General features: G+C 38.7%; 2 protein-coding genes, 1 long non-coding RNA gene and 1 pseudogene across 16 annotated transcripts; 2 read left to right on the forward strand and 2 right to left on the reverse strand.

The window, feature by feature from the left end:
* Positions 1-3144: 3144 nt before the first annotated feature.
* Spef2 (sperm flagellar 2) lies at positions 3145-185340 on the reverse strand. 9 transcript variants are annotated; one of them, NM_001415008.1, is made up of 37 exons: positions 185186-185340; positions 173186-173288; positions 161216-161468; positions 159165-159335; positions 157096-157236; positions 155390-155454; positions 150727-150913; positions 149425-149613; positions 146881-147068; positions 136176-136344; positions 113084-113303; positions 112310-112461; positions 110973-111030; positions 109652-109704; positions 107862-107965; positions 104860-105116; positions 92522-92630; positions 91389-91546; positions 90058-90210; positions 86333-86383; positions 78931-79079; positions 74449-74576; positions 74230-74368; positions 66645-66782; positions 53362-53513; positions 48580-48760; positions 38543-38759; positions 36738-36866; positions 33729-33867; positions 31130-31359; positions 21745-21851; positions 20936-21118; positions 17235-17327; positions 14115-14294; positions 8503-8742; positions 8234-8356; positions 3145-3283 (listed from the first exon to the last, which is right to left on the reverse strand). In NM_001415008.1, the coding sequence occupies exons 1-37, from the start codon at positions 185241-185243 to the stop codon at positions 3194-3196; spliced, it is 5457 nt and encodes a 1818-aa protein (NP_001401937.1). In that variant the 5' UTR covers positions 185244-185340; the 3' UTR covers positions 3145-3193. The 9 variants fall into 9 exon arrangements, with proteins under 9 accessions (NP_001401937.1, XP_063138563.1, XP_038959003.1 ...); XM_063282493.1 differs by having other exon boundaries at positions 78931-79067; positions 185186-185330; XM_039103075.2 differs by lacking the exon at positions 159165-159335.
* LOC120100737 (E3 SUMO-protein ligase KIAA1586-like) lies at positions 22728-31121 on the reverse strand. Of its 3 annotated transcripts, XM_039103550.1 has the most exons (5): positions 25229-31121; positions 24891-25108; positions 24572-24780; positions 24356-24479; positions 22728-24256 (listed from the first exon to the last, which is right to left on the reverse strand). In XM_039103550.1, exons 1-5 carry the CDS (start codon positions 26237-26239, stop codon positions 23887-23889), a joined length of 1932 nt encoding a protein of 643 aa, XP_038959478.1. In that variant the 5' UTR covers positions 26240-31121; the 3' UTR covers positions 22728-23886. The 3 variants fall into 3 exon arrangements, with proteins under 3 accessions (XP_038959478.1, XP_038959477.1, XP_038959479.1); XM_039103549.1 differs by having other exon boundaries at positions 22728-24479; XM_039103551.1 differs by lacking the exon at positions 22728-24256 and having other exon boundaries at positions 24347-24780; positions 24857-25108.
* Positions 116872-171270, forward strand: LOC120100738 (uncharacterized). Of its 4 annotated transcripts, XR_005500729.2 has the most exons (7): positions 117008-117231; positions 140716-140880; positions 143090-143164; positions 148302-148469; positions 157601-157675; positions 160050-166252; positions 167999-171270. It is a non-coding gene; the product is annotated as an uncharacterized LOC120100738 (long non-coding RNA). The 4 variants fall into 4 exon arrangements; XR_005500730.2 differs by lacking the exons at positions 157601-157675; positions 160050-166252; positions 167999-171270 and adding an exon at positions 149440-149811 and having other exon boundaries at positions 116872-117231; XR_005500728.2 differs by lacking the exons at positions 160050-166252; positions 167999-171270 and having other exon boundaries at positions 116873-117231; positions 157601-157939.
* A 63636-nt stretch (positions 185341-248976) lies between the features above and the next one.
* Positions 248977-250725, forward strand: Nono-ps5 (non-POU domain containing, octamer-binding, pseudogene 5; annotated as a pseudogene).
* Positions 250726-268495: the final 17770 nt, after the last annotated feature.

Below are 268495 nucleotides of genomic sequence, written 5' to 3' on the forward strand. Positions count from 1 at the left end.
TGTAAATCTAGCACTGTAGATTGGAAAGGGGCAGATGTCTGGGTTCTGTGGACAGACACAAAGATAGTTTATCCTGCTTGACAAGTTCCCAGGCAGTGAGAGCCTATGTCTAGATGATCAAGATAGACAGTTCCTGAGAAATAGCACCAAAAGTTATTTGCTCCATATATAAGCATGTTCACAGGAACACAAACAAATATCAAGGAATAGCGTAAAATATTTTAAAATTAAACCTGAAAACTAAGATGTAATTAAAACATTCCTTGAAATTCACCGAAACCCACTCAAGTAAAACAAGCTAAATGTAATGATCTCATAGCTTCTAAATTAGTTCACCACTAATTTTATTTAAATGTTTAAAACATTAGGTCAGGTGACTTTATTAGAAATTACAGCAAGTATTTAAGGAGGAAAATATAATTCTATAAAGCTTTCTCATAAAAGGGGAACTATGTATCAACTTATGTCACAAGCTATAATTAATCTGATATAACTATATATTTTAGGAAAAATGAGACTGCAGACCTATCTTGAATGCAGATTTTAAAAATATTCAATAAAATGATAGTGACATAGATCTAATGCTACACAAACATATAACACATCTCAAATGTCCCCTAACTAAAGAATGGGTAAAGAAAATGTGGTTCACTTACACAATGGAATACTACTCAGCTATTAAAAACAAGGTTATAATGAAATTTGGAGGCAAATGAATGGAACTAGAAAATATCCTCATGAGTGAGGTAACTCAGATCCAAAAGGACATGCAGGGTATGAACTCACTTATAAGTGGGTATTAGCCATATAGTACAGGATACCCATGCTATAATCCATAGACCCAAAAAGCTAAATAGCAAGGAGGGCCCAAGGAAGGATGCTTGAATCTCACACAGCAGAAGTAAAACATTTATCAGCTATGCAGTGGAGGAAGGGACCTGTTTGGGAGAGCAGATAAGGAGGGGAAAAGGGGAAGGTGTAGGGAGAACTGGAGAGAGAGGGAAGGAAGAGAGAATGGAAATCAGTGGATGGAGGCCGGGGTGGGGGAGATCTCTCAGAAGTGCCAGAAACCTGGAATGGGGGAGGTTCCAGAGGTTGTATGAGAATGATTCTGGATGAGACTCCTTGTAGTGGAAAATGTGAAGAAGCAGTCTCCTGTAGCCAGGCAGGACTCCAGGTTAAACACACCAAACCACCCATAAAATCTTTGACGCAAAATTTGTCCTGCCTACAAGAAAAACAGGGACAAAGTTGGAACAGGGTCTGAGGGAATGTCCAACCAATGACTGGCCCAACTTGAGACCCATCCATGGGCAAGAATCAATCCCTGACACAATTACTGATACTCTGTTATGCTTGCAGACATTGCTCAGAGACATCTTGTCCTCTGAGTGGTTCAGCTGCTGACTTAAACAGATGCAGAGACCTACAGGCAAACATAGGATGGCGCTCGGGGAGTCTTGTCGAAGAGTTGGGGAAAGAATTGAGGGAGCTGAAGAAGACAGGGACCCCACAAGAAGACCAACAGAGTCAACAAACCTGGACCCTTGGGGTCTCTCAGAGATTGAACCTCCAACTAAAGATCATACATGGGCTGGATCTAGGTCCCTCAAACATATGTGGCAGATGTACAGGTAGTCTTCCTGTGGGTCCCCCAACAACTGGAGAGGGGGCTGTTCCAGAGTCTGCTGCCTAAGGATCCTATTCCCCTAATTTGGCTGCCTTGTCTGGCTTCAGTGGGAGATGATGTGCCTAGTGTTGTAGTGATTTGATGTTCCAGGGTGAGTTGGTACCCCAGGGAGCACCTCCCCTTTCTCTGAGGAAAATGGAAGGGGAGTTTTTGGGGAAGGGCTACAGAGGGGGTACTACGAAGAGGGGCAGCTGCCTGTAAAGTCAATACATACATACAAACATACATACATACATACATACATACATACATACATACATACATACATACATAGAAAGAAGAGGTGGTGCTCCTAAGATTAAAAATATTCAAATTATGTAGTGACTTCAGTGAGAACTTTACTGAAGGAATGTGAATAAGAGTTGAGCGGCAGTAAGAAAAAAATGAGACGGAGGCTATATGGCTGAGATACATGATACATGATCCTGTGATTATCAGGTGCCAATGTAGAATAAAGGTGAAAAACTTGGGTGCTGCTGAGGAGAGGGAGGACCTCAGAGTTTGAGGACAGAAAGAATGGAGACACAAGGAGAGATGACAGAGTGTTCTAATGTGGCCAACGCTGTGTTAGAGGAAATGACCTCGCAAAAACTATTGCAACCCAGTGGAGATAACACCTCCTTTTAACCTATGGTAATGGCCTCTTAAGGACAGGTGCTGGGATAGCTGTTCCAAGGTGTGATTCTTTATTGAAGAGGAAGAGATTGCTCCTTGAAGGAAGTGGACACAGTTAGATATGAGGATCCGTAAGCTTTCGCAAACCCTGTAAATTTTACGAGAGTGGAAGACACGTCCAGAAATTGGCTGTGCACAGATGACTTATCCTAGGACGTTTGCAAACACACAGTGTGAGGAGGGTCAGAGAGAACAGCCACAGGAGGGAATCAGGGAGGCTGTCACTGAAGCTCGAATGTCACTGCTCATTTTGTATGATATTTCCTTTAGATGATGTTCATTGAATTTAGTTTCTGCGTAATCATGTAAACAGCGCAGCTGTCTATGAGGGCAATTCTGCATTCTATTAGACACAAGTACAAATAGTTAAAAGTGTGACTGGTCTAGAAATTCAATGATGCATTTTTTTCTTATCTACTAGGATGATCGTTCAAGGTTTGCAATCTATGAAGCAAGAAGTATAAGACGGAATGTTTTCCTCTGAGTTTCAGTGGGATTTTCAACCTATTCCCCTAATATGGACACCTCCATAGGGAGACTTCATGGCTTATGAGTGATCTTACTTTGAATGTATTGTTTCTGGTAATTCCAGGATCACTTAAAAATTCATCTTTATGTTTTTGAGATCTCTCTCTCTCTCTCTCTCTCTCTCTCTCTCTCTCTCTCTCTCTCTCTCAGGGTTTTATGGCTCACTTCAAGTTTCCTTTTCAGAGCTTCTTATCAACTGAGAAGGAGTCACACACCCATCACAATGATGCACACAACAAACTCCATGGTCATTCGATTATGAATATTTATTCAATAAAATAAAAAAATAAACCACAGTCTTCACTTCTTTTCGTCTGTAAGTCTTGAGGGTGACCTTTCTCCATCACTGCCTTGTGCATGCTCACTCCTTTGAAGGATCATTTTAATGTCCTAAGAGAGAAAAATCAAAGGGAAGTTACAAATGAAAATGGAGGATTTATGACTGAGGGACATCTCAGATGTGGCTGTTATTAAACAGTTAGCTGCATTTTCCTTTAGTCTTTTCTTTTGTTTCCCCCTGAGAAAAACATTTCCCATTTAGTATGAGTTCTATTCTGGAACCACCAATTCTATCCTTGTAACGATAGCAAAGGGTTTTTAGAAATTCTCCTTTCTAATCCTGTAATGGACTTGTCAGGTTAAGTAATGTCTATAAAAACAATTATTCAACTCTGTCATATAGTGTGTAAACCAAAAGATTATTTTTCTGTAAATGAATAAAACAGTATTCACATTCTATTAAAGAAAAATATAATGCCAAGTTAATCACATCTACATAGAAATTTAAATGTAGAAATTTTGAGCAGTAGATTTTTCCCCCCTGGGATTTTTCCCATTTCTCCATGTTTTTTCTTACTATCAGAGATAGTAATGTTATAAAAATTTAATTTCTTAAATCATTATTTTTTCAACATAAATGTAAACTTACACTTATAGAATGAATATTATAATATACATAAAACATGAAAATTGCATAGTGGTTAGTAATGTTAATTTATTTCCCCCACAAAACTTTAAGAAAATGCTTTACAAATGTAGATTTCTCTGCTCTAGAGCTGAGCTACAGAGCTTCCAGCTTGCGGTCACCTTACACGTGAAGACATGGGCTATTTCACTTTCTAACTTGTTGGTTTATATATTTGTCACTCTGTCGGCCCCTGCCAGGAACGACACTGACCCCATTTCTTCAAACCATTGACCTCCTTAAAGGCAGGGGTTAACCTCTGAGTGAGCCACATGGAAATAAAATGGTGGCTTCCACTGATTTCTAGTTTCTGCTTACTGCAACCCTTGAGGGTGGGCACTTATGTTGGTAGACCTTAGTTAATCTGGGAACTGAGGCCTTCATTCTGGGATTGTCTGGCACTTCAAAGCATGGGCAACATGACAGGCCATGCTCTATATACATGCCAACCAGCATTGGTTAAATTCAAGAAGAAATAGGAGGCTGTCTGTAGTCAGCAGATTGGGGAGAGGACTGAGAGGCACCAGAATCTTGGCACAGTCACATAGTTGTCACAGGAAATTGACTCTGTTGCCTGGTTATGATCTCACTAATTTTTTTAAGATTTACCCAAATCATTTTCTTAATGATTTAAAAATATTTTTGGACATATTTTCTCTGTACAAGGTCTAGGGAAGTAGAAATTATGTACATAATTTGACTGCAGATCTGTGAAAAATATTCCAGCACCAAACCTGGAGTTTGCAGTGCTATTCACCTCTGACTGTTCCTGGGACTTCGGTTTAACACTTGGTCACTGTGGTTGTCTGCCAGAGAAAACTTTGTCTCTATTCAGAGATGAAAATGGAGCGGTCTGTCTGTCCATCCGGCTGCCCCTCCGTATGCTTCATCTCACTTGCTGGTGTGTCTTTGGTTCTGAGACTTCTGTATCCATCTCGGTCTCAGTCTTAGCATCAGCACTGGTGTCTGCTCTTCTGCTGGAAACTGAGCTCAGTGTTCTGTGCTCGTTCACTCATTTCATCCATACAAAAGCCCCATGAGGAGGTTAACCCCATGTCACAGTTTTGGAGCACAGGACACTGAAATCGTATGTACCACGTACTTCCCAGCACTACCCATTTCCAAGAATCTAGGACTTACTCTCATAAGCACAGAGCCAGACCACCTTGAAACAGGAGCAGAACTAAAGTGTGTTATTACCATTACATGTAATCCAGTTTTCGTTTCAAGTTTGTGTTTTTAAATGCTGTGACTTGTACACACAGACCCTGTAAACACAGAAGTCTTAAGCAGCAACCTTCATTTTCCCACTGTTTATAATAGCAAACAACTTCTTAACCTTGAAAAACCACACTCTAGCTTTGGCTCTACTTATCTTGAACGATCTTCAAATAACATCACTGTGGTTAAGGTTCATTTAAAAATGTGATCTATTTACTTATGCATGGATACCTGGAGTAAAAACTAACGGTACGAGTATGAGAGCCAGCCCCCAAGTCTGAAATGTTTATTATCTTTCTACTTTCCCCCTCCTTCCTCCCTCTCATCCTTCCTTTTCTCTTCCCTCCCTCACTCCCTCCTTCTCTTCCCTCCTTCTCTTTCCTCCTTCTTTTTTGGTTAGCAAGAACAGGAATGAAATGTCTTAGTGGAAAGAGACCCCTCTTTAGATCTCAAATCTCTATTTTTAGGTTTTTCCAGGTCTTTGGTACAACTCTTGTTGATACAGTCTTACTGATCAGAATCAAATAGCTCCCCACCCTGCCTTTTGATTACTGAGGTCAGCAACAGGCAGGAGATATGAAGGGCAAGGAAAATAAGGGTTTAAGAATCTGAATCACACTTACCATAAAGAAGTGTTCAGCCACGGAGTTAACTCACTAATTGCTTAGATTCGCAAATGGAGAAACGAGCTAGGATTCTAGTGTGTTAAGTGATACTGACTCTAGGAGTCTGGTTAACTGCAGGATGGTTGGGAGGAGGGGTCCCCAGAAAGAATGTGAATGGAATACAGAAGAGGATGGTGGGAATGTACAGAAGAGGTGCTGATGATCAAGGCATCAAAATTCTCCTGGCATACTGTGGTTGTACTTGGAACCTTTGGCATCTGGCTACACTCCTGCAAAAGGAGGCGCTGTGAGTCGAGCTTTGGTGTCTGGACCTTGAGTATAACTTCTTCTCTGCTCAGCAGCCCTATCTATCTTTGAGCCACTGAGTTTCTATTAAAAAATTCTCTCCTGGTGTTACCATCACTACACACTACTCCGTGGGAAGTAAACACTTTCCAAAATGGGAGAAACTGGAAACTGCATTTAGAACATTTCTCTCTCTCTCTCTCTCTCTCTCTCTCTCTCTCTCTCTCTCTCTCTCTCTCTCTCTCTGTCTTTTTATTACCCTTTTTTATTGGATATTTTTTCTTTACATTTCAAATGTTATTTCCTTTCTCGGTTTCCCAGACATAAGCCCGCTATCCCATCCCCCTTTTCTTCTTCTACCCAACCACTCCCCTCCTGCCCCTCCAACATTCCCCTACAATGGGGGGTTCCAGACTTGGCAGGACCAAGGGCTTCTCCTCCCATTGGTGCCCAACAAGGCCGTCCCCTGCTACATATGCAGCTGGAGCCATGGGTCTCTCTCTCTCTCTCTCTCTCTCTCTCTCTCTCTCTCTCTCTCTCTCTCCACACACACACACACACACACACACACACACACACACACACACACACACACACACGCAGCCAACAAAACTAGACAATATTGATGAAGCCAAGAAGCAAACTTAGGAGATTTCTGGGGCCTCTGGATTTCCCTGGGGATCTTGCAGTTCTCCAGAGGCTGACTCTCCAAGCTGCTAGTCTCAAGGCTTTTGCCATCAGGCAGGAACTTGAACAGAATCTTCTCTGGCCAATGTAAAGGGCTATTGAGCTGTGCGGGCTTTGTAGGAGGTTTTCCTTCCTTTAAGGGTGGAGATAATTGATAATTGGCCTGGCCTATCACTTTATGCTCTTACTTATTCCTGGCAGTAGGAAATGAATCCTGTTACATATGATTCTGAGAGATTTAGTGATTGTTTTACTAGTTTAAGCGGGGCCTCTGCCTTTATATGTGGAACATAGGGTGAAAGATGGCGCCGAAACAGTCAGGTATTGAACTTGCTATATTAAAAAAATGACACGGGAACATGATATGGTTAGGTGATATGGAAATGTTTAGAGATGAAAAATTAATAGAATAGCACATTCCCATACTCAAAGCCTATTGGTTCCTTGATTGCCTTTTCAAGTTCAGTGTGAAATTCAGCTTTCATTCTTTTCTGTTTTAATTAATCTCACTAATCCAATGGAATCACCCTAGCCCCTTTACAGTCTTTCAAGGGCTTGGATCCTGCTCTTCCATGGGGTCCTGCTTCTATACATTGGTCTGGACCTGCTTGTCATCCAGGATGTCTTCATTGCCCTATCCCAATAAGAAAATCTATACAGACTTTTCTCCCTCTCCCTTCCCGAACCGCAATTATTTCTACCTTCCAACAGGCTTGTTCCCTCTATGTTTCTAGTACACACAAGTAACAGCTTGAATATCTGTAGTTTTTTACTTGGTTTATGTACATTCTGCCATTTTCACATGTACAAATTATATTGGAAACATTAGTATGCACAGAGATAATTGTTATCACCACTCAATACACAGGACAACTAGGTACCACCTTGGGGCATGAGGTCCTGGGTTATACAACAGGACAAGTTAGATAAGCCACAAGGAATGAATTGGTAAGTAATTTCCTCATTTGCTTCTGTTCAGTTCCTGCCGCTAGGTTCCTACCTTGAGCTTCTGACGTGGGTTTCACTGATGATGCTCTGTAATCTCTAAACCCTACGAACCCTCTCCTTTCCAAGTTGCTTTTCATCAGGATGCTTTATCAGCAATTGAAAGAAAAGAAGTACACTCCCATATGTGCTACAGAGAGCATATATCCCACGATTTGAAAATGGTGACTATACCAGCACTTGGATGGAGGCTATAGTCTTGGTTAGTTCTTTATAGCAGAATGAGTCCTAGTGTCTACACTTGTCTATTGTAGACAAGCATCGTTATTTTTCCAGAACAATTCACATCGATAATAGGCCATATAACAAGCTTTATGTATAACCTACCCACAGCCCTCTCCTCTCGGCCCAGGATAGCAGCATGTACTAAGGATGTAAATCCTTAACACTGAGAATTGTCTCAAGTGTACATTAGTGTGCTATCCTTGGCCATTGCTGGCTGGCAGGTCTGGGCAAGTCCAGCTTGCTCTTCTTTAATAGCTCACAGTAGGAATTTCAAGTGTACCCTTAGCTGAAACCAAGCAAATTAGGATGATTTTGGCTAATACTCACAGGGATTTTATAGTCTACATAATTCGTAATCAGGTCCTGAATGTAAGGATGCTTCAAGAGAATATTAACTTCGATTGGCTCTAGGTTCTTGGCACCCAGGTCCTGGAACGTCTTGATGAGGTTCTTTAAAGAAAAACACAGGCAAAGTTAATTTCCTTTGCAATCTTGAAGTTATTTTAAAGTAGACTCATACAATGAAGTAATTCACCATGACTTCTCTACAATACACAACACCTTTACAGCAATGCCAGGTGAGCGGTCTAACCAACCTCTGAGTAAATATTCTCTGTCTTTAGGTAGCTGGCAAATCTGTTAGCGTCCAGCACTTCATTTCCTCCTCCAAACACTTTGAGCAGTGTTTCCATGGAAATCTTTTCAGTGTTTGCATTTTCTGGGATTTCTTCTTCCTTTTGGTCCCTCTCATCTTTCTCCTCCTTCAGCTCCTCTCTTGTACTGTTTTCTTCAGCTTCAGGGAATTCCTCATTGGGACTCACAGAGGAGATGGAGGTCTATCAAATGAGAGGATGACAGGAGTCAGACAGACATGTTTCCAGCACACAGATTCTTTATCAACTTGTTCAGTACGCAAGGACCAGGCAAGTGAAGGCCGGTGCCTACCGCAAACCCCATTAAACACATTATGGAAGAAAATGCATTGGCTGCACTCAAAATCAGTGTCAAAGTCCTAGAGCAGTTTAGCTTATGGTGCAGAAGTGTCAGTGTGGGGTGAGTCTCATTCATCTCAACCCACACACATGCTCCCTACACTACCAGGTACATAAAATTCCTCCACAGTGGCACACAGAAGTAAGTTAGTGTAAGCGACTCCCAACACCAACGCATGGCGGGATTGCCCTAAAACTGACTTCAGTTGAGGATATTTAAAATCCATAAGACTAATTTTGCCTCTTGATTCCATAGTTATAGATTAGGAATGATCCAGAATAAATGTTTACAGACACAGAAAGTTTCAAATATAGAAGGTAATTCGGTGTTATGATAAAAATAGATGACTTGTAATTCCAAAAGTATGGGTACAGTGACACAAATTATAGTTTTGTAATGGACACAATTCCTTTATGAAAATTATGGCCTAGAGGTATATCCAAACTAACAAAAATGCACCCATAGAGTAAGTTCATAAAAGTCCCATCAAACACAGGAATAGATACAGTGTTATTATCATGTCATATGATGTCATGTGGTGATGTATCATTTATCAATCAGATAAAGAACACATTTAAAGTGTCAACACTGGTTACTAGTGGGGGTCAGACAAATGATTTCCATCGTCTTCAAAATTCCTGAAGTAAATTTTGTATGTATATGCAAACACACGTGTATTTTCTAATGATAAAATAATCAATATTTGCATATTCAACATAGAGAAATAGTTTTGAATGTTGTTTGGCCAGAAATCTGAGAAGACAGGGATTCTGATTTCCCTTTGCCACTAGGAAAGGAGAACTGATAATTCAGGAGAATGCTGATGTCATTAAATATCCAATTCAGTTTATTAATTGTTAGTTGTGATATGTGACAGAATGGGATCATAAACTAAGCCTATGGTAGATCTGTGTCCCTGTGGAGGGACTGTTACCTGTGTTGAAAAGATGAGGTGCAATTGTTTCAGCTTGGGAGGTCACCTTGCTTTTGCTGAGAGTTTTTATCTTTTGCTAAACAGGGAATTTAATTCAATTTTGAAAGGGGGTTATAACAGTTAAATAGTGATTAAATATATATTTACACATTTATTAAAACATACATTTTTACCTCCTTTCAACTTGCAACAATTAAATGCTACATGGTGGAAGTGGGAAGCAGGTGTTAGTGTCCTCACTGTGATTCCTGGTGATTACTTCTACAGTTACTCATCAGTAGGTTTCAGGGTCCGTAAAACATGCTACATGGAGATTGGACCTAACGTGTCCTGCAGAGTAGGTGCGGAGTGAATGGATGTGTATGGGGAGCAGTGCACAGCACTGCAGTAACAGTGCCAAGAGAGAACCCGTGGGTGAGCAAATCACTAGTTGCTTCAATGAGCAGACACAGGTTTAGGGTTAGGAAAGTCTGGGTCCCTTGTTGCTCTTTGCATAGTTAGGGCAGCACTTCCTTTTTAAAGACCTGATACATACATCATGGAATAAATAATTTTTAATGAAAAAATAACAATTTAAATATGTAGCATTTTAGGATTAAGAGTCCCTAACTTCCTAATGTCAGAAGTTTTTTGTGGTTGTTTTTGTTTTGTTTTTGATTCCTGTTGCCTTTGCCCTTTGGGACTTGGAATACACATTATAGCTATTAGGTAAGAGAGGAAAGAATGAAAGGACCGTTCAGTGTTCTGGGAGGGATAAAAGGTATGTGCAAGAGAAGGGTTCACTCTAACAGACACTGGAGAGAAACCAGTGATGGCAGCCAGAAGAAAAGGCAATTCTTTGGAATAGTTATCTGTGGCACCAAAGTAGAGAGATCCATGCCCTTCAAACAGGGATGGTGGCACCTTTGAGCACTAATTTATACTGCTGTGGCTGATAAGACTGATCCCAAAGCCTGTCCACACATGTGTCTCTGAAATGATACTTGTGTATCTTCCTGAGCGTTTATTTCTGTTCTTGACTCAGCTCAGGCCTAACACAGAAAATAATGTTGGTTCTGAGAACAAAAGTGTCACACAACATGTGTACATACACGGAACTTCAGGGTCTCAAACATGCTGCCAAGAGGGCTTTAATAAAAATTCAACTATGTGGGAGCTGCAAACTAACAATTTACTAAAATCTAACATCATAGTCCTGAAACCCTACAAGGGTTTCAAAATTAGCTATTACACCAAATTTCACTTACTCAAGTATTGCATTCACTAAAACTTGTACATTCTTGATAAATGCTTTGCTCTCGGGCTTTTAAAAAATTTCCTGAGAAACAACGGCTTTCCACAGAAGGTCTGAGCCACATTGAATGAAAGCAGCATGACAGCAAAGATACAGAAGGAGGAATAAAAAAAATAAGACACAGGTTCCAGTTATCATAATAACACAGGCAGAAAGCAAAGATTCGATGGAAAGCCTTGGAAGTGCATAGAGATTAATAGGAGATGTTATTTCTGAGTGAGGTCTTTGCACACTCCTGGGATGAGGTTACCCAGGAAACTAGTACACAGTTGGAAAAAACTCAGAAATGGAAGGGTATAATTGCGGCTAAAATGCCATTCAAGTGTGAATGAGTGAGGCGGGCAACTCTTGTGTTTCTGAAGTGCTTCGAGTTTATTTCAAGTCTGAACAGTCCCTGAAGGCCAAAGGGAGACACGCTCCAATCTCTGCAGACACCCCTGGTTTCTGAACAATATCCTTGTGCTTTAAAAGAGCTCTGGAGAGCAGCTCTCAAATGGAGCTATTTCCTAAGTGGGAACACTAAGATGAGGTAGTAAGTCAGGGACATCAGGGATACAGGTCACCTATTCTAGGTGGCTTGGTGCTACCCACCATAGTGGTTGCTATAGTAATGGTTTTGGTGCAACCTCTCCATCCTTGGTCTTCCTGGGCAGAATCATTTGTTCCTCTCCCCATCTTGCTCCTAAAGCTGAGACTCCATCTCTTGCACAGCAACCCCTCTTCATGTTTTCATTCTATTCACAAACATCGGGCATTTTCTATGTGTAGCTACTCTGGAGGACATGAGACAACTTGACCTAGATTCCAGATAGGGATAATCTGGCCATAGGAGTCAATTGATGGACAAGGTCCAGCTTAATGGGGGTCCCAGAGCTAAGGGTGGATACAAGCCCTCATTCTTAATCTAGAAGCTACCTTCAATTAATAACTGCTCATAAATGAAAAATTTTCTCCAACAGAGTCTCACTGTGTATAAAAATCTCTCATACGGCTGGAAGCCCCATGCCCCAGTAGTAGATGGCCAACACAAAATAAACTCAATGGTATCTTTGGAGGGTTTTTTGGTCACATGATATGTTGCCAGGAATTTTTTTAAAAACACTTATAGGTCCTTTGCACATGTATTTTGAGTTCCAGTCGTGTGGTTTTATGGGATTTCTGTGTGTGAGAATGTGTCTCTGCATTGGATATGCTTCTAGAGCCTTCTCTTTGGTTCTTTTTCTCACGTTTGTCAGTTTATTTTTTCCTGTTCTACTTTTTAATTTCATTTTACCTTTTATAAGTATGTCTTTAAATGACTGTATTCTGATGAGAGTGAGAAAGACAGGGTGTGATTTGTATGGGTGGGGCAGTGAGGAGGATCTCAGAGGAGTTGGGGGAGAACATAATCAGAATATATTATATAAAATATATCAATTAAAAAATATATCTTTAGTTTGTGTTAGTTCCCTGTTTGGTACATCATTATCTTATTTTCTAAGGCATGGATTGAGCAATTAGATGGCATCCCTTCTGAAGGGAAAAATTATCTTTCTATCTGTCACAGACCTGATGTTAAGTGAAGGCTTAATTTACAAAACTGAAGAATTTCAGTGCATTGTTGTCGATTCCTTCTCAGATTGTGCCCTACATTTGAGGGTGCCAAGCAAGGAATGTACCTACTGTTCACCAACACCCTGAACTCAGTCTGCTGAGTACAGAATGGGAGGTGATTTTAGAGCAGCTGTATCTTTCCCATGTGAACAATGCGGTCTCAGAGGGGACAGCTAAAGGAGAAGTGGGCAGCCATCATCTGAGATCAGGGAGACTCTCTGTGCCTGGGAAGCCATCACACTGAGTCCTCAGGGCAGGCCGTAATTTTGGATTAGTCATAAATCCAATATTAGTTTAAAGGACATACAATCTATGTGAGGATATAGAGACATCACTGTGGACGTGACAAATGCTACCTCAGGACAGTTGGCTGTACCTAAGTTACTTATGTGGGAAAATTTTAAAGTAGTTTTCTAGTGTGGAGAATACCAACACTCCTTGCTTGCCTCTTTGCTGTGGTGTAAGTCTTGTGTCATTACCAACAGCATATGTATTTGAGAAGCCCCATGCCAGCTTATTGGGCACCAATCTTCCCTCACCCTGGCCTGGTGCTTATGGTCAAACTTCACGCTCAAATCTAAAAGAGCCTATCTCTTCCCACAGGTGAATGCTGTCAGGGGACTCTACCATTTCTTTCAGATTATCTCTTCTTTTACAAATACAGGCCAAGAGGAAATAAAAGTGGCTGGGGTCCTAAGGGTATGGACATCAGTCCCTCCTCCCATGCCCACAAAGATCACAGAATCACCATCAGGAATCTGCTCTTGGGAGAACATATTGGAAATCAAAGGTCAGAGAAAGTGTCAGTGGACACCAGGGAAACTGGTCATTTTGTACCCAATAGGAAGCCTTTCAACCTGAAAATGCAAGGGCTTATCCATCTCCTGGAAATCACGAGGGGGAATGTATCCTGGCTTCTGAATTAGCTAGAAAGTTTCTATGCTCTTTGAGGTTTCAGCCTGTGGTTTCAAGGCTGAAATAAGGTCAAAAGTCATATTTGTGTGGGTAGTGTCTGAGGTCTGAGCTTGCTTCAGGTACATTTCTTACATACTCCAAAATGTGCATCAGGTTACTAATCCACTTCCTGCTTGTTTCTCATGATCAGTACTTTTTGCAAAACCCCGTCTCATCTGCTGCTTTAAGAGCAAACTTCAATCCTACCCAGAGACTTTGAACAGATGTTCATTTTACTACAGAAGTGTTTGAGCTCTCTGACTTTATGCAGTTAAAGAAAGTTTACTGGAAGACCTATTACATGTAAAGTATGACGTTGAAGACCCAGACAAATATGATAAAGAAAAGAGGTAAGTCCCTACTGTTATGGGTTTCAATTTCTCTGGTGCCCTTACTTCCCTTCAGAATTCAGAGTTGTCACATTTGTACCACGTAGTTACCTTTTCTGCAGTTAGCATTGGAGTTTCAACCTGCCGGAATATGTGAGTCCCCACAGCCACACTGAGGGCCCTGTAGACTCCTTCCAAAGTGTCTGGGTGGCAGGCAAAATACAGCAACATCTGAGTGTAGTCAAGCTGAGGTGGATCCTTCTCAGAGTCAGCAAACAGCCTGAAGAAGAACTGTCACACACGCACACAATTTGTCACTGCAGCTAAGGTGGGTTCACTGCGGCAGTGAGGAGGCAGACAGGGTGATAATGAACAGAGACTTCAGATAAGCCATATCTGGAGTTCCAGATGTGTGAGATGCTCACTGGACAGCGTACCAGGTCACTAATTCTGTTGTCATTGCTACGTGACACAAAAATGAAGACAAACCCATCACTTCGGCCATTCAACCAAATGCTTATTGAGTGCCATAATGGACAAGCTTGAATTTTTTTAAGTATTTAAAATACAATTAATAGGAAGCTGCCAGCTCTTGAGGACATAATTTTGCTATGGAGCAGCAGCTGCTGCACAGGATGCTCACACACTCCTGAGCTCATTGCAGCTGTGGTGGCCTGCACAAGACCGGCACATGATTGGGCCGTCACCTTTTCAATGTAGAAGGAAGGAGGAAGGGCTGATGAGTCCTTCCTCCTCTCTTAGAGGATTATTAACAGTTAATCACTGAACGGTGACAGGGGATGTGTGGCACTCTCTTTGGTGGTATAATCATGTAACTTGCCCGTGCTCTAGGACATGTCCTTCCACCCACACTCATGCAGGCAACCCTGTGTAAATTCGGTGGGTCATTTATTGGAAGAGGGCATGCAAATTAGAGGTAAGAGGGTGACTTGTTGAGAAGAAAAAGGGTTTCAGTAGGGAGAAGGGAGAAGCACGAGTTAGGTTAATAAATAGAGGCTGACAGGACTAATATTCATTACATATATATATATATATATATATATATATATATATCAATGACTGTCAATGAGTAAAACATGACAAGGAAAACAAACAACAAAACCCCATAGGACAGAGTACATGAGGAATGTTCTGGAACCTCACCATTTGGGAGCAGCATGAAGTGGATAGTTGCATTTTATACACACTGAGATGTTCAGAGTGATGCTGGGACTCCCTGATGGTGTGTGTGTGTGTGTGTGTGTGTGTGTGTGTGTGTGTGTGTGTGTGTGTGTGTGTGTGAAAACCTCACTCTGCTCATCTTTTCTGTCCTTTGACAGCCCATAGCATATGTACATGCGTGCACTCACCTATCCTGTTAGCCGTCTTTGCCCATGTGAATGCCTCATTCTTGGAATCCAGAGTCTGTTTCTTCTCCTCCATATAATTTTCTACCAGTAGGTTAGGGGCAGACCTTTCTATGTACTTAGGGTCATTTTCTTGTTCCACCGCTGAATCAACAAGTACAAAGCCTGCTCTGGATTGATATACCTTTCATGGGACATGGTTGCCAGGCAGCACTTTTCTTCCCACATACTGAGGAGGCTGGACAGTGTGTTCATGACGTCACATGGAAACCACCTTGCAAGAGCTATATATGAAAGCTAAATGTGGTGACACATGCCTTGAATCTTACTACTCAGGGTAAAGAGGGAGGCACTTGTGTGTGACTTCAAGGTCACCCTCTTCTACATATTGAATTCCAGGCCAGCCAGGGCTACATATTGATACCTTTGTTTCAAAGAAAGAAACGCTTTATGGTATGATTTATCTCAATCCTTGTGTTTCACATTACAAAGGTTAACAAACCACTATTCACCCCGAGATGCTAACCATGTATCTCAGACTTTGTTGGTACTACATGGCTCCTCCTTTGACCTCTCTCCAGTTCGCATGTTGCAGAAAGGTTTAGGAGGAAAGACCATGAAGCTTCAATGTCACACAAAGAACTTTAGGCAATTAAGGAATGCAGAGAGTGGGAGAAATAGCCTAACCCAGGAAAGAGCACAACAATTGATTATGCAATTGCTATGTCAATCCTTAAAACGTTTATACAAGTAATATTATGCAGAATGAATAGGTTATATTTAGAAATATGTTTGTATTTGCATATATGCATGCAACAACAGTTATTGAAAGATGAGGGCATGAGTTTGAAAGAGATCAAAGAGGGGTATACGGGAGGGTTTGGAGAGAGGCATGTAAGGGGACAATGGTGTAATTATGATATCAAAGATGAAATAAAACATGCTTTAAAAAATTGAGTCCGACTGAGGGAATTGCTTACTTAAATGCTATAAAGGAGTCAGGCCCAATTTTGTATTGCAGTTTTGAGCTAATGATTGACTAGTAACCAAACCAACAGTATATCCAGAATTTGCTGTAATATCTAAATCCACAATTCAGATTTTCTACTGTATTACTGAATGTGGCTATGTTAGAGTAAATGTATTCAGTCATCTATACAGAAGCCAGAGTGACTTCAGATTTAAGACTTTTCATCTACTGTGGTCTCAGTGACAGCAGTGGATTATAATGCTGTTACTGATGTCATGCTGAGGACAGCAAGCTACTTATGGGCCTGGGTAATATTGCATGTAAATCTTGCTGTGTTTAACAAAATCAAAGGAAGTGTATAAAGTAAATAATTTGTAAAATGGCAGAATCCTAACTCACAATTTTAGAATTCTCACAATTTTAGAATTGGGCGAATGGCGTACTAGATAGATGAAAAAAACAAAAAACAAAAAACAAAACCAAAAACTAACAAAACCCTGTAAGCCAATAGAGTCCATGAAAGCTTCCAATAATCACATAGGTAGCAGACAATTTTGTCATTTCTCCTCCTCTAGAATTTCTCTATAAGGAATGGTCCCTGAATGAGTATTCAAGCTTGGACTTTGGGAAAACAGCAAAGTTCTAAGAAGCAAGCATAGAATCAGAGGGACCTGTTTAACTCAAGTGGAAGAACAGAAAGACAATCACCATTTCCACATACCACATAACATATTATCCACGGTTAGCACTGGTGTGACGGTTCCCACGTATAATCTCAGTTCTTGCAAGGTTTAAGCTTGGTCAGGATGCTGCACTTGCTGGGCACCTCCCTGAGTTACAGACTGATAACCATCTCAAAAGTCAATGACAAGAATAAAAAGAAAGAATAATTACCTCTATGAGATGCTCCTGTCTATTGAATGGCAAGGGTTCAAGGGGATTTTCTGGAATTTTTATATCTTCATCTCCTGAAAACCATAGACCAGCCTACACAAACAAACATACGAGACATATAATGAATATTCATAACATTCTGTGCAGAGATATAACAGTTTCTCTTAAGTCCAAAGATTAAAACATTGCTCTACTCACTCCCTAGTGATCTTGAAAATACAGGGTACATCGGAGAGACTGAAGGAAATACTAGATTTGCATTTTGCAGTTATTTTAATACCACCATTTAATTATGGTGATTTTCATATGTGTTAGTGCCATCAAATCAGTATGTATTACACAGATAAAAAGCCCCAAAATGGGGGTGTTAGCTCTGTTTTAGTTTTTGGAGTGTAAAAGACACTTCAAAGTTATGACTGCAGCCTAAGCTCCCGCTGGCTACACTTTGTGTGTGTGTGTGTGTGTGTGTGTGTGTGTGTGTGTGCGCGCGCGCGTGTGTTTGGTGGGGTTCTCTGTGTTCGTTGCTGACAGAGTTGCCAGTTTCATATCCTGGTCACTTCTTACTATTCTCATTTGGCAATGCCTCTGCTATGTTTTCTTTTCATCTCCACTGCTACCACCTGCTTGTACAGCCACATGACCTCTGCCATGCACCAGCCACTCAGCAAATTCAAAATTGTTTCCTTTTTCTTTTTCCAGTCTCCCTCCTACTTGCTTCAGCATTTTTTTGTGTGACCCTCCTAAATTTCTCCAGCCTTCAAGGTTGCTCTATCTGCCACTCTCTATTCAGATCCAGTGTCTGATCTTGTCTTTAGATGATATTATCCTTTGTGTCTAAGGTGACTTCTACACTCTTTATCACTCATAAAAGTCATTATTTATTTCTACACCAGGCTTAGATTACACCACCACAGAGAGGCTCTTTTAATCTCTGTTTCCTTTAAGTACAATCCTGACTGAATTATAGCACATCTTCCATTTTAGATGCACTGGTAAGTACTTCATGAACTTGTGTGTGTGTGTGTGTGTGTGTGTGTGTGTGTGTGTGTGTGTGTGCGCGCGCGCCTAATAGTATTTACTACCAAGATCCACTACGTTGCCTACATTGACTCAGGCCTATGTTCCTGCCTTCTTTTCTTCCTTCCAAGGATTGTAGCACTTTCAGCAATGGTAATGGTAGGTTTCTGGCAGAAGTGAAGCAAGAGATTTTTCTACAGTGAAAAGGAGAGACTCCAGAGATAACAGAAATAAAAAGACTGTATCTGACAGAAAAACATACTTGATGATAATATTTGCAAGCTACTCTGTGGAGGAAGTACCAAATGGCCTCGAAGACACAGCAACCAAAATTATACAAAACAATTCAAGAATCTCATCCATAAAATTTTAGCCATGTGAAATGTTAAGTCTGCAGCTATGTAGTAATGTACTTAAGTTAGAAGCAGCATTCAGTTAACTGTGTACCACCTCACTGGACTTATAGATTACTTCTCTTTAAAACATGAAAATGTTCTTTACATTCTTAAACCAAAATGTGACCAAAAAATTTTAAACTATTCATATTTCCTTAGAGAACTTGTATTATGCTTATTTTTGTCCTTGAACATTTGAATGCTTGCACCCATGGTGACCATGTGTTCTCACAGGCAAACAATGAGTTAGTTGATATTTCAAAACATGTTGGACATCTCTACATTATACAATCCCATAGTCTGAGTACATCTACAGAGAAGTTTGTGAGAGGGACATCAGGGGCAGAAGCCAAAGGCAAATAAGACTTTATGGTTATTACTTAGCCACAGGACAGATTCTGAACATCTTCAGTTTTAGGAGTGGCAATGATCAGCATACTTCTAAATGGCTCTTGTGGTGAAGTTGCAGTTGGTCAAAGGGAAGGGGCAGAGCAACAGAAGACACAGTGGACAGCTCCTTCTTCCCAGAAATCTCTATTTCAGCACCACAGTCATGCTACATTACTTCTCTAATGTGACATATTTGATAGGTCATATAAAATCTTCCCTAGAAATGGTTTTAATTTTCTCCCATCTTTTATTTTTATTTTCATGAACCATCAAGGGTTGGAAATCTGAAAAAGGCATACAGTAGAGTCAAGTGTACATCTGGGAGTAAGAAGTAAAGGGAGACGACCGGCAATTCCCAGGACACAATGTAAGTGCTTGGGTTCTCCTAAACACTTTGGTCTACCATTCTACAAGAAACTCCCACTTCTGGTAAATGGTTCTAGTTTGGGATTAGCATTTTTGGCAATGTTACCAGCAGCATTTCTTCTCTGGTTTGAAAAAGAAGTTCAGTGTGATACCATGTGCCAATCAAAAGCTTTACTCTAAGGTTTCTTCAAATATCCCTTTAAACATCTTAAGCCACACAGAGCAGAACACGGTATATGTTCTGCTTTCCTGCTGTCATATTCAAATGAAATTGTCATAGCAAATTATAAGCAGTGTCAATATTCCTAATCTGCTGTTTGAGAAGTGCATACATCAGAGCTCAATTAGCCAAACTAGCCTCCTGATCAGCCATAGAGAAACTCATTAGGATCCAAGTGTTTCTTCATTTTGTGTGAGCACAGGAAGCTCTAGGCTAACTAATCAAAGGATGCCAGCTACTAATTATAAACAAGGTAGGACAGGAAGCTCTGTGAGTTTTCAGTGATGAAACACTAGGGAGATAAATCCCTACAGACCATCATCCTGCTTCAAAGTCCAAGACCTATTATAAGTGACTCCTTTCTTTGTTCTTGTAGCGACATGGAAGGATGAAGAAGGCACATTCAGTTAGTAGAAATGAGACAAGTATTTAGGCACTCTTGTCAGTTAGAGAATTATATCACTAATCCTAACATTCAATTTCTGAAAAATGAATGTTCATATATCTGACTTGATGATTAGAATATCTATCTATCTATCTATCTATCTATCTATCTATCTATCTATCTATCTATCTAACTATGTCCATTTGTCACTCTAAATGAACAATTAATTTCTTTATTTGTTATCTAGCTTCTGCATTCAAAACTCCACAATCCCGCTCTACAACAGGCTCCCAGTTATACTCCACCTACCAACTCCACTGAGCAGGTATTGTGTTCTGGGTTACCCAGCACTTTTCTTAGATGAACTCGTCCATTTATGTTTCAACATCCATGTCTATGACAGTGACTTAGAACTGCCTGTGGATGTACGAGAGCAGATAGGATATTTCTGCCTTGAATATTGGTGGACATTTTAAGCTCATTCAGTTAAAAACAAGTCTGCCATCCACTAACCCAATTCCAAAGGAGCAAAACAATACCATCTGGCCATGTCATGTTCTTCATTACTGCCCTTGCTATTCCGTTGGTGGTATAGGGTACCTGACAGGAGAGCAGTTAAAGCCCTGCATGTGGTTTTAATATATAGCTATGGGAATAATTACTAGCTGAGAACCTAGGAGAAAAATAATGATGATTCTGTGACTTTATTAAGGATCCTTAGTTCTCCAGGAAAAATTTCACTTCATTAATCTTTTTCCTAATGCTTTTCCTGGGTATAGAAGCCAAACTTCTGTCCTGGGCTTTGATTCTGTCTTTGTTGCCTATGTATGAGCTTCTAAGGAACATGAGAGTGACCAGAAATGTGATGCATCATCAGTGAGCTGGGTACTTGTTAGGAAAAAATATTCTGGTATTAGTACTGGTCTACCTGCTTATATTGTTCAAAGGTGATGGTGCCTGTCTGAGCTTCATCGGTGGCCTTAAACCTCTGCAGGGTCTCCAGGAGCTCCTCCTCCAGGGGGATGGGCCATGGCATGGCTGCTACCATCAAGAACTTCCTCCAGTCCACGAACTCTGTGTTGACTGTTAATAAAGATGTTATCTCCTGCAACTGGAAGAACAAAGGGGATCTCACCAGGAAGTTTGTGGAAGGAACTTGAAGCTCTTCCCACTAAGACTATCAGAACTTGGTTACAAGGGAAGAGGGATTTCACATTGACAGCCAGAGCGGGTTCTGACTTGCGTTTACTTTCATTTTCTCTTCTAACAGCTGAGCCATACCAGCCAATAACTTGAAAGGATTTTAGGTTTTTGTGATATTTTTGTGTACTACGCTCATCCAACTTACTCATGTCCATTAACCTGGTGTCTTTTCACCAGTGAAAAGTTAAAGTCTGGGGGAGTAACATACTATCAGGGTAGTGTACTAGACCCATTTAATTTCCTAGGCGTTCAAAATGAAATTATAAAAACCAAGTCCTCTCAAAATCCTCCACTGTTCCTTGTTAAGGTATTTGCAAAATGGTCATAATTGAGTTGCGTCTCCCAGTGTCTGAAATGTTTAAATGTTAATCATCAACAGCATGGCTTACTGCCAACTTCTTTCTCTCATTTAGATTTCGTAGATTTCTGGCTAATGCCACAAACTGTGTAAGTACTGGTTACCTCAGAAGTACTGACTCACCAAGGAAGGCGTGTGTTAAGGCCGTTTAGATCCCAAACACAGCAGAAACTTACATCCAGTTGGGTGAGGTGCATCCAGCTGCTAGGCAAGTTGTTTGTTCCCAGGTTCAGGGTAACCAGATCAAGCAGAATGTCAGTGAAAGCTTTATTTCCTATTATGCCTGCAATGCAGAGAAACACGTGTTTATTTATCGATTGATAGATTTAGTGCCATTTGTGCTAGCATTGCAGTTTATTCTGCTAAAATGGAAATAATGGATAGTAACTTTCTTATTTAGCACCATGTTCTCTAGAGAAAAACAAGCTACTTCAAAAACAAAAAAATAAAATAAAAATTCCTGATGTTATTCATTATTTCTGCCAAATGTCCTCTTTGGTCTGGAAAAAAAAAGTAGTCACTTCTGATTGAGCAAATGTTGAAACCGCATAATTCTTAGGTTAAAGTCTTCTGGCCACAGGGTGGTGGTGGCGCATGCCTTTCATCTTAGCACTAGGCAGGCAGAGTCACTGGCATCTCCGGGTGTGAGGCCAGCCTGGTCTATAGAGTCAGTTCCGGGACAGCGAGGACTGTTAAACTGAGAAACCTTGTCTTGAAAACCAAAAACACAAAAGCCAAAAGGACAACAACAAAAGCCTTCTTTGAGATTCTGTTTCAAAAAGGCTAAAATTTTAAAAGCACCACTAAATTTTATTTTACCCAATTAGACACATAAGTAAAACACTTCATATTTTAGTTCCAGGCATGGGAGATGACAGCCATAACAAAGGTAGGGCCTGCCTCTGTTTGTCCTCCAGTTAGTGATGGCTTGCTTTTGTGACTGCAGGGAGAATGGGATGGCTGAGTCAACGACATTGATGGTGACAGTTAACCATAAACTAGTACTGTATTTCCAACTGCCTTGCTCTTGTACGATAATATATTTTAGCATATCAAAGAGACACACCTACTTAGATTCTTAATCCAGATTGCATGCACATGCACTAGAAATAGAGAAAAAAAAAACTTAAAACAAAACCAAAAAACCAGCAGCGGTACCTTTTAGAGTTACGGGAGACCAGTTCTATATATCCTTGTATCTGGGAGGTGCACGGCAGAGAGCTGTTCTTTCTTTTAGTTGTTCTTTTTTATTCGACATAGATTCCTAAAGTTTCCATTTGCATCTGAGTTTTCACTGTACCTGAGAGTCCACATGAACCTTATGGTTTATTCTAATCTTTAGAGAAATGCAGCTATCACTTTAAAATGTCAGTGGTTAAAAGCACATGTACAATCCCATGTTTGTAAGGTAGCGGTTTGAGTAGTAGTAGTTCACTCTTATTCTCTTGATATAATGAACCACCGACAGGTAATTCCATGATGAATTTTGTGTCATTTTAATTTTCCTGAAGTATTTGGTATTAGTCAGGAGAACAATTCCAGGGGTAAAAAATGCCCCTTTAAATAAAGGTTTAAGTGAGACCACACTGGGTTTCAGATATAAGACGTAAATCAGCGATGTTATTCAAGATAGGACCACAAACAAAATCTACTAAAACTGCAAAGAGTAACAAAGCACTTGCAAATTCTGGTGATTGTAAGATATGTTCTCCTGCTCTCTAATGGCTACATTAGGAAGCAAAATGCTGCAAAACAGCATCTTCAGTGTACCCTAGGAATTGTTTATATGGAGACCATAGTGTGAAATGTGGAAAACATTTTAATGTTTGACCTTGTCATTCGATGTCATAGGCATTTAGGCATATGACTTTCAGATTCCACAGGATGACAGTTTCAAAGATAAAGTTTTCCAAAGATTAATTAAAAGACTTTCTATCAGTTTAGCCCTGTTAGCTACCCACTGCAACTAGAGTTAAGAATGGTCTGGGAACAGGAGTTGGCTTTATGGCAAGTCTAGATAACCACGATCAGCAGTGTGCTCGCCCTTAGAGAAAACACACGGAAAGATGCCATTGAAATACTGCCTAGAAGCACCAGCCTCACCGACGTCCTGAAGCAAAAGCATTAAACACATAAGCACAGGAAATGACCCTGGATTTGTTTTCTTTTTCTTTTCTTTTTTCTTTTTTTTTTCTTTTTGCTTTGTGTCTCTTTGCATGTTTGGAAAATGCCAAGTGTCTTTTGTGTTTGAGGCAAAGACTGGCTGCGACTTCGATTGTTCTTGAGTTAATTTATTTTTGCTGCCATGTGTAACAAAGTCAACCTAAGTCGCACTGCTCGTCGCTTTCGTCTTCGCTCTCTGATGTTGATGGGCTGTCAAGATTCGGTCCCCTGTGAGCGCTCCGAGATTGTGTCTGCGAATTCCATAAATGAATAGCTTTCCTAGGGTCAAAACTGCTAATGTTTGGAGAGTTCAGCTGAATGGTTAGGATGTCTGTCATGGTTTCAGTCTTGATTTTCTCCTCCATGCGTGAGTGGGTGCATTTCATCTGACTCCACCCGCGTTCTGGTTCTGCCGAGCTGGCAGGGAGGGCCAGCACCAAGTCAACAAGCATCAGAACATTCGGATACTTATGTGAATAAGTGGAGTTTACAAAATCCCAGGTCAGCTTTCGAATGTTCTGAAACCTAGGAGGGAAGATGAAGGACACGAAAGATTGAGAGACCGATCTTGTATGATACATGTGCTGATACACGCCAGTCCATTCAGTTTGCTTTCTTACTGACCTGGCATATATTTCTAATTTTAATGTGCTCCATTCGGTATGTACCTCATCAGTTTTCACACTGGCAGCTTCTAGAACTGGTTGGTAATGTGAAATCAGGATGGATATCTCTTTTACTCCAAATTCTGTAACCCATAGACATAAACAAAAATGTCACATAGCTAAAATAAATTCACGCAATCAAAAGGCACTGGCTTATTTGGTGCCTATGGGTTACCTTGATTCATCTTTGTAGGCCACAGTCTAAAGCTTCCAATCACAGTTGCTCTCACCACATCAAGGCTGGCATCTCTAAAACAGCCTCGCAATCTCTCAATAAGATGTGTTAAAACCGCCTTTCTCACGGTCGAAATGTTTTCTTTCCCCCTGAGGCTGTTACCGTGAAAGTGTGTGGTTGATTCCACCCTGCGTTCTTTTGGCCCTGGTCTGGGAGAAGATCACCCGAGTAAAGAATTACATGAAGGCAAACCTGGAAAGCAATTCCCCAAGTCAAATCATCTACCTTGATGGACCCTTAGAAGTCCTCAACCTGTCACCTTGATTGATATATCTGGAGCATTTCCAGTGTTGACTCCAAGGAAGCAGATACATCGGCAATGGAAGAATTTCTGTTCCTACTGGCATGGGACAGAAGGCTAAGGATACTAAGGATGTCTGTCAGGAAGTGAGCAAACTTGATGATGTCTGCTCGGAGAATGAGTTCTAGAAGTCTGTTGGCTTTCTGTTGACTGGTATCGTCTTTGCCTTTGCCTACCTGTAACACAAGTTGGGGATGATATGGTGGGCACTTCTGTATGTCAAGAATCTTACTTCAAAAAGAATTCAGTAAATTTTTTTCCCGATGTTTTGGAAACAACACTTCAAAATTACTTACTGAATGCAGTTGCTGGGCAATTGCTGGGTATCCTTTGAGAAAGTTCTGGAGGGCTGCTTGCATTCCATGAAACCACCGCCTCCCTCTTATTTGAGAAGGCATCACAGGTTGGAGGTGGAGGCCCCTGAAGGCAGTTATCAGAGAACTCTTGAGGAGAGGAGAGTTGTGATAGAAATGGTAAATATCGGTGAGGAGTGCCTCAAGGTTGTTGTAGAGAGGGACAGTCTGGAACATCTCTCTGTAAGACAGTTCTAGATGATGTGCAAAGCAATACATACTTTGCACACATGGCTGCATTTCTCTCAAAAGCAGAGATACTCTGTTCTCTCCCTCTATTCCAGGGTAATCATCGCTTCCAAAACCAACCAGCTTCTTCACCAAGTCTTGGCTTGACAGCTTAAGATGAAGATTTGTCTCTAGAGTTTTCTCAATAGCATTTTTTATCGTTAAAGGGTCCTTTCGTTCTACTGGCTGTATCCCAACAATCTGGCATTGCACTTTTCCTGCATGTGCAAATTGAACATAAACCATTTTGGCTTCCTTGCCTAGACTGTCTACAGTCCCATCAGTGATGACAGAGAAAAAGTTACTTTTTTCTAGTTTTTCTCTTAGGTTTTTCCTCTCTACTTCAGCAATGAAATATGTAAATGTTCTTGCTGATTTGTTAGTTCTGAAGACTGGGCCAATATCAACACCCTTCATATCATCCAACTTACACATCCAAATAAAATCTCTGAGGGAATGTCCGGTCTTTACTAGGGCATGGCATGATCTAAATAAGTTCTCCACTCTTCCCAGAGTCACTTTGCTCATGGTTCTTACCATCAGTTCAGTGGCAGCTCGGTTCACTGGAGAATCACTAGTTGCTTCCATGAGTGATGCCTTGGCGTGGGCTTCACTAAAGTGATGAGCACTGAGAAATTCAGCTCTAAAGTTGTCCGTGCCATAGAAAAAACTTACTGTACTCCCCCCTGACATTACCCCATGCTTACGACACAGGACACAGAACATAAGGTTTAATAGTTCATCATACACAAGCCACGGGTATTTTTTAAGCCAAATTTTCAAAAACTGATGATTTCTTTCCGGTAGGTAGGAGTCAACTTTTCGTGACTTTTTCTGCTTTTTGGTGACTGAAATCACAGCATCTGGAAAGTCTTTGCCTTTAAAGAAAACTCCATAGGGTTATTTAAGAACTCCTCTCGTCATGTCTCTGCCCATCTACATCCACCTCTTAATTACATGTAATCTTCTCATATAATATACATAAGAAGACATATGTCATATATAAATATGATAAGTGTAATGAGTATAGGGCTAATCATTTTTGTATGGGCTGCTTACCTAGCAGGGAGCTTGTTCTAAAGAAAACAGGCTTTAATTTTCAGTAGCCCCAGTCTGGTTGTAGATCTCAGCTGGGTTAGGGGAGACTTGTGAGCCTTTCTCTCATCTATGCTATGGTATTGACTGGCGTGGTCTTCTACAGGCCATGTTTAGATAATCATACCATTGATAGTTCATGGGTGCAGCCTCCCTGTCCTATCCAGAAAACACTATTTCCCAGCAGTTCTCCCAGTCCTCTGACTCTTCCAATATGCTTGCCTTTCTCCCACACTCAGCAACAATCCATTTTTATGTTGGAATCGTAGAAGCAGCGTGAGTAAACATCCAGAGAATTAGAAAGCCCCTCTTACCAGTGATGTAACAGGAATTACTAATGAATTTTTTCCTACAACAGAAGAAGGAGTGTTTTCTAAATTATAACAATTGCTAATTTTGTGTAGTCTTCATTTGTTATGTCCTATATTGGAATTTGTTTTTGCATGTTGATTGACTTATCTACTTCAACTTTGATTGGATAATTGGAGTCAGACAGTTATTTTCCAAGTCTATTTCTTGTCAAATGATTGTCCCACACTCTTGGGCAACTTGTTTAATCTCTCTCTGCCTCATCCCTTCCTTTGTAACATTAAATTAATGGTACTTTAAAAATTATTATGAAGATTAAAGTTAGTAAAATATTTTAAAAAATTTAAGTGAATACAAATCTTCATTTAAAAGATGAATAGATGACTAGGAAATAATGTTTAAAGTGACATGATGCTAAATTGTCTTGATTTGTTCACTATACAGTTTGGACATATATCAAATGTCACACTTCCCCAGAAATATGAACAGTTATGCATCAGTTAAAAAAATGAGACCGAAACCATGCCATTAACGATGGAACATGTATATACGTTGTAGTAAACCACTTTCCACAATGGAATAAACCTATAACTTAAATACCAATCTGTATAAAATATGAATCAGTCTCAATAATAGTAGTGAGCAAATGGGGGCATATCAAAAATTGATTCTTTTTCATGTCAAATTATTTCATGTATTTATGTAATGAAGGAACCAGATGAGAACATTCTGCATGTGAGACTTCATAAAGTCATTAACTGCTATTAGGATAGCTATCACCTGGAGTTATCCTGGAGGGAGAAGGTGGAAGCAGTTACTTGTGAGCACAAAACCTGAGTGATCTGAGCTTCCTACATTGGTGTGGCCAGTCCGCATCAACAACTTGTACTTTTAAAATGGGTAAACACTTATGAATGGACATAATGCTGCAATTAGTTTTTAAAAGGCAGGTGTTTGTCATAGAAAAAATGAAAAAATACAAAAAAAATAAGGAAAGCCAATGCTCCACAAATAGCAAAAATAAATATGATTATGTAAGTAATATTTAAAGTAGTGTAAAACAACGGTGGGTCAGGACACCTAAGATTATAAATCCTTGGTAATTTATGGGTTTAGCCGAGATGAACAGAAGTCAAGCCAAGTTCTTGGTGTAGCTCAGAGTGAGCACTGTCAGCATTTGTAGCCTGACTCCTGGTGATAGTAAAAAATGCTGTGCTGTTACCGCTGAAATGCAGAAAATGGAATGGATAATACATTTTCCTTCTCTTTGAAGCAAAAGCAAAAGCAATGACAACAAACTTTACCTCAGCCAATGAGACAACAATGTGTTTAGCATACATCTAAGAGTAAACACACAGAATACATATCCTTTTTCAGTGGAGTGTTGTTTGTCCACACTATGGTCAAAGTCAGACCAGAACTAACTTTGAATCATCAAAAACCTTACATCTCATATACACCTCTGAACCTTCTATCTAAATGACAGCAGTTATCCATGTATGGGTTAGCTGAGTATGCTGGGGCTGGGGGTACTCCTCTGATAAATACCTGTCATCTATTTTCCTGCAGTTCGTACAACTGGAGAAGGAAATGCAGGCCAGTCTCCTCACCATTCCCTCAACCTCTGCCCTCCTCTATGCTTTGCTCTACATTTTCTAAAGCATGTTATTTTTCATGTAAGTACCCCCTGTATCCTTGTCACCAAATCACTCCAGGCTTCTGTAGATTTGCTAATATTTTCTTTTCTGGACCAGCCTTGATCACTGCACAACCAATCTCCTTTATTTTTCACTCGTGGGCCCTTTCCTAAATTTCATATTCTGTCTCAAAATTAACCCATCGCTTAGTATTATACTTTTCAAGTCACATTCTAAGCTTTCCCACAGCAAATTATTTTCTTTCAATTATGATTTTAAAATGTTTTAGCTATTACTTACATTCTTCCTTACCTGCTGATTTTCTTGTAGTTGTTTGAATAAAAATGGCACTGTAATATCATATATGTGAATGCTTAGTCATCAGGGAATGACCCTACTTGAGAAGGATTAGGAGGTGTAGCCTTATTAAAGGAAGTATGCCATTGGGGATGTGCTTTGAGCCCAAGTCAAGCCCAGTGTCCCTCTGTTCCTAATGCCTGTGGATCCAGATATAAAACTCTTAGATACTTCTCTAGCATCATGTCTAACTGCATGCTGCCATGTTCCCTAACAGGATGGTAATGAACTAAATCTCTGAAACTGTAAGCCAGCCCCAATTTAATGCTTTCTGTTTTAAGTGTTGCTATGGTGTCTGCTCACAGCAATGGAACAGTAACCAAGACATCTCTCTCAAGTTTCATAATTGTCTGACAATGATACAACTTTCTTATATTCAGGAAAAATTATATCTGGACATACTTCTATTCCAATATTTCTAGTTCAAATGTTGATTAACTAAAGCCATGTGCTATTTAATTTTAGACTCTAAGCTGGAATGTAATCTCCGAATTTGAGTATATATTGAAGAATGTATTAAAATATTCACCATGAATACTGGGATCTCTTTTGAAAGGAATTATGAAAGCCTTATAATTTTTAAGTCTCCTTCCACCTACTTAAATGCCTCCAAATGCTTTTTGTTAGGCTGCTAATTGGACAGTTTCCTCTCAGTCATCATCCTGAAGGTTTTAAATCATGTATTATTTTAGAATTTTACACCCATATTTTATATAAAATAGAACATCGACAAAATAAACATTTATATAAGTTCAAAAATGAAATGATGTGTTAAAGGGAACAGTAGAGACTGGGAAGATGGCACTTAGCGTAAGGATCTGGACTCAGTCCCCAGTGTCTATAAGGTGGCTCACAACTGCCTCTGACCCTAGTTCCATGGCATCTGATGCCTGTCTCTAGCCCCCACAAGCACTAGTCATGTGCATGATATATGTACACATTACATGAAGTCACTCATACATACACAAAGTACAATAAAAATTTAAAGAATATTGTAAAATCCATTAAGGGGAAAGAGGATGAAGCCTTCTTTGCTAAAATGTAACAGGATTTGTGAGTTGTCTTTTGACAAAGTTGAAATTTTGGTTCCTGTTGGCACCCACATTAATCCTGTTCAAATACTGCCAAAGTAAATCTATCCATAGACACATTGTGTTTTTACACATTAAAGGGATAGTGACTTCTCAAGCTATTTGATGGGCTCATGCATGTCAGTGCATATCTTCACCCAAAGAAACGCACGTGCACCTTGCCACCCTTTGGCCTCAGCAAGGAAGTTTTATAGACTATAGCGTGAATTATCACTTGTTATCAATGATTTTTCTATGGATTTCTGAAAATATTGTGACTAATTTTCAAAAAGTGATACTGTATTTATATTACAGCCTATTGATTATCTCTAGGGAAAAGAGATGATTTTCCAATAATTAGGACATTTGGAGAAGTAAAATAAACCTATTTATAAGAAACAACTTAGTTCAGACATATCATTAACAAACTTTAAATTAGCAGAGTGCAAAATATACATGGCCACAGACACATTGCTTAATTGCTTTTTGACTGAGTGTACAGTTCTGATGATTATAGATGAGGATTCTACACACACATCAGTTTGAACTACACAGGATAGCAATTGGTGGGATAGCGGAAGGCACAGAACTGTAACGACAAAATGTGAAGGGATTCAATAATTTGTATGAAAAATAAATTATGCACTCATGTGAGCAAATTAATTAGGAAGTGTCTACCAGTAACTCATTTGGTTCTACTCAAGATCTATGAAGCATTGAAAGAACAGGAAGTTCTAAGAGGGATTCCTTCACTGCTTAGTATCCCCCCGCTGGTTAGACAGAAACACAAACTTGGGATTCTTAATTCATCTCTACTTAAAAGCATAAAGATTATCTCCCAACTGTCAGATAGAGTCTAATTTACCAATATGCCTCCAAGAGAGGAGGAAGACAGAAAAAAGAGTCACCAGGACTGGCCATTGCCACACTACCATACTGCTTGCTACACTGCTTGATTGTGAGTCACTGTGTCTCTCCTTGCTTATCTCAGATAATATTGTACCAAGCAAATACATGAAAAACTAGAACAAAGTCTCCTTGTACTGCCCTGCATTCCAACAGAACTCAGTTGTCTTCTGGCCAAGTGATGACCACTGTGAGCACTTCTGATCATCTTTCTAACCCATCAGTAGCAATTCCTTTCTTACCTTTAGGCGCCATATCTAAGAACTGATCTCGAAGGTTATCAAGCTGTTCGATTGTTAGGGTGCCATTTTCTTCCTTTTCTACCGGTGGTGGGCGGGTTGGTGGAGGAGGGTCAGGGAAGACTTTTATGTCTCCATTGATGTAGAAGTCTTCTTGGCTTAAATAAATCTCATTTTGAATTTTCGTAGCTGTCTCAATGTGGTAGCGAGCTACTTCGGTCAATTTCTGTATACTACAAATAGAAAAACGAACGAGGCAATCTCCACTGCAGATTCATTAGATTAATAGTTAACTAATAGCACACTAAATAAAGCTCACACATTATAGGGTAAATTAGATGATTCTATAGGCATTTAAAACGTTTTAAGGCAGGCTACAAAGTTGTAAAGATAGAAACCAAAATATTCTCTTATTAAGAAAGTAATGTAGTTCAGTTTTATGCGAAGCTGAACAAGAAGAAAGCCTATTAAATTTTGTTTTATTAGTATTGACGTATACATTCCTATATAAGAAAGATTATATCAAAGATTAGATTATTTTTCAGAGTAAGTTAATACGGCAGATCACAGCTTGATAACTGTTAGAAGAGCTCAGTTTATTTGGAGGCAGGATAAAATACAAAGTAAATCAAATTTGGTTATTTACTTCCAGAAAAGCAAACATAGCTTTTCTCTAGCTTTATGTCAAGGAATTTTACTTTACTTAAGACACACTTGGCAGAGTGGGAGGTTCTAGTGTACAACAGCCAGAGCTGGATCAGGTGCCTGTGAACATCAACATTTAAGGGCTACCATGGTCTAGAGGAAGTAGCAATGGTTTGAAGGGCTCATCTAGATCATGTGCTTGACATGGCCCATGGTAAGACAGGTGGCTGTGAGTGGTTTATCCTTCAAAGTAAACCACTGACATTTACTCCCTCTTCTATGATGACTTACAGGACAGCATACACACATACACAATATATACATGTAAGAGTTAATGGCCTAACTGAAGGCAATTTAAAGCTGTTTTAGATCCTAGACATAATTAAGTGTACCACTAATGGAATGAAGAAAAACTCTTGTCTTGATTTGATGGTGAAGACAGAACACCATGAGAAAACTCATACCTATTCTCTTTACATGATAAGCAACAGGTGTTTGTATGTTGACGCTTTAAAGAGCATTATTAGCTCCTGTTCTTGAATAGGTGCCTTGAATTTAACTCCTCAGTGCTCTTTGTGAATTTCCACACAGTATTTGCTAATTAGTTTGTGGTTTGGAGTGTTCTTGTGCCTGAGTCTATGTGAATGAACAGTGTCTCCACACAGACTGACACTTGAAAAGAACCAGGATATCAAATGACTGTGCACCACCTAGTGGAAGGTTACTGTGAGGAATTTCAATACAGAAGAATGAAAAGGCCAGGAACATAGATTTGGAATTCAAAGGGACTTGATAGTAACCTCTCCCCCTCACTAGAAGTTACTTTTTAACTTCACATTTTGTGATTTCTTGTAGATTTCACATTATAGATTCAGAAAGCAGAGATGGATACAACATAACTGTGAAAACTACATGTATATCACACAGAATTAGCATCCATTTGTGCTTAATGGACAGACACATGGAAGGAAGCCATAAATCCTAAGAACTCAGATGAAACTCTTACACTTATAAGTGGCAGACACAGACTAGGGCCACAAACTAATTGCTATTGACCTGGCCATCCAGCAATAACATTTGTTTCTACATAGCAAGCATTTAGTAGCAAGGTTACGGGATGGGAATGAGTATTTGGATTTTTTTGTTAATGTTTGACTTCTTGACTACTTTCTATTATGGAACAACAGCACTGAACAATTGGGCTAAAGATTTTTAACAGTAAAACTTTTATGACGAGACCAGAGAAAGCCAGACAAAAAGACGGTAACAGATAGTAATTACTGCTTCTGAGAACATTTAGAATTTGATGCCCACTCTCACACAGCTACTAAACTCTTGGCAAATGTTTGCAATCTACCCTATAATATACATATTACAGAACTGAGCTCAAGCTGAAACTGGTGGAGTAGCCTAGCTGGAGTCCTTTCTGTAGATAAAGCTGATGAGGCCTGAGCAATTAGACCCAGTATTCGTTGGTGGATAATTTGGAACCTCAGTTTCCTGGATTAAAATTATATGTACTATTACCATGTAGACTGAACTCCCACAGTGAAAATGATATGGCAACAGAGCCCTCTGACATACAAGTTACTGCAGAGAAATACACAAATGTGATGGTGGTGTTCATTTTGAGTGTTTATAACAGGTTAGCACGCGGGGTAGGGAGCAGACATATAGATACAAAGAGAAATACACAGAGACACATATGTGAGACACTTGTATACATGAGTGTATGAGTGTACGTGTGTTTATACATGAGTGTATGAGTGTACGTGTGTTTATACATGAGTGTATAAGTGTAAGTCTCTCTCTCTCTCTCTCTGCATGTGTGTGTGTGTGTGTGTGTGTGTGTGTGTGTGTGTTATAATTTAAATCTTTGGACATCTTAAACACCCCTGTCAAATTTTGCATTTCTGGCATTTAGTATGATTTTTGTTTTCATTGAAGAGAATCTTACCTGGCCATTTCATTCAAATATCTCTTACCAAGCCATTTTTCCATGAACCTGTAAACCTCAATCACCTTTGTTACTAAATCTTCCAGGATGGACAAAGCTTTTGACTTTATTAGTTCAAGTCGAAATTGTGTGGCTTGTTCTATTTAAAGAGAGAAACTGGATGTTAGCTAAGTAAACTGAACTTAGAAGGAGAAATATTATGCGTCTTATTCATGTTGAATTTGTATTTTGCAGACACATGAACACAGAGTGGAGTTATTTAGAAAAGGGAAGTACACGAGGAAGGTCAGTGGAAGGAAGGCAGAGGGATGAGGGGTAGACACGGTCATAGTATGTCATACACGTGTATAAAATGATCATAATGAAACCTAATGTGTAAAATTAATATACAATATAAATAAAGGGAGAGGGGGTCTTTAGTACACTATATCTACATTATTCTTACAGAAACCAAGCCCACTTCCTATACCAATCATACTTTGGTTTATGAAATTTGATTTAATTCATGAATATGGGTAAGGTGGTAACCATCTCACAGAGATGCAAAATGAGGTGCGCTGTATTCTGAGAATTTAAACTAAAGTTATTCATGAGCTTTAATAAGTTCGATACCGGGGTTAGGGATTTAGCTCAGTGGTAGAGCGCTTGCCTAGCAAGTGCAAGGCCCTGGGTTCGGTCCCCAGCTCCAAAAAAAAAAAAAAAAAAAAAAAAAAAAGGAAAGAAAAAAAAATAAGTTCGATACCTGGAAGATGAGGTATTGGTTCTTCCTTACCTACACTATAGCTTAAACCATGCTCTCTCTCCCTTCTTTTCCCCATTTCAATTCCAAACCCACCCCTGTAGCACTCAGAGTCTCCCGAGTCAACTCCCTTCCTACAGTTGCCAGGGCAATGACAGTTCCGCTGAGGATTCATTACCCTTCAGCTTCTACAGGGAAGTGACCTCATCTTTGTGGAGTCAGGGTCTATTGGACAATCCACAATCTGGCTTCTACCTTTCCAGGTCTCCTCCATCCTGACGTAGCCCCTGTATTTCATGGCTTCTCATTGAATAGTTTTTCTATCTGCTTTGGAACACATCTTTGCTCTCTATCCCTGCCCCTGGCTTGTCTCCTGAGCCCATTTTCCCCTACTCTTCTGTTCCAGTCCACATTAGTTCTGGGAAGTCTTTCTTAATGCCTCCCCACCTTATCCCATAAGTGCATTTCCACCATCACAGAGTATTTTAAGTGACTGCTTTTATCTCTCTTCTTCTAGCTTTATTACTGTTTCAGTTTGCTTTTTTAGAGCTCATGCATATGCACGTGAGTCTCTAGCCACCATCATAGGATGAATCCTGTGGTGGAAAACTTGATAGCTTTTGTAGCATGAGGAATCACAACTCCCTGGCTTCTGATTTGTTTTCCTAAATTAACTGAATGGTTGGTAGCCAGTAGAGGGGTGAAGGGAGAGAGTAGAAGAGGAACAAGAGCACCCTCCACCTCACCACGGACAGGTTCACTGACTTGAGCCAAAATACAATCTTGGCTCATCTCAAGCTGGACTACTGGAGGATTGCTGATGGAGGGACAGAAACTTGTTCGTTTTATTCTTCAGGAACCTACTGTCTGCAAAGAAGAGCCACTTCCTAATTGATATTTACCACATACCAAAGGCACAGATGGCAACCTCCCTCCCCCACCACCCTGAACTTCCAAGGTAGTCCAGTTCAGAGACAGACAAATGGAAGCAGGGCCCCCACTCCTGACCCTAGTATATGGCATTTTCTGTATAGCCCTGCCCCTGCCTTGGCTCTTGACAATCTGACCTCCTTTTCTCATGAATGCTTTGGACATCCCCCAAGATCTCTGGCTACTCTCTCTCTCTCATATCTCTAACAAAAACCGTCTTCTCATCCATGGATTCTTTGTTTTGGTGGCTTTTCCATGCCTTTGGTTACATTATGGTTCTGTCAATGAGGATACTGGCAATGGTTCCTTTCCATAGACTATCTTTGGTCTATTCCTAATATTCTAAATTCTATATTGATTTGTACTAATCAATCTCTTTGGGAGAATGTGGGAGAACAGGTCTTGCAGTCATTTGAGTATTGGGAAGAAAGTCCTTAAATTTTGGAGGGAGAAAGAGATGAGAAGACTAACTGGTTTTTGTTCCCATAAATTCACTCTTAGAACTTATGGGCTTTGGACAGGACTTTCTTTGTTTGTCTTTTGAATATGATTTTTTGCCTGCATAATATATTTGTATATCACATGTGTGCCTGGTGCCAGCAGAGGTCAGACAAAGGCATTGGATCCAGTATAAACTGGAGTTATAGGTGGTTGTGGACCACCATGTAAGGTGTTAGGAATTGAACTTGAATCCTCTGGAAGAACAGTCAGTGCTCTTAACCACTGAACCATCTCTCCAGCCCCAGGACTTATTTTTCTTAACAAGAGGAATAACTTACCTTTTTGTGATATTAAATCATTTGTATTAGGCAGCTTCTACGTAACCTGTACAACCATACCAATTTGCAATTTATTTTTCTTTCTAGTCTTTGAAATTTAAATTACAGCCTTTGCTTTCTTTTTCTTCTCTTCCTAAAGCTTCCTGGCAGCCTGCAGATACTTTAAATGACATTACTTAGGGCACCAGGCACAGTACTGCACACCTATAATCTGTGCACTAAGGAGACAGACATGGGAGAATTGTTAATTTAAGGACAGAGACGACTACATAATAAATTTGAAGCCAGACTGGGCTACAAAGTTAGACCTTGTCTCCATCAATCAATCAATCAATCAATCAATCAATCAGCTTAATTAAGTTTAATTAAGTCCAGAGCCATCTAGCTAATACAACAGCATAGTAGCCAAAACTGGTTTTATGGACAAAGAAAAACTATCTGAATGGTGTGTGTTTAATCCTTCTGCTTGAGTTCTAGGACTTAGCCTGAGGCTACTGAAGAGTCCTGTGTGGGTTTTTCGGCTCCACTAAAAGCAAGATCTTACTCTCTTCCTCCTCCTACCTTCTGTCTGCAGGGCGGCAAGATGTTCTTCCTTTATCTTGAGCTTCAGCTCATTCTTCCTTTCCATTTCAGCCATTTCCTCGGGCGTTATTGTGACGGGACTGACTTCTACCACAGGGGATGATTTACCTGAAACATAACTGAGGTGTGGTGAGTAAATTACCAACATACGAGTTTGTGGACGTGGCTCTTGGTCCACATGACTACACAGCAAAATTCGTACAACCAGAAACTGCTGGAGATTTTGAAACAAGGAACTTTGGGCTCCTTGAGGTGGGCAGTGAAAAATTTATAATGTTTCATTGAGAATTTTATGAGCTTCGGGGCAGCATTCATAAACAAAGCATGTTGTGTTACACCCTAAGAAGAGAACGAAGTGTAGACTGCAGAAATAATTACGGAATTTAAAAAAATGATAAAATCAGGGTTTGATGACAAAATTTGTCAAAGTTCATAATATGTAGTTGACAGTTGATATTAGTCCCTTGCAAAATTACCACTTCCTAAGAAATTCCTTATATTTGAAAGTGGTTCTTATCTTCTTTATTTGTTTTGTTTTTTGTTTTTTCTTTGCAAGAAAAGACCAACAAATAATTTCATAAAGTTATGGATTAAATGTAGTAATGCTCAAGAATATGCACCTGAATTAATTATCCTTTAATTTGGGCCCACCTACAAGTATTTTGATGACTATATAAGCTGGTTGGAAATTAAGAGTCTGTGAACATTTGTTGATAATCTACCGAAGGCAATGGGATCCTATTTCAGGCCCAGTTTGTGAATTTCTGCACAGTTCAGTAATTATTCTTGAGGGTATGGTCACAAGGAGCTGAAATCATGGAAAGGAAGCAGAGTAAGGAACTGTGAGGGGATCAGTAGATTTGTCGCACTAAGAGATGGATGTATAGATTGCAAATAAAGGAGAGGTTTAGCCTCTGCATCTGTTTTATCATTAAATTATAATTAAAAGATTAGACCTGGCTACTTACTCTAGTAAATAAATCTTCCCTTTAAGTGCTGAAATGTTTACTCGTTAGAACATGAAATGTTTACTCGTTAGTGGCATGTTCTTTAGAAACGTATCTCTAAATCCCTTTGCTTCCAGAGTCATCACCACCCTCAGTGGTGATCCTAACCCTCGGTGCCTCTCCCTCTCTTACCGTATGCTTTGGCATCCATCACAGAGTCCTTCCCCATAGGTGGTACATAGTAAACACGCCGTGGCAATCTGTCACTGGGGAGATTCTCCTCATGTGCTTTCTACCTTTCCTTTTCTTGCCTCAAATTATATTAAAAAAAACTGTACACATAGAAATGTTGAGAGGAAAAGGTAACATTCTGTGCTGTTGCTTAACCTCAGTGGGAGGTGTTATCTCTCTGCCTGTTTTTGTTGTTTTCTCTTCATGACTCTGAGGCAAAGATTTAGGTAAGCATGTGCCAGTAGGGAACAATTTGCTTAGATTCAAGTACCCCCAAGCCCTGTAAACACACAGCTTTTGACTTCTGCATCAGGTATTAGCCCCTCTGCAGGGACATCCCAGGTTATGAGTCATAATACGGTTAAAGCTACCTTGAATACAATTGCTGGTTCCATCTACTATTTGCTAAAACAAACTAGGTCATGCCGATATGCGAGGTGGTCTGCCAACTACAACCACAGCCCATAGACACTTGGGTCTATAGTTTAAAACGATGACTAGCATTCAAGTGGCTTAGAGGCTAACATGCTTGGTTAATGGTTTGTTTCCTCTTGGTAAGAAGAGGTTTGAAGTGACCTAGGGACCAGGTCCTAGTGCCATGAATACCTTTTCCTTTCTTTTCTGCCATTTTCTTCTTGGGCGGTTCTTTCTCCTTCTTGGCCTGTTCTTTCTCCTTTTTGGCCTGTTCTTTCTCCTTCTTGGCCTGTTCTTTCTCCTTCTTGGCCTTTTTGTTTGCACCCGACTGAGGAGACTTTTCTTTGGGATCTAGTTGGGGTTGTTCCTTTTCTTCCTCTGCGAGCCTTTGATGAACTTCAGCAGCCACCTGTATGGTATCAGTATTTCAGTTAGGACGGCAGCCGGCAAATATGAAGGTCACTTGGATTTAGTCGCTTAGATTCCACTACAGCCTCATTCCACTGCAGGCAATGATACCCATCTTCTCACCCTTCAAGGTGCACACAGTTCAAGTGCTATCCCCCTGCAGCTGTCTGAAACGAGGCTTTTATCTCCTCAATCCATCATTGCACAGGTTCATTTAGTTGTATCTCTAACTAGGCTCTAAACTAGGCTCTCTCCATTTTAGGCTTGAAAGCCATCATAGAGTAAAACCAAACTTGACTCAATCCTGTTTATGATTAAATCTGTTTCTCAAGGATTGAGCTATGCCCAACCTGTAACCTTAACTACGAACACCTCTGTACTGCCCATCACAGGAAACAGGAACTATGTCTTTGTTTTAAAAGGGCATTGTTACTACTTTGCTATGACCACCTTGTTACAACCACCTTGTTACTACCTTGTTATGACTACTTTGCCACTATCTTGTTACTCCTTTGTTATGATCACCTTGTTATGATGACCTCGTTATCACCACTTTAAGACCAAATTTTTGTTTAAGGATGCTATGACCAATCTGTTGTGCTTATGTTCTGCTCCTGTAATTCTGGCTATTTGCCTGCCAAATCCCCTATTTGGAAAACCTGTACTCCTTCCTACACTATAAAAACACTTATGTTCCACATGTCTAAAGCTGATCTTCTGAACCTTGCCTTATGGAGAGACAGTTCATGTGCACAAATAAAAAAGCTTGCTTTAATTAAGTTGGCTATGATTTGAGTTGGTGGTCTTTCTCCTCATATCTGTCAGATTAACTACTTCTGTAAATATAGCATTGAATTTTCTTCTAAATTTCTGTTATCTGTTGCCTTTAGGACAGGCTTTTTTTTCCTACATCAGTTTCTCTTATAGTTTCCTCTCCATTGCTGTGTTAAAAACACCATGACCAAAAGCAACATGGAGAAGAAAGGGTTTATTTGGTTTATACTTCTCAATGACAGTCTATCATTAATAGAAGTCAAGTTAGATTCTTAATCAAACACAGTCAAAAACTACAAAGGGACAGAGGGACATGGCTCATTCCTTTGCTTCTCATGGCTTGCTCATTTTGCTTTCTTAATCAAGCCAGGGCCATCTGCCCAGGTTTGTGTCCTCTCATACTCATTATTACCCAAGGACACTTCCAACAGAGTTGCCTACAGGACAATTTCCCAAATGATATTGCCGCTTTTGAGATGCCTCTAGTTTATATCAAGTTGACAGAAAAACAACCAGCATATTTTCTTAAACTTTTATTTCATCAACGCTCTATGGATTTTTTTTTACATTTTAATCCTAATTAAATGTTATCCTATGAAACTGCACTATTACCAAAGCATGTCTGTTTATATATTGTGTCTGTGCACTATAGATGACATGAAATACAATTTTCATGCCCCTGTAGTCAGCTCAGGAGAGTGTAGGTTCTAGGTCAGTTGAATCATGAACACTTTAATCCTGGGTTTTCCATTCTAACTCTTGACACCCTCTCAGAAGATTCACTGCTTATGGAGATAATATCTGCCACTAGCTAATGTCATAGTCCCTAGTTTCTTCTTCTGACTTTCTGTGTGTCTCTCTATTGTAGTTAGCACCTCTCTTAACTCCCAGAAATGTTTGGATTATAGTTGTATTATCAGTCCATGCTAGTCACAGATGGGGAAATTCTTCCCTCACCCTGAGGGAGAAGAAACTTTCACCATCTGTCTCCTTTAAAGTGTTCTATTTACTTCAGGTTATAGAAAGTCTTGTCTCAGGGCTACATAGATAAACTCAGAAGACATTATATACAAGTGAAAGACTTAAGATACTAAATCTCTCATACACATACACATATGTAAATATATTGAACTTATTAAAGTATAGAGTTGAATGGTGACTATCAGGGGTTGAGATGGATAAGGTATAAAGAAAACCTAATTACAGGGTAAAAGGTCTTAGTCAGATGAAAGAAACAAATTCTAATGGCCTATTACATAGCATGGTTACAGAAGTTAATAACGTATTTTATATTTGAAAATTGCCAGAGAAATAGATTTTAAATGCTTATTCCAAAAAAATTGATAAGAAGGTGAAATGATAATTGCATTATTAGTTTGGTTAATCACTTTAAAAATGTCTACCAATATCAAATGATAAGCAAAAACGAAATATAATTACTGTTTGTAAATTTAAAATTTAAGATCGATCTATCTATCTATCTATCTATCTATCTATCTATCTATCTATCCATCTATAGAAAATCTCTAAGGGCTATGCCACGCAAGTCCTTTCTGTTTCTAGAAATACTAGAACTAAATACTAAGTCCACTGGACTCTGGGACAGTGAAGACTATTTATGAGAACTGAGAAAGGAGCTCAAAGAAGGATATAAAACACACATGCATTTTGGAAGTCAGAAAATTAGAGTCAATAAAATTACATGTATTTATATAAGCACTTGGGAGGTCCAGATCTGATCTCATTTATGAGACTAGTAGAATGAGAATGAAAAAGAATAAGGGAGATACATATATAGAAATATAGATAAGGCTTAGCTCCCTCAAAGGTAATTTTGTTTGCAGAAGTCCAGCAAGTTGCTGTCTTTTCCAGACTTTTGACATATACTTCATGCCTCATTGCCTGCCATGTAACAGTCTCCAATTTCTCCATGGACTTTAAGCCTCATCACCTGATAATGGGCTTTCATATTCTTGCTTATTTGTATGTCTTACGGAAGATGATGTTTGTCAACTGATAAATTTTTTCCTTTAAAATTGTGATATGCTACAGTAGGCCTTGTGGAGGACAATGTCAACTGATAAATTTTTTCTTTTAAAATTGTGATATGTCACAGAACAATCTTCCAACAAAGATCCAGTAAAGCTTCATAGAAAAAGCCAGTTTGGTTGGCTTATTTTTGAATCCCTCCCCCCTCCCCGACAGATGACCTTTAGCTAAAAATGGATTTCATGCTATCTACTGTACTTTCAAGTTCTTGGTAAAGTTGAAAGCTTGATTGTTAAACAACCCCCTCCCTTTAAATTGCAAGCAATTCATTCTTTTAAATTTGCTCTTGCAAAGTAGTCTATGTTAGCAATTTCCTCTAAAATTGACTTATCTCCTTGGCAAACGACCTTGTGATGATGATGAAGGCAATGATTATCCTTAGCAGTTTTCTTGTCCACTTTTCTCAAAGATCTCAAGATCTCTTTCAAAAATCAGCAGAATTTAGAATACGGCTTTTAAAGTAGGTTCTAAGATTTGTAAGGGCTTTAAAACATAATGATTTGACATTGTGGTGTTAAATATGACTTCCCTGAAATCATTACCTACCTATCAATTAGAAAGTTTTGCTAAAAATTAACATAGCATACAAAATGAGTAGCTTTTAGTGAAATTGCTCCTTAGGAAAAGCCTGAATCAAAATGCAGTTCATTCCAATTGCACCAATCTCATTTGGAACTGTTTGCCTACGTCCGTTTTCTGAATCACACCTCTCTCATTTGGAACTAAAAGTTCCTTTAAATGTTTGTTTTCTAACAAGTCACAGTTTAATCATTCAAGGGTCTAGGTGCTAAACTCATGAATAACTTTTAATTTTTTGTCTGCTTTTAAATGTATGATGTTAGATTTATAGAATTATATTACAACATATATAATATAATATAATTATACTACAACATATTCATATACAATTCATACCTAGATTGAAAATGATATTAAATAATCATTTTCATCTACTTGCTATGAGACATTCCAAAATACAAAAGAAAAATGTGCACTTTAAAGTATATTTCTAGCTCCCTGCTGCCAAATCCTGTGGGAGAGAGAGCTGAACACCAAGAAGTGAGGGCAATCCTGAGACTGTAGGGCTGGACAGACTGCCACTTCTGCCCACCTAAGCCCACATCCCTGGCCCAAGAGGAACCTGCATAGTGCTTCTGGACACTGGGATATAGGAGCAGTCAGCCACAGGAGCCCCTTGGTCTAGATCTGCTCCAAGATCTGAACTGAGCCTGTCAAATAGCTCCCTGTACCCAAATCCCATGGGTGGGTGGGAGGGGGGAGAGCTAGACTATCAGAGGTGCAGACATTCCTGTGAAACCAGAGGATAATACTCTCTGCCAACATTCCCGACCAAAGAGGAAAACGCCTTGTGCTATCTGTGCCCTCTGTGCACAGGGACCTAGGAGAAGAGCTAAAAGCCAGTCACCAGGAGCAACTACACGCCTGAGAGCAGAACACTTTGTTCCCATAACTGGCTGAAAGAAAGCAGGAAAACAGGTCTCCAGGAGGGCTGACAGCCAGGCCCACAGGAAGGTCAAGCTATCATCAGAAACAGCAAGACAAGCTAACACCAGAGACAACCTAATGGCGAGAGGCAAGCGCAGGAAATAAAGCAACAGAAACCAAGATTACTTGACATTATCAGAGCCCAGTTCTCCCACCAAAGAAAACACTGAATATCCAAACACATCAGAAAACCAAGATCTAGATTTAAAATCACACTTTATCCTGATGATGGAGTACTTTAAGAAGGTCATAAATAACTCCCTTAAGGAAATACAGGACAATACAAGTAAACAACTAGAAGCCCTTAATGAGGAAACACAAAAATCCCTTATAGAACGACTGGAAAAAACAACCAACAGGGGAAGGAAATGAACAAAACCATCCAGGAGTTAAAAATAGAAATAGAAACAATAAAGAAAGCACAAAGAGAGACAATCCTGGAGATAGAAAACCTAGGGAAGATATCAGGAGTCATAGATGTGAGCATCATTAACAAAATACAAGAGATAGAAGAGAGAATCTCAAGAGCAGAAGATACCAGAGAAAATATTGACACAACTGCCAAAGATAATGTAAAACGGAAAAATCTCCTAACCCAAAACATACAGGAAATCCATGACACAATGAGAAGATCAAACCTAAGGATATAGGTATAGAAGAAAGTGAAGACTCCCAAATTAAAGGACCAGCAAATATCTTCAACAAAATCATAGAAAAAAACTTCTCTAACTTAAAGAAAGAGATGCCTATAAACAAGAAGCCTACAAAACTCCAAATAGATTGGACCAGAAAAGAAACTTTTCCTGTCACATAATAGTTAAAACACCAAATGCACAAAACAAAGAAAGAATATTAAAAGCAGTAAGGGAAAAAGATCAAGTAACATATAAAGGCAGACCTATCAGAATTACACCAGACTTCATACCAAAGACTATGAAAGCCAGAAGATCCTGGACAGATGTCATACAGACCCTAAGAGAACATAAATGCCAGCCCAGGCTACTGTATCCAGCAAAACTATCAATTAACATTGAGGGAGAAACCAAGATATTCTGTGACAAAACCAAATTTTTACAGTATCTTTCTATAAATCCTGCCTTACAAAAGATAATAAATGGCAAAACCCAACACAAGGAGGTAAGATACACCCTAGAAAGAAGCAAGAAAATAATCTTTTTGCAACAAAACCAAAAGAAGAGAAGCACACAAACATAATCCCACCTCCAAATATTAAAATAACAGGAAGGAATTACCATTCTTTAATATCTCTCAACAGCGACGGACCCAATTGCCTAATAAAAAGACACAGATTAACAGACTGGATACATAAAGAGGACCCACCATTTTGCTGCCCACAGGAAACACACCTTAAAGACAAAGACAGGCACTACCTCAGAGTAAAAGGCTGGAAAACCACTTTCCAATCAAATGGTCTGAAGAAGCAAGCTGGAGTAGCCATTCTAATATTGAATGAAATAGACTTTCAACCAAAAGTCATCAAAAAAGATAAGGAAGGACACTTCATATTCATCAAAGGAAAAATCCACCAAGATGAACTCTCAATCCTAAATATCTATGCTCCAAATACAAGGGCATCTACATCCATAAAAGAAACCTTACTAAAGCTCAAGGCACACATTGCACTTCACACAATAATAGTAGGAGATTTCAACACCGCACTCTCATCAATGGACAGGTCATGGGAAATTAAACAGAAACATAGACAGACTAACAGAAATTATGTACCAAATGGACTTAACAGATGTTTATAGAACATTCTATCTTAAAACAAAAGGATATACTTTCTTCTCACCACTTCATGGTAACTTCTCCAAAATTGACCATATAATCAGTCACAAAACAGACCTCAACAGATACAGAAAGATAAAATAGTCCCATGCATTCTATCAGACCACCACGGACTAAGTCTGGTCTTCATTAATAACAATAAGTAATGAATGTCCACATATACACAGAAGTTGAACAGTGCTCTACTCAATGCTAACCTGGTCAAGAAGGAAATAAAGAAAGAAATTAAAGAATTCTTAGAATTTAATGAAAATGAAGGTACAACATATCCAAACTTAATGGGACACAATGAAAGCTGTGCTAAGAGGAAAACTCATAGCTCTGAGTGCCTGCAGAAAGAAATAGGAGAAAGCATACATCCGCAGGTTGACAGCACACCTAAAAGCTCTAGAACAAAAAGAAGCAAATACATGTAGGAGGAGTAGAAGGCAGGAAATAATCAAACTTAGGGCTGAAATCAACCAAGTAGAAACAAAAAGGACTATACAAAGAATCAACAGGACCCAACTATACCTCTCCTTGGATATACCCAAAAGATGCTCCAACATACAACATAGACACATGCTCCACTGTGTTTATAGGAGTCTTATTTATAATAGCCAGAAGCTGGAAAGATCCCAGATGCCCTTCACAGAGGAATGGATACAGAAAATGTGGTACATCTACACAATGGAGTACTATTCAGCTATCAAAAACAATGACTTCATGAAATTCATAGACAAATGGATGGAACTGGAAAATATCATCCTGAGTGAGGTAACCCAATCACAGAAAACACACATGGTATGCACTCATTGATAAGTGGATATTAGCCCAAATGCTCAAATTACCCTAGATGCACAGAACACATGAATCTTAAAAAGGATGACCAAAATGTGGATGCTTCACTCCTTCTCTAAAATGGGAACAAAAATATCCAAAGGAAGTGATACAGAGGGAAAGTTTAGAGCAGGGACTAAAGGAACAGCCATTCAGAGCCTGCCCCACATGTGGCTCATACATATACAGGAACCTAATTTAGACAAGATGGATGAAGCTAAGAAGTGCAGGCCGACAGGAACCGGATATAGATCTCTCCTGAGAGACACAGCCAGAATATGTCAAATACAGAAGTGAATGCCAGCAGCAAACCACTGAACTGAGAACGGGACCCCTGTTGGAGGAATCAGAGAAAGGACTGAAAGAGCTGAAGGGATTCGAGACCCCATATGAACAACAATGCCAATTAACCAGAGCTTCCAGGGACTAAGCCACTACCCAAAGACTATACATGGACTGACTCTGTGCTCCAACTGCATAGGTAGCAATGAATAGCCTTGTTGGGGAAGGGAAAGCCCTTGGTCCTGCCAAGGCTGGACCCCCAGTGTAGGGTATTGTTGCGGGGGTTGGGGGTGGATGGGGAGGGGAACACACATATAGAATGGGAGGGGGTGGGGTTAGGGGGCTGATAGACAGGAAACCGGTAAAGGGAGTAACATTTGAAATGTAAATTAGAAATACCCAATTTAATAAAAATGGAAGAAAAAAGTATATTTCTAGCAAATAAACTATATCCTTTCTAAAACATTTTCATATACACTACTTAACTGAATTTCAGTGGATCATTTGAGAATTTTTCTCATGTTTTAGAGAAGAAATTGAAGACAGAGAAGTTACCAGATTTTTCAAAACTCAAAACAAACCATGTTCCTTTCTATCTGCATTTGGTAGATTCTTATAGTATATGCTTTTAAAACTGTTAAACCAGGCTCATGGAAACTTTAAGATGACAAACTTGTCTAGGGAATTGAACATCTTGTTTGGGGATAATCTTTACCCATAATGGACTTTTTAGAAATTTTACTTTGAGATTGTTTACACATGGTAAGTTATATAGCTCTTATATACGAACAATACATTAGATATGTATTAATCACACACACACACACACACACACACACACACGTAAGCAAGTGGTATATAGATGACAGCATTAGTCCCAGGTTGAGGCAGCTTTGTATACTCATGGGCACTAAGAGATGCCTGTGAGAATGTTCACAGCAGCTATGTCCAATGGCATCATACAGCAAACCCAAGTGTGGGTCAGCAGTAGCTTTGTTAAACAAATTTTGATGGGGTCATGTAACCAAACACTGCATACCAAAGAAAATGAACATAATACAGCTACCCTTTAACAATATGAGATGACTCCAATGGATAATGTTCTAAGAATGAACACACACACACACACACACACACACACACACACACACACACACACACACCAAAGTGTCCATTTCCTTAAAACTCAAAGGCAGGCAGAACTACAATATATTACAGACTTGGGTCCTATAAGAATTGACTGAAAAAGCAAGATGGTGGTTCACTTAAGAGAGCTAAGATTTGGATGGCACCTGAGGAAATCTAGCACGACTGCTTTTACTAATCACTGTGTACTGGTGTCATGAGTGAGTGAGTGTGTACTGGTGTCACTGAGTGTGTGAGGCCAGGCAAATAACACTGATGCATTTTCTTGATGTAAGCAACATCCATACATAAGGTTCTTTAGAACAAGTATCCCAAGAGAGGGTTTTGATATTACTCTGTGAGGAACAAAAGGAAAAGATGAGTAGACCAAAATAAAATTGGGGGAGAAAGGAGACCTTCCTGTTTTGTTTGGGGAAAAGGCCCACAAAACAGACCCCAAACAAAGTTAAGGAGGACCTCCTCCTACTCTAAGATTATGAAGCAGGCTTCTCTTTCACATCTTTCAAAAAACTTTGGTAAGGTCAATACTGTTTTATGATTAAATAGAGTACGTCAATAAAATCAAAGAATGCTGGATGCAAAAGGAAAATAAAAAAGTGGGCAGAGCAGAAAGTAAGCAAAAGTCTATCTACCTTTCTAAGTGGACCTTAGTTTTCCAGTGAAAAAGAATTACAACGCTTACTCTCTATGATTTAGAAAAAATAACATGCAGGCAGGTTGAAGTCGGGAAGTCAAATTAGCTAATTGGGATTTGTGTTTTCTTTCTTGACTTTGTAAAGTATTTCTAAGAATTATATTTCACTCATTAAAACCAAAAGCAGTGGGGCTGGGGATTTAGCTCAGTGGTAGAGCGCTTACCTAGGAAGCGCAAGGCCCTGGGTTCGGTCCCCAGCTCCGAAAAAAAAAAAGAACCAAAAAACAAAACAAAACAAAACAAAAAAACAAAAGCAGTAATACCACATTAAACAAACAAACAAACAAACAAACAAACAAACAAACAAAACAACAGGATTCCATTTCTGGTTTTCCTAGGAAATAGAAAATCTGGCCATGCTGGACTTCATTATTAAATGACCAAGTTGGCAAGCACAGGGTAGCACATGTCGCAGTCAACAAGGCCACCATTGTACCACCTTAATATTCTCTTGACTGTAATCCATTGCACTTGCTACTCAGCCTAGCACTAAAATGGATCTCAATATTGCCTCCCTTCTTACACGATGTAAAAGACTTGGTGAATATATCTCTTAACTTCCTACTTCTTTCAGGAAAAACAATCCCTTAATAACTCCTTTAATAACAATAATTTCTGAAAGGCATGCATTTTTTTACACCATGACTGTGACTCTCATATAAATGTTACACTTGTACCGTGTTACCAATCATACCACATAAATAGTAGGGTTGTGGACAGGAAACGCATAGGCACAGCTTACCATTTGGGAGATGGCTAAGGAAGCCTGCTGCCAGGTGTCTAATACTATCTTCTCATCTCCTTCAAAGTTGGCTTCCAGACTTTCCAGTGGTGGATCGAATCTGCCCTTCAGTAATGCTTTCACCTTTGGTCTCATGCTAACATTTTCTGGAGAACTGGATATTCGAGGAACTAGAGGAATTCTTTAGTGGAGAAAACAAATAAGCACAAGGGTTTCATTTAAAAGAGTCCATTTTGTGGCTGTGTTAGTTTGTTCTATTTCTGTTCTGTTGCTTTAATTCACATTTCCAAGGTTTCCTAGAATAATTAATTGAAGAGGATATGATTGGCAAATGCTACATTCACATTCATATGGTCTATAGAAGATTGCTAATAAAAGGAAGCTCACAGCAAGAAACAAGAAACAAGTTTTTTTTTGTTTTTTTGTTTTTTTTGTTTTTTTTTTTTGCAGTTTTAGTCCTCAATGATTAAAATAGGAGAATTAGGTAACAGCGATTATGAAGAGAAACTATTCTTGTCATATTTCCAGGGCAAACTCTTCTCATTAGGGTAAGTCAGTGTGGGTAAAGTAAACCTAATGAAACTTATTCAAGATGCCCAATATCACGTGGCATCCTGACACAAAAAATGGAACTAATACAAATCTGACTGGGGCTAAGCAGAGGTGATGATGTCATTGGGGTCATCCTCTGGTGACAAAAATATACAAATGGCCTTAAGCTTGGAGAAGGAATTAAGAAAAAGAAAGAGTAACCCCAAAGATGACTTGATTGGTATTTCAACATGAGAGCAAGTATCAACAGCAAAGATAGCATTTGTTTTTACAGAGTTAGGAAGCAGGAGTCTGGAACAATGATTTAGAATTTCAATTGGGAGCTCCAGAAAACAACAAGCCTGTTCTTCTATGGAAGCATCAAATAAGATTCCTTGATTGACACATGTTTTTTCACAGTGTGTAGTATTGTGAATGATAATGTCCCCCTGTAGGTTCACTCAATGAAATGCTCAATCCTTGGTTGGTGAACTGTTTAAGAAGGATTAGGAGTTTGGGATGTGGTTGTTGGAGTATGCATGGCTTTGTTATAGGAGTTGTGTCACGGGAGGTGGGCTTTGAGGTTTCAAAAATACAAGGCTTACTGTTTCTCTGCTTGGTTTCTCCAGATCTGGGTATAAACCTCGCAACCACTGCTTCATCACCATGCCTCTCGGCTTCCTACCAGGATAGTCATGGAGTAACCCTCTAAAACTGTAATGAAAGCCTGACTTAATGCTTTCCTTTCATGTTTTGGTCATTTGTGTTATATTCTCAGAGCAATAGCATAGTAATATGATCCAGGACTTGGAACTCTTATGAGCTACATAACTATAAACAAAATGCATTGAAATTACATTCACACATTAAATTATATTTTAATAACAAATTACTGCTAAATCAAAGCCATTCAAGTCCCAATAAGATCATACATGTGATCATCTCTAGACATTTTACATAGCATAACATTTTTTAGGAGGCAGTAGTCATGGCATATCATTTAGAAAAAGATTTTGGGTTTATGACCCACTAATTTTAATTTTATTTTTCTTGGATATTTTATGTATTTACATTTCAAATGTTATCCCCTTTGCCCCCTCTCCCTAAACCCCTTCCCCCTGTACCTGCTTCTATGAGGATGCTCCCACTCCCACCCACCTACTCCCACCTCAACACCCTGACATTCCCCTACATTGGGGATATGAGCCTTCATAGGACTAAGGGCTTTTCCTCCTATAGATGCTGGACAATGCCATCCTTCCACTCATTTTTAACCAGAATCATCTATATGGCCATGGATTTCGAATTATCCACTGGAGCTTGGAGGCTTACTGTTTGTCACAGAATTGAAGAGAATGACTGTCCATCCTCTAGAATTTATCAATTGCCAATAGATCAGCAAAAAGGTAAGGCATTATGAGCTCCTACCTATCCACGATTGGCTGTCAACAGGTCTGGTCTTGTTCAGACCCAGTACAGGCAACTGCAGCTCCTGTGGGCTTGTGTTTGAATGGCATATCATGTCCTGATGGTAGCATTTTGTAGCCTCTCTATCCCCTACGTCTTACATTCTTTCCTCTCAGTCCTTCTTTAATATTCCCTGGGTCTTGGATGGTGTGGTAAAAATGTCATGTTTAGAGTTGAATGCTTATTTCCCGGAAGCACCTTGAGCACTAGTGAGTCTCTGCATCACTGGTAGAAGGGAGAGATGGCTACAGTGTGAGGGAGCTGAGAGACTGATGGGGATAGTAATCAGAACTATGAACATGTGACACTGACTAAAAACAAATTTAGTCAATAAAATAGAAAAGGGAATGAGAACAAATGTGCATACATCATAGCTCTATATTAAACTTATAGGTAGTTGTTGATGAAGATGGGCTTAGAATTCATTTATTGGGGAAAAAATCGCTGTAGTACTGGTAGTTCTGTCACTGTCTTCAGTTATGAAGTTAGGTAGGGTATTTGAACTTCCAAGCTCACTTGTTAGAATAATACAAAAATGCTATTATTGTGGTTGTCATGATGTCTAATTCTTTATCAACTGTTATTATGAAATTCTTATATTGTTCCCATTATTGTTATTTTAGGGTTGTTGCAAGGAATGAAGTAGAAAAAGTATGTATAACTATGTACAACTGCTTAACACTTTCCTTGTTCCTTTCTGCATGTTATGGATTGTGGTGGGGCTGGTTGATATACTGACTGACTGTCCCATAAGTTTTGCTACAGCAGTGATTGGAGGTTGAGATTGGTACAAAGTTGCTCTGGAAAAAAAAAATAAGAACTGTCTGTTCTTCTATGGGCTTATTGTATGAGCCAGCATTAATAGCTGCCACATTATGCCTGGTTTGCTTTTATGTGCTAAGAACAGAATGCACTGTCACTCCAGACACTGAAACTTGGTCACTTTTGGTGATTCTAATGGTTTGTACTGCCACTAAATTAATGTTTTTAATTTCAAAATTTTTGTAGCAGCTTGTTCAGTGCTATTACTTGGGACAGGAGGAGGGTGCATGCTCACCCTATTGTGTATTTATACCATTATACATGGGTCTGACAAATATAATATTAGAAAGAAGGATATAAACATAAACAAATGGACCTTTGCATAACCTAATGTATGGCTTCTTACGTTATTTTTGGAACAAGGGAGGGATAACTAAATTAAGGGAGAACATGTGACATTCACAATTAAAATATTGTATATATGCAGGAGTGGGCCATTATATATTATCCAATAACAAAAGAAGCCATCCTTTATTGAGAGTTTGGGGACTAGATTTTTAAGGGTTCCAATTTCCAAACATGGACGCACATACCTTGTTGATTCTATTTTCTGTGATTCTCACAGTGACCTTATTTTTACTAGAATGGAAATTGAGGCTTACATTGAGTTGCAGTGGCTTGACAGAGAAGCAAGTTACCTTATTCCACTTACATATAGTTAGTAAGAGTTAGTAAGTGACAGATTCAGGATTTAAACTAGACCTATCTGGTTTCAAAATAAATTCATTATACCATTTTGTGTTTATACAACTCTTACACTTATGTTGATTGAGCAAGGTTCTAGGCAAATATCTTTTCATTAAATATAAAATACATAGCTCATATTCTTGGAGATTCAAACATAGCACTCAGTGGCTGCATATTATTCTGGAAATCTAACTTCTGCTAGTATATTCATCTTTATCCTGAGAGTTTTCTCTTTTCTCATGCCCTGCTTAATGATCATAGGAAATGCTATTTTAATTTTCTTATATTTTAAAATTATTTTCCACATAACACATTTACTCCTAAGTAATTTTGAACTCTGTTTTCAAGTGCTTTGTCTTAAGTCACATAAATAAAGTAAAAGCAGATCTTGGTGTTTAAAGGCTGGAAACCACACCATGGGGATATCAACCACTCCCCTTGCACCACCCTTTGTGATGACATCTTTTCTATCTTCTATAATCTCTAAGAGTCTGAGTTATTGTCCTCCCTCCCCTGACCTCATCTATTAGAATTTATAAAAAATTACTATGTTTTTATTGTAGATGATTTATTTGGCTAAAACCATAATTTGTCTTCATACTGAAACTAAGTTTCCATTTCTGTTGACAGCAATCTGATGTTAGGTTGTTAATAGGTTTCAGTTTCCGGAGGACATGATCATATACTGCTGAGGTCATGATCATATACTGCTGAGGACATGATCATATACTGCTGAGGTCATGATCACATACTGCTGAGCTTTACTATTTCTCAGTTTCCTTGCCTGTAAAAGAAGAATGGCAATCCCCTCCAATTTTGTTAACATAATTCTCTCTTCTCTGTCTCTGTCTCTGTCTCTCTGTCTGTCTCTGTCTCTCCATCCCCCTCCCCCTCTCTCTTTCACACATACACACACACACACACACACACACACACACACACACACACAGTGAGAGAGAGGGAGAGAGACGGGGGAGGGGAATCAGGTAATACATTTCTCAATACAGAACTGATATACTGATAGCCAGAGCAGAAACTTGTGGAAAAATGACATAAAACAAACTATGCCTTTATAATCAAAGGAGTAAATATTAACTATTAACAAGATAAACAATCATATTATGTCAAGTTAAAGTCACATCAAAGTAATTAAAAAACAGTTCAATGTTTTAGAACATGTTTGGGATTTTCATTACCAGGAGCATGATTTATAATTTAAAACCCCAGTGCTGTATGTTCAAAACAATTCCAGTGTAACACAGTCATCTGCATTACCTGAGCTGGTGTTCTGAAATTTCTTTACCATCGAGTTGAACCAATGGGATTCGAGTAAATTTCTTATTGTCTTCCAGTGGGATTTTGGATTCCATTGCTCTGTAATAATCTTGAAGGAGTCTTTTGGTATCTTGGAAACGGTTCACTTCTGCCTTTAATACAGAAGGTAGATACGATATCCAAATAAGAACAGACTAGTCTGTGTGTGTACAATAGATAGAATTTTTTAGATATGTTGGTTGAAAGTAATTGTCTAGAAAGAGCCATAGTTATTTCTTTGTACAGTCTAGAGACTGTCAGAAATAGAAGAACAGAGTAACACTAGAGATAATCTGATGGTGAGAGGCAAGCGCAGGAACCCAAGCAACAGAAATCAAGACTACATGTCATCATCAGAGCCCAATTCTCCCACCAAAGCAAACACGGAATATCCAAACACACCAGAAAAGCAAGATCTAGTTTCAAAATCATATTTGATCATGATGCTGGAAGACTTCAAGAAAGACATGAAGGCTTCCTGGTTGCTGCCGCTGCAGAGAGCCCCTGGGCAGCACCCCACGAGCGAACCTGAGCCTCGGGTCCACAGGTAAGACCAAATTTTCTGCTGCAAGAAAGCTGCCTGGTGAGTTTGGGACACACGGAAGCAGAATTTCTCTAGGACCGGGCACGTTCTGTGTTTACCGGAAGTCCCACACCCGCGGATCCCGGCCCGCAGCAGCTCTCTGCTCCCAGACCCGGTGAGAGAGAGACCCAACCGCCTGGTCAGGTGGGCACTCCTGAGGCTGCGGAGCTGAAGAGACCACCAACACTGCTCACCCCTGCCCACATCCCTGGCCCAAGAGGAAACTGTATAAGGCCTCTGGGCTCCCGTGGGGGAGGGCCCAGGAGCGGCAGGACCCCTGCCAGAGACACCGCCGGACCCTGAAGGAAACAGACCAGATAAACAGTTCTCTGCACCCAAATCCCATGGGAGGGAGAGCTAAACCTTCAGAGAGGCAGACACGCCTGGGAAACCAGAAGAGACTGCTCCCTGCACACACATCTCGGACGCCAGAGGAAAAAGCCAAAGACCATCTGGAACCCTGGTGCACTGAAGCTCCCGGAAGGGGCGGCACAGGTCTTCCTGGTTGCTGCCGCTGCAGAGAGCCCGTGGGCAGCACCCCACGAGCGAACCTGAGCCTCGGGACCACAGGTAAGACCAAATTTTCTGCTGCAAGAAAGCTGCCTGGTGAACTCAAGACACAGGCCCACAGGAACAGCTGAAGACCTGTAGAGAGGAAAAACTACACGCCCGAAAGCAGAACACTCTGTCCCCAGAACTGACTGAAAGAGAGGAAAACAGGTCTACAGCACTCCTGACACACAGGCTTATAGGACAGTCTAGCCACTGTCAGAAATAGCAGAACAAAGTAACACTAGAGATAATCTGATGGCGAGAGGCAAGCGCAGGAACCCAAGCAACAGAAACCAAGACTACATGCCATCATCGGAGCCCAATTCTCCCACTAAAACAAACATGGAATATCCAAACACACCAGAAAAGCAAGATCTAGTTTCAAAATCATATTTGATCATGATGCTGGAGGACTTCAAGAAAGACATGAACACACTTAGGGAAACACAGGAAAACATTAATAAACAAGTAGAAGCCTACAGAGAGGAATCGCAAAAATCCCTGAAAGAATTCCAGGAAAACACAATCAAACAGTTGAAGGAATTAAAAATGGAAATAGAAGCAATCAAGAAAGAACACATGGAAACAACCCTGGATATAGAAAACCAAAAGAAGAGACAAGTAGCTGTAGATACAAGCCTCACCAACAGAATTCAAGAGATGGAAGAGAGAATCTCAGGAGCAGAAGATTCCATAGAAATCATTGACTCAACTGTCAAAGATAATGTAAAGCGGAAAAAGCTACTGGTCCAAAACATACAGGAAATCCAGGACTCAATGAGAAGATCAAACCTAAGGATAATAGGTATAGAAGAGAGTGAAGACTCCCAGCTCAAAGGACCAGTAAATATCTTCAACAAAATCATAGAAGAAAACTTCCCTAACCTAAAAAAAGAGATACCCATAGACATACAAGAAGCCTACAGAACTCCAAATAGATTGGACCAGAAAAGAAACACCTCCCGTCACATAATTGTCAAAGCACCAAACGCACAAAATAAAGAAAGAATATTAAAAGCAGTAAGGGAAAAAGGTCAAGTAACATATAAAGGGAGACCTATCAGAATCACAACAGACTTCTCGCCAGAAACTATGAAGGCCAGAAGATCCTGGACTGATGTCATACAGAGCCTAAGAGAACACAAATGCCAGCCCAGGTTACTGTATCCTGCAAAACTCTCAATTAACATTGATGGAGAAACCAAGATATTCCATGACAAAACCAAATTTACACAATATGTTTCTACAAATCCAGCACTACAATGGATAATAAATGGTAAAGCCCAACATAAGGAGGCAAGCTATACCCTAGAAGAAGCAAGAAACTAATCGTCTTGGCAACAAAACAAAGAGAATGAAAGCACACAAACATAACCCCACATCCAAATATGAATATAATGGGAAGCACCAATCACTATTCCTTAATATCTCTCAATATCAATGGCCTCAACTCCCCAATAAAAAGACATAGATTAACAAACTGGATACGCAACGAGGACCCTGCATTCTGCTGCCTAGAGGAAACACACCTCAGAGACAAAGACAGACACTACCTCAGAGTGAAAGGCTGGAAAACAACTTTCCAAGCAAATGGTCAGAAGAAGCAAGCTGGAGTAGCCATTCTAATATCAAATAAAATCAATTTTCAATTAAAAGTCATCAAAAAAGATAAGGAAGGACACTTCATATTCATCAAAGGAAAAATCCACCAAGATGAACTCTCAATCCTAAATATCTATGCCCCAAATACAAGGGCACCTACATACGTAAAAGAAACCTTACTAAAGCTCAAAACACACATTGCACCTCACACAATAATAGTGGGAGATTTCAACACCCCAGTCTCATCAATGGACAGATCATGGAAACAGAAATTAAACAGAGATGTAGACAGACTAAGAGAAGTCATGAGCCAAATGGACTTAATGGATATTTATAGAACATTCTATCCTAAAGCAAAAGGATATACCTTCTTCTCAGCTCCTCATGGTACTTTCTCCAAAATTGACCATATAATTGGTCAAAAAACGGGCCTCAACAGGTTCAGAAAGATAGAAATAATCCCATGCGTGCTATCGGACCACCACGGCCTAAAACTGGTCTTCAATAACAATAAGGGAAGAATGCCCACATATACGTGGAAATTGAACAATGCTCTACTCAATGATAACCTGGTCAAGGAAGAAATAAAGAAAGAAATTAAAAACTTTTTAGAATTTAATGAAAATGAAGATACAACATACTCAAACTTATGGGACACAATGAAAGCTGTGCTAAGAGGAAAACTCATAGCGCTGAGTGCCTGCAGAAAGAAACAGGAAAGAGAATATGTCAGCAGCTTGACAGCACACCTAAAAGCTCTAGAACAAAAAGAAGCAAATACACCCAGGAGGAGTAGAAGGCAGGAAATAATCAAACTCAGAGCTGAAATCAACCAAGTAGAAACAAAAAGGACCATAGAAAGAATCAACAGAACCAAAAGTTGGTTCTTTGAGAAAATCAACAAGATAGATAAACCCTTAGCCAGACTAACGAGAGGACACAGAGAGTGTGTCCAAATTAACAAAATCAGAAATGAAAAGGGAGACATAACTACAGATTCGGAGGAAATTCAAAAAATCATCAGATCTTACTATAAAAACCTATATTCAACAAAATTTGAAAATCTGCAGGAAATGGACAATTTCCTAGACAGATACCAGGTATCGAAGTTAAATCAGGAACAGATAAACCAGTTAAACAACCCCACAACTCCTAAGGAAATAAAGCAGTCATTAAAGGTCTCCCAACCAAAAAGAGCCCAGGTCCAGACGGGTTTAGTGCAGAATTCTATCAAACCTTCATAGAAGACCTCATACCAATATTATCCAAACTATTCCACAAAATTGAAACAGATGGAGCCCTACCGAATTCCTTCTACGAAGCCACAATTACTCTTATACCTAAACCACACAAAGACACAACAAAGAAAGAGAACTTCAGACCAATTTCCCTTATGAATGTCGACGCAAAAATACTCAATAAAATTCTGGCAAACCGAATTCAAGAGCACATCAAAACAATCATCCACCATGATCAAGTAGGCTTCATCCCAGGCATGCAGGGATGGTTTAATATACGGAAAACCATCAACGTGATCCATTATATAAACAAACTGAAAGAACAGAACCACATGATCATTTCATTAGATGCCGAGAAAGCATTTGACAAAATTCAACACCCCTTCATGATAAAAGTCCTGGAAAGAATAGGAATTCAAGGCCCATACCTAAACATAGTAAAAGCCATATACAGCAAACCAGTTGCTAACATTAAACTAAATGGAGAGAAACTTGAAGCAATCCCACTAAAATCAGAGACTAGACAAGGCTGCCCACTCTCTCCCTACTTATTCAATATAGTTCTTGAAGTTCTAGCCAGAGCAATCAGACAACAAAAGGAGATCAATGGGATACAGATCGGAAAAGAAGAGGTCAAAATATCACTTTTTGCAGATGACATGATAGTATATTTAAGTGATCCCAAAAGTTCCACCAGAGAACTACTAAAGCTGATAAACAACTTCAGCAAAGTGGCTGGGTATAAAATTAACTCAAATAAATCAGTTGCCTTCCTCTATACAAAAGAGAAACAAGCCGAGAAAGAAATTAGGGAAACGACACCCTTCATAATAGACCCAAATAATATAAAGTACCTCGGTGTGACTTTACCCAAGCAAGTAAAAGATCTGTACAATAAGAACTTCAAGACACTGAGGAAAGAAATTGAAGAAGACCTCAGAAGATGGAAAGATCTCCCATGCTCATGGATTGGCAGGATTAATATAGTAAAAATGGCCATTTTACCAAAAGCAATCTACAGATTCAATGCAATCCCCATCAAAATACCAATCCAATTCTTCAAAGAGTTAGACAGAACAATTTGCAAATTCATCTGGAATAACAAAAAACCCAGGATAGCTAAAGCTATCCTCAACAATAAAAGGACTTCAGGGGGAATCACTATCCCTGAACTCAAGCAGTATTACAGAGCAATAGTGATAAAAACTGCATGGTATTGGTAGAGAGAAAGACAGATAGACCAATGGAATAGAATTGAAGACCCAGAAATGAACCCACACACCTATGGTCACTTGATTTTTGACAAAGGAGCCAAAACCATCCAATGGAAAAAAGATAGCATTTTCAGCAAATGGTGCTGGTTCAACTGGAGGGCAACCTGTAGAAGAATGCAGATCGATCCATGCTTATCACCCTGTACAAAGCTTAAGTCCAAGTGGATCAAGGACCTCCACATCAAACCTGCTACACTCAAACGAATAGAAGAAAAACTAGGGAAGCATCTGGAACACATGGGCACTGGAAAAAATTTCCTGAACAAAACACCAATGGCTTATGCTCTAAGATCAAGAATCGACAAATGGGATCTCATAAAACTGCAAAGCTTCTGTAAGGCAAAGGACACTGTGGTTAGGACAAAACGGCAACCAACAGATTGGGAAAAGATCTTTACCAATCCTACAACAGATAGAGGCCTTATATCCAAAATATACAAAGAACTCAAGAAGTTAGACCGCAGGGAAACAAATAACCCTATTAAAAAATGGGGTTCAGAGCTAAACAAAGAATTCACAGCTGAGGAAAGTCGAATGGCTGAGAAACACCTAAAGAAATGTTCAACATCTTTAGTCATAAGGGAAATGCAAATCAAAACAACCCTGAGATTTCACCTCACACATGTGCGATTGGCTAAGATCAAAAACTCAGGTGACAGCAGATGCTGGCGAGGATGTGGAGAAAGAGGAACACTCCTCCATTGTTGGTGGGGTTGCAGACTGGTAAAACCATTCTGGAAATCAATCTGGAGGTTCCTCAGAAAATTGGACATTGAACTGCCTGAGGATCCAGCTATACCTCTCTTGGGCATATACCCAAAATATGCCTCAACATATAAAAGAGACACGTGCTCCACTATGTTCATCGCAGCCTTATTTATAATAGCCAGAAACTGGAAAGAACCCAGATGCCCTTCAACAGAGGAATGGATACAGAAAATGTGGTACATCTACACAATGGAATATTACTCAGCTATCAAAAACAACGAGTTTATGAAATTCGTAGGCAAATGGTTGGAACTGGAAAACATCATCCTGAGTGAGCTAACCCAATCACAGAAAGACATACATGGTATGCACTCATTGATAAGTGGCTATTAGCCCAAATGCTTGAATTACCCTAGATCCCTAGAACAAACGAAACTCAAGACGGATGATCAAAATGTGAATGCTTCACTCCTTCTTTAAATGAGGAAAAAGAATACCCTTGGCAGGGAAGGGAGAGGCAAAGATTAAAACAGAGACTGAAGGAACACCCATTCAGAGCCTGCCCCACATGTGGCCCATACATATACAGCCACCCAATTAGACAAGATGGATGAAGCAAAGAAGTGCAGACCGACAGGAGCCGGATGTAGATCGCTCCTGAGAGACACAGCCAGAATACAGCAAATACAGAGGCGAATGCCAGCAGCAAACCACTGAACTGAGAATAGGTCCCCTATTGAAGGAATCAGAGAAAGAACTGGAAGAGCTTGAAGGGGCTCGAGACCCCAAAAGTACAACAATGCCAAGCAACCAGAGCTTCCAGAGACTAAGCCACTACCTAAAGACTATACATGGACTGACCCTGGACTCTGACCCCATAGGTAGCAATGAATATCCTAGTAAGAGCACCAGTGGAAGGGGAAGCCCTGGGTCCTGCTAAGACTGAACCCCCAGTGAACTAGTCTATGGGGGGAGGGCGGCAATGGGGGGAGGGTTGGGAGGGGAACACCCATAAGGAAGGGGAGGGGGGAGGGGGATGTTTGCCCGGAAACCGGGAAAGGGAATAACACTCGAAATGTATATAAGAAATACTCAAGTTAATAAAAGAAATAACAAAAAAAAAAAGAAAGACATGAAGAACTCCCTTAGAGAAATGCAGGAAAACAAAAATAAACAAATAGAAGCCTACAGAGAGGAATCACAAAAATCCCTGAAAGAATTCCAGGAAAACACAATCAAACAATTGAAGGAATTAAAAATGGAAATAGAAGCAATCAAGATAGAACACAGGGTAACAACCCTGGATATAGAAAACCAAAGGAAGAGACAAGGAGCCATAGATACAAGCATCACCAACAGAATACAAGAGATAGAAGAGAGAATCTCAGGAGCAGAATATTCCATAGAAATCATCCTCTCAATTGTCAAAGATAATGTAAAGCAGAAAAAGCTACTGGTCCAAAACATACAGGAAATCCAGGACTCAGTGAGAAGAACAAACCTAAGGATAATAGGTATAGAAGAGAGTGAAGACTCCCAGCTCAAAGGACCAGTAAATATCTTCAACAAAATCATAGAAGAAAACTTCCCTAACCTAAAGAAAAAGATACCCATAAGCATGCAAGAAGCCTACAGAACTAAAAATAGATTGGACCAGAAAAGAAACACCTCCCGTCACATAATAGTCAAAACACCAAATGCACAAAACAAAGAAAGAATATTAAAAGCAGTAAGGGAAAAAGGTCAAGTAACATATAAAGGCAGACCTATCTGAATCACACCAGACTTCTCACCAGAGACTATGAAAGCCAGAAGATCCTGGACAGATGTCATACAGAGAACACAAATGCCAGCCCAGGTTACTGTATCCTGCAAAACTCTCAATTAACATAGATGAAGAAACCAAGATATTCCATGACAAAACCAAATTTACACAATTTCTTTCTATAAATCAGTGCTACAAAAGATAATAAATGGTAAAGCCCAGCATAAAGAGGCAAGCTAAACCCTAGAGAAAGCAAGAAACTAATTGTCTTGGCAACAAAACAAAGAGAAGAAAAGCACACAAACATAACCTCACATCCAAATATGAATATAACAGGAAGCAATAATCACTATTCCTTAATATCTCTCAACATCAATGGTCTCAACTCCCCAATAAAAAGACATAGATTAACAAACTGGATACGCAACGAGGACCCTGCATTCTGCTGCTTCAGGAAACACACCTCAGAGACAAAGACAGACACTACCTCAGAGTGAAAGGCTGGAAAACAACTTTCCAAGCAAATGATCGGAAGGAGCAAGCTGGAGTAGCCATTCTAATATCAAATAAAATCAATTTTCAACTAAAAGTCATCAAAAAAGATAAGGAAGGATACTTCATAGTCATCAAAGGAAAAATCCACCAAGATGAACTCTCAATCCTAAATATCTATGCCCCAAATACAAGGGCACCTACATACGTAAAAGAAACCTTACTAAAGCTCAAAACACACATTGCACCTCACACAATAATAGTAGGAGATTTCAACACCCCAGTCTCATCAATGGACAGATCATGGAAACAGAAATTAAACAGAGATGTAGACAGACTAAGAGAAGTCATGAGCCAAATGGACTTAACAGATATTTATAGAACATTCTATCCTAAAGCAAAGGATATACCTTCTTTTCAGCTCCTCATGGTACTTTCTCCAAAATTGACCATATAATTCATCAAAAAACGGGCCTCAACAGGTACAGAAAGATAGAAATAATCCCATGCGTGCTATCAGACCACCACGGCCTAAAACTGGTCTTCAATAACAATAAGGGAAGAATGCCCACACATACGTGGAAATTGAACAATGCTCTACTCAATGATAACCTGGTCAAGGAAGAAATAAAGAAAGAAATTAAAGACTTTTTAGAATTTAATGAAAATGCAGGTACAACATATCCAAACTTACGGGACACAATGAAAGCTGTGCTAAGAGGAAAACTCATAGTGCTGAGTGCCTGCAGAAAGAAACAGGAAAGAGCATATGTCAGCAGCTTGACAGCACACCTAAAATCTCTAGAACAAAAAGAAGCAAATACACCCAGGAGGAGTAGAAGGCAGGAAATAATCAAACTCAGAGCTGAAATCAACCAAGTAGAATCAAAAAGGACCATAGAAAGAATCAACAGAACCAAAAGTTGGTTCTTTGAGAAAATCAACAAGATAGATAAACCCTTAGCCAGACTAACGAGAGGACACAGAGAGTGTGTCCAAATTAACAAAATCAGAAATGAAAAGGGAGACATAACTACAGATTCAGAGAAAATTCAAAAAATCATCAGATCTTACTATAAAAGCCTATATTCAACAAAACTTGAAAATCTACAGGAAATGGACAATTTCCTAGACAGATACCAGGTACCGAAGTTAAATCAGGAACAGATAAACCAGTTAAACAACCCCATAACTCCTAAGGAAATAGAAGCAGTCATTAAAGGTCTCCAACCAAAAAGAGCCCAGGTCCAGACGGGTTTAGTGCAGAATTCTATCAGACCTTCATAGAAGACCTCATACCAATATTATCCAAACTATTCCACAAAATTGAAACAGATGGATCACTACCGAATACCTTCTACGAAGCCACAATTACTCTTATACCTAAACCACACAAAGACCCAACAAAGAAAGAGAACTTCAGACCAATTTCTCTCATGAATATCGACGCAAAAATAATAAAATTCTGGCAAAGCGAATCCAAGAGCACATGAAAACAATCATCCACCATGATCAAGTAGGCTTCATCCCAGGCATGCAGGGATGGTTTAATATACGGAAAACCATCAACGTGATCCATTATATAAACAAACTGAAAGAACAAAACCACATGATCATTTCATTAGATGCTGAGAAAGCATTTGACAAAATTCAACACCCCTTCATGATAAATGTCCTGGAAAGAACAGGGATTCAAGACCCATACCTAAACATAGTAAAAGCCATATACAGCAAACCAGTTGCTAACATTAAACTAAATGGAGAGAAACTTGAAGCTATCCCACTAAAATCAGGGACTAGACAAGGCTGCCCACTGTCTCCCTACTTATTCAATATAGTTCTTGAAGTTCTAGCCAGAGCAATCAGACAACAAAAGGAGATCAAGGGGATACAGATTGGAAAAGAAGAAGTCAAAATATCACTATTTGCAGATGATATGACAGTATATTTAAGTGATGCCAAAAGTTCCACCAGAGAACTACTAAAGCGGATAAACAACTTCAGCAAAGTGGCTTGGTATAAAATTAACTAAAATAAATCAGTAGCCTTCCTCTACACAAAAGAAAACCAAGCTGAGAAAGAAATTGGGGAAATGACACCCTTCATGATAGACCCAAATAATATAAAGTCCTCGGTGTGACTTTACCCAAGCAAGTAAAAGATCTGTACAATAAGAACTTCAAGACACTGAGGAAAGAAATTGAAGAAGACCTCAGAATATGGAAAGATCTCCCATGCTCATGGATTGGCAGGATTAATATAGTAAAAATGGCCATTTTACCAAAAGCGATCTACAAATTCAATGCAATCCCCATCAAAATACCAATCCATTTCTTCAAAGAGTTAGACAGAACAATTTGCAAATTCATCTGGAATAACAAAAAACCCAGGATAGCTAAACCTATTCTCAACAATAAAAGGACTTCAGGGGGAATCACTATCCCTGAACTCAAGCAGTATTACAGAGCAATAGTGATAAAAACTGCATGGTATTGGTACAGAGACAGACAGATAGACCAATGGAACAGAATTGAAGACCCAGAAATGAACCCACACACCTATGGGCACTTGATTTTTCACAAAGGAGGCAAAACCATCCAATGGAAAAAAGATAGCATTTTCAGCAAATGGTGCTGGTTCAACTGGAGGTCAACATGTAGAAGAATGCAAATCGATCCATGCTTATCACCCTGTACAATGCTTAAGTCCAAGTGGATCAAGGACCTCCACATCAAACTAATAGAAGAAAAACTAGGGCAGCATCTCAAACACATGGGCACTGGAAAAAATTTCCTGAACAATACACCAATGGCTTATGCTCTAAGATCAAGAATCGACAAATGGGATCTCATGAAACTGCAAAGCTTCTGTAAGGCAAAGGACACTGTTTTTAGGACAAAACGGCAACCAACAGATTGGGAAAAGATCTTTACCAATCCTACAACAGATAGAGGCCTTATATCCAAAATATACAAAGAACTCAAGAAGGTAGACCGCAGGGAGACAAATAACCCTATTAAAAATGGGGTTCAGAGCTAAACAAAGAATTCACAGCTGAGGAATGCCGAATGGCTTAGAAACACCTAAAGAAATGTTCAACATCTTTAGTCATAAGGGAAATGCAAATCAAAACAACCCTGATATTTCACCTCACACCAGTGAGAATGGCTAAGATCAAAAACTCAGGTGACAACAAATGCTGGGGAGGTTGTGGAGAAAGAGGAACACTCCTCCATTATTGGTGGGATTGCAGACTGGTACAACCATTCTGGAAATCAGTCTGGAGGTTCCTCAGAAAATTGGACATTGAACTGCCTGAGGATCCAGCTATACTTCTCTTGGGCATATATCCAAAAGATGCCCCAACATATAAAAAAGACATGTGTTCTACTATGTTCATAGCAGCCTTATTTATAATAGCCAGAAGCTGGAAAGAACCCAGATGCCCTTCAACAGAGGAATGGATACAGAAAATGTGGTACATCTACACAATGGGATATTACTCAGCTATCAAAAACAATGCCTTTATGAAATTCATAGGCAAATGTTTGGAACTGGAAAATATCATCCTGAGTGAGGTAACCCAATCACAGAAAAACACACATGGTATGCACTCATTGATTAGTGGCTATTAGCCCAAATGCTTGAATTACCCTAGATGCCTAGAACACATGAAATCAAGATGGATGATCAAAATGTGAATGTTTCACTCCTTCTTTAAAAGGGGAACAAGAATACCCTTGGCAGGGAATAGAGAGGCAAAGATTAAAACAGAGACAGAAGGAACACCCATTCAGAGCCTGCCCCACATGTGGCCCATACATATACAGCCACCCAATTAGACAAGATGGATGAAGCAAAGAAGTGCAGGCCGACAGGAGCTGGATGTAGATCTGTCCTGAGAGACACAGCCAGAATACAGCAAATACAGAGGCGAATGCCAGCAGCAAACCACTGAACTGAGAACAGGACCCCCGTTGAATGAATCAGAGAAAGAACTGGAAGAGCTTGAAGGGGCTCGAGACCCCATATGAACAACAATGCCAAGCAACCAGAGCTTCCAGGGACTAAGCCACTACCTAAAGACTATACATGGACTGACCCTGGACTCTGACCTCATAGGTACCAATGAATATCCTAGTAAGAGCACCAGTGGTAGGGGAAGCCCTGGGTCTTGCTAAGACTGAACCCCCAGTGAACGTGAACGTTGCGGGGAGGGCGGCAATGGGGGGAGGATGGCGAGGGGAACATCCATAAAGAAGGGGAGGGGGAGGGGTTAGGGGGATGTTGGCCCGGAAACCGGGAAATGGAATAACACTCGAAATGTAAATAAGAAATACTTAAGTTAATAAAAAGGTAATAAAAAAAAGTTAAAAAAATTACAAGCAAACACAATTGACCTCATTCCTTCATCCTGTATCCACCCTTGAGTTTTCAAAATCTGCATCTATAGTCATTTTTGTCTTAAGAGATCTAACAGCTAAAAGCTGGTCTGTTCTTTCACTCCCAGTCACACAATAGTAACCATGGTTGTAATGTAGCCCAGAAACTTTGGTAGGGCAGATTTCCTTGGCTATTGTGGCCACCTTTAGTATTTGAGAGTCTGATCAGGTAAATAATCCCTTTTCAGAAGTATCTCTGCAGTCTCTCAGAACCTTTACAGGGATACCGAAGTAGTGAGTATTTGCTTCAGATGCAATGTCTAAGTGGTTGTGTGGCTGGGATAAAACCAAACAGAACAGAACAAAACGAAACGAAAGGAAACGAAACGAAAGGAAACGAAACGAAACGAAAGGAAAGGAAAGGAAAGGAAACGAAACGAAACGAAACGAAACGAAACGAAATAAAACAATTTTTGTTAGCTCATTTTTCTTGGCAAGCCGGAGTGCATACCAGGTAGGGAATGCATACCACGCAGGATGGTCTGAGCAAACCAATCCCTGAGCAGACCCCTAACACTGCGAAGGACTTGTTCCTGGAGGAATAAGGTTGCACAGGGAGTCTGTGTCACTGTGTCTGGCTGCTCATACCTGCATCAGGGAAAAGAAGTGATTCATTGTTATTCCGATATAGTCCTGCAGCCAGCTCTCGTTAATGATATCAAGTCTCTCCTGCTCTGCCTCTTCCTTCCTCGCTTCACAGATGTCCCACAGGCGGTCTCGCAGATCCTGAGTGAAAAGAAATAGCGTGGCTCTGCTTAAGAATCGTGCCTTGTACTCCTTCAGTATCAAGCACCCAAGAGCCTTTGCGCCTGGAGATGCCCCTTACAAAGACACGACTAACAAGTTTCCGTGTTAGATATTTTTTTTTTAATTAGGACTGTGACCTCTTGTTCTCTCAGATCAGGTGCCCACAAGTCTATCGTACTTTCCATGGATAGTTCTATCTGTGTGCTAGTAGTTTCTTTGTTAATCAACGTGTTTTGTTGAATGCCACTTTATGTGAATTGAAAAACAAAACAAAAGCAAATATTGTTGGTAGGGAAAAACACACTTTTGCATTTGAACCAAGGCCACAGGTTTATTACTTACCACAGATGCAGCGTACTTTGATAAAAAAATGTTTGTAACGGGATGATCAACATCAGCTCAGCAGCATACCGGGCTGTGGCCAGTGAGGAAGAGTGTGAACAGGATAATGTCTAACATGGTATAGTGATTAGGCCTAAGTATGGGCACTTGGGAATTTTTCATTTGTTTCAGAATGGTTCTGAGTATGAGTTCTTCTTAAATGTGCTGCTGACTTATCTGATCACCCATTAGATGCCTGCAAGCACCATTAGGCAGCTCATTCATTATCTTTATTTTTATAAGAGGGTACTGGGTCATAGGGAAGGCATTTTCCTCAGGTGAGTAAATGGTAAAGCTCGGATGTGAATCTTTGGGTTTGAGTAACATGTAGCACTCAGTTTTAAGCTCCAGAAATGATATAAGAGTAGAATTTAATACATAGGCGAATGCCAGCAGCAAACCACTGAACTGAGAACAGGACCCCCGTTGAAGGAATCAGAGAAAGGACTGGAAGAGCTTGAAGGGCCTCGAGACCCCATATCAACAACAATGCCAAGCAACCAGAGCTTCCAGGGACTAAGCCACTAACTAAAGACTATTCCTGGACTGACCCTGGACTCTGACTTCATAGGTAGCAATGAATAGCCTAGTAAGAGCACCAGTGGAAGGGGAAACCCTTGGTCCTGCCAAGACTGAACCACCAGTGAACGTGATTGTTGGTAGGGGGGTGGTAATAGGAGGAGGATGGGGAGGGGAACACCCATATAGAAGGAGAGGGGGAGGGGCTAGGGGGATGTTGGCCTGGAAACGGGGAAGGGGAATAACAATCGAAATGTAAATAAGAAATACTCAAGTTAATAAAGATGGGGGGAAAAAAAGAACTCTAGAGAGTAGAATTTAAGACAGAAAGTACTTTAGGGGCTCACATGGCTATAATACTGTTTCTAGGAATAGACAGCCCTGCAGATACACTTTGTCATTCTGTCTTTATCCCATAATGCTTCCTTGGAGAAGCAGTTTGATGAGGAGTTTAGGTGCTTGGACATAGATTCCTATGCTGCCGCTTAACATGCTAAACTACTGGCCATATTTCTTCAGCTATACAATGGGGTTGTTACTGGTAGTACCTTCCTAGGATCACTGCTGTGTGGACAAAATAAGAAAGACAGCAACTAGCGAGTACTGAGCATTTAGAAACGATGGTTGCTGCATTATATAATGAGCTTGTTAAAATCTGTTGCAAGGAAAGGGAACAGAGGTGTCTGAGCTACAGTAATTTAAAGTTTCATTTCCAAAGATCATGTAGCTATAAAATACAAAAAATATAGAAGGATAGAGCTGGTTTTTCAACTAACATTACTTGTATCACTTTAAAAAATGGGTGTGAAGCCCGGTATGTGGTGTGTGTTAACATGTCTTTAATCCCAGCAATTGGGAGGCAGAGGCAGGTGGAATTGAGTTGGAGGCTAGCCTAGTCTACAGAGTTCCAGGAAAGCCAGTGCTGCACAGAGAAATCCTGTCTCAAAAACAAATGAACAAATAAATAAATGGATGTATATTAGCCTCATCCCAAACCAAACTTGAATTATTCACAGGCATGAAAGGATGGCAAGTTTTACTTAGGCTGCACAATTTTCTCCACTGTGCACTAGTGAGAATCTGCTGCTTCAAAGTCTTACTGTATTTTTGATGAGGCTTATTATGTTCAAATTGAGCCTTTCTCAAGTAGAATCATACTTGGTTCCGAGCTTCCTCGGAGAAGCAATTGGATGAGGAGTTCCACATACATATCTTTTTTTTTTCCATCTTTATTAAATTGGGTATTTTTTATTTACATCTCAATTGTTATTCCCTTTCCTAGTTTCCAGGCCAACATCCCCCTAATCCCTCCCCCTCCCCTTCTCTATGGTGTTCCCCTCCCCATCCTCCCCCTATTACCACCCCCCCCCCACCAACAATCACGTTCACTGGGGGTTCAGTCTTGGCAGGACCAAGGGCTTCCCCTTCCACTGGTGCTCTTACTAGGCTATTCCTTGCTACCTATGAGGTTGGAGCCCAGGGTCAGTATCTTAATAACAAAAGTTTACTCAGAAGAATATGTGTTGACTTGTTCCCTCTTTGCTCTTCTTGTCAGCAATGTCTTTGTCTGTATATGATTGATATTTTAATTCTAATGTTTAATTTTCTTATTTGTGAAGTAGTCAAGGAACGTTTTTTATTCTCATTAATTCTATCCTCCTTTTCTCAAATTTAATTTCTACCTTCTTTTTGAAACTATGTTTATTTATATTCTTTCATGTATACAGAAAAACAATCAAACAAACAAAATAAATAAACTCACTAAGTACAAACATGTGTATCTATTTAATCTAATGCTGACATCTTTCAGGATCTTCTTAAAATATCTGCCTAGCATCCTATAAATGCTAAAATGAGATCCCTATCTGATTTCATATTTTAAATATTTAAAAGTAAAATGTGAAGTTGTAAAAAAAAATAGTAAAAATATGGTGAAGTTACATTTAATCCTAGGTTGGATTATTTTTAAATTGTCCATTAAAGGCAATATAATAAAAATTTCTAAATTACTTACATGAACATTTAAAAGCCTCAAATAAGTCAACATCAAACTTGGAATATATTTATAATATATTATGAAAGAATGGTATTTAACCATAGTATATAAAAAAGATATACCAGTTACTAAGAAAAAGAGTGCATTTCAGCAGAAGAATAGGTAGGAATCACAATTAGGATTCAGAAGACATAAAATAAAAGATTATTAAATGGGAAAAAATAGCTAACTTCAAATACAAAAGGAAGAAATACAATGCAAATTTTAAGAAAACATCTATATTTTTATCCACTAAGTTGGCAAAAATTTAAATATATGATAGAATTAATATTGGATGCATTCCTATAACCTATTGCTTTAAGTAAAATTCAAATCTCTATTGCTAATTTTTAAATTAAATTGAAAATAAAAATTTGTAAGTTTTCAATGTCTAAAAGAACTTAGACATAAGCACAATCTTTTACTCAATTATTTTAACTTTTTATTTATAGTCTTATAAATTAGCTCAAGAAAACTGTTAATTATTAATGATGTCAATATGTATATAACTAGTTTAAATGTTATGATATAATTTTATATTAAAATTGGTACATACAAGTTTGTTAGTGAAATATGATTAATAATGGAAACCTCCTCAAAAATCATTATAATGTTCACTAGACAAACCCTTTAGTCATAAAAATGTTGCTATAGATGAATTCTTATTCACAAAGAAAACATTTTGTATTGATGAATAAAATGTTGAAAAGGTATATATGTACTGCATATAAATTTTTTGAAAATTATTAGAAATGGTAAATATATTTGTACATATAACTGTAGCTACTATTGGCTGGGATTATAGACTTGTCATTTTAAGTCTGATTTCTACTCATTATTTAATTAATCTACAGTAGACACGTGGTGCATTTGGATTTCGAAAAAGGGATAAATGACATATCCAGACTACTAAATTTCCCCTTTCTCTGCCAGCAGCCATCTACTATGAGAAAGAAATGTAGAGGAGAGAGACTCTGAGGCTGGTTCTATGAACAGTGGGAAAGAAACAGAAACAAAAGGCAGTTGTAGGATTTACTTAGATGAATTATTTTGAGAAATGCTTAAGGACAAGTAATAGGTGAACATCGCTTAGGTGAAAGCTATTGGCATGTCCCTGTCATCCAGGCCATGAGGCTGTCTTGCTATTTTTGTGAGAGATCATGGCTGGTTTCCCGACTGGTCTTCTTGATCTTTATTTCCCTACGGGAGCATTTAAAACCATACATCTGGGTTTCCTGTCTTTACTATAAAGTGACCCAAGACCTTGGGTCATATGGTCTCCTACAATCCTTCTGACCTCATCAGTAACCTCTCACCTATATTCACTTTGCTCTCCAGTCCTCGAGAGTCTCCATGCACATCAAGACTTGGGATCGCTATGGCTTTGTTCTCTCTGACTGATTAACCTTCCTCTGTATATGCATGGAGTTCACTCCAGCATTCTGGCTCTCAGTCCATTCAATTATCCTATGTGTAGGATTTCCACATCCACAACAAGCAAAATAGTTATAGAAATGCTTCAACCTCTTGTTTGTTTTCTTGATGTCATCATAGATTTTAAAAACAAACAAACAAACAAACAAACATAATACCACACTCATCTTACATTTATTGGTTTTTAATTATTCTATCCACTGGCTACCATCATGGAAATATATTTGTGTTCACCTGTTAAACCTTAGTCCTGTGGACATAACAAATGCTTTACTATTTTCACACCACATAATGGACTCTGGGGTAGAGTTGGCAATATATTTGTTACACAAATGACTATAATGATACCTTTTATAGACAATTCCTTTGAGTTGATACATTTGATCTTGGAAGGCAGCTGGCTAGTAGTCAGGATATTCTAGGGTGGGTGTGGTGGCACATACAATTAGTGCCAGGGCTTGGGAAGTAGAGGCAGGTGGACCTATGAATGTTTGAAGGCAGCCTGGTTGACATAGTGAGCTTTAGATCTTCCAAGGCTATGTAGTGAGATCTTGCCTCAAACAAACAAACCTAATCAAGATGTTATGAAAGATGGGGAATATTTCATCTTATTCTCTGCCAACAGCCATCTACTATGAGAAAGAAGTCTTATCTTAAGCTCCTAAGACTCAAGAAATTCTAAAAGGAGGCTTATTTAATGCTAGAAGTAAACAACCCAAAAGATTTAAGAAGTTTCTCACACTAATGTGTCTTTCAGACCACATGATGGACTCTGGGTTAGAGTTGGCAATATATTTGTTACACAAATGACTATAATGATATCTTTTATAGACAATTCCTCTGAGTTGATACAGTTGATACATCCCCTCCCCCAAACAATACAGGCTATTGCCTCTGCTCTTAGATGATCACCAGAACTTGACAGTAAGAACCTACTGCTGAAAATGCCACCTATCCTAGTAACAAGACCTAGAGAAATCAAGTCAGTATTCACCAGGAAGCTTCTTCCCTTCAAGCTAGCCCTCATCATACTAAAAGACCCTATGCAGATTTCTGGAGGTAAACTGTCATCAATAAATTTATCCAGTTGTCAACTACGTAAGCTACATTAATGCTTGGTATGGGAAGAAAAGTACATGGATATAATAGTGGAACAAATGTTATGAGGTAACCAACTACTGTCTGACTAGAATTAAAGCCCACTTTGCAGTAGAAAATACCTGCTTGGAACTACAAATTTGAACAAAACCACCATAGTTAGGGAGTCAGAGGTGACAAGGCCAAACCAACTACTATTATGTTACTTAATGAACATAATATCAAACCACTCTCTAAATTCATGCCTTTCTACCCATAGATCTGTCTAACTCTCAAATCAGATCAGAAAAATTTCTTTTTGTAGTAGATATTGGCTAGAAAAGAAACTCATAAATGGTCAAAACACAGAGAATAAATGACTGCTTCTGCACTCAGAAACAGATAGCAGTTGTTGTAGACTTTACAAGACCTGTGCATGATCAAGCTAATCAAAATTCTAGTATGAAATAGGTGCTAAAGAGCTCCCACTCTAAAGTAAATTTCTATGGACAGTCAATGGCTTCAGGAGGAGGGAAAGCCAGTTTTCTTAAGGGATGTGATTTCTGGTACTTTGAACATGCTCCAGCGATGGGCCACACACAGAAGCATATAGACAAAACATATTGAATTTAATAAAAGAAGAGATGAAGTTGTGGGAGTTAGGACAGTGGGAGGTTGATCCTGAAAGAGTTAATGAGAGGAGTTAAGGTGAATATGATCAAAATATGTTGTATGAAATTCTCAAAGAATAATTGATATTTGTTCAAAGAAGTTCCCCAAACTGACCAGATACATCGGACCACTAGATCTCCAAGTTTATAAAAGCAGTAAAGGCTAGACACTCCCAACATAGAACTGGTGGAGTAGCCATGCTTCCCAGAAGGGATTCCGACAAGCTGGTACCTAGAAGAGGCAGAGAGTGCTTGAGCCACCTGGAAGAGGTTCTCTTTAATCTGTCAAGCTATTTCCAAGTTGTGCAGTGAGCTCTAGGTTTTCAGATTTTTTTGAGCCATGACCCATGCTTGATAAACTTTGAGTCATTTAAGCTTCTGTAAGTAACCTCTCTCTCCCGCACTCCTTTAAGCAACTATGCTAAACTCATTACCAAGCTGGGCTGTGTTTCTTCACTTCTCTTGTAAATCCCCTGTCTAGAATGAATAGAAATTTAGTTACATTTCCCTAGGAATAGTGCCATACAACAAGATCATAATATTTGACTCTCATTAACCAACACATAAAACAGTTTCAAGATATCCCTGTGCTGGTACGAGCGAGGTTTATCAGTTGACACAGGGGAGATGAAGTCTGTGGAAATGAATAGGGCTTCTTGTGCACTAGAAGCCCTTACCTCAAACATCAAGGTAATAAACTTGATTTATGAACTCACAAGAATCTACCTGCATTCCAACTTCTTTTTTTTTTTTTTCCGGAGCTGGGGACCAAACCCAGGGCCTTGCGCTTCCTAGGCAAGCGCTCTACCACTGAGCTAAATCCCCAACCCTGCATTCCAACTTCTAAGGATATGTTTGATAGAGAGAGGGAGATATGGAGACTATGTCAGTAGACCTCAGAAGACCTGGTCACTAGAAAGAAGGCTGGGTTGTCTTCATTTCCTTCTTATTGCTGTTAGGGTGTGTAAGTAGAGTCAGGAGGGGTATGTAATTACCACCAGGTATGGCCAAAGCTAGGCAGACCAACTGATGTGAAGAGTCTACAAAGCAGATGTCAAGAATTCTCCTGCATGGATGGTGTCAGCCCACACTTCTTCTAAGAAGTGTGCCATATATGTATTCTGAACCCAAAGTGCAGAGCAGTCAGTGAAGTTTCTAATTTGTTACATTATTAATAACTGGGCCAGAGTTCAAATAATTGTATTTCTAATCCATGCTTCCATTCCTAAAAATGGAAAGGGGATGAAGGGTACAGATGGAGCAATGAAACTGTGGTGGCCCTGTCCCGGGAGGTTATGGGAGTCCTTACATTTACTCTTTGGTGTAGTTCAGCCTTTGTTTCCTCATCTTCCCACAGGTCTTCAGGAACTGAGTTGAAATCAGCCTGCCACTGAGATACAAAATCTTGCTTGTGATCTGGACGCCTTAGAAACTCCTGAAAACTTGTCCTGTAAGGAGTGGAGAGAAGAAGATGGATCTTTGGCCTACCTAAACATAACTAAATTCTGCCTTTGGGGATTTTACTTACCTAGTCTCATATAAATAAGAGAGCACGGTGTGTTGGCTTTCTCTGAGCTGTCGAAGCACTGTTTTGATGTGGCTTATGTAGGTTTTCTCTATCAGTTCCCAGTAAGGTACTAAAAACGAAGGTAGCTCCTGTTAAACAGCAAATCACAGAGATCAGGGTTCGAAAATGGAAATTCTTGTGAGTAGTTGAGTCAAAAGAACACTAGTTATCAAGATCATGTCCCAACTGCCACTCCCTGGAGCACAGCTTTTAAGAGGTCTTAGTCCTCATCTGTCTCAGATGGTAATTTCTGTTCCAGATAATCAGTATGTTTCAGAACAGACATTATTCTTCCAGATATCATTTCCTGGCCCAACCAGTTTGCAAGGTTACCCTCAGATCCTCTGAAGTGTTGTCTTAGCACCCTGTATTCCAGTTGTTATAATATGGATAACAGTAATTCTATTTGTCTGTACTTTACTCTAGAATATCAGCCCCGTTTAGTCAGGGGCTATCATTGTCTTGATCAGTACTTTGATAGAGAAAATTTGATTGGTTTTTCCTTGTAATCGCATGAGGTGTGGGACCCAGTGAGTTCTCAGACTATTGAATGAATGGATTGATTTATTACATTTTGCCTCAGTTGGAAAATGACCATGTTTGGAGAACTCCACGGGTTCCTCCTGTCAGGGTGGGAACAAGTTGCTTCAGTTGCTTTCCACCAAGACAATCTTTATTTGCTGTGGATATAGTGTGTCACTCAGAAAGTTTAACTTATGTTACCTTCAATTATGCAAACAAGCAATCAAATATGAAATCAATGCAAATGAAATAAAATTGAAAGTATATATAATATTTAATATAAACTTGCTATATAATCATTTTTTTTACTAAACACTTGTTTACCAAGGAGTCACACATGAGGCACTTATAAATTGAGCTAATTTATTCTTAATTATGAAACTCTAAATACTAGAGACTTTTTAATAACTCCACCAATCTCATGGATACATTGAATATAACATTTCACACAGACCCCTCTGCTGTCACACAAACTATATCATTGGATAAATTCTTTCCCTTGTGAGTGGAAATTGCTTTCATGTATTTTCTACATCTTGGACTTCCATGTGACCTTTGGAGAAGAAAAGACCATGCTCCTACTGTTTTCCCTGTGACCATTTGATAAACATCCTAGGGCCCAGTATTAAGACAGCCACACTGCAACGAGAACTCTTGTAAGCTGTTCTATCGTTACCTGCAAACCTAACCATGTATCCCTGTGTGTTCACCCAAGTGAACCACTGAGGGGATGGTCACTCTACATACCAGTACTTTAGGGAAAAGGCGGTTTACAGTGAAGAATCAGAGTCCCTGGCTGCGGACCTTACATCCTAGTGGGGAAATAGTTATCAGGCCTTAAATAATTAACTAGTAAGTAAGTAGGAAAAAACAGAAGCATCATAAAAAGCTTATGTGTATAAAATACTAATTCAGTTGCTAACTGCTATGCATCGAATGTTTTGTTTCGATTAGTTCTGGAAGACCTTTGTTTTAGCAGCTTGGGAAGGATTGTCAATGAGAGGAAGGGAAATTTGCACAAAGCCCATGGTGAGCAGAAAGAGGATCAGGCGCAAGGGCCCTGTGGTTAGGTTTATATCTGTCTATTGAAAGGTAGTGCTAGTTGTAGAGTATAAAGAACTTTCCAGAACAGAAACAGAATTCAAGGTGGTGATGACTCTGAGGAAAGATACACGTGTGTGTGTGTGTGTGTGTGTGTGTGTGTGTGTGTGTGTGTGTGCATGTGTGTGTGTGTGTGTATTCCAGCCTTATTGATAATTGTGTCCCATGTGTTTAAAACAATCCTCAGATCTGAGAAGTAGATCTTTTTCCATCCTCTCTGTCTGAATTGTCTTTTGAAAACAGATTACAACAGGAAACTGGCTGAAGAATTACCAATGGTTTCTGCTAAGTAGTAGAAACATTGTAAATATGAAAACACTAAGATCTTAGAATACAGTAGTTGTGAGAGAAATGTAGATTATTAAGCCCAGATAAAGAGGTTACTAAAGTGAACACTATTTGTATGTGGATTAGCGGCCACTGCTGTGGTGTTTTGGAAAAGGTGATGGTTTCTGTCCTTGCCTTAAGAATTTATCTGAGGCCCAATTAAAAAAGTATGGACGAAACTTTTTGTTGGAGAAGATTTCAAGACAGCCTAGAGCTCACTTTGCTGCATGGACATTAAGAAGAATCACTCTTATACAGGTGTACAATGAGAAGAGGCAAGCAAGCCAAAAAGAACTACAAAATGTACAGTTTGAAGAGAAAAAGAATACCATAGCCAAACTTTGTGCTTGAGATCAGGGCAAGGCTTGAACTTCCCTGGGATCATGGGAAAGGTGCCGTCAGGACTGATCCACCCAAGAAAGCCTCTAAGCTACTGGGGAAAAATGTCTAAGTGATTTTCTGCTTTTAAAATGTAACCAAAAAGAAAAACATATGCAAATGTGATTCATGGAGGGCGGGGCTCTACCTCAAAGGGCAGCCAAACCTAGAAGTGTCATTAACACTCATATGGTTTTGGTTTTAGAGTAATGGAGGGTACACAAAGAGTGAAGCCCTGGTTAAGGACAATGACTGATACTAGGCAATGTGCAGGATGGCACTCCATGAGTGTGGGTCTTGAGAGGGCAAGTAGCCCTGAGAGGTCATTGTCCAAGGCTGCAAAAGTGAAGCTTGAGCTGTGTTGGTGACCACAAGGTATCTGAGGTGGCAGAGTTATGGGATATCTGCCAAGAAGAGAAGAATACAGGGAGTGGAACAAGCCCATAAGAGACTGGTATATCAAAGGCAATAAACAATGATGGGACTATCTAAATCTTCTAACGTCAGATATGGAACTTCAGTATTTAAAGTTTTTCTGCCAGGGTTTGGAACAGCCTCGCTACAGTATGTTCTCACTATCCCCACATTCCTCCATTTTGGAATGGTAATGGAATGTTATATGCAATTTGATGTTGGAAGTATGTAATTTGCTTTTGGATCTTCCAGAGGGGTATAGTTAAAGAGATTGCCTTGAGTCTCAGAAGAAACTTTGCACTTTGGACTTTTCAATATTGCTAAGACTGAAAGTCTACAGCAACTTTTGAAGTTGGCTGAAGGCGTTGTGCACTGAGATGAGGCTACATGTCTGTGGAAGCCAGGGAATAGAATGTGGTGGTTTGAAAGATTCATGGCTCCTCGTCCAATACCAAATAATGATTATATATTATTCCCCTAGACTTCTTCTATTCTGTTTCGGTCACAAATTGGAACATTTTGAAAATGTTCAATGGGTGTGTCTCTCTGCGTGCATATACATTTAAAGTAGTATGACAGCCACAAATATGCATACATACATACATAATTATATACATACATAATACATATATACGTACAAACACAATATATACACACACATATGTGATTGGACCATCTAAGTGTTCCATATTAAAGTATTTTCTAATTTTATGTTGATACTAGTTAATTAGTTCATCCGGAAGCTATCAAGAATCTGTCATATACTGTTGACTGCATCTGATTCCTTTAATACAGTGAGCTATGCTATGTACTTCTACCCCAGCCTAATTTGGAGCTACAGCAACCCTGGAAGAGTTTAACTACAGCTGCAACACAACACATCTAGTCAAATCTTGGCTCTCAGATGGACCTTGCTGAGTTTATCAGTGTAAGAAACCATTGTGGACTGGAATAAAATGATAGTGCTGATTTGCATAAACATCCTTTTATCTTTATTTAAAAAATTGTCTGATTTCCCAAAGAAGACTGATTTATATTTTGAAGCCCCAGGCCCAGGTAGCAACTGTCTTGCCTTTGTCATAGGAAAATGGCCCCTTATGTAACTCCTTATTCAGCATATTTATCACAAGCTTTTGGGTCACATAGCTGTCTTATGGCTTAAGTTCACTCTATACATTTTTTCCAGTTCTAAAAGACCAGAGGTTAAAGTTTGTAATATTATGATAAGGCATTAGGCATGATGGCTAACTCTAAATTTGCTGGCTTTGCATCCAACAGAAGTCATTCTTCTTGGAAACTGAATCTTCTGTATCTTTAGGCAGAAAACTGATACTCACAGGAGCTATTTGCTCCCCTGGTTTCAGTACTCAAGAGCAGTTTCAAAGTATGACTCAGAAATTCAAATCCAAGGGGAAAATTGAAATGTGATTCACTGATAAGTCTCTAGATTTTTTTTTCAGTTTCCCTTACGTCAATATTGTGGACTGAATTCTCAATCTTCTTCCTTCTACCAGTGAGCTGCAATTCCAGACTTACCTGAGCACGCATGTATGTATACACACACACACACACACACACACACACACACACACACACACACACAATCCTGGCTCCAGAAAGATTTCTAGATGTTTCAAGTATGGTAAAACTTGATATAAACAGGATAAATGATTCTACTAGCTTGATTCTACAGTGTCATACCTCAGGTATAGGCTCAGTCACATAGACCCATTCTTCTGATCCTGGCTTAGTTGTCGGCATTGCTATTAGTGTGGGTGATACTTCTGTTGAGTCAATGGGTGATTTCTTTACGGAAATTTTGCCTCCTTGTGCTTTTCCTTTAGGAGAAACTTAAACAAGCATATTAAATCATACTAGTACCAGAAGGTGAAAAGGATAGGTTTCTGAGGAAGACAAAGTTCATAATTGTTTTGGGATTCAGGTTACCTTACCTATTACTCTTTTAACTTCTTCAGGCAGTTTTACTAACTCAAACATAAGGAAAAAAATGCCTCATTTGCTCTAGCCCCTGCATTAACCAATACTATTATGACTACTACTACTACTGTTACTACAACTACTACTACTACTACTACTACTACTACTACTACTACTACTACTACTACTATGACTTATGAGTTGTTTTGTCTGGCTATTGTTACAATTTTGGAACTTTACTTATGGCTTGCTTCTCTAATTATGTGTGGCTCTTATAAAATTTTGAATTTACCATAAAGTGTGTCTAATGTCCTATTGTAGAAACTGGCAAATTAAATTCCTTATGTAACATGAGCGAGCGAGAGAGAGAGAGAGAGAACATGAATGGGTCTTGTTTGTGCCTCATAGGGCCAACATCAGAATTTAGACAAGAATCATCTCTAAGGGTTAACAAGAGGAGGTAAGTTATAGATATGACACATGAAAGAAGAGAACACTGAAGCTGGGAACCTCTCATATTCCCTCTAGGTTGAAAAGGATTTCTCAAATGATGTTATTTCTTGCTCAGGTCAGGTATTAAATTTAAGCCTAGAAAATCAAGAAGGGAGGGACAAAGGCATCGAGGGAGGTAGAAATGGAAGCAAAACTCTGGTAATAAGGGGAGGGAAGAGATGGTAAGTAAGAAGGTAAGAGGGCGAGGAGGAGGGGGATGTTCTCTGTGTCCTAATTTAGAATCTGAATAGGAAATATACTTGTTTCCCAATGAAGAGGGTTACCCAGACCTGTTGAATGCTCTCCTTATATCATGAGCACAGGCATACTATGAAAGATCAATTATGTTTATTCTTTAAAAATCACTCAGGCTAAATTGCACCTTCCTTCAGATTAATTGGAAAATTATACATGTAGTTTGAAGATAACTAAAGGAGAACTTTCTTTTTCACTAATATATTATTCTAGTGGATAAAATTTAGTGATGCTCTTTTGATATATTTAATTTTATGCTAATTAAGATACATGATTTTTAAGTAGATAAGACATTATCAACTATGACTTTTGGGTAGCTCAGGTGATTTCTCCATATATAATTAAACCAATATCTTTTAGCCTTTAATACACCTGCAATCTAGTAAAAACTGTTCAGAATTGGATATCCTTTTTTTCTGTATAATTCTTCACTGTTCATTCTGATCTGTGAGGGTTTTCTAAGCAGAATTTCCAAAACAAAAAACTTTAATGATAGATTGAGGACTCCAATAAGCCTTTTCCCCTTCTTTTAAAAAATATTTTCTTCATTTACTGAAAATTACAAGAGATGGAATAGTTTTTGGATCTCCATGGTTTGAGGCCATATTAAATGTATATAATATTTAGTAAAGAAAATACTTAGAGAAGGAGCATTTAATGGGAAATAAGCATGTCTATAGCTCAAGTAGTGAAAGAATTACTTTGAAACAAAATCTTTATTAAGTGTAATGAAGAAAATCATTGGAGGTCCTTGGACTCTATTGTGAGATCATCGGGTCCTTGCTATAGCCATTCTTCATGGGTAAAGGGTTTGAAGAATAGTTCATGTTTCCTACATTCTTACACATTGGTTTTAGGAAATTTTTGTTTAGTAATGATAACCCGATAGCCCCTTAACTGGTTATCCAGCCCCAAGTGTTCAGCCCTAAAACATACCCAGTAAGCCAAGATCATTACAAATTAAAATTAGTTATAGAGAAAACTTCAATTTTCAGGCAAACTAGCAGATCAATGTTAGAAGTAAAGACAGGTTTAGGATGACAGACTAATATGCTTGCAAACAATAAACAACTAACTGAATAAGTTAACAATAATGACAGAAAAATGCAAATAGTGGTGATTTAGTGAAGAGCTGAGCAGTTAAAAGTCGGACATTTAAAGCAAAATTTAAAAGCAGAATGCAAATAAGTAATTGTAGGAAAAAAGGGAACAGAGTTGACTGATGGGAAGGGTACCTTTAAGAAATCAGAGCATGTTCTAATTAAATTAGCATTTCCAAGGCATGGGGGAGGTTAGGAGCTGCCATTTGTTGGGTAGAGGCAAACATAGATTTTGATGTACATGTATTGAAGCAAGAGGTTATTATTATTGTTATTATTATCACTATTATTATTACTTATCACTTTTGATTTTTAAAATATTCTGTGGGTACCTGATTTAATTAGTAATTTTACTGGTTGAAGTAAAAATATTGGTTAACAATGGTTACTTCCATATTTCTTCATTTTCGCTGTGTTCAGCAAAAGCAACTTTTTGCTAATAGATGAATGAACATTTTAGATTAGAACAGAGCGAAGGCACACAACCAGGGAGAGTCCTAGTGTTAGGTGAAGAGTCAGAGACTAAATACACACAAACTCTGTGTGGAGAAGGAACATTGGTAAAGCTCATAAAGGAATGTTTTCACTGGTCAGGATTTTAGGATTTGTACCGTTCATCATGGAGTCAGAGAGATGTAACTGTAAAGTGGCAAGACTGATAATCTGAGATCATAAATGGAACCCACCTCTCTTGCAAATATGCTTAGACTGAAAAAATCTCTGTGTGTCAATTCTGCATCTAAAGCGAAATCCCTATACCCAAGGCTTGGGGGACATCATGGGAGGAGGGGAAGGAAGATTGTAAGTGAAGACCTAGAAGAAAAAGATGCAAGCCGTGAGGCTATGTTATACATATCTCTGGGAAGTTGTGCCCACGGAACCACAGTGAAATGGTGGCCTGGACTAGACCTGCATGATGATGACACCAGGTTAATGTGTATAGAGAAATCCTACAAGGCTCCACCCAGATGAAGAGCCATAGATGAAGAATGGCTACCGTGAGAGGGAGAATCAGTTTCTCAAGGGATGAGCCTCCTAACTGGTCAACCAGTTCCAAGTGGCCAGCCCTAAAACGTGTATGTAAGAGAAATGGAAAATGGAATTAAGAGGTCGTATTTATATATTTATATGAATGTATACTTGTAAAAGTTATAATTAAAGAAAAGCAAAACCTATCAAAAGTGAGAATATATATATATGTTTCAGTAATACTTTAAACAGAAAAGTTAACAAATGTAAATACGAGGAATTTGGGGGAGGTCAGAGGGAAGGATGGAAATGATGTCAATACAGTAAATACATATGAGTTTTAGTAGAAGTAAAAATTTAAAGTAAAAGATAAATAAAAGTGATAGCAGTTATGTTTTAACTAGAAAAAGGGAGGGAACATGAAACTGGGAGATTGAGAAGCAGGGGTAGATTTAATGAGAGTTAAGGTTGAATAGGAAGAAAATATAAAATTCTCAAAGAATTAGTAAAATATTATTGAAAAAATTTAAAGGGCATAAATTTGGGGGAGAGGAGTTTTGGGGGTGGAAGAAATATTCTATTAAGAATACTACACATATGTATGAAATATAAAATATGTGTGAAATATGAAAATACTGTTTAAAATAAATATTTTAATACTAATGTAAGCTTGAATGTTTAAGATTTCAAAAGGAAATTAAAAGAATTTTTCTAATACCCAGACACTAGGAATGGGTCAACGATACTACTATCAAGAAATAATAAATTTGAATAGAAAACAAGAGGTATAGCAACTTATAAGAGAGACTTCAAATATAACTGTGACATAATATCGATGGTACTAATTTCAAATACTAAGAAACAAAATAGTATAACTTCTATATGAAAGAAATACTGTTACAAATGTCCAAATAATAGCATGTTTACCCTATTGTAAGTAAAAAGACTTCTAAATCTAATTTAAAGTTTATGTTTACAACCACTCTGGAAATCAGTCTGGTGATTCTTCAGAAAATTGGACATTCCACTACCTGAGGACCCAGCTATACCTCTCTTGGGCATATACCCAAAAGATGCTCCAACATACAACAAAGACACATGTTCCACTATGTTCATAGCATCCTTATTTATAATAGCCAGAAGCTGGAAAGAACCCAGATGCCCTTCAACAGAGGAATGGATTAAAAAAATGTGGTACATATACACAATGGAATATTACTCAGCTATCAAAAACAATGACTTTATGAAATCAATAGGCAAATGGGTTGAACTAGAAAATATCCTGAGTGAGGTAACCCAACCACAGAAAAACACACTCATTGATAAGTGGATATTAGCCCACAAGCTGGAATTACCCAAGATGCAATCCACAGGCCAAAGGAAGCTCAAGAAGAAGGATGAGCAAAATGCTGATGCTTCAGTCCTTCTTAAAGAGGTAACAAAAATATTCATAGGAGCAGATATGGAGACAAGGTTTGGAGCAGAGACTGAAGGAACGGCCAATCAGAGCCACCCCACATGTGGCCCATAATATATATATATATATATATATATCCACCAAAACTAGGTAAGATTGATGAAGCTAAGAAGTGCATTCTGACAGGAACCAGATAATAGATCTCTCCTGAGAGACACAGTCAGAACATGTCAAATACAGAGGCAAATGCTAGCAGCAAACCACTGAACTGAGAATGGGATCCCAATTGGAGGAATTAGAGAAAGGATAGAAAGAACTGAATAGGCTTGCAACCCCATAAGAACAACAATGCCTACCAACCAGAGCTCCCACGGACTAAACCACTACTGAAAGACTATACATGGACTGACCATGGCTCCAACTGCATATGTAGCAGAGGATGGCCTTGTTGGGCACTGAAGGAAGGAGAAGTCCTTGGTCCTGCCAAGATTGGACCCACTGTGTAGGGGAATGTGGGTGGGTGGGGTCTGGAAGGGGAGTGGTTGGGGAGGGGCACACCCTTATAGAAGAAGAGGAGAGGCATGGGATAGGGGGCTTATGTCTGGGAAACCAGGAAAGGGAATAACATTTGAAATGTAAATTAAAAGAATATCCAATAAAAATAAGTCTATGTTTAAAAAGATTTCACTTATTATTTATTTGTTAGTTTGTTCATTTAAGTAATTTCATGTATATGGTTAATTTGTCTGCATGTATATAATGTACTATATTCCTGTAGAGGACAGAAATGACAGGAGATTCTCTGAAATCAGTGTTATGTATGGCCCTGAGTCTCTACGTTGCTGGGAATGTCAGCAGGGTCCTCAGAAAGAAATGCAATCTCACTAGCTCCTAAAATGTACCTTTTAAGATTTCATTTAACATCATAAACTAGAAAACTAAAAGCTAAAGGAAAAAAGGAAATCCTCTGGGTTAATAAAATTGAGCTAGTGAATGCGTATATTTCAACTGTTCTCCTTGCATGGTTGCTTCTGGCTTTTTATGTGCCCGTGTATCTAATTAAGGGAGCTTTCAGAATCTGCACTCGATTACATCTAATTTATGATTTGGTAGCAAGTCTGTCCATGTGTACTTAATACGCCTTTCTCGTGTGCATATAATGATCTTTCGTTTGAGTCTAGTCTGGGAACAATTAAAATGTAAGGGATAACTAATACGAAATGGGAAATTTCTCTGGTGGTAAACAATCAAGAGCTGAATATAAATTACGGCAGTTAGAATTTCAATTAAAATGGTATCTCAGCACTGATTCACAAACTACACCTACTTATGTAAGTCTACAGTGTCACATCATCATGGCAAGATTGCCTTTGATAGCAATGCTTTAGAAATGATGTGCATTTTAGCTTAATTATATATATACAAATATATATAGTGAGTGTGTATCACAACATTTAAGAGATGATTTAAATATTATTGTAATAAAATGGGCTGTGAGATAAATAATTGTTTCAGTGTCAATGGTATTAATTTTAAATATTAAGAAATATATACACACATGCACAAATAATCATGACTGTTAAAAACTGTATATGTTTTGTATTGATTTATGTCTGTGTGTGTGTGTAGGTGTACGTGTGTAGGTGTGTGTGTGTGTAGGTGTGTGTGTGTAGATGTGCGTGTGTAGGTGTATGTGTGTGTGTGTTTGTGTGTGTGTGTGTAGGTGTGTGTGTGGAGATGTGTTTGTGTGTGTGTGTAGGTGTGTGTGTGGAGATGTGTTTGTGTGTGTGTGTAGGTGTGTGTGTGTGTGTAGGTGTGTGTGTGGAGATGTGTTTGTGTGTGTGTGTGTGTGTGTATGTAACATTTAGACTATTTTGTGACTATTACTACCCACTTTTAGACTAAGACTGAATTGACAATTGATGATGGATATTTAAGTAAAAGTACACACCACAAGACAGTACCTCTCGGAACCTATCTGGAAACAAGTCAAGTACATGTATTCATTGTATTTCAATCTTTAATCATTTTTTGTTTTTGCTATAGCAACAACATCAATCTAACATGTTTGAGAGCCTGCATGTTTTCCATTAGGTACTTCAAAAATAATATTTACTTTATTACAAATAAATAGATAAAATAAAATAGACAATATAAGTAAAAGTCGAGTCAGACAGTAATGCAACTTAAAACGCAAGGACAAACCCAGAAGAATAAGAAGGCAGTCATGGTTGTCCCTGACTTTGCCTAAGTTCTGAGACTCAGCTGCTGCTGTGTCTGAACTGTAGACAGCCAAGGTAAGATGGTGAGAGGGAATCCGCACTCTATATAACCAGTCACGCAGGAGCGGCAACTTTGCACGCCCCTTGATGTCAAGTGAAATTTCTCACTTGGAATCACATATATGAGCTATTGAGTGAGAAAATTACATACTTGCATTTCAGAAAATGTAATAGCTGGTCATTACTGGTACAATGTCAAGTCTTAGTTCCGCTTCTGTGTTGTGTTTTAAGGAAAGACGGGGATGTTATGCCCAATGCTTGTTAGTGAATACAATTTAATAAGAGGCCAAAGAAGGTACATCAGAGGCTTTATGTAAGCAAAGCTCAACTCCAGATAACACCTACAATATCTACGATGAACAATAGATATATGCTCTGCCTATCTGCCTATTAGGCAATCACTTCCCTTGCAAGTATCAGTTATTTATTTATTTATTTTTTGCCATTGCCTTGGAGTCTGATGCTTTTTCTTTAGAATGAACTAATGATTTACAAACGCCCCTTCCCAATAGTCACGGTATATATTACTTGCTATCTTTATGGCTTTATGGCTATCTTTTCTGTTTCACTGAGATGGTTATAAAACACAGGAATACATGTAACAACAGCTAACTTTATCTGTGGTACCTTTCCTTTGAATACAGTCTCACCTTTCTTCCCTTTTCCTTCAGGTTGAGATTCTTGCTTACCATGCTGGGTTTCTAAACAAAATTCAACATACAAATATCATTGATGACTTATTTCAATGGCCCAAGCTATACAATCTCTATGCAATCAAATATATTTGTGAACTGCATCAAATGAATCCCCTTTTCCCCTGTGGGTTGAAGTCAATCTGAAGGCAGTCTCTACATTTACTCTTAATGAATGATGGTGCTCACAGGTCTATTCTATAGCTCCAGGCTATGAAATTTAATATTACTTTTAGAGTGATATTTAGTAATGGATTTGTTCATAATCTTTGATGGGATGGTGGGGTTTTTAAAGTTAAATCACTAGTCCATTTGAAGCACACAGTTTATTTAAATTTACGGTGACAAAATGACTTTTTATAGACCTCCCGAAGAAAGATGACTCAGTAAGATCACTAAGCATGTAAAGGTGCTTGGGCCTGGGCGAAGCAAGTTTGATAGTCCAAGTTCAACACTGAGACTCTACATAGATTTGGGGGGGATAGAACTGACTCCAATTTCCCCATCTTATACACCATGCATACACATTATAATAAATAACAATAATGATAATGATAATAATACAATCGGATCACAAATAAAAAGGAAGTCCCTTGAGAAAAATATAAATAACATTATAGATATGATAAATTCTTTTTTTTTTTTTGGCCATGCACTGTGTTGCCTAGTGACTCGTGTATTTCCATTAGCACTGATTCTAGTTTACAATACAAAGGATAATTTGCGCATATTTATCTTACATTTCTTAGGACCTAGTTAAAAGTAAACTGCAGAAAGAGGGAAACTAGAAAATGGATAATCTGTAGGTTAATAATATGCTTCTTAAATAGTATTAAATAGAATAAGGAATAGGTCCTTGAAGGAAAACATCCTCACTACTACATGCCTAGATGCTCGATTATTTACTTGTCTTGATCTTAGGATATGAACAAGTATGACAGTTTAAGTTAGTATTATGTGGAGATCTAATCTTCTCCACTCTCTCTGTGTGTATGATTAGGAGCGATAGTTTAAAATTACATAAATGTATGTTACTTGCATTTGAATATTTCTTGTCTGACTGCCAGGATTCCTTAGAAATAAACAAATAAATGTCACAGAGTATCTTCCTCACAAGCATTTTTACCTAAGAGGACTTTTAAACATACACATATGTGACAATGAATTTCATAAAGTTCTGTATCCTGGAATCCGTTAATTCTTTTACAGAAATAAGTTTAATAGTTAGAAAACTTTATGATAAAGATATCCTAGGTAGCAAGATATGTAAGCAGTTTTGTCCATTAGAGCAGGAGGTCAGACACAAACAAAGTAAGACACTGGATTTAAACGTTTTGTAGAAAACTACGTCTGTTGGAAGTAACACGTACTCAGACCCATTTTAAAGATTAGCTCCAAAAAATATGTTCTGAAATCCGAGAGAGAGAGTGTGTGTGTGTGTGTGTGTGTGTGTGTGTGTGTGAGAGAGAGAGAGAGACAGAGAGAGAGAGACAGAGAGAGACAGACAGACAGACAGACAGACAGAGACAGAGACAGAGGAAGAATTGCAAATTGTGAATTGTAACCTAAGGTGACCTTAAACTCACTATATAGACAAGGTTGGCCTTAAACTCCTCATTTGCCTTTTATGTCTAGCAAATGCTGGGCTTACAGGTTTGCAGTACCATGCTTACCCTATAAACAAACAAACAAAGCAAGAACCACTTAAGTAGTAGGGTGGTATTATTATTATTATTATTATTAATTTTATACTGAGAATTTTAGTTTAAAATCAAGTAGACCTTTCGATGGAGGACAAATGTTAAGGTTTTCCAGTTGAATCCTAAAAAGGGTTGACACATATAAAATGGAGACCTGTACTCTAGAATTGGACAAAATCTGCTAAGATTAAGTGCACTGTATCTCATCCAACCAATTTTGAAGCTAGTGTTTTGGTTCTTCTTTTAAAGAATGATTAACTTTTTATGTTGACTTTCTCTTTGAAATATTAAAGAAAAAGCTCTAACTTGGTCTGGCAAACTTTTTTTTTCATCTGAGCAGATGGATGGCTCTCTCTACCCTCCTGCCTCTCGATGCCTGTGAGCACTGAGATTTCCCACCAGTACTGTTATGTGCTTGGATGTAAGTAAGCAAGTAGAAAAGACCTATGGTATACGCTTGTAAGACCAGGGGCTATCTCTGCCACTATTGGAAAAGAAAGAGACAGGTACAGACAGTCGGTGAAGCCAAAGCAGATTTATTATTTCTTTAGCGTACACTATTCAAGGTTACAGCTTTAAAATAGAAAATACTCTAGGAACTTAAATATTTAATTTCTGTCAGAATGAGAAAGACTAGAGGTTAGTGTTGGAAAGTCAGAGTTACACTGATATTCTGATTATAATCAATTTCAAAAGACCATGGTGGGTAATTCTCCAGCATGTGAAAAATGCCTTCCAAGTCTAAATCACATTTTAAAGATTTAACTTTTTCTAATTCAAGATTATATGTTCTAGTGAGCTGTCTTATGCTAAAAGCATTTTTAATATTTTCATACCCTACATTTAGTTAAACCCAATTTTGTTGAAGCACAAAGGTCTTTAATATATTATTATCAATGTCACCTAAAATTACTTCAATTATGTGAAACAAAGTGCTTTGTCTCAAACCTTTTGCTTACTATGATTACATTTAATTTTGTAAAGAATTACAGATTTATGTCAAGTCTCCATGCAGGAAAACTATGGTTAGAGACAGTTATGATGTACAAAGGATAGGCAATGAGATAGATAGCTACACAGATAACCACTTGTGAGAAGCCATGCCACACACCTTACAAGTATCACTAGCATAATGCTTACACACGTACATTTTGTCAGCATCTTTTTCTGTCACTTAATGTTAAATTCACAGTCCCCAGTGGCTAAGGATCTAGAACAAATTGAATCCAAAATGTATTTCCTACAAGGCTGTGTTTCTGTAAACATTAAAGTTTACTGAGGTGATGGTGTGTGTGTGTGTGTGTGTGTGTGTGTGTGTGTGTGTGTGTACGCCTGCCTGTGTGCATGTGCACATACATGACATGTTAAGCCTGTGGAGTTAGAGAGTAACTTTTGAGTCATGGGTCTTTCTTTTCACTGCATGAGCCTTGAGGATATATCTTAAGTTTTGACTAAGCACCTTTACCCACTAAGCTACATTGCTGTCCTCTTCTGTATCTATTCTATGATCGTCTTTAACTGAATGTTTCTGGCTATATGCAACTCGAGTGTCTAATTAATGTTGTTAAAGAGCTGTTCCCTCCATAGGCCCTAAAATATTTCTTGTCATTCTACAACCTCCCTCTTCCTATAGGAACGTCTAAGCAGCTGGCCTAACTCTGGTGACTCTATCTTCTGTGGAATAGGCGTGACACTGAGCCTTTTAAACAAGCAAGAGAGTTGGAGGGCTTTTCCTTCAGTTCAGAAGGAATGTAGCTCAGTGGTATCACATTCTGCCTGTGAGGGACCCTGACAGAATCTGCAATACCATCAAAAAAAAAGTAAAAGTAGCATTTCCACTTCTGGATGTAGATATTTGTTTCACATGATTGAAGTCTCCACAGTGTGAATCTAGACCGGTAGCCTGTTGTTATAACTTATCATTCTTTTGTAGATGAGAACAAGAAACCGACAAACAGAATTACAAATCACTCTGTCAGTCACCTGATTGTGTCTTTCCTTTCCCAGAAGGTTTCGCCTGATGAACCTCCTTTTCTTTTTCTGCTTCAGAAGCAAGGGGAGGGGTCGGCGTAGGAGGCTCAGTCGGAGAAACTGCTGACTTTTTCTCAGTTTCCTTTTCTTCTAGTTTCTTTTCAACTTTAAAAGGATGATAAAACAAACCCTTATTAGGGACTCCAGGTGCCCACTATTTCATTTCATCTAACAAATATCAAAAGTATTATGAAATTATACTTCTTAGTAAAATTACTTCATGTACTCTATTTTCTGTAAAATTACAGCAAATATATTTACTATTCCCAACATTCATTCATATTTTGGGTTCTTCTTCATTCTTTTGCCTTACAGTTATGGTTATGATAATAGTATGAGATGAGGTTGATGATGCTGATGATGATGTATGTGTATGCATGTATGTTGCATGTATGTATGTGTATGTATGTATGCATGTATGTATGTATGTATGTATGCATGTATGTATATGTTATTAGATAAATAAAAGGCTGGGGACTAGGTTCAAATGTCAAAGAAAATATAAGAATTGAAAAATAAAAGACTAATGAAAATGATCTAGAACATCAAATTTAGTACATAAAGTACATAAAGAAGAGAGAAAAGTCACACATGACAGTGAATGCTCATAATCTCAGTTCTTAGGAGGCTGATTCAGGAGGATCACAGGAAGTTGAAAGCCACTCTGTCCTACATAGTGTCTTTGACATCAACCTGGTATCTTACAAAATGGAAATATATAAACAAATTAAAGGCTCAAGCAATGTGATATGTGATATGGGATGCTGGGAGTAAATAGGAAAGCTACTTACATACTGGAATGGATGACCACACACCTAAGAATGTATAGACAGTCATTAATTGGATTTTTTAATCTCAACTTGGGAAGCAAAGGGAGGTGGATCTCTGAGTTCAAAGCCAGCCTGATTTATAGAGTGAGTTCCAAAACAGGCAGGCCTACACAGAGAAACCTTGCCTTAAATCACGAGAGAGAAAGAGAGAGAGAGAGAGAGAGAGAGAGAGAGAGAGAGAGAGAGAGAGAGAGGAAGGAGGAAAGAAAAAAAGAAGGAAAGAAAGAAAGGAAGAAAGAAAGGAAGGAAGGAAGAAAGAAAGGAAGGAAGGAAAGAGAGAAAGTAAAAGAGAAAACTACGTGATGATGTAAAGTTGGGTTGGTATGAAATATGGGGTGGATCTGTGAGAAGAGAGAGGAAAGGCTGAATGCATGTGCATGTTACTCTTAATGATGTAATATGTTTGGAAACATATATATATATATATATATATATATATATATATATAAATACCTTTGATTTTTTTATTTGATACTTCAGTAGCAAAAATTTCTTTTATTTTTTGGCATAAGAGCGCTTCATCTATTTCAGCATTGACTTTTTTCAAAATGTTTCTTGGCTCTGTAAACCACTCTTCCAACAATGGCCAGTTGTCCAAGAAGCCAACAATTCTGCAAAGTAAAAACATTATATGAATGTGATACTCATTTAAATGTTTGAGTAAAGAGACATTAAATATAATATTTAGTAGATTTATTTAATTATTCATGATGAAGAAGTAGGTCAACAATTGAATTCAGCCCCCAAAAGTAACTTTTATGAAATTTGTATGTGATGGAACAATATTAAATTGAAAGAGTTTGTCTGATGGCATCAAGGGCTAAGTTTTAGAATTTTAGAAGTATGAGTGAAAAGGTTTGAAAGTGCTAAGCATTTGGCAAGTGTATTGATTATGCTCAAATCTCTGTTTGAGGACCAAAAATAATATCATCCACAGTAATGGTAGACTCAGTCTGATGGCTCTCCTAGCCATCACCCCAACACTCAGGTCATACTTCTTTTTCTCTTAGAGATACAAAGTGAAGAGGACTTTGTGTAAGGAGAGATGGCATGGGCTAGTTAGCTTTATGAAAAGTTATTCTTGAATCATTGCTTCTTTCCTCCTAGAATAGACAACTTCATGTAGCTCAAATTACACTTCCTCCTCATTTCTTATTTTCAGATCTCTCGGGCTTTCATGAAACTGCCTAATTTTGCCTAAATTTTCTTTTCCAAAGGAAAGTTACACACAATTCAGAGAAAGCCAGGTAACTTCAGTTCAGTAAACGAGAAGAGCTACTACAAACCTTTTCAGTCCGACTTTCAGCTCTCTGAAATTCTATGATCTTAACTGGTATTTTCTAAGTGTTTGCTGAATTCTAAGGAAGTAACGTATATCCCCAGAGTCTGACAACTGTGGCTCTAAATATAAAAGTTTTCACATAATATTTCACTCACCGTGAAAACATATTTTTGATTTACCTGTAAAAGATATTGTGGTAGGGAATGAATCTCTTTTCTTTTTGCAGATCTTATCATTCCAAAGTCACCAATTGTTACCTCTTTGAAGGGCAAGCAATAACAAGGGCACAAAGTTGAAAACCGACCTGTGCTGTATGTGGTCTCTTAAGTTCCGGTCCTCACTCTTTTCTTCACTTGAAGTAATTGTAGGACCGCTAACATTTTCATGAGAAATTTCATGTGAGATTTCTTTAGCTATGGTACAAAAATTACTTAATTAGACAAACAACCAAACCAATAAAAACTTCTACTTACTGCCAAAACATACTTATGCAAGATTTCAGGTAGAAATAGCCATATTTTGGTCCATAAATATCTTTGGTATATATACTGCTCTTTTTGTTCCCCAACTCCTTTAGTATCTCTCTACATACCCAACTTCTTGTTTTTTCTAAAAATAAATAAATAAATAAATAAATAAATAAATAAATAAACTGACATAGGTCAACACAAACAAACATGCAGTAAGACAAAAACTACCAAAAAATTGAAAAGAATGCATGAACAAAAGTACACACACACACACACACACACACACACTCCACCACCACCACCACCACCACCACCCATCTCTAGGGAGTTCACAGGCACTATGGTGATACTTACTACTGTTCTTTAACTAAATGGTCACATTGTTAAACTGCTTTCTAAATATTTATGTTTATAACCATTGCTCTAGGATGCCCTCACACATGGTCACAGAAGTTCCTTTTGTAATGATCACCAGTCAATACAAAGATTTGTTGCAAATTACAAGAACAAGCAACTGCAACTGTAAGTTATTTGTCCTGAGTGAGACATTACTATTTACCCCTACATATAAACCAAGGCTACAGGAACAAAGAGTTAGTAGAAAGAATGAAAGTGATAGGGGATGGGGAGGAATGTTGTGAAATCTTGTCTTTAGAATATAGTATGAGTACTGCACTCTTGAGCTTACAGCAGCTGTAGTTACCTATAAAAGAGCTTCTCAAGATCATGCCAACCAAAATTCTAGTGTGGAAGGAGAAGAAGCTGACCAGCCCCCAGTGCTGGCTATTGGGAGCTGATAGCTTCTAACAGAATGAGAATCACTCTTCTTTGGGGCTGTAGCCACTGCTTAGTGGTCCACAGACCACTGGATACTCACATAGGCATGCATATGTGACCAGCACTACCCAGATTTCTGACTTAATGAAACAAAAGAAACAGACAAGAAGTTGGGAGCCAAATCTGTTTGGGTGGAACCTGGAGAGAGTAGGGTGAATAAAATTATATTTTATTGATGCATACTAACAGACACACACACACACACACACACACACACACACACACACACACACACACACACGAAATTATCAAAGGATAAATGCTCAGATAATTTAAAAACAAATTAACTTACCATTATTAAAGAGACACCCAAACCACCCCCAAAATTTGAGTAGTTTAGAATAAGAATTCATATTTCTCTTTGAAATGGGCAAGAGACTAGGTAAAACACACTGAAGAGAAGCTTGATTGTCAATATGAAATACCTCAGGATAGATGGTTGGTGAGACAATTCTAAGATACTGTAAGTTAGGTTCAGGGAAGGGATGATAACAAGAGTTTCTTTTAACTAATGCTGGGTGGGTGAGCACTTCTGGGGCAGGAGAGCACTTCTGGGGTGGGAGAGCACTTTCTGTTCTTATAAACAACCTGGGTCCAGTTCACAACAGCCACATGGTAGCTTTCAAGGGCTTGTAGCTCTGTTTCCAGAGGCTCCAATGCTTTTGTCTGATCACTCTGAGTATGTGCACATACATGGAGCATTTACCACACAAAAGTACACACACAGACATACGCACACACATACACACAGAGAGAGGGAGAGTAAGAGTGAGAATGAGAGGAAGAGAGAGAGATACATACTGAATAATAAGTGAATTAAAAAACACTTAAGCAAAAAAAAAAGAAAGAAAGAAAGAAAAGGAAAGGAAAGAAAAGAAAAAAACAGACAAAGCATGCTATATTCCCTTCTCTGTTGAAGTCTGGTCACCAAGATGACACCATATTCTGATTCTTGACTCAAACCACAAAGAATCAAACATTCCCTTGTGTCTTGGGACTCTGCCTATATTGTACTGTCTTGGTCCTCTTAGCTGTCACTAAATTTCAGTGTGAAATAGTGTATGAATTCTTCTTTTTGTGCTTCATTATAGAATATTTTGGCTCCCTAGATCCAGTGGAATGTTTTTTCAGATGTCAGCCCATTACACCAATACTTCATAAAATTTGTTTTAGGATTGATTAGTTTTTTAATTTCAGGATGGATTATGTACACACTGCTAGTAAACCCTTTGTTTCAGAGTCCTCCCTGAATAGGTTGATGAAAAGATACAGATTCCCTTCCTTCTGGTTGCTGCCTTCACGGAGAGCTGAAAGCCAGCAGCCAAGAGCAACTACACGCCTGAGAGCAGAGGTAAGGTCAACATTTCTGCTCCAAGTGATCTGCCTGGTAGACTCAGGACATACAAAGGCAGAAGTCCTCTGGGCCCAGGCACTTCTGGTTTCTGACTGTGGCCCAAACGTCTCTAATCCCAGCCCACAGCTCCCTGCTCCCAAATCCCATGGGAAAGAGAGCCAATCACCCAGAAGTGCGGGCAATCCTTTGCCCAAAACCCTGGCCTAAGAGGAAACTGCATAGTACCTCTGGACACAGGAATATAGGAGAAGTCAGCTGCAGGAGCCCTGCAGTCCAGATCTGCGCCTGGATCTGAACTGAACCAGTCAAACAGCTCCTGCACCCAAATCCTGTGGAGGGGGAGAGCTATACCCTCAGAGGTTCGGACACCCCTGAGAACCCAGAGGAGACTATTCTCTGCTAACATTCCCGAATCAAGAGAAAAATGCCTAGCACAACCTGTGTCCCCTGTGCAGTAGGAGCCGAACACTTCCTCTGGTTGCTGCTCTCATGGAGAGCTGAAAGCCAGCCACCAGGAGCAACTGCACACCTGAGAACAGAACACTCTGTTCCTATAACTGGCTGAAAGAAAACAGGAAAACAGGTATACAGGAGTGCTGGCACACAGGCCCACAGGAAAGTCAAGCCACCATTAGAAACAGCAAGAATGGCTAACACCAGAGACAACCTGATAGCCAGAGGTAAGCACAGGAACCCAAGCAACAGAAACCAGGAATATTTGGCACCATCAGAGGCCAGTTCTCCCACAAAAGCAAATACTGGATATCCAAACACACCAGAAAAGCAAGATCTAGATTTAAAATTACATTTTATCATGATGATGGAGGACTTTAAGAAGGTCATAAATAACTCCCTTAAGGAAATACAGGACAACACAAGTAAACAACTAGAAGCCCTTAAAGAGGAAACACAAAAATCCCTTAAAAACTATTGAAAAGACAACCAAATAGAAGAAGGAAATGAACAAAACCATCCAGGAGTTAAAAATAGAAATAGAAACAATAAAGAAAGCACAAAGGGAGACAACCCTGAAGATAGAAAACCTAGGGAAGATATTAGGAATAATAGATGCGAGCATCACCAACAGAATACAAGCGATAGAAGAGAGAATCTCAAGAGCAGAAGATTCCATAGAAAACATCGACATAACTATCAAAGATAATGTAAAACAGAAAAAGCTATTAGCCCAAAACATATAGGAAATCCAGGACACAATGAGAAGACCAAAACCTAAGGATAATATCTCTCAACATCAATGGAATCAAGTCCCCAATAAAAAGACACAGATTAACAGACTGTATATGTAAAGAGGACCCAGCATTTTGCTGCCTCCAGGAAACACACCTCAGAGACAAAGACAGACACTACTTCAGAGTAAAAGACTGGAAAACCACTTTCCAATCAAATGGTCAGAAGAAGCAAGCTGGAGTAGCCGTTCTAATGTCAAATAAAATCGACTTTCAACCAAAAGTCATCAAAAAAGATAAGGAAGGATACTTCATATTCATAATTCAAGAGAAATTAAACAGAAATTAAAAGAGACACAGAGAGACTTACAGAAGCTATGAACCAAATGGAATTAACAGACATTCATAGAACATTCCATCCTAAAACAAAAGGATATACCTTCTTCTCACCACCTCATGGTACCTTCTCCAGAACTGAACAAACAATCGGTCATGAAACAGGCCTCAACAGATACAGAAAAATAGAAATAATCCCATGCATTCTAATCAGACCACCACGGACTAAGGCTGGTCTTCAACAACAATAGGGAAAGAATGCCCACATATACATGGAATTTGAACAATGCTCTAATCAGTGATAACTTGGTCAAGGAAGAAATAAAGAAAGAAATTAAAAGACTTCTTTGTATTTAATGAAAATGAAGGTACAACATCCTCAAACTTATGGGACACAATGAAAGGTGTGCTAGGAGGGAAACTCATAGTTCAAAGTGCCTGCAAAAAGAAATAGGAGAAAGCATACATCAGCAGCTTGACAGCACACCTAGAACAAAAAGAAGCAAATACACCCAGGAAGAGTAGAAGGCAGGAAATAATCAAACTCAGAGCTGAAATCAACCAAGTAGAAACAACAGTACTATAGAAAGAATGAACAGAACCAAAAGCTGGTTCTTTGAGAAAATCAACACGATAGATAAACCCTTAGCCAGACTAACCAGAAGACACAAAGATGTATCCAAATCAACAAAATCAGAAATGAAAAGGGAGACATAAGCACAGAATCTGAGGAAATTCAAAAAGCCATCAGATCCTACTACAAAAGCCTATATTCAACAAAATTGGAAAATCTGGAGGAAATGCACAATTTTCTAGAAAAATTCCAGGTACCAAAGTTAAATCAGGAACAGATAAACCATTTAAACAACCCCATAACTCCTAAAGAAATAGAAGCAGTTATTAAAATCTCCCAACCAAAAAGAGCCCAGGTCCAGACGGGTTCAGTGCAGAATTCTATCAGACCTCCATAGAAGACCTCATACCAATACTATCCAAACTATTCCACAAAATTGAAACAGATGGAGCACTACCGAATTCCTTCTACGAAGCCACAATTACTCTTATACCTAAACCACACAAAGACCCAACAAAGAAAGAGAACTTCAGACCAAGTTCCTTTATAAATATCAACACAAAAATACTCAATAAAATTCTTGCAAACTGAATCCAAGAACACATCAAAACGATCATCCATCATGGTCAAGTAGGCTTCAACCTAGGTATAGAGAGATAGGTCAATATATGGAAAACCATCAACATAATCCACTATATAAACAAACTCAAAGATAAAAACCACATGATCATTTCATTAGATGCTGAGGAAGCATTTGACAAAATTAAACACCCTTTTATGTTAAAAGTCTTGGAAAGAACAGGAATTCAAGGCCCATACCTAAACATAGTAAAAGCCATAGACAGCAAACCAGTAGCTAACATTAAACTAAATGGAGAGAACCTTGAAGCAATCCCACTAAAATCAGGGTCTAGACAAGGCTGCCCACTCTCTCCCTACTCATTCTATAGAGTTCTCAAAGTCCCAGCCAAAGCAATCAGACAACAAAAGGAGGCCAAGTGGATATAAATTGGAAAGGGAGAAGCCAAAATATCACTATTTGCAGATGATATGATAGTATACTTAAGTGACCCCAAACGTTCCACCAGAGAACTACTGAGCCTGATAAACAACTTCAGCAAAGTGGCTGGGTATAAAATTAACTCAAACAAATCACTAGCCTTCCTCTACACAAAAGATAAACAGACCGAGAAAGAAATTAGGGAAATGACACCCTTCATAATAGTCCCAAAGAATATAAAATACCTTGGTGGGACTTTAACCAAGCAAGTGAAAGATCTGTATGATAAGAACTTCAAGCCTCTGAAGAAAGAAATTGAAGATCTCAGAAGATGGAAAGATCTCTGATGCTCATGGATTTGCAGGATTAATATAGCAAAAATGGCCATTTTACCAAATGTAATCTAGAGATTCAATGCAATCCCCATCAAAATTCCAATCAAATTCCTCATAGAGTTAGACAGAACAGTTTGCAAATTCATTTGGAATAACAAAAACCCCAGGATATCTAAAACTTTCCTCAACAGTAAAGGGACTTCTGGGGGAATCACCCTCCCTGAACTCATACAGTATTACAGAGCAATAGTGATAAAAACTACATGGTTTTGGTACAGAGACAGGCAAATAGACCAGTGGAATAGAATTGAAGACCCAGAAATGAACCCACACACCTATGGTCACTTGATTTTTGACAAAGGAACCAAAACCATCCAATGGAAAAAAATAGCATTTTCAACAAATGGTGCTGGTCAACTGGAGGTCAGGGGGTTGAAGAATGCAGATCGATCCATGCTTATCACCCTGTACAAAGCTTAACTCCAAGGGGATCAAGGACCTCCACATCAAACCAGATACACTCAAACTAATAGAAGAAAAAGTGGGGAAGAGTCTGGATCACATGGGCACTGGAGAAAATTTCCTGAACAGAACAACAATGGCTTATGAATCTAAGATCATGAATTGAAAAATGGGATCTCATGAAGCTGCAAGCTTCTGTATGGCAAAGGACACTGTCATTAGGACAAAACAGCAACCAACAGATTAGGAACAGATCTTTACCAATCCTACATTTGATAGAGGGCTAACATCCAAAATATACAAAGAACTCATGAAGTTAAACTCCAGAGAGCCAAATAACCTTATTCAAAATGGGATACAGAGCTAAACAAAACATTCTCAGCCTAGGAATGCGGAATGACTAAGAAACCTCTAAAGAAATGTTCAACATACTTAGTCATCAGGGAAATGCAAATCAAAACAACCCTAAAATTCCACCTCACACCAGTCAGAATGGCTAAGATCAAAAACTCAGACAAGAGCAGATGGTGGCGAGAATGTGGAGAACAAGAAACACTCCTCCATTGTTGGTGGGATTGCAAACTGGTACAACCTCTCTGGAAATCAATCTGGAGTTTCCTCAGAAAACTGCACATTGTACTATCTGAGGACCCATTTATACCTCTCCCAGAAGATGCTGCAACATAAAACAAAGACACATGCTCCACTATGTCCATAGTAGCCTTATTTATAACAGCCAGACGCTGGAAAGAACCCAGATGCCCTTCAACAGAGGATGTGGTACATCTACACAATGGAGTATTACTCAGCTATCAAAAACAATGATTTCATGAAATTCGTAGGCAAATGGATGGAACTACAAAATATCACCCTGAGTAAGGTAACCCAATCACAGAAAGCACACATGGCATGCACTCATTGATAAGTTAATATTAGCCCAAAGGCTCGAATTACCAAGATGCACAGACCACATGAAACTCAAGGTTGATGACCAAAATGCAGATGCTTCACTCCTTCTTTAAAAGGGGAACAAAAATATCCATAGGAGGGTATATGGAGGCAAAGTTTGGATCAGAGACTGAAGGAACACCCATTCAGAGCCTGCCCCACATTTGGCCCATACATATACAGCCACCAAAACTAGATAAGATGGATTAAGCTAAGAAGTGCAGGCCGACAGGAACCGGATATAGATCTCTCCTGAGAAACATAGCTAGAACATGTCAAATACAGAGGCGAATGCCAGCAGCAAACCACTGAACTGAGAACAGAAGACCACTGGAGGAATTAGAAAAGGTCTGGAGGAGCTGAAGTGGTTTGTGACCCCAGAAGAACAACAATGCCAAACAACCTGAGCTTCCAGGGACTAAACCGTTACCCAAAGACTATACATGAACTGACCCTGGGCTCTGACTGCATATGTAGCAGAGAATTACCTTGTTGGGGCATCGGTGGAAGGGAAAGCTCTTTGTCTTGCCAAGGTTGGACCCCCAGTGTAGGGGAATGTGGGGGAGCAGCAATGGGGGGCGGATGGGGAGGGGAACATCCATATAGAAGGGAAGTTGGAGGGGTTAGAGGGCTGATGGACAGGAATAACATTTGAAATGTAAATAAGAAATACCCAATTTAATAAAAACGGAAGAAAAAAATAAAAAATAAAGAATATATTGTCATGAATAACAAGCTTGGAAAGAGAAAATCAGCACTGGGAATAATTGAGAGTAAAGTAAGGTGACCCTGAAGTCAAACACACACGAGACTAGAGACTATTTACTAATACCATACCATAATCTTGTGAAATATTTATGCCGCTTTCTGGAATTATGAACTCCCTTTAGAATAAACACAAAGAAACTGACTGTGAGAAATGAAAAATAATTAATAGGAAAACAATTTTCAACAGCTCTCACTGAGTTTCATCCAAAACACAAAGTTCTCATAAACTGGGAATAAACAGAAAATCACAAGGAAAGAAGAAAGCCTTGAGCTAGACTAAAAGGGATTAGAATTAAAGCAAAACAGCATTAGGGTGTGATTTAACAGCAGTCAAGAAAATGAAGGGCCTCAGAAGTGTAGTAATTGGCTACTCTCCGTCTACACTAATGATAAAACAAGATGAAATGGATTTGAAATAGAAAAGCATAGTGGTTTTTGACTGTTTCGTTTTGTTTTCGGTTATCACGTTTACAATATCCAAAGTCAAGAAAGAATGCCTTGGATTAGATCAAAAGGAATGAGAATTGTTCAGAGAACAGAAACACTGAGACGTACATTAATAGCATTCAAGTCAATAAAGGTACCTTGAATGCTGGCAGGGTGCAGAAATCATCCCTTGCTACAGAATAGATGGTTGAATAAAATGTGGACACTTCGGCTTCTTTTTCTGACTGACAACTTTCCCTGACTTACTGTGTTAGCCAAGGTTGTTTTTCATCTGTCCTGATTTCACTTCTTAGGTTTGACAAAATACTCTGACAAAAAGCAACTTAGAGGAAAAATGTCTTTGTTCATAATTCCTGGTTATATAGTCCATTACTGTGGGTGGGTCAGGGCAGAAACTCAATGTAGCCCGTTGTGCTGTAATTGAGAGCCCAGACAAATGAGTGCACACATGTGTAATGCTGGGTTTTCGCTGTTCTTAAATAACCCAAGGACGATACTTAGGGAAATGTGTTCCTCACAATGGGCTGTCTCTTCTTTTTGTTTTTAACATCATTTAATGAAATTAAGGAAATACCCCACAGACATATCCAGAGGCCAATCTTAAGACAGTTCTTCATTGAGATTCTCTTCCCATGTGAGTTTAGATTATAGCAAGATAAGAATGTAGTCATCTTATCATTTCTTTCCCCAGTGTTAAAGTGGGTATCCTTAAATTAAAAAACAACCACCCCACCAAAAAACACAACCTTGTCTTCAAAACTGATTACCGGGAAAAAAATCAGATTAATACCATGCCTTTTTCTATAAAATAGAAGGAGGAGAAAGGAAAAAGAGAAGAGGTCCTAAAAGGAAATTTAAAGTATTCTGAACCTATGCTTTCCCCCCTTTCAGAAAAATGGTTGTAGGACGTAATCTTCATTCCCCACCTCCCTGCTTCCTAGCCTCTCTTTCAGGCCTCATCCCTCAGCAATCTGTCTTTTTCCTCTCCCATGCAATAAAGTCAACAAAAATGTCAAAGCCAATGGCCATGCTTCCATCCTTATCTCAGTGTATTTTTCTGCACCATGTATAGGAAGAATTCAGCTTACAGGGTGCCCATTACTTATTAGGCTGCTTTTATATTCACAACCTATCAAATGAAGTAGGATTGGAATTCTAGAAGCAACCAGATTACCCAATATATTAATGCCTGAGAATGGGGGTTTGGTTTCATCAATGTTACTTTATTTTAGTCATTGAGCTCTCTTTAAATGATATGCTCTTTATTTAATTAGAACTCCAAAAGGGAAACTATACACAAGTATATAACTTGATGAGTTAATAAACCGAAAATATGCAGGATCCATATCAACAAATATCAGCCTTAGAAGTCTCTAATGTCCAGTTGCAGTTGCTATTAACCTTAGAGGGCGATAGCCATAGCCTGAACTGGAAACCTTAAAGTGCTTCTCACCTTCTGCAAGCCACTGCTCTCACACAAGCTAAGCCATGCCCTCTGAACAGCTAAGATGGCACTGACTCTTCCACAATGATGCTGGTCTCCTGCAATGACTATTCCATTTCCCTAAGTCTCCTTGACCTCCTCCCTATTATCTTTGAGCACTGGATGGATTGATGTTCAGCCCTTGCTGCCAACATGCCTTTAGATGTTGTATGCCTACCCGTGATGTGGTTCATCAGGCTTCTCTATGGATCACAGTCATAAGACAGTATGTTGAATACATTCCTAGTGACTGTGCTCTAACATACTGGTTAGACTCTTACTATTTTTTGGAGGGAGATTGGACTGTACTTTAGTCCTAAATATCTGTTCTTTACTTATGAAATGCAGCAATCAGTCTGTGAAGTTTCTTCTCTTCCTTAACTGCTTCGGAACATTTCTCCTTTCTCTTTTACTTTATGATATTCTGGGGAGCGAACATGGATATTTGTATTTTCATATAGTCTTTTCAAGTGAATTTCTAGTGTAAAATCCTTACCTTTAGTACTCAGTTCTCAAACCTAAGTCCCATATATGTAATAGCTTTTGGAATGTCTAAGTTTACTTCACCTAATTGTCTAAGAGGCATTCTAAAAGCAACATCTGAAAGAAAATACTACTTATTTATTTTCATATAATTTGAGTCAAAGGTATCACCATTCAAAGAATTAGATAAGTCAGAAGCATAAAGTCATCCCATTCTCCTCATTATTTGTTCCATCCCAACTGGTACATAAATTCTTTCAAGGCCTGTTTCTCATTTCTACAGACTGCCTTTCCACCATACTGTGTTCCCTCCTGTTTTCTAGGTGAATGGTTTCAGCTCACTTTCAAGCTGTGTGAATGTCTCTACATTGACTTGTCACTATAGCACTATAGTACTCTCAGAATTCTACTGCCAATTCTGTCAAAATGACAGCCACTTAGCCACATCTGTATATGAACCAGTACCAATGTCCTTGAAGAACCAAAATCTTTATCTATTTCAATTACTGTAAGTAATTCCACGATGCTAGAGTCTACCATGTTGGGCAGCACAACTCTATAACATCATTCTTTGATTCCTCATCTACATTTTCCACTAATGTTTTTAGAAACAGGAACTACATCCCGTGTTCCTACATCCTGGCTAAGGCTACTACTATTCTGGGAGGAAAAGTGAACAGCACCTTAGTCCTAAATATTTGTCCTAAAGTCTCTGGAAGCAAGAATCCATTTTTTTATATCAGTTTTCAGAATAGTATCTGGCACTTATGTATATTATATGAAGATATAGAAAAAATAGTCTTCCATTTATCTAAAATAGGCAGGTCTTAGCTTTTAATAAAGGAATAAATTGGTAATATAATCTAATGTTACTCAAATTTATATTCTAAAGACCAAAACAGAGATATGAAAAATGGACTTTAAATGCTAGAATATGAAAAAAGTTTTGACCATTCTTTGTATGGTCGAGTTTTACTGTAAGATTAACAATTTCATAATATATTTCATGGTTTAGAAAGTATTATATAGCATTTTTAAAAATTAACTTCTAGCTCAGAAATGTACTGTTCATACCTGGTATAAATAAAAGTCATATTTAAGGGCACTTAGGACAATGGAGAAATAAGAATATATCTATGTGCATATAATTTGACAAATTAGAAATTATTTCTGGAGTAATGAAAAATACTTTTAACCCTGACTTTAAATCAAGGATCTAGAGAATTCAACTAGTTAGTTAACATCAGGCTTAACAAATGTATAAGTGTTGTTCATCATCAATTTTTTGATGAAAAATTATAAGAACTCAAATTGGATTTCTTTAAAAGATCTTGGCTACTGATTCTTATATATTTCTGAAACACAGAACAATATGCTACCCATAGAGCTCCCATGGAAATGGGCAAGCCTTATTAGGTTTGTATGGTCATAAGCTTATACTCAGAGGTCTCTGTGTGTACTTTATAGCAATTTACTACATCTGCTTTTTAATCATATTGATTGGGATGCATAGGATCTGTGTTTTCTGTCAGATGGAGATAGACTGGCAATATTCTCAGCCACTTCCAGCCTCTGCCATTTTATTTAAGTAAAAAATGAGGTGAGAGGTCAGACTCATTAGCAATTCGATATATTCTCACAGGAATAGTGTGAGCTTAAGCAGTCAAATGCCCATGCTTTTGAGAATGAACTCAGCTGGGTAACGCTTTGAAAAAATAGGTTAAATGAAGCTATTCACATAGTCAAAGAACATTTTCAATATGATATATTTGACCATCCCTCCTCCCAATCCTCCCAGATTCTATCTCCTTACACACCCAGCTTCATGTTCTCTTGCTCTTCAAAAAACAAGAACAGAAAGAAAAACATGGAGTTAAAAATAAAACCCCACAAATTTTAAAATCACATTTGATTATGGAAAAGAGTGTAATGGTTAAAAATCAACACATTCTACTTACCTATGATATCGTTAATGCGAGCCAGTGATGAGTTATCTGAAATATCAAGCAATATGGCAAAATCGAACGCAGATGGGAGAAGAGGGACCTCTTTGGAAGTTGTGGGGCTCAAGGCCAATGTGGGCATTTGTGCTTTTTTCTTCTTTAACTGCAGGGATTTTCTTTTGTATCCTGTAAGAGCTTCCTCCAGGAGCTTGGCTTGATTTACTGTCATTGGAAATCCATCTAGAACCCAGCTTTGGTTCACAGGTATCTTCCTAGATTCAAACAGCACAGTTCATCAGCATGGCGCCAGACACTGGGGCTCTGCTAAGGTTAGTGATACAATGAATGCCTCTACTTTATTGTAAATTTATCCTAATGCAAAAACTTCTTTATTTTATAGCTAACGCATAGGGTTTTCTTATGTATTCTGATTGCTTCCTTGCTTAAAATCCTTCTGTGGCTTCCTGCTGTCCTCCAAATCTACCCTCTTGACTCATAAACTTCTAGCCTTTCATGATTTTGAATGCTCACAGGCCGATGTCCTCACTGTGATGTGCATATATGTGGCACTGACTACCTTATGCTCACAGAATGTGCTTCCTCAAAGTCCACATCTGTACAATGGAGTACTGTAAAGTACCTCATTGGGGTTTGTGAAGATGAACAGAAATGACACACTTAGTAAACTGGACACAGGTCTTAGTCCATACTGAACACCCTTGTCGCCAATTTGAAGGGTATCCTTACCCCGCCCACGCCTTAGGCTCTTACTTATTTCACCATATCAGTAAAATCGTCTTGACTTAAAACTTTCAGGTTATTCTTTTGGTTTTGTTCTCTTTTCTGTTTGGTTTTTCAAGATAGGGGTTTTTCTGTGTAACAGGCCTGGCTGTCCTGGAACTTACTCCATAAATCAGGCTGATCTCAAAATCACAGACATCTACCTGCCTTTACCTCCTAAGTTCTGGGGTCAAAGGCATGGACCACCACGAAAAAAGGGTTTAAGTATCTTCATTCTACCTTCAAGTGATACAAAACTGAAAAATCTTCCTTATATTTTAAAGTTACTAATTTACTTATTGCCTTGTTACTTCTCATATTAAAGAGTAGGTTCACCTTTCCAGAAGCTTCTAAGCCTTTTGGTGACTGCCTGAAATCTTTCAGATCATGTGGCAGGAAGAATGGGGTGAACAAATTTCAGAAAGATTTCAGTACTTGATCAAATGCATAGAACTTCAAATGGCCCCCTGGCTGATGATTCTCAGCATGGCTCCCAGCTTCCTTCTGGTATCTGTTTTTATCTCTTCCACTAGGTTATCACAAGCAGGAAGAGACTGCATTTCACTTTTCCAACCTCTCCAAAGGGAGATCAACCTTCTGCACAGATTGGACTTACTAATTCCTTTGCCCAAGTCACAGGAGAGAACTCCCTTAAGTGCTTGACCTCATCTGGGACCTGCTGCCTCAGAAGCCACAGCAGACAGAGGCAGAGGTTAGAGCTGCTCTCCTTCAGTGCTGCTAGAGTGAGACAGCAGACAGTAGGGAGCCAAGGAGCCTGACTCTGGTTTTTGTTATATCACTATCTAGACACAGTTGTGTAACTACAACATCTAATGTTCCATTTCTCATTAGACTAGACCGACAGATTGTAAACCAGTGACAGCCCTCTGGAGGCGTCCTAGAGGAAATAGAAATGGTGTTTGGTGTAAGGAGGGTGATTTTTGTGGACCCTCCAGATCTACTAAAACTGAAGTGAAGGACTGCTTGACACTTTGCCTATCCATTTGCTCAATGCACAAAGAGCACTGTGGTGAAGTATACTTTATGTCATTTCTGAGAAATGTGAGGCTAAAAACCCTTCCAGCTCTGAGGGTAGCAGCCTCGAGTTCCAATTACTAGATACATAAGTGGGAGGCAGCCTAAATCTTTAAAGCAGTCTTTAAGACAACATTAAGGAGGAGTTTATCCCAGATGGATAGTAAAAAATTTCTATAAAGCTCTCCCTCTTCTTGGGTCTTAATGTTCCTCACATACCACAGCTAAGCAATCCCATTTCCTCTCCAATTCTTTCAACAGAGCCTTTTACTCTTTTTTCTTATCCGGTACAAATTATTTCCTTTATTATACAGAACAACTGGCCCTCTTCTAATATACATGTATAAGAAAGCAAGGTTGAAGAGAATCCTTTCTCAGTAAAAGGAGGATAGAGAAAGCAAAAAAAAAATGACAGGTTCTAAGAACTTTTCCTCTCTGTCCCCTGCCACACACCCTCTCTGTGTTACACATATGTGCTTTGTCTGTGCTGTGCACCACCACCTGTTGTCCTAGGATTCCTAGACTCCACTCCTGCCCTCATCTTGAACCATAACACAAGTAAGTGCAGACCTGTGTTCAGTGAGTTGGGATCTCTTTTCTCACACCTTGCCCTTGGGCTTAACTAACCACCCACTATCCCAAAGGCAGTAGATGGTGCCGTCATTTACATCAGATGGAGGACAAAGCTAACCAGAGAGGTGAAGTATAGGCACACAAGTCCATCTATTCTCCCTCTGTCTTAGGAGTCAGTACATACATTTGAACATTTCATTTCTATGTTATTCTTAACATATTTTTTGTAAATAATACATGAAATGGGCTAGGGAGTTGGCTCAGTAATTAAAGTGCTTGCTATACAAGCATGAGAAATGAAGTTCCCATTCCCAGAACTCATGTAAATGCTGGGTGTGGGACCCAACTGTAATTCTATCCTAAGAAGTTGGAGACGAGATCCCCAAGTGAGTTGGCTAGGAAGACTAGTTTTGTATATTCAGTTCATGGTTTTACTGTGAGACTCTGACTCAAGTGATAAGGAAAAAGGATGAGACAATTCCAGATGTCAAACTTAGGCCTCTTTACCCACTCTCACAATTATGTTCACACTCTCACATACATGTGGTCATACGTAAGTACATACACCTATATATGCAGGAAAAAGGACGATATTAAATAGGTCTGAGAAAAGAAACTACAATACATACTTAATAGCATTTACCAGGATGTTAACCAGCAGTACATCTGGAACGCTCTTGCCTCTTCTGAGCATCAGTTCTGATTTTGCACCAAGTTGAGCTCGCATGCTAAGCTGTGAAAAGAAATGAAGAATGGTAGGAGAGAGTTGATTGAAAGTAATAGTCCATTCAAGGTGTTGAGAGTTAAAGCAATACAGTGGCCATGCTAGCTAATGAAGATACTGAAGACTTAATCACATTTCTGGAGTAGAGGAAACATTCAAGGAGGATCTGTACCAATTTTCAGTAGCCTCGACACCCCAAATCCCCCAAATTTCATACTCTAACACTTGCAAAGAGAATGGCCTGACTCCAATCACTCATATCTATGAGAAATTGTCCTCTGGAAACACACATACCTATCTAGCTCTTGAATATTGTTTGGTGATCAGATTCTAAACTTTCAGCTCTGTTCTTCTTCCTTGATTCTTAGCCTTTCTTTTTCTATCACAAGTTCACTCTAGTAATTAGTTTTTGTGTTTTGTTCAGAATTAATAATTATGACTTCTAGGAGGGTTAATTCTGTACAAGTTGTATAATGTTACTCAATGTGTGCTTCCCTAGGGCCGATCTTCACTCGGTCACTGGAGTGCTTGATGTCAAATGAGACTATCTCTACTCAAAACTATTCAACCCAGGCGGGGTACCACAGCATACTCTTACGATATAGGTTATAATAATTGCTTCTCAGGCTCTGACAGAACAAACTTCCTTCTTTCATCATCTCTCTGTTCTCAGCCTTTGTTAAACACTTTGGGTATAATAGTCTCACCCTATGACTAGGTAACTGTTCATGTTGCCACAAAGGCTTCCCGGATCCTGTTACCTAATTCTCTTCCTTCTTTGAGTTTGTTTAAGACTTGCTTTCTCCAGAAGGTCTCCCTTAATTTAATATTAGAATATTCCCTCCCCTACCCACAATACTGCTCTTACTGTACTTTTCAATTTTTCCTACACCTGATTATCTTTTACCATGCTGTTCAATCCATCTGTTAGTGTTTATAGTCAATTACCTGCCCATGTTTATAAGAATTCAGACTCCCGAAGAGCAGAGAAGTCCATAGGTTTGGTTGTTGACATGTCCATAGAAGATGGTGTGTAGGAAAAAGCATGTGTGTCTGAACTGAACTGAATATGGATAAGGGGGTTTTTATCCAACTGTAAATGTAACTGCAGAAGCAAACCTAATCTTTCTGTTAATTCGTATTTCAAATCAATAGAGTAAAAAGTTCTAACTCTCTACTCATTACTTTTCTAAACTCACTTCTCTCTCAAAAAATCAAACACCATACACATTGTTTGGTTTCAAACCCAACATGGTTTTTTTTTATATTTAATCAGTTCTAAAAGCTGAATGATAAATTTGTTTGGAATGATGACACTCATTATAACATAATCAATTATAATAAAAAAGTAAATAAAACACACATGATTAATTCTGTCATTACTTCCCTCTATAGTTAACCAATACTCTTTTTGAAAGTACTAGTTTCCTTCGGAAATAATATCAAGTGAATTAAAAAAATCATATGTATCTAAACGAGTAAAATGGCATAATAATTTCTACTGCTTTAGAGAGAAAAATACTAAGAATATAAACAATATGATGGAAACTTTACTAGTCACTCTTTTATCAAGCATAATTTAAAATCAAATAGAAGAATGTTGTTTAATTCATAACATCTGAATACATATCAAAAGAATGCAAATTAGGACACATTTTAATATATGGGTGGACAAAATCAGATTATAATACTTACTGACAGAAAGCTATTACTTGGTCTGAATTGTTCAAAGTCACTACTCTTCGTACCTAGTAACAGGGAAAGTAGTAAGATCAGAGTCCTAGCATTCACATCTACATGGGAATTGTTTGTTCTACATTGCCCGGCTTGCCCACCTCTAGCTGGGGAATGTGGGCATTACACTCGGCCATGTCTGACACACTCGGCCATGTCTGACACACTCAGCAAGAGCACAAAGCAAGGCTGCAGCATGACTTCCACTTCCCATCCACAGCATTTCAGTTCCCTCCGTGTAAACAAACCACCTTTCTCAAAAGACATCAAAATGTTAATTCGCTACATTTATATTTTTCCAAGATTAAGAAGTTAAGAGATGATAAACATTTTGGAAATATTTAGAAATCAGAATGGGATCTTAGTTAAATTCTGTGCAAAAAAGTTCAGAATATGTTTATAATGAAAAAATATAATACCAATATTTAAATAACTAAAATCATGCATTAAGATACAAAATAACTGGAAAAACAGGCAGAACGTGACTTTCAAAAGAGAGAGAAGAGCCACCATGGAAGAGTTATGCAGTTATTGCAAATCTGTGAATGATTCTATGATGACAGAGGATAGCAGGGACCTTACAGAAGAGTCTGAGCTTTAGAGCAGACTGAGAGCAAATCGAAATATGCAAAAAGCTTCATTAACACACATTTAATAGAAATGCTATTTAATAATAAAAATGTTTCTCTTCCGTGATTCCACAAAAGAGTTGGCCTGAATTCCAAGCAAAGATCTTATAGTGGGTGTTAGGAAGCTAAGCTCTGTTGCTGTTGTCAGTGATTAAGAGCTAGAACAGTTTAATGAATAGGGAACCACTGTCCTCCTGAGTGGAGTTCCTCCAGACGCTGATGCTTTCCTCTATGTGATCTCTCACACATACACACTTATATAAGTGAAAGGGAAAAGCAAAATACCAAAAGCAAGCAAACAGAAAAAAAAAACACAACACAACAAAAAAAAACAAAAAAACGAGAAAGAAACGAGTGAATATACTGTGTCCGGTCTGCTTTCATAAAGATAAACTTTAAACGATGACTTTAAGGAAAAGGGCGAAAATACTATAATTTCATCTTTATTCTCAAGTGTAGGCAATGACTACCTTGCACTGTGTCGATAACCACACAAAAAAGTATTTAATTCTCCACCATTCACCATTGCATCCCCTGAAATCATGCTTGATGAACCTATATATACTCTTACTGTTTCTATATTGTAAGCATGTTGTAACATAAATGATGGATGACTTATTTTGATACATTATTTACTGGCTATATAGTTTTACCTTCTTTTTGGGGTGTTGCTTCCCCTGGAACTTGAGTATCTGTTAGCTCATTTTTATCCTATGGCAAAACAGACAAACAAACAGGTTTAATATTGGAATTCTTCCAGTACGTTTCCCTAAGTTGGTGTTTGAGAGCAAACTACTTTATCTACATTGACAATATTAAACTGGATAGAAATTTCTGTCATAAATGACTTCCAGAAACAAGTACAATTTGGTGAATTTCAAATGGCTTTCAATTTATGTAAATATTAAAACTTCTATTTTAGAAATTAAAAAAACAAGGGAAAATGGGCAGTTTACAGAAAATATCTTAAAAGAATAGCCCTAAAGTTGTCAGTCGTGTCCACAGGTAAATAAGAGGAAAACGTGCATTATCTGTTACCCTCTTGATCAAAATGAAAGCTTGCTACAATGTGAAAGAGAAAGAACCATGTTATGAAACAAATTTCCATAACTCATGAGTTACTAGTATTTGTCCTGAGAATGGAAATCACTGAGAGTAAAGCCTCTGTTAATTGGTTCAATTACAGAGACAATGTGAGGTAAGAGAAAGAGAAGTGGGCTTCAAATCTGAGATTTAATAATGAGTAGACTTCTACAAGCCTTCTTCTGGCCTTGAGAAAACTGGTCCATATGTAGGGTCTCTACTATTGTTGCTAGAAAACAAGAGAGGTAAACTACACGAGGGCTCTTAAAGTCATATAATATTCTTTTCCCACCCCAACATGTAGTATTATATCTTTATGAAATCATCAAATAAATTGCAATGTGGATCTTAAAGAATGAAAAAAAAAAGAATGAAAATGTGATCAATTTAAGCCCACTTGGAATACTCCTCCTGACCCCTAGCACAGCTAAGATATAGCAATTGGTATACTCTGGCTGTGGACTAAATGGATTGAACTAGTTGTTTTCATATGATTTCTGGATATCTTTCAAGCAGCTTCATACTGTGAGCCTGGAGACCAAGCAATGTGTCCTCTTCTACCTTTAAATCTGTTTGGGTTCAGCACCTGTCTAGTCCACTGCCAAGGGCCAACTGTACCCTTTATCCACATATTTGGAAGGCCACTGTTCTCCACTTCCGGATACTTAGTGGTAAAATGTCAACACACATACGCATGCGTGCACGCATGCACGCACGCACGCACACACGCACGTACATATGTACGCACACCAATAGTAGGCTTAGGAGGAGCATACCCCCTCTTTTGTCTCTTGGTTTACAGAACCTGAACTATTCACTCTTTGGATCTTTACCAGATGAACGTTGGCATTCTATCCTGATCCATAGCTGTGGTGTACCAGCTGCGGAAAACTGGAGTCACACTTGCCTGAGGTATGATCATTTCTTTCTGGTCCACTTCAGGATCTCCTTTAACATCTTCATGCATCGATGGTGCCTTACTACTTTTTTCTCCATCATTAAATGCCTGGATAGCCTCTTGGACAAGAGTATCAATAGAAAGTACTTGAATAGGGATGTCTAAAGTACAAAAGACAACTTGTAAATATCTGGCCCCCCAGGAACGGATACCATTGTCTCTAAAGTTCCCCTTCAACATGGTATCACTGCTCTCCACAGAGCAATGCCTCTTCGGTTAAGCTACTTTTTCTCGTAATAAAAGTTCCATTACATGAAATAAATCATTTTAGCTAGATTATAGGGTACAACACAGTGACACTAAGCCAAGGGACCATCATGATTCCATCCTCCAGGAAAGTTATCTTACCTCTTTAAAAGTAAATCCCCACCTATGACACAGGCACTCCTATCCCCTATTCGTGCTGCCAGAAAACATGAATCATTTTCTATCTGCATAGTTTGTCTATTTTGAGATACTCCACCTAAGCTAGATGATGTACTATACCGCCTTCTGCGTCTTGTTTGCATTACCTAACATAATTTTGACAAGATTGAACATATCCCAATTCCCCCCGACTCCCGTTTCCTGTATTTGGAAGATCAGTCACATGATTCTACCACCTAAAAGTTTGATGAAAACCACTCTCTAAATAAAGCCTCCGGTTTGACTTTTATAGAGATAGACATTTGTAGCCAGAATGAATATAAACTAATAAGGAAAAGAGAAGTAAAGGCAACTTACCATTTTGAAGAGCCTTGAGGATTGTAGTTTTTCCACTGAGTGTCTTCCCCAGTAAACAACCCTTCACAGCAAATGAAGGTAATTCAGTGTCTGCAACTTCTTTCTCAGACGGATACGAGTTTTCAATTAATCTCAGAAGCACATGACCCAGTATGTTATTGTTGGAGGGTGGTGAACTGTTTGCCATGTCCTCTGGTAAGGCCCACTCTCCAGTCATGTTCTGCAAGAGATAACAGCCAAACAAAACACGCAAGAATGTCTTCGAAAAGCAGAATTGAAGTATAAATGGCAATTAAATACTAAAAGAGAGGTGGTCAGAGGAGCTGTGAGGAGGAGAGGGAGGGAAAACTGTGATTGGCATGTATTTTATTTATTTTCAATAAAAGTACAAAAGAGGTAAATCCAGTGTGTAGCAAACAGAATGTAACTAGTATTGTAATTAATTATATTACAGAAAATCAATAACAATTCTACTTTCATATTATAGAATATTAAATGGAATTCTTACATAAAACATTAGTTTTAGAAATAGGTACTTTGAAATAACTGAAAAATTAATCTAATTTATATTATGGCATTTTAGTTAACTTAAAACACCTTTATTGAAATTAACACAGGAGGCACATAAGTTTAATATTAAAATGAGAATAAATGTAATTTTAAAACAATTGCAAGAAAATAAACGGGAGTAAATTATAGATGAAAAGTAGAAATTAAATTAGAAAGTAAATCTATGAGGTAACATTTATTAATAAATCTCTGAACCATGAATTATGGAAGTCTACTTGCTAATGACTTTGGACAAAGGTGCGGATGAAGATTTGTCCATGTCATAAATCAATGGAAGGACAGTAGCATCATGCTTGAAGCTGCCTTGAATATTATTAATTACTATGTACAATAAAACTTGACATTAGAGCCAGTAATGGTTCAGTAGATATATTTTCTTTTTTATTTAATTAAATTATTTTATTTATTTACATTCCAAATATTACCCCCACTTCTCCATCCTCCCTGCTCTGAGTGCTTCACCCCTTTCCTGTTTCCCTTGCTTTTGAGAGGGTGCTCCTTCACTCACCCACCCACCCACACCTCCCAGCACTCCCCTGAGGAATCAAGTTTCTACAGGATTAGGGGCATCCTCTCCCACTGAGGCCAGACAAGGCAGTCCTCTGCTACTTATGTGACGGGAGCCACTGACCAGACTCTGTATGCTCTGTGGTTGGTGGCTTAGTCTCTGAGAGGTCTGAGGAGTCTGGGTTAGTTGATATTGTTGTTCTCCCTATGGGGTTGTAATTCCCTCTGCTCCTTCAATTTTTTCCCCAATTCTTCCATAGGTGTCCCTGTCCTTAGTCCAATGGTTGGCTATAAGTATCTGCATTTGTCTCAGTCAGCTGCTGGTAGAGCCTCTCAGAGGACAGACATGCTAGGCTCCTGTCTGCAAACACAGTATGGCATCGGGAATAGTGTCAGGGTTTGGTGCCTGTGCATGGGAAGGACACTAAGTTGGGCCAGTTACTGGGTGGCCTTTCCTTCAGTCTCTGCTCCATTTTTGTCCCTGCATTTCCTTTAGACAGGAACAATTCTGGATCAAGAATTTTGAAGATGGGTGGGGGCCCCATGGCTCAACTGGGAGCCATGTCTATCTACAGGAGGTGGTCTCTTCATATCCCATCTCCCCACTGTTGGCCATTTTGGCTAATGTTCTCCCCATTGAGCCCTGGAAGCCTCTCATATCACACATCTCTGGGACTTCCTAAAAGTCTTCCCCAGCCCCATCCCCCATATTTTCATTCATTCTCCTGACCCTCTGTGCTTCTCTCCTGTTGTCCCCCACCCATACCTGATTTTGCCCCTCCCCTCCCCCTCCTATCTCTCACCCAGGTTCTTCCCTCCTTCTGTCTCCCATGATTATTTTCTTCCCCACACTTGGAATTTCTTTCTTGTTAAGCTTCATAGAGTCTGTGAGTTGCATCATGGGTATTCTGTAGTTTTGTGCTAATATCGACTTATCAGTGAGCACACACCATGGATGTCCTTTTGGGTCTGGGTTAACTCACCCAAGATAATATTTTCTAGTTCCATCCATTGCCTGCAAAATTCATGATGTTCTAGTTTTTAATAGCTGAATAATATTCTGAATAGTACTTCTGTATCCATTCAGCTGAGGAACATGTGGGTTGTTTCCAGCTTCTGGCTATTACAAATAAAACTGCTATGAACATAGTGGAGCATGTGTCCTTGTGGTATGGTGGAGTATCTTTTGGGTATAGACCAAAAAGTGGCATAACCAGGTAGAATTATTTCCAATTTCGCCATCCCTCTAAACCATTTCTTAGCATTTTTAAATAAGAAAAAGTATATTGACAATTTATTGCTTTATCTTACTTAGATCATTTGGCAATACTTCTAAAACTTTATGCCATGAATAATCAAACATTTTCAATATTCTTGACTCTCCTTTTAAAAGTACTTTTAGTAGACTGTGTCTGACAAGAAAACAAGTTGTTATGTTTGGTAAGTGCTATGGGACAGGTTCATATCAGAATCTGGTGCAAAAATTCCTCATATAACAATACTGGAGATAATGAACAATTTTTATTTTTGAAGCAAAGTATTACTTGGGATTTTCTTTAAAAATTCAAAGAAATAAGTCTATAATTAAAATTAAAATTTTCTTTTATTCATTTCTCTATAAACCGTATTATACTTTTAAAAGTATTTTTCTTTTAGGACTGGGGATGTAGCTCAAAAATACAGCATTTGCCTAGTATGTGTGAGGTCCTAAGTTCAATTCCAAGCAACATAGACAAAAATTTATTAAAAAGAATAATTTTGTCTTAATTTAATAGCTTTGGCTTTGCTAGTCCAGTGCACAATTGTCTACCCTGCTAGAAGTTAAGTGATTCATGACTGTTCATATTTTGCATCCTGAATGATTACTTGCTTCTGCTTTCAGTCACTGGACTTGCTATTTCTCACAAGTAGAGAAATGATAATGATTTTGCATAAAGTAGCCAATCAGCAAGTACCCAAATTAAAAACAAACAAACAAACAAAAAAACCCAACAAGAACAAAGTCTTGAATGTGACAGGTGCCAAGGTTCTGATCATTTTTGAGCTGTGCGGTCTTTCAATCTTCACTAAAGGGAACAGTATCCCATGATATCTCGGGTTCCCATAATGATTTTTTTTATATCTTTGATAACCTCTACCTTGAAGCACAATTTAGTCTTTGTAAAGTTGTTGTGTCATGTGTAGTAGAGGACTGCCTTATCTGGCCTCAGAGGAAGAGGATGCATGGAATTCTGTAGAGACTTGATGTTGCAGGTTGGGGGGGGTGCCCAGTGGCAGCTGGTCTATCTTATGGGTGAATAGGAAGTGGGATGGAGTAAGAACTCTGTGAAGGGTGACATGGAGGGGAGGCAATACTTGGGACTAAATATATAAAATAATTAATTAATAAAAATGATAAAAAAGACTACTAGTTGCCTACAAAAAATTGTGAGAATCAAGTAAAGTAGTTAATACTGAGTACAAGCCAACGTGACCACTAATGACAAACATTTAAGGAGCTACCAGGTACTGCTCTAAGCATTTAACAGCACCACACATCTCCAAAGACAAACCGCCATCAGCTTTGCCTCAGTAGGAAAGTATGCTTCTTCACACTGGGGTCAGGACAAAGCCCTTCTACATCATAGAGTTAGTTACAGATTATGGCCAAACACAATGGAACAGAACATTGCTGTAAAGAGAACAGAATGTTCTGGCTGGGAAAAGAACAGAACTCTGGCCTATGGAGATAAACAGGCAGCAACTGGGAGGAGCACTCTGGACAGGACCACAGAAGGACAGCTTCTTACAAACACCAAGGAAAGAGAAACAAGGGCATGAGTGAAAAGGAGATCAGAAAAACTGAAAGGGGGAAATTGTGACTAAAGCTGAAAACTTTAGCTGCAAGTGACTTAAAGAGCTAAGGAAGGGCCAGGATCTTATAGCAGATGTTTACATGTTTGTTATTTATGTAGACATGACTAAAATAATTATGCCATTAGATATATAATTCACGCCTTCAGACATCACTATAAATGTACACATTGGGCTATAGGTCTCAAGATGCTAATGCTTGCAGTGGGGCAGACTAGGTAAGTATCACTTGCTACAAACCATTGTCTTAAGAGGGTGTGTTCTACGTTATTATATTTGAATTATGTAAGCTACCAAACACATATGGTGATTACTTACGATGTCTTTACTTAATGGTCGGTATTTTTGTAGTGTCTGTGTAAACAGAATAAGTAGTTCTGAATTGTATGTGCAGAATCGGGAGCCATCTCTTCCTGTCAATTCACCTCTACTCAAAAACAGAGATCATAAAACTGTAACAGAGTGAACAACGGCTTCTCTTGGTGAAAAGACATTAAACAATTTAGTGGTATAATTTTTATTAGTTGGCCTATACTAACTTTCCAGACTGAGTCTCTGGGCCCAGACTGTGCCTATTCTGTTCTGATTACGTAGATCTACCACTTAGCTGCTCCTCCTGAGTTCAAAGTCCTCATGTGCCTCTTTCAGTTTATTGTAGAATTAAAATGATTTACCCAGACTTCTCTTCCTAGCCATTTTCAGTCAGCTAGAATCTTTAGACTTCCTGTTGGCTGGTGCTTTTAAATTCTTGGACTTTTATGAGTCACTGTAAGCAAATGGCATTGATTTCCTGAGCTGAGGTTCATACTTCAAGAACCAGAAATTGATCTATTTCCTGTAGATTTCCTCCTTGACTGTAATGTGCCCATGATTCCTGGATGCTGCTTCTGAGGTAGCATGCTTTCTCAGCAGATTATTTATCTTCTTTTATAATAATCATAACCTAAAATGATGATATTTTTATTCTTAAATTTATTATTATTATTCTTTGAAACTCTGTAAAATTGCAACCGAGATAGATGTTCCCTATTAACACCTTTTCATGGACACATGGCTTATATATAGTTGGATAAACAGAATCTAGGTCTTGGGAGATGTTCAGTATGAGTCCCTACCATCTTGAATTGATTGTAGTGTACCATTCCATAAATCAGCAATGTTGAGTTACACGGACATACTTATTAGTGGCCAATGTGCTTTCTGTGGGTTAGTCAGAGTCAAAGTTCCACAGTATCCAGTTTTTGTCTTCACAGATAACTAAGACTTATCAGCATTGTATGGCCTGAGGTAGCTCAGGTAGACCCAGTCTAGAATGTTCTTGGTAATTTAGAATTCAGGTTACAGAGGAAACAATAAAAGACATGGAAAAAATCTCTTTCCTCCAAAAAAAGAATCAGCTTTTTTTCCCCCAGTGGATACAACATATGTCCTGTTTTCCACATATGTCAGTCAGTTTCCTTAGATATTATTGGAATGTAGTGTTTTAAAATTATTTAATAACATTTATATTATCTTCTATAGTGGCCAAAGACATAAAACAGAATCTTCCAATAGATATAATTCAAGAAGTCTCATAAATATTAATGTTGTAAAAAAAAACAGTATTATGTTCCATTCAGAACATAGCCAATGCATGGCAACTCCACTGCAGGAAAACTGTTACACTGCTCTCATTCTGCAGTTACATCAGACGACTTCTTAACAAACTAATATGAAGAAGTGAGGAAAAGTTGAGTCTGTGATTTCTGAAATACAGCTAAAGCTTGTATGAGTAGTTTAAGAGGTGAATGGAAACATAGTGGTCCTCAAATTTCAGGAGAGCTTGTTTTTATGTTGAGCATGATGACTCATATTAAAGCTATCATGTTCCATGACGGACAGCAGAGTAGTAAGCTCAAGGCATGAATAAAGATGGGAAGAATGCTAGAAATCATGAATTCAGAATCCAAGTTCTAGAAAGGCTAGTGTTGGGCAGTTACAGTGAACAACTGTGACTTTGGGCAAGAACAGTGCATATTTACTATGTTGTATCTTTATGATCTGTATGTGTACACAGATACAAAATCAAGAGACCTGGCAAGAGTGCTGCAACTGTGATCCCAGTACATGGGAGGCTGAGGCAAGATGACTATTTCCAATTTGTGTACAATCTGGGATACATAATAGCAGCTTCTTAAAAACAAACAAACAAACAAACAAACAACAAACAAAAAGGGAAAGAAAAGCATACATGGAAATTAGATTTCTAAGGCAGTTAAAGGGTTTTTGAGCCTTTACCCTTACATCTCTTGATTTTAGTTTTTTGAACTCTCCAAAAACTCCTGGGGTTGCTTAGCTCCATTTGCAATATAAACAGTGTTACTACACATCTTATGAGATTGTAGCTTTCACAAATTTTCATCAGAACCCTTCTTGAAAGGGCATTCTATTTTGTGACTCGGTATACATTTAGTATAGATAAGGCAGAGAAACAAAACCCTAGTTAATGAGATGCTCATATGTACTACTTGTTATATATTATTATTTCCTACAGTATTGTATTGATTTTTTATATTTACCTAATTTTGTTCTGTTTCTACATATTTGGACAATAAATAATTGAGAGTAGATGAATATAGTATACTCTCTAGATATTGAGTGTTAACCAATTAGTAATATTGCTCATATGTAACCTGAGTTAAATGAGTTAACATTAAATTTTAGTAATTTGATGATGTGACAAGATGGTTTAAATCTTAAAATAAGACAGACAGATGTAATAGAGCACCCAACCTATGAGCAAGCTCAGAAAGTGTTGGGGTTTTTATAAGCATAAACTAGCAAGGATCTCAACAATATTAATAAAAATAGTTAATGTAATAACAACCTCTTAAAGAAACAGATTACTGGAAAACTTCTAGAAATGATAAACAAATTCAGCAATGTGACAGATAAAAAAAATCAACTTGAACAATCCAATAGCTTTTTTATATGACACCAACAAACATACAGAGAAAGAGAATCATGAACATAATTTCATTCACAATAGCCTGAAAGAGAATAAAATACCTAGACATAAATCTAACCAAGCTAATAAAGGACATCTACAATAAAAATTTAAACCTCTGAAGAAAAAAGCTAAGGACTCCAGAAAATGAAAGATATAATCACAGGTCAATAGAATTAACACCGTGGAAATATCCTACCAAAACCAAAATACCCTACTGAAATCCCAATCAAAATACTTATTTTATTCACAGGAAACCAAAAATGTATCCTAAAATTATTATAGAACTACAAAAGAGTCTAGATAGCAAAAACAATCCTGAGCAAAAAGAACAATGCTGGAGGTATTGAGTCATGGTAATAAACCAATATGACATTCACACAAAAGTGGACATGAAGAACAATGGGATAAAAAAAGAGTCATACATGAACACATGTGGCTTCAGGCACTTAATATTTGACAAAGATGTCAAAATGTATAATGGAAAGCAGAAAGCATAGTCAACAAATGCTGTAGGGAAAATTAAATTGCCACATGGAGAAGAATGAAATTTGACTCATATCTATTGCCTTGCACAAAAACTAACTCCAGATGGATTAAAGAGACCTTAACCTGAAACACCAGCAATGCTAAAACAAAAGGTGTAGGAGAAAACTCCCTAAATACAGCTCCATTAGCTCAAGAATCGAGACCAACAATTGACAAATGGTACTGCATGAAATGAACACACTTCACTGCAGCTAAGGGAAAAAAAAATCAGCCGGGGTAAGAGGGAGCACATAGAATGGGAAAGAGTCTTTTCCAGTTATATATCTGACAGAGGACTAATATCCAGAATGTATGAAAAACTCAAAAAAACCAAAACTTAAAAAAAAATCCTTCCAAAATTTGGCCTGACACTGGAATGTAGAGTACTCAAAAGAAGAAAAAAGTGTTTGGGAGAGGGAAGACAAGAAATACCTCTAAAGGATTCATCATTCCTTGCAATTACGGGAATGCAAATCAAATCAACTTGGAGATTTTATCTTACCCCTGTCAGACTAGGAAAGATTAAGGGAACAATTAGCACCAAATGCTGGAACGGGATAGAGAAGGGCTCCTTGACTATTGGTGATTGCAAACTGATACAACCATTGTGGAAACTGGTATGGAGAATTCTCAAAAAGTTAAAAGTAAACCTAGTATATGACGCAGCTACACCAGTCCTCAGGAGATATGCTCAAAGGACGTAGCACCCTGCTCCACAGATACTCCCTTGGCCCTCTTCATTGCTGCTCTAGACACAGTAGCTAGGAGATGGAAAGAATAAAAGCCCTACAGTTGACAAATGGGTAAGAGAAACGTGGTAATATACACTATGGAATACTGCTCAGCTGTAAAGAAATCGTGACTGTTTCAGATAAGTGGATGGAAGTAGAAAAGATCATATTAACTGAAGTAATTCAGACCCAGAATGACAAATGTTGTATGCTCTCTTTTACTGCAGGTCCTAGAACCAAGCTTCAGATGTGAGTGTGGAACCTGCAGGAAAAACAGAAAGCAGAACAGCAAAGTGGGACAATTGCCAGGATGGGCGAGTTAGAGAGCAATAAATGGGGGATTAGCAGGGTACAAGTGATCTGATCAGGGACATGTGGAAAAGGGGAATCCTTAGGAAGGAAGGTGGATACAGAAAAGGGGATGAGGATATCACAGAACAGCAGAGTACAAGTAATCTAATGGGGAAATAAAAAATGGCTCTTAGGAAACATAAATATGGGAGAAGGTGGTAAAATAACATCAAGGGCATCTAAAAAAGCTGCAAATAATCATATTATAGCTATTTACCAAAAAAAAAAAACAAAATAAAAAATTATACCATCCACATAACTCCATATATAACTATAAATACTTTTAGTGAATCTTTCTCATCTGGGCTGACAGTCCTCTCTCAAAGAGATAAAGACTATCTAACAAAACCCCCAATAGATGAGAAGCCTTCTTTTGAATTATTCGTCAGGACTGTCCAAGAGACTTCCCAAACGTCTAGCCTATTTCTGTTGCTCTTTGTTATCCACCTTAGGTGTATTGCCAAAAGCACCACGTAATTCATAAACAGGGTCCAAAGACCGCTGAGCTAGAATTAATCCAAAATTCCCCTCCCTGGGGAATCATGCTACTAGAAGTTATGCAAGCTTCCAAAACTATCAAATGTTTTCCCAACTATGATAACTACAAGCAACGTCAATGACCAGCAAGTTAGGATAACCCTAAGGGTACAGTCATGGCACTCATACCTTGGTGATACCCAACAGCTCTCTAATTGAACCTACAACCTACTCAACACGAGGGGGACCAAGCCTGGTATTGGAAACCTAGCTAACTACTCAGTGTTAGTAATGTCATGGATATTGGAGGAGAACCTCCAACCACTAGTTTACTCAACCAGTACAATACCCAACCACAACCTAAAATATTTGTCCTTATACTCACAGACAAGTAGAGTCTTCATGTCTCATGAAGGTAATTTCTCTTTATATTAGATGGAAACCATTACAGAAAACTACAACTAATCAAAACGCAGCTGTGGAGCCCCATTCAAATGGATATATTCACAAAAGACTCCCACACGTAAGGCTCAGAAAACACTGCACAAGAGAGGTATGAAAGATTGTAAGAGACAGAGGATCACAGAGTTTGCTCTGAAATTGGGACTCCTAGGAAGGTCAGAAACTACATGTATAGAGTCTCACCTGACTGCCTAAATGTGCCCCAAACAAAAACGACACGAATGAACATGCCAAACCCAAAGAAGAAAATCCAATGGGGCCACAACTCCATACCAAGATGTGTAGGCAACCAAGGGGAAGTCTGGGAATGGGAAAAGTGGCCTTTCCCAGGGAAGAGTACATCAATTGGCTGTTGTGTTCCAAATGGTCAGCTTAGGAAACAGACAGGGAGCATTCATTTCGTGGACTGTAAAATGTATACTTATCAATATAGACAAATACACATGTATGAATGAAATAATGAGAGAGGGGAGAGAGAGATAGAGAAAGAGAATTTGAAGAGTCGGGAATGTTGCAATTCAATCATAATCTCGAAAAATTTAAAAAGTTGCACTTAAAGGGCATTTAGGTACCCTAAAGAAGTGAATGTTACAAAAGGAGTCCACCCAAAGGAAGTACTAAGTAAACAGAGGTACAAAGGAAAAGGAGGCACTAATAACGGAGGTACTAAGTAAAAGGAGGTACAAGGTAAAAGGAAGTACTAAATAAACGGAGGTACTAAGTAAATAAACACAGGTACTAAGCAAAAGAGATACTAAGTAAAAGGAAGTACTAAATAAAAGGAAGTACTAAGTAAAAGGAGGCACTAAGTGGTGTAAAAGCAGTTCAAAGCTGTTACCATAGAATGCCAATGATTAGCTCCAGAGACAGAAAAGGAATCCCAGGAAAGTATGGGTATTGTTTACGTGACTGGTTGTTGAGTAGCACTAAGTGATTGCAAATGAATATTGCAACACTTTCACAGAAAATTGTCTGTCGTGAGTGATTTGAATGTTTGTAAGCTCCAGGTTGGAATTTAATTACCAGTGCAATATTATTATGACCATTCTAGGGATGTTCTAGGAGGTGAACAAGCTAATTCACACTCATGAGGCACATGCTTCAGTAAAGTGCTTAAGAATCCGATCTCTGCCATGTGCTGTCAGGCTAGAGCACCTGGGTCTTGGAATTTCTCACTTCCTCAACTACAATAAAGATTCACTTTTTGTAAATTAAAAAAACAAAAGATATAGAATGTGGTTTTAAGAAATCATCTCCATTAAACTAAAGAATTGGATTGTAATGGCAGCAAACAAACAAACAGACAAATAACACATTTCTTTTAAAATGGTAATGAATGAGAAATAATGTATAAATGGAAGAATTTCTATGTGGCCAGGTTAATTGGACTCCTATCCTGGAATTTCCCTTAGGCCTCCTGAACTGGTTTAAAGAATGTACCAATGACTGCGATTTTCACTTTCTTTCTTTTTTTTTTCTTTTATTACACTCTGATTTATTTTTATAACAAAATTATTATTGTCTCATACAACGAAATTTCAATTTTTTTATGTTCTTTAACTTTTTTCTTATTTATTTATTTATTTTTATTTTTATTTTTTATTAACTTGAGTATTTCTTATATACATTTCGAGTGTTATTCCCTTTCCCGGTTTCTGGGCAAACATCCCCCTAATCCCTCCCCCTCACCTTCTTTATGGGTGTTCCCCTCCCCATCCACCCCCATTGCCGCCCTCCCCCCAACAGTCTAGTTCACTGGGGGTTCAGTCTTGGCAGGACCCAGGGCTTCCCCTTCCACTGGTGCTCTTACTAGGATATTCATTGCTACCTATGGGGTCAGAGTCCAGGGTCAGTCCATGTATAGTCTTTAGGTAGTGGCTTAGTCCCTGGAAGCTCTGGTTGCTCGGCATTGTTGTACATATGGGGTCTCGAGCCCCTTCAAGCTCTTCCAGTTCTTTCTCTGATTCCTTCAACGGGGGTCCTATTCTCAGTTCAGTGGTTTGCTGCTGGTATTCGCCTCTGTATTTGCTGAATTCTGGCTGTGTCTCTCAGGAGCGATCTACATGCGGCTCCTGTCGGCCTGAACTTCTTTGCTTCATCCATCTTGTCTAATTGGATGGCTGTATATGTATGGGCCACATGTGGGGCAGGCTCTGAATGGGTGTTCCTTCTGTGTCTGTTTTAATCTTTGCCTCTCTATTCCCTGCCAAGGGTATTCTTGTTCCGCTTTTAAAGAAGGAGTGAAGCATTCACATTTTGATCATCTGTCTTGAGTTTCATGTGTTCTAGGCATCTAGGGTAATTCAAGCATTTGGGCTAATAGCCACTTATCAATGAGTGCATACCATGTGTGTTTTTCTGTGATTGGGTTACCTCACTCAGGATGATATTTTCCAGTTCCAACCATTTGCCTACGAATTTCATAAACTCGTTGTTTTTGATAGCTGAGTAATATTCCATTGTGTAGATGTACCACATTTTCTGTATCCATTCCTCTGTTGAAGGGCATCTGGGTTCTATCCAGCTTCTGGCTATTATAAATAAGGCTGCGATGAACATAGTGGAGCACGTGTCTTTTTTATATGTTGGGGCATCTTTTGGGTATATGCCCAAGAGAGGTATAGCTGGATCCTCAGGCAGTTCAATGTCCAATTTTCTGACGAACCTCCAGACTGATTTCCAGAATGGTTGTACCAGTCTGCAATCCCATCAACAATGGAGGAGTGTTCCTCTTTCTCCACATCCTTGCCAGCATCTGCTGTCACCTGAGTTTTTGATCTTAGCCCTTCTCACTGGTGTGAGGTGAAATCTCAGGGTTGTTTTGATTTGCATTTCGCTTATGACTAAAGATGTTGAACATTTCTTTAGGTGTTTCTCAGCCATTTGGCATTCCTCAGCTGTGAATTCTTTGTTTAGCTCTGAACCCCATTTTTTAATAGGGTTATTTGTCTCCCTGAGGTCTAACTTCTTGAATTCTTTGTATATTTTGGATATAAGGCCTCTATCTGTTGTAGGATTGGTAAAGATCTTTTCCAAATCTGTTGGTTGCCGTTTTGTCCTAACCACAGTGTCCTTTGCCTTACAGAAGCTTTGCAGTTTTATGAGATCCCATTTGTCGATTCTTGATGGTGTTTTGTTCAGGAAATTTTTTCCAGTGCCCATGTGTTCCAGATGCTTCCCTAGTTTTTCTTCTATTAGTTTGAGTGTATCTGGTTTGATGTGGAGGTCCTTGATCCACTTGGACTTAAGCTTTGTACAGGGTGATAAGCATGGATCGATCTGCATTCTTCTACATGTTGACCTCCAGTTGAACCAGCACCATTTGCTGAAAATGCTATCTTTTTTCCATGGAATGGTTTTGGCTCCTTTGTCAAAAATCAAGTGCCCATAGGTGTGTGGGTTCATTTCTGGGTCTTCAATTCTGTTCTATTGGTCTATCTGTCTGTCTCTGTACCAATACCATGCAGTTTTTATCACTATTGCTCTGTAATACTGCTTGAGTTCAGGGATAGTGATTCCACCTGAAGTCCTTTTATTGTTGAGGATAGTTTTAGCTATCCTGGGTTTTTTGTTATTCCAGATGAATTTGCAAATTGTTCTGTCTAACTCTTTGAAGAATTGGATTGGTATTTTGATGGGGATTGCATTGAATCTGTAGATCGCTTTTGATAAAATGGCCATTTTTACTATATTAATCCTGCCAATCCATGAGCATGGTAGATCTTTCCATCTTCTGAGGTCTTCTTCAATTTCTTTCTTCAGAGTCTTGAAGTTCTTATTGTACAGATCTTTTACTTGCTTGGTTAAAGTCACACCGAGGTACTTTATATTATTTGGGTCTATTATGAAGGGTGTCGTTTCCCTAATTTCTTTCTCGGCTTGTTTCTCTTTTGTGTAGTTCTACCCTACTTGCTTTGACCACTGGCAAACTGCTAAGGCCCTGTCTCCATCTTACCTCTCTTCTTCCTGTTTTGGGTCTTTTTCACCATTGTGAATGCACAACTCATCTGAACACACAATTGATCTTGGTCACAGACCTCCTGGCTCATCCTCTGGCAAGGTCTGGCCTTTCGAGGACGTTAAATAGAATAGAAGTACATCTCTTGTTTCTTGCTGCTGTGACTTGGAAGTTCTAGTTATTGTGACATTCTAGAATTATAATTATTATAGTTATTCTAGACTAACTAGAATATTCTAGCCAGTATTCTAGCTATTACATGTGGGAAATTTGGCTTTCAGGGGGAAAAGCTGTGTTGCCCAGGAAAAGTAAGGCAGGAATTCAGCATTTAGTTCCTCTTTGGTTTTATAATCTCTCTCCATTCTTTCTCTACTTCAACTTTTCCAAAGTTCTGAGGGGTGCTTCCTTGATTTGTGTTTTATAACTCAAGTTCATGCTAATACCACAGGATTCTTAGGAAAAGCAAAAATGGTGGTTATGTGTCATGCCTAACTGCTCATTCAGTTCATGTGAGCTGACGTCTCCCCAAGGCTCCTGGAACTCTGTATGGGAATGGTTTGATAGCCAGGTTTCAATGGAAAAGACTGGTGATGTGGGTCCTGTGTTTGAGAAAAGCTCTGGATTGGAGGTTTTAGAACAGTTCTAAACAGTAAATTTACTCAGGGGAAGGAGTCTGGCAGTTTTGATAAGTCATTAGACTTCCAATCAAGTCTGGGTATGGTTTAGGTATCTCCCAGACAGTCTAGCCTTCAGATTTCAGAGAAGCCATGGGATGAGAGTGTCTATATTTTACTTGCTCTGGCAGGATAGGTGTGCCTGCAGGGTAAAGGTTGTACCTACTTCCAGGAAACACTGTCTGAGCCCAATAGCCATCACAGAAAAGCACAAGTTGACTCCATTTCACTTGCTATATGCAATCTCAGGGTGAGTTGAATGGTGATTTTGATAGAAGCAGGATTCTAGGTACCTAGTGCCTTGTCATTCGACCTCTTCCATTATTCTGATTGATCAGAAAATGTAATGAAGTTCTGATTGAAGACTGCTATTTCTCAGTCATCCAATGATTTGTGTCCTAACCATTGCTTCTGTCAATCTTTCATTGAAACAGTCATGTTTGACACTAGCCTACACAAAATCCAGTTCTATCTATGATGTACTTATTTCTTTAAGGAATCTTAGTTTAGCATGGCCAATTTCCCAGTATTTAACACAGATCACTGTGAAGACCGTAGGTTCACCCTTGAGGGAACCTAGTAACTTACTGAGCAAACTAGTCACTTTATCTTACAGCACCTGAAGCTAAAAGAAGTTCAGCAGCTGTAAGCTGTATGAGATTTTTACTTCTGAAATCTAAGACAGAGACCTTTTTAGATTCGACAGTTACTATCAGTGGACTACAGGTCTGATTACAAGGGGTGGCTAAACAGTCTGTAAGAGACCCTTTCTCTTGAATACTCAATACTGCTGAGTGAAATTCAGTAAAAACACTGTGCAGGCTGTGGGTAAGGGCTTGCCCTATCCAGATTCTACACTGAAGGAGTAGCTTAGTCACCACAAAACTTCAGATTCCTATCGTGTTTCTTTCCTTTGCTTTGTAAGCTACTCTGCCCCTTCCAAGACCTTAATTTGGAACCCTGAGAATTATAGCAGCCCAGTGCTTTCAGAAAGCATAACATCCTGAAAAAAATGACAAAAGACTTTGATGTTCCTGAATTTCTCCTGACACCTATGCGTCCTTGGAAGAGGATCATGTTGGACTTCATATCATTTCTCCCAAAACAATTTTAGTGGTTATGACCACCCTGATTCAAAACAACAAAAGAAAACTTAAAGTCAACAGGGAGGTGACAGTTCAGCTAAGAGCTGCTGTAGTTATGATTCCATAGCAGCTGCTATTGTGTCCAGTAGGCTTACAGAAGACAAGGTCTGTCATTTAGTCATGGGTTGGAGAGAGACTCAAGGAGCTCTGTCTCTACCGAATGAACTATATGGTAGTGGAGATTCTGGGGGACAGTAGTCACTGTCTTCAGATGTTCACCTGCTGGTCAGATCACCAGGCTCCAATGGACAGTTCCAAACTCATTGTCATACAGAAGGCCCTTGAGAAACGTGGTGGGTCACAAAGGCAAAGCAGAGCAAAGCAAACTAAATCAAACAACATGCATTGAAGAATGGCACTTGAATGGCATTTAAGAATGAAGCTTGAGAGATATAGTAGTTGACATGCATTATAAACATGTATGAAATTGTCCATAAACACAATAAAAAGAAAAGCTTTGGCGAGCAGGCATATTTCTTTCAACACCAAACTTTTCCTAGCACTTCAGTATTCTGACAGCTGATTGTGACTCTTGTTAATAACCCAAGGAAACATTTAATTTTATCAGGTGCCGACGTGCTTCTTCAAGGCTATAATGATTCGGGGCAGGCAGAATATTTATAGAAGAGTGTCCTTAGGTGACATCTGAACTCTTTTTTGTGGTAGCAACTACTTACTCTGTCTACTCTAAAGCAACCCTTACCATCTCCTATCTGATAACATGGAGGCATATTTTCAGAGCCTTCTAAAATTATGCAGCAAATTCTCTACATTAATATTTAAGATTAATTAAAAACCACCGCCATCATTTAAAAGTCCACTGAGACTTCTTTCTTTTGAAATAAATCGACCATAAATAATACCGAGAGCAGGAGAAATAGTCTTCCCGAGAGATGAACTCCCCAGTTGATTATCCAATAGTAAGTGGTCATCCCTAAATTCATATACATACAAGGAATATTAGGTGTATATAACTATATAGAATAGTCATAAAGGAGGGCCCTATCTATATGAGAAGAATGAGGCCAGATTTCTTTTGCTTTCTAACTTAACAATGCATTAAAAAATGGTGGCCATCTGGAGTCCAGAAATGGAACTTTCACTACAGACCTAAATTGCTCAGTAACTTTAATGTAGACTTCAGGGCTCTGGAACTTTTAAAAATAAACATCTGTCATTTAATCCACCTAGTGTATGGACTTCCACTATGAAACCTGCATCGAATGAAAGAAATGATGAATCTACATGACCCTAGCATCCATTGACTAAACTCCCTGGGCTTGGTACCCTGTGAGTCAGGCCACATGAAGGGTATAAGCCTAAGTGATATCTTGCCTAAAAAGAAATGGATTGTAGAAAGTATGAAGGTTGGTTCAGATGTGCTGGGAAGTCAGGGAGGAAGGTAAAAATCCATGCTGGAAAAGCTCATTCACTCTCATCAGTTCAGTCTATTGAGTATCTAATCAATACCACACAGTGGGATGTGGAGGACAAACAGAATGATGGCTGGAATCTACAAGTAAAAACACTCAGGCTGTTTAGGACAATAATTCCATTTCTCACTTTGTTCCTCATTCCCATTATCTGTGAAAAACTCCTGGTAAAGAGAACTATTACTATATGAATATATTTGAAGATTAAGCACATTACGAAGCCTAGTCCATGAGTAGTCATAAGCAACTACCATAAGCTCAAATGATCATAAATCAAAACATTTTGTCATTAAAAGTAAAAATAACTGTGACTGAAAAGCCATTACTAAGAAGTTTAAGTAAGATGATGTGCTAAAGAGGAAATAGCTTTCTTTCAAATGATACAAAATCCAACTACTGCAGGGACAGAAAAAAAATGTTATACAGAGGCTTAGCAAAGCGTGACTCAAGAAAATTACAGCTAGTAACTCATTAAATTAATACAAACACCAAATTTTAGCCTATCACTCTTTCGTATGGGGACTGACTATAAATCATAATAAGGGAAGCTGAAGTTTCTTATGGAAAATATTAAGTTTTGCATATCATTCATGAACATCACACTGTATCTTTTATATTATCACTGTATTTAGAATTTCTATTATCATGTAAATCCTATTGAAATGTGTTATTAAAGTATATTGTTTAGGGAATAAAGACAGGATGAAATGGTCTTTATGTGAATCATCATTTGTTGGTTCACAGAAAGTGACTGGCTGACTCTGTGGATGCAGAATCCAAGGATGTAGAAACTGTACTAAATTCACTCAGTAAGCCACTGTGGTAGGATGTGTATGTAAAAATAGACTGCTGGGGAAGAAATAAAGGAAGAGAATAAGGAAGAGAACTTTCCCAATAGGAACCAGAGTCTGGGCATGATTTGAGATTTGGGAAGGTCACAAAGTCACCGTGAGGAATCACGGACCTGTTATCTGTTTTTGTATATCAGTACAAATGCTGGAAAGGTTGGAAGAACCTGGCTGAGCAGCTCCCTGTGTCTATTAGTAGCTCTTAAGTACCTCTTCCACACTCTTAGTTAAATAAGTCATTATCACTACCCAATGAAAACTTCCTGGGAACCCACTAGGGATGACTAGTCCATGATGATGTTCCTTCTTTGGAGATGAAGATTTCTAGAAACATTCATTGCCAGCACTACTTTACATGTAGCCATTTTGGAAATAGAGCATGAAGGATGGGAAGATACCTAGGACAGTATACATTCTTACAGACCTGAGCTCAAACGTGGATGTTGTCAGTTTTTTAGAGAAAGAAGGCACAGACATTGGTCAAGTATGTCAAGAATGCAAATACTTTTGAAGATCTGCATTTACTTCTAGAAAAAGAAATCTTGAGTAAATTTAGCAATAACAAATATGGGCTTTTTCAGCGTCAATATTCATAAAGAAAATTAATCTGAAAAAAATCCTTGTTGGTTTTTTGTGTGGTTTAGGTATCCGCATAACTGTGGATTCATTGAATGAATCAGTTAGTGTTCTTTCTATTTTCATTTTGTGGAATAGTTTATGAAGTATTGGTATTAGGTTTTTTGGAAGATTTTATAGAATTCTGCACTAAAACCACCTGGCCCTGGCTTTTTGGTTGTGAGACTTTTAATGACTGCTTCTATTTCCTTAGGGGTTATGGACTGTTTAGATGGTTTATCTGATCCTGATTTAACTTTGGTATGTGGTATCTGTCTAGAAAGTCATCCAGTTCATATAGATTTTCCAGTTTTGTTGAGTATAGACTTTTATAGTAGGATCTGAAAAGTTTTTGAATTTCTTTAGCTTCTGTTATATCTTCCTTTTAATTTCTGATTTTATTAATTTGGATACTATCTCTGTGCCCTTTAGTTAGTTTGGCTGAGGGTTTATCTATCTTGTTGATTTACTCAAAGAACCAGCATTTGGTTTGGTTGATTCTTTGTACTGTTCCCTTTGGTTCTAACTGGCTAATTTCAACCCTGAGTTTGACTATTTCCTGCCCTCTATTGCTCTTAGATGTGTTTGCTTCTTTCTGTACTAGAGCTTTCAGGTGTGCTGTTAAGTTGGTAGCATAGGATCTCTGGGGGAGATGATCTACAACCTCAAGCTGTACTATAGAGCAATAATGATAAAAAAACCCACATGGTTTTTGGTACAGAGGTAGGCATGTAGATCAATGAAAAAGAATTGAAGAACCAGAAATAAACCCATGCAACTATGGTCATTTGATCTTTGACAAAGAAGTCAAAACCATACAGTGGGGGGAAGAAAGCATTTTCAACAAATGGTGCTGCTTTAATTCGAGGTAATCATGTAGAAGAATGCAAATCGGTCTATATTTATCTTTCTGTAAAAGGATCAAGTTGATCTGGATCAAGGACCTATATATAAAACAAAATATGATGAATCTAATAGAAGAAAATTGGGAAAGAGCCTTGAACACATTGGCATGAGTGAAAATTTTCTGAATAGAACATTGATAGCTCAGACTCTAAGAACAATAATTGTCAAATGAGAGCTCATGAAATTGCAAAGCTTCTGTAAGGCAAAGGACACTGTCAATAAGACAAAATGGCAACCATCAAATAGGGAAAAGATCTTTACCAACCCTACATCCGATAGAGGGCTAATGTCCAATATATATAAAGAACTCAAGAAGTTAGAGTATAGAGAACCAAATAACTAATTACCAAACGGGGTACAAAGCTCAACAGAATTCTCAACTGAGGAATCTTGAATGGCTGAGAAGCACCTAAAAATGTTCAACATCCTTAGACATCAGAGAAATGAAAATCAAAACAATCCTGAGATTTCATCTTACATCAATCAGAATGGCTAAGATCAAAAACTCAGGCAATAGCACATGCTGATGAAAATGTGGAGAAAGAGAAACACTCCATTGCTGGTGGAATTTCAAGCTGGTACAACTACTTTGGAAATCAATCTGGTGGTTCCTCAGAAAATTTGGAATAGTTCTGTCTGAAGACCCAGCTATACCACTACTGGGCATATACTCAAAAGATACTCCAACATATCACAAAGATATGAGCTCCACTACGTTCATAACAGCCTTATTTATAATAGCCAGAAGCTGGAAACAACCCAGATGACCCTCAACAGAAGAATGGATACCGAAAATGTGGTACTTTTACACAATGGAATACTACTCAGCTATTAAAAAAGATGACTGTGAATTCTGCAGACAAATGGATAGAACTAGAAAATATCATCCTGAGTGAGGTAACCCAAACCCAAAAAGACATACATGGTATGTCCTCACTGTTAAGTGGATATTAGCCCCAAAGCTCAGCATATCCCACTATACAACTCACAGACCATATGAAGCTTAACAAGAAGAAAGGCCAAAGTGTGGATGCTTCAATCCCAATTTGAAGGGGGAACAAAATAACCACAGGAGGCAGAGTGAAGGAGGGGCATGGCTGGTGGAGGGGAGGGGGAAAGGGAAGAGCATATCGGGTATGTGAAAAAACTGGAGAAAAGTCCAGAGGGCCAGGAAAATGAATAGAATTATGTAGTGGGGGGAGGGGAACCCAGTAGAAAATCCCAGATGCCATGGATGGGAGATGCTCCCAGGACCTAATGGGGAATGACATTAGCCTAAATACACAATGGCATGGAGATAGAACCTTAAGAGACCACCTCCAGTAGAGAGACATGGCTCCCAGTTGAGGGATGGGGCCATCTACCCATCTCAGAATCTATAACCTAGAATTGTTACTGTCCAAGGGAAACACAAGGACAAAAAGTGGAGCAGTGACTGAAGGAAAGGCCATCCAGAGACTGACCCACCTTGAGACCCATCCTATCTGCAGACACCAAACCCCAATACTACTGCTGATGCCATGAAGTGCTTCCAGATAGGAGCCTGGTATAGTTGTCCTCTGAGAGGCTCTGCCAGCAACAGTGCCAACCATTGCACTGAGCCCAGGACCACAATGGAAGAATTAAGGGAAGAATGGAAGGTTCAGAAGGGGATTGCAACCCCATATGAAGAACAACCATATTAACTAACCAGACCTCAGAGCTCCCAGGGACTAAACCACCAACCCAAGAGTACATGTGGATGGGTCCATAACTCCTCCTACATATATAGCAGAGGATGCCTTATCTGTCATCAGTGGGAGTGGGAGGGGAGGCACTTAGTCCTGTGGAGGCTTGTTGCCCCAAGGAAGGGGGATGCTAAAGGGCTGAGGTTGGAGTGGGTGGGTGAGCACATTCTTAGAAGCAAAGGGGAAGAGGGGTGGGTAGGGGGTTTGCAAAGGGAAGACTGGGAAGGGGGACAACATTTAAATGTTATTAAATTAAATAAGTAATAAAAAAGAACAAAGAAAAAAAGAACAAAGCATATTCATAAGGAAATTGTAGGGAAACTTTTATTTCTAAAAACAACAACAACAACAAAACAAAAATAAACAAACAACAACAAAACAAAACAAAACAAAACCAACAAAACAAAACCAGCCAAGATGCTGCACAAAATGAACTGCACTGGGCTGACAGACAGTAACAAACCTCTAACAAGAGTCGACAATTTCCTGCAAAAGAAGTATGTATGCCATGGGCCTCAGGATGTGGGCAAGACAAATGTGTTCCTGTGGTAATCATTTCCCAAACAAAAAAAATAGTTAGACACACAGAGGTATGCTCAGTTGTGGCCTGCCTCCTCTCCTGATTTATGAGAAAAAGAAGAGTAAACTAAACGGTTTCAAGGAACAACCGGGGAACAAATACTGAATTAAGAATCAGCTAACGCTGTCAGATGGTTTGGCATTAATTGGATATCAATGATTTCTTCATTGATGATGGAAGAAATACCTTAATGTAGTTTGATATTTATCAAAAACATCTTTTCTCATGAGACATTACAATATATATATATGGTAAATATATATATATACATATATATATACATATATATATATATATATATAAACACACACACATATTGCAGGCAATATTCCACAGCAACAGTAAATAAAATCTATATGTAGTTCTTAAGTTTTTAGTCAGGCCAAAAATAACTAATAATCCTATGGAGGATATAAATACATTGCCATTCAATTAGAATAAGGTGTACATTTAGTCCTCATAGTTGTATACTGTTTTCTTAACCTTTTACTGCAGTCATAAGTTCCTTTAATATCTACACAACAGTGCTGTTTCGTCCACTGCCCTGGTCATTGTCATGAATTCATTTTATGTGTCCATCCTCATAATACCTGTCTATCAACTATTCAATGATTGTCAGTGATCCGCTAATCCCCCTTCATTCATTCCTGGTTTTGTCTTGTATTTGCTAACCTAGAGGCCAGCGATACTTGTAACCATAAACATTCTTATTCTTCATTTCATGGCTGTACCTTTTTACCTGGAATTTGCATTCAAGACCTGTTGCTTTTGTATCTTCATTTCTAAGGGTGAAATGGAGGCAACGGGGTAAGAAGGGTATGTGTTACTTAAATCTAATGCACACTCCATTGGAATGCATGTTTAAAATTTACCATCTTAAGTGAGCTTAATAAAAGATGAAATAAGATAAGTATCATTGTCGTTGTCATCACCATCACCATCATCATCATCATCATCATCATCATCATCATCATCATCATCATCTTTACTTCATAAATTGAGGTACCAAATGTCTCCAGTGCTTAGGGATTAGAGACCAGAGGTCTACAGTTAGTAGTGAATAATATCCACTGTTTAATCCCAAAGGTTTCTGGACAGGTAAATGGCATTTCTATTTCCTTGAAACATTAATGATTTCTTTGTTCTGGGAACCTCTGAACTCTTAATACGAAATATATCATAAATTGTTACAAGCCATATGTATCATATACTTATATCAAATTATCACACTGATTTAATAAACATGTATAATTTAAATATAAAATAACTTTAAACTGAAAAGGTATATAGAATATGCAATTTGCACCCAATATTCTTATTATCTTAATAAATTATTATATGAATTTATGCCACTCTAAATCATAACCTATGTTAACCTATGAAACAATATACAATTGAGGTAAGTTACTTTGAAAATGATACTTTAACAATTGTTTTTGAAACAAAGGTAGACAACTCATGAAAGAAAAATTCTAGTGAAGCATTCTTCTGACACCTGCTTGCTCAATGTAGCGCACTTAATTACTTTTAGATTGTTCTAATATTACCGTGAGCAACAGATAATAGTAGTGAATACTCAAAGCAGGTAATACTTAGTCATATACATGAATTAACACAAGAGAAAATGTAAATGTAAAATGTCTATTTTCATTAATAGGAATTAAACAAAATGCCACAGATTAGCATTAAGAAAAAATTTATTATGATTCATTCACTCAAATTATTCCATATTAGTTTGTACCTTATAGTCTTCATAATCTTTGCTATCGAGTAAGTTCCTTTTGTTCAACTCTACATGGTGATCCTCAGTGGATTCTGTTTGTCCATGTGTATGAGAAGTCTGTTCATATATGGGATTTCCACTAAAAAACAGTTCTTTCCAATCACGCATCATCTTGTGTGGAATAAGACTATTGAGACAAAAAGAATAAAGGAAGTGATCAATGAAGAGTTTAGCGAAATGCACACCTTACCTTGATCATTGGTCTTATGCTATATGTATATAAATGACTGCCCTTAATTTGACTCAAACATAAATGACTATTTTGAACAATTTTAAGGATAATCACATGTACAATGTCAACATTACCAATATTCATTAAACTTTCCTGTTACAATGATATGCACACAAGTAAACTGTTATCTTAAAGGAGCCTTGGTACCCACTTACTTCAGTCATTGCTCACAGGAGTGAAATGTTTCATCATTTAAACCATGTCTTAAGGTTGCAGTCATTTGATACCAAAGCTGGGAATTAAGCTTCAGTTTTTGGCTCATGCTCATTGTTTTAGATAAACTGTTCTCTTACGGTGCAGGCGATAAGAATGATGTTTGGAGAGCCAGTGACACTAAGCAACATTTAATTGCAGATATTTTTCGAGGTACAAGAGCGAATGCAGTTCCTAGCCTCTGATAGCCAGCTCTGTGATGAGGGAATTACATAAACAAGAGGTGCAGCTGAGAATAATACAATGGGAGAAAGTAACAGATTGACTTGGTCCAATTTGTTGGTTGGAGAGAAGCCTTGTTGAAGAAATGTCTGCTAAGCTGAGGCCTAGAGAAGGCAATCAGGACAGAGTGACCAGAAAACACCTTTGAGGGAACAAAATGTGGGCTGGTATGACTCTGACCATGTCACTAAAAGGAAAATGAAAAAAATGGTTCATCTAGAGTTTGAAATCACAATTCAGAAAAAAAATGTATTTACAACATGGATGGAAATTGAAGAAACGCTAAGTGAATAGCCCTGCTACAAGAGCACAGACACTTTATCCTTTCATGAGTACAGTGTGCCTAGAAATGGTGTATTTGAAGATGTAGGTTAAAACAGAGACACTCAGGGGCTGGTAGAAGGGGTGAAAGGATCTGTTGATCATTGGGAACAGGTGTAAAAACCTTTCTCATTTAAAAGGCATGTGGCCAAGGGTCTTGAGAAATCAGCTCTCATCCTATGCGGGCGTTGATTCTCTCTTCTTACTCCCTCACTTACCAGAGTGAAAAGCTAAAATGGCCCGTGTTTCTTCTTGCAGAATTTTAATATTCCTTTTAGTAACTTCAGTATGACATTTGTGGATGTTCTCTGGCTTTGTACTTGCAATCCATTAAATTACTCCACGTATTTCACTCACAAAAAGAAAAAAAAGAAAAAAAGAAAAAAAAACCCACAGCTATCTGTCCTTACTGTAACTGTTCTCACACACAAGGATGTAATGGTGGACAAAGCAGAGATGCTTTCCAATGCTGCTCTCTAGTCTCCAAGAATATTGATAACATTCCTCAGGACTCCAACCTCACACTTTTCCCCACCGGATCTGCTGAGGTTAAAGAGGAAGAAAACCCTTTGCAGTGGCTTCTGGCCTGAATGTTCTCCTTTCTTTTAAACTGTAATTCCTCTCTCTCTCTCTCTCTCTCTCTCTCTCTCTCTCTCTCTCTCTAAATATATTTTAGTAATCTTAGAGATTTTCATACAATATACTGATCATTGTTACACCCCATAATCTCTCATATCCGCCCCTTCTCCTCTCTACTTCATACCCTCTTAAAAATGCTTAATGTGTTAAAGTGAAAATGAATGACATCACTTTTCCCTATCCCTTTTCTGCTACGTCAGGTACCTTCCCTCAAATCACTCCCATATCCCCTCCCTCCCATGACTTTTTATTACATTTCTGCTATCACCACTTTGCTAACACTTCACATCTTATCTCAGTTACCATCCATCATCAAGGAAGCTCCTCTTTATAGCAGATGGAAACCATCACAGAAAACCATAGTAAATGTGATACCAAGATTAAAAAGATTGTGAGGGCACCCAAGTCCAACAGATATATCTTCATCACAGCTCTTGCGTCTACACCTTGGGGAATGTCACAGAAGATGGGGCAGAAGTATAAGAGCCAGGATATCAGGAAATCTGCTATGAAACAGTCTCTCCTACAAGTGGCTGCATGAACAAGACCTGAATAATAATAATAATAATAATAATAATAATAATAAATCATTATCAATCAATGGATATACTGACATGGAAGGGAGAAATTTTTGTGAGATCCCATTCCTAGACACAGAGCTACACGTGGCTTCAGAGCTGGCTCAGAGGTTATGAGAACATGTTCCTCTTCTAGAGGGTCTGAGTTCAGTTCCTAGAACCCACATCAGACCTCTTACAACTGCAACTGTAGCTCCAAAGGATTTGATACCCTCTTATAGGTTCTGAGGGCACTAGCACATACATACATACATACATACATACATACATACATACATACATTAAAAATGTTAAAATTATTTGTTAAAAATGAATGTGTCCATTTGCAAGTGTTTGAAATCTATCATCTTACCTCATAAAAGTAAAACTATATTGCTATTAGTCATGATATAATATTAATGTAGTATAAACACAGCCCACGTATGACCATAAAATTACTAATGTAACATTTCTATAGCCATATTCTCTTCTCTTCCCACAATCTATTCTTTAGTCCCTTGATAATTGCTAAGTTCAGATATCAGGACCAACCAACCGCCCTGTTCTCCACTCGGACACATACAAAGCCTGGTGTAATAGTATACTGTTGTCTGCATAGTACTGAGAAGGCAGAAACAGGTTCAAGAGGAGAGTTCTGGCTGTGTCATGTGATGTTTTGCTGAAGCAGATTCATGTGATATTTCGCTGACACAGACCCGTGAGCACAGGTGAGGTTTGGAGCGAGTATAGTAGGAACCAACAGAAGTGATGGAGCATTTGTGCCTGCTTTGTTAGCTGGGCAACATTTCACTGGTCTCTAGGCTTTGCCGATCTTCACTTTGTTGAGAGAGAAACAGCAGAGAACTTCTCAGGGCATTCCAGCTGATCCTGGTCACTCCTGCCAGCTCATGCCTATTCGGTGAGGGCCTTCTGCTGGATTTTTTGAGGGCGTTTTGCTGGATTATGCTTCTGCTGCTGATTTGTATTTGGTGACACTTTTGAACTGGACTATTGGTATTCTGACACTACTGAATTGGATTGCTGGTATGCTGACAATGGCGATTGGAATCACCTCACAAGAACTCCTTCTAAATAGGTCCACAACCCTTTGTGCTAGCTACCATTTTTTCTCTCCTACTTTTGGATGATGGGCTAGAAGCAGGGATCTAAGCATTTGAGAACCTTTAATAAAGTGGGTTTTGACAAAGCTAAACCTACAGTAGATCCCTGACTTGATGGGCAGCCAGGCTAACTTAATGGTAAGCTCCAAAAGTGTTGGGAGTCAGAGATCTCCCAAAGCCTGATAACTTGAGCTCAAACTACAGCAACTGTTGCAGAACGGGAGAATTAACTCCTGCAAGTTGTCCTCTGGCTTTTACCCAACCCCTTCTGATGCGCTTACACGCATGAACCTGAATACACATGCATTCACACACATACACACACACACACACACACACAAGATCTAATACATCTGACCATGGTGATATGTGTTTATAATCTCCACAATCAATAGGTTGAGGCAGGGGGTTTAGCTAAGCCTCAGGTGACACAGTTATAGATGGAATCATACGGTACATAGATTTAGGAATTGGTTTTTCATTTAGCATAGTTATCCAGATATTCAATCGGGGTGTGTCATGTACCAATAGCTTATTCTTTTAATTGCTCAATATCTTTCATCGTATGGATGTAACCACATTTCCTGAATGACATATGGGTAGGTATTAATTTTAAACTATTATGGTATGGATTCTTACAAGCATATATGCATAGGCTTCTGTGTCAATATACATCTGAAATGTTTTAGGAAAAATGTCTGTGTGGAAGTTGTACATTATGCTGTTTAAGAAACTGCTATGCTCTTGTCCACATGTGCTCCATCAATTTTTTACCCTTACCTAGAGCGAATGGGTGATTTCTACACATCATGCCAGAGGCATTTGCTGTCATTTTCCCTCATTTCAGACATTCTGATAATGATTCCTCACTATGAGCTCAGTTGAAATTTCTCTAATGTCTAATGAGGTTGAACATTTTGTATGTATTGTTCAATAATAGTATGTTTTTTCTTTCTTTGATGTATTTTCTAGTTTGGATTGGTTTTGTTTTATTTTTGTGTATTTCTTTCTGTTTCTTAAAACTATGCATTCTTTTGTGATTTCTTAAATGAATAGTGTGTTAGCTTATACCCCACTCGTCCCCACTCTGCAACTCACCGTGAATCTTTATATTATCCTTCTACCAAGTTCATTTCTTCCCCCTCTCTCCCCCCTCCTTTTCTCTCCCTCCTGTTTCCTTTTCTTCTTCATAGCCCACTGTGAGTACAATTAATCCTGTCCCTATGCATGTGGATAAGGCTTCGGCTGCTGGACCATGGACAACCCACTCACAGGCACTGCTGCTGAAGCACCCTGCCTGAGGCCTCATCACTAAGTGACGTACTTCTGCCAAGATGGTGGCTGCTGTGGGCTGAGAGGTCAGTAGTTTCTCTTCTGGTCAATTTAGGGAAGGCACATGCAAGCTACCATTCTTCTGCTCGAGCTGCACTGTAAGCACTCTATCCAACTCTACCTCTTATAGCCTTTCTCAAAGCAGGTGTCTAATTTTATGAGTCCAGTTATTGACTTCTATCTTTTATAAGGCAATACTTTTTTTATTGTAATGAAGTAAAGATTGTCATGCTTTTGTCTTACAAATCATGGTTTAAGTATCAAGTCTAAGGCCTTTTTGCCTGTTCATAGGGCAACAGAATAATTCTTTCACATGAAAAATTATATATATATATATATATTTACATTTCCACCCAGGACTTATTTTCACTAAATTTGTATCTGTTATATGCTAGGTAGTTCAAAGGTCAAGATTTTTTTTTATTCTCCTGCCTGTGATTATCCAATTGCACCAGTATTATTTACCACTATGTCTGTCTTTCTTTCATCAAATTACTTTAGAAATTTAGTCAAATTCAGGTGAGTGGTTTTCTTGTAATCTGTACTGGGGCTTCTCTATTCTGATCAATTGATTTGTGTGTGGGTCCTTCTAGCAACAAGTCATACTCTTCATTACTTCATAACTCCATCCAATTCATTCTTTTTTTCTAGTAACTTTATTTCCATATGAATGGTCCATAACAGTCTTGGCTATATTTACAAAAACGGGATAATAGTGGCTACATAAAGCGAGTTGGAATTGTGATCATTCCTTCTCTGGAAGGGGTGTGGATAATTGTTTTGGAAATGAAGTTTAACTGTTCTTCAGATGCTTGGGAGAAATCTTCAATAATAATATCTGGAGGTGAAAAGCCTTTTTGAAGATTTTTGTAAAATTACAAATTCAATTTCCATAAGAGTTAAAGGCTTATACAGATTCAAATAGTTACTGAACCTGCCACATTTAATATAGGTGCTCTGTGGCACTTCTGTTTCTGTGAAATTAGCTGATGTCTTCAGTTGGCAAGTCAAGCGAGCTCAGTAATACACACCATTCTCTCTTATCCTTCTGGTCCTTAATGGCTCAGAGGTAATGTCCTTTGCTTTAGTCCTGATATTCATAGGTTGTCATCTCTTTCTTCCTGCTCTTTATTTATTACTACCTCCCTTCCCACTTGGGTTTATTTATCCCTTCTTATTTTAGATTCCTGAGGTGGCAGTGTAAATGACGTGAAACTTATTATTCTTTTTAAAGAATGGAGTTTATACTGTCAATTGCTGCCAGCATTGTTCTTTCGGTATCCCACAAGATTTCCTGTGTTGTATTTTCATTTCATTTTGTTCAATATATTTTTGTATTTCCCTTGAGTCTTCCTATTAGATCTGCGGATTATTTATTTAGAAGTGTGTTTTTAATTTCCAAGTATTTGGAGTTTCACCTCTCATTTTTTAGTCTTTGATAATTTCATACAAAGAGTTTTGACCACATTCACCCCCATCCCTAACACCTCTCAGCCTACCCAACAGTATTTGATTTTTACTATTTATGGTGCAGTTTATGTTGCACACACACACACACACACACACACACACACACACACACACATATATATATATATATATATATATATATATATCCATCTGATGAAGCATGGGTGATCTACATTGATTTCTTTTTCGATTGCACTAGTCAAGAACCACACTCTAAAAGTGTTTTAAATTTGTTGAGATTTGTTCATGGTCAGGGTTCTGTAGAGAACATAACCAATGTTCTTCCCTGTTGCTGGGGATTTCCTTTGCTCTAAAGTCTGATACCAATATAAAATTTCCTGCTTTATCTTGATTAATATGTAAAGCTTACATAATTTTATTTTTTACCTCTAATCTGCCTATGTCATTGTATTTGAAATTAATTTCTTGTAGATGAAAAGTTTGGCTATATTTTTGATTTCCCCATCACTGTTTTTAATTACTATCTTTAGAGATGAAACTGTTATATGAATGTGAAGTGTATTAATTTGTATTTCATGGAGTTCTAATTCTTTGCTTGTTTCTTTTCCCAGTTTACTCTGGATTAAATGATTATTTCTGCAAATTGTGTTAATCTATCTGTAACATATCCTGTACAGGTTACTCAGTATGTGTAACACATCATATTGTATGTATACAATTTATACATATACTAGCATCATTTTACTCCTGACAAAGAAAGCAAAGAAGCATGACCTATTTTTTATGTCTCTGTATGTTCATCAGATTGTGACAACAGGCTTCCTGTCTGTACATTGAGAAGTACACTTCACAGTGGCACAATGACCTCCACGTCCCCAGGTAACAGGCCTTTTAAAGAAGATAAAGGAATCCTCTTCTCACTTACCCTGTTTATTGAGTTCTTTCTTTGCTTTGCCTAGTTATAATTTTCTTTTACAGAAGAATTTTCTTCCTAGTAAGAAAACATTTTTGTAGCCACCCACTGGAGGGTAGGCATGCTGCCCGCAAATGTTCTTGGTAACTATGTCTAACAATGCCAATTCTCTCCTTTGTTTATGAGAGTTTTCTTTCAAGCTTCCATACATTTATTTTTTATTTTATTTTGGAGCAGTTTATGTGCATGTGTGTTTGTTCACCGCATGTGTGGCTGGATATTATAGAGGTCAGAAAAGGACATCGAATTTCATGGATCTGGGGTGATGGATAATGTGACTCACTCTGTGAATGCTGGGAATTGAACCTGTGTCCTCTGTAAGAGCAACAGATGTTTTTACACTCTGAGCCTTGTCTCCAGGCTCCCTTGATGGGTATTTTAGCTGGGTATATGATGCTGGGTTGAGAGTTCTTTGCCCCGACACTTGAACACTAACTACTGTGTCACTTCTGGATTCTCTGGTTTATGGGAAGAAATACACAATCTTTTGAAATACTTTGCTCTTGAGGTATTTCCCTGGGAGGCTTTCATGGTGCTTTTTCCCATGTTTTCAGAAATCTAGTTGTGATATGAATTTATATGAACTTACTGGGAGTTTAATACTTGAACCTGTAGATTGGTAACTCTTGGCACGTTAAATAAATGATCAAATACTATTGTTTTGAGCACTATTCTGCTCCATTTATTTCCACTTCTGGGACTGAAATAATATATGTAATAGTTTGTATCCTGAGTTACTTCCATAGCTTACGGCTTGAGAGCTTGGTTATCAAACTGTAGCACTATTCGCATGGAGTGGAACTCTTAGGTGGTAGGCGTCCAGTAAGAAGTTAGGTCATGAGGGCACAACTTGGAGGGGACATTGGGACTCTAGTTTGTATCTTTCAGTTTCTTGCTGCCAGTAGACAATGGGCTTCTCTACCACATAGTTCTCTTTCCATGATTTTCTACCTTGCACAGCCCCAAAAGGAACAAGGTCAAACGATCATGAACTTAAACTTTTGAAACTGTGGGTCAAAATAAATATTTCATCCTTATGAAGATGTTCCATCTCCGTATTTTCAGCAATGAGAGAAGACAGATATGACACTGGTAACTATGATGGGACTCTGTTTACTTTGAAACCTATTCTGTTATTCACCTTCAGCAGCTTCCGTTAGTCTGTCTCCTATTCGCTGAGTCTTCTCTCTGTCCATGTTATCCTGCTGCTGTGCCCAACCACTGAGCTCTTATTTTTGGGTACTGTACTTTTCAATTATAAAATTTCTATTTAATACTAATTTTTATTGCTTCTCTGTTCTCGGACTAGATTTTTGCATTTGTTTCAAGCAGCTTATAATTGTTTGCTGAAGCTCTTTGCTATGGCTGCTTAAAAACCTTAATTAGGTAATTTCAAGACCTCTGTCATCTAAGTGTTGACATCTGCACTCATTTTCGATGGTTGTTACAACAATCTACCACAAGCCGGATGGGGAAAAAGAATAGTAATTGGTTGTCCCACACAGGGTCGAAAGCTAGAACTTTTAATTTGAGATGTGAGTTAGCCCAAGTATCTTCTGAAAACCATGGCAAAACCTCTGTTGCCTTTCCTATTTTTTGATGAAATTCTGGAAATATTTGATTTTATTTGATTTGCAGCTTGGTATCGTGCTGCCTTTGTGATAATATGGTGCCTTGCTGTCTATCTCTACTCTTTCTTACAATGATACCAGTTATGTTTACTTTAGCAACATCTCACCATAATCTATCATATCTGTAATATCTCTGCTTCCAAACAAGGTCACATTTATGGAAAACGCAGCTCAGCATATGACAGCGTCATCCATTGTCTTTTCACTTCCAGTTTGTGCTCTTTCTGCTTCTTGACACAATGGCCAGCGATGACATTTTTGTCATAGTTTAGAATATTGTGCACCTCAATTTTGTTTGATTTCTCTAATAATGCTCTGACAAAGGAAAGTGGAAATATCGTCCTGTTACTGGCAAGTAACAAGTCCCACTAAGTGCCTCTCATGAGACGTAAGGAACGGACCACGTTGCCATTTTGGGAGGAGGTAGGAATTTTGCTTTCATAGAGTCTCCGTCTGATCTGCTGTAGAGACATTTGTACGTCTGGGAAATGTTTCGACTAGGCCTCCTCCAGTGCAGGTCACTGAGACTGCAGAAGTTTAATGCCATGCTCAGGTGGGAACAGAAATCCATGCCTCCTAATGGACCTCTCTGCCATCATCCTGATGAACAGGTAAAGTCCCTTGTTACATTGCAAGAGTAGATAAGGATTCCTACCCTTGTTAGCATGAGGAGAGGTGAGGTTATACTTTTGCCTATGGAATTTGGGTTGAAAATAGTCATTATTATCTAAAAATTTTCGCTCTACTAGTTTTTTTTTTATTTTTTTACTGGAGAATCAGTACCATTAATGTGTCTGAAACCAAAAGGTTCAGGTTTTGCTTAGGAAATTTGAAGCCAAAATAGAATCCATGGGGGTCATTACTATGCAATCTGTTAGACCTTGTGTAATCAACCATCTCACTTTTCTCCATCTCTTCCTACCCTTATCATGTGTGATTTAATAGTAGGCGGTTTAAATGTATTTAGTGGGAAGAATAGGGATAAATGTATTTAGTCAGCTATTGCCAAATAGAACTCAATTTGCATTTCCGTCACAAAATAATGGACCTTTATTTTCTTAGGGATATCCATGTCTAATTATGTATATTTTGTATGTATATTGATTTCACTCTCACTTTTTTAATTTTATATTTTTTTGGTTCTTAAAATTCATTTTTAACTATTGTAATGATTTATGTTACTTTTTCCTCTTTATTCTATTGTTCACTTCTGCATAATTTTGTGCTTGAAATTTCAGAACACTTGAATTTATATCTTAGATAATTACATAGCAAATATAGTTTTATTACATATAATAAAATTTATAATGTAATATAACTTACAAGAGTATTATATGAAAACATTACCTTTTAATTCCTTCATTTTTGAGTAAGTATAATTTATTTTCAGTTTATTAAGCTGCAACATTTTTAACTTCAAAATGATTTAACCACGAAATGATATAATCGTCATTACCTTGCCAATTGACAATTTAGACACAACTGATGCATAGATGAAGACATGTCTGTAACCCAAATAATGCCAGAAAGTAATTCTTTTCAACCCTCTGCTTCTGCTTTTCTACTAATAAAATCTGCTTTGTCTATCTACTGTGTCTGCCTTGCTTATCGATTGTGTTTGTCTGCTTTGCCTATTGATTGTGTCTGCTTTGCCTAGCTATTGTGTCTAATTTGCCTATCAATTGTGTCTGCCTTGCCTATCGATTGCGCCTGCTTTGTCTATCGATTGTGTTTGTCTGCTTTGCCTATTGATTGTGTCTGCTTTGCCTATCTATTGTGCCTGCTTTGCCTATTGATTGTGTCTGCCTTGCTTATCGATTGTTTTTGTCTGCCTTGCCTATCGATTGTGCCTGCTTTGCCTATCGATTATGTCTGCCTTGACTGTGGATCCTGTCTGCTTTGCCTATCGATTGTGTGTGTCTGCTTTGCAGCCTCACCACTCTCACTTCTGCAGCGATGTTGTTGGGTTAATTATGCAATGCGATACTTACTTATTTGTCAGCAACCTATAGTCTGCTACCTTCGTGCACAAATCAAGTATTTGATCCAAAATCTCTGCACATATCCCATAATGCTTCTCGTAACGCTGTTGGGCTCTTTCCATGGCGATCTTTTCATGAATTTCCTTCGCCCTCAAGGTTTGCTCTGCAAAATCAATCTTGGCTTGTTTGGTGAGAGCCTACGAAGGCAAGAACAAACTTTAAGTTGCTATTTCCATGCCATTATTGATATGAAGGTAGTATCATAATGCCATCGTCATAATCCTTAAGTAGAATGAAATTCCCCTTCATATCAGGACTTAATTGATCAAGAATCAGTTCTCACTCCTTAATACACTAAGTATTAGGTATGACGGCAAAGGCAGTGCTAGAGACACTCCATACTCAGCTCACCAGCAAAACACCACAGTGGAGAGCGGTATGGATGGTAAAAGATTAGTATCACAAAAATAAATTGGATCGCAGGCTTCTCTGAAGGCTTCCCAACTTCAGCATTTGCAAAGAGTCAAAGGTCACAGAGAGCTAGGTTAGTCTAGGTCAGATGGCAAGCACAGCCGGCTGATGCTTAAACACTCCGTGACCAGGACCCCTCCACTAGGAACATGTGCTATGACCACTGGACTTCCCGTTTCTGTTTGAACTTATGGACTGACTATATATGTGATAGTTACTTGGGTATAGAGCTTTGAGATAACACATGTAACACATTCTAAGTGTGCTCAAGCCCTTACCGCCTTTATAAATGTATAACATTCATTTGTAGAAACATCTATTCCTACAGAAAGTAGTTAAATATGCAAACATCTTATCACCACAGTCTACTGGATTGCATTCCTTTTGCTTAACTCATTCTTCACACAAAACATGGGCTAGCCAAGCTGAAAGTAACACGATCCTTAGTAGAAGGGATTCCTTTCAGGAAACTCTACCAGCTGCTTTAGAAACCATGTCATGTGCTAAGCTGCCTCACAAATGCCATCTAACTCCTGTGACACAATTCAGCCATTAGAAAATAGAAATGAGTGTATGTTTCTCAGGAACTGTCATCAAATTCAAGACCAAACTTGTGTGCAGAATTAAAGTTCAAGTATTTAAGAACCCCAACGAATCATTCCCCGCCCAGTTTCAATTTCTTCAACAAAGGGAGATTAACACTTTTATCATACCCAGAAAAATTAACTGAACAATTTCATCTGAATAAGTAGTTCGTCTCATAATACTGCTAATAAATGCTAAGATTGGTGAAAATAGACTGCAATTTAAAGTCCATCATTTATTTTACTGTGGCTGTCTTATTTAGCATGCTTGCTTTTAATTTCTTGGGGTGGATGACCTCTAAGATCAATCCACTGTATTTGGTTGCTTCAGGAATGACACTAGTTTCTTTCACTGCTGCCTTGTTTCCCTTGTAGCCCTGCCGAGTGAGTAGACGTAGGACAGGAAACATTATGTCATGGTTCATGGTATCAAGAAGAGCTCAAACATGGAAGAAACTTGACAGAGGAGAATTTATGGCGACAATGTCACCAGAAGAGCTGAAGCTGGTTTCCCACAGGAACCAGAACTCTGAAGTAAGCAAGGTAAGTTTCCTAGCAGTAACAGCATAGTTTCCACCCTGGACTGCTGCTGGTGCTGGCTCCTGATGCCCTCTTACTCCTGCATGCTTACCTGCCTAGCTGCCTGCTCTCCTTCCTTCTTTCTTTCTTTCCTTCCTTCCTCTCTTCCTCCCTCCCTCCCTCCTTACCACCCTCCCTCCATCCCTTCTTGTCTTCCTTCTCTCATCTTGGCTTCTTCTGCATATCTCTTCCTCTTTTCCATCCATACCCAGAAGAAAGATCTTGGCTTCTAGGCACTGATTAGATTACAGTGTCCCTACCTCCCATGGATTATTACAGTTTGGAGGAAGGAGCAGTTCAATATAAGCCTAAGAAATTGTGTAATGGAAAGAAAAAGAGTAATGAATTGTTTATTTAAAACTAATTCTTTGTTAGTGAAAGAAAGCTTCTTTAAAGCTCTCATTCTGCCTCCAGAAGAATTTCCCAAAATGGTTTCTGGCAGTGCTCACACTAGTAACTTTAGTGAAATGCAGAGATAGGAAAGTCCATACGGTATCTGAGGTAAAAAACACAATAATTCAAGGACATGAATATTAGATGATGATGCATCATCAGCCTTCTGTCAGCATAACTGTATGTGAGAAGAGCAAAGAGATGTATTTTAGGTATTCAAGGGAAATAAAGATGAACCGAGTATTTCAAACTGACAAGTACGTACAGAGGCGCACAATTATCAGTATCCAAGCACTCAAAGACCATTAATACTGTTTTCATGAGTGCTTCCTGAGGAATCACTTGGAATTGAAACTTAAAAGGCAAGCAAAAATGGTGAGCGACAAGAGAACGCAGGACTGATTGTAAGCATGCCACACTTAGCATCAAGACAGCTCGTGGAGGGCGCACCATGTGGGGGCGGTCTCCTCCCCTGTCAGTTAGACACTGACGACCAAATACGATTTTTAACGAAGATTTTATTTACCGCTTCTCTATCTAGAGCATCCTGGAAATCCTTAAGTCGTCTTTCTTCAAATTGTTTCTCTCTGAAAATTCTATTTTGCCACAAAACTTCCTTCTCGTGGCGAACGTGCATGAGCTGCACAGCAATCCTGCGCTCCTGCTGGGACTGGCGCATGAGCCGGTGAATGAGCTGCTCTTCCCGATAGGCCTCCTGTGAACACCAGCGCAAGAGCCAATGACATGCTGAAGCCAAGTCCTTATCACCCAGTGACTCAGAAGGCAGTTTGCAAATAACATGTGAAAGGCATGATAGTCATTTAAGTCCTGTGTGGACACACACACACACACACACACACACACACACACACACGTGCGTGCCACCCCAAGAAATTAAATCATTGAGATTTAATAATAGATCTTTCTAGAAACTTTATGGTATATAAACTTGCCATTGCTTCAAATAAGTTGTTACTTACTTTAAAAATTGAGTTTTCAAAACAAATGATGCAATTCTTAGTTTCTAATTATGCTTTTGGGAGTGTGAAAATTAGGTATATGCATGGCATTCTAACTACTTTTGGAAGGGACGATTCAGGTAGATACAGAGCTTTTTCAGAGTTGTTTCTTGGGCAACAATCAAAACCTACGTGGGAACAGTGGGATGTCTGTGTCAAGGCTTTGTGTGTTAAGCTTCAGTCTGAAGAACTCTAAGGACCTTCACATAAAAGCTAAGCGGGAAAGATTTTGTTGCTGATGCTGTTGTACTGCAAAGGTAGCAAATGCTTCAGAAATGCATTGTTCACTAAGATTGCCATAGTGGTTTCTCAAATAAACTATAACATGTGATGGGTTCTACTATGGAAGGGTACAAACTTACAATCTAGATGAACTAATCCTGTATTGTGAGTGAATGCACGAAAATAATGAAGGATTCACATCTAAATTGTCTTTAGACTATTTGGGAAAGGTCTCAAAGAATATGTAACCTAGAGTAGTCTCCATTCTTTTTGAAGGCTTCCCCACTTCTCCTGTGAGGTAAAAGCTAGGTGTTTACTCAGGGAACGTTTGACCAGTTTCGTAACTGGAGGGATGGGCCACAGTATGACTTAGGAATAACTAAATACCCAGGGTCTGCAGTCACTAGTGAGGGTGCCTTGAAACTGTTTGGGTAGGAATCTTGCTTTTGTGATGTGTGTATTTGTATATGAGATCCACTCAGAGTGACAGACAACATGTGTATGAAGTACTTGTTTGTATAAACACAAGGCCACATATTCTGAAGTTCTAGGCAACGTTAATGTAGAACTCACATCAAGTATCTCACCTCCTGTGCTTCATGGGCTATCAGCTGGTCCATCAACAACCTCCGTCGTCTTTTTTCCCTTTGTTCACGTGCAAAAGCATCTTCTTCTAGGCGTTTCTGGATCTTTTTAATGTAGTCGTCATCTGAGTAAGTGTTGAGCAGTTCCGCAGCTGTCTGGTCTATTGTATCTAAAGAAGTCTTGGATATACTAAAGGTAACGGATTCTTGTTAGAATTTAGCACAGTGATCACAAGTCCCTGCTTTAGAAAAATAACGGAAGACTCCCCGGGGGGAAGGCTGCTTTGAATTCTTTAATTTATGAATTCAGGTATTGGATAAATGTTGAAGCCTGTAGATTACTGCTGATTCCGCTTTTAGATCTGTCCCTCCGAGATCCTTAGCATGACTTTTTTCTTAAGCTTATTTCTTCTTTTTCTCAGATCTTATGCTCTGCTATCTAACTAGAGTCTCTTGCTTCTCTCGGGCATATGCCTTCCTAGGACAGTGGCCCAGCCTTTGTTATGAACTTGGTGGTTGAAAGTTGGCCCCACCTCCCATGATTCAGCAGAGGTCTGACCTGGCACTAGCATAGGTCTTCCCAAAAGATGAGTACCAATGTTCAGTAAAATAAATGATCCCTTAGCATTCAATTCACAGCTCTTTGAAAGTTATCATTAAAAATGAAAGAAACATTTTATGTGTAGCAATTGAATCACCAATTCTCATCTGTGTATGTCTTTAAAAAGCCATGAGAATGCCACAGTAGAGCTGCATAAAATAATAATGCTACTTGCCAAGGAATAATGAATTTATATTGCGAATTGTCATTTTTATGTTATCACTAATACATTTAATTTAGAACATAAGAAAATGTATTTATAAAAACAAAGGTATGTTATTAGCACGTGTCGGTATGTTATTAACGTGTGTCATGACTAAACAGTCATCAATATTTATGTAGGCTGAAGTCCTCCTGCAAAAGCATGTTTTGTGTGAGATTAATACATAGTTGTTACATAGATCAGATTCTAGATCACAATTTGAAGGTTTGTTGCTCCCAGATAAATTTTAGACTCATGAGACATTCTTTTCTTGTCCTCCGTACAAATGGTTTCAGGGCTAAATTTCAATAATATTTCAATAATAAGAATATCATTATATATATATCAATAGTATATGTATTAGGACTATATTTATTCAATTTTAATTTTAATTAATTTTAACTCATAAGAATTAATATTTATCAAATACCAAATAGTTATTTAATACCAAATAGTTATTAAATACGAAAATACTATATTTATAACAGTAAATTTCAAGCATAAGAACACTTTCAAATGCGAGTATAAAGCACTAAGAATCCGATTGTTATGTGCGCAGGCGCCCTAGGCATGGTTGCAGAGGATAAACTATGTTACAGTTCAGTACACAGAGGGTCAAAAGCATAGCTAATTTTTGCTTATTAAGACTTAGTACAATTACAGCCTATCACGGTGGCTCAGAACTGCAATCTCAGCAATTGGGAGGTAAAGGTTGATCAGTTTCTACGAGAACAACGCCCCCCCCCTCCCCAGTTAACATTAGTAAGTTTCATGCCATCCAGGACTACATAGTAGACCCTCATCTCCAAAAGTAAAAAAGCAAATCATTTGGGACTGTTTCAAAAACGTTTTTAACAGATTAGGATAATTACATGTCTGTGGAAATTCATGTGATCATTCAGTAAAATCCTTACTCTTCTTTTACCTAGATGTGCTTACAAAGGTTCTATCCTAGATTAAATATGGGCTAGCAGCTTCCTAAACACTGTGTTTATGCTGCCAAAACTCTAGTTCATGAATTCTCTGTTATTAATGAGTCAACCCATTCACTCCTCCGTCCACCCATCTATTTATCCACCGGCTTAATTGCTATCAAAGACTCCCAATGCAAGGTAATAATGAGATGGAAATGTTGCATGCCCCAATTCCATCATTATACTATAACATAAATACATATTTATTAATCAAAAATTAAAACCATATTGGATGACATAAAATGCAGGGTATGCTAATTAGATTGTTAGATTAATGGCTAGTGTATCAAGGTATCATACCATATTAATTTGTAAAACTAAAAGATTAAAAAGTAAATTCTTAAAATTTTTATAGTAGTTTAATTCAAGATATGTTTATTTTATTACTTGTGGGTGTCTTGAAAACAGTGGTTATATTTTATTGATATCTGATGGTTTACCAAACGCTAGTAAGGATTAATGAATTGTATGCAGTAATTATCAGTGTAGAAATGTTGTCAAATATGTGTTTTGAGAATTACATGGTAAATGTATTGCACCAAATGCTAAAAGTAGAACATTCAATAAACCTCAGCTAAGCAAGCAGATGAATTTTTTTTTAAATTTGGTTTTTTAAACACCTAACAGACAGCATACATCTAAGGGAGCAGTCACAGGGACCGCATTGCTAGAAGTAAGATTTTAAATTTTTCCAAAAGGAAAAGGTTGGGCTTTGAGGTGACATCACTTGTCTCTGAAGGACTTTTCCGGTGTGGGCAGTGCAAAAAGCATCTACTGAACCGTTTTTCTTGTTTATGCTGTTTGTATATAGACATACTCTTGTCTCTGTCTCTTTCTCTCTCACACATACATACAACACACCACATACATGCCACATGCATACACATATGCCACACACCATATATATGTATATGTATATATATACATATATATATATATTTGAAAAAAGAGGCTATTAATTTGAAAGTGGGAGAGATGGGAGGAAGTAGAGGCAAGAGGCAGGGTACCTAAGAAAGGCTGAAGGGAAAAAGAGGAAAGGAGAAAGTGGTGTAATTTCGGGAAAGTGGTGTAATTTCAACAATAATTTAAAAATTTAACACTGTATACAACATGCTAGTATGGAGCTTCTTAATGATTCCAGAACATCCTCAGCTAAAAATTCTCAAAATGAATTTTAAAAGTAGGTAGTGATAAAAAGGCTTTAAGCCTCCAGTTACCTCACACCCTACACTGGCCCTCTGAGGAATTGGACTCTACTCTATGGCACTTCCAAGCTCCCTTGGAAATCTCTGGCAGGATCAGATTGAACCTTGTGGGAAAGAACAACAACACAAAAAGCAAAACCAAAACAAAACAGAAAGGAATTAAAAGAAGAGCCCCCCCCCAAAGGACCTCCCACAGTCGTGGATCAGCAGGATTGATCTATGGAAGTGGTTACATTACAAAAGCAGCCACAGATTCTGGTTGGTTCACCACCAACATTCCATGCATTCATGGTAGAATTAGGAAAAAATGATAATGTTCAGGAAGACTCTAGACACCAAAGCAATCTGAGCAAATGGAGAAATTGACAGTGTTTCAATACCTTATCTCAAATTACAAGTCAGACAAATGGTAACAGATCCACCACGATAAGGCACGTAAACACACACTCACATGCCAGTGGGATGGAATCCTGTATCCAGAAATGGATGCATGCAGCTACGGCCACTTGGGTTTTGATGAAGGTAGTAAGCTTGCATTGGAGGAAAGATGGTCTCTTCTGCAAATATTGATGGCTAATCTAAATACCCACCTGTAAAAGAGTAAGACCTATTCCCACTTTCTTATCTAACATAAAAGCCAATTAAAAATAGAACAAACAGTGTAATGTAGGACTCAAAAGTTTGAAATTACAGGGGTATAGATACAGGTAAAAATTCACTGTAAAGGAATCAGTAGTCTAGGAAGGAGTGGTAAGAACTGATAAATGGGATTGGATGAACTTCAAATGTTCCCACATGGCTAGAGAGACAACAAACCATGAGGAGACAAGGACATAACTGCAGATCCTCCTTGCCACCTGTGGGCCTGGGAGTATTCTGCTTTGACAGGACAGAACAAGATGATAGGACATGCAGAGCAAGGCAGGGCATCTGGAATTTGTGCAGAGGGTAGGAAAAAGGAAATTATGAATGTTTTCCATTTTTATTTTGTTCTGCATCTGACCTTTTTACTATTTGTTTTCTGACTTTTCACTCCTCTTTCGACTCTGAGTTCCCTGACTCAGAACCATTAGACTGGAACTGAAGTATGCTGTTGCCTTGGGGGAATTTTCCCTTAATAAAGAATTCTTTCACATTCTGGAAGATGTAAATTCATAGGGCTTGGATAGTTCCTATTTTTAAAGTATAGAACCGTACACTGGATCTATAGGAATAGCATCTAACATGCTATTTTCAAGGATCTACAATAAGAAGTAAAGGATATGAGATATGTTTATATTTAGGTAAATGAAGCTATTACAGGGACACAATTTACAGAAAACTCACAAAATTGCATAACATTTGGTGAAAAACCTCATCCAATAACACTTTATTGCTATAATCTGCAATAAACACAGAGAAACTGATATGAAAAAAACCAAAGTCCAATCAAGGCTTCCCTAGGGCACTTTTAAATTAGTGTAACAATTTTAATAAATGTTAAAGAATGTATGTGAACTCAACAAAATAAACAGCATAGAAAAACAAACTGACGTCATTTTGATACCCACATTCGCTTTGTAGAGCAAAGATGTTAATGGATACATAGTCTGAAGTTTTAAGTCATGTTACATAAACTATTTGTAAATATTCAAAGGTTCTTTATAGCACTGACTACATGTTTGAGAAGTAAAACATATCCTACCTTTCTCTAGTTTGGAGATCCTTTTTAATTAGTGCTTCAAATTTCTTAATCTCATTGGCCACGTCCTTTAAAGAAAATTCGCCATCAGTTCTCTGCCTTTAAAAGCCATTGACAAACTTCATCATGTTCAGTTTTGAAAGGTGACACTTAGTACTGATTCAAAATAATTAAGTACTTAGTACTGATTCAAAATAATTAAGTACTTAGATAAAGCAAGCTGAAATACTTTTATAATTTTGATTTGTTTTTTGATGAGGCTACCCTAAACAATATAGAGATTGTCTCACCTAAATCACTCATTATTCTCTCCTATCTTTTAAAAAAGTGTGTGTGTGTGTGTGTGTGTGTGAGAGAGAGAGAGAGAGAGAGAGAAAGAGAGAGAATGTGTTTGCGTGTGTGTGTGTGTGTGTGTGTGTGTGTGTGCGCGCGCACACCTAGTTTCACTCCTTACTTCAATCTTGTTTTATTTGCTTTCTGCTTTTTATTTGTTTACTCGCTTTCTGCTAAAAATTATGTTGTCTCTGGTCCCATCTCAAAAGAAGGGTACTGGATTACAGTCACAGACATGGTTGCTATGTGAACTAACCATTCTACCATCTCTGCAGAAAAGTCTCATTTTAAGAGTGCACCAATGGATGCTAATGTAATTGACAATGATTGGAGTTTAGGTACATGTTTTTTTAAATATGGATATTTCTTATAAATGTTTGTGTGGCATGTTTTTGAACATTTCCCATGCAGCCTAACTTACCCTACCCGCTTTTCTCTAAACAATTTAGCTCATGCTTATGTACTACAAATCTTCAATAATAAGCCTTTAAATGCTCAGGGAGATTTATTTAGTTCCTAACACAAAAATGGAGGTAGAAAAATTCCTGGATAATAGAGTTTCATACATAATGCATAGATCAATACAAAATACTGTGAGTTTAGGAATGAGAGATCTAGGCCAATGTCTTCTTAACAAGCACCCATCTACTAAAGTAAAATATGTCAGCATCTAGATTTCAGTTTTCTTTACATTTATAAAGGGAAGACGGTAATACAGAACTGAGAGAAAACAAGTCAGTAAAAAGTGAAATGACAGTCCACATCTTGACTGATGTTGAATTAATGGTAATTATTGTTACCTTTCTTAGATCAACAAAGAAGAGAAGCAATCAGGAATTATCATCAAAACATAATATTACTTTCCCATGACATAATTAGATTTTATCCTATTGGAATGTTGACACTTGGTGTGGTCTAGGAAAATATCTTCAGTGCAGGAATTTTAATTTAAAATGTTTTAATAGCAATGAGTCAATTAACATTTCTGAGATTCATAAGAAACCACATTGTATGGTAAAGAGGAACAGCGTGTCCCCGACACTTACCTAATTTAGTAGACTCCCTATAAACACAGGAGTCCAAGTAGAAACCCCAACATTGGGAATTTTATATCTCTGGCCTAATGTTACACCCTGATACTAAGCAAACAAGAGTTTTGAAAAATAAAAACCTTTGGAAAATCTCTCTTGCATGAGAGAGAGGGAGAGGGAGAGGGAGAGAGAGAGAGAGAGAGAGAGAGAGAGAGAGAGAGAGAGAGAGAGAGAGAGAATAGAGAGGAAGAGAAAGAATAGAGAGTGAGGGGGATAGGGAGAGAGAAAGGGGCAGGCCATTCTCTATTGAGAGAAACAAGACAACAGCAAGTGACCACCACTTACCTCTGCCTCCTTTTTCTTTTTCATCAGTTTTTGAGCCTCAATAGCTTTCAAGGTACGGTTGGGTTCAGGCTTGGGAATCTGTATAATGGCTGCCTGGATTTTGGCCATTATCTCATTTTGTCGTCTTCTGTTTAAGCGTTGCTAAGTATGGCATACACATTAATTTAATCATTCAATTTGTCAAAATAATAAGAATGTAACATATATACAGATACACCAATATATAAATCATATGTTGAAAATTTCAGAACTTAGCGATTAACAAATGCACAAGGTGTCACAATTGTGCAGTATTAGGAAGACAGTATTGGCATTATTTACATTAACAATTATGATGCTAAACACAACATTGAAATACAAAAATTATGTCTAAATAATGTATCTATTGGCATTATGTGCATTGGTACAAGAATTGTCAGAAGCTTTAAATGCAAAAATATTATGGTTCTTTATCAATGCCACATTCATGACTGACCCAAATATGAGAATAAATTCTCTTTTTCAGGAAGTCCCCGAAGACTCTATAGAGCCAACAGCTGCCACTTGGAAAGTCAGCTTCCCCAAACCAATCTATCTAAACGTGAGTTCAGGGACAACCTCAACTACTGGCCTGACACCAAAATATAAAGCATTATCGGCTTAACTCTTAAGACAGGCAATATTTATTTTAAGGACAATATTAATAGAATGATGTGATTGAAAGACAAATGTCTAAAATATTAAATATTTTAAAACTAAATATCTTATGAAAACAACACATCTTTACTACTAATGCATTGTGTTAGAACTAAATTTCTTAATTTCTACATCCAAGGAAAATTAAATTTGTGCCGAAAATGCAGTAGCTATCATTTTAATATTTCTATATCACTTTCTAAATGTGACTTTCTACTTCACTGCCCTATGTTTATCTCATGTGGATAATTATTTCACCACCATATGTTTAGTTTCTTTTTCTTAGGAAAATGGGGAAGCCACGGGTCTTGTCACTTGTTTTGTTCATTTCCCACGGCCATGTTTGACAATCTCCCTTCCACATAATTCACAGTATCCCACACTCTTTGTCTCTTCCTTCTTTGGAGGTTTCCTGTATTACACCTGGCTTTTCACACCTGGCCTGGCTGGTTCAATGCACCTGAGTCCCAGCTCTTGACCTCAACCTAGACATTGCACTTAGAGTGCCCCGCCTCTGCCGTGCAGAAACATTGAATGATTCTGTCCTCTGGAAACTAACAGAAGGCTTTCTATTCTTTTTCCTCTTGAATATTTTCCTCCTTCCCCACAAGAAGCTCACTCCATTCAGGATATATTACCTTCTTAACAAACTAATCAATTTAAAAGGCAAGTTTCACATATAATAGGGAGAGCAATGATTTCATTGCCTGTAGTTAGCACACTATGCATCCAGCCATTTGAAATTCTCTTAAAAGTCTTTAATGATTTGATGATGTTTTTCCTCCCATGTCTTTAAAGGTGTAGATCATTAAAGACTTTTTTCCAAAGAGGTTTTAGATCCAGCAGTGGCTTATACAAAGCAATAGCTAAGGATAAGTGAACTTAAGATGCTTCAGATAGTTGGAGAAGGAAGCAATCAAAGAAGTTGCCCCTTAAAATAAATGGAGCAGGACATAGAGACCGGGACATTGTGGAGAATGGGACAGAACTGGGTGTGAGAGAAGTGCCGTTCCTGTCTTCCACAGGGATATAAGGATTGAGGTCCTTAGGCCAGTAGGGTAGCTAGTAGCGAATTCTTTCCCAAAGGAACTGAGGACAAATTTCATCCAGTGAAAGTAAGGTGTTGATAGCTCTTAGCCAGAGGTGCCGTGAGAGCAAGTGCAAACCAAAATGGAAAGAGGGAGAGTCTGGTGAGGCAAAGCCAAGCCATTCATCAAGACATGCAATCTATGCAGGGAGAGTCCAGGGAGGCAAAGCCAAGCCATGCATCACACTATGCAATCTCTCCATGCTGCTGCTTATGCAGTGTGTGCTTACTATAGGTAGAAATGAACCACCAAGTATACTAGGTACTAATGAATTTTCAGGAAGTAAAAACAAAGGATCTGTGGAACCTTTTCGATATTAAAGTGTCTTTGCTCTTCCTCAAGTTTTTGAATTTTTTCAAACTTCTCAAAATGCATTCGGGCAAGATCTTCTTTCATTTGTTTACACTTTTCTTGAAACCTGCATGTAACCCGCATCAGATTGAAATCGGTTTGGCGAGGTATCAGGTTTTTAAGTCTCTAGATGAAGAAAGCATTTCAAAGCTTTTGGTTACTGGAGAATAAAAGGTACACTGGCATAGCAATCATACACATTTTTGTATTGAATATAACATTTATACACATCGCCACTGTTGATAATTAAATTAAAAATTACATCGTTCATGTTAATCACTAAATTTTAATTGTATGTAAGCAAAAAAATATTTATATTCTTTCTTACAAAATGGTGTCATATATGTTTACATTTTGCCTCCTCTTGATTTCCTTCTTTTTTCCTTAGTCAATGAACTCTTTACTTTTGGTCCTCATACAACATCCTGTTCTCTCCCCAAATCTTTTCATCCATTAACAGTTGTCTCTGTTTCTATAAAACGTGTTTTATATTTTCCTTGAACTTCTATTCCACAACTATTGCTTGACTGTCTTATCTTCATGTTTCTTGGGAAGCTGCTCTTTGCTCTCGTTCTCCTCTTTCTCCTCATCTTTAAATCATTATGACATGTACCACATCATGGAAACATTTTCCTTCCCAGTATGCAACCATGAAGTTCATGGCGGTTTTCTGTGCCATCCTCATGTAAGTACTTGGGATCAAATCAGAACTCAATAAATGTCTACACAGTGTATAACTGACTCTGGAAGCCCTTCCAGCTCATTACCTATTGTCTTCACGAAGCTACATAAAAGTCCAGTGTCCTGGCAGACAGAAATAAATTATCCTTGTCCGTACAGCTGGGAAACATGAGGGAGAAGTTTCTCCGTGACAGCCTTGAATCAACCAAGCTTGGACACTGAAGAAGAAGAATTCAGCCCTGAGTTGCTTAGCTTTACAGGTAATCTGCCTGCCTGTGATTTCTCAGCTTACTTTGCTACATGTCTAATACTGGTATCCAGTTGTAGTAGAGCAGTTTGAAATTGGAGCTAGCCAACTAAAAAACTGCTAACAATTCATTAAAACACATTTTGTCTTAATATTTACGGTGCTCAAATATTTTCCTAGGCATATGAAGCACCCAAATCTTAAGAACAGGTGGCAAAACAAGAAGGTAAAGGTAGAAACAAGAGATTAGCACAGTGGCTCCAGTTCTTACAAGGAAGCATCTGTGAGCTGTGTAGACAACAGGGATGGGAAAGAGATTTTGGGGAAGGAGGAGAGATGAGATTGGAATGCTTGGGTGGAAGAAAGGGCAAGAATCTAGACACATTCAAAGCCACCCTGTCAGTAAACATGAAAGAAATTGCCTTTGTGCTGAGCAGTACAAGGAAGTGAGGTTGAGACTTTAGTGAAGGGCTGTAGAGTTCGCTCTCAGATGGAGATACAATGCCTATAAAGCTGAAGAACGCTGTGCTGAAGAGCCCTACAAATGAACAGAAGACCCGATGCTCGTGAGATACCCTAGCAGGTTGCTGCAGTGGCCCCTAAGGAAATCTTCGTCAAAACAGTAGCAGGGAAACACGGAGAGGGAAAAAGCGGGCATACAAATTAATGCTATTTATAAAGACTAGACACGTTATGTTTATAGATAACTTAGGATGCGCATATTTGCACATAATAACAATGAGATAAAGAAGGTATGGATTTAGAAGAGTGTGTGGGGGGGTACACAGGACAGTTTAGAGTGAGGAAAATGGAGAAAGGAATGATATAATTGCATTCAATCTCAGAGATAAACAGAAAAAGTGCTGGGAAAGAGGAATAGACAACTAAAGTATTTACCGTGGGGCTAGGAGACAGGGAGATAGCAAGGGTAGATGAACAGATTAAAGACAGTAGCATAAAATAGCTAGTAACACAGAAAGCCTCAACGGAGCCTCCCCAAGACCACAACCTCACAGCTGGTCTGCAGCAACACCAGCTTTTCCCGTGGGAATGCTATTAGGTCTCTTTCGGTACCCACCTCTCGAAAAGCCTCACTCTTGAGGGCCTGAAGCCGCTGGTTTGTTTGGGGTTGCATGGTTTGTATCTCTAATCCAGTCAGCCCAGTTTTCTTCTTTTTCTGAAGAGCAATGTACAACTGATACAGAAGTTTGGTTGCTGCCCCGGGCTTTTCTGTGATGATGCTCTGAGCCACATTCTGATCAAACTGCACACCCAACAGGTGAAGCGTTGGTTGCAAGCGGGAGAAATTATTAAGTTTGGCAGTTGAGACCCTAGAGGCGATGACATGATCATAATTATAAATTAATGCCTAATGAGATGCAAACACCCAATTCCAGAAGTACTGTTATGACACTGTTATGATACAGTACTGTGAATTATTCCAACTGCCCCTTTGTCTTAAATGACTCTGTAATGAAAATGCATGGGGATAATTTTCCCCATCAGTCATGTTTATCTAAACTTTATTTTTCTTGAAATAAACCGAAACTTATTAATTTTATAGTTAATGCTGTAAATTGATGATAAAACTTAGTATAGGAAATAAGCACTAAGACAGAAAATATATGCTGCTCGGTGGATAAATAAAACAAAGTACAGTTTTGAAAACTACATTTTATTCTAAAGGTGAAATTGCAATACAAATGTCCATTGTATCAAGTTGTCATTTATTATTGCTAATGTCTTAAGTTAGTCCTAAATTTTGAATTAACAAGTCAAACAATGGTCTTCTCAGAAACTCTTAATACTCTTTAACTGAAGGATATTAGCTATGGAAATCATTCTGTTACTCTTCAATATATAGTTTATGGTAATTCTTTGATGTGAAAAAGTCAACAATTTGAAATTTTATTATCTTTAATTATTTGATTTCAACATAGGCTCAGACTTTAAGAAACTAATGAACATTAACTTTCTCCATGAATTAGTATTCTACTAAATAACCATATTACTAAGGGTATACCTCATTCAATTAATTTAAATAATTTATTGATACATATGGCAGGAGAGATAGTTTAAAGTCACTTGCTACGCTCCCAGAGAACATGGGTTTGGTTCTCTACACATGCATGTCAGCTCAGAACTACATCTAATCCAATTTCATGGGATCTGCATGGCATTATATGGCCTTTGTAGACACTAGGCATTCATGAGATACACATACATAATTCAGGTAAAACCTCATGCACAAAAGGTAACTAAATAAAAATTATTGAAGGGTTAAAAATGAACAAGATGTAGTTATTACTTTTAGGTGTTCGTAGTTAATGAGAAATTCATTTGCATAACAGGCAATAAAAATTAGACGTTGCTTCAGGGATCTCAAGTGGTCTATAACTGTTAGTGATTAAAAAAGACATTCAATTCATTTGCAACTGTTGTGACTATCATCAACACATAAACAAGTACTAGGCTTTGGCCTGAATTCTTTGAACTTTTTAAAAAAGATTTGTTTATTTTATATATGTGAGTACACTGTTGCTCTCTTCAGACAGACTAGAAGAGGACATTGGATCCTGTTACAGATGGTTGTGAGCCACCATGTGGTTGCTGGAAGAGCAGTCAGTGCTCTTAACCACTGAGCCATCTCTCCAGCCCTGGCCTTCCAACATTTAAATCTATTCTGTCTGTCTGTCTGTCTGTCTGTCTGTCTGTCTGTCTGTCTGTCTGTCTGTCTTGTCTGTCATCTATTTATTTACATTTCAAGTGTTATCTCCTTTCTCAGTTTCCTGTCCATAAACCCCCTTTCCCATCGCCCCTCTGCCTTCCTCTGAGGGTGTTCCCCCACCTATTCACCCACACCTTCCTGCCTCCCCACACTGACATTCCCCTACACTGGGGGGTTGAGCCTTGGCAGGACTAAGGGCTGCTCCTCCCATTGGTGCCCAACAAGGCCATCTTCTGTTACATGTGCAGCTGGAGCCACGGGTCAGTCCATGTGAACTCTTTAGACTGTCCCACCTGGGGATCCAGCCCATATACGTACAGCCACCAAGCCCAGACACTATTGCTGATGTCAAGAAGTGCATGCTGACAGGAGCCTGATAAAGCTGTCTCCTGAGAAGTCCATTCTTTAATACAAAAAACATTCTGAGTACCCTTGAATGTGATCAAAGTGCATACCTAAAGTCCTTCCTCAGAATTGAGACTTGCCATGTATTTGAGTGATTGTGAAATAAGTGTGCAGAGAGACTCATGTGCATCGCCCACTGTGTGTATTCAGAACGATGGTAACTGAGAGTTATCTATCCAAGCTTAGGTTTGGTCCTATGTTAACTGCAGTGTTTGTGAACATCATAATTCAGAAGAGATAATACAAAGAAAATCATGAAACAATCTCACTGTTTTCAAAGCTTAGCCCTTAGCCCTACAGTCAAGAGTTGCTCCTCTCTTCTCACTGTCTTACATGGCTTCCTGAATATAGCATTTTTGTTAATATATATGACTTCCAGTTTGGTTTGAAGATACCAGTAATAAACCAAATATCAGAAGTAAACACAAGAGATCGCTCTGAAAGATATAATGGATATTCTAAATTCCCAGCCATCCAGACTTTGAAGAACACAACTTGAAGAATCTCAGGAAATCTGAGATTGTTAAGGCATGCGCACAGCCTCACAGGAGGATAATCAGCTCTTGTTTTTGGAAACAGAAAATCAGCTGGGACATCTTGGCCCTGGAGACAGAGCATATGATGCAAACGATGACCTCTGAGGGAGTAAGGATGGTGCCCTGGGAAACGTTCCCTTGCCCTCTGCTTACCGTCTTTCTTTGCCAAGGGAGTTAGGTCTCCTCTCCTGCTTGCCACCAGCTCACAGAACACACGTTTTCTCAACAAAAGAAATGCTACCCTCGGGAAGATAGTTCCTTATTAACTATTTTATTCCTTTTAACTAATCTACTTAATAATCCTCTCGGAGTTAGAGAAGTTATTCCTAAAATTAAGTCATTTCTAAGACATGTCACTTCGTGTCATTAGCAGTGTATAAAGCACAATTTTAACTTCAGATTAGAATAAAGATATTAAAAAGTATGAGATGATAATCATATGCCTTATCTTAGGGTTTCTACTGCTCTGATAAAACACCATGACCAAAAGCAACTTGGGGAGGGAAGGGCTTATTTTCATTTTAAGCTCTCAAGTAACTGTCTATCACTGAAGAAAGTTAGAGAAGGAACCCCAGCTGGTCAGGAACCTGGAGTAATGTAGTTCCCACACACAAGTACTGTTTCCTGCTTTGCTTTCCATGGTTTGCTGGTTTAGAGCTGACGTACCTTACCATCTACAGAGCATTGCTTTCAAGAACCCTGCACATGTAAAAATCTACTAAAATGGCAGTGCTACTTTCATACAATTTAAGTGCATACACTTTTATAGTTTAAGTCTTCTTTGGATTACACTGTAAGTCCCTTGGATATTTTCAGCCCATGCTTAAATCCATAGGTGAAGAATGTCCATGTGGAAAAATCATTGTGCACCTCAAAGATTGGTATTGCATTAAAAAAATGAGACCGGAACAGTTCTTTAAAATGTCTATGGCTAAAATCAGGTGTAGATTTTGACATTGATTTCTTGAGTACAGAAATGATATTGTGAATTTACCATGGGTGAAGGAACTGTGCTTTGAGGACAACTTTAAGGATATTTGAAATTCATTTGAAGAATGTCCTAGGTTACTTTTGTGGCTATGATAAAAATTATGACCAAAGCAACCTGCAGAGGAAAGTGTTTAATTGTCTTACACTTTTTAATCATAGGATATCACAAGGAAGTCCAGATTGGAACATGAAGGTAAAAACTGAGGAGTGTTTCTTATTACTGGCTTGATCTCTATGAAGTACTCAGCTTGCTCGCTTATATTATCCAGGTGTCTATAGGTGAAACCAGGCACAGCAGGCCTGGTCCTCCTGCATGCACATCAATCATTAATAATAGCAATAACAATAACAACAATAATAGCTTCATGACGTGTTCACAGGCCAATCTGATGGAAGTAATCCTTCAAGTAAAGTTCTCGCTTCCCAGTTTGTGCAAGTTGACAAACAAACTAAAAAGAAACTAACTTTTGATGAACCATTTTCCAATAATTTTGGGCACCCAGGTTTAACATTATTCTAATAAAAACTGACACAAATAATCCTAACAATACAATTACAAAAAGTATCACCATGTTATCATTGGAATGGAGAGAAGACAAGAGCTAAATCTGCTGAAAAATTAAGAGGAGAGTTTTTCAAAGCAATAGTGAAAGAGTAATAATAGGCAAAGATTCATGTCTCAGCTTGAATGAAGATGGCTTCCATAAGCTCACATATTTGAATGCTTGGTGACCAGTTGTTAGAACTGTTTGGAATGGATTTTTGAGGTTTGGCTTTGTTGGAGGAAGTCACTGAGGATGGGCTTTGAGGTTTCAAAAGCCCATACTGTTCCTACTTAGTTCTCTCTCTCTCTCTTCCTCTCTCTCTCTCCCCTCCCCCCTCTCTCTCTCCAATTCCCTCTCTTCTCTCTCTCCTTCCATCCTTCCACCTCTGTGCCTCATACCTGTAGATAGAAATGTAAAATCTCAGTTACTGCTCCCGGGTCATGCCTGCCTACCTGTCGTCATGCTCTCAGTCATGCCTTAATGATCCCTCCAGAACTGTGAGCCCAGTAAATTCCTAAGTTGCCTTGGTCATAGTGTCTTTTACAGTAATAGAAAATCAACTAAGGCAATTTAATTTGTGGGTAAGATGTTTGAAATGTGTACCCTCTTAGAATTTACCTAGACATTTACACATTCATTAATTTACCAACCAAAATAACCAATCACTTAAATTTCACCAAATCTGCAGTTGGACCTATTCAACCCTCAAGAATCTAAAAACAATGATAACAACAACAACAACAACAACAATAAATAACAGGGGCATTTGTAACTTGAAGGATGCATTGAATACACAATGTTGGAAACAAAAGGAACTGGCAACAAGGAGAAATGTGCAGAGCATGCAACTGTGAAACATGTTCCTAATGTGCACAAAATGATAAGCAGAAGTGTTGGAAATCTGGCTCCCTGTAAGTAATCTCAGAGCAACGTAGGTGTATGAGAGCATCTGAGCATGTGAAAGAGAAGACAGAGAGTGTTTGTTACCTACCCTGGAAACCTTACCCACGGAAGGCTAATCTCACGTATATTAGTGATTATCAAGGTGGTAACAAGAGAGACTCAGGACTAGCAGGTCAGGCATAGAAGGTAGCTGAGGAAAGCTATGAAAATGTTGTACATCATGCCATGAGGGAGTGTGTGTGTGTGTTTGTGTGTGTGTGTGTGTGTGTGTGTGTGTGTGTGTGTGTGAGAGAGAGAGAGAGAGAGAGTCTGTATGTGTGTGTCTGTCTCAGTGTGTCTGTGTGTGTGAGTTTGTGTATGTGTGTGTATGCATGTGAGTGTGTGTCTATGTGTGTCTGTGTGTGTGTATATGTGTGTCTGTTTGTGTGTGTGAGTGTGTGAGAAAGAGTGTGTGCCTCTGTGTGTATGTGTGTGTGTGTCTGTGTAAGTGTGTGTGTATCTGTATGTGTGAGTGTGTGTGTTTATGTGTGTCTCTGTGTGCCTGTGTGTTTGTGTCTATGTGTGTCTGCATATGTGAGTGTGTGCATGTGAGTGTGTGTCTGGGTCTATGTGTGTCTGCATATGTGAGTGTGTGCATGTGAGTGTGTTTCTATGTATGTGTGTGTGTCTATGTGTGTCTCTGTGTGTGTGTGTGTGTGTGTGTGTGTGTGTATGTGTTAGGACTGGGGACAATCTAAGTTCTCCTGCCAATACTCAGGAATGGAAGGTTTGTAACACACCAAGTTTTGTATGGATTGAAATATCCCTGTGTCCTAGAAGCTTAAAAAACAAGCTGGGAAGGAAAACTACCAAAGACTTTAATAGATAAAAATATATTTACACTCTGTAGCTTCTATTATGGCATAGAGTCTTTCCTGTACAGCTTGTATAGTTTATATTCATGAATAAATGAATTCCTTATGAAGAGGATGTAATACACATTATTTGGTCCAGTACAATTCCATCACAGGAATGTTTGCATGGGAAGTGTCAAGTTAAAAGTGATTTGTGCTAGGTTACTAAGAATGGGAGGACAGCTGGTTGGTGCAGTGGCTGCTGGACAAGCATGAGACTCTGAGTTCTACTCTCAGAATTCAAGTAAAAAGGCTGCAAGGACAGCACACTTGTAACTCTAGGGATGGGAGAACAGAGACAGAAGAATCCTGCTGCTCAAAAAGTAAGCACTCCCAGCCAAAGAGAGACTCCACCTCAAACAAACAAACAAACAGGTCAACCAATGTGGACTGTTCCTGAGATTGTCCAGAAATCAGATAAGGACTTTCAATAATTCAAATAACATTTAAGAATGTGCCCACAGATATAGCTACTGAGAAAATAGTCATGTAAACATTATAGGCTTAACCCCCACTATATTTTTGATGTATTTGGTGAGAGAGTGTCCATACCTGACACCAATAATGAGGAAAAGAACTTGAGACTAGTTAGGTCACGAGCCCCAGGGGAAATACAACTATTCTGTTAAATAGGAAGAATTATTATAGTATTATGTTAAATCCATAAATGACTCCTAGTGATATATTTCTATACCCATTGACCAGTGTATGCATTACTTAAGCCTCACCAGAGAAGGTTTTTTTTTTTTCATCCTGTAGTGAGTAACTCATACACAGAATCTACAGACAGACAATATGAAGAGCATGAGAGACTTTGATGCTTCAAACTGATTGTATCACACGCCCCCCTTCATTGTTCAGGGATCCATACTGAAGAGGGTGCATAAAGAGTGGGAGAGCCAGAGATTGTGGACAATGTCAAGGAAACGAAGACACCGATGGAGTTTACGTATGAACTCACAGAGACATAGACAACAAAAACAAGACCTGCACTGGGTCAAGCAAGAGAAAATCCTGGCACGGAGAGGTAGAGGGGATGAGTGGGCACAAAGCCCCACTTTAGCAAGAAGCTACTGATGGGTGCTGAGCCAGTAGAATCAGTTTGTGTCAGTGGAGGGAAATGGACTGGATGAAACACTCCAGGGCAGGCCTAGGGCTCACCAGTAACTGGCTAACACAAAATGGGCTCTTTTTGTTCTTTTTTAAAAGATGTATTTATTTATTATATATAAGTACACTGTAGCTGTCTTCAGACACACCAGAAGAGAGCATCAGATCTCATTAGAGATGGTTGTGAGCCACCATGTGGTTGCTGGGATTTGAGTTCAGGACCTCTGGAAGAGCAGTCAGTGCTCTTAACCACTGAGCTATTTCTCCAGTCCTTTGTTCTTATTTTTAAGAGGGAGAAAGAACACAAAGTCAGGGTGGTGTGTCAGGATCTGGGGGAGGTTGGGTGAGGAAAGAATACAATCAAAATATATTAAAGTTGCTTTTTAATAAAGAGCACTTACTGCGTTGCATGTGTAAGAATAGACTTTTTGTTGCCTTTTACATCATATCACTCCCATACCTTTTTTTCTACTTCAAAGGCAGGCTCCAAATACAACAGCAGTAGCTATAAAATCCAGCAATCAACAGGGAAGGCAATTGTCTGAAGCCCCTCAGAAAAGATGCTGGGTTCCAAGCCTACCACTATTTGACCTGCCTGACAGTGCTGTGGAAAATTCTTTATTGTTGTTGTTTTGTTTGTTTGTTGTTTGTTTTTTTTTGTGGTCTTGTCATTATTTGATCTGCCTTAAAGATCGTTTGTTGAACTAAGCCAACAGTATTTCAAGGATATTAATATAAAGTGACAAGTGGCTCATGTTCAAGATCCCACCTCCCTGTCTTGGTGCTATCCGCTGCTCCAAACAAGATCCTTCTCAAAAGATCTAAGGACGAAATGTGTGTTGAGGAGTCTGAAGCTCTTATAGTTTCTGGGCATCGATGTATAAGGCAAAATACATGTGTGCAAGAGTATGGGTTCCAGGAAAAGACAGGAAGATTCCAAATACATCATGTCTCTAGCCAGGTTAAGGTATTACTACCACAGGAAGTAGTGAGTAAGGAAGGAAGAATAAGAAATTTCCAAAGCAAATATCATCCTGCGTGAGGTAACCCAATCACAGAAAAACACACATGGTATGCACTCATTGATAAGTGGCTATTAGCCCAAATGCTCGAATTACCCTAGATGCACAGAACACATGAAACTCAAGAAGGATGACCAAAATGCGAAAGCTTCACTCCTTCTTTAAAAGGGGAACAAGAATGCCCTTGGGAGGGAATAGGGAGGCAAAGTTTAGAACAGAGGCTGAAGGAACACCCATTTAGAGCCTGCCCCACATGTGGCCCATACATATACAGCTACCAAACTAGATAAGATTGATGAAGCAAAGAAGTGCAGGCTGACAGGAACCGGATGTAGATCTCTCCTGAGAGACACAGCCAGAATATGGCAAATACATAGGCGAATGCCAGCAGCAAACCACTGAACTGAGAATGGGAACCCTGTTGAAGGAATCAGAGAAAGAACTGAAAGAGCTTGAAGGGGCTTGAGACCCCATATGAACAACAATGCCAACCAACCAGAGCTTCCAGGGATTAAGCCACTACCCAAAGACTATACATGGACTGACCCTCGGCTCCAATCTCATAGGGAGCAATGAATAAATAGCCTAGTAAGAGAACCAGTGGAACGGGAAGCCCTTGGTCCTGCCAAGGCTGGACCCCCAGTGAATAAGATTGTTGGGGGTGGTGGTAATAGGGGGAGGATGGAGAGGGGAACACCCTATAGAAGGGGAGGGGCAGGGGATGGGGGATGTTTGCCTGGAAACCGGGAAAGGAAATAACAATTGAAATGTAAATAAGAAATACCCAAGTTAATAAAGATGGAGAAAAAAAAAAAGAAATTTCCAAAGCAAAATGTGCTTCAACACTCCCACAGAATCACGCAGCAATCGACAACTTGTCAAAATGTACACCAGCTGATCACTAGGCTGCCAAATATTGTATCTATCCGGCAAGGAATAGAGACTTTACAGAATTCACCCCAAAAGGCCATCAAGGAAACAAAAGCAGCTGAAATTGCATCCACAGCAGATAGCAGCAACAGCCCAAAATGCAGAAATTAGAGTTAGCAGATGAGGTTCTTTTTTGTTATTGGATAGCTTATGTATTTACATTTCAAATGTTATCCCCTTTCCCAGTTCCCCCCTCTCCCATCCCCCTACCCCCTGCTTCTATGAAGATGCTCCCCCTTCCACCCACCCATTCCCAACCCCCTGATCTGGCATTCATCTACACTGGGGCATTGAGCCTTCACAGAACCAAGAGCCTCTCCTCCCATTGATGCCAGACAAGGCCAATCCTCTGCTTCCTATGTACCTGGAGCCAGGGGTCACCCCATGTGTAATCTTTGGATGAGATCTTCCCCTTTAGTATTGGGCATTTGAATACCTGGTCCCCAGTTGGTGGTTCTTTGCAGAGGATTAAGAGATATGACCACCAGCTTTGAGGCTTCAAAAGACTTACACTATTTCAAGTTAGATCTTCCTGATGCTTGCTTGTGGACCAAGACTGATCCCTCAGCTCCTACTCTAGCACCATGCCTGCCTGCCTGCATGCGCTCCCTACTGTGATAATGATGGCCTCATCTGACTGGAATGATAATCCTAAAATAATTTTTTTTTAAAAAGTTGCCTCAACTATGGTGAACTCCGCAGCAAAAGATAAGTAACTAAACAGCACAGTATATTATTTTCCATGCCCAATGCTTAGTAATTCTCACACATGCATACAAACAAGAAAACATACACAATAAGAAAACAACCCAGTAAAAGCCCTCTGATGAGGCCTGTAAACAACTGGAGAATGGATATTAAGATATTTCCCAATAAAAATAACTGTCCAACATCAAAACATAAAGAAATAAAAAGTAAAACTTTTTCTAAAGTTAAAAACAATTTTAATTAGAATGAGGTGAAAGCCTCAACCATAAAGACATAAAAATTATAAAAAGTAAGAACAAAATAGAATATCAGAATTTAGAATTACTACTTGAAGTTGGCTCAGCTGGTGTGGTGAATGGAGATCACGACTCAGGAGTTATGCTGGCATGAAATGTTTGTCGTAAGATTTTGACTACAGGTTTAGGTGGACAGAAGAAAGAATAAAAACCTCAAAGGTATATCAGCTGAAATTATTCAGCCATAAAGCTATAAGAAAAGAAATGAGAACAATTTCAAAAAACCAAACCCCACAAGTAATCAAAAAAATAATTAAGTTGGAATGAAACAAAATGAAAAAAAATGTGCCTCAAGAACAGAGACATCATAACAAAGTTATAATTTAAATTACATAATAAGAAAAGTGTTTGCAAATCATTTATCTGACAAGAAACTAACCTTAGAATCTGAAAATAACATGGAATGATACAATACTAGCTGGTTTAAAAACATACAATGTCACAGTGGACATTGCATCAATGAAGACGAATGAATAATTAGCAATGTGCAGCTATTTAACATCATTAGAGATCAGAGAAATGATTTAAACCAGCAATGCAATACAAGTTCAGCCTGTTAACATGGCTGCAATTGGAGGAAAGGTAAAGAAGAACTGGGAGGAGAAAGGAGATCGAAATTATAATCAGAATATTTCTTATGAAAAAAATCTGTTTTCAATAAAAATATGAAAACAATAATCACAAATGTTGACAAGACTATCGTGAAACTAAAACCCTCATGCTGCTACTGTAGATTGGAAAAGTGTGATCACTTTAGAAAACAGCTTATGTGTGCTTTCTCACACACACACACACACACACACACACACACACACACACACACACACATATATATATATATGTGAGATATAGCATGTCATAATATGTATGTATCACAGCAATGCCACTCCTAAGCATATAGTCAAGAGAAATAAATACTCAAGAGGCAAAATAACATAAGCACACACAATACAGTTTCTGTAATAAATAAGGACCCCAGTGGAAAAACTCAAATATTCATTACTGATAAACAAATTATGGCATGTCACACCCATAAATTTAAAATTTTCCAGCATTAATAATGAAGAGAAGATTCATGAATGAAAGTCAAAACTTTACTTGAAGTAGGAAAAGCCAAACAACTGTGCCATTTTTTTGACATGGTGGCCACACAAGTCTAGAATGTATTTACTCAGTACATGGTAAGCAGCATGTATAGAAAGTAAATTGGGAGACAGACAGCTTTCAGACACCATGGCCTCACTGTCATAAATACTAACTAAATCCAAGCAAATTGGGCCACAAACTTTCAAATCGTGAATTACAGCCTGAACTTATACTTCAATATTATTGCTAAGACAAAACTGTATATCTTTACTAATAGTTAAGTCCCATTGTATATTTTTAAAACACTAAATAGTAACAACAACAACAACAACAATAACAACAACAACAATAATTCCTCACTAAGGGAACTATATTACATTATGTTTCTTCTCTTTAATGAAGGAAGAATCAGGTTGAGAGAAATGGCTGAAATGGTAAGAGTCTGTGATACGCTTACGAGGACCTGGGTTGGATTCCCAGCACACAGAGGCAGGTTGCAATCATCTGTAACTCGGGGAGTTTGACACCTTCTTCTGCCTCTGTAAGCACTGCATGGATGTAGTCAACAGAAATTTAGGCAAATACCGATACTCACAAAATAAAAGTAAATAAAATAACAATAAAAAGAAAACAAGAAGAGGAAGAAGTAGAAGAGGAGGAAGAGGAGGAGAGGAGGAGGAGAAAGAGAAAGAGGAAGAAGAAAACTGAATTAAGAAAGAGGGAGAAATCTAGCTGAAGACTTCAGAGGTATATGGACAGGATTAATGTGACTTTCTTCAGAAGCAATTTCATTGGAAACACATTCATTCCTCTCCTTCGGATTCTTCAGACAACAAAGGTCTAAATGCCAAAAGTATTGACTCTATGTTCTTGAAAGATAGAGTAACTTTACTAACCTGCTCTCTGAAAACTCTGAAAAATCACTCTGAAGTTCAAACTTGAACAGAACTTCTCCAATTAGATAGCCATTAGAAAATGTCTTTGCAAATGACTTGGGACCTGAATTTTAAAACATTGAAAAAGAAGAGTAAATACGATGTTATTGTGTGATGTATATAATCAAACCAGCATAAACAAATGTGATCATGCAATGTCTTGAATGTATTTACAGAAACATCTTTTAATAACTAAAGTAAAAGGTTTAAAAATAGACATTAATATCCTCAAAGGTAAATCAGTAGTTGATAAACATAATTTTAAAAGTAGAAAGTTGTTTCCAATTAACATTAAACAAAACACAATACCTTAAATAAATAAACCTCATGTAAAAACAACTATCAAGAGCTTGCATAAAACTATGCTTTAAATAATTTAGCTATGTCTCCAACCTACAGGTAAGCACATTCTGTCCAATAGAAATGCAGTCTGACTTTTTTGAATACGCAGATTTAATTTCAACATCTAAAATAATGGAGATTTTTACTAGCATCATCTGTATGTTTAAAAACAATCCTTCTTGAATACAATGAGATCTTATTTCACCAGTGCCCTGTTTATATGCAATGGAATGATGGTAATATCTCAGAACAGAGAGTTCTCAAAGGAAATAAAGACAGCGAAGAAATAACCTTAAATGTGTTAAACATTTGTAACAGCATAGTGCAAATGAAAAGCACTTTGAGATTTCATCTTTTGCTGGACCCGGAGAGCAAATATTACTTGTTATCTCTTACTCTTTCTTTAAAAATGTCCTTAAGTGTGGGTGCAAAGAGGATAGTCATAAGGGAATGAGGCTCAAAGACCTCACTCAGCGGACTCTACACCACCATAAAATGTGCCCCCAGCACACCATTTTACATAGACTGGTATTTTTTCTCATAGTGCTCAATATCCTGAATTTTTAGGGTGATCCAACATGTTCAACACAGTAACACTTGCTATTTAAGGCCAGTTCATCAAAAGTGACAAGTTTTGCACTCATTAGTGGTCTTTAGTAAGCTTTCCCTTGAGAGACCAGCTTGATCCTTCTTTTACAGCTGTTTATCACAGAACATGCTCATTTAAACTTGATGGATTAACCTAATCAGTCATACCTGTCCCTATGACACCATCTTTAAGGAAAACCTCTCAAGGAACAATTCATAATTCACAGTACATACCACCTTCATGAAATAAGCTTATATTTCCCAGTCAAGGTACCCAATGTCCTTAACATGGCACCACTTGAAAGGTCAAGAACTCTGTGATTGTTGGCATGATTCTTCCAGATCTAAAGCTAGTAAAATCCCCAAGGCTCTGTTCTCTACAGGACAGAACTGTGCCATTGTCTTCTCCTACACTGTTGTCACTTTCCATGCCCCTAAAGGTCTCCTGATGGAGGTCTCATTAGGAGGGAACTTCAGCGCTGTTCCCAGGTCTGGCTGCCAGCACTATCCTCAGTAGGTCATTCTATCTCTACTGTCAATCGCATCTTTGTTTTCGTTTCCTCCCTACTCTCCTCTCTAAGCTATCCCTATTCTCTTAGTGTCCTAACCAGTCATTTGATCTAGCACTGCTGTCAGACTGTAGATAGATCTTCCTTCTAAGTCCTAGACCATTGGGGATTGAGTTCAATTTTTAAGCACACTGTTTTCTTTTCAGAAGCTGTTGCTACATCTCCTTCCTTGATGCTCCCCTCTGTAGTTTGCATTATATTTGTTTGTATCAATCAAAAGCCAGGGGTTCATCCCACAAATAACTAGGATACAGATTAATACTGTTCTAACACCCTGGATACAGCAGATAAATGGTTAGTAGTACAAGAAGGATTTACTTAAAAATAAACTCAACTGCATTTCCTTTGCTATGGCACAAAATACTAATTATGCATCTCTAATAGGGTGAAAGTCAAAGGAAGAATAATCAGTTATTTGTTTCACCGTCAGGATAGTTTGTAATAAGAGTAATATGACACATTGTTCAGCAGATTTTTATGCATGAAAGACTTCAAATTTCTTGTGAGATAGATGGGCAAGAAGGATTACACTGATTTAAAAATCCAGCAGATGAGAAAAGCTACAAAGAAGACTGTACAAAATGAAACAAGCAGGAAAGAATGCATGCAAGAAATGAGGCAGAGAAAGGAAGAGGGAGGGAAAACAGAGACGGTAGACATGTGAAGATTACAAGTGAACACATTGTCCACACATTAACAAGATGCAACAAATCAAAAAGAAAGGAGGGAACAGGAGAGGGTAATTCAGAGAGATACATAATCGCAGGAAAAACATTTCTCCCCTTTGTTTTGTTGTTTTTCTCTCCCCACTCAGTGTCACTAAGTAGTATGACTAATTCTATAAAAACCGCCTCCATAGACCAGTGTATCACCAGCCAGCATTTCCCGTGTGAAGAAGCGACAAGCTTATTCCAGGACAGTGAACACTAAACACTCTAAGAACTGTGGCAGGGATGCTCTTCATCTTTAACACACATTGTCATCTGGGATGGGGATTGTTCAGTGGTGGCACAACCCCCACCTCCAACCCTGCAAGTCACAGGCCTGGTCCTCATCACTGAAACTGGCATTTGGGAAAATTTTTCATGGGGTCCTCTGTGCTCTAGATGTCTGTTGGGCTCTAGAAGCAGGGAAATGACCATGAGCTTTTCTATCAACTTGGCTCAGAGCTACTTGAATAAAACACTTAAGAGTTATTATCTACAGTCTCAAGAGGTAGTGACAGATTGGAGGAAGGGGCTTTGTTTTATTACTGGTCTGTGTATATGCCACTTAACCCTACGTAATTAAGCAGCAATAGTTCTAATGTATAAAATAGGAAGGTTGAACCCTAGTCCACAGGGAATTATTTGAGAATTAAATGAGACATTGTTTGTAAAGCACGTGGAGTCATGACGGATCCACAGCATCTTCAGTGATGGTTTTATTGTCAATATTACACTTTTCAGAAGATGGATCACATTAGTTACACTGCCTACACACTCAGTAATAGACCTTCCATGGTGATGTTTCATGCATACTTCCTCAAAGAGGATTTCAGGGCTCAGAAAGCAAACACTGGACACTGCCCTGAAACCCAGATATGACCTCACCAATAAAGACAGGTAGAATATAATACCTTGACCATTCTGGTCATGCCTATAGAGTCAGTTGATTTATACAGAAGGGTATTGAATGGTTTGCATTCAATGAGATATATAAACATTAAGCAGTTCCTTAACACCTCCTGTCAGATACTTCAATACAATAAATAAAGGAGAAATTTTCAATAAACTTGGCTTTCGGATTGTATATAAGGCAGGAATCCATGCCACTTCGTATGCAGTGGCCTTTAGATCTTTATGATAGGATCGAAGATCCTGTTTACATCTCAAATGCATTATTTAAAATCTAGCAAATTCACTTTCACTTGAGAGAGATAAAGGCCCCTTCTGGCAGCTGGGAAATAACCTGTCTCTAGGAGGCCTTGGCATTCCTTCAAACTGGCCAGCACTCACAGGAAGACCTTCTCTCTCTTCCTTGAGCAGAACCAATTTCACAGCTCGCTAAATGTAGAGAAGGATGGTTTGTGGATCAAACAACAACCTGCTCTTCTATCTCAGCTCAGACAAAACCCAAGAGACTCCAAAACACTAATGGGACCAAACATCCCTTAATATGGCTCATATTAATGAAGGGTCTTTCCTTACTGATCACAGCTCGGCTCTGCTTGCTTCTCCCTGTTGCTAGGTATGACATTAAGAAATACAATTCGAGAGTTTTCTATTTTTTGGAAGGATCTAACTCACACTAAAGCACTGTTTCCAAGAACCCTCCTCAACAACACCTACTAGGAGCCTGAGCCCTTCCCAACAGAAAGAGGTTGCGTATTTTCTCACTCTCAACCACTCCAAAACAAAACAAAACAAAAAAACTTCATCCAACTATAACTGTGACCTGTGTTTTTTTATCTGAAGTAAAATCTTAATCTCTAGATCACTGATCTTCACTTAAGAAAATACTTGGTGTCATTGTTTCCATGAAACTCTAGTCTTAAAACCTTAGATATGGGTCTGGAGAGATGGCTCAGCAGTTAAGAGGACTGACTGCTCTTCTAAAGATCCTGAGTTCAATTCCCAGCAACCACATGGTGGCTCCCAACCATCTGTAATAAGATTCGGTGCCCTCTTCTGGTGTGTGTGAAGACAGCGGCAGTGTACTCACATACTTAAAAACAGAACAAAAGAAAACAAAATATTAGACCTGGTTCACAGGATGCTTGCTGGTTTTGCACTTACTGATGAATTTCTAGTGGAAGGAATCTGTATGTTAATAAAGAAAAGAACAAATATTGTTTTCTACCAGCATTGATATGGCTTTTAATGATCCTGGAGCTGAAATACCAGAAAATGTGTGGTTTAAGACACTTTGTAAGAGAGAATGGGACCTAGAGACAATCAACTTAATGTCCTCGCTGCACGACTGCAAACCAAGCTCTAATATAGGATTTAATTTATGTATTAACACACCAAAGACCTTTCTTGCCTTTGTTCAGTTTATGTTACTGTAGCAGAACAGAACAAAACTGCTGCTTATTTAAAGATTTTTCTCTCATTTCTCAAAGTAAAATAGTTCAGTGCCTAGGTGCGAGAATTTGGCAAAGGCCTTCTGACTGCATCACAAGGTATGAGGTACAAGCGCAGATGTATACTCAAGATGGATGTAAGCTAGGGACTAAAGATATCCCTTCATCAGGATCCCAGTCCAACAAGAATAAATCTTGCGATAATGGACTAACTGCATGAAGGCAGATCCCACAAGACCTAAACTGTTTTAAAAAGGTATCACTGTGATGACCATAAGGAAGGCAACACAAGTGTTTTTAGGGGCATAGCTGTCAAAACATGACAAGGCCTCAGACTCATTTTCAGATCTAAAATCATATTATTTTATAGTAAAATCCTAATGCATCATGAAATATGTATTCAGTAGGACTATTTATAGAGCTCCATTTCAAAAAAACAAAACTAGAGATTGAAAATAAATAAACTTATTAAGTATCTAAGTAAACTATAACCTTAGTTTATTGCCTTAGTGGAGCAGGCCAGTAATCCTGGTGCTTACGACTGAGTCCGATGCGTCGCCATGCATTTTAGGCTACTACTGACAGTGACAGAAGCCTGTGTCTCAAGAAGCCACCAAGATGACAACTAAAGACTGCCCATGAAACTTAAAGCAATTCTCAAGAACTACTAATATTGAACGTGGAAAGAGTACACTAGCCATTTGGGAAAACCCAACTATAAAAAATAAACAAGAAGCTTATTTCTTAAAACACAAAACTGAACCATTTAATTTGAAAAATGTGTGAGCAATATTCTTTGTATGTATTGATTGCCAATGCAACAATGTACTACAACAACAGAAGAATTTACAATGATGGGAATTTCAGGAGCTTTTGGTTATAGAAGAGAACGAGAGAACAGCATGTCTTTCTTAAGCATCATGGGGTGGGGAGCAAACGTAATCTAATCCCATTTTCATCTACATATTGATGAAGTGGCTCCACCAGAAGTGTAATAGAAATCAACATTAGGTTGATTGGAAATTATCCTGATACCAGATCATTTCTAATTGGTGACAGCAGTTGGATCTATGAATTTGCCTTCCTCTGAGTGTGCCAGGCAAACAAGGTTATGAGTCATGTTAATTTTCAAATAATAATAGTCTGATAGCCTTCTCCCTGTAAGAAATTGTCACTCATAAAATATACATATTGATATCATAGAATTCTTAAGAACTGGCTTTCATAATAAAGCTGAGCTTCTTTACCCACAAAGCTGGGCTTTAAAGGTTTAAGCTGCCTTCTTAAGACAGATTAAAAGTCATGATTTACTTTTGCTGCCCCATACATTGTCATGGAACATGTTATGTGACAGGAGCTGTGCTGGGCACTGTTCTAAAGTGAGAACTGGGAAAAATGTTAAAATAATGCTTAGTGAGTATCTAGTAGAGGTTGGCTAATATTACAACTGGTTATCATCAATAATAACCTGCCTTCTTCTCAAATATACATTAGTTATTACTCTTTACTCAGAATAAAAATAAATAATAATCTAGAGATGATTACTGCTTTTTCAGCTATTGTGACATAGAGGAATTTAGTTCCTGAACGTAGCTGTGTTTTTAGTGTGTCTTTGGTAGTGTTATTAATAATGTTATGACTACAAAATAAATAAAATGTGCATAATTAATTTGCTTAGATTTTTCAATTAATCCATGGTCAGAATCCAAGAGTAACACAGCATTTGCTATCTTCCTCTTTATGACTAATCTGATCTGTACAAAGATTTGAAGTCATATAGCTTAGTTTGTGTTATTATTGCTGAGGGAACAGCGTGAACAAAAGCAGGTTGGGAAGGAAAGCATTCATTTGGTTTCTGTTTTCACATCCATGGTGCCTGACAGAAGGAAGTCGGGAGAGGAACCCAAACAGGGTGAGATCCTGAGGCAGGAGCTGATGCAAGGCCATGGGGTGGTGTTGCTTACTGGCTTGGAATCCTGGTGGCTTGCTCAGCCTGCTCTCTTACAGAACCCAGGATCAGGAGCCCAGAGATGGCCCCACTCACAGTGACTGGTCCATCCCACATCAAGCACTAATTTAAGAAAACATCTGACAAGCTTGCCTATAGCCAGATCTTATAGACATTATCTCAACTGAGGCTTCCTCCTCTCTAGTTTGTGCAAAGTTGACATAAAATTAACCAATATAGCATATATCATTTATAGAGAATGTTCTTTTATAACATTCTGATGATCATTTGCTCTTAAGGAAAATACACAAATGTCTTATAAAGGAGAGCCAATGTTTTACTGTAGAGCAACTGAATGTGGTGATGGGAAACGGCTCGGTGCATAAAATTCTTGCTGTGCAACCATGAGAACCTAAATTAGAACCTTAATATCCATGAAAAAAGTTTGGCGTGTTGGTATTTACCTGTTACCTCAGCACTTATGGATAGACAGTGTGTACTTTGAGCACACTGGCCAATCCGTTTATCAAAAACCAACCCAGCTTCAGTGAGAGAATGTATCTCAATAATTGGGGTAAAGAGCCTAGAGGAGGATACCTTCTACCCACCTCTTCCACCTCCAAGTGCACACATAAGTGCACATACATACACAGAAATATAGTACATAAATATAATATATTATAGTAAGAAATAAGCAAATAAATAAATACCTCCCAGAGCACTTTCAGAAGATCTTTCTATGCCACTCATTTTATTTTAGAGTTAATTCTTGTAGTGGATGGCGATTAACAGAGACCTAAACCTACAACTAGGCAATATGCAGAATGAGAGCCTTTGGAGCCCTTAGTCCTAAAGTATGTATCTTTATTAAATTCCTCTTCTGAGGGCTCAGGGATCAATGCTGAAGTGAAGGTGGAAATCCTGAAGTGCCAGAAGTGGTAGGAAGACTCTAGGGAAGTTGTATTTACCAGACACAAGAGGACTGAGGCGCATGTGAACGTTCAGAAACAGCGCCAGCATGCACAAGACTGCACAAGGTCAAGCCAGACGAAACTCTCAGCACGGATAAGGAAAAGTGGGCACAGATTTCACCCTTAACCAAGAAGCTGTTTGTGACTGATAGCTACTGGCACTGGGAAACTAAGTCACTTTTAATGGAATGACACTGGTTATACCAATAACAAGCTAGGCAAAGCCTCATGTTAAGTCAGAGCCGGCCAACACTGAAAAGATTCCATGTTATGTGTACGCACATGTGTGTGCCCTCAAACACGCGTGCATGTTGTTTGTTTTGTTTTCAGAAATAACACGGATTATGACTGAGAAAGAATATGGGAGAAGTTGGGGAAGGGGAGAAAATATAATAAAAATAATTTTCATGAAATAATGAAAAAAACAAATTTAAATTGAAGGACATGCTAAAACATTTCCATCCATTATAACAAAACCAATTCTTGAATCCCAATTATCATTTTGGATAGTACATTACATTGTAGTTTAATACAACGCATCAAGATACACAACTAAGCATCATTTCCAGGGAAAATGATTCAATTAGATATATGTTATTGAAGGTTATTAGGTTTCATTAGATAGATTGTAATCTTCCTCTTTTAAAATGAATTAGCCATCCAGGGACTCCCAAGTCCACACACCGGCCCATGCGGAAGACGACTATTATCGATTGAGGTTACTGGAATACCTTGTCTCTACCGTTGATAAGCAAGGACCTCGCTTCCAAGTTTACCTAGACGTCAATTGACTTTTGCTGTCTTGAACAAATAAAGATCATTTAGCCTTATCAAGGCGCTTACATGGCCACTTCATCTTGTTTTATTGTTCCACAACAAATGGGCTGAATGACTCTTAATCAGACACGAATAGTCAATCCCACCTTTGCTGTTTAACCATCTAGGAATTGATTTATGTTTTGAAACCTCATAACTTGGCTGGGATAATCAATGGTTAAAATTCAATACAAAAACAAAAACAAAAAACAAAAAGAAACAAACAAAAAAATCAACCAACCAACAACAACCAAGCCAAACCAAAACCAAAACCCCCAAACACTGAAAACACTCAACTTGATGATAACCCTTAAAAGTATTTTAAATGGATGCTTACAAGGGGAAAGATGAATTGGTTAATGGATATTAATACATAGATATTCTTAATTGTAAACACTAATATAGAACAGAGTGCCTAAAAGCAAAAGTCAAAGATCTAGACTCACATCCTAGTTCTACATTCCATTAAATACGTATCCCTGACTGATTTCCAAATATTCTCATCGTTCTTATTTGGGGATGTTATTTTTATGCTTGTCTTTAACACCAAATAAGAAAACAAGTGTAATAGTATATATTATATGTATATAAATTTTAATAGCATATAGCTATTAATTTTCTTATTATGTTAATTACATATTTTGTGTATTATATAATTATATATAATTACATATTATAAATTACATGTTTATTTGAGAAAATAACTCTTCAAAGAGCCCACAAAATATTTTATTACAAATCATACATGTTTTAATGAGGATTTTTTCCTCTTATTATTCATGAAGTTTGACTTCCACTTTTGAATTTCTTATTTCAATACTATATAGAATTTTTCTTTTAAACTCTAAAAGCAACATAAGTTCAATCCAAATAAAGGAAAAGCATGAAAGATATATCCTTCCCATGAAGATTTACAGACTGTATTAACAATACAGTACACCATGGTATATGCATTTCCATCCCCAAATGCCTGTGAATATTTTTATATGAATTTTATACTTGACAAAACTATAATAATACTGGTAATAAGTTATAATAAGCTACAATATTTTGAGTCAAAAGCACACAAAAGTTTGCTACATCAAAACAGTTGCACAGTTTTCCATAGTGTAAAAGACAGTTTGTGAAACTATTGCTATATTTAAAGCTGTTCATATTATTTCTGTTCCAGAATCATCATAGCAGATATCCTTAATACATTCATTCTTTCTAAGATGACAAGTGAGATTTTGCGCTCACTATGTGCCCATTAAGCACTATTCAACATTTTACATGTATTATGTCACTTTGACACAAATTGATAAATGTCAATGGAAATGCTGTTTTTAAATAAAGTGAACTTCAGGCTACTGGTTAGTAAGTGGGGGTTTCCATCCCCATAAGAAGAACAAGTATAACAACCAACCAGACCCCCCAGAGCTCCCAGGGACTAAACCACCAACCAAAGAGTACATACACATAGATAGACCCATGGCTCCAGCCACATATGTAGCAGAGAATGACCTTGTCAGGCATCAGTGACAGGAGAAGCCCTTGGTCCTATGAAGGTTCAATGTCCCAGTGTAGAGGAATGCCAGGGCGGGCAGGAAAGAGTGGGTAGATGGGTGGGGAGCACCCTCATAGATGTAGGGGTGGGGAAATGGGATAGGAGGTTTCCAGAGGGGAAACTGGGAAGGGGGATAACATTTGAAATGTAGATAAAAAAATCCAATGAAAAAAGGGAAGAAAAAAAATAAATTTAACAGGGGCTGGGGATTTAGCTCAGTGGTAGAGCGCTTACCTAGGAAGCGCAAGGCCCTGGGTTCGGTCCCCAGCTCCGAAAAAAAAAAGAACCAAAAAAAAAAATAAATTTAACACCAGGCAGCACACTCTCCAATCCCTTCCTCTTACACAGCTCTTATCAAGGAGTCACCAAATTACTTTATTCAATGTACAGGGTTTTTTTTTTTTTCATATCGTAAGTTTTACAGATTATTCCAAATTTTCCATCATACCCACAGAACAACTTGTCCAACGAGAAGATATATACAAGGGTCAGTGTATTCCATTAGGTATATATATCCCCTGGACTCTGGACAGCGCTTCACATGCATAATCTGGCTTTGTTAGAGACTGTGTACTTAGTATATCTTGTAGCAATTGGCTTTCAGAAATGGCTGTACTGAGAGCATTTAAAATCAAATCATCACAGGGTGTCTCTGCTAACAAGTTCCAGATTTATGCTGCAGGAAAAGACAATCTGGGAATTTTCCATTCATAGCTTGTGGGGTTATAATTTTTATTTAACACGACTCCAATCTTTTAATCTTCACAGAGTGAAGTTGTACTTTCTTTCCAAACCAAATTTCTCAAACTAATTAGTAGTAGAACAGCATCTAATGTTTCCAGGTTTATGATTATTTTTATTTACTTCTCCCAAAAGTGTCTACTCTGCAAGGGTTTCGATGGACTTGAGGAAATGGTGTGGATCTTATTATCAAATAAATGAGCCCACTTAAGCTACAAAACGTGTAACTCTTGTCTCGGAATAGTGTAACTTTGGGTGTAATACTACATTCTTGCGGGGAACAGTACTGTGAGAGAGAGGAAATGATGAAGGATAAATACTGTCCTGAGTTTAACATCCTATTTGAACAGAGATACTCTCAGAGGACCACGGATACAGGACAGGGAAAAAGATTTTAATATTGCTCAGAGCAGGATGGAGATGGCTTGGAATATAGTAAGTCTAATGTTTATGCCTTAAGTAATGTAACTTGGGCTACTCTACATTAAATAAAGATCCTTAGATATCTCACACCCGTACAAACACTACTGACCTAACCACTTCTATGTCTGACCCAAGGCTGAACTGGCTGGCATCGCTGTTCCCATTGGTAACAACTGGCAGGGAGGCAAGAGATCCTCTGGGAAGTCAGGCTGAAATGATTTGTTCTGAAAACATCTTGCCTGGAGGAAAATCCGTAGCAATTGCAAAGGAGCTCCCAATAAAGAAACAATAATTCCTCCCCCAGCGGGCAGAAGAACATAGTGAAGTGCTGGCACTCAAAGTGTCTGGTTGCCACCAAAGCGGACTTATTTGTAATTTCCTGGGCCATAAGGATGTAGGAGCATCATGTGCAGCTTTGTGCCTGATAAAATCAAGCAAGGCTACCTTAGAAAAGGTACCTCAAATGGCTAAAGTTTGTAAAGTAAGGTTAAAGTTCCTAAAACTGGCAAATTTAACACATTCTACATCAACCCATTTGTTATTAAATAGGGAAGGGTGTGATTGGATCTAGTTTATATTGGAGGAAATGCAGAAAAAGTTGTAACTACTGAAGTCACTTCCTGCTCTACGGACTTATCTTGCACATTTCGATGCAGATGTCATGTAAGTAAAGCAACAGTCAGAGCAAGGACAGGGACAATTTTTACTCCCCGTAGGAGCAGGCCAGTACCTCGTTCTTAAGCTTCCCTTAGAAATAGAGGCTAGATCAGGAAATCTGAGGGCTGAGACCAAGTGATAAGGGCAAATGTCAGAGGCAGGATGAAATAAGAAGGCCTCAAGTAGCACTTGTCAACACAGCGGGGCGCTGCTAGCCCCTCTGGAGCTATTCTATGAGCAGGCAACCCACCCCCTGTGCTCGCTTCAACTGCTTGCCCTTGGCTGTGTTCACTCACTCACGGTCCGAGACACCTTCAACTCCTGGTTGAGCCACTGGCACAGGATCTCTGACATAGCTCACTGGCGCATTTGACTGCTTGCAGGTGCTAGGAACTTTCCAGGAACAGTCAGCTGGACTGCGTCTTCCCGTCGCCCAGGGCAACCAGTTGCTAAGGAAGCTCATCCAGGCGGAGTTAGGTCATCAGCTCAGAGAGGAGGAGACACCACTGAGTAGCCATAGTTATTAGAAATTGTTTTCTGCCCCCTACTGGCTTGTAAGACCTGGATCTGTGCAGAAGGGTTCAAGAGTCTGAGCAGAAATAATAAGAGGTTTCTTTAAAACAAAACAAAACATCACTGCCAGATGAATTAAAAACCTTTATTTCTCTTCTGTAAACAACCTAGAGTAGACTATAGAGTTATTTGAAATCATAAGCTGTTTGGAAAAGGGCAATGTGCAGTGAAATGCAACGTGTTCTATAAAAGCATCAATTCTCTAAATTTTTCATTGTAATACTTTTTATAATTTATTTTTTACTACTAATAAAGCCCAAGTTTCACAATCAGGTTTAGGCAAGCTGTCCTGTCTGGCTTTGATTTCACAAGTTCTTTGCCTGGAAATAATGACTTACCGTCTTTGACCTCACCGTTCTTTCCTATAGACGCAGACAGGAATGCTTGCTTTACAAGTTGTGAAAATTAAATGAAAACTCATGTACTCTAATGAGCTCAGCACATGCTTCAAAGTTGCCTTTTCTCGTAAGGCAATGCGAGGGCTTGCGGAGTTCTTGCATTTTATAAGTTTTAGGCAATTATTTCATATAGCTGTTTTGAATCTAGCCATGAATTTCTATTGCCACATAGAGACTCATGCAGTTTTTAAAGCTCAGTTGGCCTTCCTCATGTCTTTCATTTCTTCACTTTCCCTCTCGATCATCCTCTAGTTTCCTCTCCTCTGCCTATTTTAGAGTGACCTCACTCAGTTGACATCCACTTAGGCAAACACTGTCTGCCCTAATGACTACAATAACCACTGGGCTGAGTGTCCCTTTATTCTGTCCTGTATGACAGGCACAATTCCTAAAGCCCCACTACACCTCTTTACTTAGATACTTCTGTGAGTTCCACTAGCTTGTTGTTTACTGGTGACTAGACACTGACTCCTCAGGGGAACCTTACAAGACTGGCTTGGGTAGAAAAGAGCAAGGCATTGAATGTAATAAGAAAAAATGTGTACACATGCATGAAGAATATGTATTTGTGCGTGTTCGTTTGCATGTAGAGTGATAGAGGTTTCTTACCATTCTCCGATAGAGAGTCACAAACTCATGGTCACACAGACAGCCTTGGTAAAAATCTGTGGGTTATAAAATTATAGTACAAAGCAGGCAAATTCAGCGGAATATGGTGGTCAGAGAGAAATAATGAAATCAAAGAAAGTGTAGTAAGAATGTTTGTAATAAATATTCTGTGCAAATGTGTATGCACACACATCAATGAACAAATAAAATAAACTTTTAAAAGCAGTAGGCTAGATGATAAAGACCAACTGAAAATTCCTTATGCTCTAGTTCTAATTCAAACATACGTATACATCACAAACATTTCTGCCTTGCAATTGAAACTAAATGACAGGCTTTCCCAGTAACTCTATAATGAAGGTTGTCTGATTCATTGAATATTCAATTCCATATTACAGCCCATTTTACCCCTCCATAAGCAATACCATGCCATGCAAAATCCTAAATTTTTAGTGACTACTTGTATCAAATCCTGTTCTTTAACTAACATCATCATTCTTCTCCAAAGTTACTCCTTATAACAGTCAGTGACAGACTTTTCCTCTTGGATCCAGTGGGCTCGGTGCCACAGTAGAATCTGAATGGACACATTTGTTTTCTATTTTTTGCAAGTCCAGAGCTGTTGAAATTCTGTGGTATGAATCAGTGTGTGGCAAGAGGCCTTTTAACACCCATCACTTATTTTATAATGTATGAATCGAGTTGTGCAATGTATTGTTCCTTTGTGCTATGGGCTGGGTGCAACTCCTCTGAGGTTACATGGTAATCACAAAAGGATGTGTGAACATGGGGAATGCCTCTTCCCATGTTTTGCTTTTGGTTATGACCAGAATGGAAATCAGTGTGGAAGTTTCTGTACACTGGAATGGTCTACTGTATGACCTATCTATATCGCTCCTGAGGATACTCCCAAGGAGCACTTTGTACCACTATATAGACACTTGCTTGTCCATGCTCACTGGCACTGTATTCAAAATAGCTAGCACATGGAAATAGCTTTAATGTGTGTTAGCTGAAGAAAAGATAGTGAGAAGGAGTTATACATACACGTGTGTTTCACTGACTTATAAAGAAAATGAAATTATTATAAGTAAATACATATAACTTGAAAAATTAATGTTCCTCCATAATGCCAGATGTGGAATATCTCTCTTCCAGTTCTTAGCCATGAGCGCGCCTCTTATAATCCCTCAAAATAATACACTGTATTGAAACTTCTCTTTTTTATTCACTGTAACTTGATAGTAAGACCAGATAGTTGAAGACATCATAGATTTGGGTCATAAGACAGAAGAAGAAGAAGAAGAAGAAGAAGAAGAAGAAGAAGAAGAAGAAGAAGGAGGAGGAGGAGGAGGAGGAGGAGGAGGAGGAGGAGGAGGAGGAGGAGGAGGAGGAGGAGGAGGAGGAGAAGAAGAAGAAGAAGAAGAAGAGAGAAGGAGAAGGAGAAAGAGAAAGAGAAGGAGAAGGAGAAGGAGAAGAGGAGGAGGAGGAGGAGGAGGGGGAGGAGGAGGAGGAAGAGGAGGGGGAAAAGCAAGCTGGTACCAACCTGTAAGCTTCCTTTTGCATAGCTTTCATAGTGATAAAAGTACTCTGTTGGATTCTAGGAAAGGAAAGTCATCACCAGCGTTAGCCCACTGTAAATTTTGTGAGCTATAATGATGATCAGTCTCGATATATATGACTGCTATTGCAACAGTGCCATAGATGGTATGCAGGTAATGAACATTCTGGATGGACTAAACCTGGACAAGGACCCATAGCTGAAGAGGTCATGGACAAGGGGAGAGTGTAGACTATTTTCCTGAATAGACATATTGTCTGAATATTTATCTTTTACCCATGGATCCATTCTGCTCTCAGCCCTTAGCAGTGAAACTTCATTTTGCAATTGACTATTTTTCATACAGAGGTTCATTACTGGTCAATAGACATGAAATCGATGATGGTCGGGTGTGCAGGCCTAACAGCAATCAACATCTATATCACATCCCCTCCCTTCAAGACTCAGAGAATGTTATAAGAGAGGGTGTAGATAAGACTCGAAGATCAGAGAATACTCTACACAAAACCATTGTGTCTTCTGGACATGATAGGGTCGTTGTACTTAGGAACTCAGAACAGGTATGAGTTCTGCAAAAGAGCTGTTGGCACAAGACAAACCTAGTCAAGTGCCCAGCATGGATGGGGGCAATACCCACAAGCCTCCATCCATGAGGAGCTGTTGGCAATCGAGAGCTACTGGTGTGTTCCTCAGGCTCTAGTTCATGACTTCACACCATGCACAGAGGGACAGCACTAGTTCCTCTCAGTGGGTCATAAAAGTTGGAGTGAACATAATGTTTAGAAAGAGATAACGTGGGAGAATCTGAGAGAAGTTGGAGAAATTCCATATTATATATATATATATATATATATAAAATCAAAATAATTTGTAGACACATATGAAAATTTCAGTAAATCAGCACATTTAAAATATCTTTTGTATCTTCTATCTCAGCCCCACCCCCTAATGTTATAAACCAAGGTTAGCAATGATTCAGAGGTTAATGATCTGAGTTCAATCCCACATTAGGGAATAAAAAAAGCCTCCAAATACACTCTGTGGAATGTGTATACCAATACACACCCACATACATATACATGCACACACAGACACATAAACACATACACACATAAACAAATATTAAAATAGTTAAAAAAATTACAATCTACCTGAGCTCAGTCCACACATGGTCATGACAGAGTCCCTTTTCATATTTTTTATACCCTCTCACATTCTCCTGATGTCTCTTGATCCCATATATCTTTCTTCATTTAAGGTCATTAGTTCTAGCAGGGTGTTGGTGACATACACCTTTAATCCCAGCACTCTGGAGATAGAGGCAAGAAGATTTAAAGGCCAGCCTAGTCTACAGAGCAAGTTTCAGGATAGCCAGGGCTACACAGAGAAACCTTATCTCAAAAAACAAAACAACACAACAACAACAAAAAAGAATTAGTTCTGTGAAAAGTACCTAGAAACTCCTCAGTATTTATGAATCTTTGTTTTCAGAACAAGGCTGACAATGCGTATGTGATTTCTCACACAACCAGCATGTGTCGTTCATGGAACGGTCCTAACAATAGTTTACTATGGAGTTAATTCCAGATCAGGATTAACTGATAAACTTTCCAGGTACTTGAGAAATAACCTCAGGAAAACTAAGATCCCAATATCAGAGGCCTTTTCTTTACTTCTTTTTAAAAAATACAATTTATTATTATTATTTTTATTATTATTGTTGTTGTTATTTTATTATTATTATTACATATAAGGGAGGGTGTGGGTACATGAGCCACAGTGAGCACATAGAAGATAGAGGGCAATTTGAAGAAGTTTGTTATTTTGTTTCACCATGCTGTTCCCAGCAGAGGAACTCAGGTCACTGGGCTTGGCCTACCCACTGAGCAGCCCTGCCAACTTCATATACCTTCTCATACTGCACATCACAGAAAGGAAGGGATTGGTTGGTTGCGAGCTCTTAAGGAATATTAAGATAGTTGATTCAACCTCTGTGACACTCATTAAGAGGTGACAGCTTGTGGCATCTGATTATTTTGATAACAATACAACTGACATTAGAATATAGGATATATTTAAAACACCAAGTTTATTCTTTGATAGTCTTGGAAGTGATAGGGTAAAAATTATGTTTATTTTCATCCCTGTATGAGTTTATACAGTACTTATTGAAATGTGTACTCTAAAATGAAAAGTGATATGGAGTACAAGTCTTGATTAAATAAAATCTCAGTGAATGTAAAAACTTACAATATATATATTATATATATAGTATCAATATTGACTAAATGAATTTAGTATAGGCTTTGAGTTTGGTTAATATTGGTCTATGTTACCTTCATGTTTTGTTTTATAATGAAATTTATAAAGTTACTTTTTTGAAGTTAGCACAACTTGCAAACACACTATATTCCTTTGTGACTCCCTGTAATTCTCCAATGTATATTATTATTTCATTTTTTTTAGATTTTTAAGTTGTTACTCCTAATGTGCATCAGAGTTTCTTCTCTTAACCCAAAACTAGTTGCTCGTTTCTCAGGTTGATGTAATTACAGGTCCTGCATTGCTGGGTAGCCTACCAGGAAATCAGTAACCTTTGTGATACATCGGCTTGGTTAAATTGTCATTTTATTGGCTAGGTTAAGTTGTCACTACAGTTTGTGTGTGTGTGTGTGTGTGTGTGTGTGTGTGTGTGTGTGTGTGTGTGTATGTGTGTGTGTGTAGTTCTTCTATTCCTACTTTGTTTTATTGTTACATTTTCAAATAGACCATCAAAACATTTGGGACTTCATACTCACTTTGCATGCTGTAGTTACCATGGCTCCTACCTCTATTTCTAGGAAAATAACAGTAATAATTTTGCAAGGAATTTTGGAGTAGAACTAGAGAAGCCTGCTATTTTAGCAGCATTTCATTCATGTATACCCACCGTTAAGCAAGCTATCATATGCTACAGTTTAGTTTCTCATTTAATCTTCAGGCTTTAGTGAGGTGGGTATAGCAGAGGAAGCTCTTTTCTATAGCAGTAGGAAAATGTCATAAAATTTTAGTGGTTTATGAAACCAGAAAGAAAAAAAAATGTATGTTCCATATCGATCAGTGCTTTCAGAGTCTTGGATTTTGCCATTTGGTAACATTCTGAATGCAGATTTGAAAGTGTTTTAAAGTTGTCAACTTCAGGTGTTTTGGGAGAAATGATGTAAAAGTAAATAATAGCATCTTTTCTATTGTGTTTTTCATATGTAACATTCTGTACACAAAGAAATAGGAAGCACTAAGTCTGATGATTAAACAGTGTAAAGACGGTGTCTTTACAGATTGGGTCCACCGTTGCCCAAATATTTCAAAGCTTGATAAAAAGACAGCACTGCATCCACATTCTAAATCTCCATGGTGTCTGTAGGCTTCCTTTTGAGAAAGCTGAACAAGTGTGTGTGTGTGTGTGTGTGTGTGTGTGTGTGTGTGTGTGTGTGTGTGTGTCGAAATGTCCATCATTGTTATGTCAATTGTTTTTAAGGTATCAATTATATGTTCATTCTTGCTTAAAGAAAAAAATAGGTGTTGAAGGAAATATTTTCATTGTATATTACAAATTTTAAATGAATCTGAACGTTTTACTCTATAAAATCCATATCTACAAACTTCACAAGAAAAGTGTCACAGAAGAGCACATTTTGTGTTCAATTTGAAAGAGGAAATGTTTCCTTCAATTGTGTTCCCTAGAGAGACTCCTGAATTTTTGCATGTTTAACCTGGATATTTAAATCAATATTCTAAATTTCATCATAAAATGAAATCCCAAGTGAGGCATATATTTGCTTCTGGTTACTAGAAAATTTGATACCTATATTCTTTTTTATTGGTTATTTTATTTATTTACATTTCAAATATTATCCCCCTCTCTGTTTCCCTTTTGCAAACCCCATAGGATTTGATCCAAAATGGTGATTTAATGATCAAATTATTCAAAGCAGTGCTTCTCAGCCTTCTTAATGCTGTAATCCTATGATTCAGTTCCTCATGGTGGTGACCACCAACCATAAAATTATTTCCAGTGCTCCTTCATAACTGTAATTTTGCTAATGCTACAAATCTTAATGTAAATACATGATATGAAGGATATCTGATATTGAACCCTGTGAAAGAGGCATTCAACCCCCAAAGGAGTCACTATCCACAGGTTTAGAACCACTGATCTGAAGGCTCAAGAAAATGGATCAAACTTTACCAAAAAGAGATGCACATACTTCAGTAAAGTTAACTTCCATTTTTCTGCTTAGTTATCTTTTACTCTTTCCCATCAAGGTAATAAAAACCATACAGAAATTTAATTCATTCTGATCTACCCCAGACGTTTGAAAGACAAAGTGTGAGGAAATTATGATGAGAATGCGTATTTTTAGAAACATTGAACTGTTTATGCCTAATTAGTGTTTGGACAGTGGAACTCAGTGTTCAAATGCTATTAACTCAATCTACCTTCCAGCTAGATCTCTCTTTAAATTCCTACTAAGCTCAAAATTTACTGTTATTAAGGATACTTAGGACATTAGCCAAAGATAAAGTGACAGTTTAATTACAACAAGAAAAATTAATGATTATTATATATGCAAAAAATCATGATGTGATTCCAAATAATTACAATTGTTCTATTAATCCCAGAGAACCTTAACATCATCAGCTGAGACAGCTAGAAAAACGGTTCATGAGGACGATTCTGCAAATGTACAAAGTTTTCTAGTCAGTCAGGGAAATAACTTCTGGTCTTCCAGTGACTCATATTATACACCATTTTCAAATTGTCTCAAACCTAAGGGGCTCCTTACTGCTAAGCATGTGTATTTGATTTGTGGGCCCATTATTGCAGAAAGAAAACCTTGCTCCTGAAAGTTAACCTCTGCGCCTCTCTCTCTCTCTCTCTCTCTCTCTCTCTCTCTCTCTCTCTCTCTCTCTCTCTATCTATCTCTCTCTGTCTCTCTCTCTCTCTCTCACATGCACACACACACACACACAGAGACAGAGACAGAGACAGAGAGACAGAAAGACAGAAATGAAAAAATGTAATTTATTTTTATTTTTTATCTCTTTAAGGTTTAATTTGTTTTTGCTGCCGCCGCTGTGACTGTATGTGTGCATGCGTGTGTGTACATAGGCCAGGAATAGGCTTCAGATCGCTCTGGTCTTCTGTTATAGGCAGCTGTGAACTGTCTGATACATGTGCTGGGAACCAAACTCTGAACCTCTGGACTGGTGCCAAGTGGTCCTGAACACCGAGCTATCTTTCTAGCCTCCCATGAATGGAAATTTCAAACAAACAAAAAAAAAAATAAACCCTAAAGATAGTATGGCTAAACTAATGTGGACTCCCTGCAAGACCGCGCTGCGTGTCAGTGTCCATAGCAGTGGGCAGGATAGCTAACACTTGTTCTACTTGTATTGGCTGCGGGTGGTGGCCTTTGAAGTCCTCTGATGTCCTTGATTGTGCATCTTCTTTACACGGTCTGTTCCCTGTAGCTCTTGCAACTTTAATTTCTTCTTATTATATTGGAGTTATGTCACTGTGATAGTAAAATATCAGGGAGGCAAAGAGTATAATTTGGGTGAAATCCCATTATCTTGGTGAAATTGTTCCTGGGTGATAGCTTGCTGAAGGGTTTCTTAGACTTTTTCCTTTGGCAGGTTTGAAGGCCCAAGAGGTTCAGAAAAATCTTCCTCCATGTGAAGAAAAGCTCTTATCAAATATTTCATTTTTTGAAGAGGAGGCCTTTGCTATAAAGGATGGTTTTTCAGGATTATATGAGAAGTAATGACTCTTAACAATGAGGACTTCGGCTCCGGGAAGTAAAACCAGTGCAAAAATATACCTTACTATGTATCACTTCATCTCAACTCTCTAGTTATTGTGCATTTTTCTCTCACTCATTAAGTTATCAGAGGTACTATTTAAATATTTCTAATGTTTACTGGCACTTGCATTTCCAGTTTCAGATGAGCTGGTCTAGGCTGTGATTATTGACATCTGCCACTTTTTACATTTTAGCATTGCAGCCTGCTCTCAGTTTTCCGATATGACCTATACATGTCAAAATTTTCCATTTGTTTCATGTTCTGATGAAGATGACACCTTCTAAGCCCTCTGAATGTTGGTGGTATAAAGTTTGAGAGAGAAAGAGAGACACATACAGAGAGAGAGGGAGGAAGGGAAAGAGGGAGGAGGGAGGGAGGGAGGGAGGGACACACACACACACACACACACACACACACACACACACCTGTCTATGTCACTTTCACACTTAAGCCCAGGGCAGTTGTTTTCATACCACATATTAACATATTAAACAAATTAAACATATTTTGTAGTATGGCATCAGAAACGGAAGGGGATCTGGTTCGTCACTGACACATAGCCACCATGGTACTATTTGCTCTCTAGAGTGCCTTATTTATTTCTTCCGTGGTCATGATACTGGCATTGCACTTGTTCTCTTTCCATGCCGGATCAAATGTCCACACCTCTGTATTTCTACCCATTCCTTCACCCCACGCAGCTTTTCTCAACACAATATTTTGAGAGCATTCATTTGTGTATCTTTGTTTATTAAACTAGACCATTACATATGAGTGTTTGTATGTGGTTTTGATACTCTTGTTATACTATAAGACACTTAAAGGTGAGGACTTAGTGATGCCCACAAGGACTGCCAATAGTCACATAAGAAAACTGAAGAAATATCAATAAGTTTAATTATTTATTAATTGAATGGTGTAGGTGGAAAGAATATTCTAAAAGATACTGAAGTTACTTTCTGCATTTATAATCTTCATAACAACATAACTAAACTAAGCCTAGAATTAACTTCCTGTCTTCAGCAGTAATATTTTTAATGAAACTCCATTTTTATATTTCAAACGGAAGAGTACACTTTGAAGCAAAGTTCATTAGTGAAATTAGTGTTTCAAAATGCAATTCCTAGTGGTAAGAACATTTGGTGCTAATGCATAAGAATCGAAGTTTGGACCTCCAGTACCCACATAATATCAGTGCTCGACTATGTATTTCTCCAACCCCAGCGACCATGAATCTGATAAAAGGCGATCCTGGGCATTTGCTGCCAGCAACAGAACTGAAAAAACATAAACCTGGAGTTCAGCGAGAGATCTCATCTCAAAGTAATACGGAAGAGAGTGATAGGGAAGAACATTCAACATCCTCTTTTGACATCTGTGTACACGCACATAGAACTATGCATATGTTCATACATGCACACACACACACGCATGCACACACGCATGCACACATGCACACACAAGCACATGCACACACACATGCATTTAAAAATGAAGTCACTATCACAATCATGTGTACCTGCTGTTTGATTTACGTTAAGTAGTTCCAGGCAGGGTAAACTTTATGCCAACAATGTGTAGTATTTATATTTGTTATTGCTATAATCTCATACCTAGTAAAACAAGGTCAGATTTTAGTCCATGGTTTGGGGAGCACTGTCATTCTGGCTGTGACCAGGTACTGTGAGTGGTTGGAGAGGATAATTGTGCAAATCTTGGGAGATCAGAAAGCGGAGAATTTTTTTCTCCTCATTTTATTCAGGATGGAATCCCAGCAAAGAGATGGTACCACCCACTCTCAAAACATGCCCGACCCCTCAGTTAATTCTCCATGAAGACCTCATGGAAACATCAACCTTGTAGCTTCTTAATGTTCCTTATGTTTCTTAATTTATTCCCATCAGCATGCATGATTAGCTACCACAGATGTTCACACTCAGGCTGCAAGTGTGTAGGAGATCTTCAAATATACAGATGTTGCTATGTCCATAGTTACCGCATTCACTTAGGAGGCTTCGCCAGACGAGTATTTGAGTTCCTCTTAGGCCAGCTTGTGCTAGAGTGTCCAAATCTAACTCATTCTTTCGGTTGTAAACTGTGAACAACTCCGTCAGGTCACCTTCCTCAGAGATCAGGAAACTCAGCAGAATATGGGGAGGAAAGATTGTATAATTCTGAGGGGATTAAAAATGCCAAGAGAACATGGCACACTGAGTCAGGTAAGCAGGGCTCACACAGCCTCACAGAGATTGAAGCAGCAAGCCTGGTGCCTGCATGGGACCATGGGTCTATACAAGGTCCTCTGCCTATCGATTGTTTCTGTTAGCTTCATTTCTGTGAGACTCCTAACAGTGAGAGTCCATGTATTTCTTGTTCTTTCATCCGCTCTTGGGATTTCTCCTATTGTGTTGCCTTGTCCTACCGTGTCTTGCTTTGTGCTGTTTGGCTGTCATCCCTTGGAAGCTTGCTCTTTTTTGAAGAGGAAATGAAAGGGGAGTTTATCTGAGGGAGAAGCCAGGTAGAGGAGAGCTGGGAGGAGTGGAGGGGAGGGGAAAGTGTGATCATGACAGAATAACCTATTTTAATACAAAATACCCCCAGAGCTCCCAGGGATTAGACCACCAATCAAAGAGCGACACATGGAGCGACCCATGGCTCCAGCTACATATGTACCAGAGGATGACCTTGTCTGGCATTAATAGGAGGAGAAGCCCTTGGTCCTTTGAAGGCTCAATGCCCCAGTGTAGGGGAATACCAGGGCAGGGAGGAGAGAGTGGATGGGTGAGTTTGTGAGCACCCTCATGGAAGCAGGGGGAGGGGGTATGGAATAGGGGGTTTCTGGAGAGGAAACTGGGAAAGGGGATAACATTTGAAATGTAAATAAATAAAATATTCAATAAAAATAAATAAATAAATAAATAAATAAATAAATAATAAACAAACAAACTTTCAGATTAAAAAAAGAAACGTTTACCATAAATGTAATTGCATCTGGTCACAGAATGATTTTGGGATCTTCTATTTGCACATTTGCTCTCCTAGATGCTCCCAAACAGATGAGTCTAATTTATAATCAAGAGCATCATGAAGACCTCTCATCATCAGGAGCTGAAGGAAAATCACACTGCACTGTAATTTGAATTAGGCGCCCCTTCACCCAGTACAGATGGATATGCAGTCAACATTTTTTGTTAATGTTGACTTGAACTTGCCCACTAAGTAAAATCTAAGTCAGAATAACTCACAGTCTTAGTGGCATGCTGAGCACACGGCAGAAAGGAACCCTAGAAGACCCTAGTGCTCTTAATTCGAACTTCATGCACTATCAGCAGAGTTCACAAAAGAAACAAGCAGTTCAGACAACTCTTTCATGAAGCATTAAAAATAAAAGAAAATCATGACATTTTCCTAGCTACCAAGTTTGGTAATATTTTGCATTAGAACTAAAGTTTGATTCATACCAACCACCATAAAATCTACAATGCATTAGAAAGAATTCCAGTCATCATTCACCTCTCATAAGTCAGAATGACTACAAAGCTAATGTCTTCAACACATGCGGAAATAACTGGTAGAAAGGCCATGGATGGTAAAGATAAAACCACTTATCAAGAACAGAAAATGTAGCTATTATGTGGTTTTAAAGTTTCTGCTATGCCTTTCAAATACAAATATAAATGCCTCTAAAACATTTGAATATTGTCTCTAGAGAATCCCCAGTTTATTTTTGATGGGTTTGTAGGTTTGTTCAGTTATCCTGGTAGAGCTTGACCTAATGAGGATTTTCACAAGAAAGACACTGCACCTTTTAGACAGATTTCTTTGACCTCTCTCCTAATGGCACTATTGTATTTTGATTGGATATTTTATGTATTTACATCTCAAATGTTATCTGCTTCCCTCCTCTCCCGTGGCCCCTCCTCCTGCTTCTTTGAAGATGCTCCCACTCCCACCCTCCCATTCCCACCTCGATCCCTGGCATTCCCCTACACTGAGGAAATGAGCCTTCACAGGACCAAGGGCCTCTCCTCCTATTGATGCCAGACAATGCCATCCTCTGCTACATATGTGGCTGGAGCCATGGGTCCCTCCATGTGTATTTGGTTGGTGGTTTAGTCCCTGGGAGCTCTGGGGGTCTGGTTGGTTGATATTGTTGTTTTTCCTATGGGGTTGAAAACCCTTTCAGCTCCTTCAGTCCTTCTATTTTCTAACTTGACAAATGCCTTCCCTATCTGGCTGGTCCACTAACCCAGAAACAGACACTCAGAAAATCCTTCATTTCTTCATCTCTCTTATTCAACTCCTGGCCAAGCACTGCTGCAATTCTCTCCTCCCCACCCACAGATTTTTTTTAATTCTTCTCACATGAGCTAACATCAATTTGTCTTCTTGTTCTGATGTAATTTTTTAACTGGGTTGAGACAATGTTCTTAAAATATAAGAATAATATTGCTACTTTATGGTTCAAAGGTCTTATATAACTGTTGGCCATCCAGAAGATGATATGCATATTTTTTCTGTACAAGATACTGCAAGACATCAGTGGGAAGCGTCTGGCTCCTCAGTTACCAGCCCCTTTCCTCAGTATCTTTCCTTCTCTGTCTCTACAGTATGGGTTGATCTGGACTTTCCCCTGGTCGTTCTCTCATGACATACTGTCTATCTGCAGGGACCTTTCCCTGTCTAATTCCAAAAATACTTTTCAAAATTCATTTTAAGGTTGTCCTTCTTTATAAATTGTATTAAATTGGCTCCACTATAGTAACCATAGTAAAAAAATTTCTATTGTGGTGCCTCTAACATGATTGGACAAACGTGTATGTATGTCTACACCATAAGGATATTACATAGGAAATCCATTAAGATGGTACAGTGTATTCTCTTATCTTTGGTTTTCTGTAAGTGATACAATACCCAATAATCAATAGTCACTGACTATTATTTAAACATTCATCATAAAAATATAGGAAAAGTGAGAAGTATTTGGCTCCTATAATTTAGTATTATGGAATGAGGAAGAGATTTGCCATGAGTTAAAGATCAACTAGGGTTATATAATGAGATCCTATCTTACACAAAACACAAAGCAAACAGAAGACTATAGGAACTTATATAAATCCTGTTTTAACACTACTTAGCAGGTACTGGTGCATGAAAGAAATCTACTGTATTTCTCCTATAGTTAGCATTTAAAAGCAATGGGGGTTGGGGATTTAGCTCAGCGGAAGAGCGCTTGCCTAGCAAGTGCAAGGCCCTGGGTTCAGTCCTCAGCTCCGAGAAAAAGAAAGAAGAAAAAAAAAAAGCAATGGCAATGTCCTTAAGACAATATATTACAGAAGTTAAGCATGATATTAAAATGTTAAGCATTTTAATAACATTTTAATATCAGTTCATAGTAATTTAAATCCCGACTATACCGTTGACAGAATTCATAATGTTTTCAATACCCTTGAATTCTCTAAGCCTCTATTTTTCTTCCACCCCCTCTAAGCCTCAATTTTATAATGTATAAAGTGAAGATTAAACATACATGTCATAAAGTTGTTTTGCATATTGGATGCTAAATTATAGCTTGAGCAGTTTTTATATTCATTTATATTTAATACACACTTGAAACTATTGTCATTTTTAAAACAGATACTATAAGACAAAACTATATTTGTAGTGGCTGGTTTTGTAGCGGGAGAGAACTGATTCCCTCAAAGTGTCTACATACATCTTCATATTCTCCTTGGGACATGTGTGTGTGTGTGTGTGTGTGAAACCTGATGCATATTTTGTTATACTGCACAAATCTGGTTCTGCCTTTAAGGAGGCTGTAGCTATGGCTTTGACAAGTGCCACCTGGAATACCATCCTAATGTCCTGGAATCTGCAATGAGACTCTTTGTGAATCATGTATTTCCTGATCAATTAAAGATCAAATACATTGTGTAAGGCAAATATTGCATGGACAAGGAAAGGAGGATGAAGAAGCAAGAAAATGTAACAACATTCCAAGTCTGGAATGAAGAAGTAACAAACGAGACTCGTTAACATCACTGCACATCTGAAGAACAGCTGAGGAGTCTGAGCTAAGGCAGTGGTAGGATCGAAATACATGATATACATGAGACAAAATGACCTGTGGAAAGATTCCAAAATGAGGCCAGGGAAAGCATCTGGAGGACATCCAGAAGAGGGCTACAGTGCATGTGTCTGAGGGAAGACAATGGAAAAGGTGAAGTCATGATAAAAAACAAGACATCAAGACTGACTGCTTGGCATCATCAAATGTAAAAAGATGAGTAAGGCCCACGGTAAAGAACCAGAGAGTGCAACTTGGATAGCTGTAAGAATGTCACTGGTGACTTATCTGTAATTATGAGACATAAGAACGAAAAGAGTAGAATCAACGCTATAGGATAAAGCCAATAGGTACAGTGGGTAGCAAAGTAAAACCATGTTCCAGACATATATTCATCTACCAAAAATTCCTTTATCCATAACTACTGACAGAGCAAAGCTAAAGAGACTAGCTTTAAAAAGTAACAAAAGTTAATGAAATTTCTAGAAGAAAACATTTCCAGTAGAAAACAGAAAGCATGAAAGATCAAATGAGTCCTCCAAACTCATATCACCATTTTGATATAATTAATTGGGGAAAATGTTAACAATATATCCAGAAACCATGAGATGTATACAGTGGAAGAGCCCTCTAAGTCAATGATCAAGATAAAAAAAGACACCAGAATCAAATGTATAGCGTCTTTAATGTTTCATGAGGCTACCTGCCAACATGGGCCTGAGGTAGCATGGAAATAAACCCCAATCTGACTCAGCATTTGGCATGTGTAAATGTGAGTATTTACCTAGTTTCCCTGATCCTCACTATTTAACCTGCATTAAGGAGTATAGTCAGAGAAGCTAAAACCCAGCAGCTAGCTACTATGTTAAATCTTAAATCTAATGTATGAAATTGGAAAACTCGTTTCAGACTAGCTTAATAAGTCCCAAACTAATGGCTCATAGTTCAATTTATCATTGCACCGTAGCATTATATAAGAGAAGGCAGCAGCCGTCGCTTCAAATACCCTTAGTTTTCACAATTCACTAGCAATATAGAGCCCACTGCAAGCTATTTTGCTGGTGGTCTGATTAATGGCAGGAAATAAATGTAGATTAAAGTCAGCCAAGGTCATCTGCATGGACAGCAGAGTCTTGGGAAGAACTAGGACTGAGAGATTTTACTTTCTTCTCTGCGTTGTACTCAAGATAATGTTGTTTTCTTTGTATATGTGTGGGATATGTCCCACGTACTGGCAATGGTGAAGATCACCGAACCCTGAAGTTCCCAGTTGTCCTGAGATTCTATTACAGAGATATGATTGATTCATCAATTTATTGTCAACATGGTTTGTCAGATGATATATTCTAATACTACCCTTTGTAAACTATGGTACTGGTAAACAAGATACTCTTACAAGGCATAAGTTATTCCCAACACACACACACACACACACACACACAACCACCACCACCACCACCACCACCATACTTTTTTGAAACGAGGTTAATTTTCTTAAATCAAACATGTGGCTTGTTAATATTAAAGCATGCAACTGTATTTGTAGCAATTAACTGGTACCTGAGTATTTAGAAGAAGTAAAATAAATATTATTTAGACTCTGAGGTACATATGAGTGGTCTGAAAGCAGACCTTAAACCAATGTCTGACCTTCTTTTGTCCTGGTATTTTCAGGTGAAGTTGTTCTAAGAGCACTTTGCTTACAAATGACTGTTAAGTCACAGAGAGAAAGTAAGCAGGGCATTTTCTCTATTTATGACTGTGCATGGGCAGGTCAACTAATTCAATATTGTTTGGGGGAATTACACAACTGCTACTGCTTTCAGTGTCAAGAGGAGGCTAATTATGCTAGAAGATTAGTAATATACATGCTTGAAGGTTTAAAGTTATGTGTTTTCCACCTACAATGTAAAGGAATGAAAATTACTGAAATAAAAGAAAATAAGTTATCTCTGGAAAGCAGAGAATCATCTAAGGTATGAAAGAACGGAATACTGTAAAAAGTCACTGAATTTGCCTTTGTCTCCACCCAGTTTCCTGCTTGCTTTTCTCGCTCTCTTCTCTCTCTAACTCCAGAGTGCTTTCAAATTGCTTATTCAATCAACTGTTTCAGCTTCCTCCATTTTTGATTTGCACTTATCAGGTGCTTCAGTTATGGTCGAAAATAAATATGCCAAGTAGTGCTAATTGCTACTAATAATATAAAAGTCATAAAAATCCAGCTGAGAAGGGCTTTGTACATAACTCCTAGAAGTAAAGCAAAAATAAATTCTTTGAGTTCTTTGAGGAACAGATTATTTTTTTAACCTTCATTTAATTTTTTTGTTTTTTTTAAATTTATTTAATCTTCTTACAATCTAGATTTTTTATCCTTTTCTTGGTCTATCTTCTGACTATTCTACATCCCATACCCCTCCCAGTCTCCATGAGGATGTCCCCAGCCCCCCATCTCCCACACCACCAGACCTCCCACACCCTGGGGCCTCCAGTCTCTTGAGGGCGGGTGCAACCTCTCTGACTGATCCCAGACCTGACAGTCCTCTGCTGTATATGGGCTGGGGGCCTCATATCAGCTGGTGTGTATGCTGCCTGGTTGGTCTCGGGGGTACAGGTTAATTGAGACTGCTGGAGGGTTGCTGCCCTCCTCCTCAGCTTCTTCCAGCTTTTCCCTATTTCAACCACAGGGATCAGCAGCTTCTATCTATTAGTTTGGTGCAAATATCTGCATCTGACTCTATCAGCTGCTTGTTGGGAATATCAGAGGGCAGTTATAAAAGGCTCCTTTTTGTGATCACTCCATATTATCAGTAATAGTGTCAGGCCGTGGGGCCTTCCCTTGAGTTGGATCCCAATTAGGGACTGCCACTGGACCATTTTTGTTGCTGCAGTTAGGAACAGTATGGGTTTTTTGACTGTCGGATGGCAACCCCAGTCCTTGCTTGATTCCCTAGTCTTTCTGCGGGAGGTGAACAAGTTCCCTCTCCCCACCGTAGGGCATTTTTTCCTAAGGTCTCTCCCTTTGAGTCCCAAGAGTCTCTCACCGTCCAGGCCTCTCTTACATTGTGGAGGGACCCCCCCTACCTCTTACCTCCTGATGTCTTCTATTTCCATTCTTTATTCTGGCCCTCAGGGCAGACCTCCTGGGATGTTTTCAGGCTGTGGTATCTTCATGGGAACAGACTAGCTGGCAGTCTGCCCTGGCAGAAGGTGCCAGAAGGGGAGTGGAATTTGGGGAAGTGGGGCCGGGAGGGGGTGATGGGTCCCAAGTCCACTGGGCTCCCAGCAGCAGCTGTTGGTCTTCAGGAGGGTTCTTCCCAGTTGTCCTGTGCAGGGGACCTCCTGGGATGCCTTCAGGCTGTGACGTCTTCAGTGGAGCAGACTAGCTGGCAGTCTTGCCACAGCAGAAGGCATTGGCTGGAAGAGGAGGAACAGATATTTATAAATGTTCCTCGATACCCACATCCATTGTGAAACTGAAGTTTCACAAGATGTATAAAAAGCATTCAAGTTGGTAATTTTTAATTTTATTTTATTGCTTTTATGTGAGTAAGTATTTACATGCATGCATATTAATGTACCATGTGTATGCTTGGTGTTTGTAGAGGCCAAAAGATGGTGTCAGATCCCATGGAACTAGAGGTACAGACGGTTGTAAGCTTCTATGTAGGTGCTGGGATGTAAACCTGGGTCCTCTGGAAGAGCAGTCCGTGCTTTTAACTCTGAGCCATCTCCCCAGCCCCACAAGTTATTGCTTTTAATTTGTGGTTTTGTTTTGTGTGAAGACACAGCATGCAATAACTGAGGTCTTTTGAACTATAATATAATTCCTAATGTTTTAAACTGTGTACTTCAGTTAAAGTTTAAGACAGTAATATAAACAAGCTTATTACAAATTACCGCCAAGATTAATAGCTTTAAAAGCATTCATTATCTCACAGCTCCTGTATGAGGAGCCAAATAAGAGTTATTGGCTTGTCTGCCTCAGGGTCTCTCATGAATCCACAATGAAAGCATGAGCAGATTGTGATCTCATTTCAGAACCTGCCTGGGGAAACATCCATTTTCAAGCTTACTGATAGGGCTATTGGCCAAATCCAGCTCCTCTACGAGACCACCAGATTAGCATCTCAGCTTGCAAGTGACTGAGCTCACCCTCAGTTTACTGCTACCAGGATAAGCTCTTGGAAATAAGCCAGAAAACTGCATATTAAGTTTAAAAGAGAGAAAGAAACAGCACCTTCTATTCTGATTTATAAAATGCTATTTGAACAGTAATTCATGCACACTAATTACAGGCTCAAACTTGTGAAAACAGGAAGACTAAAAGTGTGTACTGCAGGTTTCTGTGTTCACCAGAAACTCTATTAGCAGCTCCCTACCATAACCAAAAGCACCAGGGTGATAGGTTAGATCCCCACTAAATGTTATTTACGATTGGCACATGCTTACGAGAAGGTCTGTGGCACTCCTGGACACCATTCTGCTGCTTATGTGAGATGTGTGTGTTTTCCAATAGAATAGATATCAAGTGGCATCTGGAATGAACATGGAAGGTGGACGGTCAACCCTCTACAACTTGGGTCAGAGCCACACAGGATGCAATCAATGTGTCTTCTGAGTGCTCTCAGTGGGAGGGGTTGTCATCACTCATTGAAGTGCTTTATTGACCCACCTGAGTACAGAATCGTATCTAACGGATGTGTCCAGCAGTTCCTGTTTATCGATTATCCGATGATTGATATCCATACACTGATATGGTCAGCTCAAGTGAAGGTTACAAACAGAAATCCAGAAAAAATGTCTACTAAAGTGACATTTAAGAAGAGTAGGGCGTAGACACCATTGAGCAATGTGCTCCACATTGTTTTATGATGTGATGAGACCCAGAGTCTGTCCCTGATGACCCGGTGTCTTCCAGCTGCCGACTTCCTCGGGATGATGCAGCCACTCATGATCCAGCAGCAGAGAACTGAACAACTTGTTCACAGTAAATTTTTACTTTCTCAACTTCTAATCTACTTCCAAATTTCTTGTTTACAACATTTTCCTAATTCATCATTTTTCAAGTCCTTTGGCCCTTAATTTATCTTTTTTTTTGTGGTAGCCTTGGAAAATCTATCAATGCTACAGTTTAAGATTATACACGTGGTTTATGACTTTCAAAAGCATATGGCGACTTATTATTATGGATTACTTAAACCAGGCATTATATCACACCTCTGCAAGTCTGGCTGCGTGGGAGGCTGAGGCAGGATCATGGCAAGCCGAAGGCATGCATGGGAAAAAATTGTGAGATTCTGTCACACAATAAAGTAGATAGGATGCAGATAGAACTCCATGGCAGGCGAGCATTTGTCTAGCATACATGGGGACACACATTGAACCTCCAGTCCAATGAAAGGTTTCATTACAAGCCCCATAAATATATTGATGATTGATACAGATGATTCATAAATGGATTTATTTTCTGTTTTATATTCCTTAAGAAATATATAATTTACTTTCAATTAAAATGCAGGATTTGTCAATAGAGTAGTTCTTATTTTTTAGGCAAAAATATCTAGGTTTAGATTTGAAATTATAAGGAAGGTATAGATATACAGAGGCAGCAGACATAGACATAGGCACAGACAAAGAGGAACACAGACATAGACACAGACACATACACAGACATAGACACAGACATGGACACGGACATGGACATGGACACCAATACTAACATAAATATAGGTCTAGGCCTGGAGAGATGTCTTCGCAGTTAGAAGTGCCTGTTCCCTTTACAGAGGACTAGAATTCAGTTCGTAGCACCTATACCAGATGACTCACAACCTCATTTAACTCTAGCTTTGAGGAATTGAAAACCTCTTCTGTTCTCCCTGCAGGCTCCCCTAGTCACTTGTGCAGACACACACACATGCACATGCATGCGCACACACAAACACACACACACACACACACACACACACACACACACACACACACTTCCAGATTACACAAAGACAATTACAATAGAACAGAGAGACAGCTAAGTAAAGTCACAGACATCAACCAGAATGGCTGTGGTCCAGCTGCAGCCCATTTGGATCACATACACACAAAGGTCCCCAGAGAATGGTCTTACAAGTTTCGGAAAAGTAGACCAGAACTGCTCACATGGCATACGGCTGTAAGCCTAAAACCCATTCATCTGCCAAACAGGTCTGTATGCCATCTCAGGAGCATACTCTGAACCCTCACGCATTTTGACCCTGAAGAAAAGACAAATTCATTCATAAGCACGCTCAAGCTTTAGATGATACTAAGTATTATATTTGGATGTGTACAGTCTAAGTAGTGCTAGAGTTAAAACAGAGACTAGCATAGCAGAAAGGCTGTTAGGAAAAAGTCGTCCACAATCTTACACGGTTGTGAACCATATGAACTGCCATAACAGGTATGGCAAGAATCGCACATGGGCAGAGTGCTGATATGAAAGCTGTGCGTGTAAGAGGCTGTTTCCAGGTTGAAGATTTAGCTCAGTGGTAGAGCGCTTGCCTAGCGAGCGCAAGGCCCTGGGTTTGGTCCCCAGCTCCGAGACAAAAAAAAAATGTAAAGAAAAGAAAAAGAGGCTGTTTCCTGATTGGCTTTAATTAAGGCTCACTCCACAGGAGAAAACATATTTTTCACTTTTTTACTTATTTATGTATTTATTCATCATTCACTTTACATCCTGATCTGAGCCCTCTTTCCTCCTCTCTTCCCAGCCCCAGCTTTCCACACCCGGACTCCCATTCCCCCTTTCCCTTCTCCTTAAAGAAGTAGACTCCCCCAGTACCAACCCACCCTTGCACATCAGATCTCATAAAGACTACCCACATCCTTTCCCACTGAGGCCAGACAAGGCAGCCAAGCTAGGGAAAAGGGACTCAGAAGCAGGAGACAGAGTCTGAGTCAGAAACAGCCCCCATTCTAATCATTGGGGGACCCACATGAAGACCAAACTGCACATCTGCTACATATGTGTAGGGTGTGTAAGTCCAGTTCATTCATGCTCTTTGGTTGGTGGATCAAGGTCACCCCAGGTTTGTTGGCTCTGACACTTAAAATCTAAGAACCCAGGGTTGAGGAACTCATTTCCTCCAGGGATGAATTTACTACTTTTATTTTGCTAAATGAAAACAATATCGGTGGATTCTCTGAATCCACATCTCTCTACCAATAGATTGGTGCAGCCCTCAGACACCTTCAGAGAAGTTTCACTGTGGATAGTGGTTAACAGAGAAATTCAAAACTGGTCAAAATGCAGAGACGACATGATTGCAGACGACCCTGCTATAATTAGGACATCTGTATCAGACTTCCTTCCCAAGGCTCAGGGGCCATTAAAGAAGAGTAGCAGGAAATTTTCTAAAATGTAGAGATTGGAGGAGGATTAGAGAAAATTCTGTCTTCTGTATGTGACAGGATGCTGTACCCTTGAGCACACAACAGTTCTACACAAACCAAGCCAGTCAACGCTCTTCAATGAGTTCATGAGCTCCAACTCCTAATAGAAGAGCTAGGGACAGCTAAGAGATTCTGAGGGAAAGAGAGTCAGTATTCCTTAAACTTGTGGCTCCTGGTGGGTTAATCAAGCTGGAGTGGATGTTGCCACACCCATACAAAAAAGTTGGAATCAATGATGACTTAATTATTTTAAAGGGAGGACTTGAAGTTGGAGTAGGGAAGTAGGAGGAATCTGGGAAAAGTTAAGGAGAGGATGGTGGGTGAATGTGATCAAAATACGTTTTTTGAAACTCTCAAAGAAATAATAATAACATTCTTGAATAGGATTCAGTAACATCGTAAAAAGTTTTCGAAAAGTTTTATTAACCACATAACAAAATAGAAAAATGAGGAGGGGTAAATAGAGTCACAGAACAAACACAAGCAGATCTCAAGTCATTACAGTCTAAGATCCTGTAAATACAATGAATAATTAATTTAAATATTGTTCTTAAGTTATAACCAAGATGTAGGTTAGAGAGATAAGAGACACAGAAAAAATCATTAGCATAACTATCATTTTTTAAAGTTTTGTTCAATTGCATTAACTGTTCTTTTTTTAGTTGGATTTTTTAAATTTACATTTCAAATGTTATCCCCCTTCCCAGTTTCCATAAACTTCCTGTCCCATCCCCCTCCCACTTCTTCTATGAGGGTGTTCCCCCCACACCTTCTGGCCTCCCTGCCCTGATATTCCCTTACACTAGCGGGTCCAGCCTTGGCAGGACCAAGGGCTTGTCCTCCCACTGGTGACCAACAAGGCCATCCTCTGCTACATATGCAGCTGGATCCATGGGTCTGTCCATTGTGCTCTTGGGATGGTGGTTTAGTCCCTAGGAGCTCTGGTTGGTTGGTACTTTTGTTCTTATGTGATTTTTAAACACCTTCAGCTCCTTCAATCCTTTCTCTAACTCCTTTAATGGGGACTCCTTTCCGCTTACAATGGTTGGTTGGAAGCATTCACCTCTGTATTTGTCAGGCTCTGGCAGAGACTCTCAGGAGACAGCTATATCAGGCTCCTGTCAGCATGCACTTCTTGCCCTCAGTAATATTTTCTTGGTTTGGTGGCTGCATGTATATGGACTGGTTCCCCAGGTTTGGTAGTCTCCGAATGGCCATTCCTTTAGTCTCTGCTCCAAACTTTGTCTCCATATCTTCTCCTATGAATATTTTTGTTTCCTCCTTTGACAAAGACTGAAACATTTGCACTTTGGTCATCCTTCTTGAGTTTCATGTGGTCTGTGGATTGTATCTTGGGTATTCTGAGCTTTTGGCCTAATATCCACTTATATCAATAGTTTTTAAATGCATAATATTTTAAAATTTTCTATACTTAATTGAACAGTCCTGAATGGATAAAACAAGTTTTACATCGACCACAGTTTATTTTTTATTTTTTTCATCTTTATTAACTTGAGTATTTCTTATTTACATTTCGAGTGTTATTCCCTTTCCCGGTTTCCCGGGCAAACATCCCCCTAATCCCTCCCCCTCCCCTTCTTGATGGGTGTTCCCCTCCCCATCCTCCCCCCATTGCTGCCCTCCCCTCAACAATCACTTTCACTGGGGGTTCAGTCTTAGCAGGACCAAGGGCTTCCCCTTCCACTGGTGATCTTACTAGAATATTCATTGCTACCTATGAGGTCAGAGTCCAGAGTCCAGGGTCAGTCCATGTATAGTCTTTGGGTAGTGGCTTAGTCCCTGGAAGCTCTGGTTGCTTGGCATTGTTGTTCATAAGGGGTCTTGAGCCCCTTCGAGCTCTTCCAGTTCTTTCTCTGATTCCTTCAATGGGGGTCCCGTTCTCAGTTCAGTGGTTTGCTGCTGGCATTCGCCTCTGTATTTGCTGTATTCTGGCTGTGTCTCTCAGGAGAGATCTACATGCAGTTCCTGTCAGCCTGCCCTTCTTTGCTTCATCCATCCTGTCTAATTGGATGGCTGTATATGTGTGGGGCAGGCTCTGAATGGGTGTTCCTTCTGTGTCTGTTTTAATCTTTTCCTCGCTATTCCCTGCCAAGGGTATTCTTTTTCCCCTTTTAAAGAAGAAGTGAAGCATTCACATTTTGATCATCCATCTTGAGTTTCGTTGGTTCTAGAAATCTAGGGTAATTCAAGCATTTGGGCTAATAACCACTTATCAATGAGTGCATACCATGTGTGTTTTTCTGTGATTGGGTTACCTCAATCAGGATGATACCTCACTCAGGAAGGAAGGACACTTCATATTCATCAAAGGAAAAATCCACCAAGATGAACTCTCAATCCTAAATATCTATGCCACAAATACAAGGGCACCTACATACGTAAAAGAAACCTTACTAAAGCTCAAAACACACATTGCACCTCACACAATAATAGTAGGAGATTTCAACACCCCACTCTCATCAATGGACAGATCATGGAAACAGAAATTAAACAGACATAGACAGACTAAGAGAAGTCATGAGCCAAATGGACTTAACAGATATTTATAGAACATTCTATCTTAAAGCAAAAGGATATACCTTCTTCTCAGCTCCTCATGGTACTTTCTCCAAAATTGACCATATAATTGGTCAAAAAACGGGTCTCAACAGGTACAGAAAGATAGAAATAATTCCATGCGTGCTATCAGACCACCACGGCCTAAAACTGGTCTTCAATAAAAATAAGGGAAGAATGCCCACATATATGTGGAAATTGAACAATGCTCTACTCAATGATAACCTGGTCAAGGAAGAAATAAAGAGAGAAATTAAAGACTTCTTAGAATTTAATGAAAATGAAGGTACAACATACCCAAACTTATGGGACACAATGAAAGATGTGCTAAGAGGAAAACCCATAGCTCTGAGTGCTTGCAGAAAGAAACAGGAAAGAGCATATGTCACCAGCTTGACAGCACACCTAAAAGCTCTAGAACAAAAAGAAGCAAATACACCCAGGAGGAGTAGAAGGCAGGAAATAATCAAACTCAGAGCTGAAATCAACCAAGTAGAAACAAAAAGGACCATAGAAAGAATCAACAGAACCAAAAGTTGGTTCTTTGAGAAAATCAACAAGATAGATAAAGCCTTAGCCAGACTAAGGAGAGGACACAGAGAGTGTATCCAAATTAACAAAATCAGAAATGAAAAGGGAGACATAACTACAGATTCAGCAGAAATTCAAAAAATCACCTGATCTTACTATAAAAGCCTACAAAACTTGAAAATCTGGAGGAAATGGACAATTTCCTAGACAGATACCAGGTACCGAAGTTAAATCAGGAACAGATAAACCAGTTAAACAACCCCATAACTCCTAAGGAAATAGAAGCAGTCATTAAAGGTCTCCCAACCAAAAAGAGCCCAGGTCCAGACGGGTTTAGTGCAGAATTCTATCAGACCTTCATAGAAGACCTCATACCAATATTATCCAAACTATTCCACAAAATTGAAACAGATGGAGCACTACCGATTCCTTCTATGAAGCCACAATTACTCTTATACGTAAACCACACAAAGACCCAACAAAGAAAGAGAACTTCAGACCAATTTCCCTTATGAATATTGACAAAAAATACTCAATAAAATTCTGGCAAACTGAATCCAAGAGCACATCAAAACAATCATCCACCATGATCAAGTAGGCTTCATCCCAGGCATGCAGGGATGGTTTAATATACGGAAAACCATCAACGTGATCCATTATATAAACAAACTGAAAGAACAAAACCACATGGTCATTTCATTAGATGCTGAGAAAGCATTTGACAAAAGTCAACACCCCTTCATGATAAAAGTCCTGGAAGGATAGGAATTCAAGGCCCATACCTAAACATAGTAAAAGCCATATACAGCCAACCAGTTGCTAACATTAAACTAAATGGAGAGAAACTTGAAGCAATCCCACTAAAATCAGGGACTAGACAAGACTGCCCACTCTATCCCTACTTATTCAATATAGTTCTTGAAGTTCTAGCCAGAGGATTCAGACAACAAAAGGAGGTCAAGGGGATACAGATTGGAAAAGAAGAAGTCAAAATATCACTATTTGCAGATGATATGATAGTATATTTAAGTGATTCCAAAAGTTCCACCAGAGAACTACTAAAGCTGATAAACAACTTCAGCAAAGTGGCTGGGTATAAAATTAACTCAAATAAATCAGTAGCCTTCCTCTACACAAAAGAGAAACAAGCCGAGAAAGAAATTAGGGAAACGACACCCTTCATAATAGACCCAAATAATATAAAATACCTAGGTGTGACTTTAACCAAGCAAGTAAAAGATTTGTACAATAATAACTTCAAGACTCTGAAGAAAGAAATTGATGAAGTCCTCAGAAGATGGAAAGATCTCCCATGCTCATGGATTGGCAGGATTAATTTAGTAAAAATGGCCATTTTACCAAAAGCGATCTACAGATTCAATGCAATCCCCATCAAAATACCAATCCAATTCTTCAAAGAGTTAGACAGAACAATTTACAAATTCATCTGGAATAACAAAAAACCCAGGATAGCTAAAACTATCCTCAACAATAAAAGGACTTCAGGGGGAATTACTATCCCTGAACTCAAGCAGTATTACAGAGCAATAGTGATAAAAACTGCATGGTATTGGTACAGAGACAGACAGATAGACCAGTGGAACAGAATTGAAGACCCAGAAATGAACGCACACACCTATGGGCACTTGATTTTTGACAAAGGAGCCAAAACCATCAAATGGAAAAAAAGATAGCATTTTCAGCAAATGATGCTGGTTCAACTGGAGGTCAACATGTAGAAGAATGCAGATCGATCCATGCTTATCACCCGGTACAAAGCTTAAGTCCAAGTGGATCAAGGACCTCCACATCAAACCAGATACACTCAAACTAATAGAAGAAAAACTAGGGAAGCATCTGGAACACATGGGCACTGGAAAAAATTTCCTGAACAAAACACCAATGGCTTATGCTCTAAGATCAAGAGTCGACAAATGGGATCTCATAAAACTGCAAAGCTTCTGTAAGGCAAAGGACACTGTGGTTAGGACAAAACGGCAACCAACAGATTGGGAAAAGATCTTTACCAATCCTACAACAGATAGAGGCCTTATATCCAAAATATACAAAGAACTCAAGAAGTTAGACCGCAGGGAGACAAATAACCCTATTAAAAAATGAGGTTCAGAGCTAAATAAAGAATTCACAGCTGAGGAATGCCAAATAGCCGAGAAACACCTAAAGAAATGTTCAATATCTTTAGTCATAAGGGAAATGCAAATCAAAACAACCCTGAGATTTCACCTCACACCAGTGAGAATGGCTAAGATCAAAAACTCGGGTGACAGCAAATGCTGGCGAGGATGCGGAGAAAGAGGAACAGTCTTCCATTGTTGGTGGGATTGCAGACTGGTACAACCATTCCGGAAATCAGTCTGGAGGTTCCTCAGAAAATTGGACATTGAACTGCCTGAGGATCCAGCTATACCTCTCTTGGGCATATACCCAAAAGATGCCCCAACATATAAAAAAAGACACGTGCTCCACTATGTTCATAGCAGCCTTATTTATAATAGCCAGAAGCTGGAAAGAACCCAGATGCCCTTCAACAGAGGAATGGATACAGAAAATGTGGTACATCTACACAATGGAATATTACTCAGCTATCAAAAACAATGACTTTATGAAATTCGTAGGCAAATGGTTGGAACTGGAAAATATCATCCTGAGTAAGGTAACCCAATCACAGAAAAACATACATGGTATGCACTCATTGATAAGTGGCTATTAGCCCAAATGCTTGAATTACCCTAGATGCCTAGAACAAATGAAACTCAAGATGGATGACCAAAATGTGAATGCTTCACTCCTTCTTTAAAAGGGGAAAAAGAATACCCTTGGCAGGGAATGGAGAGGAAAAGATTAAAACAGACACAGAAGGAACACCCATTCAGAGCCTGCCCCACATGTGGCCCATACATATACAGCCATCCAATTAGACAAGATGGATGAAGCAAAGAAGGGCAGGCTGACAGGAACTGGATGTAGATCTCTCCTGAGAGACACAGCCAGAATACAGCAAATATAGAGGCGAATGTCAGCAGCAAACCAGTGTACTGAGAATAGGACCCCATTGAAGGAATCAGAGAAAGAACTGGAAGAGCTCGAAGGGGCTCGAGACCCCTTATGAACAACAATGCCAAGCAACCAGAGCTTCCAGGGACTAAGCCACTACCCAAAGACTATACATGGACTGATCCTGGACTCTGACCTCATAGGTAGCAATGAATATCCTTGTAAGAGCACCAGTGGAAGGGTAAGCCCTGGGTCCTGCTAAGACTCAACCCCCAGTGAACTAGATGGTTGGGGGGAGGGCGGCAATGGGGGGAGGATGGGGAGGGGAACACCCATCAAGAAGGGGAGGGGAAGGGATTAGGGGGACGTTTGCCCGGAAACCGGGAAAGGGAATAACACTCGAAATGTAAATAAGAAATACTCAAGTTAATAAAAAAAAAATAAAAGCCACACAATTAGTGTGTCGAAAAGGAAACAATTCAGAAAGGGAAAAGATGATAAAGATGAACCTACCCCTCTTAGTCAATGTGTTCTCCTTCTCACAGGATTCTGAATTCTTGAAAAAATATACTGCAACATATCACAAAATGCCATGTAACTGTTCCTTCTGAAAGACACTTTGAAGAAAAGTTTTAAGTTGAATCAAGTCTATTGAAGGTCACTGTGTAGGTCAAAAGCGTTTCTACTCAAGTAGATATTTTTGTCCATTAATGAAATCACATTAGCAGTAGAATAAATTAGCAAAAGAGCATAAGCATGCCAAATGATATTAGTCATGAACACAGCAGCACATCCTCAATGGAATAATAGCAAATTGGATGTTACAATGTGTTAAAATAGTTACACCCACACCCATAATTAGTCACAAGTTTGTAAGTCTTATTTAACATTTAAAAATCATTTAATGTAGTCTATCACATTAAGAGGCGAAGGAAGAAAAAAAGCCTCACATCTCAATATTCATAGAAAAGCATAAAATATCATTGCTGTACTTTGCCTCTGTTAGGAATTATAATGTAGATATCTATATTTCCTGATGCTCTTAGATGACCTCTGTGAAAGGGTTGTTTGATTCCTAAAAAATGTCAGGATCCACAGGTTGAGAATTGCTGCTCTGGAAGAAAGGGGGCAATTTCACTACAGCAAATCAGACATGCTGCACTTTTTCTAGACCTTGATTTACTTATGTTAACATTTAGAATTTGGATAAAAAGTTGTGCTCAAGTCTTTTATTATGAGCTATTTTCTTTTAGTTTTCTGCACGTGGCAACTATTTGCCTGTGACCTTTGGATTCCTGCTCACCACTGACCACTTTGAAACCTCCGAACTATGAATCTTGATGATTTACAATGACACAGTGCATAAAATTGTTGTTATTGTTTCTGCTACTTTGAGAAAAGCTCAATTTATAACAGAGTGACTTTTTTCACTACTATAACTTTCAGTGTGATGACAATTAATTTGTTAATAAATTTTCAGCATTAAAAACCAAAAGTTTAATGTTTTTGTTGTTCTTCTGGGAATTTTGTAGCCCTCTTTCAAGGTATTTTATAGAAGTGCCAATTTGCTGTTTAATGTCTTACAGCAAAGTAGTTAGTGGGATACTTGTCAAATCAATATCTTCTTCAAGCAGACTCTGAACTTAGAGAAAGAGTATACCTATTGGCTTTCCAACACCTTCATGCAAGCAACATTACACAGACTGAGCAGGCTATGTTTGTATATACATAATATATATGTGTATAGGTATATGGATACATGTGTGTATGCATGCAATAAAAATTGATGAAACAAAGAGGCCATGGATTTGAAAGAGGGCAAGGATGGGATGGGTACATGGCAGGGTTTAGAGAGAAGAAAGGAAACATTGCAAGCTTATTGTAGTCTCAAGAATAGTAGAGTACACCTTCCTTTCTCTTATAAGGAGGAGATTGGGAGAGAAAACCCATTTTATGTTTCATGGGCAGATTAAGAAGATCCAAGTGTATCTTTACTTAGAAAAGTTTTACTTTAACCGTCTTTTGTGTCTCCTTATTAAGTTGGGAGGAAGATGAAGTGTGGTTGAAGCAGAACAAAGGGACCAGCCACTCCTTCAGCCTTTTCTCCATTAGCTCATCTTAGACCAGTGCTTCTCAAAGTCACAGGCACCTTTTCTAAGAATGGATATAATAAAAAAATGTCTTTCTAACAGAACTAAGGTGTTTTTTTTTTTTACACTCCTTTCTTCGTGAGTGTGTGCTGGCGTTGCCCTGATTCTACAAGGCAGGGAGTATTACCACACACAGTAAACAAAGAGGAGAACCTAGCTATTTTCTATTAAGCCAAATCTTAAAGGCCTTTGAGAATCAGGAAAAGGCCAATCTTCTTACAAAATACATTTCTTCAAGAAGATTCATTTTTACAAAATATACATTTTAGGTTAATATGTAATGAGTTGTTTTTGAAATTAATGTATGATACATAATTAACATTTTTATTTTTTTTCATATAGTATATTTTGATTATATTCTTTACTTTCCCCAAATTCCTCCAATATTCTCTCTACCTTCCTGTCTACAAATCTACATGTTCTTTTTTATGGTAAAAAGTACAATATGAAAAATCCATTATCCCCACAGATTTTGTATATCAGAAAATTGTCTTAATGGGCATGAATATTTGTTAAATTTTTAAGGTATGCAAATGATCACTTGTAAAATCAATTAATTTATATGTGGAAACAAAATATTTTCCCCTATACCCTGGATTGGCTAAATTTGCTTATGCCTCCCTTCTCTATGAACCATGGATTCTTTCCTCATGTAATATAATCTACATACAGTTTCCTCTTCTTCTCCTCCTTCAAATTCCTCCCCACCTTCTCTCCCATCTAGACCCATCCTCTTTTGTCTCTCATTGGAAAAAAACAAGCTTCTAAGAGATAACAACAAACATGATAAAATAAAATATAATCAGATAGAACAAAAAAGTCACATTGATGTTAGACAAGAGAAGCCAACAGAAAAATAAAAGAGCCCAAGAAAAGGCACAAGAATCAGAGACACACGCCTTCATACATTCAAGAGACCCATAAAGGTACTAACTGACAGCTACAGTATGTATGCAGGGGAGCTGGTACAGACCTGTGCAGACCCACTGATACCTCAGTCTTCATGATACTTCAGTCTTTGTGAGTTCTCATTAGCGTTGCTCAGTTTTATTATTTATATTTGTTCATTTATTTATTTTGACATTCCAAATGCTGCCCCTCCCAGTCTTTCTTCCAGAGACCATCCCCCCATTTCCCCTCCTTTTCTCCCCTGAGAGGGTGCCCCTGCCTTGGTATTCCCCTATCGTGGCACATCAAGACTCTGCAGGACTAGGTGAATCCTCTCCACTGAGGCCAGCCAAGGCATCCCAGTTGAGGAACGGATACCACAGTCAGGCTTTAGGAAGAACTTCTGCTTCAGTGGTTCGGGAATCCACATGGAGACGGAGCTGCATGCCTGCTACATATGTACTGGAGGCCTCATTCCAGGTCATGTTGGTTGGGCTTTGTTCTCCTCCTGTCCTCTGTCCTGTATCCTCCATTCTTTCTGCCTCCTCTTCTGCAGGGTTTCCTAAGCTCTGAAGGGAGGGATTTGATGGCGACAGCTCATTTATAGCAGTGTGCTCCGAGATTCCCCCCAACCCCTCTAATATCTGGCTGTGGGTCTCTGTATTTTATATGTTCCCAACTGATGCAGGAATGAAGCCTCTCTGATGATGGCCAAATAGAAAGCTTCACAGTCCTCTTCAGTATCACCCAGCTATACTCACCCTGTGGCAGCACAAAACCTGCACATGTTCAAACCAAGTGAGATATTTTCAAACCTTCAATTTTAACTTCTAATATGCTAACTGATATAGATAGCAATTCTAAAAAGTTCTTTGTAAAGTTTGTGGATCTAATGCGTCTGTGGGACCAGACACCTTAGAGCAATTCGTTTCAGTAGCCCTTCCTACAGTTACAGGATAAAATAGGAAAATGGGAGTGATTGAAATGCAGAGAAGACCAGTAGATAATCCAAATGCCCACCTAGCCAAAAGGAAGACAGCACACTTAGAAAATCTGAGTTCTGTGGGCTAGCCTCTTGTGTAGCAAATAACAGTTTAACTGAAAATCATGTGTTAGACGTGTAAGAATTAAGACAAAGGAGGGTTATCATTTGGATATGAAGCACTCTAAAGATCCATGCATAGAAAGCTTAGTCCCCAGTGCAGCAATGTTCTGAAAAGGAGATTTGATGATGTGATTGGATAACGAGCCTCTGACTTCATCAATAGCTAATCCACTGGTTGACTCATAATTTTTGGCCTCGTTGCTTAGAGGATGATTGAAATTAGAAGGTGAGGCCCATTGGAGGGAACAGATCAATGGAGATGAGACATTTCAGAGTCTATTGGATGCCTGTCCCCTCTGCTTTCCTTTTCTCCTTCCTGAACACCATGAGCTGAGTAAACTCTAGCTACTGAACCTGTGCTATTCTGCCTCTTGACAGTCTCAAAGCAAGGAATCCAGCACACACTAGCCTGACAACTTTGAAATTGTGAGGCAACCTAAAACATTCCTCCTTATAAATTGTTCATTTGGGGTATTTTTCCACAGTGACAAAAAGCTAATTAACACAAAGAAGGTGTTTTATAATGTACTCTTGTCATTTACTTAAAATTCAATGCTTATAGGTATTAAACATTAATTAAACATTAAACACGCATGGCAGACATATGGAGTCTCTGACTATGGCACATGTTTCATTATTCAAACCATGTCCTGTCATTCTGCACTGAGATGACAGGGTGGAATAGGATGGTTTACAACATAAATTGGGCAGAGTCAGGTTGCCCAATTCAGCGTCAGCTTCTCAATTGACCTGGTCTCTTCATTTCTTTTCTTTTTTTAATTTTATTTTTATTGGATATTTTATAAATTTATTTTTCAAATGTTATCCCCTTTCCCCCCTTTCCCATCCTTCTCCTCCTCCCCCTGCCTCTATGAAGATGCTCCCACTCCCACCCATCCACAACCAACTCAACACCCTGGCATTCCCCTATACTGGGGAATTGAGTCTTCACAGGACCAAGGGCTTCTCCTCCAATTGATGTCAGACAATGCCATCCTCTGCTACATATACAGCTGGAGCAACATGTCCCTCCATGTGTACTCATTGGTTGGTGGTTTAGTCCCTGGGAGCTCGAGGAGGGGGTGTCTGGTTGGTTGATATTGTTATTCTTCCGATTGGGTTGCAAACCCCTCCAGCTCCTTCAGTCCTTTCTCTAACTCCTTCATTGGGGTCCCCAAGCTCAGTCCAATTGTTAGCTGCAAGCATCCTCATCTGTATTAGTAAGGCTCTGGCAGAGCCTCTCAGGAGACATCTTTATCAGGCTCCTGTCAGCAAGCACTTCTTGGCATCAACAATAGTGACTGGTTTTAGTGGCTGTATATAGGATGGATCCTTCATTTTTACACTCCTATCAGTAGAGTGGGGTTTATTTTAAGGGCAACTTACAACTCCATGGCTCTCCACGCCTAGATTGATAGTATGTATCCTCAGAGCAGCCAGCTGCTTAGATGCACCAAAACAAGAAAGATTTCAGCTGGTAGACATACATTTTATTGAAATTATATCAGAGTCAGTTGCTGAGTAGACAAAATAAGAATAGATACAGGACTCAAGACTCTTGAGACTGTGTCCACAAAGAAGCTGAACACTATCCTCAAGAGTCAGCAAATGGGAAGCTCAGAACTAAGGAAAACAGACTTCAAACAACCTCTCAAAAGAAATGCTTCTGTAGGCTTAGACATTTCAAAATCTACTTTTAACAAGGATTCTCAAACACTTCGACCCCCTTCTAGCCCACTGTCCAAAGGTGGGGGTTGAGGGGTAGGGATAGTAAATAGGACAAGGAAATCTGGACCTGTTTAGAAGTAGTTCTTTGGAACAATTCCAATCTCCATTTGTCAGGATACCAGCAGTACAGTTCAGTAGTGTCATGTTACCAAACTCAAATCAGCAGTGGTGGCATGATCCAGCAGAAACAGCCAGGCCCCTGCCAAGTTGATACAAGTCAACAGCAATGGCCAGGACCAGCAGGGACTCCAGGAGAAGTTCTCTGCCATGCCTCTCTCAATGAAGTGAAGATCAGTGAAGACTAGCTATGCAAGAACCACATCACTGTTCTTTGAGTCCTATTTATACTCTCCAAATATCAGGAGTTCTCCCATGAGCCTTACCTCAGCAAAACATCATGTGAGTCTGTGTCATATGATATAACCAGAAACTTCTACTTCATGTTTCTGTCTTTCAAACTTTATAGAAAGTTTTTCCTGAAAAGCCAACTTGTACCAGATTGAAAAACAGAGCCCTCTGAACCCAGCATCTGCTCCTACATCCAGCTTTGAAAAAGGACTGCAACTTCTTGGCTGCAGGATGTTCTGATAGAACAAATAACTCGTAACCATTTTACACAGCCAGGTTCTTCCCAAAGGCCATCTTAATAATGCACATTGAAAAAAAAGAGTTTGAAATGGGAAAAGGGGAAGAAATTTAAAACATGTGATGCCATATTTTCCTAGAGAAAATTCAATTAATATTTAAATAAAAGAAATTTTATTTCCTTTGGCATTTATATTAATCTGTTATAATCACATTAAGCAACTCAAAAATGCTTTTGAAAACACCATGCTAAGTACTTTATAATATTTAAATTCTAATTAAATGTTCTATTTATTTACCAATCTTTTTCAAAACTAGGGCCTGTTAACACATGTTCAATTTATACTCATAGTTTAGAGTATATTATTGTATACTTTTCTTAAACAATAAGGATTTTTGTCAATAATGTATTCAGGAATAAATAATGGGTTTAACATTTTAAAGAGATAATCTAATTTGTTACAATTATCTCACAATAGCTAAGCGTCATAGTTGCAATAGAAATAGCTTTGTTTCTATGTGGCTCTAGATTATTCAGCTGGGCAAAATTATTTCCTGGGTGCAGAACACCTCCTTGTTTGTTCCGCCTAAATGGAAGTCTGAATCGTCATTTTTAGAATTTCATTATGCAACTTAGGAATGATTGGAGAAAGGTTAATTGTTTAGTATTGTGAAGCTCACACACTAAGAATTCAATACATACACAGATAATGACCACCGTGGAGCCTTTCTTGTTAGGAAAGTGAAGCAGGCTAAAATGTATCAAATGAATTCTCTCCCTCAAGAGGCCAGATAAGTGAGAGCTTTGAAGCTCACTATCCAGGGTAGCTTTTCTTCCTTTCCTTCCATTTAAGAACAATGGGAAAGACTACATATATTGGCTTTTGTTGAGAGCCTGACTTGAATTGAACACTTACATTTTTAATGTGGTGCCTCTACTGAGAGCTTGTGAACCCTCTTGTATATATGTATGTGTTTAGGCAGACTCTATTCTGAATCTCGGAAATAAGAATTACTGAAAGCATTGATGTGCCCCTTGGCTCTTTTAAAGAAAAACATTTTGCAGAGAAAATAATAATGGATTCATACGACTTGAGTGGAAAGTTAAAGTTATTCTGACTTGTTAAAATTTCAGACGAGACTCTAGAAAGTTTCCGGCCTGTCAATAGACAAAAGTAAAGACAGAAAGGATATAGAACAGTGGTCACAGCTTCCAGCAGTGCAAACAGAATCTGTATGGACATACAGAACAGGTGCATTGCACACGGTAACCACAAAGAAGTGGAGGTGTGCCTCAGGGCTTCTTGCTTTGCCAAATGTATTTTCACCGTTCTTTTTATGCTCATGTAATATTATTTTATTATACAAAACATATTCGTTGTAAACCCTTTCTTCTGCACACACTGTCCCACGATCTAGACAATAATATTGAATTTTACTTGAGACCATGATCCTGAAAAAAAAAGAGAAAATAAAATAAAATAATTATACCTTATGATTTCCAGGGAGATATTTTTACAAAGAACTATCCTAGCACAAATATTGAAGATGACATTTCTGTCTACCTACATAAAGGCCAGAAATAGACCCTCCAAAATCCTGTTGTTTGCCTTCTGATGATAACAAACTGTATGAACCGCTTACCCTCATTATCTAATATGGGGAAAAATGTAAAATTTTAAAATTTAAAAATCCCTGCCTCTTTAACCCTAACAGTCAACGGAAAGTTAAGCAGATGATTAGGAAAAAAAAGGAAACAAAAAACCTGAAACCACATTCATTCTTTGGTAATTTCTTAGGAGAAAAATAATAAAAGATAGGAATTATTTGATATGTACAGTGTGTTAGCATGTTTCTACTGAGATTCAATAATTTATAAAGAGAAGAAATCTATTTCTCACAGATTAAGACTTTTAAGATCAACATGCTTGAAGGGCCAGTGTATGGTGAGGTCTGCCATCTCCGCGCCCAGCATGGTGCCTTGTAAGTAGACTTATCTGCAGAGGAAAACACAAAGTAACATGCTGGAAAGCAGATAGGAAACTCATTTTGTTCTGTTTTACTGATTTGTAAAGAAGCACGTATTGCTTTCCAATTCAGTTTCTTAGATTCTTCCCTTCTTAATTTGACCACAATAAGAAGAAAGTTTTAACATGAATTTTGGAACTTATACAATTAAATCACAGCACATGGGTGGTTGAAAGTCTATGCAGTTTCTCTATTCATAGCATAGAGTTGGTATGGCAAAGACTTATGGAAGTGGCTTTTGAGAAGTGTGAGGGAAATGAAGAACCAGACATCTGAGAAAGATCATTGCAGAACTCAGGAAGGAATAATGGAGGTGGTAATCAGGCAAGAATAAGAAGGCTTCTGGGGCTCTTGATAGATTCCTTTGGATAGAGGCATGGGATCCTTCAGGAAAGTGAGCTTCGCTTGAGGCCAAATGGCACCTCTTAATACCCTGTTAAGTAGCATCCACTTGAAGAGAGTGTTATTCTATAGTCTCCCTTGTCTCTACTGAAGACAATTAATTGAATCTTTTATTAATTAATCTTTAAATTCAATAGTAACAGGGTAGTAAAATTCTTCATATAAGCTTTAGCAGACTTCAAATGATGTGGCCTTCCATTTGCAAGGCTCTGGTACAATGAGTTAGCTACAAATAGTAGACTAAATACATGTCTTTCCAGCTCAGGGATGAATGGAGAAAGGAAAAGGCAGCACAAAAAAGCTGTTGTATCCTTTGCTTTTATTTCTTGCCTAGACCGAATCTCTGAATGAATGGTGTTGATGAAATCTTCATCTTTTTTGGGGGGAATTTGAAGCCAGTTCCAACCCTATCTTTTTTCTTTTCCTCCTGAGGTGAAACAGAAATGATAGCATCATACGTTCAGAGAGGGCTGTGACTTGCCACCGTAACATAATATACAGTTAGAAATACAGCAGAATAAGGAAGTAGCTGCAGCTGCAGCTGAGAGGTAGCTGAGTGGGCCACAGTTTGAGCGTCTTCTCTGGTGGCTTCAGTAGGATGTAGATAGTGATAGGCTTGAGTGAAGAGCCGAGAAGGTAGAGATATACATGCATATTGAGAGTCAGTGGACAGAGAAAGCAGAGATGGTGACAGAGACCATGCATCAAAGGCCTCCACGTCTACAGGTAAAGGTGTCCTTGGAGAGAAATGCCAACAGGGTCAGCAGACATCCTTAATTCACGGAGTCCACACTAGAGACAAATGAGACAAATTCTGTTTGCCATCTGTTCTCTATTGAGAGGTAAAGTATCAGCTTCAAGATTTCCCTCCTGAGCATGTGGTCTGAAGGACCTAATGTTCTACTATTTCATTCTAATTATGTTGTCAAGTCGTGAAGCAAGCCCAGTCTGTGGTTCTGTTTGTGTCTCTTTTTGTATTTTGTTTCTCCGTTTCTGGGAGAAGCCCTTTAATCCTAGTGTTTGGCCTTGTAACTTTGTCTGCTCAGTAAGCAATTGGTTTTCTATTCTTGACTTCCTAGTGAGAATCTCCCTTGGACATTCTTTCCCATTACACAGTGGGACCATATATCCTTCAGTCCAAATCAACAAAGCATCAATCATTTCCTGAGGGCTGTCATGCTGAACAACCTCAGGTGATAATGGTCTCGTAAGAGTCATTGCAAGTGATGCTTTCTTCAGCGTGACGTGAGATTCTCTTCTGACAAGCATCCACTCTTTAACAATCTGCATTTAGCTCCTTCCATTATTTTTGTACACTTGTTTTATATTCATAAATGTTTCTTTAATCTTGAACTAGATAATTTAGTTGATAAGGCATAATTTATGCAACTTTTATCTGTGGCTTCAGACAGTGTGTTTACACAGTTTTGTTATTAAAAATGTAATGGGGTGAACATTTGCGAGTATAATGACTTCATCACATGTTGAGGAGTTGTTGCCGTAGGACACGTTCCCAGGAACAGGTCAAAGGGTATGATCGTTCTTGGGGCTCTTCATTCTCAGCTAAAAATTGTTTTCCAAGAATATTGCTGTGATTCACATTCTCATTAGCTGCATAAGAGTGGCTTTTTTCCTGCAGTATTGCCAGTATTGAGAACCCTCTTTTATGAAATGGCAAATTGAAGGAGACAAAGATAGTGATCGAGCTACAGGAAGTGACATTTTATACATTTTAGAAGGAACAATTTGTCATTTGACTTTCTGTAGCAACACTAGAAACGTGCACAATATTTGAGCTGAAATTTCAGTTAAAAATGTCCACAGTAATAAATGAACTGCATGCGCAAAAAATGAGCATCGAAGAAAGTTTTGATACTACAAACAGTGAAAAAAAATTTTTTTTTATTAACTTGAGTATTTCTTATATACATTTCGAGTGTTATTCCCTTTCCCGGTTTCCGGGCAAACATCCCCCTCCCCCCTCCCCTTCTTTATGGGCGTTCCTCTCCCCATCCTCCCCCCCTTGCCGCCCTCCCCCCAACAATCTAGTTCACTGGGGGTTCAGTCTTAGCAGGACCTAGGGCTTCCCCTTCCACTGGTGCTCTTACTAGGATATTTATTGCTACCTATGAGTTCAGAGTCCAGGGTCAGTCCATGTTTAGTCTTTAGGTAGTGGCTTAAACCTGGAAGCTCTGGTTGCTTGGCATTGTTGTACATATGGGGTCTCTAGCCCCTTCAAGCTCTTCCAGTTCTTTCTCTGATTCCTTCAACGGGGGTCCTATTCTCAATTCAGTGGTTTGCTGCTGGCATTCGCCTCTGTGTTTGCTGTATTCTGGCTGTGTCTCTCGGGAGAGATCTACATCCGGCTCCTGTCGGCCTGCACTTCTTTGCTTCAATCATCTTCAAACAGTGAAAATTATAAACAACTTAGACGTCTAGGAATGTCTGAGAAATAGCTTAATGCTTATTACAAAACTGCTAATAGTCATAAAATGATTCTAGCATGAATATTAGTATGATGTTAAGTAAAGACACTATGATATCAATAAATTTTAAAAATTATTATTAAACTATATCTTCAACTTTTTCTTAATGTGTAGAAAGATATTTCAAAACATTCCCATTACCTGTGGAGGCATTTTTGTTTCATTTGTTATGTTCCTATATTTAAAAATTAATATATTACTGTACTTAATATTATACTATATATTATATTTTTTAATAATTACTTTATTAAATGTTTCAACCAGATTTTATTTTGTATCTGATTATTTGACTAATCTTATTCATGTGTTGCTTTGTTGCTATTCTTAAAAATGTTTGTATATATTTCAGTTTTTCATTTGTATGAAAACAAATTTTGAATAAACTTAGTCATTTACATTTTTACAGAGTTGGCGCTTACTTTCTGGGGAAACATCTCGCATTCATATTTATCGATATTTTTTCATGACTCCAGGCAGTCCTCACATATCTCCTCACATTAGCCACTTATATTTATGCTACTTATTGTTTCAGAATTACAGTGTAGTCTTTATCTCCTCCTTCCATATGTTACCTTGTCATATTTCCATTTGTTATTTCAGTTTGTAATAATTTTAGAGTTTCTTAGGAACAGGAGTTGTAGGCTAGGTTTTGTTTGTATCTGGTCTGTACTCTGTGTTTCTCTTTCTTATCTGATGACATTGTCTACAGCACATGTTCAGGGACATTAGCCAGTGCTCCTGCAGTGCTCAGTGGCGGTCATTTCAGTTCTATGGTTCTTGAATCACAAGAAATATGCCAAACTACATATCATGAGATTCTTCCATTTCATTCATATAATAATTATTATTACATTATCTGTAAAATTACTTGAATAATATATAAAATTATGATTTATATTATTATGATATAAACTTATTATTTCAAAAGAACAAACAATAAAACCCTGAAATGAGCTCCATAGTTATTTATCCAGAAACTTTTTTTAAAAATCAATATGGCAGGGGCATCTTTCGGGTAGGTTCCCAAGAGTGGTAAAGCTGGGTCTTCATGTAGATCTATTTCAAATTTTCTGAGGAATCTCCAAATTGATTCTAGAGTGGTCGTACCAATTTACAATCTCACCAGCAATGGCGGTTCCTCTTTCTCCACATGCTTGCCAATATGTGCTGTCACCAGAGGCTTTGATCTTAGCCATTCTGATTGGTGTAAAGTAGAATCTCAGGGTCATTTTGATTTGCATTTCCCTGATCACTAAGGACTTTGAACATTTCTTTAAGTGCTTCTCAGCCATTCAAGATTCCTCTGTTGTGAATTCTCTATTTGGTTCTATACCCCATTTTTATTGGGTTGTTTAGTTTCTTGGTGGCTAGCTTCTTGAATTCTTTATATACTTTGGATATTAGCCCTCTATGTTCTACTATGTTCATAGTGGCCTTATTGTGATAGCCAGAAGTGGGAGACAACAATGTCCCACAACAGAAGAATGGGTATAGAAAATGTGGTTCATTTACACAATGGGACACTACTCAGCTATTAAGAATGAGGACATTATGAGTTTTGCAGGTAAATGGATGGAACTAGAAAATATCATCCTAAGTGAGGTAACTCAGACCCAAAATGACACGCATGGTATGTTCTCACTAGTAAGTTGCTATTAGCCAAAAACCTACAGAATATCCAGGATACTTTCCACAGAAATCAAAAGGTCTAACAAGTTGAATCCCACTTGGGAGGGAGAAGAAAATAATCACAGGATGGCAAGAGGGGGAAGGACCTAGGTGGGAAAGGGGAAAGGAAGGGGAAGAGGGGGAACATAATCAGGTATTGGGTATGGGGAACAGGATTGAAACCCCGAGGACCAGCAGAAAGAATGAAAATAGGCAACCTCATAAGGTAGGAGGACCGTTTAGACTGTCCTAGAGACCAGGGAGGTGAGATACTCTCAGGACTGAAAGGGTGGGGCCCTACATGAAATGCTCTACATCTCTACAGTGGGGAGAGGGAACTTGTAGAGCCCACCTCCAGTAGAAAGACAGGGCATCAAGAGGAGGGATGGGGTCGCCATCCCACAGTCAAAAACTCTGATGCCAAACTGTTCCTGTCTGAAAGAACTGTATTAGTTTATTATGACTGATGCATATTTTTCGTTTTTTTAAAAATTTATTGGCTATATTTTTTATTTCCAATTCAGATGCTATTCCCTTTTCTGGTTTTGTATCCATAAGCTCCTTCCCCATCCCCTTCTTCTTTAAAGGTGTTCCCCTCCCCATCCACCTCCCCTTCCTGCCCCCTGATATTCCCCTGCACTGGGGTTCCAACCTTGGCAGGACCAAAGGGCTTCTCCTTCCATTGGTGCCCAACAAGGCCATCCTTTGTTACATATGCAGTTGTAGCCATGGGTCAGTCCATGTATAGTCTTTGGGTAGTGGTTAATTTTGGTGACTGTATATATGTATGGGTCACATGTGAGGCAGGCTCTGAATGACCTCCTTCAGGCTCTACTCCAAACTTTGCCTCCATATAACCTCCTATGAATATTTTTGTTCCCCCTTTCAAGGAGTAAAGCATTTGCACTTTGGTCATCCTTCTTCTTGAGCTTCATGTTGTCTGTGAATTGTATCTTCGGTAATTCGAATTTTGAGCTAATATCCACTTATCAGTGAGTACATATCATGTGTGTTTTTCTATGATTGTCTAACCTCACTCAGGATGATATTTCCTAGTTCAATCCATTTGCCTATGAATTTCATGAAGTTGTATGTTTTTGATAGCTGAGTAGTACTCCATTGTGTAGATGTACCACATTTTCTGTATCTATTCCTCTGTTGAAGGGCATCTGAGTTGTTTCCAGCTACTGGCTCTTATAAATAAGACTGCTATGAACATAGTGGAGCATGTGTCTTTGTTGTATGTTGGAGCATCTATTGGGTATATGCCCAGGAGAGGTATAGCTGGGTCCTCAGGTAGTGGAATGTCCAATTTTCTGAGGAACCTCCAGACTGATTTCCAGAGTGGTTGTACCAAGACTGATGCATATTAATAATAGCATCTTTTAAATTTAAAGTAATGTAAAAATGAGAAGGCCGTAGTGACCTTGACCTCTATGGGCACACTCAATCCTCTCTGACACTCTTCTCCCTGAGCTGCACCTGATGCTTGGCTGTGGGGCTCTGCATCTGCTTCTATGAAGCCTGGCAAGAGTCAGTTATGCTAGACTCTTATCTGGAAGCATAGCAGAGTATCACTAATAGTGTCAGGGGTTGGTGCTCTCCCATGAGATAGGACTCAGGTTGGGCTAGCCAGACACCTGGGATAGAGGAGGCTCCTGAGATGCTATTGAGATGACCCTTGCTACGACTCCTAACAGCACAAGATATGGAGACTGAAGTGGTCACTTCCTGTAGCTAGGCAGGACTTACAGTGGAGGAAAGGGGAATCATCAACCCACCCACAAAACCTTTGACCCAAAATGTGTTGTGCCTACAAGATGCGCAGGGATAAAAATAAAGCAGAGACTGAGGGAATGGCCATCCAATGACCCAACTCCACTACTGTGAATAGTTTATTAAATAGCAAAGAGCAGAGCTCCCACAAACTTTGTGGCTCAAGAAGTGTTTATTTATTATCTCAGAAAGCACACGGGACTAGAATTCAGGCACGGCTTAAGTGGGTTGTCTACAAGGCATTAAATTTTCATCTGACCTCTTGGCTCCAAAGGAATCTTTCTAATCTCATGTTGTCAGCATTCAGTTCCTTGCTGGTGGATGCCGTTATACACATGTCCAGCACTCTCTGTTACACAGCTTATAACATGGAAATTTACTTCTTCAAAGCTTATAAAGAAAAAAACATGCTATCAATGAAAAGTTAGTAGACATCACGCATAAAACCTGCTTGTAAGCAATACATGCTATCATTTAATATCAGGAGAAAGAGAACCCACATTCTCTATCACAAAGAGACCTTTGCTAAGTACTTTTGAATTTTTCTCTGGAATACCAGCAATGGCGTGCAAGGTCTCTTCACAGACCAAACAAACTTGCTTTTATGTCTTCTCTTTTGTCTGTAGATCTTCAATCTGTTGTTGCTTGCTGGCATACTTTTCTTTATCTCTAATGTTTTTTTTTCTTTATTAAAGATTATGTGCAGCATAATAATTGCAATAACTGCAGGATTGTCTTAGTCAGGGTTTCTATTCCTGCACAGAACATCATGACCAAGACCAAGAAGCAAGTTGGGGAGGAAAGGGTTTATTCAGCTTACACTTCCACATTGCTGTTCATCACCAAAGGAAGTCAGGACTGGAACTCAAGCAGGTCAGGAAGCAGGAGCTGATGCAGAGGCCATGGAGGGATGTTACTTACTGGCTTGCTTCCCCTACCTTGCTCAGCCTGCTTTCTTATAGAACCCAAGACTACCAACCCAGGGATGGCACCATCCACAATAGGCTAAGCCCTCTCGCCTTGATCACTAATTGGGAAAATGCCTTACAGCTGGGTTTCATGGAGGCATTTCCTCAACTGAGGCTCCTTTCTCTGTGATTAATTCCAGCTTGTGTCAAGTTGACACATAAAACCAGCCAGTACAAGGATGATGCTACGAAAAGTTCATCTCTAGTTCTTTCTTCTTGCAGGTGACAAGTAGAGACTCCTACAGTTCTTTCTGTCCCTTTACCCTCTGTGTAGCTAATGACACAAAACACAATCACCTCTCAGCAAGAATGAAATCTGAACTCACTACCATAAGAATAACAACTTATAAATAGGGAACATTTGTTTGGCCCACAGTTTCTAGGGTTTCAGTGATTTGAGGAACCATTTATTTGTGATACTATGGGCCTCTGAGGGGGCAAAGTGATTACAGAGATTGGGGAGGAAAGGGTAGGTAGCACAATATCTGGGCATCTGCCTACCCTCCATGGTGTTCGAATCCAGAGCGATGATAATATACAATGTAGCATTCTTTTCAGTGATTACTGGAATGTTGCTTAAACTGTGGATGCAGGTACAACAATTGTTACAACTGAAACAACTGGCCGGTGTCTTTGTAGTCAAATGAATGCAAGTTCACTACTGCTGTTTAACTTTCAGAAGTAAGGAAGAAGTACCAAGCAGATGGCACCTTGCTTGTGGGAGCCTGCAGTATTTGGATTCTTCATTGGAATGCCCTCTGAGAGTTGAGCAGCACAGTGTGACCCTCTAGCCACAAAAAAGACACTAGGTGCTATAACTCTGGCTGACAGCCATAGCTTTGTCAGTCGTCAGTGGACCAGAGCCCCACCCAACATCTGCTTACAAGGCTTTTAGAGATGGCAAGTGAGAACTCCCAACTGAATTTCTGTTGAATTACTGACTACAACATGGTAGGTAAAATTAAATTTTTGGATGATTTAAGAAGCTTAATTTTGTGGTTGTTTTTATAATACTCAGTGTAGTGTTTGCTCATAGGATTCAGGTTGTCCAGCTCTTGCTCTGTGCCTCCCATTGTACTGACTTTTTATTTCATATTGTAAACCACACTTGTCCAGTCATGAATAACATAATGATCTGGACTTTCTAAAGTGCCCTCTGCCTGATTGTACTTTGTTTTCAAAGTTGAATAGCACAATTGAGGTGAGTGGCAGTGAAGATGAATTTAGGTAAGATTGTTGCTGTTGGCAGGCTCGCACATGTGGAATTGAAGACAATGGCTTCAGGTGCCTGAACCCATGAGAAGCTTAGGTACAAGCTGACCAGAAAGGATTATCGGAGTCAAACAAAATTGATGAAATGAGGGAGTCAGAGCACTGCTGGCTGTTTCTGCAGAAGTCATTTCTGAATTTGACATTGCTCCACAATTTCTTTCAGAGCAAAAGAGTTTTTCTCTGGGATCATAAAATAATTCATATTTTGATGCAATAGTCAAAGTGTCCTCAGCTACTAAACTCTTTGGGTATCTACCCAGTGGTGGTTTTATTACAGTTGGGAGTGTCTGTGACTATATAAGTTACAGAGAAAAAATTTTGGTATTAAAATATTAGTATGGGGTATTATACCTTTAAAAAGAAAGTTTACAGAAGCATATTTTTAAGGAAACAGGCAATCTTGGAGATGAACAATCATTTTGATATATATTGATCAGATGGCTGCTGTTCCCAAGGGCATACCATGTGTCTCTGCTTCAGCCATGTTCTTTGCCTAACATCTTTAATTTTGTAGCTACAGTTGTTCTTATCTTTCATCAATTTCTTTTATATCCTTTATACTTATATATAAGATCAAAGAAAGGGTAAGCTACAAAGAAATTTTATTAATTAAATTTTAGTTTAACTCTAAGAGAGATCATTGGTGATCTTTAAAATTATTGTTCCTGTCTCAGGCATGATATATTTGGAGAGAGCTTCTCGGAAATTTCCAACTTGTATCTTTTATCAAAGTGAAAATTAAAAGATAGCCATCAGCAAATAGTTTTGTGATGCTTTATGTGGGCACTCTGAGGCTGGTCTAGTGTTGAGTAAGGAGTTATCTTTGACTCTACCTTGGTATCAACAACATTCAAGCAGGAGTAAGCATCTTTCTAATCTTTCCCATCAGGAAAGTATACTGGATGATAGAATTTTAGACTGTTTTTAATTTTGGAAACAAGATTAACAATGACATTAAAGATAAAAGTCAGAAAGACGGAACAGAGTTGACACAGGTAAGTCACCGTGGATGCTTGAGGTAACCAACTTATTAGAGTCAACTAATCTCAATGGAAACTTTTAGACTCTGGTGCAGGTTTTTGTGAAAAATAACCTTGATTTTTCATTTCACTGAGTTAATGGAATCAAAGTTTCCCCTGTTCCCTCATGGTTATTGTGTCCACCTATACACTGTTTTCTTCTGAATTGCAGAGGTTGACTCCTCCTTGCCTTTGTCATTTAAGGCCAATTATTCCATTTATGCCCAGAATTCTATGCAATACTTTCATCTAGTGGCTTGAGTACGTCTCATATTACTGGATTATTTTAATCCCACAAATGTGCTGCAACCATTTCATTAAAAGGCAAAATGCGAAAGCAGTACACATGCACATGCACATACATATACACATACACATACACATGCACATACACATACACATACACATGCACATGCACATACACATGCACATACACATACACATGCACATGCACATACACATACACATGCATATACACATGCACATGCACATACACATACACATGCACATGCATATACACATGCACATGCACATACACAAGCACATACACATACACATGCACATGCACATACACATACACATGCACATGCACATGCACATACACATACACATGCACTTACACATACCATGCGTGTGCACACAAATCGTTGTTTTGACCTTCTAACCCATTCTGAATCCGCTCACTGACTTTCTATCTGTTAAAGCAAAATTTATTGAAAGTGCCACCCAGAATGCTACGTTGAGATCTGAGCTGACTAGTAACCAAAGCCTACTTTCCTATTAGGGTTGAGATGCTATCTTAGTTAGGGTTTCTTTTTTTGTGATGAAACACCATGACTAAAATTTATTTCATAGTAAATGCTTAAATTACGCATATGCCGAAACTTTATGATTTATCACTAGCGAATGTTTGATGTATATGCCAATTTTCCTTATGTACATCCCCAATATCATGCAAGCATTTTGCAGGCAAACAGCAAGTCAGCAGTCTTGCTGGTGGGATGATGACTCCAGCTACAGATACAACAGGAGGCACACATACTTTGTCAGGAGAACATCCCCTTTGCCACAAGTAAACGGTCCAGTAGACTGCACTATGCAAGGCAACTTATGCACAGGGATGAGGCAGCAGCTGAGCTACTGTTCCCACCCTCTCAGGTCTCTCCACACTTCATTACTGACTAGTTCCTTCTTTCTTCTTTGAAAGGCATGAGGAGAGAAAGGACGTCACATTTTTGTTCTAGAAGAAATCTACCACAGGAAGACAAAACAGTTGGGAAGGAAAGTGGTTGTGCTAATGACTCAGTGCATTCACTTATCCTGAGTTCTCAAGTCCAACTAAGGCTTTCAGGCAGATAACACCCTGGGGAGAAAGAAAGTGGCAATTTCTATACACACAGCAAAGCAAGTCTTGAAAGAAATTTGGATATTGAATAAACTAAATTTGTATGCAAAGTGACTTCAAACTAGCAGAAAGTGGATTCCCTAAGAGTAGCATACTGAAAACTGACCATACTAAAGTTTATTGTCTAGTAGCTTATCCGACCATACTTTAATAAAATTATTATATTTATATTTAAGTTTAACATGAGCATATAAAGGTTTATCCCACCAAGATTGCTCAAGAGCAGCCAACTCGTTGACGCAAAAGACACACACTTTGCTATACATTCTGATCAGGAGTTCTGAGCCCTCTGCCATTGTGTATACCTCTGACATGGATGACAAACTGCTGCTTTGTTTGTTCACCTATCAGTGTTAGCTGAGACACTCAATAGCTGAAACACGATCATAGGTCCTGTTAGTGAAGAAGTCCATCTGGTGTATATAACCTTAAAAGAAAGCAAGTCATTTCTAGAAGGGTTGTAGTTTCAAATCAGTGTACATATTGTATCATCAGCCACAAGGCACAGTTCTTTGGTTGTGAGCCTAGCCTTTAACGGCTGAGCCATCTCTCCAGCCTGGCACAGTTCTTTATTGAGGAAGACAGGTAGTGGTTTTGAGTGTTCGTGCATTCTCATCATGATTTAAGAGGATTAAAGCATCTCTGATTTGTGGGTAAGTCTTATTCTTCATTGTCACCACCATTAATACCATCATCATCAACCATCACCACCGCCATCTTTATTTTATGTGTGTGACTGCCTGGTCTAGTCTGCACCACATGCATACAGTATGTTGGGAAGCAGGAAGAGGGCATCAAATGCCCTGGAACTGGAGTTACAGATTGTTGTGAACTATGATATGAATGTTGAAAATGAGCCACCACATGTGTGTTGGGAATGAAACCCAGGTCCTTATGAAGAGCAGCTGGTGCTCTCAACTTCTAAGCCATCTCTCCAGCACCAAGTCTTACTTTCCCCACAACAATAGGCTTATATGGAATCGAAAGAGCTGATGACAACCCCACCGTCTGGTATATCACTACTCTTACTCAGTACTTGATTTTCTCCTGAAAGGTGTCTCAGTTGCCTAGGAAACACTTCCTGCTACATTCCTTCCCATGAGTAGCCTGAGGAATAAATATTTAAGCTGCATGCTGAAGGCTCAGCTCTTAGGGCAAAGTGTTTTGCTATTGGGAGTTAAGCCATACAGAAGAAAACCAAATAGCACAAATGTAATATACTCACTAATGCCTGAGGAAAAGATAAAAAAAATATTAACTCAAATATGCCCCATATTTTCTTCATTTCCAAGATTTGGGATCCAAATAGAAAGGAGAAAATAAAAATGTCTGATACATCTTTTCAAAGTATGTATTTTACTTCCTAATTAAAAGAAAACTAGTCTTTCAATGTCCTAGGTATGAGCCCTGCATTTACAACTGAAATTTTAGTGTGTGGTACAGTGGTCTAGTCTAAAAGTCATTGATGGGAAAGAATCTAATAACCCATGTTTTAAAAAATAGGAAAGATGTATCTTATTTCTACTTCTTTTTGAAACAAATATATATACCAACTAGGATCACCCAAAGTACCCATTCTGCTTTGGGAATTAAATTGCTTATTTGATATAATAATACTTTTTGTTTCTTGAGAAATCTATTTTGAATATAGCTCCTGTATTCAAATGTTCCATTGCTATGAAAGAGAGACAGAGAGACAGAGACATAGAGACACAGAGAAAGAGAAGAAGACAGAGAGAGATAGAGACAGAGGCACAGAGAGAGACTGGGTCATTTGAGCATGGGCTTTGAAACCTCAAAATTCCTTATCAATGACTCCTCCAACAAGGCCATATCTCCTTCCTAAACTGTTCAGCATTTTCCTAAACAGGGGCCAAGGGGCCCTACAGGGGGGAGATAGATATTCTCAATCAAATCATAGCTCCAAACTTCTGAATCCCTCTTCTGATTTGTATGCAGCCTACAGTGACAACACCCTATCTCATAACTCTGCATAAAATAAGAAAGAAAAAGAGTGGGTTTTAGTTAACCTTCCCTGTTAGAAAGCTTTCTCTACTGTGCAGTCACCATGCTGTTGTCTCCCACAGAAGCGGTAAGCTAACCAAAGATCAGAGGACCCCAGTTTAAAGTCAGGAAGACTAAATGCAGAAGTAACACATGCTTATTTTGTTACTCACCAAACTCTATGCTTTATCTTCAACAAATACTATGTTTTATCTTCATGGCTGTCCACTTAAATTTTCACTTTACTTTTCTTACAATGAGAAACAAAAAGTGAGGATCTGGAATAGAGTTGGAATATGTGGTGGAATAACTCAAAGAAAATTAGAGAAGAAACTACTTCATGTTTTTAACAGTTTCACAAATCAAAACAGCTCATAATTTCTTTGCTCCTTGTGATGTCATAGATGCCCAGCAAAATTTATTTCACCCAAGAGTGTTTATAATAGATTTTCAGGTTTTGTCGTGACCTTTTGGCTTCATGACAAGATTTTAAGTCTCAGTACAATTTCCTAGCCCTGTACTTAAAAAAATGTAGCAGCCTGTCAACTTTAACTCTGTTCCATTGTGCAGTAAAAGTCATGAATTGTAGCATTATTTTTTGTAGTCATCTCTCTCAAAGAAGTTGTGCTTTCCCATTAAAGTTTTAAAAATTACTTTGGAGACTTTGGGTATTAGGACTGCCTGAGACTTGAAACTCTGGGAAAAACACTAGTTCTCTGGAGTTATAAAAACCTTATATAGTTATTAAAATAATTCAATGTGACTTTATTCCACTTCCCTATACTTTCTGATTCATGGTGATAGCACTAATACAAGATGTACTGGTATTCCATGCCAAAATTATAGAAATAATAATGGTCAGATGAGGAGAGGCCATCCGTTACTGATTGCTTCCTTCAAATCTGCTCTGTTCCAGATGCAATGTGTGAAATCTAGGCAGAATTATGTATGTGATACAGTACGAGCAAACAAGGCAGGAATGAGTAAAGGGTGTTCTGAGATGAATGAGACTTAGGTATAGTATCCTAGGATGAGTTTATTAAAGAAGAACAAGACATAGATTTTAGTGGAAAGGGTTTATAGAGTGTATACTCTTTGGCAAAGAAGAAAGAGAAGAATGGCATGAGGAGAAAAACAATGAGGAATGTGCTTTCAGTTAGCCAATGGCTTCTGCTTGGTCCCATAGGAAAACTATATCTTGGAGTTGCTCCCATTCTGCGGCAAATGGCAGATGTTTGGCAACCTTGTTATTCATTAACCATTGGATATCTCTCCTTTCCTTACCCAGAGAACAAAGGGTATTGTCTTTCACACAAGAAGGCTCCAATTTGGACAATCAGAATTCTTATAGCATCTTGGAAACATGCATTTTGTTCCAGTGAAAGGAACAAGTAATAGCATCAATAGTAAAATACGTCCCTGAGATTGTCTGTATGCTTTCCATAAATGTAAGGACATTGTCCAGACATAACTAAAAAGTCAAACTAATTATATAAGAATACAGTTTGAGCTCTGCCACCCAATCTAGTCTACTTATATTTTGAGGTAAATTGTTGAAACTACCAGGATTAAAAATATTATTTATAATATTGAAATATTATATATGAAATAATGACATGATTATTATATTGTTGTTAGCAATAAATTACCTTATTAAAATAATAAGATATCATTAAAATATCATTTTAATTTAATCAAATTTAATTAAAATATCATTTCACCTTCACCATTACTCTAACTGCTTTCATGATCCTCAGTCAAATTAATGGCATCTTTTACTTTAATTATTATTATAAGACAAGTGTGTGTGTGTGTGTTTGTGTTTGTGTGTGTGTGTTTGTGTGTGTGTGTTTGTGTGTGTGTGTTTGCGTGTGTGTGCTTGTATTGATAAGCTTTTAGGACTGACCAGTTGGTATTGGGAAATTTTTAGGGGGCTCGCCCTGTAGAAGACTAATTCTCCCTTTCTTTACAGATATTAATTCACTGTAGCTCTTTGTTTAGAGGTGTGGTCTCTTGAGATTCCCCCATTTACATTAGCATGTCAAATGCTGACTTTTGACTTCTAGATGATGGCAAAATATTAAGTGCCTGATGCCAGAAAGGTTTTAGTTGCTTTTCTTTATTGTGATTCTAAAGAAGTGTTTAATTAGGTTTATATTTCTTACAGTGAAAGGCCATGATGGTGATAAAAAGGAGCAGTGGCAGTAACAACTGAAAACTCTCATCTCCAAATACAAACAGGAGGCAGAGAGGCTCACTGGAAGTGGCTTCTTTGGAAACCTCAAAGCTCACCCACAAGCAGTTGCCCACTTCTTCCAATAAGATCATGTATCCTAATTCTTCCTAAAGAATTCCACCAATTAGGAACCAAGTGTTCAAACTCAATGAGACATTAGGGGCTGTTCTATTCAAACCACCATGAGGTATTCAAAAACAATTTTTAAATGATTTTTATTTAATTTTTCTTTGAAAATTTTAATATATGAACATATAACACATTCTGATTACTATCCCACTTCCTACTCTTTCTTACTACCCATTTCTTATTAACATTGCTCCATTGTCCATTTATTTTCTCATCCCCCTCTGGAAACCCTAACTACTCTCCCTTTAAAACCTTTTGTTTTGTTTTGTTTTGGGAGCTACTAAGATATTTTAATTGAAATAAATTTCATACGTAGGCACTTTTTACATCCCATGTTGGAAAGCTAACATACATCAACAACAAAAAGTAACATTTTGTAGCTTATTAAGATAATAGTAATTAATTATAATTATGTACACGGTTTAAAATGACAAGCTCTTCCAAGTGTGACCCTCTAAATGGATAATCTGGAAGAGCAAAGCATGACTCATATCAAGAGAAGCTCTATAGAGCAATTAGAAAATCAGAGGTTTCAATCCAGAAGGGCAGCTACTTTCCCAAGATGCCTTGTGATTAATCGCCTGCCTTGAGAAGGTACTCCTGGCTTCAATGTGCTATCATTGAATAAATCTCAGAGACAATCTAAGGCACTCTGTCAAGACTTATCATTTTGGTGATGAATTCTCCACTGCTGTCTCTTACCTTTCGAGATACCTCCCTCCATCTTTTCCTGTCCCTATGACTCCCTAGGCACTCCTTATATAACCTTCACTTCAGCCCCTCTAATGCATATACAATCATTTCTTTCTTCTACCAGCATTCTCTTTTCTAAAAATCTACATATTAACATGTAATGTGACACAATATGTATCCAGCACATAATTTTGGAAAGACAGGACAATCTAGACTCTTTACTCTTACACGGTCATTACCAATTTCCTATTCCAGCTGGCATTGCTGGAACAAAATACTTCAAGTTTCGTGTCTTAAATCAACACAAAATTTACAGTTCCAAAGTTAAGAAACAATTTTTAAAAAGCAGTCTCATAGGATATGCAGGTTTTGTGGGAGAATTTGTTTCCTGGCTTTACTGAACATCTAAAGACACTTGTATGTCTTGTATTGTTTGCTATTCTGTCTTTTTCAGACCAAGCAATATAGCCTCCTTCAACATCTTCCTCTCATCCTCCTCACATTTGCTGTTAGAGGTTCTTCCTGGACTCTGATTCTCCTATCACCTTTTGATAGTGCCTGAGTAATTTCATTCTTCTCACATGAATAATCTAGACTAACATCCCCATCTCAGTAAGTGATACTCACCTAGGGATGGAAAAACATGAGTAATGGAGAAGACTGAGAAAAGACAGGAAGACAAAAAGGAAGAATTTTTGAAAAAGTGATAGGAAAACATTATTTTAGAAGCTTACCAATATATACATGTCACACACACACACACACACACACACACACACACACACACACACACACTTTAAATGGAGTGATACTACATGGAATGACAAGCCTCCCCTAATAATCACACATTATCTAGCAAGCAACCAATATTAGGTAAGGGAAACCTTTCTTACTATTGTTGGTAGAGGTTGTTTTCAGAATGTGTTAGGTACCAAATGGGTATAACTATTGCCCTTGTTAGTGTCCCAGAACTGGTGAGATTCTATTACTGAAGACATGATATACTCTGGGCAGAGGATGTGGAAAAATTCAACTGGAATTGAGTTGAAAGTCTGTTCCCTAAGGATTAGCTGTCATGGTACTTTTAGGACCCATACTGATGATGTTGAAAATCACATCTATATTATTATTTTATTTTTTTTCCTATGTAAGGACATACACTCTTTATAGGCCAAGAATTAGTACCTGATATCTTTGGAACTTTCAGCCTACTCTAATTATAAGACTGTCGAAATTAAAATCCACTGTACAATGATACTACTCATCAACCTTATTTAATGTGGTCAATAGTAAGTCATTGTAGGCTCATACATGATTTTGAGAAGATGATTTAATAGCTTCATCCTTATGTCCTAATCAGCAAAGTGCACTTGAACAAGACCTCTACACACAGCTGCTAGGGAATAAATGAGTCAAAACATAAAGTCATTTAGCAAATAATTTGTACTTAGCTATTTCTTCTTATTACCTGCTGATAAAAGTTGTAAAGAGAGATAGATACTGGGGGAAGAGCAGGACTCTGACACATCTGATATTATCCTCTTTTATGTTATACTCAAAATTAATACACCATCAAGTACAGAGAATTTGTATTATGACGAAGACACCAAAATAACCCCCATAAACTATTGGAATCAATACACGAAGGGCTGGAGGTGTCAGCGGCATAGATTCTGAATAGGAACAAGGGGAACTTCAACCTAAATAGTTTCTCTTGCAACCATAAAAATATAGAATTGATTTCCAGGAAATAGCACAAAAGCAAATAGTAAAAGTACTTTTAAATTGATGGAAATTAATGGCTTAAAGAGTGACTAAAGGAAAAGGTCTGATTTTAGAGTCAAAGGCTGTAATTGCTAATCTAAGTAATCCTGTTCATTGCCCACAGTTGGGTTGTTCTGTGATAATGCTGTAAGGTAAGCAAAGGATCCTGAGGAATTCAGCTGCACCTAAGGGAAGCAGTTGAATCCACTTGCAGCAAATGCATCCTCTCAGGCAGGCACAATGCAGGGGTTTGTTTTCCTGAAGACAATTTCTTATCCACTTCTTCTTATTAATTGAGAGTTGAAGAAAATCCTGAGGGGAAGATATTTATGAATTCCGATCTGCGCCGCAACAACTGGAAGCTTGACTTAGGAGGAGGGGGATGCAGGCAAAGGGTGAGAGGGTGAGAGAGAATAAAACAAATTCATTTTATAGGAAGAACAGCCCAGAGTGACATAAAATCGATACTCAAAATGAGGAAGTCTGCTAAAGTTTCTCTTGAACGCTTTCCTATACAAAATGGTCACTTTCAAATATGCACCCCCATTTCGTCTCCCTTAAAGGTGAATGGGAGTTGCGATATTTTATTAGACAACAACATATTTATGTGGAGCTTTATGTTTCCCTTGCTCATTCAGTAATGAACGTTATTCCCTTTCAGGTCTTACCTCAAGCACTTCTTATCAATTTCCTTGGTATTTTGAGTCTACTCAAATCACTTCTCTGGTACTAAATCCTATTGAGATTCTTCTTACTGCCTCTGTGATTGAATTGTAGAAAAGCTTCCTGTAGAAGCTACCGATCTACCCTTTTATTACAGCCAGCATTATTCACTATAAGGGAGGATGCTAGCTTCTGAGCAAACTTAATAACTTTCCAGGTCGGTATCCCCAAGTGCCGCTGGTTTCACAGAGTGCTTGGAATCTGCACATCTCAAAATGCCATCAACAGCTCTGCTTGCATGAATTTTTGATAATTCTGAAATTATGAAAATGTACAGTTTAGTACATTTTTGCATGTAATTATGCATATACATGTAATGCGTGTAGGATGGTACATAGCCAATCATAAGACAGGCTCAATGATCCTGATTCTTATACTCTGATTAAACCAAACTTCTTTCTTCCCTGTGATGCTGGAGATAATATCCAGAGACTCACACATACTAGACAATGCCACTGAGTGATCCCTCAAGCACAGAATTTAAACCATCGAGACTAAGAAGTCTTAGAAGGAAAGAGTACATTAAGTTTTTATCAACGCTGGCCAAAGGCAATATGACTTGTCTTGGTGAAATTTTCCCAAACTATCAGTAACACGAACAGACAGCAGTTGGAGAAACATCCATGGAGCCCGAGGAACCAGGTTGTATTGTTATGCTAGACCTCAGAAGGTCTACGTGAAAAAAGACAATGGGATTCAAAAGAAAGCTGTGACAACTAATTAACGAACAGGATCATCACTGAAGATCAGCACTCATTTGCTGAAGATAGGAAGAGGAGTTTTATGTCACTTCCTTAGAAAATTTTTCCAGCCTTTCTAGTTGCTCCTTGTCAGGAACTCTGTGGTTTCTAGGAGATTGTGCAAAGACTGAGGATATTGTAGAAAATGTAAAAAGAAAATAAAAATATAAAGAAGTCATTTTAATTCTCACACTAGGCATCCCTAAATCAGTCTTGCATAATTTTTCCTTGGAAATGATTTAAAGAGAGAGTTTCACATCCATCTTTGGGAGAGACTACACAGACCATTTTCTAGAGGATGAGTATGGCAGAGTTGGAAGGGATTTCTGATTTAAGACAGAATATCTTGCCCTGATGGGGGCTAGTAGAAGCCAAGCCCAAATTCTGGCATTTTTAACAAGTCCCTGGGGATGCTCTTGGGCAGGTTCTCACGTTGAAAATCATGGCTTCAGACATTTAGAAACTTGAGTCTTAGCCATCATTTTGAAGGTTTCTCTGAAATACAGTCTAATGGTGGCCTCATTATTGTGTGTATTTCACCAGCACTGAGATTAAAGCAAAGTCATATGTGATGGTTTATATATGCTCACCCCAGGGGTTTGCAACACTATAGGAAAAACAGCAATATCAACCAACCAGAGCTCCCAGAGCGCCTAGGGACTAGACCACCAACCAAAGAGTACACACGGAGGGTCCCATGACTCTAGCCACATATGTGGCAGAGGAGGGCACTGTCCAGCATCAATAGGAGGAAAGCCCTTGGTCCTGTGAAGGCTCATTTCCCCAGTGTAGGGTAATGCCAGGGAGTTGAGGTTGGAGTGGGTGGGTGGAAGTAGGAACATCCTCATAGAAGCAGGGGGAGGGGTATGGGAGAAGGAGGAAAGGGGATAACAGTTGAAAAGTAAATATATAAAATGTTGAAGAAAAATAAAATTAATAAAAATAATTAAATGTAGTAACGACTTTTACCCACACCAGGCACCATGATAAATACACATCATATTAGCATGGCCTCAGTGGATAGCCTTTCTTTTCTTACATGCAAATGTCCTCGGAGACATTCGTGTGAGTGGCTACAAAGGTGAAGCTATTTCCCCCTTACAGATTTTCTTACAAGCTAGTCTTAATTTCTTGCAACATGAATTAATTTTGTATTATGCTTTTGCTTCGTTATGTTTAACTGTAATCTTAAAATTTCCCCCCTTTTATAGTCTGTTTTCTTATGCCTTTCTCTTTCCACTTCTAGTGACGTAGCTCAAATTGATGAGGGCACAAAAATTTAAATATTAAGATTTTCTTTTCATGTTAGCTTGTATTTCTTTTACTTACTATCTTATGACTTTTCCACCAACGTAATTTCATTCTAACATCCAAAGAGCACGAAGTTTTCTACCTCTAACTTTTAACTTTCCAGTTTCAAATATTAAATAACAACTCCAGAATGCTGCACATATGTAAATCATGTGTAAAAAACAAATATAATCGTACATTTTAGCAAAGTTTGTGAAAATTATATATGATAATAAAATTTGAACAAGCACAAAATGCTAGGTTTAAAAGTACTACTCCACACTAAATACTCTGGAGGATATGTTCATGTAATGAATGAGTAAAAATCAAATAGGAAGAAGAAGAAATCTTCCACCCTAAACAACTACAAAAAGAAGTCTCCTCTAATTTCTGCCCTTCAGTTGAATGAGCTGCTAAATTATTTTTGAATAATGAATGAATTTGATGCATATTTCTTCCATTTCATTATTCGTTCCCGGTCCTTCTCCAGCAACTATGGGAATAATTTTTATCATTATAGCAACACTTTAAATTTGAGCAGTCTTCTACACAATGAACTACTGAGAGTCCGGATCTAAGAATTGCTGTTCCCATGCACCATCAAAAATCTCATAATTAGTGCTATTTATTCAGCTGGAGTCCTGTTATCTCATCCTGCAAAATACAGTCTTAACATTTAAGGTCAGTACATTAGAAAGCATGTTTATTCCGATTGCCACAACATAATGGATGTAAGAATACCCATGATGCACCACACACACCGAAAGAAGTCAAAGAAGAAAGCCCAAAGTGAGGAAGCTCGAATTGCATTTAGAAAGGGGAACAAAATAGTCATGGGAGGCAGAGTTAAGAACCCGGGTGAGAGAGGGAAGTGGAAGGGGGATAGGGGGCAAGATAAGGTGTTGGGAAAGATAGAAGACAAACACAGAGGGCCAGGAGGATGGATGGAAATATGCAGCTGCCTAGGGTGGGCATGATTGCGGCATTCTCTAGGAAGTCCCACAGACGTGGGATGAGGGAGGCTCACAGGAGTCATTGCAGGTGACCTTAGCCAAAATGTCCAACAGTGGGAATATGGAACCTGAAGAGACCACAGGACCCTCTGAGACCAAGAGCAGCCCTGTGAGAGGCTTGATCCAGCGCTGACTGAGACAGATCCAGATACCCACAAACAAACATTAGATGGAGGGCGAGAACCCCCATGGAAGCATTAGGGTAAGAACTGAAGGTCCTCAAGGAGATAACAACCCCACAGGGACCAACTGTTAGTTGACTAGCATGTCAACTAACCTGGACCCCTGGGAGCTTCCAGAGATGGAGGTACCAACTTAAGAGCATATACAGGCTGGTCCGAGGCCCCTGGCATGTATGAAGCAGAGGGCTGTCATGTCTGGTCTTAGTGGGAGAGGAGATGCCTCATCCTGCAGAGACTTGATTCGCCAAGGTGGAGATATCTGGGGATTGGGGCGGGGGAACGCTGCCCTCTCAGAGATGAAGGGGAGAGAATGGGGAGAAGAACTCAGCAAGGGAGGACCAAGAGGTGGGCAGCATTTGGGATGTAGATAAATAAATAAACAAATAAATAATAGAAAAGAAAAGAAACAGATTTTGGGGATTCGAAAGGAGAACACAAGATAACCAATAAAGCACCATAGGAGTTCCGTGTATACATATGAGCAAAATGCATTTAGTGGTGTTCCTTAGAATGGGAGGGTTCATATTTAAAGAAAATAGTTTTGAGACAGATCTTCAAACTTTACAACAGGTTACATGGGAAACTAACCCTGGGTTTACGTTTTGATTTTGAAGATTTTTGCAAGGATTTGTGTTTATTTTAGTCTTTTGTGTTTTCAATTATTTCTCTTCCTCAGTTAAACATTTAGTACACGTTTAACTTCTCCAGACTCCAGGCTATAAGACTTACCATGTGTGAAATTGGGTTTATAACATATTATTTTTATTTTAATATTAAGCTATTTTATTCATTAAAATATTTCACCCCAGAACTTTAACCAGTAAGTTCCAGTTGCCCTACTGAGTCCTAAATATAAATTTCTAGAAAAATGAGTCCTTGCAATGTGAGTCTAACATTCTCTGTTAATCTACTATGCAGAAGGTGATAAATGGGATGAAATGGGATGGAACTCATATGATGTTGAAACTGTTGCTGTCAACCATGTAAATGAAGTAAGGAGAGAACTAAAAATGGAAGATTTGCACAAAGTAGTCTCTAAGACCTCAAATTTCTAATACACATAATTTCCTTTCCCATGACAAATGTCCTAAATTTTTTGTATTTGTTCTATATACAACTGACTTAAATTTTTTTATTCACTTTACACTCTGATCTCTGTCACCCCCCTGGTCCCCCTCCCTCCATCCTTCCCTCCCCCCACCTTTCCGCTGAAAGAGTAGAGCTCACTCTATCCCTCCCACCTTGGCACACCACTCCATAGCTAGGTGCTGCTATTCCAGCTGAGGCCAGACAAGAAAGCTGAATTAGGGGAGTGTTTCCAGAGACACACAACAGCTTCAGTTGTCCCAGACCCACATGAAGACCAAGCTGCATATATGCTACCTATGCGCTGGAGGCCAAGGTCCAGCATGTGCATACAATTTGGTTGGCGGTTCAGTTCCCGAGAAACTCCAAGTATCCAGGTTAGTGGACTCTCTCTCCGTCTTCTTGTGGAGTTCTTATCCCCTTCGGAGCCCTCAATTCTTCCTCCACCTCTTCCATAAGAGTCCCCAAAGCAGCACTAAAGATTATACCCGACACTGCATGTGTGATCTGACCTGGGCCCTGTATTCATAATTACTATTAAATAATATATCTTTATGGATAATCTAATCACAAAAGTAGTGTACCTACATAAAACTTTACATTTTTTGTTGATATGCCAAATCTCTCATATATTTGCTGTTAATTTGCTCTTTTTATACAGTTTAGTATATAATTTCAGTAATTAAAATCTTTTAGTTTCTCCTAATTTGTTGATCTACTTTGATGTTAATTATCAGTGTGTGGAGAAGAACCAACTACAAAAGAGTTTTGAGAAGTGTATCAGACTATTTCCTAGGGCCAAGACCTATCCAATGTCATAGATTTGCTAATCAGTCAACAGCTAAAGTTCCCAACTATGTTACTATGTTAAAGATTCTCTTTATTCAACTAACTCATTAACTTTTGGCAACTATATGCATATATATATACACACACACATATATTATCTATCTATCTATCTATCTATCTATCCACCTATCTCTCCCTCTGTGCATGTCCATGTGTATTTTTATGAAGATACTGTCCATCCAAGTTGATATTTGAACACCCCAGTCTGGACACTTGCCTTGGGCACTATGTCCTGTTTTATCTAGTACAAATGAAAAGTACTCTAAAATTCCAACTCATTTGATGACGCATGTGCAATCAACACAGTAAAAAAAAAAAACACTGGTCTTCCATTTTCTTGCTTGCAATTGTGAATAGAATTTAAGTCATAAAGCTTTCCAACTGTCTGAAATTGTCTCTCTGCACCTCACGCTCATCTCGGGAAATAATAGTTTCTCTCTGACTTTTAACATTGATTTTAAGCCTCTTATTCATTATCATTCACTGTGAGATTAATGTATCCTCCAAGACTCCCATCTATTCTTTATCAGCACATATTCCATATGGGCAAGAACAACTTCATGGGTTATGCACTTGCTCTAAGGCCCCCACTTATCTACATTAAAAATGTTTTGCTTCAGTCCTGCTGAAGTCTTTAGTAACCTTTGAACAAATAGCTGGAAATTGTCACTTTATCTTAAGCTCTGAAAATTTTGTAGTTAGCCTTGGTACTAATCTGAATTCAAAATAGATAATCATTATCTGTTGTTTCTATTAAGCTTGACCACAAGGCAATTCAGGACATAATCAGAGTTTTTTTTCAATGTACAAAGCTTCATAAAATACTCATTCTATTTAATATCTAATTTATACAAGAAAGACTTTCACAGCCAAATCCTTTTATATCAAAGTCCATTTACAAAATCATCCTTCAAAGGTAAAAAAATTACATAACACAGTTATTAGAATAGAATATAACTAAAAGACAATTATGTTACTGACATTTTATGCATGCTGTTCAATATTTAATGATCTAACTTTTAGCATAATTATGATTATGCATCATCCAGCAAATTATGTTTGTTTAGCAATATTTTAAAAAGTAATATCATATTATAAATATACATATGCTCCATCAATGGATGGAAAGAGTGTTTAGTCAATAATGTCTAATACGAGAGCACAAAGAACAAAGCTCAGATCCCCAGCACCCTTATAGAAAGCCCAGCGTTGTAGCATGCGTCTGCAACTCCCTCAGTGTGGAAGATGGACAAAGGCAGATTCATGGAAATTATTAATTAGCCAGCCCTAACCAAATCAATGAGCTCAGTCTTAACATAGACCTTGCTTCAAAAAGTTAGGATCAGATCAATAAAGTAAGACAGATGGCATGGACCTCCAGACACAAGCATACTCAGGTGTACACCCCTGAACATGTACATATACATAACACATGCATATACACACACAAATCTCACATAATCCATTCAGAAAAAAATGAATCTAGTAAAACATTAAAAAGATACATTACCATTTGAAAAAATTCCTAAGACTATTCTACTTGGAAATAATGACTAGTAATTTTAAGTTTTTGTAGGCTTTTATCTCTATGGATATTTAATAGATAAAATTACAATCCTTAACTGGTTTCCAAGAAAGTCCTCTCATATAACAATTCAAAACTAATATCAAAGTAGCACTGTAGTAGATTCTATTCCTCCAGAGACATCCTGCCCTTCATTATTAATTTCTATTTATTTTTCTGTCTTACATAGGGTGGACAGTGTGACCATTTCTTGTTGCTACAAAGAATGGATGACACTCTATAGTCTATGACACATGACAGCGCTCTCCTTGACCCACAACCCAAATAATCACACTTACAGTGTCAATAGCACTAAAACTAAGGTCTGATTCATTGTTATTTTGGATGTGCTACTGTGTATAGTTACAAAGGTAATTTTTTTACCTTTAAAGGATGGTTTTGTAAGTGGACTTTGATATAAAAGGATTTGGCTGTGAAAGTCTTTCTTGTATAATTTAGATATTAAATAGAATGAGCATTGTATAGTTATAGTAATATATAGTTATTCATAATAAAAATCTGTTCTAGAATGTTAGCATACTACTTCATTCAAGAAGCTCTGCTATGAAGACTCAGTTGACTTAATTTCCTGATCTAAGCGGTAGAATATGGAAATCACACAGCAATTTATTATAGAATCACTACCCTTATTCAATTTCTTATGTTATTATGAGCTACTTATCTATGTTCCCTTAGCAGGATAATACTTTTGGATTTTCGGGGTTTTTTTCTTTCTTTTTCATCTTGGGTTTTTGACCACTTTAACAACGTCAGCCATTGGTTCCATCTCATTGACGGGGCCTTAAATCCAATTAGAAAGTCCTTGCCCACTCCCACAAACACATGACTTTTAACCATCACCTTTCTGTACTTGTTCTCAATTCGTCTTTTGTCAATATATTTATATAAAATGCTATCTAACTTAAAATCACTTAGTTTGCAAAAATCCCAACATTTTATAAGGTCTCTAGAAAAGCCTAAAGTATCTTTAACCTATAAAATAACACACACACACACACACACACACACACACACACACACACACACAAAGCGAGAAACTGGGGAATAAACACAGATTCACCTAAGCAAAGAAAAGATCTACTGCTATAAATCCATGTTGTGTAGGTCCATGAAATTCCCTGAGCTTCACATGGCTCCCTTTGCTCTACACTTTACCTTGACATTTGTAGTAATCGATAGATTCAATGCAAATCCCATCAAAATCCCAATAAAATTCTTTTCAGACCTTGAAAGAACATTCTCAAGTTCATATGGAAAACCAAACCAAAACAACAACAAAACCACCACCACAAACAACAATAACAACAAAAACCAGAAGAGCTAAAACAATCCTGCACAATAAGATAACCTCTGGCGGTATCATCATCCCTGATTTCAAGGTGTTCTACGGAGCACTAGGAGTAAAAATGGTATAGATAATGGTATAGATAGATAATGGCATAGAAAAAGTCTGATTCATCAATGGAATCCTGTAGAAGACCATGAAATGAAATCACACACAATTGGCAAACAGAACCTCATGAAACTGAAAAGCTTCTGTAAGACAAAGGACATTGTCTATAGGATGACATGGCAGTCTAGAGATTGGGAAAAGATCTTCACCAACCCTACATCTGACAGGAGGCTAATATCCAAAATATATAAAGAAGTTACACACCAACAAAGCGAACAATCCATTTAAGAAATGGGGTTACAGTTTCCAGTGGTCGCGCGCTCTTTTCTCCGGACGGTGGAGGCCGAGCAGCGCCGCCCTTAGTCTGAGCAAAGAACTGTGGGCAGAGGCAGTCGGAGTTAGGACTGGGAGGCAGACACTTGGCTGTGTTCAAATCGAAGTCAAGGGTGCAAAAATGCAGAGCAATAAAACCTTTAACTTGAAGAAGCAGAATCATACTCCAAGGAAGCACCATAAGCATCACCACCAGCAGCACCATCAGCAGCAGCAGCACCATCAGCAACAGCAGCAACAACAGCAGCAACAGCAGCAACAGCAGCAACAGCAGCAGCAGCCACCCCCACCAATACCTGCAAATGGACAGCAGGCCAGCAGCCAGAATGAAGGCTTGACTATTGACCTGAAGAATTTTAGGAAACCAGGAGAGAAGACTTTTACCCAACATAGCCGACTTTTGGTGGGCAATCTTCCCCCTGACATCACTGAGGAGGAAATGAGGAAACTTTTTGAGAAATATGGCAAAGCAGGCAAAGTTTTCATTCATAAGGATAAAGGCTTTGGCTTTATTCGCTTGGAAACACGAACCCTAGCAGAAATTGCCAAAGTGGAGCTGGACAACATGCCACTCTGTGGAAAGCAGCTGCGAGTGTGCTTTGCTTGTCCAACGAACTGTTGGAAGAAGCCTTTTCTGTGTTTGGCCAGTTGGAGAGGGCTGTAGTCACTGTGGATGACAGAGAAAGGCCCTCAGAGAAAGGCCCTCAGAGAAAGGCCCTCAGAGAAAGGCCCTCAGAGAAAGGCCCTCAGAGAAAGGCCCTCAGAGAAAGGCCCTCAGAGAAAGGCCCTCAGAGAAAGGCCCTCAGAGAAAGGCCCTCAGAGAAAGGCCCTCAGGGAAAGGCACTGCTGAGTTCTCAGGGAAGCCAGCTGCTCGGAAAGCTCTGGACAGATGCAGTGAAGGCTCCTTCTTGCTAACCACGTTTCCTCGGCCTGCGACTGTGGAGCCTATGGACCAGTTAGATGATGAAGAGGGACTCCCGGAGGAGCTGGTTCTAAAAAACCAGCAATTTCACGAGGAGAGAGAACAGCCACCCAGATTTGCACAGCCTGGGTCCTTTGAGAAGGAGTATACCATGCGCTGGAAGGCTCTCATTGAGATAGAGAAGCAACAGCAGGATCAAGTGGATCGAAACATCGAGCAGGCTCGTGAGAAGATGGAGATGGAGGCAGCACGCGTGAGCACCAGGTTATGCTAATGAGGCAGGATTTGATGAGACGTCAAGAAGAGCTTCGAAGAACGGAGGAGCTGCATAACCAAGAGGTTCAGAAGCGATAGCGGTTAGAACTCAGGCAGGAAGAGGAACGCAGGCGCCGTGAGGAAGAGATGCGGCGACAGCAGGAAGAAATGATGCGAGGGCAGCGGGAAGGACTCAAGGGAACCTTCCCTGATGCGAGAGAACAAGAGATACGGATGAGCAAATGGCTATGGGAGGTGCTGTGGACATAAACAGTAGAGGCGCCATGCCCCCTGCTCCTGTGCCACCAGGTACTCCAACTCCTGGACCTGCCATCATGATGCCAGATGGAACCCTGGGATTGACCCCAACAACAACTGAACGTTTTGGCCAAGCTGCTACAATGGAAGGAATTGGAGCAATTGGTGGAACTCCTCCTGCATTCAACCGTCCAGCTCCTGGAGCTGAATTTGCTCCAAACAAACGCCGCCGATATTAGATAAAGTTGCATTGTCTCGTTTCCTGCAGCCCTTAAAAGAAGGGCCCTTTTTGGACTAACCAGAAGAAAAACTGTTAGGGGTTCTTCCCAATAGACAGGTCTTCCCTGCTTGTACTACTCTAGGGAATATGCTTGAAGGCAGAGAGGCAAGGGAGGGGTGGTATTTAACAAATCAAAGTCTGTGGTAGAGGGCGTTATCAAATCTGTCTTGTGCATTCCTGAAGTTGATTGATTGTTGAGGGCCTGGAGAACCATAGGAAAATGGACTCGGTTCCATTAATCTTGATCATTCCTCTCCTCTCCTCTCCTCTCCTCTCCTCTCCTCTCCTCTCCTCTCCTCTCCTCTCCTCTCCTCTCCTCTCCTCTCCTCTCCTCTCCTCTCCTCTCCCCTCCCCTCCCCACCCCTCCCCCACCCCTCCCCTCTCCCCCTCTCTCATCCTTTAATTTTTCATCTTTATTCCCCTCAATCCCAGGGACACTGCCATGTAAACCACAGAACCTAAACATCCTCCAGTGACCCAGCCCAGTTCCTCCACTCACTCCCAGGTGAGAATTCAGACAATGTCCACAGAGGTTACAGCATACATACAGTTCTGTTATATCTCAGATATGACCCCTTCATGTCCTAAGGAAGACGTGTTCTCTTAGAGGCTTTCATTTTAGTATATCTTAAAAGAAATCTTGTGTTAACTTGCCTCCATCTTCTTCTTGGGTAAGGACTACACTTTCGTTTGTCTGCTGTTGCTGTCCACAGCTCTTCTTGATGGCCGAGTACAATCTTGGGAACAGGGCTGCTGTGTGTTGAAGGTCTGACAGTAGCTCTTAGTCTTGCCTATCTTAGGTAGTTGTGCTGTGCATTTTTATTGGTGTGCTATGATTTGTTCCTGATACTTTCAATTTAAAAATTTTTCTGAGAAATGGAGCAGTAATACAGCATCACCTTATTAAAATACATTTGAAGCCTTTAAAAAAAAGAAATGGGATTACAGAGCTATACAGAGATTTCTCAACAGAGGAAACTTGAATTGACAGAAAGCACTTAAAAATATTCATTATCCTTAGTTATCTGGAAATGGACATCAAAACAACTCTGTGAGATTTCACCTTACGCCTGTCAGAGTGGCTAAGATCAGAAACTCAAGCAACATCACATGCTGGTGAGGCTGGGGAGCAAGGGTACCACTCCTCCATTGCTGGTGGGAGTGCAAACTTGTCCAACCACTTTGGAAATCAATTTAGGTTTTTTTCAGAACATCGGGTATAGTTTTGCCTCAAGACCCAGCTAAACCATTCCTGGGCATATAACCAAAAAATGCCCTATTATACCACAGGGTCACTTGCTCAACTATGTTCACTGCTGCTTTATCCATAATAGCCAGAAACTGGAAACAACCTAGATGTCCCTCAACTGAAGAACGGATAAAGAAAATGTGTTACATCTACACAATAGAATAGTACTCAGCTATTAAAAACAAAGACATCATACATTTTGGCAAATGGATGGAGCTTGAGAATATCACCTGAGTGAGGTAACCCACAGCCAGAAAGATATATATAGTATGTCCTCACTTGTAAGTCTACATTAGCTATAAACTGCAAGATAACAATCCTATAATCCACAGACCCAAAGACTTCAATACTCATATGCAGATTTTTCTAGTTTTGAGTATGGCATTCATTTAAGGATGTTTTAAAAGATGAAAAATTAAATTTATTTTTAGTTGTTCTTCAAATGGTCTAACTAGTGGTTTTACATAAGTGTTATTTTAAGCCCTTAAAGAAAAGTTACTAATGTCATATTTAGATAATTCTATAGCACATAAAAAAGGAATATCAAACCTTATGAGACCATAACAAATTAGATAATTTAATTAAAATGAGGAAGTAAGAATCTGTACAAGTATACGTATAGAAACTTTCAATTATGTGGATTTACACACAACCTCAGGATGCAAGGAAAATTAAAGAATAAAAGCTATTAATATAAACAACAAAGAAATACATCATGCTTATAGATAGACCAAAGAAATAAGCATTATCATAGATTCCAAGAGGCATTAGATAATGTTAAATGTTCATTGATAACTATAAAAATGTAAAACAAGAAGTATTCAATTTTTGTAATACTTTTGGAGCAAGGCATCACTTACATAATCCAGGATGTCCTTGAAAGCATGACCTCCTACCCCACCTCCAGAGTGCTGGGATTATAGGTGACACTACTAGGTCCAGCATACATATAGGAAAGGTAAAAAAAACAACTATTTAAAAGGATATCAGATATGCCTACATACAGAAGAACACATATGCTCATGAAATAGTGTCAGCGGCACATCACGTCATGATGTGAGAACGATTCTCCTAAACTAAACCCAATGAGTATCGTTTATTACCATTATTGTTTAATAATGGAACAATTCTGGATGCTCCTATAGATGCCATCACTGATAACTGTGTACTGAGTCATCAAAATGCTCATCTTTTTAAGTAACGAGAGTGCAAGGGAACTTACATATGTAACTGAGGAAGCCTTGTCTGGTTTTCAGATGTGGGCTCACATTGCATATTTAAAAACACAATGTTGATGCCATGATGTAGACTCCCTCATACAAGGAATAGAATTCTTCAGAAGCTGAGTGTCCCCTAATTTGAAAGCCATCAAGGAAACAAAACTGCAGCTGAGAACAACAGTCCCGTGGCAGCCTGTTTGACTGGGAAAATGCAATCTCACCAGTGCCTCTCAACAAGATTCTGGCAATAAAATAGCATGAATTTACCATTGCAAAAGGTAGAACAAAGAAACCAGCTGGATGGACTCAATTCAGACTACCTCACCAACGTGGGAGGATGCTCTTTTGTCTGTTTAAGCTTCTTTGTATAAATCCCTAAGACAAACGTTCACACTGAGCTTCCAGTGTATTCTTCCATCAATCTTTCTGGTTTCCAGTTTCTCTAGACGTCAATAAACATGTCAAATGAAATTAGTTTTGGGAGACGTTTTATCCAATTATTCTGCCTTAATTTCTGCTATTCTGTGTGGGGAAGGTGGATAGTTATTTTCAGTACTGACCAATGAAGAAAGACATGAAGGAGGATAGTTTCATTGTGTCTATGTTTCCACCATAACTGGATGGAAGGCTTAAATATATTTACCAGTTGAACATACAGTTTAGTAACTCATAAGCTGTGTCAAGTGTTTGATTAACAAAAAGGCATTTGGGGACACAACCGTTCTGCTTGAAACACTTCCCATAAGATTTCTTAATTTTTTTCTATCTTGAAAAATATTTTTAGATATCCATGTTTACTGTTCTTTTATTTGCTTGTATTAAATTTTAAGCTATCACTCTTTCACTTGTCATTTGATTTGTGTTCTTATTGGTGAGTGACCTCCTCTTAGGTGAGGGCACCAGAAGATGACGTGTTTGAGACATTGCAGCTATTGAAAGGAACTAAATGTTTTCATCTGTCCTCTGTTCTAGGTTCAGTGATCAGGTTGGTCACTTGAAGTCAGTCTCAGACACTGACAAATGCTATAAATCAGAGTTCCCATTCCCCCTATAACACTGAGTCAAGGATGCAAACGGCTACACCTGCTGGTGCTATCTTTATGCTGGGGAGTAAGAAAGAACCCAACCTGCTCTCCTCTGTCAGGAACAAAGACTGACCAAGAGGAAAAAAGTAGACTGAACCTTGATAGCATCTTCTGACCTGTGACATAAACTCTTTTAGAATTTTAATGAGTTCTTTGAGGATTGTATTCATTATATTCTGGTTAATATTCATCTCTTACCAGATCCAATTGCCCTTTACCATCCATCCAACTTTGTGTCTCTTTAAAAAAAAAAAAAAGCAAAGCAAAACAAAAAAAAAAACCCAAGAATTTCATCCAATTTGTGCTGTATGCATATGCCTGGGTGTGGTCATCCACTGGATCACAGTTGACTTACCAGGAGCTACATTTTTTTTCAAGAAAATCAACCTTCAAATTTCCATCAGCTATCATAGTCAATAGCTCTTCAGCAAGGGGTGGAGCTTCATGTCTACCTCCCATCTCCGGACTGGTGTCTGCCTGGCTTGTGCTTACACAGTTCTTTTACGTGCTATCACAAGTACTATGCACTTATATGTACAACTGCTCTGCTCTGCTTGAAATTTTATTTCCTTATAATCGTCCACCTTCTCTGACTCATATCCCACCCCTTCTTACCCCATGATCCCTGAGCCTTGACAGGGGAATTGTCACGTCAATGTGTTATTTGTGGCTGAGCACTACTCATGAGTACTGTGAGCAGTACCATGAGTTACTGAGTGTCTCTACTTATAAAGTGACTTATAAATATAATAAGTCATTAGGAGTTTGTTTAATAAATACTATGTCCATTTAGTAGAAAAATGATGGTAGATTCTCTCCTAGGACCTAATGCCCAGTCTAGCCACAGGTTCTTGGTCCCCATAGCTATGCCAGATATGGGCTTCATTTTATGGAGCAAGACTTAAGTCCAATGAGAAAATGGTTGTTTAGTCCCTTGACATGTGTGCCTCTACTGCCAATCCAGCTGTTATTGTAGCTCAAGAGATTCACAGCTGGGTGATAATGATGATTAGTTTTTCTCTTCTGGTAGCATGCATTGTGCATTTTAGTGCTATGAAAGCTAGCAAGTAGGGATGAAACTTCCAGGTGAGTATCAGCTTGATTTCTTCTTCATACACTCTAGATTAAGTATGTGGTATCTTCTGCAATAGAGTCTTATCACCAAGTTCTAGAGGGTAACCAAGAGTATTGGCCATAGTCTTGTTTTAAGGGTCTATACAAAACATTGAAATCTTGCATTTATTAGGTAGCAATTTTTTTTTTACTGAAACAACAGTTTCTATTTGGGTGAAATAAATGAAAATATTGGAGCTTAAAACTTAACACACAATATTTTAGTAGTATCCATCAAGTATATGTCATATTTTAAGTGAAGTTTATATAAATGATATTTAAAGTGTATATAGATTTATATATGTATAATTTTTCGAAAAAAAAAATAAAAATGGATTTCCTCTTACTGAAAGTTTCCACTACTGAAAGGAATGGATTTTGGGGAAGAGTGAAGAGAATTTTTATTTTTGTAAATCTATATATTTTTATTACTTTAATGTTTTATGGGTCTTCACTATTTCAGAGGGATCAAAATTTTTCCCTAAGGGGCTTCCTATTCTCTGAGGAGAAAGGGAGGGAAGGTGGTGGTACCCTGAACAGCATTCATTCTCTGCCACCAGATAAGTGCTAGAGCCATTTGCACCCTAAGGGGACAACAATTTAAAATTTCTACACAACTACTATGTGGATTATTTGTGTAGTTGAATTGGACCACTATTTTATAAAGATGGGGATCATGTCCTTTTAATTGGCTGTTGGAATGTATTTTGAAATAAAAGCCATCTGTGCCTATTTTGCTTTACACAAGCAAATTAAGCTCATCAGGAGTTATGACAATTCTAGAGTCTAGGACTTTTAGTTACTTAATATGGTAAAACCGTGGAAAGATCTAGAAATATTCTTTCTTGTTTCAGTACTGTTAATTTGTTTTCTGTAGGACTGAATTTTATTTTTGACCTCTGTGCTGTCACTAGAGACTTAATGTATGTTACACATTTCTCCTTTAAGGTAAATCAATAATGAATGTATTTTTATTAAGCTCTCCGTAGGAGTTTAAATTTTTCATTTTACTCTGTCAGCCATCCATGATTGAGTCTCAGAGAAAATCTTTATTCTCCAAGGTCTAAATAATGCATACCTACCCTGCAGGTAGAGGTAGCTTCCGCCTGCTTCTCTTCCGTGCAGTTAGTCTGTGGAGAGTCTAACACAGAGCTCACGTCCACTGGAATATGTAGCTGGAAGATACAGTCAAAAGCTCAGAAACCTTGTGGATTTCTCATTAAGAACAGCAGATGACTCAGAGTTATGAAAATTTAGACGTAAACCATTAACCCTTACCACCTCATATCTCTTTTTTTTCCATGACTTTTTTTTTTAAATTAGCCACTTTATTCCTTTACATTTCAAATGATATCTCCTTTCCTGGTTACCCCCACCCCAATCCGATCCCCTCTGGTTAGCTCTCCTCCCTCCCTTTGCCTCTCTGAGGGTGCTTCTCCACCCATTCACCCAATCCTAACTCACTGCTCTATCATCCCCCTATGCTGGGACAGCAAGCCTTCACAGGACCAAGGGCCTCCCCTCCCATTGATATCAGATAAGGCCATCCTCTGCTACATATGTATCTGGGGTCAAGGACCCCCCATTTGTACTCTTTGGTTAGTGGTTTAGCCTCTGGGTGCTTTGGGCATTCTGGCTGGTTGATATTGTTTTTCTTCCTATGGGGTTGCAGTTTTCTTCAACTCCTTTAGTCCTTTCCCTAACTCTGAGGTCCCCAGGCTCTGTCCAGTGGGTGGCTGTTACATCCATATATGTACTGGTCAGTTGCTGACAGAATCTCTCAGGGAACCACCATATCAGTCTCCTGTCAGCAAGTGCTTCTTGGTCAGTAATAGGGTGGGGGTTTGATGTCTGTAGATGGGGTGGAGGGGTCTCTGGGTGGTCTTTCATTCAGCCTGTGTTCTAATTTTTTTGTCCCTGTCTTTCCTTTGGACAGGAATATTTCTGGGTTAAAAATTTTGAGATGGGTGGTCCCATCACTCAACTAGGGGGCATGTATTTCTACTGGGGATTCCTGAATCAAGGAAAATCTTTAAGATAAAGATTCAGAAAATAGATTTTAGTTCTATAAACCAAGCAGTTGGGGGAAAATGAGCACTTTCATGTCTTGTCTTCTATTTGTTTTAAATACATTGTGGATTTGGGGAAATAGGTGTTCCAACATGTACTTCTTTGATTTTCATGTACAATGTCAGAAACTCTCTTCACACTTGAGTGTCATGGCTCAGAAATTGTACTAAGAAGCCCTGAGATGCTCCCGTGATACTGGCCCTGTTGTCACATCTATTCTGTTCCTGAAACTCCCACTTTCTCCACTGAAGTAGGGCAGTGGGCACTGATGGGGCCTAAGAAAGGTAGTTAATAGTCATGAGACGGGCAGGAAGGGAGAGATCTACCACTTTGATCACAGCCTTCCCTTTCTGATTACCTGATCTGCAGGCTGCTGTGGACCCAGCCTCTAAGATTTATAAATACTCTGTGTTATTTTCGGCTCTTCCTTCCTCCACATTTTACTTCAGGCAGATGTCACTTGGCTTTCTAGTGATGCACTTCCTATTGTTAACCCTGCCAAAATGAGGTTATGTGAAATTACTCCTTAAATTTACTCTGTCCAGCTCCTACTTCACACCAACCACCTCAAGTTTCAACTACCATTCTTCATGCAGTTCCTTGAAATTTTCACTGGATTACCACAAGTCCCGAATTAGAGAGAATGAAACTGAGGATTTAATACTCAAGGACACTAATTATTTAATGGAACTCAACAAAAAACATGCATCATATGTGTTTACACACACATATCGTGGATACTCTTTTACATCTATATTTTTTCTATTTTTAAACAACTTCATTCTGTAAAGATGATAAGATTTATATAACGAAAACTTGATTTTGCTCTGTACTCTTCCCCCTACTCAGTTCTGCTCAGTAAACTTCGAGCAAAAATCAAGTTGTAATACTTACCTTAAAGATTTTAATTGTGGACCAAATAAAATAGGGGCTATAACATACCAGTCATGTAGTAGGTACTCAATAAATATTAATTCTATACTGTTCATAAATTTTTTTGTTGGTGGTATCAGTTCCTAAATGGGATAAATAGGTAATGAATGACTATGATTATGCCTGATTGCCCAAGCAATTTCTATTATCATCTTCTCTATCTATTATAAGTTGATACAACCAAACTTAATTCTCAAATGTGATGAAGCTCACCAGATCATTTTGCTCTGCTTATTTTATATAAGATTAAAAAGAGCACCTAGGAAATGATGCTAGGAATCAGTGAATGGAGTTATATAAGATCATAAAGCTTCTGTGTAATAACAGAGAGAATCACAAAGGGAAGAGACAGCTTGCAGAACGGGAAAAAGTTCTTTGCCCACTACATATCAGATCGAAGGTTTCTATGATGGGCTCATAAACTGAACAGAGAGCTCTCTAAAGGAGGAACACAAATGATCAATAAGACTTTTAAAAGTTGATCACTATTCTTAGTTATCAGAGAGATGCAAATCATACTTGCAGCATAGAACAGAGGGAATTCTGGTAAAATTACAAATCGTGCAGCCAATACAATTGTAGAACTGCTGTGTCATCCAGGTATGTAGAACTACTATGTGATCCAGGTCTACGAATTTTGCATATACACCTCGCACACTCTAACTCCAACCACAGAGATAGTAGCACATCCATGTTTATTGCTAACACTATTCAAAACAGCCAGAAGTTGATTAACAGTGGAATGGATAAAAGAAATATTTATATGTGTAGATACACAATAGAAATTGTATTAAGTCATAAAAATGAAACCATAACTTTTGCAGGAACAGAGTTTGATCTGGAAATAATTATGTTTAATAAAATAAATCAAACTCAGAAATATCACATGGTCTTTTATTTGTAGATAATGTATTGTAATCCGTCTATACTTCTATTGGTATATGTGGGAAGTTGCAGGTTATAAGACTAGAAGGGAGACCGTGAGAGGGGAAGAGGAGATGGTGGAGTTGGTAAAGAAATCAAAATCAGGGTAACGGAATACATACAATGTGAAAACAGAGAGTTTTCATAAAAGAAAGACAGGTTAGCATGAGAAGGGGAGTGAGGGAGGGAGATCAATAAGGACTGTGTGCAGGGACTGCCATCAGGAAATGCATTACTTTGTACACTAAATTAACTAATAAGCACCTAAAAGCAAGAGTTATTGATGTACTTCCTCACAGATGCCCTGCAGTTGCTTTCCTTACAGCAATCAATTGTTGCCCTAACTGCCGTTTACCAGCAATAACAACAACGCATAAATAGAATTTAAGGAAATTGGTCCTGATTTTTCTCTCCAGTTTTTGACTGGAAGGAACAGAAGAGAAAGGTTGAATGATGGCAGACATAGCACTTACTTTAAATTCAAATAATCAAGTATTCAAAAATAATTATGGCAGCATATGACAAGCATAATAAAATGGGCATGATTCCTTTGTTTCTCGAATTGACTGTAGGTTTCCCATCTAGATCAACTCATTAGTTCAAAGCTAATGAGCAGGGTGAAGTAAGAACCCCAGGAGTGCTTTGGTAGCTTTCGTGTGTGCAACTGACAGAAATGCATTCAGATACTGCGAGCTTCGTTGGATAACATGTGTAGTGAGGCATGTGGATAAAAATGAGCATCCCTATTTTATTCTTCTTGCGAGTCTTCTCCACGGCATGCAACTTGCTGTCTGAATTTAAATTCATTTCTCTACACGGAATACCTTAGATTTGACCTCCATTTCCCTTGATGGTTGTCCTAGTAGTTCTGAGACATTTCCATTTTTCATGCCTTATTTTAGGGCAGAGATTGTAGAAGACAGAAACACTGTGAAAAATAAATGTGTGAGAAATGAGTGGGGAACAAACAGGCCTCAAAATTAGAGATCATCTATCACCAGGATGCCGTGGGTTGGAGTGGGCCTAACAGTGGGGCTGGAGAAGGTTAAGTGCTTCCTTATTGGAGAGCTCATTGCCTTTCAGATGCTGCACTGCTGAAGTGTTAACTGCTCTGTTATCTATGAACATCTTCCTCTGCCCTACAAATCAAGAAAAGAAGCCAATTAGAAGGAGGAAGAGGGGGCCTAATTCAAGCTAAAACACCAGCCAAGATTGAGAGTGGCAGCCTTGTGAGAATAAGTAATGCATGAAGAAATAAATGATAAGTGAATGAATAAACTCAGTTCAGAGAGATTATAGGATCTACGATCAAAGAATCTGTTTCCTCATTTTGTTTTTTTTTTGTTTGTTTGTCTTGTAATGAGAGATTGTGATTCTTTCCCACCTGTCTTTGAACCCTTTGATGCCTGATCATATTTATTACACGTTCTCAGCCACACAGGTATATTTACGTATTGTATGTAGGGTAGATCGCATCTGAATGATATTAAAGTTTGATCACTTGAGAGGCCTTTCTGTAATAAAAAAATAGCTTTGGGTTTCTCCCCACAACCAATCTGAGCTATTTTATTTTTCCCAATGTTACAAAAATGTGACCACTTGTTTGTAGAAACACACTGCTGACTGCTGTGTGCTGACTGGCAACTGACCCAATTGACCCCTGATCCTGTCTGGGCACTGGGCTAGTATGACTCTCTTGGGGAGAACAGAGCCTCTTTATTCAGTGGGCTCCTCTGATGCTTGTGTACTGGGAAGGTCCACCCTCCCATAATGCTCAGTTTTCTTGAATGAACATCCAGAAAACAAAGCAGAAACCACAAAGTCTTCTATTGCTAATTGGAATTGGGGTTCCTTTTGTGGGTTCCTAATAAATATCCCTGTCAAGTTGTTAAATGCTGTGAGAGCTCTCTTAGATAGTAGGCTCTGGAAGCAGGGTTGCTGCCTCCCTGCATGCTCAGAATTCTAATCTAAGCATGTCTATCCAAATGTCCTTCAAAAGTCCTTGTCCCAGGGCAGGCTGGTCCCTCTGCAACTGGAAGAAAGGAAAACAGGAAACAGCTAAATATTAAAAACAGGACAGCCTTGAGGTCAGCTAACAGATAAAGTATTTACACTCGTCCTTACTATTATTTCTCTCATAATATAAAACATTCCTACAGTGGAAAAGAAAATGTGAAAAGTACAACCACAGGGAAAATGTTCTGCTCTGCCCACAACTTTTTATTTGTTTATTTATTTACCTTATATCCAGATTGTGACCCTTCCCCTTCCTCCTCTCCTCCTATCCCCACCCTTACAAATCCCTTCCCCTTAACCTCCGAGTAGGAGAACCTCCCTGTCCCCTTCGTGCAGCTTGGTCTTTACTTGGGTCCTCCCAGGACTCTTTTTGAGGACTCTAGTGTGGCTGCTGCAGGGGGCCGCCCTCAAGATCTTGAGAACTCTCCATTGGGACTCCAGTGTGACTGCCCTCTAGTGTGGCTACCGAGGAAGGCACTCCAGATCTTTGTTGCCGGAGGATCACAAGCTTCTGAGTTGATGATGTGATCTGTCTGCTGCTTTTGTCCTTTTACTTGGAGACCTCACCTAAGAGGACACTGCTCTGCCTCAGACTCCCCACTTGAGGAGCAGCTGTATACCTCCAAGGTGTCTTCTAACTGATTTTGGCTGGTACTTGTCAGTCTCTGATTCAATGTTACTTTTGTTTGCCCTCTCAGCTAGGATGCTTTCTGCCTGAGGTTTTGAGCATCTAATTTCATGATCTTTTATTATCTATATGTTATTTCTCCCTATCTGCTACTCGATTTTGCTTTTGTTTGCCATGGACCTAATAAACCAACTCCTTTGAAACTGAGAACACAGCTGTCAGTGTCAGGACCCTGGAGAACACAGCTGGCAAGGCAGGCAGGTTCCGACAGATGTGGTTTGTGTTTTGAGGAGCAATGGTTATAGCACATGAAAGAGGGTGTATGGAATGGGGTAAGACCTGTGTTACAGGAAGTAATGATGTTAGTAAGTCAAATTCCACAGAATCCTGGCTTCCCAGGTTGCAGTTAACAAGGGGAAGGGGATCAATTTTCTCTGTATTTAAAACTGGAAGTACAGCGCTCACATGTAAAGACAAATTTTTAGTCTGTGAATTTTCTGCTTTATCTTTCTTACAAATAGTGTGCACTGCACAAGGTCATTGTTAACTCAACAAGATCTTGCTGGAATTCAAACTTTCTCTAGCTCTACGCCATGATAAGACTAAAGATGGGCTATGAAAATCCATAATAGTTTAATAATATGTGTCCAGAGAGTCCATCTATGCTGCTGTTATACAGCTGTGACATTAGAACCAGCACCTCTGGGATGCCAACATATACTGGAAACCAGCAAATTTCTGAGAACTTCCCAGGCACTCTGAACTAGTATGAGGTATTTAAAATATCCAGGCTCATGTACTGAAAACTACCAGATTCTCAAGACTCTCCAGTATGAGACAGCCATTGTTGGACTAGCTAGACCACATTCTGTAAGCCAGTCTAATAAAACACACACACATACACACAAATTACATATTTGTAATTAATTTATTAATATTCACATACTATACACATGTTAAATCTATTATATATTTATAACACAAATATGTATACTTTTGTATATAAAATAATTTCAATATATATTACACATATATGTATGTGTATATGAATAATTTTCTATCAATTATGCTCCTCTACAGAGCCTTGACTAGTATTCTCAATAACAGGATAATTAGTCCTCATATTTTTAGTTCAGTCAGCTTTTCTGGAAGATGGTTCCACAGGGCAATTGGAATGTTTAGTTGGATTACCATCTTGTAAGATTTATTGTGTTTTTAATTATGTGTGTATGTGTATCAGTGTTTACATATGTGGAAATGAGTGAACATGTCTTCAAAGGCATTGGGTGCCTTAAAGTGGGATCACAGGCAGTTGTGAGTTACAGGAATAAGGTCTAGGGATCAGAATCCAAGCTCCTGGTTTGTCTCTCCCAGTTTATCCAGAGACAAAGTACCCTACCTTAAATCTTATTGTTTTAGTTTTTTTCCCTTTGCTTTTGTTTATTTTTGTGCCTTATAGATTTCCCACACTAAACTGTCAACTAATAATAAGAAGTGTAAACCCTTGACCACTATGGACATCTCCTTCTTCTGAGGGTCACTGAATCTTCTAGGATAATGCCATACATCCCACTTCTCTGAGTGTGCATCTCATGGAGGGTCTCAAGCAGACCCTTTTTTAACATCCCTATCTGTTTATGTTTGAGCTATTATTATGTATTGCAATGCTAAATTCTATAGCTGAAGTTCTAGGCCTACAAGTGACTTCTCATGTTTACAAGCTTTTGTTGTGCAAACCTTTTTCCTTGATTTAAAACTATTGGTTAAATAATATAAAATAGATACAGCCAATTACTGGAGGTATTAGAAGTAGGTGGTTTTGGAGTAATCTGGTTGGAAGAGGAGAGAGAGGAAGAAGGAGAGAGGGAGGGGGGATGGACCATGAGCACATGGCCAGGAGAAACAGCAAGTATCCTGGGTACGCCACTAGGGAGGTAGCCAGGTTAGCAGTTAGAAATGAAGATTAGGGGTTATCTCCCAGTAATTGCAAAGCCAAATAAAATAACCATAGTCTGAGTCTCATTTATTTATATGCTAATCGAGGATAAGCTTAAACTGCTTGTGCTACACCTATCCAGCTAAGAGGAGGCATTGACTGAAGACACAAGATTCAGTGCCAAGTCCTTGAGGAAAATTATATTACCTGGGAGTGGAAGAGGAAGGAAAAAGGGGGCAGGATCAGGTGTGGGGGGAGGGGAGAGAAGCCCAGATGGCCAGGAGAATGAATAGAAAAATGTAGAGGTGTAGGTAAGGAATGGGGAACCTCTAGAAAGTCACAGACACCAGTGATGTGAGAGGCTCCCAGGACTCAGTGTGGATGACATTAGCCTAAATGCTTAACAGTGGGGAGATGGAATCTAAAGAGACCACCTCCAGCAGATAGACATGGCCCCCATTTCAGACAATGCTTCACCCACTCATCTTCAAATTTCTTGACCCAGAATTGTTCCTGTCTAAAAGACACGAAGGAACAAAAATGGAGCAGAGACTGAAGGAGTGACCAACCAGTGACTGACTCAACTTGGGATCTATCTCATGGGTGGGCACCAAACCCTGACATTATTACTGATGCCATTCTGTGCTTGCAGACAGGAGCCTAGCCTGGCTGTCATCTGAGAGGCTCTACCAGCAGCTGACTGAGACAAATGCAAATACTTATAGTCAACCATTGGCCTGAAATCAGGGACTCCTCTGGAAGAGTTAGGGGAAGTATTGAAGGAGCTGAAGAGAATGGCAACCCCACAGGAAGAACAACCGTATCAACTAATCAAGACCCCTCAGAGCTCTTAGAGACTAAGCCACCAACCAATGAGCATACATGGGCTGGTCCATGGCTCCCAGTAGATACGTAGCAGAGGACTTCCTTGTCTGGCCTCAGTAGGAAAGGATCACTTAGTCCTGTAGATAATTGATGACTCAGGGAAGGGTAAAGTTAGTGGGGTGACGTGGGAGTGGGTGTGTGGGTGGGGGAGCAAAGGGGAAGGGAGTTGGGGTGAAGAATTCATGGAGTGGAAACCAGGAAGGGGGATCAACATTTGGAATGTGAATAAATACAATAATTTATAATAAAATAAACTCATTAATTTGAATCCCAACATGGCTATTGTAGATGACCTCCAGACCTTATAGAATACTAAAAGAAGCCCAGGGACCATTTTATTAGAGTTTAGGAGAGAAATCATGGGAAAGGCAAGATATAAACCCTGGAAGCTACTGTGAGGAAGAAATAGGTAAAAGCAAGAAAGATTGCCATGTCTTTTGAGTTAGGGTACAAGCTAGCAGGCACGTTTGGGTGTGGACATTAGCATGCAGTTGCATGGCAGGAAAAAGCGACCATTACAGAAATCCACAACTGACTGAAATACAAGGAACTGATCATGGATGGGATTTACAACCAAAGCGGTGCATCTCTAGCACGAGCTTCAGACCTAAGGATCAGAAGACGCAACTGACGAGGGGGCAGAACAAGACTAAGAGCTTCAGGACCAGTCCATCTGCTGCAAGACAGTGTCTTCTATACTTTAAATGGACGCTCCATGTATGTAATTTCAGCAATAAGCTCACCTAACCAAGACCTGCATAATGACACCACCAACCGACATCCGGATCTCACAAGCAATCACCCTAAGATGAAAGACGGAGGATTGAACTTCACCAGGAATGAGCTCCCTGATAGGTTATCCAGTCCCAAACGGTCAACTCTAAACACAGCAGGTGGTAAATACATACATTCATGTGCATGTGTGTAGCCTTATATGTGACAATATATGAGTATATAATGTCGGTGTGTGTGTTTGTAACAATCATAACTACAGAAGAGGATATGGATTTGATAGGGATTAGTGGAAGACGTGGGAAGTGTTGTAGAGAGAAAGGTAGAGAGGAGGCAATGACAAAGTTCAATCCCATAGGAAGAACCAACCAAATTCCCCAGAGCTCCCAGGAACTAAACCACCAACCGAAGAGTACACGTGGAGGGACCCATGGCTCCAGCCACATATGTCACAGAGGATGGCCTTATTGGGCATCAATGAAAGCAGAGGCCCTTGGTCCTGTGAAGGCTCATTGCCCCAGTGTAGGGGAATTCCAGGGTGGGGAGATGGGAGGGAATGGGTGGGTGTTTTGGGGAACACTCTCTTAGAGGTAGGGGATGGGGGAAGGGGTAGGGAGACGCCAGAGAGGAAATTGGGAAAGGGGATAACATTTAAAATGTAGGTAAAGATAATATCCAATAAAAATGTTTAAAAATTTTCTCAAGATATTTTTGTAAACATTGTTTTACAAGTTCCTTGAAATAAAGCTATAAAAGAACTTGTTTAAGTATAAATTATGAGACTGATATGCTACTTATTGTGCTGAGACACCTCAAAAAATAAATCAATAACAATAAAATATATCAGAAGCCTGTAAAACATCAAATTCTTTCAAAATTGTTTTAAATTTATTGTTTAGTTTCTTGTTAGCAGTTCTAGAGAATGTGTGGTGAAATTATTATTATTTAGCTTTATAATTATATTTATATTTTCTGTAGTGTTAGATCTTGAATTTTTCACTTATAATTGCAATGCACATTGTTAATATTAATTATCAATTATTTACATATGTGTCATAATAAGAATGTTTTACTTCACTTGAACAGTTTTGTCTATTTATTTAGTAATTTGTCACTAGCCCTGGCAAAGAGTTCTGTGTCTGTGTGTATGTCTGTCTATGTGTGTCTGTGTATCTGTGTGCCTCTGTTGGGTATCTCTGTGTGTATTTGTGTGTGTGCCTATATGTATGTCTCTATGTGTGTCTCTGGTGTATGTTGGTGTTTCTCTGTGTGTGCATCTCTGTGTGTGCATCTTTGTGTGTGTTTCTGTGCATGAATGCTTTTTTTCTTCATCCTTCTACCATATTTCTAAGTACATTGTTACCTTCAGAACATCATTTCACTAGCTTAAATAGAATATTATGTACTGGTTTCTGAATTTTTAATAATAAAAAATAAAGATAGGAGCAGAAAATGAAAAATAATGTATTTGCATTAGAATGCAGAAAAGTGATCAAGCTTAACAGTCATGATCTACAATGAACTTTACACTTTAGCTCGACTTTGGTTGGGGGTGGTATGAGTATGTTGTCTCAATGATTAGTCCTCAGTTTTTTAGTTCAGTCTGGTTACCTGGAAGATGATTCCACAGGGAGATTGGCATGCTTAATTAGATTACCATCTTGTAAGATTTATTTTGTTTTTAATTATGTGTGTGTGTGCCAGTGTATGGATATGTGGGAATAAGTGAACATGTCCTCAAAGGCCAGAAAGGGGCATTGAGTGCCTTATGGTGGGGTTCTCAGGCAGTTGTGAGCTACAGGAATAGCATCCAGGGATCAGAATGCAGCTCCTGTAAAAGTGTCACCCCCTCCTAACCCTGAACCATCTCTCCAGACCCTGGATTATGTCTATGGGTAGAGACAATAGCTTCTTTAACTTTTGAGATCTACCACCTGGTGTTCTTTCCTCTAGTCAGGAGGATGTACCTGTCCTTTAAAGATCTTAAATAAAATTCCGGTTAATTCCAACCGAATCCCCTTGAAGTATTAAAAGGGGCAAAAGCTGATTGTGGAGGGGGAGGGATTCATCTTCAGTTGTCTCTAGGCCTGCCAATGCCTGTTTGGCTACCTGGCCTCAGAAATCACCTGGTATTCCTTTACCGTCATTTGTCAGATAAGACAGACACATGTCCATTAAAATCCAAGGAAGGAAAACATGGATGCCATCTTGAAATGGGAACAGTGCTAAAAATTTGTGGTCCTTAGTGCAAACAGACATGAGGCCATTTAGGATCAAATCATAGCGAGGACTATTCATGCTGTACAAAAGCTTTCTCTTACTGTTCTGTGACCCAATTTGAATCTTTGTCATGTAGCGGTTTGAAAAAATATATATGAAGTAATTATTGGCTTACTAATTCTTCTCTCAAGATGCTGAAGTTGTTACATGGTCAGGAGTTACACGGGAACCACACAAATTGAGAAATCATTCACAGGTCTGACTCAGCGGCCTGGACAAAGGTCAAATCAATTTTTCAACAAGCGATGTTGAAAGCATAAATGGCTAAATTATTGACGGCTAAGTGCTCCAATCCTGCTAATGGTAAAATAGTCTGTTAACAGGTTTCTCTGACACAGAGAAGCAGACAGACTCACTGTATTCAAAATTCACATATCCGTTCCTGTGGTAAATTATCATTTTTGCTTCACGCATACACATAGGTGTGCATACTGAAAGGTGCAGGCGCATACACACAAGGAGGGAGGATGGAGGATGACAGTGACAGAGACAAAGAATATATATACATGCCTGCTGTATATTTAGTGATAGGCTCATTGCATTATTCAAATAAATATTTATATTATGAGGAACTTTTACTCATGCCACTTATGAGACAAACTTCACTTTATGCATAATGAGAAAGAATATGGAAGACATAATAAACAGACCCAGTGAGTTTTACAAAGCGCATATAGAACTGGGAGGGAAGATGATATGAGAATATAGGAAGCATGG

This window comes from Rattus norvegicus, chromosome 2, assembly GCF_036323735.1.
Source record: "Rattus norvegicus strain BN/NHsdMcwi chromosome 2, GRCr8, whole genome shotgun sequence".
In the NCBI taxonomy this organism is placed as follows: Eukaryota; Metazoa; Chordata; class Mammalia; order Rodentia; family Muridae; genus Rattus; species Rattus norvegicus.

Bases quoted from the DNA above. Each gene is read 5' to 3' on its own strand.
- LOC120100737 (XM_039103549.1), bottom strand. From the start codon at position 26,239: ATGTTCTGTGTCCTGTGTCGTAAGCATGGGGTAATGTCAGGGGGGAGT. The intron at 24,781-24,890 runs GTGACAGGTTGA...ATCTTCTCCCAG, and splicing joins CTCCAGATATATCAATCAAG to ACCAGGGCCAAAAGAACGCA. The intron at 24,480-24,571 runs GTAACCCATAGG...TATGGGTTACAG, and splicing joins GCCTACAAAGATGAATCAAG to AATTTGGAGTAAAAGAGATA.
- Spef2 (NM_001415008.1), bottom strand. From the start codon at position 185,243: ATGTCAGAGATCCTGTGCCAGTGGCTCAACCAGGAGTTGAAGGTGTCT. The intron at 150,914-155,389 runs GTAGGATATGTT...CGTTACCTTTAG, and splicing joins GATCTCCAAACTAGAGAAAG to TATATCCAAGACTTCTTTAG. The intron at 36,867-38,542 runs GTATTCATGGCA...GTTATGTTTCAG, and splicing joins GGCAGAAAAGAAAGGAAAAG to GTAAATCATCCCCTGTGGTA.